The sequence below is a fragment of the Anomaloglossus baeobatrachus genome, chromosome 1 (assembly GCF_048569485.1).
Source record: "Anomaloglossus baeobatrachus isolate aAnoBae1 chromosome 1, aAnoBae1.hap1, whole genome shotgun sequence".
NCBI classification, from domain to species: Eukaryota; Metazoa; Chordata; class Amphibia; order Anura; family Aromobatidae; genus Anomaloglossus; species Anomaloglossus baeobatrachus.
The window spans coordinates 866,449,532-866,673,365 of NC_134353.1; the positions used below are offsets into that span (position 1 = coordinate 866,449,532).

General features: G+C 48.1%; 2 protein-coding genes across 4 annotated transcripts in view; both read right to left on the reverse strand.

Moving 5' to 3' along the window:
- Positions 1-12,585: 12,585 nt before the first annotated feature.
- Positions 12,586-165,677, reverse strand: SREK1 (splicing regulatory glutamic acid and lysine rich protein 1). 2 transcript variants are annotated; one of them, XM_075326036.1, is made up of 13 exons: positions 165,498-165,677; positions 148,925-149,058; positions 122,865-122,992; positions 104,610-104,642; positions 96,731-96,937; positions 80,905-81,083; positions 49,161-49,291; positions 38,790-38,892; positions 38,280-38,396; positions 26,980-27,123; positions 25,723-25,815; positions 19,017-19,146; positions 12,586-13,801 (listed from the first exon to the last, which is right to left on the reverse strand). In XM_075326036.1, the coding sequence occupies exons 1-13, from the start codon at positions 165,620-165,622 to the stop codon at positions 13,664-13,666; spliced, it is 1,662 nt and encodes a 553-aa protein (XP_075182151.1). In that variant the 5' UTR covers positions 165,623-165,677; the 3' UTR covers positions 12,586-13,663. The 2 variants fall into 2 exon arrangements, with proteins under 2 accessions (XP_075182151.1, XP_075182143.1); XM_075326028.1 differs by having other exon boundaries at positions 38,280-38,399.
- A 47,117-nt stretch (positions 165,678-212,794) lies between these two features.
- ERBIN (erbb2 interacting protein) overlaps positions 212,795-223,834 on the reverse strand; it is a 352,105-nt gene continuing 341,065 nt past the window's right edge. For both annotated transcript variants that reach the window (XM_075326048.1, XM_075326057.1), the window contains one exon: positions 212,795-214,811. In XM_075326048.1, the coding sequence (XP_075182163.1) occupies positions 214,704-214,811 (108 nt within the window). In that variant the 3' untranslated portion in view covers positions 212,795-214,703. The remainder of the gene's footprint in view (positions 214,812-223,834) is intronic.

Sequence of the window (223,834 nt, forward strand, 5' to 3'; positions counted from 1 at the left end):
TTTCCACATCCATGTGTCTTATTGTGATTTTTGTCTAAGTTCGATTAAAAATATCTATGGTTTGAAGAAAGCCTGCAACTCCCTAAAATGCATTTTAAATGTGCTACACAGTGTTGTAGAAGACTTAACTCCTATAACAAACATATTAGCATTGTACCTGTTACTGCTACAGTGCCTGAGTGTCACGGGGTGTGATGAGGTAACTTGGAATAAGGGTGCCTACACTGACCCTAGGGCTACGGGGGCTCTAGCTGACTCTTTTCCCAGAGGTACTTCTGATGGTGAAGTGGTCTGTACTGTTATGGATGGATATGAAGATATGATGATACTCAAAATGGTGCTTGCACTGTGCACCACACCCATGTCTGCGCTCAGAAATCATAAGACTTTAACTATAAGACATTTGGTGATTTATGCGGATTAAGCACAATATGAAATACCCATATATATCTCAGTATGTTATTTCTTGCAGCTTGACCAATACTAAAAGAATATGCACCCTTGGATTGCATCCAAGAGACTCTCTAGAATATGCTTTAAGTTCCTTAAATAAAGTTAGTTTTCTTTCTGCTTTGATTAAAGCCTTTGTTCTCTGTGGATAATTTACATGCATGCAGATATTTGACTCTTAATTTGGCCTGCAGACATTTAAGACGGTTTATGAACATTTGAATTTGATTGCCCAAATCAGTTGGCACCTCAACGTGGGGCTAGAACGAGGCATCCAGACGACTGCAACTGTGACATTGCCTCCATTTCCCAAACAGACCACATGAGGGCAGAGATTGCAACCCCTTGATAATAAATTAATCATCTTATCTTAAAGGGAACCTGTCATCAGAAATTTCGCCTAAAACCTAACAGATTCCCCCTCTGCAGCTCCTGGGCTGCATTCTATAAAGGTCCCTGTTATGATTGTGCCCACTTTCTGACCGAAAAAAAGTGTTTATAAAGTTGTACCTTTTTGGCTTCTGATTCTGTAAATCCGTCACGGGGGCGGGCTGCCTGATGGCCGTTATTCTGCCCCCTGGTTCTGTATGCCGCCCCCATCGCTGATTTCAATACTTCTGGACGCCGCCCACTGCTCCAGCCATCCCCGCGCATGCCCAGTGCTCATCTCTCGGGGATGAGCACTGTGCCCAGCGTCACCGCTGGTGACGTGCACGCAGGGTTAAGATTATGGGCGGTGCTGTGATGTTTATTCCTAAGCAACCGCCCATAATCGCGGGGCCGCGCTTTTCCCCTCGGCCTGCTTCGGCCAGCAGCGCGCTTGCGCAGAACGAAGCAGGCCGAGGGGAAAAGCGCGGCCCCGCGATTATGGGCGGTTGCTTAGGAATAAACATCACAGCACCGCCCATAATCTTAACCCTGCGTGCACGTCACCAGCGGTGACGCTGGGCACAGTGCTCATCCCCGAGAGATGAGCACTGGGCATGCGCGGGGATGGCTGGAGCAGTGGGCGGCGTCCAGAAGTATTGAAATCAGCGATGGGGGCGGCATACAGAACCAGGGGGCAGAATAACGGCCATCAGGCAGCCCGCCCCCGTGACGGATTTACAGAATCAGAAGCCAAAAAGGTACAACTTTATAAACACTTTTTTTCGGTCAGAAAGTGGGCACAATCATAACAGGGACCTTTATAGAATGCAGCCCAGGAGCTGCAGAGGGGGAATCTGTTAGGTTTTAGGCGAAATTTCTGATGACAGGTTCCCTTTAAAGTGAACCTGTCATCAGAAATTTAGCTATAAACCTAAAAGTTCCCCCCTCTGCAGCTCCTGGGCTGCATTCTAGGAAGCTTCCTATAGTTTTTGTGGCCCCTTTTATTCCAAAATATATACTTTACAAACTTGTACCTTTTTGTATGCAAATTTCTTAAATCTTCCATGGGGGCGGGCTGCCTGATGTACGTTGCTGTCCTCCTGCCGATTTACGCCGCCCCCGAATGCTGAATTTCAAACCTCAGGACGCCGCCCCTGGGCGCCCGTGGTCCCGCGCATGCGCTGTGCTACTGTAGCGGTGCCGTGCACTGCGTGCAAGTGTGACCGCTGGTGACGCTTTTGCGCGGGCACCGACTGCTCTGTCCGCTCCTCCCATCTATTTCCTGCTGCTGAGCAGCATGGGAAGGAGGTGACGTCCGGTCATCTGGCCAGCGAGCGTTTGCGCAGAACGCTGGAGGAATAGGCGAAAGTGCGGTCACGAGGTTATGGGCGGCACTTGCTGATGACACTCACAGCGCCGCTCATAACCTCGTGCCCGCGTAAAGCGTCACCAGCGGTCACACGTGCACACAGTGCACGGCACCGCTACAGTAGCAAAGCGCATGCGCGGGACCACGGGCGCCCAGGGGCGGCGTCCTGAGGTTTGAAATTCAGCGTTCGGGGGCGGCGTAAATCGGCAGGAGGACAGCAACGTACATCAGGCAGCCCGCCCCCATGGAAGATTTAAGAAATTTGCATACGAAAAGGTACAAGTTTGTAAAGTATTTATTTTGGAATAAAAGGGGCCACAAAAACTATAGGAAGCTTCCTAGAATGCAGCCCAGGAGCTGCAGAGGGGGAAACTTTTAGGCTTACAGGTAAATTTCTGATGACAGGTTCCCTTTACCAACCCCCTGTGTTTCCGTGTGGGAATGGGACAGGTGTTGGCTTCCAGACTCGGACACTTGATGACCGATCTCTGTTAAGTCCTAGCCTGAACCCTGTCATAACAACTACCTTGTGTTTGTCTGAAGATAATTGCCTGTGAAAAGAGATTTTGGATTATTGTGCATAGCAGAAAAGGAGAAGTGCTGATTGAAGTTGCAGTCACTCAGGTTCCAACCTCTAATACGGTTGATGATTTTTGGTTTTCCCACCACTGCTTGATTAACTGTAGAGCCCCAGTTGTAGTGGTGGAAGAATTTTCTCTATACTCTGTGGTAATAAGGAGAAAATAGGATTATTAATTGTAGTGACTGTCTTATCTCCCTATGAGGTGTCTGCAGTGCAAACAGACTGTAGAACTTATCTCTGTGCACGGTTGGCGTATCGTGAGGGTAAATGAAGTACCCTGCCACTCACGTAATACTGGATATGTGATACATTCTGGTACTTTTCTGGACGCAAAAGTGTTTAGACTAAACATTCACACTGGCATAAATGCAACTGATCCTGTGGGTTTGTTGTCGAATCCAGACATTTCTATAACCCTGTGAACGTTGAGAGTTTCCGGTGCAGAAGGAATAGGGGGAAGCCTGAAAGATATATTTAGATTGAAAACAGTGACGTGTTGTCCTTAGGTTACACACACCTCTGTAAGATGGGTTTAAATCAGTCAACACCCGACAAGGTTACTGCAAAAGAGTTGGTAAATGAAAGAGAGGGGAAATAAAGCATGTTGAAAATTTGAAAACTCTTCCTAAGGCCCCCTTCACACGTCCGTGAAAATCACGCACGTGTTTCACGGACGTGTCAAAGGTGCGTTTTCCCCTCCGTGAGCTGTGTTTATGGCACTACGTGTGTTCTCCGTGTGTTGTCCGTGATAACACAGGGAGAACGAGAACTTTCAACTCACATGTCCCTGGCGTCGCCGTCCGTGGTGCTGATCTTCGGTCTCCAGCCCTGCCGACTCCCCGCTGTTGCTGCTTTCGGCCGCAGTGAAGTGAATATTAAATGAGCATAATGAGCGGCGCTCGGCAGCAAGTGACAGCAGCAGCAGACACTGCAGGGCTGGAGAAGGCGAGTAAAGATTTGTTATTTTTTTCTCTGACACGTGTGTTTTCTCCAGTGTGTGTCACACGGGACCGCATCCACACTACATCCGTGTGGTATGTGTGCGGGCCGCGTGACACCCGTGCTGCCGGAGAAAAACAGACATGCATCCGTGTGGAGCATAGGGGCTCACGTCTGCTCCACATGGAGGCACGGGCCAATGGTTGCACACATGCGTGCACATAAACCCATTGATTATAATGGGTTTACGTGTGCCCATGTCTCCGGTACATGCGGGCACGGACCTAACACGTACCGGAGATACGTGTGTGTGTGTGAAGGGGGCCTAAAATGGCAGGAATCTCCACTCCAGCAGAGAGAGTAGATGAGAAGGAATGGAAGGATGTGTTATTGAACAAGAAGGGGCTTTTGCGGGACAAAATAAGTCCTTGATGTTGCCGAGGTATGGTATAGAATAGCAAGGGAAGTTAGGAGATTGAGATAGATTGAGGAATGTGATTCTGAATCTGGTAAATATACGTATTGTTAACCATCTGAGAAAATGGCGCAGCAGGAAGTAGCCACTCCTAGACTCATTCATGAGCAACGCCCTCCACCGTACAATCTGTCCCAAGAGGGTTGGATTTGTGTAGTCTGACACAAAATGTTGACTGGCGTGAAACATGCGCTGTGTGTGGGGCTCCAGGTCCATGTAAGCCCACCCCATTATTTATTTCCGGTCCTGAATTTAGACGGCGTGCCCTATGTCCCTTCCTCCCAGCCTTTCCAAACGCCATTTTAGCTCAGCCAACACCTACTCCCTTCCAGCACCCATCTATGGACCCGTAGCTACTGATCTGTTAACTGCTGGAGCAGGAGATACTGCTGATGAGGAACATGAAGATAAGGACCTTACGTCCACACCTAATTTCCAAATTAGCCTGGATCCCAACCCCACGACTTCCAAAGAAGGGAATTTTGTTTACTTACCGTAAATTCCTTTTCTTCTAGCTCCAATTGGGAGACCCAGACAATTGGGTGTATAGCTTCTGCCTCCGGAGGCCACACAAAGTATTACACTTAAAAGTGTAAACCCCTCCCCTCTGCCTATACACCCCCCCGTGCATCACGGGCTCCTCAGTTTTGGTGCAAAAGCAGGAAGGAGGAAACTTATAAATTGGTCTAAGGTAAATTCAATCCGAAGGATGTTCGGAGAACTGAAAAACCATGAACCAAGAACAATTCAACATGAACAACATGTCTACACAAAAGAACAACAGCCCGAAGGGAACAGGGGCGGGTGCTGGGTCTCCCAATTGGAGCTAGAAGAAAAGGAATTTACGGTAAGTAAACAAAATTCCCTTCTTCTTTGTCGCTACATTGGGAGACCCAGACAATTGGGACGTCCAAAAGCAGTCCCTGGGTGGGTAAAAGAATACCTCGGTAAAAGAGCCGTAGAACGGCCCCTTCCTACAGGTGGGCAACCGCCGCATGAAGGACTCGCCTACCTAGGCTGGCATCTGCCGAAGCGTAGGTATGCACCTGATAGTGTTTCGTGAAAGTGTGCAGACTCGACCAGGTAGCCGCCTGACACACCTGCTGAGCCGTAGCCTGGTGCCGCAATGCCCAGGACGCACCCACGGCTCTGGTATAATGGGCTTTCAGCCCTGAAGGAACCGGAAGCCCAGAAGAACGGTAGGCTTCAAGAATTGGTTCCTTGATCCACCACGCCAAGGTTGACTTGGAAGCCTGCGACCCTTTACGCTGGCCAGCGACAAGGACAAAGAGCGCATCCGAGCGGCGCAGGGGCGCCGTACGAGAAATGTAGAGTCTGAGTGCTCTCACAAGATCTAACAAGTGCAAATCCTTTTCACATTGGTGAACTGGATGAGGGCAAAAAGAAGGTAAGGCGATATCCTGATTGAGATGAAAAGGGGATACCACCTTAGGGAGAAATTCCGGAACCGGATGCAGGACCACCTTATCCTGGTGAAACACCAGGAAGGGGGCTTTGCATGACAGTACAGCTAGCTCAGACACTCTCCGAAGTGATGTGACTGCCACTAGGAAGACCACCTTTTGCGAAAGGCGTGAAAGAGAAATATCCCTCATTGGCTCGAAAGGTGGTTTCTGAAGAGCCGTTAGCACCCTGTTCAGATCCCAGGGTTCTAGCGGACGCTTGTAAGGAGGAACTATGTGGCTAACCCCCTGCAGGAACGTGCGTACCTGCGGAAGCCTGGCTAGACGCTTCTGAAAAAAACACAGAGAGCGCCGAGACTTGTCCCTTAAGAGAGCCGAGAGACAAACCCTTTTCCATTCCGGATTGAAGGAAGGACAGAAAAGTGGGTAAGGCAAATGGCCAGGGAGTAAAACCCTGATCAGAGCACCAGGATAAGAAGATCCTCCACGTCCTGTGGTAGATCTTGGCGGACGTTGGTTTCCTGGCCTGTCTCATAGTGGCAATGACCTCTTGAGATAACCCTGAAGACGCTAGGATCCAGGACTCAATGGCCACACAGTCAGGTTGAGGGCCACAGAATTCAGATGGAAAAATGGCCCTTGAGACAGCAAGTCTGGTCGGTCTGGTAGTGCCCACGGTTGACCCACCGTGAGATGCCACAGATCCGGGTACCACGACCTCCTCGGCCAGTCTGGGGCGATGAGGATGGCGCGGCGGCAGTCGGACCTGATCTTGCGTAACACTCTGGGCAGCAGTGCCAGAGGAGGAAATACATAAGGCAGTCGAAACTGCGACCAATCCTGTACTAATGCGTCTGCCGCCAGAGCTCTGTGATCTTGAGACCGTGCCATGAATGCCGGGACCTTGTTGTTGTGCCGAGACGCCATGAGGTCGACGTCCGGCGTTCCCCAGCGGCAACAGATCTCTTGAAACACGTCCGGGTGAAGAGACCATTCCCCTGCGTCCATGCCCTGGCGACTGAGAAAGTCTGCTTCCCAGTTTTCTACGCCCGGGATGTGAACTGCGGAGATGGTGGAGGCTGTGGCTTCCACCCACAGCAGAATCCGCCGAACTTCCTGGAAGGCTTGACGACTGCGTGTGCCGCCCTGGTGGTTGATGTATGCCACCGCCGTGGCATTGTCCGACTGAATTCGTATCTGCCTGCCTTCCAGCCACGGCTGGAACGCCTTTAGGGCTAGATACACTGCCCTTATCTCCAGAACATTGATCTGAAGGGAGGACTCTGGCTGAGTCCAGGTACCCTGAGCCCTGTGGTGGAGGAAGACCGCTCCCCACCCTGACAGACTCGCGTCCGTCGTGACCACAGCCCAGGATGGGGGCAGGAAGGATTTCCCCTTCGACAAAGAAGTGGGAAGAAGCCACCACTGAAGGGAGGCCTTGGCTGCCCGAGAAAGGGAGACGTTCCTGTCGAGGGACGTCGACCTCCTGTCCCATTTGCGGAGAATGTCCCATTGAAGTGGACGCAGATGAAACTGCGCAAATGGAACTGCCTCCATTGCTGCCACCATCTTCCCTAGGAAGTGCATGAGGCGCCTCAAGGGGTGCGACTGTGCTCGAAGGAGAGATTGCACCCCTGTCTGTAGTGAACGCTGTTTGACCAGCGGAAGTTTCACTATCGCTGAGAGAGTATGAAACTCCATCCCGAGATATGTCAGCGACTGGGTCGGTGTTAATTTTGACTTTGGGAAATTGATGATCCACCCGAATCTCTGGAGAGTCTCCAGAGCGATGTTCAGGCTGTGTTGGCATGCCACCCGAGAGGGGGCCTTGACAAGAAGATCGTCTAAGTAAGGGATCACCGAGTGTCCCTGAGAGTGTAGGACTGCTACCACTGTTGCCATGACCTTGGTGAAGACCCGTGGGGCTGTCGCCAGGCCGAAAGGCAGTGCCACGAACTGAAGGTGTTCGTCCCCGATGGCGAAACGCAGGAAGCGCTGATGCTCTGGTGCAATCGGCACGTGGAGATAAGCATCCCTGATGTCGATTGATGCTAGGAAGTCTCCTTGGGACATCGAGGCGATGACGGAGCGGAGAGATTCCATCCGGAACCGCCTGGTTTTCACGTGTCTGTTGAGCAGTTTGAGGTCCAGAACGGGACGGAAAGATCCGTCCTTTTTTGGCACCACAAACAAGTTGGAGTAAAAACCGTGACCCCATTCCTGAAGGGGAACAGGGATCACCACTCCTTCTGCCTTCAGAGTGCTCACCGCCTGAAGAAGAGCTTCGGCTCGCTCGGGGGGCGGAGATGTTCTGAAGAAACGAGTCGGAGGACGAGAGCTGCACTCTATCCTGTAACCGTGAGACAGAATGTCTCTCACCCATCGGTCTTGGACATGTGGCAACCAGGCGTCGCAAAAGCGGGAGAGCCTGCCACCGACCGAGGATGCGGTTTGGGGAGGCCGAAAGTCATGAGGAGGCCGCTTTGGGAGCGTTTCCTCCGGCGGTCTTTTTAGGACGTGCCTTAGACCGCCATGAATCAGAGTTCCTTTGGCCCTTCTGTGGCCTGTTGGACGAGGAGAATTGAGACCTGGCTGAGGGCCGAAAGGACCGAAACCTCGATTGTACCTTCCGTTGTTGAGGTCTGTTTGGTTTGGACTGGGGTAGGGACGAGTCCTTTCCCTTGGATTGTTTAATGATTTCATCCAATTGCTCGCCAAACAGGCGGTCGCCAGAAAATGGCAAACCGGTTAAGAACTTCTTGGAAGCAGAGTCTGCCTTCCATTCACGTAGCCACATGGCCCTGCGGACTGCCACTGAATTGGCGGATGCTACCGCCGTACGGCTCGCAGAGTCCAGGACAGCATTCATGGCGTAGGACGCAAAAGCCGACGCCTGAGAGGTTAAAGACACCACCTGCGGAGTAGAGGCACGTGTGACTGCATTAATCTCAGACTGACAAGCTGAGATAGCTTGGAGTGCCCATACGGCTGCGAATGCCGGAGCAAAAGACGCGCCTATAGCTTCATAGATGGATTTCATCAGGAGCTCTATCTGCCTGTCAGTGGCATCCTTGAGCGATGAGCCATCTGCCACTGCAACTATGGATCTAGCCGCCAGTCTAGAGACTGGAGGATCCACCTTGGGACACTGGGCCCAACCCTTAACTACGTCAGGGGGGAAGGGGTAACGTGTGTCATTAAGGCGCTTAGTAAAGCGCTTATCCGGAAAAGCTCGGTGTTTCTGGACGGTATCTCTGAAGTTGGAGTGATCAAGAAACGCACTCCGTGTACGTTTGGGAAACCTGAATTGGATTTTCTCCTGCTGAGAAGCTGACTCCTCAATCTGAGGAGTAGGAGGAGAAAGTTCTAACACCTGATTGATGGATGCTATAAGGTCGTTGACTATGGCGTCCCCTTCAGGTGTATCAAGGTTGAGAGCGGCGTCAGGATCAGAGCCCTGATCTGCCACCTCCGCTTCATCCTCCAGGGAGTCCTCATGCTGAGACCCTGAGCAGTGTGATGAAGTCGAGGGAAGCTCCCAGCGAGCCCGCTTAGCCGGTCTGGGACTGCGGTCCGTGTCGGAGTCCTCACCGTGGGACCTATGAGCCGCCCCAGGAGCAGTTTGCTGCACCGACCGAGGGGGGTCTGAGGGCAATGAATCAACAGTGTCCGGGGCCTGTGTTACCGGTCTGGACTGCAAAGCTTCTAGTATCTTAGCAGACCATCTATCCATAGACTGAGCCATGGATTGAGAAATAGACTCAGAAAGTTTGTCAGCAAACACTGCAAACTCTGTCCCTGTCACCTGGACAGTTGCAGCAGGTGGTTCCACCTGGGCTGAGGGTCCCACCAGTGGCTGAGGCTCCGGCTGAGTGAGTGTCACAGGGGCCGAGCATTGCACACAATGAGGGTAGGTGGAACCTGCAGATAGCATAGCCGCACATGAGGTACAGGTAGCAAAATAAGCCTGTGCCTTGGCACCCTTGCTTTTTGCGGACGACATGCTGTTGTCTCCTCTTAGAGCAATCAGTGAGGGTATATAGCCAAAAGCAATAGTGCGGCCGTACAGAGTAAATGTATACAGTATAAGCATATAAATATACACTTCGGCACCCAGGGGGGCCAGCACCTAGTAACAGGTGCGGCTTACCGACCGCTCTCAGCGGTTGTGTGACCACCAGATTCCCTGCCTGGGCCTCCCAGAGCTGTGGAGCTCGGTGTTGTCTCCCCTCTGAAGTTCTCCAGCGTCAGAAATGCTGATAGGAATGGCTGCCAGCGTCCTGAGAGGAGGGGGGAGCCGTGGGCATGCCTCAGAAAGTGCGGGAATCTGGTGCCCCGCAGTGCTTAGTGAGGGGGGAGGAGGATACCTCTGTATGCTCCAGCCCTCACCGCTGACATGCAGTCTAGCGTCCCGCCCTCACCCTTGACTGGCAGGCCCGGGGGCGGGAGTTTGCGGTACTAGGCCGCAAAAGCCGGGGACTAAATTTATTAGCGCGGCCGCCAAACAAGCGCGGTCGGCGCGGTAGTCCCGGCGACGCACAACACCCGGCAAGGGATGGGGTAGGAAAACAGCTTTTGTACCCGCAATGGGTACCTCAACCTTAACAGCACCGCCGACCAGAGTGGGGTGAGAAGGGAGCATGCCGGGGGCCCTGTTAGGGGCCCTCTTTTCTTCCATCCGATATAGTCAGCAGCTGCTGCTGACTAAATTGTGGAGCTTGCGTGCATGTGTGCCTCCTTCAACACAAAGCATAAAAACTGAGGATCCCGTGATGCACGGGGGGGTGTATAGGCAGAGGGGAGGGGTTTACACTTTTAAGTGTAATACTTTGTGTGGCCTCCGGAGGCAGAAGCTATACACCCAATTGTCTGGGTCTCCCAATGGAGCGACAAAGAAAAACTCCCATCAGTACTACCCTTATTCGATGACAGCCCACACACTACCCCTGGCAGTCCCCAACAAGGCCCTTCTAGATATGTTGCATGGAAGCCTCAGGAGTCCTGGTGAACAGCCACCCTGACCCCGATTTACACCCATTATTCTTCTATAGGAAGATGTGGCAGATCCATTTCCATGTTTGTACCATTCTCTTTACCAGAGTCCTTTGGGCCAAGGTGCAAAATGTGCACCAGCAGGTTGGTCAGATATATACAAGCCCTTATCCTGTAATAATGTACAGTGTCTTGGCCGTTAGATCATGCTTGCACCTATCTTGTAATAATATCCTCTGTCCTGACCCTTATTCTGTAATAATGTCCCATTCTGGCCCCCATCCTGTAATAAAGTCTTCCGCCCTCTAATATAGTCTCCCCTTCTGGCCCTATTCTATAATATTGTCCCCCATTCTGGCTTAATTCTGTAATAATGTCCTCCATCCTAGCACCATACTTTAACAATGTCCCCTCATCTTCTAATAATGTCCCCTCATCCTAGCACCTATCCTGTAATAAAGTCCCCCATCCTGTAATAATTTCCTCACTTGTGGCCCCTGCCCTGTAATAATGTCCCCCCTAATGTAATGTCCTCTTGCCTTGGACCCTTCCTGTAATGAAGTCCCATCCTGTAATGTTCCCTGTACTTCCTGTAATAATGTTCCCCTTCATGGGCCCTTTAGTTTATAATTTTCTCCGCTCTGGTACTGTTCTTTGCGGTCCGTGCTTCTGTGGCAAGCAGAATCCTCTTCATCCTCCATAGGAGTTACAAGGTGGTGGGCGGTGCATGGCAGTGAAGCCTGCAGTCAGCACGCTAACTTCAGCAACCATTTTCTCTGATTGGCCAGCAGCTTGTATAGTGATTGCAGTGTGGGAAGCTAGCGGCTCTGTGCCCCGCAATACATTTCAACTGAATGCGAGTCCAAAAATGCACATTCAACTAAAAACGGCACTTGCTTTTACAATTTCCCTAACTCCATGGCTAAGGCCTTTGTGAATACACAGAGTAAATAGCAACCAAAAAAATGTGGCATAAAGAAGGAATCTTTTTTTTTGGAAGAAGATGGGGATAAGGAGGTAGGTGTCTTAGATGACCACGTAGGACAGGAACTCACAAGGCACCATGGAAGCTACGAATGAGTGGAAAGTGCATATTTAAAACAAAAGAACTGGACCCATCGGTTGATATGCTTCAGGTTCCAAATATGATGGACTGCTCAATGTTTCTTGAAAAGGACAGGCTAGGCTTATAGAGGATCTGTCACCTTTCAAATTGATAATTATCTGTAGCTGGTGGTAATCAGCGGGTAAATAACGTATAGATCATGTCTGCCAGTTTTAAATGGCAGCTATATTCTCCGTACAGCTGCTCGCTTACCATCATCGCGGTAGTGGTACAGAGGCCATTGCTCACTATACAGCGCGTGCGCTGAAATCATTCCCCAGGACGCATTGACAACCAGCTTTGGTTCTATATGTAGGTGTGTACAGACAAAGTATGCAGTCAACCAATGTGCAGGTTGAGTGATTACTGCACTCTGATTTTCTGTGAGCAGTAACTAACAGCTTCATGCACCACACCGATGACTAAAAGTAACTCCATTTTCCCTATAGCCATACTTCTAGTAAACCTGGTAGACATGATTTAATGCCGTGTACCTGCAGATTACCACTATATTAGCTAAAGTAACCAGTTTTCTTTAATTAACATCTGGGAATTAACCCCCCCCATGGCCGCAAATGTTGTGAAAGCCACACTGAGCCCACCGCGGCGCTTCCGGGATGCCTTGGTCCAGCCACAGCAGGGACCCTTCCGTTGCCCATCCCGGCGAGCAAGGCCTGGTAACGTCGTCTTGAATTCGGTGAGTATCGCTTCAGAGGTTTCCCCTCCAAGGACAGAAAACCAACTTATGTGTGGGAGCGGTACCGCCCTTTTATCCAGTAGGTTTCCTGTCCCTGAAGGGCGGATCCCCTTTCTCTGTAGTGCTGTCATGGGTGATAGGAAAAATGACAAATTTAGCGGGAGCAAATACTACCATAAATATATATAGAAACCAGTTTAATGAAGAACATTTACTAACATTAGGTCATGATTTCTAAGTGTGCAATATCCTTTATAAGAAGCCGTCATGTAAAACAATATGCCACGCCGTTAGAAGGCACTGAAGTTTTACTTTGTGCTCTAATGTCATGTAATGAAGGAAAAAAAAAACAGCACCACAACAATCTCTGTCCAGCATCCCTAAAGTTTGAGAAATAGTTGTACTGGAATCTATAATCTAAGGGTGTGTTTACATTAAGTAGTTTTTTTTCAGGGTTTTTTGGAGCACAAACTCCTCAATTCTCCAATCAAAACTTATAACTTTTGAATTCCTCATTGATTTTGGAAAGTATCTGCTCCAAAAGCACCTTAAAAAACTCAGTTTGACTATGCTCTACGAATTCTTTCAAGGAAGCAAGGTCAGTTTTTGTTACTGTCGATTGAACAACCTGGGCTCCAATACTATAAAACCGCATCCTCTTCTAATAACAGAGTGAATAACAAATAGAAAATACAAATGTAACAAAAAAATAAGTAGTGTCCTATACAAAATGTTGCCGCATTGCAAAGGAAAAAAAAAATAGTTCATATACTTTGCATTTTTAGTGCTAAAACTGAAGAGAACAGTTAATCGTTGTCGACAGTTTCAGATTTTTTGTTGGAATATTTGACAAGTTAATAAAAGATCGGGTCACACAGTTATATACAAGGCTTACGCCGTACATCCATTGTAATGTTAAAAATAAAATATAGATTTGTGATACTGGCAGTGGTTACTGTCAGCTTTTGCAACTTTCTGACAGAGGTGAACATATACAGAAAAAAAAAAATCAAGCCATACTGACAAATTTACAAAATGTCAACACTTGATGGAAATGATTCAGGTTTAAAATTATTTTCTTAAACAAACATATAATAACCAACACTGGTGAACCAAATTTACAAAAGAAAAGAAAATATAGATACCAAGAGTTCTACATGGACACACATAATGCCCATGTCATGTTCATTGAGGAACCAAATGAACACATCTAGCATTTTGGCTGTGAATTCATTAAAGATCCAGGAGTCGTGGACAGGCTTAAGCCACTTCTGTTCTTCTTGACCTACTGTAGTCATTCATTGTACAGTTCCCATTGTGCCGAGCGTCTCCATCATCAACGTTTTCATCAATGAATTCATTCACAGTATTCAAGTCATCCTTTAGGCTATCTTTTTCCTGTAAGTGAAGCAAGGGAACATGAAATTAATTTGTTGTACTTGCGTGCGCACACACACACACGCATGCACGCACGCGCACACAAACACGCGCACACACACGCACGCACGCGCACACATTATTATATATACAGTAGCGAACAAACATTTTGCTTTTTTTTTTTGTCCAACCTGGTCCATTTGTATTTAACAAAAAATAAATACCCAGTTTGGGACTGGAATTAATCCCAAATACCTGCCCGCGCTGATACACATAAAACTCTATGGGGACCCATATATTGTTCTTTATAAAGAAAGGGCTAGGTGATTTGAGCAGGAGTGTTACGCTTACTGAGTCTCCCTAGTGGCTGTAACACTACTTCCGGGGCCGCTTATTACCCTCATACATATTCCCCCCGCCCACCGGCAGTACCAGCGTCTCCTTTTGGTTGCAGTCAGATTGCGACCCCACCCTGCGTGACAGCGAATCTGCTTGCTTGGAATTACACACGCTGTATGGGTTTCTATAGTGGTGTAAAAATAAAAATAAAATTAGCGTACGGTGCCCCCATATTATGATACCCAGAAGAGATAAAGCATACGGCTACAGCCCCTAGCCGTGTGCTTATCTTGGCCATGTATCAAAATAAGAGAGAATTCAATCATCTCTTTTTTTACTATTTAAATAAATAATTCAAATTATTATTATATGATATAGTAGCTAGATTTTGACTCTGGTATTAAATACCTGGAAGAAGCGCTACAAGTGCGAAACGTGCGTTGGAGAGGGTGTGGGACGCCATTATTTTTGTCTATTGTTTCCCTGGAGGTATATTGTTACTATTTGTTTTCCTTTTGGTTTATTATAGCCATTATATCTTTATAACCACACACTAGTGTTATTATTTGTCCTCTTAAATTAATTCATATATATACCTTTATAATTTTCTATATACGGGGTGATTTCTAAATGATTCTTTGATCTGGTGTTCAAAACATAATAATTTTTTGATACATATTTACCCTTTGAGGGGGCTGTTTTCTTGAGACATCCTGTCTATGTTTTATAATTAATAAAAGTTATTTTTATGCAAATCGTATAATTTGTTAATGATTTACATCTGGTATTAAATAGTGGACTGGCCTGGAGCAGGACTTCCTCATCCCAATAAAACATCTTCCTTGGCATTCTACAGGAAATGTTCAAGGATTGGAACAATTATCATTCCTAACCAAAGAAACACTCAGAATCTGGCATTAACTCAGGAGTAGAACACACATCTGACATCGACTCTAGTCAATTCCTGGATTTTGAAGTGTAGACCAGGGACTAAGACTCAGTGAACCAAAAAGTTTTTTAGGAAAGGCTCCCATGAACATTTTTAACCTATACAAGACTGGAGCCATGGATTCACAATTTATGAAAATATCAAAAACATTTTATTAAATATTTATGCAAGACTAACAATTAAAATACAATTAGAGTGCAAGGTGAAGGAATTCGGATGAATATGAAAATTTCAATTACAGAAATTTCAATGGGAGGAGAAAAATATCTCCACTGGGCAAAGTGTTAATTATATCTCAAAGCCAGCAAAAATGTCAGTGCATATGTATGAGATAAAAGTTAATCAAAAATTAATGACACAAATTTCATACATAATTGTACCAAGTGATGCTATTAACTATCCATCTGAAGACATAACATATATAGCATACACACAGGCAAAAAAAAATAAACAAAGTGCACTAATGAATTACACATATATGTTCTGCCCACACAATGGACAGACTGTTAGGTAATAATGCCTGAATATAGAATTAAAGTTGGTGGATGCCATTATATATGTCATTTGCATGCACTGAAAAAGACCTGGTCTGAGAAGTTATATTTATACTAGAAGGTGGCCCGATTCTACGCATCGGGTATTCTAGAATTTACGTATTGTGTAGTTAATGTATGATTTTTGTTTATATATATATATATATATATATATATATATATAGATGTTGTTGTGTGTAGTTACCAAGTGTTTGTGTAGGGCGCTGTACATGTTCTGGGTGTTGTCTGGGTGTGGCAGGGGGTGAGAGCGGTGTTGTTTGTGTGTTGCGTTGTTTGTGGAGCGCTGTGTGTGTGTGTTGCGCGGTTTGTGTGGGGTGTGTGTGTGTGTTTTGGTGGGAGGTATGTTTTGTGGAATGTGTGTGTTGTGCGGTATGTGCGTATATTTGTGTGTGCCGCGCTGTTTGTGTGTTGTGTGTGTGGGTGTCTGTGTAGGGCGGTGTTTGTGGTTCCCAGTGTGTGTGTGGTGTGTTGTGCAGTGCGTGTGTTGCGGTGTGTGTGTTTTGGGGGGAGGTGGCCACCCCCCATCGTGCTCCATCCCCCATGCTGCGCACCCCCCATCGTACTCCATTCCGCATGCTGCGCACCCCCCATCATGCTCCATCCCCCATGCTGCGCACCCCCCATCGTGCTCCATCCCCCATACTGCGCAATCCCCATCGTGCTCCATCCCCCATACTGCGCAATCCCCATCGTGCTCCATCCCCCATGCTGCGCACCCCCCCATCAAGCTTCATCCCCCATGCTGCGCAATCCCCATCGTGCTCCATCCCCCATGCTGCGCATTCCCCATCGTGCTCCATCCACCATGCTGCGCACTCCCAAACGTGCTCCATCCTCCATGCTGCGCACTCCCCATCGTGCTCCATCCCCCATGCTGCGCACTCCCAAACGTGCTCCATCCCCCATGCTGCGCACTCCCTATCGTGCTCCATCCCCCATCGTGCTCCATCCCCCATGCAGCGCACCCCCCATCGTGCTCCATCCCCCATGCTGCGCACCCCCCATCGTGCTCCATCCCCCATGCTGCGCACTCCCCATCGTGCTCCATCCCCCATGCTGCGCACCCCCCATCGTGCTCCATCCCCCATGCTGCACACCCCCCATCGTGCTCCATCCCCCATGCTGCGCACTCCCCATTGTGCTCCATCCCCCATGCTGCGCACTCCCCATTGTGCTCCATCCCCCATGCTGCGCACTCCCCATCGTGCTCCATCCCTCATGCTGCGCACTCCCAAACGTGCTCCATCCCCCATGCTGCGCACTCACCATCGTGCTCTATCCCCCATTCTGCGCACTCCCAAACGTGCTCCATCACCCATGCTGCGCACTCCCCATCGTGCTCCATCCCCCATGCTGCGCACCCCCCATCGTGCTCCATCCCCCATGCTTCACACTCCCCATCGTGCTCCATCCCCCATGCTGCGCACCCCCCATCGTGCTCCACAGTCGCACATCAGACAGTATACACGCACACATCTGATCGCATACACTCACACACACCCCACTTCTCCCTGTGCCCACCGGTGTGCGGTCCCAGCAGCTGTGCTGCACGCCGTGCTCCTCTGCCGACACTCACAGATCCGATCACATACACTCACACACACACACATCAGAACACACTCACACACATCCGATCGCATACACTCACACACACACACTGACGATATCGCACATACGCGCTCACACAATCACAACATCCGGAGATACCACATGCTTCCGGCGATGTGATCCTCCGGCAGGTCCTGGAAGGTCACTGCACGCACAGGATCGCCGCCGAGAAGCAAGCGATATCACGGGATGTTGTGAGTGTGTGGATGCGATCTGATGTGTGTGTGTGAGGTGTGTGTGAGAGTGAGTGTGATCTGATGCGTGTGTGTGTGTGTGTGTGTCTGTTCTTATGTATGTGTGTGTGTGTTCCGCCGCTGCAGGACCTTGATGCGCTCACCTCGGGGCAAGAGGCCATTCCGTGCGGGGGGAGGAGCCGAGGCGAGCGGCCAATCCGTGAGTCCGAGCGGCCAATCCGTGCGGGGCCATGGTGAGCCCAGCGGCCAATCCGCTGTTTGTCACCGTAAGGACATGGCCAATCCGTGCGGGGGGGCGGAGCCGAGAGGCCAATCCGTGCGGGGGGAGGAGCCGAGGCGAGCGGCCAATCCGTGTGGGGGGTGGGGTCATGGCGAGCCCAGCGGCCAGTCCGCTGTTTGTCACCGTAAGGACACAATTTCGGAGCAAGACAGACAGAAGACAGACAGACAGACAGAATAAGGCAATTATATGTATAGATGATTAATATCCTAGATCAGCGTAGATGGATGTATGCAAGAGCAACACCGCATGGTGACACCATCAAAATATCCATGTATACAATTGCAGTGAATAAACCACCTCACTAGGAATTACACGTACCCATATTACACCCAGTCTGGAATTGAAAGATCCTAAACACCTATGCGCATTTCGATGACACCCCCCCCTCCCTGATGAAGCCTACACCAAATGCGCAATTGTATACATGGATATTTGTATACCTGCCATTTTCCCAACAATCTCTTATAGGTTTGGCAGTACAAGATTGAAGCGGACTGTGTGCAACATATTTGGCGGGATTGTTGTAAAATAAAACCCCTTTGGGAGAAGGTCTTCTCAAATTAGCATCTGATCACAGGAAATAAGATTGTGGGTAGTCCTCAGGTCGCTCTCCTCTCTTTTCAAACTTCATCAACAGGCTATCAAAAGAAAGGCATCCTTCGCTCCTATCTGACCGCTGGTTGCACGGTGATTCCTCAATACTGAAAGTCATCTCAAACCTCCACTATAGTGAATTGGTTAATAATTGCAGGTCGGAGTGGCTCTCTGCGGAAAATGCTGTGTCTCAGACAAATTCAGGAGAACGTGGGGTATTTGGATTCTGTTTTGGGATTCTTCAAATTTCCACAGATTGTTTTGAGGCATGTGGGTTTGGCTGAGGTGGACCTGAGGTGGTGCTGTGGGAACTTTTATTGTGCCAATGGATCTTCCCCCTACCTCTGCCATCCTTCCCTCCCCCTCTCTTTTTTCTCTCTCTCTATGTAGTTGTTGAATTGAAAAATGTTGGCTTAATATCTGATATTTTTCCTATTTCGGAGGAATTGGTGTGATGTATCACAAGTGTATGGACGTAAGGTTGATAGAGTATATTTTACTGGGGTGGGGGGGGGTTGAGAAAGGATTGTCCAAGTAGTGGACTACCCCCTTTAAGAACACTGAAATTTGAGGTGTGATCTCACAGCATTTTAACACTACCAAAGCTAGCAGACTACTGTGGAAAACTCCTATAAAGCCTTTCACATCCTGCAAAAATAAATGTTAACATTTTTCACTTTGTACACACCATATTACACACAGTTGCGTTGCTTACCCATTTTTTGTACTTATCAAATGATTCTCTCAAATCTTTGTCTTTATTGCTATTTTTCTTTGATGAGGAACGATCGCTCTCCCTTCTATCTCCGCTCTGATCCTTTTCTTTCCCTCTCTTCTTTTCCTTCCTTTTTTTTTAGAAAAATAAAATAAAAAAAAACAAAAACAAATTACCACCTTCAGAAAGACTGAGTTAATGTAGTACTGTGGTAAGATAGAAGTATCAACAAGATAGGTGATAACTTCCAGATCAGTGAGGGTACAACAGCTCAGACCACCATCGATCGATCGCAGGAGGAGGGTACTTTGCACAGCTGTTCTACTCATTCAATATGCACTGGTGGAGACAGATGAATACAGCGCTCTGCTCTCTGGCAGTGCCATGGAAAATGAATAGAGAGAAAGTATGCAACTGCAGTTACCGTATTTTTTGCTTTGTAAGACACACCGTGTTATAAAACGCACACCAAATTTTGAGGGAAAAATGGGGTCCATCTTATAATCTGTTGGTGTCTTTCGGGGGTGGGAGGGATTGCCAGTGGTGGTGGAGCGGGGTCACAGGTGTCAGGGGTGGTGCTGGAGTAGGGCGATGCTGCGGGCGGTGTGGCGGGTGTCCCAGATCCTTGCTGCTGGCGCTGTGAGGCAGGAGGAACATGCAGAAACTGTTGGCGGTGCGGGCTTCAAAGAAATGGCGCCCAGAGTCGGCGTGTACACAGATTGAGCTATCGCCTCAATGACAAGCCGAGATCTCACCTGCGCACGCGCCACTTCAGGCACCATTTTCCTAAAGGCTGCTGGGAGATCAATGGGCCAAAAGGCGGCGAGTGCGCAGATGAGATCTTGAGCCGAGAGCGCCATTTGTGCATGCGCCGACTCCGGGCGCCATTATTTGAAGCCCGCACCACCGACATTTTCAGGATGGCGCCCCATGCCTCACAGCACAGGGCGCAGCATTCTTCATGCCTCTTGTGACCATTCTTCACCTTCCCCTAGTAAGCTACCTTCAGCTTATAAGACAAATTTTGGGGAGGGAAAGTGTGTCTTATAATCCGAAAAAAAGAGAATTTTGTTTACTTACCGTAAATTCTTTTTCTTATAGTTCCGTATTGGGAGACCCAGACATTGGGTGTATAGCTTCTGCCTCCGGAGGACACACAAAGTACTACACTAAAAAGTGTAGCTCCTCCCTCTGAGCCTATACACCCCCTGGAGAACCAGATCTAGCCAGTTTAGTGCAAAAGCTGAAGGAGAATAGCCACCCACAAGTAAAAACAGAGCAAGAACCGGAACAACCGGAGACTCTGTCCACGACAACAGCCGGTGATAACACGCGGAACAAGAAACTGCCAACGGGCAACAGGGAGGGAGCTGGGTCTCCCAATATGGAACTATAAGAAAAAGAATTTACGGTAAGTAAACAAAATTCTCTTTTTCTTTATCGTTCCTATGGGAGACCCAGACATTGGGACGTCTCAAAGCAGTCCATGGGTGGGAATAAACAGAAAAACTGAGAAGTAGGCAGAGCCTAACTTCACAAATGGGCGACAGCGGCCTGAAGGATGCATCTGCCCAAGCTCGCATCTGCCGAAGCATGAGCATGCACTTGGTAGTGCTTTGAAAAGGTATGCAGGCTAGTCCAAGTGGCAGCCTGACAGACTTGCTGAGCCGTAGCCTGGTGCCTGAAAGCCCAAGAGGCACCGACAGCTCTGGTCGAGTGTGCCTTGATCCCCGGCGGGGGAGGCACCTGAGAACACTGGTAGGCATCGGAAATGGTCGACCTAATCCAACGGGCTAAGGTCGGCTTAGAGGCAGAGAGGCCCTTACGCCGACCTGTGGTTAGCACAAAAAGAGAGGTGCACCGCCTAAGAGCAGCGGTGCGAGACACATAGATCCGGAGCGCCCGCACCAGATCCAGAGTATGCAACGCTTTTTCAAAGCGATGAACAGGAGCCGGACAAAAGGAAGGCAGGGTAATGTCCTGGTTAAGGTGGAAAGGAGAAACCACCTTAGGGAGAAAGTCCGGAGTCGGACGGAGAAACACCTTGTCTTGAAAAACCAAAAAAGGTGACTCCGAAGAGAGCGCAGCCAAATCAGAGACTCTCCTGAGGGAAGTTATGGCCACTAGAAAGACCACTTTCTGTGAAAGACGAAACAAAGAAACCTCCCTAAGAGGCTCAAAGGGGGGTTTCTGCAAGGCCGTGAGGACCAAATTGAGGTCCCAGGGATCCAAGGGCCGCTGGTAAGGCGGAATGATGTGAGACGCGCCCTGCATGAAGGTGCGGACCTGAGCCAGCCGGGCGATACGCTGCTGGAACAGCACTGACAGAGCCGAGACTTATCCCTTGAGAGAATTGAGGGACAGTCCTAGCTGCAGACCGGACTGTAGAAAGGACAGAAGGGTCGGCAAGGAAAAAGGCCAAGGAGCATGGCCGGAAGAGCGACACCAGGACAGGAAAATTTTCCAAGTCCTGTGATAGATTTTGGCCGAGGAAGACTTCCGGGCCCGAGTCATAGTGGAAATGACTTCAGGAGGAATACCAGAAGCCGTCAAGATCCAGGACTCAAGAGCCATGCCGTCAATCTGAGAGCCGCAGAATTCTGGCGGAAAAACGGACCTTGTGAGAGAAGGTCTGGACGGTCCGGAAGATGTCACGGCACCTCTACGGACAGATGGAGCAGGTCTGGGTACCAAGCTCGCCTGGGCCAGTCCGGAGCAATGAGGATGACCCGACGGCCCTCCATTCTGAGATAATCTGCCTCCCAGTTTTCCACGCCTGGGATGTGGACTGCGGATATGGTGGACTTGGAGTCCTCCGTCCATTGAAGGATACGTTTTACCTCCAACATTGTCAGGCGGCTGTGTGTCCCGCCTTGGTGATTGATGTAGGCAACTGCTGTCGCGTTGTCTGACTGGACTCGGATGTGCTTGCCCGCCAATAGGTGGTGAAAAGCTAGGAGAGCCAGGAGCACGGCTCTGGTTTCCAGCACATTGATCGAGAAGGCTGACTCGGACGGAGTCCAAGTGCCCTGTGCTCGGTAGTGGAGACATACCGCTCCCCAGCCGGATAGACTGGCATTCGTGGTGAGGACCACCCAGGACGGAGCCAGGAAGGAGCGTCCCTGAGAGAGAGAGGGGCCGAAGCCACCACTGAAGAGAGCTCCTGGTCTGTGGCGACAGAGTCACTAACCTGTGCAAGGAGGAAGGCCCCTTGTCCCAACAGCGGAGAATGTCCAGCTGCAGAGGACGCAGATGGAACTGGGCAAAGGGAACAGCCTCCATTGACGCCACCATCTGACCCAGCACCTGCATCAGGTGCCTGATGGAATAACGGCGGGGCCTCAGCAGAGAGCGCACCGCCAGTTGGAGGGACTGCTGTTTGACTAAGGGCAGCTTCACAAGTGCCGGCAGAGTCTCGAACTGCATCCCTAGGTACGTGAGCCTCTGGGTCGGAGTCAGAGTGGATTTGGGAAGACTGACAATCCACCCGAATTGGGCTAGGGTGGCGAAAGTGAGCGAAACACTCCGCTGACAGTCTGCGCTGGATGTACCCTTGACCAGAAGGTCGTCCAGATAAGGAAGCACTGCTAACCCCTGGAGGTGCAGGACCGCAATCACTGCCGCCATGACCTTGGTGAATACCCGAGGTGCCGTGGCTAACCCGAAGGGGAGAGCAACGAATTGGAAATGATCCTCTCCTATCGCAAAACGTAACCAACGCTGATGTGACACTGCGATTGGTACATGTAGATAGGCAACTCTGATGTCGATGGACGCCAGGAACTCCCCTTGGGTCATAGAGGCAATGACTGATCGCAGAGACTCCATGCGAAAATGCCGCACCCGGACATGCTTGTTGAGAAGCTTGAGATCCAGGATGGGCAGGAAGGTACCGACCTTTTTTGGAACTAGGAAGAGATTTGAGTAAAAACCTCTGAACCGTTCCTGAGCGGGAACTGGCACAATCACTCCGTTTGCCTGCAAGGACGCCACGGCCTGTGAGAAGGCGGCGGCCTTGGAGCAGGGGGGAGTTGAGAGAAAAAAATCTGTTTGGAGGGGGGCTGGAAGAGAATTCTATCCTGTAGCCGTGAGATATGATGTCTCTCACCCACTGATCGGATACTTGCTTTAACCATGCGTCGCCAAAGTGGGAGAGCCTGCCACCGACTAAGGACGTGGCTGGAGCGGGCCGAGAGTCATGAGGAAGCTGCCTTAGTGGCAAAACCTCCTGCGGTCTTCTGCGGACGCGCTTTTGGGCGCCAGTTGGATTTCTGATCCTTGGCTGAGTTAGCGGACGAGGCGGAAGGCTTAGAGGATGACCAGTTGGAGGAACGAAACCTCGATTGATTCCTACCCTGGGCGGGTTTCCTGGTCTTGGTTTGTGGCATGGAAGTACTCTTCCCGCCAGTAGCTTCTTTAATGATTTCGTCCAGCTGTTCACCAAACAGCCGTGAACCAGCAAAAGGGAGCCCAGCAAGAAACTTCTTGGAAGAAGCATCTGCCTTCCACTCTCGAAGCCACAAAATCCTGCGGATAACAAGAGAATTAGCTGAAGCCACCGCAGTGCGGTGGGCAGCCTCTAGCATGGCAGACATGGCATAGGATGAAAAAGCTGAAGCCTGAGCAGTTAAGGCAACCATCTCAGGCATAGATTCCTTGGTGAGGGAATGCATCTCCTCTAGAGAAGCAGAGATGGCTTTTAGAGCCCACACTGCTGCAAAAGTCGGGAAAACGCGGCCCCCGCAGCTTCATACACAGATTTGGCCAGAAGGTCAATCTGACGGTCAGTGGAATCCTTAAGTGAGGTGCCGTCAGCCACCGACACAACGGTCCGGGCTGATAGCCTAGACACCGGAGGGTCTACCTTTGGGTAGTGAGACCACTCCTTGACCACCTCAGGTGGAAATGGAAACCGGTTATCAGAACCACGCTTTGGAAAGCGTTTGTCAGGGCAGGCCCTGGGTTTGGTCACAGCGGTCTGAAAACTGGAGTGGTTAAAGAACACACTCTTCACTCTCTTAGGCGAGGTAAACTGATGTTTTTCTGCCAAAGAGAGTTGCTCCTCTGACACTGGCGGATTGAGATCCAGCACAGAATTAATAGAAGCAATCAAATCACTAAGATCTGAGTCACCCTCAGAGAAATCGATGGGATACATTGCCTCCGAGCCCCCAGTGAGGGCATCCTCCTCATCTTGAGAGTCAGGTCTTGAGACAGAGCCGTGGGATGGGGAGGGGGAGGAAACCCTGCACCTTCTCTTAGAAGGACGGGGTCTGGGATCAGATGATGAATCCTCCGTGAGCTCCGATGGACGGAGGTCAGAGGATAGGAGTCCTCTGTCAAGAGTATTAGAGGCACCCTGTGAGGGGGGCTGATGCATATTAATCAAAGTCCTGGACAAAAGCCCCATGGACTCAGCAAATGACTGGGATATGGACCTAGAAAAGGACTCTACCCAGGCCGGGGGTTCAATCACAGGTGCAGAAGCAGCCTGAGAGACCACTGGGGGTGAGACTCCAGGCTGTGGCACCGCCAAGTTAGAGCAGACATCACAATGTGGATAGGTGCTCGGCTCAGGCAGCAGGAGCTTACATGCAGCGCATACAGCATAAAGCTTTGGAGCCTTGCTCCTTGTGTGAGACATGCTGCTGGAGTGGGGGCTTTGCAGAGAATGAACCCCAGGGAGAATATACAGAGGTCCACAACCGGAGACCGGCTGTGGCTTACCAGACCGCTGAGCGCGGTGTTGTGTGCCCTCCAGATCCCGAAGTCCGGTCCCCTAGTCGCAGCACCTCAGCAGAGATGCAGAATGCAGGATGTCCCAGAGCAGAGTGAACTCTGCCTGAGAAGAGGGCGTTCCTATAAAAGAGCGGGAACTGGAGGGCTATAGAGACCTGCAGGGAAGGAGGGACGCCCCAGCAGTGGGGAGTGTCCCTCCCCTGTGTAGAACGGCCGCCGGGAGGAGCCGAACCTGTCCCTCTGCATGAGTGACATGCGAGGGCAGGAAAATGAAACTAGGCCTCCGGCGAAGCCGGGGCCTAAATTTAAGCGGCGAGGCCGACAAGCAGGCACCATCGGCGCGGTTCTCAGGCAAAAGCTAGAGAACCCGCCGGAAAAGTTAAAACAATCACATACAGCATACTCTCCCCTTACAATAAAGAATCGGGACCCCCAACATAAACGTCTCAGGTACTTAGCTGCTGAGACGCAGTGCCATGTCCCTGGGGATGAGTTCTCCGGTCCAACAGAATCCTCAAGGGGCTGTGGATGGAGACCGGACTCCTGCCAGGCATGGAGACCGTGCTGGCTCCCACTTCAAGCCAGAGCCCAGAAGGGATGGTGAAGGAGCGCGGCATGTAAGGCTGCAGCCTTGTAAATCAACCTTAACAACACCGCCGACACAGTGGGGTGAGAAGGGACATGCCGGGAGTCCAGACATGGACCCGCTTTTCTTCAAACTCTTTCCAAAAGTCAAACAAATCAGATGAGAATGCATGTGTGGATGTATGCCTCCTGACACAAAGCAATAAACTGGCTAGGACTGGCTACCAGGGGGTGTATAAGCTCAGAGGGAGGAGCTACACTTTTAAGTGTAGTACTTTGTGTGTCCTCCGGAGGCAGAAGCTAAACACCCATGGTCTGGGTCTCCCAAAGGAACGATAAAGAAATATTGTTTCTCAAAAAGCGTTTGCCAATTGAATATTACCTTCTGGGTGAAGGAGACCTAGAAACCCTCTTGACAGTTTTATAACTTTTGGGGGATTTGGAAAGACTTGGACTTCTCCTTTTACGCTTTTCCCTGAAAAGAAAATTAGGTGTACAGTAATTGCTTTGATATCCTCATTAAAATGTAAACGCTTCGCTAAGCAAAAATTGTAAATCAGAAAATATAGACGTTCTGGTTCTAAGAAGACAAAGTTTAGTTGCCACTAAAAATCTCTGTAGCACCAATGGGTTTTAATTAGTGAAGGGCGGACCTGGACTGTAATAGCACGGACCCGCGTGGGTTCAAAAATACCAGAGTGCCTGGCCTGGGTCCAGAATTGTCAGGGTATTTCGAGTATTGAACTGGATCCAGCACTACGGTAATACAAAAAAAATAAAGAAATAAAATAATAAAGCAAGCGTACTATACTTACAAAAGTCACCGGCGCGGCTTTATCTGCTCCCGCGGCGGCTCATTCAATTCCAGGACGGCTCATTACCTTCATTGCATATGCACTACTTTCCCCGCCCACCGGTGTCTGATTGGTTGCAGTGCTGCGTGGGGGAAAGCAGTGCAAATGCAATGAAGGTAAATGAATGGCCCTGGAAGTGAGTGAGCGGCCTGGAAGCAGTTACAGCCGCACCGGAGCCTCGGTAAGTACAGTCAGCTTGCTCCTAGCCCTTCCACCACCATTTTTAATCGCCGGATTCTGGTCCCATAGACTTATATGGGGACCAGTGTCCAGCCAGATAACCAGGACCAATCCTGGGCCAGAACTGGGGTTTTATTATTTTTTTTTTTTAACCCAGTTAGACTCGCCGGTCCCGGTTGTCTGCAAGTTTGCCCATCACTAGTTCTAGCCAATCCCATTCTGATTTCATCCATAATATTGTTCATGGGGCTTGTAGTGGAATTGGTGCATCTGGAGAAACATGTTTTTACACATACAAAAAAACAATTAAAATTATTCTCTCTATATTGAAATCTCATGTGCCAGTAACAAGAAATGTAGTGCAGAAGCCTAGCTGGAAGTGCAAGAGGGTATATGTCAATGTGCAAGGAAAATGTAGTCCACATGCATTGACAAAGCCCCAGTGCACTTCCAGCCCGATTTGCATGTAATTTCCATACTAAAATTCTCTAACATCAAATTTTTCACTAAAAAAAAAAAAAAAGGTTTGGTATTTAAGAGTCTGTTCAGCCATACTACTACTGCAACAGGTAAAAATATCAGAGGAATATGACAGAAGGTCCAACCTGCTAACGCTGCGAGACTTTCTGGCAGAAGTGTGACTTTTTGATGGACTCCTAGATTGTTTATCCCTTTTTCTTCTATCAATTTTCTCTTTTGTTCTTTCTTTTTCCCTAACTTTGCCCCGCTCTTTGTCTCTCTTTTTCTCCCTGTACAAAAATATTAAAATAATGTAAATGTGAAATCCATTAGCCTTCTGAGACTTTTACTTACCATTCTCTTATCACATACTTCCTGGCAGAATTAGTTAGGCTAAGTTCACACTTCCGTTGTTTTCAATCCGTCAGGTCCGTCAGCAACGGATCACTTGTTTTTTAGAGGTCAACTGATGCAACTGATGTGTTTTTCACAGGATTCCTTTCACAGGAATCCTGTGAAAAAACGGATCCGTTGCATCCGTTACATCCGCTGTGCGTCCGTTTTTTGACGGATCAGTCATGATCCGTTTGTGTTTGGGACAGCCCAGTGGGTGTGCCAAACATGCTGGGCATGCTCAGTAGAGCATGATGGAATCCAGCGCTGGATTCCGTCGTAAGACAGATTACGACGGAATCCAGCACCATAGACATACATTGCAAGTGTGACGGATGGCGACGGATTCCTGCGTGGTGCGTTGTTTTCGACGGCCCGAAAAACGTTACATTCTGCGTTGCTCCCCGCCCGGCGGTCAGTCAAAAAACGACGGACCGTGACGCAGGGGACGCAACGCAGGGTCATCAGTCGCAATCCGCCACTAATGCAAGTCTATGGGACACAACGGAATCCGCTAAACGGATTCCGTTGTTTACCATAGCAGCGGATTTCGACTGATACACTTTAGCGGAAATGTGAACTTAGCCTTAAGGACAATATGTTACATAATGAAAATACATGTATACGTCATATGTTCTGTTGATCAATGTACTACAAAACAGCATTTTTATTTTCTGCTCATTAGTGCCACCTAGTGTATATTACAAGTAATATTACAAAAGAAGGGAATTTTGTTACTTACCGTAAATTCCTTTTCTTCTAGCTCTTATTGGGAGACCCAGACGATTGGGGTATAGCTACTGCCCTCTGGAGGCCACACAAAGCACTACATTAAAAGTGCAAGGCCCCTCCCCCTCTGGCTATACCCCCCCCGTGATATCACGGGTTCTCCAGTTTTAGTGCCAAAGCAAGAAGGAGGAAGCCAATAACTGGTTTAAACAAATTAACTCCGAATAACATCGGAGAACTGAAAAACCGTTCAACATGAACAACATGTGTACCCGCAAACAACAAAAAAAAACATCCCGAAGGACAACAGGGCGGGTGCTGGGTCTCCCAATAAGAGCTAGAAGAAAAGGAATTTACGGTAAGTAACAAAATTCCCTTCTTCTTCAGCGCTCTATTGGGAGACCCAGACGATTGGGACGTCCAAAAGCTGTCCCTGGGTGGGTAAATAAATACCTCATGTTAGAGCTGCAAAACAGCCCTCCCCTACGGGGGTGTCACTGCCGCCTGCAGGACTCTTCTACCTAAGCTGGCATCCGCCGAAGCATAGGTATGCACCTGATAATGCTTGGTGAAAGTGTGCAGACTGGACCAGGTAGCCGCCTGGCACACCTGTTGAGCCGAAGCCTGGTGACGTAATGCCCAGGACGCACCCACGGCTCTGGTGGAGTGGGCTTTTAGCCCTGAAGGAACCGGAAGCCCCGCAGAACGGTAGGCCTCTAGAATTGGTTCTTTGATCCATCGAGCCAGGGTGGCTTTAGAAGCCTGCAACCCCTTGCGCGGACCAGCGACAAGGACGAAAAGTGCATCGGCACGGCGTATGGGCGCCGTGCGGGAAATGTAGATTCTGAGTGCTCTCACCAGATCTAGCAAACGTAAGGCCTTTTCATACCGGTGAACCGGATGAGGGCAAAAGGAAGGCAAGGAAATATCCTGATTAAGATGAAAAGAGGATACGACCTTCGGAAGAAACTCCGGAATGGGGCGCAGCACAACCTTGTCCTGGTGGAACACCAGGAAGGGAGCCTTAGATGACAGAGCTGCCAGCTCAGACACTCGCCGAAGCGATGTGATCGCAACAAGAAACGCCACTTTCTGCGACAGCCGAGAAAAGGAAACTTCCTTCAGAGGCTCGAAGGGCGGCTTCTGGAGAGCAACTAGTACCCTGTTCAGATCCCATGGATCTAACGGTCGCTTGTACGGGGGCACAATATGACAGACCCCCTGCAGGAACGTGCGCACCTTAGGAAGACGTGCTAGACGCTTCTGAAAAAACACGGATAGTGCCGAAACTTGCCCTTTAAGGGAGCTGAGCGACAAGCCCTTTTCTAACCCCGATTGCAGGAAGGAAAGAAACTTGGGCAATGCAAATGGCCAGGGAGACACTCCCTGAGCAGAGCACCAGGACAAGAAAATCTTCCACGTTCTGTGGTAGATCTTAGCCGAATTCGACTTTCTAGCTTGTCTCATTGTGGCAACGACTCCCTGAGATAATCCAGCAGATGCTAGGATCCAGGACTCAATGGCCACACAGTCAGGTTCAGGGCCGCAGAATTCTGATGGAAAAACGGCCCTTGGGACAGTAAGTCTGGTCGGTCTGGCAGTGACCACGGTCGACCGATCGTGAGATGCCACAGATCCGGATACCACGACCTCCTCGGCCAGTCTGGAGCGACGAGTATGACGCGGCTGCACTCGGATCTGATCTTGCGTAGCACTCTGGGCAAGAGCGCCAGAGGCGGAAACACGTATGGGAGCTGAAACTGCGACCAATCTTGAACCAAGGCGTCTGCCGCCAGAGCTCTTTGATCGCGCGACCTCGCCATGAATGCCGGGACCTTGTTGTTGTGCCGGGATGCCATTAGGTCGACGTCCGGCACTCCCCAGCGGCGACAGATTTCCTGAAACACGTCCGGGTGAAGGGACCATTCCCCTGCGTCCATGCCCTGGCGACTGAGGAAGTCTGCTTCCCAGTTTTCTACGCCTGGGATGTGAACCGCGGATATGGTGGATGCTCTGTCCTCCACCCACATTAGAATGCGCCGGACTTCTTGGAAGGCTTGCCGACTGCGCGTCCCTCCTTGGTGGTTGATGTATGCCACCGCTGTGGAGTTGTCCGATTGGATTCGGATCTGCTTTCCTTCCAGCCACTGTTGGAAGGCCAGTAGAGCAAGATACACTGCTCTGATCTCCAGAACATTGATCTGAAGGGTGGACTCCTGCGGAGTCCACGTCCCCTGAGCCCTGTGGTGGAGAAATACTGCTCCCCACCCTGACAGACTCGCGTCTGTCGTGACTACTGCCCAGGATGGGGGCAGGAAGGATCTTCCTTGAGACAATGAGGTGGGAAGGAGCCACCATTGTAGAGAGTCTTTGGCCGTCTGGGAAAGCGAGACTTTCCTGTCCAGGGACGTTGACTTCCCGTCCCATTGGCGGAGAATGTCCCATTGAAGTGGACGCAGATGAAACTGCGCAAAGGGAACTGCTTCCATGGCTGCCACCATCTTCCCTAGGAAATGCATGAGGCGCCGCAAGGGATGCAACTGGCCCTGCAGAAGAGATTGCACCCCTGTCTGTAGTGACCGCTGCTTGTCCAGCGGAAGCTTCACTATCGCTGCTAGAGTATGAAACTCCATGCCAAGATACGTTAGTGACTGAGTCGGTGATAGGATCGACTTTGGAAAGTTGATGATCCATCCGAAAGACTGTAGAGTCTCCAGCGTAGCATTCAGGCTGTGCTGACATGCCTCCTGAGAGGGAGCTTTGACCAATAAGTCGTCTAGGTAAGGGATCACCGAGTGTCCCTGAGAGTGCAAGACTGCTACCACCGCCGCCATGACCTTGGTGAAGACCCGTGGGGCTGTCGCCAGACCAAATGGAAGAGCTACGAACTGAAAATGGTCGTCTCCTATCACAAAACGTAGAAAACGTTGATGTTCTGTAGCAATTGGCACGTGGAGATAAGCATCTTTGATGTCTATTGAGGCAAGGAAGTCTCCTCTGGACATTGAGGCAATGACAGAGCGGAGGGTTTCCATCCGGAACCTCCTGGCGTGCACATGTTTGTTGAGCCGTTTTAGGTCCAGAACAGGACGGAACGAGCCGTCCTTTTTTGGAACCACAAAGAGATTGGAGTAAAACCCTTGCCCTTGTTCCTGAGGAGGGACTGGGATAACCACTCCTTCCGCTTTTAGGGAATCCACCGCCTGCAGCAGAGCATCTGCTCGGTCTGGACGTGGGGAGGTTCTGAAGAACCGAGCTGGAGGACGAGAATTGAACTCGATTCTGTACCCGCGAGACAAAATGTCCGTCACCCACCGGTCTTTGACCTGTGACATCCAAATGCCCGAAAAGCGGGAGAGCCTGCCCCCGACCGGCGATGCGGCGGGGGGGGGGCTGGAAGTCATGAGGTAGCCGCTTTGGAAGCGGTACCTCCATTTGCTTTCTTGGGGCGTGTGTGAGTCCGCCACGAATCTGAGTTTCTTTGCGTCCTCTGAGTCCCTTTGGACGAGGTAAATGGTGTCTTGCCCGAACCTCGAAAGGACTGAAACCTCTGCTGCCACTTTTTCTGCTGAGGTTTGGATGTTCTGGGTTGTGGTAAAGAGGAGTCTTTACCCTTGGACTGCTTAATGATGTCAGCCAATGGCTCGCCAAACAGTCTATCTCTAGACAAAGGCAAACTGGTTAAACATTTTTTGGAACCAGCATCTGCTTTCCAGTCCTTTAACCACAAGGCTCTGCGCAAAACTACCGAATTGGCGGACGCCATTGAGATGCGACTGGTAGATTCTAGGACCGCATTGATAGCGTAAGACGCAAACGCCGACATCTGCGTGGTAAGGTGCGCCACTTGCGGCACTGCTGGATGCATGATAGCATCCACTTTTGCTAAGCCAGCTGAAATAGCCTGGAGTGCCCATACGGCTGCGAATGCCGGAGCAAACGACGCGCCGATAGCTTCATAGACAGATTTTAACCAAAGGTCCATCTGTCTGTCATTGGCATCTTTAAGTGAAGCGCCATCCTCCACTGCAACTATGGATCTAGCTGCAAGTTTGGAAATCGGGGGGTCTACCTTTGGACACTGTGTCCAGCGCTTGACCACCTCAGGGGGGAAAGGGAAACGCGTATCTTTAGATCGTTTAGAGAAACGCCTTTCTGGGTGAGCGTCGTGCTTCTGGATTGATTCTCTGAAGTCAGAGTGATCTAACAAAGCACTCAATTTACGCTTGGGATAAAGGAAACGAAACTTTTCCTGCTCCGCAGCCGCCTCTTCTGCTGAAGGGGCTGGGGGAGAAATATCCAACAGCCTATTGATGGCTGAGATAAGGTCGTTTACCATGGCATCCCCATCAGGGGTATCCAGGTTGAGAGGGGTTCCAGGAATGGATTCCTGATCACTCTCATCAGACACATCACAGGGAGACTGATTGCGCTGAGACCCTGAGCAGTGTGAAGACGTCGAGGGTCTTTCCCAGCGAGCTCGCTTAGGGTGGCTGGGGCCATCATCTGAGTCATAATCCTCGGCCTGTGAAGCCGGGGACCCCCCTGTGGGCTGGATACATTCCAAGTAAGGGGGACCTGAGGACAGAGGCCTCGCCGTGCCCAGGGACTGAGCCCCATGCATAGATTGCAAGGTTTCAAGGATTTTTGCCATAGATACAGACATGTTATCTGCAAAAACTGCAAAGTCCGTCCCTGTCACCGGGGCAGAACTTACAAGCGTCTCAGCCTGGGTCGCTACCTCTCCCGACTCCGGCTGGCGAAGCAGCACCGGGTCGGAGCATTGCACACAATGGGGGTCATCGGAGCCTGCTGGTAGATTAGCCCCACATGCAGCACACGCAGTATACACAGCCCTTTTTGCCTTGGCCGCCTTGCGTTTTGAGGATGACATGTTGCTGCTTCCACAGAGCGATCTGGGATATGCAGCCAGAAGCGCACCTCACAGTGCAAGAAATACAATATCTATATATCTGTACCCAGTACACTGATACACAGTGAGGCACTAGAGGGACCAGCACAGAAAGATCGCTTACCGCCCGCTTAAAAAGCGGGTGTGTGGTCGCCAGATAGCCCCTAGTCCAGGTCTCCCAGAGCCTTGCGTCCTTCCTCCAGCCAGGCATGCATGTAATGGCTGCCGGCGTCTCGAGAGAGGAAGGGGGGCGGGCCCTGGGCGTTCCTGGCCAAGAGCGGGAAGCCTGCTTCCCTCTGTGCCTAGTGTGAGGGCTGGAGCATGTAAAACAGGCTCCAGCCCTCGTCGCTGCTAGCGAACAGCGTCTCTCCCCTACCCTGAATGACAGGGTGGGGGCGGGAACGAAACGGAGCTGCCGGCGTCCTAGGCCCAAAAAGCCGGGGACTAAATTTATAACCGCCGCCGCCGTAAAAGCGCGGACGGCGGATCCCCGGCGCACCACAAGTCACAGCAGCGCCGCCCGGTCCAGAGGGGGTCGGCGCTGCGTTCCCAAACACAAACAATCCCCCAGTAATCTGTAGGGACACCAACTCCACGTTGCGGTCCCCGGCGCACTACAACACCCAGCCAGCCCGGAGTGTGTCTGTGCCTGCCGGGGACACAGAGTACCTGTATGATGCAGGGCCTGTCCCTGATCGTACTCCTGCTCCGTCTCCATCAGGTTCTAATGGGTCTGTGGATGGAGCCCGGCATCAGAGCTGAGAGGCCGGCAGGATCCCACTTCCACAGAGCCCTACCAGGGGATGTGGAAGGAAAACAGCATGTCAGGCTCCAGCCCTGTACCAGCAATAGGTACCTCAACCTTACAACACCATCCAGGGGTGAGAAGGGAGCATGCTGGGGACACTATATGTGTCCTCTTTTCTTCCATCCGAAACAGTCAGCAGCTACTGCTGACTAAAATCTGTGGAGCTATGCATGGAATGTCTGACCTCCTTCGCACACAAAGCTAAAACTGGAGAACCCGTGATATCACGGGGGGGGTATAGCCAGAGGGGGAGGGGCCTTGCACTTTTAATGTAGTGCTTTGTGTGGCCTCCAGAGGGCAGTAGCTATACCCCAATCGTCTGGGTCTCCCAATAGAGCGCTGAAGAAATAAACAATGCAATTGCTAAATCATTTTGAAAAGCTTTTTGCTTCCAGAGATAAATCACCGAACATAACACAAGTGAGAAAAAAAAGAAAAAGCAGTGACAAGCGCATTTAAGTCTATATTCTTTCAGATAACTCGGCATAGGACACAAAACTGTACTCTCAAGTAACTTTTCACAATAAGCAGTTCCCTGTGTGTACATAAGGCAGAAGACTATTTCTGCCCATTATATGACTTGCGTCCTACATTTTCAGCAGTTTTCCGTGCGCTGTGTCTTTAATTTGGGGGGGGGGTGAGATCTCTGCAATGCACAGCACAGACTACAAGTGGAGCTTTCTGCTCTTCATTCATTTTTTAAGCACACACAGACAAGGTGCAGCAACATGGAGGATTATATTAGGCTATGTGCCCATGGGAGTGTTTACCTGAGGATATATCCACAGGTACGGCCGCAGGTTTCCCGCAGCTGCTCGCTGGAATCCGCAGCTATTTTTAGCTGCGGGATTCCAGCGAAATAGCTGCGGAAAACCTGCGGACATTCATGCGACTTACCTGCGGAAGTCCCAGCCTCTATCTCCATAGTGGAGGGCCGGGATTTCTCCAGGTAATTCGCAGAAAGAATTGACATGCAATTACGTGTGGCTGCGGGACATCCACAGCATATTCCGCAGCGTCACGTATCCGCAGCATGGACACAGCACTCCCCATGTCCCATAGGATAACATGTGGAGTATCGGTACATGCTGAAACCTGCGGATTTATATTATAAATCCGCAGGTTTAATCTCTTATGGGCACATAGCCTTAGACAGCAGAGCTGATCTGTCTGGGTATGAATCAGCTGTGGGGTTGGGTATGACCGCTCACCTCCATCTTTCTCCCTCTATTTCCTCTCCTTTTTTTCTCACTCATCCTCCCCTCTGCATAAGGACTAATTCACAAGTACGATTTTCCTGTACGAGTGCAATCCGTGATTTTCCTTAAGACTTGTAGCCATGATATTCTTTAGGCTGTGTACATGTTCATTTTTTTTTTCCTCGGACCAAGTGGTCAGCAGAAAAAAAATCAGAGATCTGTTCTATTTTGATACGCAGATCTGATCAAAAACAGCAATGTAAGTAAAAATAAATGTAATTTCTCCAAGTAGGAGAAAATCAGATGACAAAAGTACAGCAGTCTGATGAAACTGATCAGCATAATGGGTCCGCTTTCCCCATATGTGGTGACAGATCAAAGCGAGGACTGAAATATAACTCTGAGGCGAGGAGGGGGGGGTGCTGTCAGGCACCGCTGGCCAACATTGAGGAGCGGGGGGGAGGAGATGTGAAAGCCACTACACTATTGTGCTGCCCTTGTCGGGGCAAAAGCATTTACATGGGGCACAACAGGGGCTAGTTTTGTATACTTACCCTCGGATCTGCCAGCAACTCTTCCAGCCTGTGTTATTCCATCTAATCGGTGGTGTATGGTCTGTTCATGGAGAAGGATTGGGTGAGAGCTATGACAATCTTTTTACTTTCACTTTCTGTTTATGCACTGCAGTTTATGTATTGTCATTGGATGGTTTTATAGGTACGTAATAAACGTTATAATAATATTGTTTCATTTTATAGTGCCAACATATTCCGCAGCACTTTACAATCAGGTGGTGACTTGTACAGACAAAAACAAAACAATATAGCACCTAGCTCAGTAGCTACAGTAGGTATGAGGGCCATGCTTGCAAGCTTACAATCTATGGGGAAATAGGGGGACACAAAAGGAAAAGCGTGCTTGTAGTCCTTGCTTTGATCTATTGATATTTAGGACCTTTGGCATAACTTGTCACTGCTCTGCAGGGTTTTGGCTTTGATAGTCCTCATATATGGAAAAATCAGAGGTGTGAATGAGGCCTAAGTATAATGGCCGGGTCACACAACACCACAGTGAGCCTGCAGTCTGTCTAACCTGACCAGGAATCAGTAGATAGCAAGATCAGGAGTCTGGGAGGAGAAGTAGCTAATAAATGGGGATGGGGGCAGATTTCTCTGATAAGATACATGACAAAGTTTCTTATATTCGAATGTACTATTGATTCAAGCAAAGTGCGTTACAACACAGGTGCCATTTTAAACCTTGTTTGTAAGCCTAAAGGCTGAATGGACTAGAAGTGCACAGGAGACAGAATATCCATAAAGTAAACCAATCACGGGGATGGATCCTAAGACACGATGGGAGTGATTTCATACTGAGGACAAGTTCACATAGCTGCAATATTGCTGCAACACATTGACTTTTTTGTTGCGTTCGTCTTTATTTGGATACTTCACATTACATATCTTTTCTGTTCTTCACTTAATACAATTCCTAATTCATAAGGCTCAGTCACACACAACGACTTACCAGCGATCCCGAACACGATGCGACCTGATAGGGATCGCAGGTAAGTCGCTGGGAGGTCGCTGGTGAGATGTCACACAGTCAGATCTTACCAGCGATGCAGGAACGATACAGGTCGCAGTAGCGACCTGTATAACGATCTCAGCAGTCACTGTGGCCCTGTCACACAGTGTCAAACACAGCGATGTGTCCTGCCCAGCAGGACATCGCCTTTGAAGAAAATGGCCTGGACCATTCTGCAACGACTAGAGATCTCACAGCAGGGGCCTGATCGCTGGTAGGTGTCACATATAACAAGATCGCTAAAAGGATCGCTACTGCGTCACAGAAACCATGCCTCAGCAGCGATCTCGCTAGCGATCTCGTTATGTGTGACGGTACCTTTAGAAGGGTCCCTGAATATAAAACTGATCACAATCTGTCCCCCCAGCGACCCCCTGTAATCTGTGGAAAAACATTTACATGTTCAATTTCCCTTTAGCGCCATCACAATGGAAATTAGGTTACACATTGCCCATGAAATGGGATGTCCTCCCTGTACTGTTGGTGGATTAACCCCTTAACGACCCATGACGTACTAGATACGTCATGGATCGTTTTCCGGTAAGCCCCGCCCCCTGCCGCCGGCGGCGATCGGCGCACATATCAGCTGTTATCAACAGCTGATATGTGTGCCTGCTAGCCGCGGGTGGAATCGCTTCCACCCGCGGCCATTAACCCCTTACATTTCGCTGCCAAAGTCTTGGCAGCGATATGTATATGGGCGCCGCCATTACAGTGCCTTACCCCGCCCCCGCCGGAAGTCACGTGACATGATCACGTGACTTTCGGCGGTTGCCATGGTAGCACAGGGTCATGTGATGACGCCTGTGGCTAACATGAGTCACTTCCTCTCAATGCCGGAATACAGCCGGCATTGAAAGTGAAGCAGCAAATCTGCAGTTCTCAGCTCTGTAGCTGAGATCTGCAGATTGTGCAAAGCAATCAGATTGCTGATCGCTATAGCCCCCTAGGGGGACTAGTAAAATAAAAAAAAAAAGTAAAAAAAAAAGTTTTAAAAAATTAAAAAAAAATAAAAAAACCTAAAAGTTCAAATCACCCCCCTTTCACCCCATTGAAAATTAAAGGGTTAAAAAAATAAAAAATACACACATATTTGGTATCGCCACGTTCAGAAATGCCCGATCTATCAAAATATAAAATCAATGAATCTGATCAGTAAACGGCGTAGCGGCAAAAAAATTCCAAACGCCAAAATTACGTTTTTTGGTCGCCGCAAATTTTGCGCAAAATGCAATAACAGGCGATCAAAACGTAGCATCTGCGCAAAAATGGTACCGTTAAGAACGTCAGGTCAAGACGCAAAAAATAAGCCATCACTGAGCCTCAGATCCTGAAAAATGAGAACGCTACGGGTTTTGGAAAATGGCGCAAAACGTGCGCCACGTTTTTCGGACAAGCTTGTGAATTTTTTTTAACCCCTTAGATACAAGTAAACCTATACATGTTTGGTGTGTACAAACTCGCACCGACCTGAGGCATCATACCCACACATCAGTTTTACCATATAGTGAACACGGTGAATAAAATATCCCAAAAACTATTGTACAATCCCAGTTTTTTTGCAATTTTTCCGCACTTGGAATTTTTTTGCCATTTTCCAGTACACTATATGGTAAAACTTATGGTTTCATTTAAAAGTACAACTCGTCCCGCAAAAAACAAGCCCTCATATGGCAAGATTGATGGAAAAATAAAAAAGTTACGCCTCTCGGAAGAAGGGGAGCAAAAAACAAAAACGCAAAGTGCCCGGGGGCTGAAGGGGTTAATAGTATCACATACGGAGATCTAAATTCTAGTTTTTATCAATTCTGTTCATACCTTGAATGTGATCTGCTTTTCGAATTGCGTCTGTCTCTTGATTTCGAACGTTTCTTATGGGGACTTTTCGATCTCCTGTGTTCTTTATGCCTTGGCCGTGAATGGTTCGGTGACCTGCTTCTAAAACAAGATGGACCTGTTAAACCACTAACAATTCATGTAATGGGAAAATAAGGGGTGTTATTGAAAAAAAGCCATAAAAAAACAAACTTATTTATTTCAGTTCATAGGCATGAAGAGTGGAGCCAAGCATGTATTTATTTTGGGATCGGGTGACTGGGAGATAGCGGTCAGAAGAGCAACATTTGGAGAACAGCTAACTCATGTTTTCCAGAACTTGCCGTACTACTCTGGTTTTGGAACAACTATTCACTTCTCCGACAGTCACGAAAACAGCATAACAAAGGCATAATGGTTGTTTCCGCATTCCTCATCTTAGTCAATGGGAAAACCCTACTTATACATCCCATAATGAATCCCAAAAATTACCAAAGCGACACATCCTCTTACCTATGCTTGGAGTGTGACCGTTTCCATCTGGATCTGGACTTGGAATGAGAACGGGATCGAATTCTGTTGACTTTCTTTGCAATTTCAATTGGTAACCCGGTTTCTGTTGAAAGTAAATAAAATAAAGGACCGTAATTAGCAAAGGACGCACCATAATATAAGGATAAAGTGCCAGCAAGAAAAACAGGGAAATTAGAATTACTGAACAGCTTGTAAGAGTTTAGCACAAACTACCAGCTACAATATACTGTCTAGTACAGTGCATAGACGAGCAGACTAACTACATTACGCCTCTGAAAGATGTCTACACTCATTCATCCATCTACTATGCTGATTCTGGGAGATCTGACTCTGGAAGTGCAATATCACGCCTTAACTCCTGCAGGCTTAGGTGACATATCCCCGAATCCTGATACAGAAGGGGTTCTCTAGCTCATGTCTACAACAGGAGGTAACAGGTGTTCATAATTGTGGATTGACAGATGTCTTCCAAGAGCCACAGGTATCAAGCACATGGTCTATTCAATTACTCGGACTGATACACGATAACCGGCCATCACGCATATGTCCTAACATTCATCTGCGGTTACACCATTGATGATGGACGATCTCCTTCCAATGCAAAAGCGATCCCCTTTATCATGGTTGTATGTTCCCATTTCTTAGTGGTTGCATTGCATTTCCAAGTCTTAGCACGTCACAGGCTGCAATATATTCTTAAATTCATATCCAGATTCCCTGCCATGCACAGTTAGACCATTTCCACTTTGTGTCTCATGTGGCTGTATTCCCTCCAGTAATACATGCTGGATGTGAGGCTTGTGTCAGTGCAGCTTCATCCCTATCACCTCCTATAGCCTATGATCAGCCTCTGTGATAATATATACTAATGCTGATAAATGTGTGATTTCCCTTTCCCTCTGCACATTCTGTGCGTCCTGCTCTACACTCATACACAGACTACTCACTCCCTATTACCCCACCACTGCACCGTGTACACATCAGCTGGGGATCTGTCTTTTCTGAAGACTTGGATGGTTCCACATCTACTACATACTTTCCTCTCTCCTGGCTACAATATCTGAATCCGGTTTCACATTGTCCATGTTCACAAACCCGGCCCAATTGAGTAACTAACACATAGTCATATGAGGCAAATAGCTCTGGTCAGGAGACTTGGCAGTCAGTCCGGGACGTCAAATCCAAGGGCAGTCCATGAACAAGGACAATGATCGAAGGCAGGGCGAAAGCAGAAAGAGCAGAGAACGGTGGACCTGCAGCTCTACGACCAGTGCAGCAGGACAACTAGCTACAGGAAGAAATTACAAACACTTCGCAGCCCAAAAAGATATTGAGGACACTTCTAATAGAGACTATTTAGAAAATTGGATAGGTGCAAATGTGTACATGGCCTTAAAAGTGAATCTGCAGCAGGTTTTTGCTCCCCCATCTGAGATCAGCTTTTGTAGAGACAGAGACCCTGATTCCAGCGATGTGTCACTTACGGAGCTGTTTGCTGTCATTTTGATACAATCAATGTTTTCTCTGCTGCAGATCTAGCAGTTATACAGAGCTCATGAATATGCTGGACTACCTGCAGCACACCAAGTAGTCCTCTGATGATAATCTCCTGCTGAATAATCAGGGATTTTATCAAAACTACAGAAAGCAGCCCAGTAAGTGACACATTGCTGGAATCAGAATCTCTGCCCCTACATTATGCTGCTCTCAGATTAGGTGGGAAAAAAAACCTGGTGACAGATTGCCTTTAAGGCTGACCTAATACTGAGAGTACTGGAAAATCAGTTTCCAGTTAGTTTGGCCTCACTGTTGAAGCTTATCCATAAGCGACAGCCAGAATTGTCAAAGAAACTGCAAAGACAAAGCTGGGTACCGAAACAAGCAAGGATAGTCCATGAGCAATACCATACCGTCAAGGAGATTCAGTCCAGGCAGAAGACTACAGCTAGGCAGATATGTGCAGAAACTAAGTACATCACCATAAAATATTTAGCCAACCTCCCACCCCTCCCTCCAAAAACACATATATATATATATATATATATATTATATACGTGTGAATATACATACACACATATACACATACAAACTCACACACAGGCTGTCAAAAAAGAAAAAAAATGTAGAAGTAAGGCTGTCACAAATTCCTATTTTTCAGAGACCTACCTTTATAACCCAGGATACTGAGGACATCTGATAGGTGACTGACATATGACAAGCTCGTGCATACTAGATCATCCTCATGCTGCCATATTGTCATGCTTTTATACTGCCTACTAGCAAGCAACACATAATATACCCTTTCTAGGGTATCCATTATGGTAAAACAACAAAATATTGAAATTTAAAACAAAACACCCAACTCACATTGCAGCCATGCTAGGAGTGCTGAGAATGGCAGTCTGTTCCCAGTCCTGTATACTGAGAATGCAATGAACAGTAAGCTACAAATACCAGCCCTAGTCGCTCCAGTGTCCCATCCACCCCTGCAAGTGTCAGTGCCACTAGGAACAAGTCCTTCTCATCAGTGTAATGTCTGCTTGACTGACCGCTATTAAAGCCAATCATGTTTCTGCAGAGGAAACAAGGGGGAAAAAAGGCAAGAGAAAAAAAAAGTAATTTTTGTACTTAACATCACTGTTGTAGATTTTTCCAGAGGGCATGGAAATCACCGACGTGTGCAACCGAAACAAAGCATAGCTAATGGACTAGAGTGCAAGTAGGACATCTGCAGATTATTTAATAAATAATTATATATATATATATATATATATATATACACTGTGTGTGTGTGTGTATATATATATATATGTATATATATATATATATATATATGTATATGTGTATATATATATATATATATATATATGTACGTAAAAATATATATATATATATATATATATATATATATATATATATATATATATATATATATATATATATTTCCCTTAAAAGTCCTGTAGATTGGCGAGAGCTCTGCTGACCATACAAACCTCCAGGTAGAGGCGACCAGCTCCAGAAGGAGGGCACATACAATACTGTACAGACCCATAGACTTTGTACTGAGCCTGTATATCTCTGAATGTTTGCGTGCGCTCCTACATGAGCTGAGTTTCTAACTTCTAACGCTTTAGGGTGCGTGCCCATGATCAGTGTTTGCAGCGTTTTGGAAGCAGCGTGTTTCAGCTGCGTCCAAAATGCTGCGTTGTACAGTACAAGCATAGTGGATGGCATTTCTAGAAATCCCATGCCCACCGTGCGTGTGCAGCCTGCAGTGAAAATTGACCTGCAGTACGGCTTTCCGAGGCCGCAGCATGTCAATTCTTTCCTGCGGAGCCATATTCATCCTCCGTGGGGAGAACACAAGCGAGAGACCGCAGCGCCCTGAACCAAGATTGTGGGCACAGGCAGCAGCGGTCTCTTGCAGAGGAGACTCGTGACCCCGCAGGTTAGGGCCCGCCTCATCCTTAAGGGGCAGAAGTATATTAGTAAAAATAAAAGAAACACTAAAGTTTAGTTACTATGTACGCACAGTCTCCTGACCTGTGCCTTAAGTCTTATTGAATGTCATAGTATGTGTGAATGAATAAAAAAAAGAAGCGGAAGCGGTGATCAACTAGCAAGGGACCAAGACAGGGAACAGAAGCAGAACTCACACAACCGGAGCGGCAGTGATTCGTTATTCCTTTATTATTTGTTTTTTGTTGTTTGTGTTGCCCAAAAGCCAATCTCTACCAGTATGAAAGTATTTGGAAATTCAGATCTGACTGCTATTTCCATAATCTCCTTACAGTCACATTGAAAGGGATCCATGAAAATGGTGTATGGACCTTTTGAAGGATCCTCAGAGGGAAGTAATTGTCAGAAAATATCCTAATCTTCCCATTTTCACACTGGCTAGTAGGGTTTTTTAAAACTAACTTCCTGGTGTTCAGAAGAATCAAATGTACATTAGGATCAGAGTCTATTTATTGGTGCCATCTTTTGTAATGAAGCATCTAATGAGCGTGTGCAAAGTCACTGTGTAAGGAGGAGGGGCAGGGTGAGCGGTGACATTATTGTGATTAGTAGATCCCGTTATCAGCTGTGTTTAGAGGAATTACCTGTCATTGTAATTCTGCCTCTGATAATGAGCCTGCAGAAAACTCTTAACCCCTTAAGGACAAAGCCAGTTTTGTCCTTAATGCCCAGGCCATTTTTTGCAATTCTGACCAGTGTCACTTTATGAGGTCATAACTCTGGAACGCTTCAACGGATCCCGGTGATTCTGACATTGTTTTTTCGTGACATATTGTACTTCATGATAGTTATAAATTTAGAACGATATTTTTTGCTTTTATTTGTGAAAAAATCGGAAATTTGATGAAAATTTTGAAAATTTTGCAATTTTCAAACTTTTAATTTTTATGCCCTTAACCCAGAGAGTTATGTCACACAAAACAGTTAATAAATAACATTTCCCACATGTCTACTTTACATTAGCGCAATTTCTGAAACAAAATGTTTTGGGGTTAGGAAGTTAGAAGGGGTCAAAGTTCATCAGCAATTTCCCATTTTTTCAACAAAATTCACAAAACCATTTTTTTAGGGACCACATCACATTTGAAGTGACTTTGAGAGGCCTAAGTGACAGAAAATACCTAAAAGTGACACCATTCTCAAAACAGCACCCCTCAAAGTACTCAAAACCACATCCAAGAAGTTTATTAACCCTTCAGGTGCTTCACAGGAACTAAAGCAAAGTGGAATGAAAAAAAGCAAAAAATAAAATTTTACCTAAAATGTTGCTCTACCCCAAATTTATTCACTTTTAGAAGAAATAACACAACAAAATGAACCCCAAAACTTGTTACCCACTTTCTTATGAACGCGCCAATACCCCACATGTGGTCAGAAACCTTTGTTTGGACAAATGGGAGGGCTCGGAACAGAAGGAGCAATATTTGAATTTTGGAAAGCAAATTTGGCTGAAATAGATTGCGGGCACCATGTTGCATTTACAGGTCCGCTAAGGTACCTAAACAGCAGAAACCCATCACAAGTGACACCATTTTGGAAACTAGACCCCTTAAGGCTTCTATCTAGGGGTATAGTGAGCATTTTGGATCCACAGGTACTTCACAGATTTTGATAACGTTACGTTGTCACATTGAAAATTTTCATTTTTTTCTCAAAAATGTTGCTTTAGCATCAATTTTTTCACTTTTTCAAGAGGTAATTCCAAAAATTTGACCCCAACGTTTGTTACCCACTTTTTTATGAGCGCGGTGATACCTCACTTGTGGTCTGAAACCTTTGTTTGGAGAAATGGGAGGGCTTGGAACGGAAGGAGCAATATTTGAATTTTGGAAAGGAAATTTGGCTGAAAAAGATTGCAGGCACCATGTCGCATTTGGAGGACCCCTAAGGTACGTAAACAGCAAAAAAACACCACAAGTGACCCCATATTGGAAACAAGGCCCCTCAAGGAATTTATCTTGATGTTTAGTGAGTACCCTGAACCCCCAGGTGCTTTACAGAAGTTTATAACGTTGAGCCATGAAAATAAAAAAATAAAATTTTACCACAAAATTGTTACTTCAACCAGGTAGCTTTTTTTTTCACAAGGGTAACAGGAAATAAATCACCATGAAATTTATTGCGCAATTTCTCCTGAGTTTGTTGATATCTTGTATGTGGTGGAAATCAACTGTTTGGGCACACTACAGGGCTCAGAAGAGAAGGAGTGCAGTTTGACTGCAAAATTGGCTGGAATCAATAGCGGACGCCATGTTGCATTAGGAGAGCCCCTGAGGTGCCTAAGCAGTGGAGGTCCCCCACAAGTGACCCCATTCTGGAAATAAGACCCCTCAAGGCTTTAATCTAGGTGTATATTGAGCATTTTGAATCCACGAATACTTCACAGAATTTGATAAGCTTAGGTTGCCATATTGAAATTTTCATTTTTTTCACAAAAATGTTGATTTAGCGACACATTTTTCACTTTTTCAAGAGGCAGCAACAAAACGTGTACCCCACAGGTTGTTATCTAATTTCTTGTGAGCGCAGGGATACCCCACATGTGGCCAAAAACCTTTGTTTGGATAAATGGGAGGGCTTGGAATGGAAGGAGCACCATTTGAATTTTGGAAAAGTTGAAGTAAATTGCGCGCACCATGTCACATTAGCAGGGCCCCTTGGGTACCTATACATCAGAAACCCCCCACAAGTGACCTCATTTTGGAAACTGGACCCCTCAAGGATTTTATTCAGGAGTATAGTAAGCATTTTGAATCCACAGGTACTTCACAAAAATGTTGCTGTAGCAACAAATTTCTCACTGTTAAGGGGGCTTTACACGCTGCGACATCGCTAATGCGGAGTCGTTAGGGTCACGGAATTGGTGACGCACATCCGGCCGCATTAGCGATGTTGCTGCGTGTGACACCGATGAGCGATTTTGCATCGTTGCAAAAACGTGCAAAATCGCTCATCGGTGACATGGGGGTCCATTCTCGATTATCGTTACTGCAGCAGTAACGATGTAGTTCGTCGCTCCTGCGGCAGCACACATCGCTATGTGTGACGCCGCAGGAACGAGGAACCTCTCCTTACCTGCCTCCCGGCCGCTATGAGGAAGGAAGAAGGTGGGCGGGATGTTCCGGCCACTCATCTCCGCCCCTCCGCTTCTATTGGGCGGCCGCTCAGTGACGTCACTGTGACGCCACACGGACCGCCCCCTTAGAAAGGAGGCGGTTCGCCGGTCACAGCGACGTCGCCGGGCAGGTAAGTATGTGTGATGCGTCTGCGCGATGTTGTGCGGCACGGGCAGCGATTTGCCCGTGTCGCACAACAGATGGGGGCGGGTACCCACACTAGCGATATCGGGACCGATATCGCAGCGTGTAAAGTAGCCTTTAGGCTATGTGGCCATGATCCAGCGACACGGCGTCTAGTACACAGTGTCAGCCTCCTGCAGAAATGTGAGTGTTGTCCACGGGAGAACGCAGCTGCCCATGCCCACGATTTGGGTTCAGGCTGCTGTGGACTTTAGTTTTATTCTACCTGCAAAGAACACTCATCTCCGCAGCATAAATTGACATGCTGAGGCTCGGGAAGCTGCGCCACAGGTCGGTTTATGCTGCGGAGAAAAGAAACACAGTGGGCACGGGATTTCTAAAAATCCTGCCACTGTGCTTCTACTGCACAACGCAGCGTTATGGACGCAGGGAAAACACTCTGCGCCCAAAACGCTGCAAACCCTGATTGTGGGCACACAGCGTAAAATGCTACAATGGATGAATGGATAGATGTCAAACATATATAACGTCCCACCCCCCTGCATATTCTAAGCTGGCGCCCTTTAGTGCCTTTCATGTGACACTAAAGGATGCCTAGCCTTGTATTTAGCCCAAAAAAAAAAAAAAAAAATTAAAATAAATGACGTGGGGTCCCCCCTATTTTTGATAGCCAGCTAGGGTAAAGCAGACAGCTGTAGCCTGCAAACCACAGCTGACAGCTTCATCTTGTCTGGTGATCAATTTGGAGGGCTCCCCAAGCTGTTTTTTTTTTTTTAATTATTTATAAATAAATAATTAAAAAAAAAAACAAACGTGGGGTCCCCCCAAATTAGATCACCAGCCAAGGTGAAGCTGACAGCTGGGGTCTGGTATTTTCAGGATGGGAAGAGCCATGGTTATTGGACTCTTCCCAGCCTAAAAATAGCAGGCCGCAGCCGCCCCAGAAGTGGCGCATCCATTAGATGCGCCAATTCTGGCGCTTCGCCCCAGCTCATCCCGCGCCCTGGTGCGTTGGCTAACGGGGTAATGAATGGGGTTGATACCAGGTGTGTAATGTCACCTGGCATCAAGCCCAGCAATTAGTTATGTCACGGCGTCTATCAGATACCCGACATAACTAATTGACAGTAATAAGAAAAAAAATTGACAACAAAAAAAAATTTATTTGAAAAAACACTCCCCAAAACATTCCCTGATTGACCAATTTATTGAAAAGAAAAAAAAAAAATCCACTATAATCCATTTGGACGTCCCACGTCGCCTCTGGACCTTCTAGAATATGGGGGACACGTTCAGGGAACGTATCCCCCATTTTCTAGGAGGGCAGACCCTCCATTTGAGGAGAGTGGGTGCAAAAAGCTGCACCCACCCTCCCCGGGTCACAGTTGCACAGTGCTGAGCAGCCAGCGTCCTGAACACAGGAAGCTGTCATCTGCTCGGCACATGTGACCGGAGTCTGCAGAGAAGGAGCCGGAGGAGGGGGCCGCGGGGATCAGCGCTCCGGTATGTATGACACCGGGGGGACACCGGGGAACACCAGGGGGGGGTAGGGGGGGACCCGGCAGGGCCTGGGGAGCAGGTTTCTGTCGTATGTGTTATGGCACATACGACAGAAACCATAGGAACACTGTAAATGCGGCCGGCGCGCTGCTGTGCTCTCCGATGCGCGCGGCCATCTTGGATTTTCGGGAGGGGGTTGGGGGTCGGGGGGGGCACTTTGGGGATACCGAGGGGACCGGAGGGAACCGGGAAAAAGATTTATCTCCCGTCTGGCATGTTTGATCATGCCAGATGGGAGATAAATGATTTTTTACCGGCGCGGTCATTTACTATAACTTGATGATCGGTATACGGTGTATACCGGTCATCAGGTGAGCGGGGACCGGAAAAACCGGCCCGAATCATGATCTCCAGGGTCTCAGCTACCCCCGGCAGCTGAGACCCCGGAAATTTTCTGACTCTGGGGGGCGCTAGACCCTTTTTTCCGACCGCCGTTTTAAAACGGCAGAAAGGAATAAGTACCCTTTTTTAGTGCCGTTTTAAAACGTAACGCGGTCGTAATGGGGTTAAAAGGACAGGAAGTACGAGTCCAAAAAAAAAGATTACCAATTCTGATGAGGAAAAAATGTCAAAATTTAAAAAAAAACGACATGCAACAGAAAATCCAGTTGAAACAATAGCTCAAATTCTAACCATAGCTGGTCTCAAGAGGGGGTTAACTGCCACGACCATGGATAGAAAAATAAAAAAAAAATCAGTAATTCTGCGCTGCCAGCATCATGCATTCAGCAGTCAAGGCCTCCACACCAGGGGCCCCAATAGGCATCACTTGGAACAGAGATGGACAGTGAGTTTAATGCTGGGGACACACCAGCGTACGTCATCCGATGCGAGAGCATGCAATGTGAGAGCATCCAATGTGATATGCTAATGACCCTCAGCTCCCGCTCTGCTGTGAGTGTGAGCCGAGTGTCATTATACCGTGATCCGCTCCTGCGATCAGATCACAGCTGCGAAGGAGAGAGAGGGGTTAATCTCCCCATCTCCTCCATTATCAGCTGATGCGATTATCGGAGTGCAGTGCGATGTTTCACTCGCACCCATAGACTTGTATGGGTGCGAGTGAATACATACCGGACTACAAATGCAGCATGCTGCGACTGCTTTCTCGGTCCGATTAGGGCTGAAAATACAATTGCAGAAGGGAGCGACCCCATAGGGTAACATGAGTCCGAGTGGCATGCGATTTTTTTATTGCATTCCACTCGACCGTTTTACTCGCAGTGTGTCCTAGGCCTAAGAGGAGCTGTCTGCTTTGGATAGTGAGTTTTATTGAAGCTCACTCTAATAAAAGGTAACAGAGAGTACCCTTAGCTGTCTAAAATCAGGCCTAAAATTTGATTCACTGACAGCACCAAAGACAAAATCTAAGAAAAGAAAAAAGTCCCAATTTAGCAAAGTGTTTATGCTAAACATCTTGCGTAAAACAGTTAGAAAGGCTGCAAACATTTTGGCTTAAAAAAGCCAGTTTCGGCCAGCGGTGCCAAATTGGGCAAGGTAGGGCGATGCAAATTCATTACCAGTTAAGTTGTACCTTACACCACTCCGGTCTCTGACTGGTGTAAGATTAGTGGCGAGGCACACTGCACTTTTAAAGATGACCCTGATTCATTAAAAGGCACCTCTGACTCCACTATTTCCCCCTTGAGACTGGCCTGAACAACGCCGATCTTGATGAATCACAGCCAATGTGTGTAACGTATGGAAGTGCAGGCTTCAGAACAAGAGACTGAATTTGTGGCTATGCGGTTTGCAGTCTTAAAAACAAAAACAAAAAAAAGGGGACACCCTGTTAATATAAAAAATTACTTTAAATATTTGAAAGTGTGTTTTCTGAACAAGACATCCCATTTTAAAAGCAGACAAATCTGAATTTTTCAGGTTCATCTGTCAGTGCGTTAACATGAGTTACAATACAGAAGATGACAGGGGGCATTATTTATTTAGAAGGGATAACAGCTGATGCCTACCCATGTACACCAGAGACCGGAGTCAGCAGCAGGTGACGTACCTGGTTCGATGGCCTCGGAGATCAGGGACTGGGCTTCCCGTACGCGCTTCATTACTTCTTCTAGCTCCTTTGCAGCAGCTTGTGGCGTCATCTCCGGAGGCTTAACGATTGCATTATTCGAGTGATTTATTCTAGGAGGGAATTAAGATGATTCTTAGCCTTAACAGCAAACTTTTACATGGGGAAATAAACTCTAAACTTAAAAAAATAAAAAGAAATTCCGCTATTGTCATTTATACAGAATAGAAGAATTTTCTGTAGCAAACGTTCTATTTTTACCATGTTTTGGAGACAATGAAAAAACGGATTTTTTTGTACTCAACGTAAAATAGTTTTCTCTTAGCCATCATTGGGAGACACAGGACCATGGGTGTTATGCTGCCTATCCATAGGAGGACACTAAGTAGATGCAAAAGCATAGCTCCTCCTCTGCAGTATACATCCCCTGGCCGGGCCAGGCAACCTCAGTTTTAGTACACAAGCAGTAGGAGAAAAAACAGTAAAAACTTCTCAACAGAGGAACATGAGAAAAGAAGAGTCATAACAAAATAAGGTACTGAGAGAACCAAGGCCCAACAGGGTGGGTGCTGTGTCCCCCAATGATGGCTAAGAGAAAACGATTTTACTGTGAGTACACAAAAATCCGTTTTTCTCTGACGCCTCATTGGGGGACACAGGACCATGGGACGTCCTAAAGCAGTCCATGGGTGGGAAACATAAAAGAAGACAACACAACCCAAGGACTAGGAACCAGTCCCAGACAGCCTGGAGCGCCTACTGAGAGAGGTGCTCTACTGCCGTTTGCAGAATTTTCCTACCCAGATTTGCCTCAGTTGAAACCTGGGTATGGACTCTGTAATGCTTTGAAAACGTATGTAGGCTAGACCAGGTCGCAGCCTTACACACCTGTTCCACTGAAGCCTGATGCCGAGTGGCCCACGAAGCGCCAACTGCTCGCGTGGAATGAGCCCGCAGCCCACTAGGAATGGACTTGAGATGCAAGCGGTAGACTTCCTGGATCGCAGAGCGAATTCAGCGAGCCAGCGTCGCCTTTGAAGCTGCCTGTCCCTTCTTAGGCCCCTCAGGAATCACGAACAAAAAGAGAATTTTGTTACTTACCGTAAATTCTTTTTCTTATAGTTCCGACATGGGAGACCCAGACCATGGGTGTATAGCTTCTGCCTCCGGAGGACACACAAAGTACTACACTAAAAAGTGTAGCTCCTCCCTCCGAGCATATACACCCCCTGGATGACCACATCTAGCCAGTTTAGTGCAAAAGCTGAAGGAGGACATCCACCCACAAGTAGAGATAGAGTAAAACCCGGAATAACCGGAACCTCTGTCTACAACAACAGCCGGTGAAAACACACGGAACAAGAACTGCCAACAGGCAACAGGAAGGGGGCTGGGTCTCCCATGTCGGAACTATAAGAAAAAGAATTTACGGTAAGTAACAAAATTCTCTTTTTCTTCATCGTTCCTTATGGGAGACCCAGACCATGGGACGTCTCAAAGCAGTCCATGGGTGGGAAATAAACAGAAACTGAGAAGTAGGCAAAACCTAACTTCACAAATGGGCGACAGCCGCCTGAAGGATGCGTCTGCCCAAGCTCGCATCTGCCGAAGCATGAGCATGCACTTGGTAGTGCTTCGAAAAGGTGTGCAGACTAGACCAAGTGGCAGCCTGACAGACCTGCTGAGCCGTAGCCTGGTGCCTGAAAGCCCAAGAGGCACCGACAGCTCTGGTCGAGTGCGCCCTAATCCCCGGCGGGGGGGGCACCTGAGAACATTGGTAGGCATCGGATATGGCCAACCTAATCCAACGAGCTAGGGTCGGTTTAGAAGCCGAGAGACCCTTGCGCTGACCTGTGGTCAGCACAAAAAGAGAGGTGCACCGCCTAAGGGCAGCGGTGCGTGACACATAGATCCGGAGCGCCCGCACCAAATCTAAAGTATGCAACGCTTTCTCAAAGCGATGCACAGGGGCCGGACAAAGGGAAGGCAATGAAATATCCTGGTTAAGGTGGAAAGGAGACACCACCTTAGGGAGAAAGTCCGGAGTCGGACGGAGAACCACCTTGTCTTGGTGAAAAACCAAAAAGGGTGACTCCGAAGAGAGCGCAGCCAAATCAGAGACTCTCCTGAGAGAAGTTATGGCCACCAGAAAGACCACTTTCTGTGAAAGACGAAACAAAGAAACCTCCTTAAGAGGCTCAAAGGGGGGTTTCTGTAAGGCCGTGAGGACGATTGAGGTCCCAGGGATCCAGAGGCCGCCGGTAAGGCGGAATGATGTGAGATGCGCCCTGCATGAAGGTGCGCACTTGGGCCAGTCGGGCGATACGCCGCTGGAATAACACTGACAGAGCCGAGACCTGTCCCTTGAGGGAATTGAGGGATAGTCCTAGCTGCAGACCGGACTGTAGAAAGGACAGGATGGTCGGCAAGGAAAACGGCCAAGGAGCATGGCCGGAAGAGCGACACCAGGACAGGAAAATTCTCCAAGTCCTGTGGTAAATCCTGGCCGAGGAAGACTTCCGAGCCTGAGTCATAGTGGAGATGACCTCGGAAGAAATGCCTGAAGCCGTCAGGATCCACGACTCAAGAGCCACGCCGTCAATCTGAGAGCCACAGAATTCTGGCGGAAAAACGGACCTTGTGAGAGAAGGTGTGGGCGGTCCGGGAGATGCCACGGCACCTCTACGGACAGACGGAGCAGGTCTGGGTACCAAGCTCGCCTGGGCCAGTCTGGAGCAATGAGTATGACCCGACGGCCCTCCATTCTGATCTTGCGCAGGACTCTGGGCAAGAGAGCTAGAGGGGGAAACACGTAGGCCAGACGGAACTGGGACCAATCCTGAACCAGCGCGTCAGCCGCCAAGGCCTGATGATCGTGGGAGCGAGCCACGTAAACCGGGACCTTGTTGTTGTGCCGGGATGCCATTAGATCCACTTCCGGAGTGCCCCACTTGCGGCAGATTGACCGGAACACTGCCGGATGCAGGGCCCACTCGCCGCTGTCCACGGTTTGACGGCTGAGATAATCTGCCTCCCAGTTTTCTACGCCTGGGATGTGGACTGCGGATATGGTGGAATTGGAGTCCTCCGTCCACTGAAGGATACGTTGAACTTCCAACATTGCTAGGCGCTGCGAGTCCCGCCTTGGTGATTGATGTAGGCAACTGCTGTCGCGTTGTCTGACTGGACTCGAATGTGCTTGCCCGCCAACAGGTGGTGAAAGGCTACGAGAGCTAGGAGCACAGCTCTGATTTCCAGCACATTGATCGAGAGGGCTGATTCGGACGGAGTCCAAGTGCCCTGTGCTCGGTGGTGGAGAAACACTGCTCCCCAGCCGGATAGACTGGCATCCGTGGTGAGAATCACCCATGACGGGGCCAGAAAGGAGCGTCCCTGGGACAGAGAGAGGGGCCGAAGCCACCACTGAAGAGAGCTCCTGGTCTGTGTCGACAGAGCCACCAGCCTGTGCAAAGAAGAGGTCCGCTTGTCCCAACAGCGGAGAATGTCCAGCTGCAGGGGACTCAGATGGAACTGGGCAAAGGGAACCGCTTCCATTGACGCCACCATCTGACCCAGCACCTGCATGAGGTGCCTGATGGAATGACGGCGGGGCCTCAGCAGAGAGCGTACCGCCAGATGAAGGGACTGCTGTTTGACTAAGGGCAGCTTCACAAGTGCCGGCAGAGTCTCGAACTGCATCCCTAGATACGTAAGTTCCTGGGTCGGGGTCAGAGTGGACTTGGGCAGATTGACAAGCGTGGCGAGAGTGAGCGAGACACTCCGCTGACAGTCTGCACTGGATGAAGCCTTGACCAGAAGGTCGTCCAGGTAAGGAATCACTGCCAACCCCTGGAGGTGCAGAACCGCAACCACTGCTGCCATGACCTTGGTGAATACCCGAGGGGCCGTGGCTAACCCGAAGGGGAGAGCCACGAATTGGAAATGTTCCTCTCCGATTGCAAAACGTAGCCAACGCTGGTGTGAAACTGCAATTGGCACATGCAGATAGGCATCTCTGATGTCGATGGATGCTAGAAAATCTCCTTGGGTCATTGAGGCAATGACCGATCGCAGAGATTCCATGCGAAAGTGCCGCACCTGAACATGCTTGTTGAGAAGCTTGAGATCCAGGATGGGCCGGAAGGAACAGTCCTTCTTGGGGACTAGGAAGAGGTTTGAGTAGAACCCTCTGAACCGTTCCCGGGCGGGAACAGGTACAATAACTCCGTTGGCCTGCAAGGAAGCCACGGCCTGAGAGAAGACGGCGGCTTTGGAGCAGGGTGGAGTGGACAGAAAAAATCTGTTTGGCGGGCTGGAAGAAAATTCTATCCTGTAGCCGTGGGAGATGATATCCCGCACCCACTGATCGGAGACGTGTTGGAACCACACGTCGCCAAAGTGGGAGAGCCTGCCACCGACCAAGGACGTTGCAGGCGCAGCCAGATAGTCAAGAGGATGCTGCCTTAGTGGCAGCGGCTCCTCCGCTCTTCTGAGAGCGCGGCTTCGTGCGCCAGCTGGGTTTTCGATCCTTGGCTGAGTTAGTGGACGAGGCTGAGGGCTTAGAGGATGTCCAGTTAGAGGAACGAAGAAGGGAATTTTGTTACTTACCGTAAATTCCTTTTCTTCTAGCTCCTATTGGGAGACCCAGACGATTGGGTGTATAGTACTGCCTCCGGAGGCCACACAAAGCATTACACTAAAAAGTGTAAGGCCCCTCCCCTTCTGGCTATACACCCCCAGTGGGATCACTGGCTCACCAGTTTTAGTGCAAAAGCAAGAAGGAGGAAAGCCAATAACTGGTTTAAACAAATTCACTCCGAAGTAACATCGGAGAACTGAAAACCATTCAACATGAACAACATGTGTACCCGAAAAACAACCAAAAATCCCGAAGGACAACAGGGCGGGTGCTGGGTCTCCCAATAGGAGCTAGAAGAAAAGGAATTTACGGTAAGTAACAAAATTCCCTTCTTCTTCGGCGCTCCATTGGGAGACCCAGACGATTGGGACGTCCAAAAGCTGTCCCTGGGTGGGTAAAGAAATACCTCATGTTAGAGCTGCAAAGACAGCCCTCCCCTACGGGGAGGCAACTGCCGCCTGCAGGACTCTTCTACCTAGGCTGGCGTCCGCCGAAGCATAGGTATGCACCTGATAATGTTTGGTGAAAGTGTGCAGACTCGACCAGGTAGCTGCCTGGCACACCTGTTGAGCCGTAGCCTGGTGTCGTAATGCCCAGGACGCACCCACGGCTCTGGTAGAATGGGCCTTCAGCCCTGATGGAACCGGAAGCCCAGCAGAACGGTAGGCTTCAAGAATTGGTTCTTTGATCCATCGAGCCAGGGTGGCTTTGGAAGCCTGCGACCCTTTGCGCTTACCAGCGACAAGGACAAAGAGTGCATCCGAGCGGCGCAGGGGCGCCGTGCGGGAAGTGTAGATTCTGAGTGCTCTCACCAGATCCAACAAATGTAAATCCTTTTCATACCGATGAACTGCATGCGGATAAAAGGAAGGCAAGGAGATATCCTGATTAAGATGAAAAGAGGATACCACCTTAGGGAGAAACTCCTGAATGGGGCGCAGCACTACCTTGTCCTGGTGGAACACCAGGAAAGGAGCTTTGGATGACAGCGCTGCTAGTTCAGACACTCTCCGAAGAGACGTGACCGCTACCAGAAAGGCCACTTTCTGTGAGAGTCGAGAAAGTGACACATCCCTCAGAGGCTCGAAGGGCGGCTTCTGGAGAGCAACAAGGACCTTGTTTAGATCCCACGGATCTAACGGCCGCCTGTACGGAGGTACGATATGACAAACCCCCTGCAGGAACGTGCGCACCTGAGAAAGTCGTGCTAGACGCTTCTGAAAAAACACGGATAGTGCCGAGACTTGCCCTTTAAGGGAGCCGAGCGACAAGCCCTTTTCCAACCCAGATTGCAGGAAGGAAAGAACGACAGGTAACGCGAATGGCCAGGGGGATACTCCTTGTGCAGAGCACCAGGATAAGAAAATCTTCCACGTTCTGTGGTAGATCTTAGCAGAAGTGGACTTCCTAGCCTGTCTCATGGTGGCCACGACCCCTTGGGGTAATCCTGAAGACGCTAGGATCCAGGACTCAATGGCCACACAGTCAGGTTCAGGGCCGCAGAATTCCGATGGAAAAACGGCCCTTGGGACAGTAAGTCTGGACGGTCTGGTAGTGCCCACGGTTGGCCGACCGTGAGATGCCACAGATCCGGGTACCACGACCTCCTCGGCCAGTCTGGGGCGACGAGTATGACGCGGCCGCAATCGGATCTGATCTTGCGTAACACTCTGGGCAAGAGTGCCAGAGGTGGAAACACATAAGGGAGCCGGAACTGCGACCAATCTTGCACTAAGGCGTCTGCCGCCAGAGCTCTTTGATCGCGAGACCGCGCTATGAAGGTCGGGACCTTGTTGTTGTGCCGAGACGCCATTAGGTCGACGTCCGGCACCCCCCAGCGGCGGCAGATTTCCTGAAACACGTCCGGGTGAAGGGACCATTCCCCTGCGTCCATGCCCTGGCGACTGAGGAAGTCTGCTTCCCAGTTTTCTACGCCCGGGATGTGAACTGCTGATATGGTGGATGCTCTTTCCTCCACCCACATCAGAATCCGCCTGACTTCCTGGAAGGCTTGCCGACTGCGTGTCCCTCCTTGGTGGTTGATGTATGCCACCGCTGTGGAGTTGTCCGACTGAATTCGGATCTGCTTTCCTTCCAGCCACTGCTGGAAGGCTAATAGGGCAAGATACACTGCCCTGATTTCCAGAACATTGATCTGAAGGGTGGACTCCTGCTGAGTCCACGTCCCTTGAGCCCTGTGGTGGAGAAAAACTGCTCCCCACCCTGACAGACTCGCGTCTGTCGTGACCACTGCCCAGGATGGGGGCAGGAATGATCTTCCCTGTGATAATGAGGGGGGAAGAAGCCACCATTGCAGAGAGTCCTTGGCCGTCTGAGAAAGGGAGACTTTCCTGTCTAGGGAAGTTGTCTTCCCGTCCCATTGGCGGAGAATGTCCCATTGAAGTGGGCGCAGATGAAACTGCGCGAACGGGACTGCCTCCATTGCTGCCACCATCTTCCCTAGGAAGTGCATGAGGCGCCTTAAGGGGTGCGACTGACCCTGAAGGAGAGACTGCACCCCTGTCTGTAGTGACCGCTGCTTGTCCAGCGGAAGCTTCACTATCGCTGAGAGAGTATGAAACTCCATGCCAAGATACGTTAGTGATCGAGTCGGTGCCAGGTTTGACTTTGAAAAGTTGATGATCCACCCGAAAGTCTGGAGAGTCTCCAGCGCAACATTCAGGCTGTGTTGGCATGCCTCTTGAGAGGGTGCTTTGACAAGTAGATCGTCTAAATAAGGGATCACGGAATGTCCCTGAGAATGCAAGACTGCTACCACTGCCGCCATGACCTTGGTGAAAACCCGTGGGGCTGTCGCCAGACCAAATGGCAGAGCTACGAACTGGAGATGGTCGTCTCCTATCACGAAACGTAGAAAACGTTGGTGCTCTGTAGCAATCGGCACGTGGAGATAAGCATCTTTGATGTCTATTGATGCAAGGAAATCTCCTTGAGACATTGAGGCAATGACGGAGCGGAGGGATTCCATCCGGAACCGCCTGGCGTTCACATGCTTGTTGAGCAGCTTTAGGTCCAGAACAGGACGGAACGAGCCGTCCTTTTTTGGAACCACGAAGAGATTGGAGTAAAAACCTTGCCCTTGTTCCTGAAGAGGAACAGGGATCACTACTCCTTCTGCTCTTAGTGAGCCCACCGCCTGCAGAAGAGCAGCTGCTCGGTCGGGATGTGGGGAAGTTCTGAAGAACCGAGGCGGAGGACGAGAACTGAACTCTATCCTGTACCCGTGAGACAAAATGTCTGTTACCCACCGGTCCTTGACCTGTGGCAGCCAAATGTCGCAAAAGCGGGAGAGCCTGCCACCGACCGAGGATGCGGAGGGATGAGGCCGAAAGTCATGAGGCAGCCGCCTTGGAAGCGGTTCCTCCGGTTGCTTTCTTGGGGCGTGAGTGAGCCCGCCAGGAATCTGAGCTCCTTTGCTCCTTCTGAGTCCCTTTGGACGAGGAGAATTGGGTCTTGCCGGAGCCTCGAAAGGACCGAAACCTCGACTGCCACTTCCTCTGTTGAGGTTTGCTTGATCTGGGCTGGGGTAAGGAGGAGTCTTTACCCTTGGATTGTTTAATGATTTCAGCCAATTGTTCACCAAACAGTCTATCTACAGATAGTGGCAAGCTGGTTAAACATTTTTTGGAAGCAGAATCCGCTTTCCATTCCTTTAACCACAAGGCTCTGGGCAAAACCACAGAGTTGGCAGACGCCATTGAGGTACGGCTTGTAGAGTCCAGGACAGCGTTGATAGCGTAAGTCGCAAACGCAGACATTTGCGAGGTTAGGGACGCTACTCGCGGCACTGCTGGACGTATGATAGAGTCCACCTGTGCCAGACCAGCTGAAATAGCTTGGAGTGCCCACACGGCCGCGAATGCTGGAGCAAACGACGCGCCGATAGCTTCATAGACAGACTTTAACCAAAGGTCCATCTGTCTGTCATTGGCATCTTTAAGTGAAGCCCCATCCTCCACTGCAACTATGGATCTAGCCGCAAGCCTGGAGATTGGGGGGTCCACCTTTGGACACTGGGTCCAGCGTTTGACCACGTCAGGGGGAAAGGGATAACGTGTATCCTTAAGACGTTTGGAGAAACGCTTGTCTGGGTAAGCATGGTGTTTCTGGACTGATTCTCTGAAGTCAGCGTGGTCCAGAAAAGTACTCAGTTTACGCTTGGGATACCTGAAATGGAACTTCTCCTGCTGTGCAGCTGCCTCCTCTGCAGAAGGGGCAGGGGGAGAAATTTCCAATAGACTATTGATGGCCGCTATAAGGTCATTTACCATGGCGTCACCATCAGGAGTATCCAGATTGAGAGCGGTTTCAGGATTAGACTCCTGATCACCCTCCTCTGTCTCATCATGTAGAGACTCTTCTCGCTGAGACCCTGATCCGCGTGATGACGTGGAGGGTCTCTCCCAGCGAGCACGCTTAGGCTGCCTGGGACTGTCATCTGAGTCAGAGCCGTCAGGCTGAGATGCCTGGGACCCCGTTGAATCACGGATTAACTCCAACTGAGGGGGACCGGGGAACGTTGCCGCAGCAGTGTCCATGGTCTGAGTAACTGGCCTGGCCTGCAAGGTCTCTAGTATCTTTGTCATAGTGACAGACATCTTGTCAGCAAAAACTGCAAACTCTGTCCCCGTCACCGGGACCGGGTTCACCGGCGACTCTGCCTGGGCCACTACCACCATAGACTCCGGCTGACGAAGTGGCACAGGGACCGAACATTGCACACAATGGGGGTCATTGTAACCTGCCGGTAGATCAGCCCCACAAGCGGCACAAGCAGCGCTTACAGCCTGTGTCTTGGCACCCTTGCGTTTTGCGGATGACATGTTGTCGTCTCCTCAGAGCAAGATAGGGTATACAGCCAAGAAGCGACCTTACAGTGCAATATATATATGCATATATATATGGTATAGAGAAAAAAAAAGGTACACCAAAATAACACTGTGGCACTAGTGGGGCCAGCACTAAAGTGCTGCTTACCGCCCGCTTAACGCGGGTGTGTGGTCGCCAGAAATCCCTTGTCTGGGTCTCCCAGAGCCTGTGTCCGTTCTCCAGCCAGACTGCATGTAGGAATGGCTGCCGGCGTCCTATGGAGAGGGGCGGGCCCAGGGCGTGTGCAGACAAAGAGCGGGAAACCTGCGTCCCCCTGTGCTCAGTGAGAGGGCTGGAGCATGTAAATAAGACTCCAGCCCTCGGCGCTGATTAATCGTACAGCGTCTCTCCCTTGCCCTGATTGACAGGGTGGGGGCGGGAACGAAGCGGAGCTAGGCCGCAGAAGCCAGGGACTAAATTTATAAGCGACGCCGTCGTAAAAGCACGGTCGGCGCTAAGTCCCCGGCGCACTACAAGTCGCAGCCGCGCCGCCGCTCCAGGGGCGGCCGGCGCGGCAGTCCCCAACACATAAAGTCCCTCAGAGAAACTGCAGTGACTGTAACCCCAGCGCACAGCGCTACTGTCCCCGGCGCACTAGCACACCCAGCAAGTCTGGAATGTGCGCGGCCTGTTTGGGACACAGAGTACCTGAATGTCGCAGGGCCTTGTCCCTGAACGGTACCCAGCTCCGTATCCAGCAGGTTCCATGGGTCTGTGGATGGAGCCCGGCCTCAGGGCTTGGGGGCCGGTAAGATCCCACTTCCTCAGAGCCCCTCAGGGGGATGGGGAAGGAAAACAGCATGTGGGCTCCAGCCTCCGTACCCACAATGGGTACCTCAACCTTAACAAACACCGCCGACATAAAGTGGGGTGAGAAGGGAGCATGCTGGGGGCCCTAGTATGGGCCCTCTTTTCTTCCATCCGACATAGTCAGCAGCTGCTGCTGACTAAACAGTGGAGCTATGCGTGGATGTCTGACCTCCTTCGCACAAAGCAGAAAACTGGTGAGCCAGTGATCCCACTGGGGGTGTATAGCCAGAAGGGGAGGGGCCTTACACTTTTTAGTGTAATGCTTTGTGTGGCCTCCGGAGGCAGTACTATACACCCAATCGTCTGGGTCTCCCAATGGAGCGCCGAAGAAAGGAGCGAAACCTCGACTGGTTCCTGCCCTGGACAGGTTTCCTGGTTTTAGTTTGTGGCAAGGAAGTACTCTTCCCGCCAGTAGTTTCCTTAATAATTTCATCCAGTTGTTCACCGAACAGCCGGGACCCAGCAAAGGGGAGCCCAGCAAGCTACTTCTTAGAAGAAGCGTCTGCTTTCCACTCTCGAAGCCACAAGATCCTGCGGATCGCGAGGGAATTAGCGGAAGCCACCGCCGTGCGGTGAGAAGCCTCCAGAATGGCAGACATGGCATAGGATGAAAAAGCCGAAGCCTGGGAAGTTAAGGCAACCATTTCGGGCATAGAGTCCCTGGTGAGGGAATGCATCTCCTCCAGAGAAGCAGAGACGGCCTTAAGAGCCCACAACGCTGCAAAAGACGGGGAGAACGAGGCCCCTGCCGCCTCATATACAGATTTGGCCAGAAGGTCAACCTGGCGGTCAGTGGGATCCTTAAGTGAGGTGCCATCGGCCACAGATACAACTGTCCGGGCTGAGATTCTAGACACCGGAAGATCTACCTTTGGAGACTGAGCCCACTCCTTGACCACCTCTGGTGGAAAGGGAAAACGTTCATCAGAACTACGCTTTGGGAAGCGTTTGTCAGGACAGGCCCTGGGCTTGGTCACAGTGGCCTGAAAACTGGAGTGGTTAAAAAACATACTCCTTGTTCTCTTAGGTGAGGTAAACTGGTGTTTTTCTACCAGAGAGGCTTGCTCCTCTGATACTGGCGGATTGAGGTCCAGTACGGAATAAATGGACGCAATCAAGTCACTAACATCCGCATCCCCTTCAGATAAATCAATGGGGTACATAGAGGTAGCGTCCGAGCCCACAGTAAAGGCATCCTCCTCGCCCTGCAATTCAGTCCGTGAATCAGAGCCGTGGGACGAGGAAGGAGAAGAGTCCCTGCGTCTCCGTTTAGGAGGACGGGGTCCGGGAACAGATGAAAAATCCTCTGTGAGCTCTGCAAAGCGAGTCGGAGCAGCAGAGGCGCCCTGAGAAGGGGGCTGATGCATGGTCAGCAGAGTCCGGGACAGCTGTCCCATGGAGTCGGCAAAGGACTGGGAGATAGCTTTAGAAAACGATGCTACCCAAGTCGGGGGTTCAGCCACCGGGGCCGGAGCAGCCGGAGGGACCCCTGGGGAGACTCCAGGCTGAGGCACCACCATGTTAGACCAGGCATCACAATGTGGATATGTGCTCGGTTCAGGCATTATGAGCTGACATGCAGTGCATATAGAGTAAAGCCTTGCAGCCTTGCTCCTAGAGTGAGACATGCTGCTGAGGTGGAGGCTCTGCAGTAAAGAACACACTCCTTGAATGACCCCCAGAGAGTGTATAATAAGGTCCACAACCAGAGGTTGTGGCTTACCAGACCGTTTTGTGTGCCCTCTGGATTCCACAGCTTGGACCCCCAGACAGATGCAGTAGCTGCAGCAGCCAGCGCCGATCAGTGTGTGAACGCTGATAAAATGGCGCCGGAGTGAGGAGGGGGGGCGAGGTTGAGTCCAAGAGCGGGAACCGGAGGGCCAAGGAGAAATACAGGGGAGGGAAACATCTCCTCAGGGAGGAGTGTCCTCCCCTGAGCTGAACGGCCGGTGGGCGGCGCCGCACTGTCCCTCTGCAAGACTGACATGCAGGGGCAGTGAAACCGAAAGTAGGCCGCAGCCGAAGCCGGGGCCTAAATTTTCTCATGCGGCCGCCGAGCAGGCACCCTCGGCGCGCTTCTCAGGAGAAAACCAGAGAACCGGCCGGAAATCACAGCACAGTGACATAACACACTCTCCCCACAATAAATGCATAAGGGACCCTTCAATAACGTCTCAATACTTAGCTTATGAGACGCAGGGCCAGGTCCCTGAGGGGGTGAGCGCTCCGTCCGGCAGGGACCTGAAAGGACTGCGGATGGAGACCGGTCTCCTGCAAAGCAGTGAGAACCGTGATGGCTCCCACTTCAAGCCAGAGCCCGGGGGATGGTGAAGGAGCGCGGCATGTAAGGCTCCAGCCTTGTAAATCAACCTTAACAGCACCGCCGACACAGTGGGGTGAGAAGGGACATGCCGGGAGTCCAGCTTGGACCCGCTTTTCTTCCAACTCTTTGAAATCAAAAAAACAAAAATCAAAAATCAGATGAGAATGCATGTGTGTGTGTGATCCTCCTGAACACAAAGCATTGAACTGGCTAGATGTGGTCATCCAGGGGGTGTATATGCTCGGAGGGAGGAGCTACACTTTTTAGTGTAGTACTTTGTGTGTCTTCCGGAGGCAGAAGATTTACACCCATGGTCTGGGTCTCCCATAAGGAACGATGAAGAAAGGGTCCGTTTTCCTAAAGGGGGCTGTCCTGGATATGTAATATCTGAGAGCTCTGACGAGGTCTAACGAATGCAGAGACCTTTCCACCCTATGAACTGGGTGTGGACAAAAGGAAGGCAGAACAATGTCCTCGTTCAAATGAAACGGGGTAAGAACCTTTGGAAGGAAATCCGGAAGGGGGCACAGAACCACCTTGTCCTGGTGAAAGATCAGAAAAGGCTCGTGGCAAAAGAGTGCTGCTAGCTCCGAAACCCATCTGATGGACGTAATTGCCACCAGGAATGTTACCTTCCAGGACAGAAGAGCAAGGGAGAATTCCTTGAGGGGTTCAAAGGGAGACCGTCCAGAACGAGGTTGAGGTCCCATGGGTCCAGCGGCCGTTTGTACGGGGCAACTAGATGGGAAACGCCCAGGAGGAAGGTCTTGACTTGCGTTTTTTGAGCCAGGCGGCATTGGTAGAAGATTGAGAGCGCTGAGACCTGCCCTTTAAGGGAACTGAGAGCCAACCCCGTTTGCAAGCCAGACTGTAGAAAGTCGAGAATTCTGGGGATGGCCAGAGGCATAGGCTGGACGTTAGTTTCCCTGCACCATGAAGAAGGGAATTTTGTTTACTTACCGTAAATTCCTTTTCTTCTAGCTCCTATTGGGAGACCCAGACAATTGGGTGTATAGCTTCTGCCTCCGGAGGCCACACAAAGTATTACACTTTAAAAAGTGTAACCCCTCCCCTCTGCCTATACACCCTCCCGTGCATCACGGGCCCATCAGTTTTGGTGCCAAAGCAGGAAGGAGGAAACTTATAAATTGGTCTAAGGTAAATTCAATCCGAAGGATGTTCGGAGAACTGAAACCATGAACCAAAAGAACAATTCAACATGAACAACATGTGTACACAAAAGAACAACAGCCCGAAAGGAACAGGGGCGGGTGCTGGGTCTCCCAATAGGAGCTAGAAGAAAAGGAATTTACGGTAAGTAAACAAAATTCCCTTCTTCTTTGTCGCTCCATTGGGAGACCCAGACAATTGGGACGTCCAAAAGCAGTCCCTGGGTGGGTAAAAGAATACCTCGATAAAAAGAGCCGAAAAAACGGCCCCCTCTTACAGGTGGGCAACCGCCGCCTGAAGGACTCGCCTACCTAGGCTGGCATCTGCCGAAGCATAGGCATGCACCTGATAGTGTTTCGTGAAAGTGTGCAGACTCGACCAGGTAGCCGCCTGACACACCTGCTGAGCCGTAGCCTGGTGCCGCAATGCCCAGGACGCACCTACGGCTCTGGTAGAATGGGCTTTCAGCCCTGAAGGAATCGGAAGCCCAGACGAACGGTAGGCTTCAAGAATCGGTTCCTTGATCCACCGAGCCAAGGTTGACTTGGAAGCCTGCGACCCCTTACGCTGTCCAGCGACAAGGACAAAGAGCGCATCAGAACGGCGCAGGGGCTCCGTGCGAGAAATGTAGAGCCTGAGTGCTCTCACGAGATCTAACAAGTGCAAATCCTTTTCACATTGGTGAACTGGATGAGGGCAAAAAGAAGGTAAGGAGATATCCTGATTGAGATGAAAAGGGGATACCACCTTAGGGAGAAATTCCGGGACCGGACGCAGAACCACCTTATCCTGGTGAAACACCAGGAAGGGGGCTTTGCATGACAGTGCTGCTAGCTCAGACACTCTCCGAAGTGATGTGACTGCCACTAGGAAGGCCACCTTCTGTGAAAGGCGTGATAGAGAGACATCCCGCATCGGCTCGAAAGGTGGTTACTGAAGAGCCGTTAGCACCCTGTTAAGATCCCAGGGTTCTAGCGGACGCTTGTAAGGTGGGACTATGTGGCTAACCCCCTGCAGGAACGTGCGGACCTGCGGAAGCCTGGCTAGACGCTTTTCAAAAAACACGGAAAGCGCCGATACTTGTCCCTTGAGAGAGCCGAGAGACAAACCCTTGTCCATTCCGGATTGAAGGAAAGAAAGAAAAGTGGGCAAGGCAAACGGCCAGGGAGTAAAACCCTGATCAGAGCACCAGGATAAGAAGATCCTCCAAGTCCTGTGGTAGATCTTGGCGGACGTTGGTTTCCTGGCCTGTCTCATAGTGGCAATGACATCTTGAGACAACCCTGAGGACGCTAGGAGCCAGGACTCAATGGCCACACAGTCAGGTTGAGGGCCGCAGAATTCAGATGGAAAAATGGCCCTTGAGACAGCAAGTCTGGTCGGTCTGGGAGTGCCCACAGTTGACCCACCGTGAGGTGCCACAGATCCGGGTACCACGACCTCCTCGGCCAGTCTGGAGCGATGAGGATGGCACGGCAGCAGTCGGACCTGATCTTGCGTAACACTCTGGGCAGCAGTGCCAGAGGAGGAAATACATAAGGCAGTCGAAACTGCGACCAATCCTGAACTAATGCGTCTGCCGCCAGAGCTCTGTGATCTTGAGACCGTGCCATGAATGCCGAGACTTTGTTGTTGTGCCGAGACGCCATTAGGTCGACGTCCGGCGTTCCCCAGCGGCAACAGATCTCTTGAAACACGTCCGGGTGAAGAGACCATTCCCCTGCGTCCATGCCCTGGCGACTGAGAAAGTCTGCTTCCCAGTTTTCTACGCCCGGGATGTGAACTGCGGAGATGGTGGAGGCTGTGGCTTCCGCCCACAGCAGAATCCGCCGAACTTCTTGGAAGGCTTGACGACTGCGTGTGCCGCCCTGGTGGTTGATGTATGCAACCGCCGTGGCGTTGTCCGACTGTATTCGTATCTGCCTGCCCTCCAGCCACCGCTGGAACGCCTTTAAGGCTAGATACACTGCCCTTATCTCCAGAACATTGATCTGAAGGGAGGACTCTGTCGGAGTCCAGGTTCCCTGAGCCCTGTGGTGGAGGAAGACCGCTCCCCACCCTGACAGACTCGCGTCCGTCGTGACCACAGCCCAGGATGGGGGCAGGAAGGATTTTCCCTTCGACAAAGAAGTGGGAAGAAGCCACCATTGAAGAGAGGTTTTGGCTGCCCGTGAAAGGGAGACGTTCTTGTCTAGGGACGTCGACCTCCTGTCCCATTTGCGGAGAATGTCCCATTGAAGTGGACGCAGATGAAACTGCGCAAAGGGAATTGCCTCCATTGCTGCCACCATCTTCCCTAGGAAGTGCATGAGGCGCCTCAAGGGGTGTGACTGGGCTCGAAGGAGAGAGTGCACCCCTGTCTGTAGTGAACGCTGTTTGTCCAGCGGTAGCTTCACTATCGCTGAGAGAGTATGAAACTCCATCCCGAGGTAAGTCAGCGATTGGGTCGGTGTCAATTTTGACTTTGGGAAATTGATGATCCACCCGAACCTCTGGAGAGTCTCCAGAGCAATGGTCAGGCTGTGTTGGCATGCCACCCGGGAGGGTGCCTTGACTAGAAGATCGTCTAAGTAAGGGATCACCGAGTAGCCCTGAGAGTGTAGGACCGCCACCACTGCTGCCATGACCTTGGTGAAGACCCGTGGGGCTGTCGCCAGGCCGAAAGGCAGTGCCACGAACTGAAGGTGTTCGTCTCCGATGGCGAAACGCAGGAAGCGTTGATGCTCTGGTGCAATCGACACATGGAGATAAGCATCCCTGATGTCGATTGATGCTAGGAAGTCTCCTTGGGACATCGAGGCGATGACAGAGCGGAGAGATTCCATCCGGAACCGTCTGGTTCTCACGTGTCTGTTGAGCAGTTTGAGGTCCAAAACGGGACGGAATGATCCGTCCTTTTTTGGCACCACGAACAAGTTGGAGTAAAAACCGCGACCCCATTCTTGAAGGGGAACGGGGATCACCACTCCTTCTGCCTTCAGAGTGTTCACCGCCTGAAAAAGTGCATCGGCTCGCTCGGGGGGCGGAGATGTTCTGAAGAAACGAGTCGGAGGACGAGAACTGAGCTCTATCCTGTAACCGTGAGACAGAATGTCTCTCACCCATCGGTCTTGGACATGTGGCCACCAGGCGTCGCAAAAGCGGGAGAGCCTGCCACCGACCGAGGATGCGGTTTGAGGAGGCCGAAAGTCATGAGGAGGCCGCCTTGGGGGCGGTTCCTCCGGCGGTCTTTTTAGGACGTGACTTAGACCGCCATGCAGAAGAGTTCCTCTGGCCCTTCTCTGACCTGTTGGACGTGGAGGAATGGGACCTGGCTGAGGGCCGAAAGGACCGAAACCTCGGTTGTATCTTTCGTTGCTGAGGTCTGTTTGGTTTGGACTGGGGTAAGGACGAGTCCTTTCCCTTGGATTGTTTAATAATTTCGTCCAATTGCTCGCCAAACAAACGGTCGCCAGAAAATGGCAAACCGGTTAAGAACTTCTTGGAAGCAGAGTCTGCCTTCCATTCGCGTAGCCACATGGCCCTGCGGACTGCCACCGAATTGGCGGATGCTACCGCTGTACGGCTCGCAGAGTCCAGGACGGCGTTCATGGCGTAGGACGAAAAAGCCGACGCCTGAGAAGTCAAAGACACAACCTGCGGAGTAGAGGTACGTGTGACCGCATTAATCTCAGACAGACAAGCTGAGATAGCTTGGAGTGCCCACACGGCTGCGAATGCCGGAGCAAAAGACGCGCCTATGGCTTCATAGATGGATTTCATCAGGAGCTCTATTTGCCTGTCAGTGGCATCCTTGAGCGATGAACCATCTGCCACTGATACTACGGATCTAGCCGCCAGTCTAGAGACTGGAGGATCCACCTTGGGACACTGAGCCCAACCCTTAACTACGTCAGGGGGGAAGGGGTAACGTGTGTCATTAAGGCGCTTAGTAAAGCGCTTGTCCGGAAATGCTCGGTGCTTCTGGACAGCATCTCTGAAGTTAGAGTGATCGAAAAACGCACTCCATGTACGTTTGGGAAACCTTAACTGGTGTTTCTCCTGCTGTGAAGCCGACTCCTCTATAGGTGGAGTTGGAGGAGAAAGTTCTAGCACCTGGTTGATGGACGCTATAAGGTCATTTACTATGGCGTCCCCTTCAGGTGTATCAAGATTGAGAGCAACGTCAGGGTCAGAGTCCTGAGCTGCGACCTCCGCTTCATCCTCCAGAGAGTCCTCAGGCTGAGACCCTGAGCAGCGTGATGAAGTTGAGGAAGGTTCCCAGCGAGCCCGCTTAGCCGGTCTGGGACTGCGGTCCGTGTCGGAGTCCTCACCGTGGGACCTAGGTGTCACCCCAGGAGCACTTTGCTGCGCCGACCGAGGGGGGCCTGGGGGCGATGAACTCACAGTGCCCTGGGCCTGTGTTACCGGTCTGGACTGCAAGGCTTCTAGTATCTTAGCAGACCATCTGTCCATAGACTGAGCCATGGATTGTGAGAGTGACTCAGAGAGTTTCTCAGCCAAAACTGCAAACTCTGTCCCTGCCACCTGGACAGTGGAAGCCGGTGGTTCTACCTGAGCCGAGGGTCCCACCAGTGCCTGAGGCTCCGGCTGAGTGAGTGCCACAGGGGCCGAGCATTGCACACAATGAGGGTAGGTGGAACCTGCAGGTAACATAGCCGCACAAGAGGTACAGGTTGCAAAATAAGCCTGTGCCTTGGCACCCTTGCTCTTTGCGGACGACATGCTGTTGTCTCCTCTTAGAGTAATCAGTGAGGGTATATAGCCAAAAGCAAATAATGCGGCCGAACAGAGAAAATGTATACAATATATATATATATATATATATATATATATATATACACTTCGGCACCCAAGGGGGCCAGCACCTGGTAACCGGTGCGGCTTACCGACCGCCCAAAGCGGTTGTGTGTCCACCAGATTCCCTGCCTGGGCCTCCCAGAGCTGTGGAGTTCGTTCTGAAGTCCTCCACCGGCAGAAGTGATTATAACAATGGCTGCCAGCGTTCTTGGGGGAGGAGGGAGCCGTGGGCGTGACTAATAAAGTGCGGGAATCTGGTGCCCCACAGTGCTCAGTGAGGGGGGAGGAGGATACCTAAGTATGCTCCAGCCCTCACTGCCGACGTCCAGTCGAGCGTCCCGCCCTTACCCCTGACTGGCAGGCCCGGGGGCGGGAGTTATGGTACTAGGCCGCAGAAGCCGGGGACTAAATTTAATAACGCGGCCGGCAAACAGGCGCGGTCGGCGCGGTAGTCCCGGCGTCACAAAAAACACAGCAGCCGCTGCAGCGTCTGTTACACAGGCGCTCCATGCGCCGTCCCCAAGGGGGCACAGAGTACCTCTTAGAAGCAGGGCCTGTCCCTGATGATACCCAGTCTCCTGTCCGTCAGATTCCCCCAGGGGCTGCGGAGGGAGCCCGGTCCCAGTGCATGGTGACCGGTTAGGATCCCACTTCTCCCAGAGCCTCTAAGGGATGGGGAAGGAAAACGGCATGTGGCTCCAGCCTTTGTACCCGCAATGGGTACCTCAACCTTAACAGCACCGCCGACATTAGTGGGGTGAGAAGGGAGCATGCCGGGGGCCCTGTGGGGGGCCCTCTTTTCTTCCATCCGATAAATCAGCAGCTGCTGCTGACTAAAATGTGGAGCTTGCGTGAATGTGTGCCTCCTTCAACACAAAGCAAAAAACTGATGGGCCCGTGATGCACGGGAGGGTGTATAGGCAGAGGGGAGGGGTTACACTTTTTAAAGTGTAATACTTTGTGTGGCCTCCGGAGGCAGAAGCTATTCACCCAATTGTCTGGGTCTCCCAATGGAGCGACAAAAAAAGGAAGATTTTCCACGTACAGTGGTAAATGCGGGATGAAGCAGGCTTTCGGGCGCTGATCATGGTGGAAATAACCGCGGGGGAGAATCCTGCTCTTGTTAATACCCAGGTCTCAATGGCCATGCCGTCAGCTTCAGGGCTCTGGAGTTCTGATGGGAAATGGGCCCTTGGGTCAGCAAGTCTGGGATGTCTGGAAGGCACCACGGTGCGTCTGTGAGCATTTGCTCTAATTCGGCGTAGCAGGCGCGCCTGGGCCAGTCCGGTGCTATCAGTATCACCGGGACTCCCTCTGCCTTGATCTTCCTGATTACCCGCGGCAGCAGGGGTAGAGGTGGAAATATGTAAGGCAGGCGGAAGTGGTGCCAGGAGCAAACTAGAGCATCCGCGCCGATGGACTGCAGATCGCGTGACCTGGCTATGAACGGGGGTACCTTTGCATTCAACCTTGAGGCCATTAGGTCCACATCTGGTGTGCCCCAGCGAGTGCAGATGTGTAGAAACACATCTGGGTGGAGAGACCATTCTCTGGCGGCCAGGCCTTGGAAAGTCTGCTGCCCAGTTCTCTACCCCCGGTATGTGTACCGCTGATATCACTGATCCCGTCGATTCTGCCCAGCTAAGGATCTTATGGGCCTCGAGATAAGCCGCTTTGCTGCGGGTGCCCCCGTGCCGATTGATATAGGCTACAGCTGTCGCATTGTCCGATTGGACTCGAATCTGACGACCCGCTAGCAGAGGGCAGAACGCTCTGAGCGCGAGGAAGATCGCGCGGAGTTCCAGGATGTTTATGGATAGGGAAGACTCCTGGGGCGTCCAACGTCCTTGAGCAGTGTGGTGCCGGTAAACTGCTCCCCAGCCTAGGAGGCTGGCGTCCGTGGTCAGGACCAGCCAGTTCACTGGGAGAAAAGATCTCCCCTTCGATAGGGATGAGGATCGAAGCCACCAGCAGAGTGCGTACCTGACTGAAGGCGTCAGGTGAAGATGTCTGTCCAGGGAGAAGGGCCTCTTGTCTCAGGCCGCTAGAAGGGCTAGCTGCAGTGGGTGGAGGTGCAGTTGAGCAAAGGGTACTGCTTCCATAGCTGCCACCATCCTGCCGAGCACTTTCATGCTGAATCGAATGGAGCGAGACGGAGGACGTAGAAGGCAGCGTACCGCTCGTTGAAGAGCGATCGCCTTGTCCTGAGGGAGAAAGATCAAGCCCCGACGGGTGTCCAGGGACATGCCCAGGAAGGTGATGGATCGTGATGGGATCGGGGATGATTTGTCCAGATTCACTAGCCACCCTAAGCGGGATAGGGTGTCCACAGTGATCTGTACGCTGGTTGAGCAGTCGCGGAAGGAGGGGGCCTTGATGAGGAGGTCGTCCAAGTAAGGGAGAACGACTACTCCCCTGGCGTGAAGGATGCTGATGGCGGCCGCCATGACTTTGGTGAAAACCCTTGAGGCGGTGGCAAGGCCGAAGGGTAGAGCTACGAATTGAAAGTGGGAGTCCTGAATTGCGAAGCGGAGGAACTTTTGGTGATCTGGGGCGATGGGTATGTGCAGGTACGCGTCCTTGATGTCTATGGAGGTGAGGAATTCCCCTTCGACCATGGATGCTATAATGGTCCTTAGGGACTCCATTCTGAATCTCCGTACGTGCACATGTTTGTTTAGGTGTTTGAGGTCCAGGATGGGTCGAACTGACCCATCCTTTTTGGGGACCACAAAGAGGTTGGAATAAAACCCCCCGAACTTCTCGTCGTCTGGGACAGGTATTATCACTCCTGCTGTTTGGAGCGAGTGGATTGCTGAGAAAAAAGCTTCGCGTCGTTTTCGAGTCTTTGGGGGGTTTGAGAGAAGGAACAGACTCGGGGGTCGGGTCCGAAATTCTATGTGGTAACCGGAAGACACAAGGTCTCGCACCCATTTGTCGTCTGAGACGGCAGCCCAGATGTGTTGAAAGAGCCGCAGTCGACCTCCTACAATGAGTGTGTCTTCCGGGGCGCCGAAGGACTCATGAGGGTGGAAAACGTCGTGGCCGAGTCTCCCTAGTCCTGGACTGTTTCGGTCTAGGCTGCCATGACGAAGTGGGTTTCGGGGAGAGCTGAGAAGGTCGGTCCTTGCGTAGTCCGCGGCTGGTGGCGGGGACAGCACGGGATGTCGACCAACCAAATGAGTTCCGAAAGGAGCGGAACGAGGACTGTGGACATCTGGTGAAGGACGTCCTGGACTTCAGCTGGGGGAGGGAGGTACTCTTTCCTCCCGTGGCGTCAGAAATGAGCTTGTCCAGACGTTCGCCAAACAATCGGTCTGGAAAAAAGGGAAGGCCCGTGAGAGACTTCTTGGAGGCAGAGTCCGCTCGCCATTGTCGGAGCCAGAGAGCTCTACGGATGGCTATGATATTTGAGGCGGCAAACGCTGCGCAGGTAGCAGCGTCCATGGAGGCCTGCATGAGGTACTCCGCCGCAGCGGCAATTTGAGCTGTTACCTCTGTGAAGGTATGAGTGAACTGGGATTCCTCAAGCGAAGTGTTAAGGGATTCTGCCCAGACCGAGATCGCCTTTGCGACCCACACAGAGGCAAAGGAGGGCGAGCGGGAGGAACCCACAGCCTCAAAAGCAGAGCGGGCGAGGTGCTCCACCTGTCTGTCTGTCGGGTCCTTGATGGAGGAATCATCGGGTAAAGACAGGAGCGTCTTTGTGGTAAGGCGGGAGACCGGGGGGTCTTAGGGGCAGGTGAGGCAAAAGGGTACCGGGACTCCATGAGTTTTCGGTTACCGAAGCGCCTGTCAGGCTTCTCCCTTTGCTTTGTGAGGATATCCTGAAACTCTGGGTGATCAGCGAAAACCTTTTGGGGTTTCCTTGCCCTCTTAAAGGAGACCGCATGATCAGTGGTAGTGGATGGGGGATCCTCCACATGCAGAGTTTAGTTGATTGCTGCTATAAGGGAGTCTATTGCAGTTTGATCATCTGGGGAGGATGAAACCAAGGAATCCTCCTGGTACAAACAGCATTCTCCCTCCTGCAGCTCTTCAGAAGCCGTGGAGCGTGTGGGAGAGCCTGCCCTGTGTGCTCCCGAGGGAGAGCCCGCTGGAGACACCCGGCCGTGTGCTCTTTTCCTGATTCCTGCAACCGGTGAAGCATGTGCCCGGATTACCTCAGAAGGATCCTCCATAGGGGTATCCTCAGGTTGCGTTCCGTCCAGGGACCCAGAAGGGTGTGGAGGACGATATTGCATAGCCAGCACCAGGTTCTGTGACAGTTTTTCCATGGATTGGGACAGAAACTGTGCCCATTCCGGTGGGCTGTGAGCCCTAGGCTCTGGGCTGACGGTTGCAGCGGTGGTGGCAGGGGGGTCTTGGGGAGCTATAGGGGCACAGGACTCGCAGAGAGAAGAGGTGTGTTTACGTGGTAGCTCAGCGTGGCAGGCAGTGCAGGCTGAATAATAGACTATGAGGGCCTTAGCACTCTTAGTGCCCTTAGAATTCTGCATGTTCCTAATAGGAGTATGCCAGGAGAGGGAGCAATGCTCAGCAGGGCTACAAGTGAAGCAAGTACCTCACCAGAATCAGCCGATGGCCCTGTCCTCAGGAAGGAGTAAGCTCTGTGGAGATCTTCCCACGCTTTCCTGGGGGGGGCAGGGCTTATCGCGGCTGCGGGGGGGGCTTAGCACTAAAAGAGCGAGAAGACGTCAGTGTTCCCCCCCCTGCTGTGGGTAGTAAAAAACGTCGGGAATGGAGCTTCTGACAGTTTTCCTCCCTCTCCCTCCAGTCATCACACAGCTTGTCACTGGTGGTGATCTCTGCCGGCTTTTCTGCTAGAGCAAATAAACAGAGCAAATAAACAGCGTGAGTCCCTGAGCTCTGGACCCTCCCCCTGCCACTGGTAAATTATCTGTGCAGGACTTTCTGCAAACAGCGAGGGACTTCCCCCTCCTCCAGCCAGCAAGCTAGAGAAAAGTTAACACTGTGGGTTCAGGAGCCCTGGGGCTCTCCTCCTTGCAATCAGCAAGGGACTTTCTCATAATAAATACTGTAAATTCAGCAGTCCTGGGAGCCTTCCCTGCACCGTCTTTTCTCCCTTTTTCTGGGAAACCAGTCAGGGGGGGATCTCACCTTAAACACGGCTTCAGTCCAGGCAGTGAAAATAGCAGAGTCAGCTAGCTGTGTCCGGTCACACAGGTGCCATATTCATCTCAGAGACTGCAAAGAGGGGCTGAGGAATTGTGCCTCTACCCTGGGCTTTGGAAAATCGGTGTCTGTGGAACCCGTCGTCCAGCCCAGGATCCAGCGTCGCAGGAGGGGGTACGTGGAGGCAACACTCAACGTTCCCGCCCGTTGATGGTAGTGGGAGATCAGTCCCAAAAGGAAACCGTCGCCCTCAAAAAATAACAAACCTTGAAAGGAAGTGCCTCCTACAGACACAAAACTGAGGCTGCCTGGCCCGGCCAGGGGGTGTATACTGCAGAGGAGGAGCTATGCTTTTGCATCTACTTAGTGTCCTTCTATGGATAGGCAGCATAACACCCATGGTCCGGTGTCCCCCAATGAGGCGTCAGAGAAATGTTCTATATTAAAAATCATGTCCAAAGACTAAAACCTCAACATGTTCTGCAATAGGAAGAACTAGAAGTAATTGTTTTTGCGGAGGCCATAAGGACTAAAAAGGGATAAAGGGATTGATACAGGGGTCAGCGGTGGAGAAAGTGGCCCTATACTCGGATGACGTATTGATCTTTTTGGGAGATACAAAGTCAATTCTGACTAGTGCTATGTCCGTTATTGATAAATTGAGGGATTAATTGGGATTACGTATCATTTGGGATAAGTCCAAGGCCAATGCCGGTGGATGCTTTTTCTCCAGACAATGAGGCTTCTCCCATCCCTTTAATGGTGTTGAGAAGTACAAATTTTAGTACACTAGTTAGAGGCTCTGGATATCGAGTCCGCAAAGTGTGAAAAGAGCAGGATCATCCCTCAAGTAACCTTATTTTGTAAATTACAGATGACAGACGTGAGTGGAGACTTTTTTTGTGGCTTGAGCTAAAACTTTTATTGGGCACATTTTACATAAAATTTTGAATCACATTTATCCCGTGCTCAACGCTGAGCACTTACATCGGTCTTACCATCTAAATCTCCAAATGAAGTGATTCAGAGGACACCCCCAAGGGATCCATTGACTACAATGAGGCATAAGAGTTGCTCTGGGCTATGTTCCGCAGTGCAGTGTCTTCTCAGAAGTGCAAAAAACGGTGGGCGACTGTGCTTTTATGCACTCTTAAAAAGACACAGCTGGATCATAAGACAAACTGAGTCCAAGGTGACTTTCTCTGCCTCATGATAGGGAATCTTCCATCAGGGGCTTTGTCTGAATCATGTATTTCAAAGAATAACTCTGAAACCGCCATATAAGTGCTCAGTGTAGAGTGCAGGATAAATGTGAGCATAGCCGGATTGACGGATATTTGGGAGGCAGAATGAATTAATTAACAGTAGATCGAGAATTGCTTTTATTTATTTTTCACACCGCTCACCGTGTGATATAAGTGATTAGCTGGCTTTATTCTTCGGGTCAGTGCGATTACAAGAATACCAGATTTAAATAGTCTTTTTAGGTTTTGCTATTTTCACACACTAAAAACACTTTAACAAAAAAAGTTTTTGCATCACCATATTTTGAAAGCTGTAACTTTTCTGTATTTCTGCCAACAGTCATGTGAGGATTTGTTTGTTTTTTTGTGGGATGAGTTGACGCTTTTAGTGATACTATTTTCAGGCACAATGGTTTTTGATCGCTTTCTATTCCAATTTTTGGGAGGCAGTATGAAAATAAAACAGCAATTCAAGAATTGTTTTTTGGTGGGTTTTTTTATGCTGTGCACCATGTGTTAAAATTAATAAAACAAACAAATGCCGAGTGAGAACATGGTCTAAATTCCAGGGAGGTTTGGTCAGGAATGAAATTACTTACTGGGTTTAAGGTGAGGTCTGAGCATGGGGGAGGAGAACTGGACAAGGCTAATAAGATGAATGAGTATTTCAATAGATTTAGCAATCCCGTAGTAATGCCAACTGACAGAGGATATGGATCTGGTGCAAATACTGCAACATTGATATTGGAGGATGTGCAGACTAATTTCAGAGTCTCCGAAAATGATGTGAGGAGGCAGTTTAAGACACTTAACATTGGCAAAGCTGCAGGGCCAGATGGACTCAGTCCACGTGTCCTTAAAGTGTGTGCAGACCAGCTGTGTACGGTCTTTACACACCTATTTAACGGGGGTCTACAAACACAGAGGGTACCAGTGTTATGGAAAACTTCCTGTCTGGTTCCGGTACCCAAGACTACTTCTCCTGCATCCCTAAATGACTATCGTCCGGTAGCCTTAACATCTCATGCTATGAAGGCCTTGGAAAGATTAGTGCTTGCTCACTTGAATCCGAGGGTGAAGGCTTTCATTGATCCCCTACAGTTTGCTTGCCGGCATAGATTGTGAGTGGACGATGACATTCTTTCTCTGTTACATACTGTATATTCATTTTTGGAGAAGGATGGAACCTCTGTGCGAGCAATGTTCTTTGATTTCTCGAGCGCGTTTAACACCCTGCAGCCACCTTTACTACACAAAAAGATGACTGATATGAAGGTGGAGGAGGGGATGAGAAATTGGATAACTGACTACCTATCAGATCGGCCACAGTTTGTACATATGGGAGCAGTTGTGTCTAGCAGATTATTGAGCAGTGTAGGTGCTCCTCAGGGAACGGTGCTAGCGCCCTCTCTATTCACACTGTATACATCAGACTTTCGGTATCAATCTGATTTTTGCCACCTTCAAAAATTCTCGGATGACTCCATGGTAGTCGGATGTATTAGAGGGGACCAGGGTGATGAGGAATATAGAAGGGTGGTGTCGAATTTTGTGGATTGGTGCCATGGTAACTATCTACAACTAAATGTTAAGAAAACTAAGGAATTGGTGGCCAACTATAGCAGGAGAAAGATGGAATGTTTACCCATCACTATTGCTGGTCAGGAGGTGGAGCAGGTGGAGAGTTACAAATATCTGGGGGTCCATCTTGATAGCAAACTGGACTGGAGATGCCACTCAGAGAGGGTCTATAAGAAGGGGATGAGCAAACTGTATTTCCTTAGGAAACTGAGGTCTTTTAAAGTGTGCAGCAAAATGTTAGAAATGTTCTAACATCTAACATTCTAAGAATCAACAAGTGGGACACAATTGTGAAGTAGAACAAAATTTATTGCTTATTTTAAACCTTTTTTTTAAAAAAATAACTAACTGAAAATTGGGGCGTGCAATATTATTCGTCTCCTTTACTTTCAGTGCAGCAAACTCACTCCAGAAGTTCATTGAGGATTTCTGAATGATCCAATGTTGTCCTAAATGACTGATGATGATAAATATAATCCACCTGTGTGTAATCAAGTCTCCGTATAAATGCACCTGCTCTGTGATAGTCTCAGTGTTCTGTTTAAAGCACAGATAGCATCATGAAGACCAAGCAACACAACAGGCAGGTCCGTGATACTGTTGTGGAGAAGTTTAAAGCCGGATTTGCTTACAAAAAGATTTCCACAACTTTAAACATCCCAAGGAACACTGTGCAAGCGATCATATTGAAATGGAAGGAGTATTATACCACTGCAAATCTACCAAGACCCGGCCGTCCATCCAAACTTTCATCTCAAACAAGGAGAAGACTCATCAGACATGCAGCCAAGAGGCCCATGATCACCCTGGATGGGGATGAACTGCAGAGATCTACAGCTGAGGTGGGAGACTCTGTCCATAGGACAACAATCAGTCGTATACTGCAGAAATCTGGCCTTTATGGAAGAGTGGCAAGGAGGAAGCCATTTCTCAAAGATATCCATAAAAAGTGTCGTTTACAGTTTGCCACAAGCCACCAGGAAGACACACCAAACATGTGGAAGAAGGTTCCCTGGTCAGATGAAACTAAAATTGAACTATTTGGGCACAATGGCAAACAATATGTTTGGCGTAATACAACAGAGTTCATCACCTTGAACACACCATCCCCACTGTCAAACATGGTGGTGGCAAGAAAACCTGTTGGAATCTGCAAAAGACCTGAGACTGGGAAGGAGATTTGTCTTCCAACAAGACAATGATCCCAAACATAAAGCAAAATCTACAATGGAATGGTTCACAAATAAACGTATCCAGGTGTTAGAATGGCCAACTCACAGTCCAGACCTGAATCCAATCGAGAATCTGTGGAAAGAGCTAAAAACTGCTGTTCACAAACGCTCTTCATTCAGCCTCACTCAGCTCCAGCTGTTTGCAAAGGAAGAAAGGGCAAGAATTTCAGTGTCTCGATGTGCAAAACTGATAGACACAAACCCCTAGCGACTTGCAGCTGTAATCGCAGCAAAGGGTGGCGCTTCAAAGTATTAACTTAAAGGGGACAAATAATATTGCACGCCCCAATTTTCAGTTATTTATTTTTTAAAAATGTTTAAAATAAACAATAAATTTTGTTCAACTTCACAATTGTGTCCCACTTGTTGCTGATTCTTCACCATAAAATTTAAATTTTTTATCTTTATGTTTGAAGCCTGAAATGTGGGAAAAGGTTGACAAATTCAAGGGGGCCGAATACTTTTGCAAGGCACTGTATATATGCTAATGAAGGAACTTGGTGCACCCTGGGCGTGTACAAGAAGCTCAGTTCACCAATCCACGCCTCCCTCAATGGTGACTTACAGCGCTGGTTTGACTAAGCTTTCTCTACAGACAGTGATTACTACAAGCCAGTGCTGTCAATCACCAGTGAGGGAGGCAGGAGCATGCAAAACTAGTGGGCGGAATGGTGAACGTAGCCTCCTGGCCATGAACAGGGGCCACCAAGCACACTAATTAGCATATTTGATTAAAGGGGTTGTTCTCAAGTTCACAAAAGTGTAAGTGTAATCCTAAGATTGCAAAATGATTTATAAAAAGAAGTAACTTTACAATTTAGCTCTTATAAAAACATCATGTATGCTCTGAATAATAGAGGAATTATTAATTTTACAGTTAACAGCTCATTGCCCAGGGTTCTGACCATCCTGCATTCCCAGCGTGGCCAGTTACCTAGGTAAGAAAAGATTAGGCGAGTAGGCGCAAAGATTTAGTCTGAAACTAGCCGGATCGCTGGACATGACCAGCCTCAAAGATTTCTCTGCAGCCTGGGAGAGAGCATAGTTCAGACTAGCAGTGCGTCCATGTCACTGGTCCAAACAGTCTACAGGAGCAGACAGACAAAGCCGGATGATGGGAGACAGAGGAGCAGTATGTTTCTGAATATACATCTTCAGGAAGTTTCTGCAGAAAGGAGGCAGTGATCAGAATGCTAAAGGTGAGCCTTTTATAGGTGCTTAGATAAAAAACAAAAGTGACTGGTTGGGCTGACAGGCTCCCTTTAAGGCTATAATGTCCACGGTAGAATGTACCTGCGGATTTTTCTGCATCAAAATCCGCAGCTTTCCCCCGGAATCCGCAGCTTAGCATAGGTGCGGATTTGACGCGGATTTGACGCGGATTTCGTTGCGGATTTCGATGCGGATTTTGTCCATTGTACTCTATTGTGTTTCTGAATAAAGCTTAGTCTGTTTTGAAGGGAAAAAAAAGGCTCTTTATGTCATTTCCTGTCCCAACCCTCCTTTCTTCTCCATTAGCACATTTCTTTAGATGGAAACTGATTTCCCCACACAGATTAATATTTATTTAGTATTATTGATTTTTTTTGTTTTTTCAAATGTTTTAAACAAGGGTGGCACGTTATGTGGCCTATGATAGTGGGCTAATAAAAGGGCAGAAATGTTTAAAGGGAACCTGTCGCCACTTTTTTTGTAAAAAGCTGCGGCCAACACCACTGTGCTCTTATATACAGCATTTTAACAGGCTGTATATAATAACCCAGTGGTGGTGGCCGCAGCTTACAGCCAAAAAATGTGGTGCCATGTTCCCTTTCACTGGTATTTTAAAAAAAAAAAAAATGTGTTCCGCTGTATTTTCACTGTCCAGCCCGATGCAAGCAAGCAACTGAGGGCTGTGCTTCTCAGCGGGATAAGGCTGAAGCATTCTCTGCCCTCCCGCTGAGAAAAACAGTCCTCAGCTGCCCCTGAAAATGGCGGCTCCGTTGTGAAGCGCCATTCACAGGTGCTGTACCGAGGCTCTCAGGTACAGAGAGATGGCAATCAGGGATGTTTGTGTGTTTTTCTTTCAAATAAAATTTAAAAAAAAAAGTGTTTTCTTTTCTTTAGTACCAAACGGAGGTTCATAATGGCCGTGTCTACACAGGCATGACATTATGAACCTCGGGCTTAGTGCCAGTTTGCAGAAAACTGGCATTAACCCCGTTATATTACCCAGCCAGCCAATGCATCAGGGCAGCTGGATGAGCCTCGGTACAGCACCTGTGAATGGCGCTTCACAACGGAGCCGCCATTTTCAGGGGCAGCTGAGGACTGTGTTTCTCAGCGGGAGGGGCAGAGAATTCTTCAGCCTTATCCCGCTGAGAAGCACAGCCCTCAGTTGCTCGCTTGCATCGGGCTGGACAGTGAAAATACAGCGGAGCACATTTTTTTTTTTTTAAAAAAAAAAGAATTGTGAAAAAAGACCTGGGATCCTGTTTTGCCAGCTAAAAGCAAGCAGCCTGTAACTAGCTGCTTTTAGCTGGCAATCCAGAGTCCAGACACCACATGAAATAAAACACACAAACACACTAGTATGGAAATAAAAACAAGTTTTATTTAACCCTATACAGACATACTTACCAACTGGATGAGCTTCCCAACATCTAGCCGCATACGCTCGTACCAAGTCATTATAAGCACAGCCACGACTACACTGCCACTACACTACACTACAAAATGGTGAAACTTCCTCTTTCTGAACTATCCTACATCACTTCCTGCGGATTTGTTTGCGAAATCCGCACCAAATCCGCAGGAAAAGAGCCTGTGGGAACAGACCTGCGGATTTCTTGCGGATTTTACACCTTGCATTGACTTGCATGGGAAAAATCCGCAACAATAATTGACATGCTGCAGATTTTTCCGGATCAAAATCCGCGGCAAATCCGCCGCAGAAAAATCCGCAGCATGGGCACAACATTTCCAAAATGCCGTAGAAATGGCTTGGAAGTGCCGCTGCTGCAGATTTTCGGAAAATCCGCGGCAAAATCCGCAGCGTGGGCACATAGCCTAAGGCTATGTGCGCACGGTACAGATTTAGTCCTGCACCTTGTGGCAGAAAAACACATGCGGTTTTGGTATTTTTTTTTTATGTGTTTTTGCAGTGATTTTTGGGGTGCATTTTTTTGCATGCAACAAGGAAAAGACTGGCAAATAAAGCTAGGTTATTAAAAAAAAAAAAAGGGGGAAAAGAAAAACTCTTGATGTAATTTCCTGTTTCAACCGTTCTTCTGTTTAATTTTACATTGTCCTAATCCTGATGACATCACATCCTTTATTAGCCATGCGTTGTGTTAAAAAACGCTGCAAAGACCCGGCAAAACCACACCAAAAACTGTGAGCACACCTGCGGATTTGATGCGGTTTTTTTTCATCACAACATTGAAGTCAAAGGGTGAAGAAATGCAGCAAATCCCGATCAATAATTGACATGCTGCAATTTTTTTTTTCTGCATCAAAACCTGCCCCAAATCTGCTACATTAAAAACCCTGCAGCATTGGCACAGCATTTCAGAAATCTCAAACTTTGCTGGCTTCAAGAGAGACATGCAGATTTTCATGCAGTTTTTGAAAAAAATGCATCAAAAATCGCGTGTGCACAGGGCCAACTTTGTTCCAAACATGCCATAACAGCTACGGCTATGTGTTTTCAAACACATTTCATTGACTTTAACTGGGGTCGAATGTTTGAGTTAGGATTTTGCAATTTCTGAGGAAATTAATACTACAATCTGCATTCATTTTTGCAAAAAAAAAAGCTGCAATCCTCTTGATGGAAAGTATAAAGCATGTGTGAACAGAGACCTAAAGTCACATGTTATACACCAAGACAGGAAGAACTACTTGCTGCAGCTGTACTTACTTCAGAGGTCTATCACCAAACATAACGCCATTGAATGTCAAGGCCCTTATCACCGAATTCTGGTCAGAGAATTCTACGAAGGCAAAGCGAGTCGGCTGCGTTTCATCTCCGGCCATCCGGACAAATCTGACGTCTCCTACTTGTTTAAAAAACTCTAGTAGTTGTTCTGCTGTAGCCGTCTGAAAAACAAATGGAACCAGGAAATTCAGAAACTTACATGTCCATTGCTTAGCAAACATTTACAGAATAATAGGAATAAAAATGATAATAATTATGAGATGATGGCTGAAAAACGTAATCAGAGCATCTAGAAAACTACAGGTCTTGTGGGTTGCTCCTCGAATGCACTGGTCAGCCCCTAGAAAATGTGGTCCAAGAGTGTACAGCCAGTGAAACAACAGGGTCATGGGCACTGAAGGCTTACTGATGGAGGTCGGAAGAAAAACCTAGCCCCTACTGTAGCACAAATTGCTAAAAACAATGATGCTGGTTATAATAGAAAGATAGGAAAATGACTGATGGCACATCCTACCTTTCTAATGTAAACAGGTAAATACTGAGCATGAAACATAGTAACAAAAAAAGAGACCATTGCACTCTGTAGTGCTGAGATATGTGTAACAATGAATGTGGGAATATAGACATGCATTACTGCTAGGGACCCAATAAAAATGAGGTCACCTTGACACTGGCTGTTGGACTTACATAAAATGGCCAATTGTGTGTGCTAAGTATCTCAATTTTTCTATGTTTTTTTATAGCAGTAATGCATGTCTATATTCCCATATTAATTGTTTCACATATATAATTGTTTCACATATATTAGCACTGAAGAGTGCAACTGTCTCCTTTTTGTTACTATGTTTCATGTTCAGTTTGCACCTGTTCACATTAGAAATGAAGGGAATTTTGTTTACTTACCGTAAATTCCTTTTCTTCTAGCTCCTATTGGGAGACCCAGACAATTGGGTGTATAGCTACTGCCTCCGGAGGCCACACAAAGTATTACACTTTAAAAAGTGTAACCCCTCCCCTCTGCCTATACACCCTCCCGTTCATCACGGGCCCATCAGTTTTGGTGCCAAAGCAGGAAGGAGGAAACTTATAAATTGGTCTAAGGTAAATTCAATCCGAAGGATGTTCGGAGAACTGAAACCATGAACCAAAAGAACAATTCAACATGAACAACATGTGTACACAAAAGAACAACAGCCCGAAGGGAACAGGGGCGGGTGCTGGGTCTCCCAATAGGAGCTAGAAGAAAAGGAATTTACGGTAAGTAAACAAAATTCCCTTTTTCTTTGTCGCTCCATTGGGAGACCCAGACAATTGGGATGTCCAAAAGCAGTCCCTGGGTGGGTAAAAGAATACCTCAATAAAAAGAGCCGAAAAACGGCCCCCTCTTACAGGTGGGCAACCGCCGCCTGAAGGACTCGCCTACCTAGGCTGGCATCTGCCGCAGCATAGGCATGCACCTGATAGTGTTTTGTGAAAATGTGCAGACTCGACCAGGTAGCCGCCTGACACACCTGCTGAGCCGTAGCCTGGTGCCGCAATGCCCTAGGGCTCTGATTCAGCCCTAAAGGAATCGGAAGCCCAGAAGAACGGTAGGCTTCAAGAATCAGTTCCTTGATCCACCGAGCCAAGGTTGACTTGGAAGCCTGCGACCCCTTACGCTGGCCAGCGACAAGGACAAATAGCGCATCAGAACGGCGCAGGGGCGCCGTGCGCGAAATGTAGAGCCGGAGTGCTCTCACGAGATCTAACAAGTGCAAATCCTTTTCACATTGGTGAACTGGATGAGGGCCAAAAGAAGGTAAGGAGATATCCTGATTGAGATGAAAAGGGGATACCACCTTAGGTAGAAATTCCGGGACCGGATGCAGAACCACCTTATCCTGGTGAAACACCAGGAAGGGGGCTTTGCATGACAGTGCTGCTAGCTCAGACACTCTCCGAAGTGATGTGACTGTCACTAGGAAAGCCACCTTCTGCGAAAGGTGTGATATAGATAACCCTGAGGACGCTAAGAGCCAGGACTCAATGGCCGCACAGTCAGGTTGAGGGCCGCAGAATTCAGATGGAAAAATGGCCCTTGAGACAGCAAGTCTGGTCGGTCTGGGAGTGCCCACGGTTGACCCACCGTGAGGTGCCACAGATCCGGGTACCACGACCTGCTCGGCCAGTCCGGAGCGACGAGGATGGCGCGGCGGCAGACGGACCTGATCTTGCGTAACACTCTGGCCGCAGTGCCAGAAGAGGGATACATAAGGCAGTCGAAACTGCGACCAGTCCTGAACTAATGCGTCCGCCGCCAGCGCTCTGTGCTGGTGGTTGATGTACGCGACCGCCGTGGCGTTGTCCGACAGTATTCGGATCTGCCTGCCTTCCAGCCACTTGTGGAACGCCTTTAGGGCTAGATACACTGCCCTCATCTCCAGAACATTGATCTGAAGGGAGGACTCTGTCGGACTCCAGGTTCTCTGAGCCCTGTGGTGGAGGAAGACCGCTCCCCACCCCGACAGACTCGCGTCCGTCGTGACCACCGCCCAGGATGGTAACAGGACGGATTTTCCCTTCGACAAAGAAGTGGGAAGAAGCCACCACTGAAGAGAGGTTTTGGCTGCCAGTGAAAGAGAGACGTTCCTGTCTAGGGACGTCGACCTCCTGTCCCATTTGCGGAGAATGTCCCATTGAAGTGGACGCAGATGAAACTGCGCAAAGGGAACTGCCACCATCTTCCCTAGGAAGTGCATGAGACGCCTCAAGGGGTGTGACTGGGCCCGAATGAGAGAGTGCACCCCTGTCTGCAGCGAACGCTGTTTGTCCAGCGGAAGCTTAACTATCGCTGAGAGAGTATGAAACTGCATCCCGAGGTAAGTCAGTGATTGGGTCTGTGTCAATTTTGACTTTGGGAAATTGATGATCCAACCGAACCTCTGGAGAGTCTCCAGAGCAATGGTCAGGCTGTGTTGACATGCCACCCGGGAGGGTGCTTTGACTAGGAGATCGTCTAAGTAAGAGATCACCGAGTGGCCCTGAGAGTGTAGGACCGCCACCACTGATGCCGTGACCTTGGTGAAGACCCGTGGGGCTGTCGCCAGGCCGAAAGGCAGTGCCACGAACTGAAGGTGTTCGTCCCAGATGGTGAAACGCATGAAGCATTGATGCTCTGGTGCAATCGGCACATGGAGATAAGCATCCCTGATGTCGATTGATGCTATGAAGTCTCCTTGGGAAATCGAGACGATGACAGAGCGGAGAGATTCCATCCGGAACCGTCTGGTTCTGACGTGTCTGTTGAGCAGTTTGAGGTCCAGAACGGGACGGAATGATCCGTCCTTTTTTGGCACCCCGAACAAGTTGGAGTAAAAACCGCGACCACGTTCTTGAAGGGGAACGGGGATCACAACTCCTTCTGCCTTCAGAGTGTTCACCGCCTGAAAAAGTGCATCGGCTCGCTCGGGGGGCGGAGAAGTTCTGAAGAAACGAGTCGGAGGACGAGGACTGAGCTCTATCCTGTAACCGTGAGACAACATGTCTCTCACCCATCGGTTTTGTACATGTGGCCCTCAGGCGTCGCAAAAGCGGGAGAGCCTGCCACCGACCGAGGATGCGGTTTGGTGATGCCGAAAGTCATGAGGAGACCGCCTTGGAGGCGGTTCCTCCGGCGGTCTTTGTAGGACGTGACTTAGACCGCCATGCAGAAGAGTTCTTCTGGCCCTTCTCTGACCTGTTGGACGTGGAGGAACGGGACTTGGCTGAGGGCCGAAAGGACCGAAACCTCGATTGTATTTTTCGTTGCTGAGGTCTGTTTGGTTTGGACTGGGGTAGTTAGAGTGATCGAAAAACGCACTCCATGTACGTTTGGGAAACCTTAACTGGTGTTTCTCCTGCTGTGAAGCCGACTCCTCTATAGGTGGAGTTGGAGGAGAAAGATCTAGCACCTGGTTGATGGACGCTATAAGGTCATTTACTATGGCGTCCCCTTCAGGTGTATCGAGATTGAGAGCAACGTCAGGGTCAGAGCCCTGAGCTGCGACCTCCGCTTCATCCTCCAGAGAGTCCTCATGCTGAGACCCTGAGCAGCGTGATGAAGTCGGGGAAGGTTCCCAGTGAGCCCGCTTAGCCGGTCTCGGACTGCGGTCCGTGTCGGAGTCCTCCCCGTGGGACCTAGGTGTCACCCCAGGAGCACTTTGCTGCGCCGACCGAGGGGGGCCTGGGGGCGATGAACTCACAGTGCACTGGGCCAGTGTTACCGGTCTGGACTGCAAGGCTTCTAGTATCTTAGCAGACCATCTGTCCATAGACTGAGCCATGGATTGTGAGAGTGACTCAGAGAGTTTCTCAGCCAAAACTGCAAACTCTGTCCCTGCCACCTGGACAGTGGAAGCCGGTGGTTCTACCTGAGCCGAGGGTCCCACCAGTGCCTGAGGCTCCGGCTGAGTGAGTGCCACAGGGGCCGAGCATTGCACACAATGAGGGTAGGTGGAACCTGCAGGTAACATAGCCGCACAAGAGGTACAGGTTGCAAAAAAAGCCTGTGCCTTGGCACCCTTGCTCTTTGCGGACGACATGCTGTTGTCTCCTCTTAGAGTAATCAGTGAGGGTATATAGCCAAAAGCAAATAATGCGGCCGAACAGAGAAAATGTATACAATGTATATATATATATATATATATATATATACACTTCGGCACCCAAGGGGGCCAGCACCTGGTAACCGGTGCGGCTTACCGACCGCCCAAAGCGGTTGTGTGTCCACCAGATTCCCTGCCTGGGCCTCCCAGAGCTTGTTCTGAAATCCTCCACCGGCAGAAGTGATTATAACAATGGCTGCCAGCGTTCTCAGGGGAGGAGGGAGCCGTGGGCGTGACTAATAAAGTGCGGGAATCTGGTGCCCCACAGTGCTCAGTGAGGGGGGAGGAGGATACCTAAGTATGCTCCAGCCCTCACTGCCGACGTCCAGTCGAGCGTCCCGCCCTTACCCCTGACTGGCAGGCCCGGGGGCGGGAGTATATGGTACTAGGCCGCAGAAGCCGGGGACTAAATTTAATAACGCGGCCGGCAAAGAGGCGCGGTCGGCGCGGTAGTCCCGGCGTCACAAAAACACAGCAGCCGCTGCAGCGTCTGTTACACAGGCGCTCCATGCGCCGTCCCCAAGGTGACACAGAGTACCTCTTAGAAGCAGGGCCTGTCCCTGATGATACCCGGTCTCCTGTCCGTCAGATTCCCCCAGGGGCTGCGGAGGGAGCCCGGTCCCAGTGCATGGTGACCGGTTAGGATCCCACTTCTCCCAGAGCCTCTAAGGGATGGGGAAGGAAAACGGCATGTGGCTCCAGCCTTTGTACCCGCAATGGGTACCTCAACCTTAACAGCACCGCCGACAATAGTGGGGTGAGAAGGGAGCATGCAGGGGGCCCTGTGGGGGCCCTCTTTTCTTCCATCCGATAAAATCAGCAGCTGCTGCTGACTAAAATGTGGAGCTTGCGTGAATGTGTGCCTCCTTCAACACAAAGCATAAAAACTGATGGGCCCGTGATGCACGGGAGGGTGTATAGGCAGAGGGGAGGGGTTACACTTTTTAAAGTGTAATACTTTGTGTGGCCTCCGGAGGCAGTAGCTATACATCCAATTGTCTGGGTCTCCCAATGGAGCGACAAAGAAATAGAAAGTGCCATCAGTCTTTTTCTTAGAGTACAGGGTTATGCCTTCTGATTGAGCACTCCCACTCTTCAGTCTGAGGTGATTTTATTTTTCCATTTGCAGGTTCCTGTCCGCCCATAAATGATAGGGGATTTTTTTTAAGCCAACGAGAGGCATTAGTTTGATAAGGACCCAACAAAAATGAGGTCGCCTTGCTGCTGGCTGTTGGGCTCACATAAACCTGGCTAATTTTGTGTGCTAAGTATCTCAATTTTTACATGTTTTTCATAGCAGTAATGCATATCTATGTTCCCATATTCATTGTTTCACACATCTTAGCACTGCAGTGCGCAACTGTCTCCTTTTTGTTACTATGATATAAAGATGTCAGGACATCACAATGTGTATGAAGTTGCATGGTGAGAGACTAGCACCTGAGCTAAAACTTGTCCACTGCCAAAAGTGTGCAATGGGCACATGGACTGTGGAGCAATTTAAGGCAGTGACCCGATCTGAGGGATGGATGTGCATATAATTTATTATTTGCATTTTCTGGCTTAACCCCTTCAGCCCCCGGGCACTTTCCGTTTTTGCGTTTTTGTTTTTTGCTCCTTTTCTTCCAAGAGCCGTAACTTTATTATTCCGTCAATCTTGCCATATGAGGGCTTGTTTTTTGCGGGACGAGTTGTACTTTTAAATGAAATCATAAGTTTTACCATATAGTGTACTGGAAAACGGCAAAAAAATTCCAAGTGCGGAAAAATTGCAAAAAAAGTGGGATCGTACAATAGTTTTTGGGATATTTTATTCACGGTGTTCACTATATGGTAAAACTGATGTGTGGGTGTGATGCCTCAGGTCGGTGCGAGTTTGTAGACACCAAACATATATAGGTTTACTTGTATCTAAGGGGTTAAAAAAAATTCACAAGTTTGTCCAATAAAAGTGGCGCACGTTTTGCGCCATTTTCCGAAACACGTAGAGTTCTTATTTTTTGGGATCTATGGCTCAGTGATGGCTTATTTTTTGCGTCTCGAGCTGACGTTTATAATGGTACCATTTTTGCGCAGATGCTACGTTTTGATCGCCTGTTATTGCATTTTGCGCAAAACTTGGGCCAACCAAAAAACGTAATTTTGGCGTTTGGAATTTTTTTGCCACTACGCCGTTTACCAATCAGAATAATTGATTTTATATTTTGATAGATCGGGCATTTCTGAACGCGGCGATACCAAATATGTGTATATTTATTTATTTTTTAACCCTTTAATTTTCAATGGGGGGAAAGGGGGGTGATTTGAACTTTTAGGTTTTTTGTTTTTTTTTTAATTTTTTAAAACTTTTTTTTTACTTTTCTTATTTTATTTTACTAGTCCCCCTAGGGGGCTATAGCAATCAGCAATCCGATTGCTGATCGCTATCTGCTGATCACAGCTATACCGCTGTAATCAGCAGATTCAGTCACTTTCTTTCTTCCTCTGCTCCGTGCCGAGGAAGAATGAAAGTGAAACTTCGTAGCACCAGGCGTCATCACATGACCCTGTGCTACGATGGCAACCACCGAACGTCACGTGATCACTCACGTGACGTCCGGAGGGGGCGGCGGTAAGTAAAAAAGATGGCCGCGCGCATGTAGATCTCGCTGCCAGACTTTGGCAGCGAGATCTAAGGGGTTAATGTTCCGGGTGGAATGCGATTCCACTCGGAACATGTAGGCACACATGTCAGCTGTTGAAAACAGCTGATATGTGTGCCGATCCACGCCGCCTGCCCGCGGCAGGGGGCGGGGCTTAACGGGACACGATCCTGGACGGATAGATCCGTCCAAGGTCGTGAAGGGGATAATGAAAAACAATGACATAATAATAATAATAATAATAATAATAATAATAATAATAATAATAATAATAAAGTTTATTTATATAGCGCCAACATATTCCCCAGCACTTTACAATCCAGTGGGGGGTTGTATAGACAAACAAAACAAAGAAGGGAATTTTGTTACTTACCGTAAATTCCTTTTCTTCTAGCTCTTATTGGGAGACCCAGACGATTGGGGTATAGCTACTGCCCTCTGGAGGCCACACAAAGCACTACATTAAAAGTGCAAGGCCCCTCCCCCTCTGGCTATACCCCCCCCGTGGTATCACGGGTTCTCCAGTTTTAGTGCCAAAGCAAGAAGGAGGAAGCCAATAACTGGTTTAAACAAATTAACTCCGAATAACATCGGAGAACTGAAAAACCGTTCAACATGAACAACATGTGTACCCGCAAACAACAAAAAAACATCCCGAAGGACAACAGGGCGGGTGCTGGGTCTCCCAATAAGAGCTAGAAGAAAAGGAATTTACGGTGAGTAACAAAATTCCCTTCTTCTTCAGCGCTCTATTGGGAGACCCAGACGATTGGGACGTCCAAAAGCTGTCCCTGGGTGGGTAAAGAAATACCTCATGTTAGAGCTGCAAAACAGCCCTCCCCTACGGGGGTGTCACTGCCGCCTGCAGGACTCTTCTACCTAAGCTGGCATCCGCCGAAGCATAGGTATGCACCTGATAATGCTTGGTGAAAGTGTGCAGACTGGACCAGGTAGCTGCCTGGCACACCTGTTGAGCCGAAGCCTGGTGACGTAATGCCCAGGACGCACCCACGGCTCTGGTTGAGTGGGCTTTTAGCCCTGAAGGAACCGGAAGCCCCGCAGAACGGTAGGCCTCTAGAATTGGTTCTTTGATCCATCGAGCCAGGGTGGCTTTAGAAGCCTGCAACCCCTTGCGCGGACCAGCGACAAGGACAAAAAGCGCATCGGCACGGCGCATGGGCGCCGTGCGGGAAATGTAGATTCTGAGTGCTCTCACCAGATCTAGCAAACGTAAGTCCTTTTCATACCGGTGAACCGGATGAGGACAAAACGAAGGCAAGGATATATCCTGATTAAGATGAAAAGAGGATACGACCTTAGGGAGAAACTCCGGAATAGGGCGCAGCACTACCTTGTCCTGGTGGAACACCAGGAAGGGAGCCTTGGATGACAGAGCTGCCAGCTCAGACACTCGCCGAAGCGATGTGATCGCAACAAGAAACGCCACTTTCTGTGACAGCCGAGAAAAGGAAACTTCCTTCAGAGGCTCGAAGGGCGGCTTCTGGAGAGCAACTAGTACCCTGTTCAGATCCCATGGATCTAACGGCCGCTTGTACGGGGGCACAATATGACAGACCCCCTGCAGGAACGTGCGCACCTTAGAAAGACGTGCTAGACGCTTCTGAAAAAACACGGATAGTGCCGAAACTTGCCCTTTAAGGGAGCTGAGCGACAAGCCCTTTTCTAACCCCGATTGCAGGAAGGAAAGAAACTTGGGCAATGCAAATGGCCAGGGAGACACTCCCTGAGCAGAGCACCAGGCTAAGAAAATCTTCCACGTTCTGTGGTAGATCTTAGCCGAATTCGACTTTCTAGCTTGTCTCATTGTGGCAACGACTCCTTGAGATAATCCTGCAGATGCTAGGATCCAGGACTCAATGGCCACACAGTCAGGTTCAGGGCCGCAGAATTCTGATGGAAAAACGGCCCTTGGGACAGTAAGTCTGGACGGTCTGGCAGTGACCACGGTCGACCGATCGTGAGATGCCACAGATCCGGATACCACGACCTCCTCGGCCAATCTGGAGCGACGAGTATGATGCGGCTGCACTCGGATCTGATCTTGCGTAGCACTCTGGGCAAGAGCGCCAGAGGCGGAAACACGTATGGGAGCTGAAACTGCGACCAATCTTGAACCAAGGCGTCTGCCGCCAGAGCTCTTTGATCGCGCGACCTCGCCATGAATGCCGGGACCTTGTTGTTGTGCCGGGATGCCATTAGGTCGACGTCCGGCACTCCCCAGCGGCGACAGATTTCCTGAAACACGTCCGGGTGAAGGGACCATTCCCCTGCGTCCATGCCCTGGCGACTGAGGAAGTCTGCTTCCCAGTTTTCTACGCCTGGGATGTGAACCGCGGATATGGTGGATGCTCTGTCCTCCACCCACATTAGAATGCGCCGGACTTCTTGGAAGGCTTGCCGACTGCGCGTCCCTCCTTGGTGGTTGATGTATGCCACCGCTGTGGAGTTGTCCGATTGGATTCGGATCTGCTTTCCTTCCAACCACTGTTGGAAGGCCAGTAGAGCAAGATACACTGCTCTGATCTCCAGAACATTGATCTGAAGGGTGGACTCCTGCGGAGTCCACGTCCCCTGAGCCCTGTGGTGGAGAAATACTGCTCCCCACCCTGACAGACTCGCATCTGTCGTGACTACTGCCCAGGATGGGGGCAGGAAGGATCTTCCCTGAGACAATGAGGTGGGAAGGAGCCACCATTGTAGGGAGTCCTTGGCCGTCTGGGAAAGCGAGACTTTCCTGTCCAGGGACGTTGACTTCCCGTCCCATTGGCGGAGAATGTCCCATTGAAGTGGGCGCAGATGAAACTGCGCAAAGGGAACTGCTTCCATGGCCGCCACCATCTTCCCTAGGAAATGCATGAGGCGCCGCAAGGGATGCAACTGGCCCTGCAGAAGAGATTGCACCCCTTTCTGTAGTGACCGCTGCTTGTTCAGCGGAAGCTTCACTATCGCTGCTAGAGTATGAAACTCCATGCCAAGATACGTTAGTGATTGAGTCGGTGATAGGATCGACTTTGGAAAGTTGATGATCCATCCGAAAGACTGTAGGGTCTCCAGCGTAGCATTCAGGCTGTGCTGACATGCCTCTTGAGAGGGAGCTTTGACCAATAAATCGTCTAGGTAAGGGATCACCGAGTGTCCCTGAGAGTGCAAGACTGCTACCACCGCCGCCATGACCTTGGTGAAGACCCGTGGGGCTGTTGCCAGACCAAATGGCAGAGCTACGAACTGAAAATGGTCGTCTCCTATCACAAAACGTAGAAAACGTTGATGTTCTGTAGCAATTGGCACGTGGAGATAAGCATCTTTGATGTCTATTGAGGCAAGGAAGTCTCCTCTGGACATTGAGGCAATGACAGAACGCAGGGTTTCCATCCGGAACTTCCTGGCGTGCACATGTTTGTTGAGCCGTTTTAGGTCCAGAACAGGACGGAACGAGCCGTCCTTTTTTGGAACCACAAAGAGATTGGAGTAAAACCCTTGCCCTTGTTCCTGAGGAGGGACTGGGATCACCACTCCTTCCGCTCTTAAGGAGCCCACCGCCTGCAGCAGAGCATCTGCTCGGTCTGGATGTGGGGAGGTTCTGAAGAACCGAGCTGGAGGACGAGAATTGAACTCGATTCTGTACCCGCGAGACAAAATGTCCGTCACCCACCGGTCTTTGACCTGTGACATCCAAATGCCGGAAAAGCGGGAGAGCCTGCCCCCGACCGGCGATGCGGAGGGAGGGGGCTGGAAGTCATGAGGTAGCCGCTTTGGAAGCGGTACCTCCATTTGCTTTCTTGGGGCGCGTGTGAGCCCGCCACGAATCTGAGTTTCTTTGCGTCCTCTGAGTCCCTTTGGACGAGGTAAATGGTGTCTTGCCCGAACCTCGAAAGGACTGAAACCTCTGCTGCCACTTTTTCTGCTGAGGTTTGGTTGTTCTGGGTTGTGGTAAAGAGGAGTCTTTACCCTTAGACTGCTTAATGATATCAGCCAATGGCTCGCCAAACAGTCTCTCTCTAGATAAAGGCAAACTGGTTAAACATTTTTTGGAACCAGCATCTGCTTTCCAGTCCTTTAACCACAAGGCTCTGCGCAAAACTACCGAATTGGCGGACGCCATTGAGGTGCGACTGGTAGATTCTAGGACCGCATTGATAGCGTAAGACGCAAACGCCGACATCTGCGTGGTAAGGTGCGCCACTTGCGGCACTGCTGGATGTATGATAGCATCCACTTTTGCTAAGCCAGCTGAAATAGCCTGGAGTGCCCATACGGCTGCGAATGCCGGAGCAAACGACGCGCCGATAGCTTCATAGACAGATTTTAACCAAAGGTCCATCTGTCTGTCATTGGCATCTTTAAGTGAAGCGCCATCCTCCACTGCAACTATGGACCTAGCTGCGAGTTTGGAAATCGGGGGGTCTACCTTTGGACACTGTGTCCAGCGCTTGACCACCTCAGGAGGGAAAGGGAAACGCGTATCTTTAGATCGTTTAGAGAAACGCCTTTCTGGGTGAGCGTCGTGCTTCTGGATTGATTCTCTGAAGTCAGCGTGATCCAACAAAGCACTCAATTTACGCTTGGGATAAAGGAAACGAAACTTCTCCTGCTCCGCAGCCGCCTCTTCTGCTGAAGGGGCTGGGGGAGAAATATCCAACAGCCTATTGATGGCTGAGATAAGGTCGTTTACCATGGCATCCCCATCAGGGGTATCCAGGTTGAGAGGGGTTCCAGGAATGGATTCCTGATCACTCTCATCAGACACATCACAGGGAGACTGATTGCGCTGAGACCCTGAGCAGTGTGATGACGTCGAGGGTCTTTCCCAGCGAGCTCGCTTAGGGTGGCTGGGGCTATCATCTGAGTCATAATCCTCGGCCTGTGAAGCCGGGGACCCCCCTGTGGGCTGGATTAATTCCAAGTGAGGGGGACCTGAGGACAGAGGCCTCGCCGTGCCCAAAGACTGAGCCCCATGCATAGATTGCAAGGTTTCAAGGATTTTTGCCATAGAGACAGACATATTATCAGCAAAAACTGCAAAGTCTGTCCCTGTCACCGGGGCAGGACTTACAGGCGTCTCAGCCTGGGTCACTCTCCCTCCTGACTCCGGCTGGCGAAGCAGCACCGGGTCGGAGCATTGCACACAATGGGGGTCATCGGAGCCTGCTGGTAGATTAGCCCCACATGCAGCACACGCAGTATACACAGCCCTAGCCTTGGCAGCCTTGCGTTTTGAGGATGGCATGTTGTTGCTTCCACAGAGTGGTCTGGGAGATGCAGCCAGAAGCGACCTCACAGTGCAAGAAATACAATATCTCTATATCCTACACAGTACACCGATACACCGTGAGGCACTAGAGGGACCAGCACAGAAAAATCGCTTACCGCCCGCTTAAAAAGCGGGTGTGTGGTCGCCAGATAGCCCCTAGTCCAGGTCTCCCAGAGCCTTGCGTCCTTCCTCCAGCCAGACTGCATGTAATGGCTGCCGGCGTCCTGAGAGAGAAGGGGGGCGGGCCCTGGGCGTTCCTGGCTAAGAGCGGGAAGCCTGCTTCCCTCTGTGCCTAGTGTGAGGGCTGGAGCATGTAAATCAGGCTCCAGCCCTCGTCGCTGCTAGCGAACAGCGTCTCTCCCCTACCCTGAATGACAGGGTGGGGGCGGGAACGAATCGGAGCTGCCGGCGTCCTAGGCCCAAAAAGCCGGGGACTCAATTTATAACCGCCGCCGCCGTAAAAGCGCGGACGGCGGATCCCCGGCGCACCACAAGTCACAGCAGCGCCGCCCGGTCCAGAGGGGGTCGGCGCTGCGTTCCCATACACAAACAATCCCCCAGTAATCTGTAGGGACACTAACTCCAACGTTGCGGTCCCCGGCGCAATACAACACCCAGCCAGCCCGGAGTGTGTCTGTGCCTGCCGGGGACACAGAGTACCTGTATGATGCAGGGCCTGTCCCTGATCGTACTCCTGCTCCGAATCCATCAGGTTCTAATGGGCCTGTGGATGGAGCCCGGCGTCAGAGCTGAGAGGCCGGCAGGATCCCACTTCCACAGAGCCCTACCAGGGGATGTGGAAGGAAAACAGCATGTCAGGCTCCAGCCCTGTACCAGCAATAGGTACCTCAACCTTACAACACCATCCAGGGGTGAGAAGGGAGCATGCTGGGGACACTATATGTGTCCTCTTTTCTTCCATCCGAAATAGTCAGCAGCTGCTGCTGACTAAAATCTGTGGAGCTATGCATGGAATGTCTGACCTCCTTCGCACACAAAGCTAAAACTGGAGAACCCGTGATACCACGGGGGGGGGTATAGCCAGAGGGGGAGGGGCCTTGCACTTTTAATGTAGTGCTTTGTGTGGCCTCCAGAGGGCAGTAGCTATACCCCAATCGTCTGGGTCTCCCAATAGAGCGCTGAAGAAATAGTACATAATTCAACAGCTACAGTAGGAATGAGTGCCCTGCTCGAAAGCTTACAATCTGTGGGGAAGAAGGGGGACACAAAAGGTGAAGCACACTTGTAGATCTGGCCGGCCATCGTTATGCTAGTTTATTGGTTACATGTAAAGATGAATGATCTGGTCTTTAGACAGTAACCTTTTGGGTGCCCTTACGGGCTATTAGTTGTATGTAGGATGTCAGGACAGCAATAAGAGAGAGAAGGTTACGAGTAGCATTTAGAAGGTGAGACAGGGGAGAGTTAGGTTAGTAAGTTATTATGATAAGCTTGTCTGAAGAGATGTGTTTTTAATGTACGCTTAGAAACTTTGGGGCTGGATATTAGTCGCATTCTTTGGGGTAGTGCATTCCAGAAAACTGGCGCGGCACAAAAAAAGTCTTGGAGACGGAGGTGTGAAGTTCGTATTATGGAGGATGTTAGTCTAAGATCATTTGCGGAGCGAAAGGGGTGGGTAGGATGATAGACAGAGATGAGGGATGAGCTATATGGTGGTGCAGAGCTGTGGAGAGCTTTGTGGGTGAGGGATAGGAGTTTGTATTGTATTCTTTAGCTGATAGGTAGCCAGTGTAGTGACTGGTACAAGGTGGAGGCATCGGTGAAGCGGCTGGACAGGAATATGACCCTGGCTGCTGCATTCTAGATGGATTGGAGAGGGGAGAGTTTGGTTCGAGGGAGACCAATCAAAAAAGAGTTGCAGTAATCCAGGCAGGAATGAATAAGAGCGACAGCAAGGGTTTTTGCAGTTTCGAAAGTAAGAAATGGTCGGATTCTGGAGATGTTTTTGAGATGTAGGTGACATGTGCGAGTGAGTGATTGTATATGGGGAATGAAGGAGAGTTCTGCGTCAAATATGACCCCAAGACAGCGAGCATGCTGCTTGGGAATAATGATTAAATCATCGAAGGTAATTGAGATGTCGGGTGTAGGTTGGTTGGTAGAAAGAGGAAACACAAGAAACTCAGTTTTGGAGAGATTCAGTTTCAGATAGAGGGAGGACATGCTTTGAGAGACAGCAGACAGACAATCCCTGGTATTTTGTAACAAAGCAGGTGTGATGATTGCAGATGATGTATATAATTGGGTGTCATCAGCATAGAAATGGTATTGGAAACCGAATCTGCTGATAGTTTGAACAATAGGAGCGGTGTATAGAGAGAAAAGGAGAGGGCCCAAGACTGAGCCTTGAGGAAACCCGAAGGTGAAAGGGAGAGGAGTGGAGTAAGAGCCGGCAAAGGAAACAGTGAAGAAGCGGTCAGAGAGATAGCAGGAGAACCAGGCGAGAGCGGTGTCCTTAAGGCCAATAGAGCGGAGCATGGTGAGGAGAAGTTGGTGATAAACAGTGTCAAAAGCAGCTGAGAGATCCAAGAGAAACAATAGGGAATAGTGGCCTTTAGATTTTGCTGTTAATAGATCATTTGAAACTTTGGTGAGGGCCGTTTCGGTGGAGTGTAAAGAGCAGAAACCAGATTGAGAGGGATCAAGAAGTGAGTTTTCAGATAAATAGCGGATTAGCCGAGAGTGGACCAAGCGTTCCATGAGCTTAGAGATAAAGGGAAGTTTAGAGACTGGTCTGTAGTTAGCGGCACAGTTCTGATTGAGGGAAGGTTTTTTAAGTAGAGGGGTTATGATGGCATGTTTAAATGATGAAGGAAAGATACCTGATGAAAGAGAGAGGTTAAACATTTTGGTTAGATAGGCAGTGACAGCTAGCGAGAGAACCTGAAGGAGATGTGAGGGAAGAGGGTCAATGGTGCATGTTGTTGGGCGGGAAGAGGCGAGGAGACGCGTCACTTCTTCTTCTGTGACAGGCTCGAATATTGATAGTGAGCTTGAGGTGCGGGAAAGGAGGGGATCCAGGTTCTGAGGGGATTTTTCAAAGATTTCTTTGCAGATGTCGTTGATCTTTTGTAAGGAGAAAGTGGCGCTTAGGTTGGTGACCGGGGTCTGTGCTTTAGGGGCTCAGGACGGAGTGGAAGGTTTCAAAGAGTCGTTTAGGATTGTTGGCTAGTGAAGTGATGAGAGTGGTAAAGTATACATCTTTTGCAGTTGGTATAAGGTGTTGTAAAACAAATGCATAAACTCCATACCTGGGAATTTAGGTTTCCTACATAAATCGTTCTCCTGATTTCATCCACCTTTGTAGGGTCAACATTTCCCATTAAAGGTGGCTGCTGTAAATCGGAAAGAGAAGATACGGCAGGAGCTAGAGCTGGAAGAACTGGTGCAAGAGCCGGAATAACTGGTTCCAGTGGTGTTGGTAATGTCGCTGTCAGAGTGGTGAATGGCACACTGAGCTATAAGAAAAATGAAGTCAGGTTATTCATTTGGTAAAAGAATTAGTGGTTTCATTTTGTCTTTTGATTTAAGAGTAAACTGTGGCCATCAACATCTAAAGCAGTGCTCCTCAACTCCAGTCCTCAAGAGTTCTCAAGCCAGATGGGCTTCTCCGTTGTCCGATGCCGGCGCCTCCTCTTTCGGCCATCTTCGTCCTACTTCTGAAGCCAGTGTGTATGACGCATCCTACGTCATACACACTCGCCGGTCCCGCGCACTACAATACTTTGATCTGCTCAGGGCAGACCAAAGTGCGCCTGCGCAGGAACTCAATGCCAGCAAGTGTGGATGAGGTAGAAAGCGTCATGCACACCGGCTTCAGAAAAAAGACGAGAAAGATTGCCGAAAGAGGCGGCATCGGCCAACGGATACGCCCATCTGACTAGAATCCACCGCAGTGCGGCCGTTAGGTAAGTATTATAAAGGGTTATGTTCTACACAAGAGCCCGGGCTCTTATATACAGCATGTTAGACTGCTGCATATAAGAGCCCACTGGTGGTGGCCGCAGCTTATAGGCTGAAAAACTGGTGACAGGTTCCCTTTAACACTCTGGTGGGAACAATATCTTTAATAACGAGTTTGGGAATAATGTGCCTGTCAGGCGCAGGCTAGAAAAATTCCTATATCATCTAATTTTTGCAATTTCAGTGATCTAAAAGTGATCAGAGCCCTTCATAGGGATGCAATAAAAGAGACTACACATTATCAGGTGCAAAACAAACCCATTTACTCAACATAAAAGTAATAACTCTCAAAAAAACCCACATTTTAAAACTCCCAGCAAATAGCCCCCAGTTATAACACATAATGGTTATTAAAAAAAGAAAAATTTGGCAAAAAAGAAGGGAATTTTGTTTACTTACCGTAAATTCCTTTTCTTCTAGCTCCAATTGGGAGACCCAGACAATTGGGTGTATAGCTATTGCCTCTGGAGGCCACACAAAGTATTACACTTAAAAGTGTAAGGCCCCTCCCCTTCTGGCTATACACCCCCAGTGGGATCACTGGCTCACCAGTTTTAGTGCCAAAGCAAGAAGGAGGAAAGCCAATAACTGGTTTAAAGACCAATTCAATCCGAGGAAACATCGGAGAACTGAACCATACCACATGAACAACATGTGTACCCGAAAAAACAGAAAAACCCAGAGAAAACAGGGCGGGTGCTGGGTCTCCCAATTGGAGCTAGAAGAAAAGGAATTTACGGTAAGTAAACAAAATTCCCTTCTTCTTTGTCGCTCCATTGGGAGACCCAGACAATTGGGATGTCCAAAAGCAATCCCTGGGTGGGTAAAAGAATACCTCATGATAGGGCCGTCAAACGGCCCTCTCCTACAGGTGGCCAACCGCCGCCTGAATGACTTATCTACCTAGGCTGGCGTCTGCCGAAGCGTAGGTATGCATCTGATAATGCTTAGTAAAAGTAAGTAGACTCGACCAGGTGGGTGCCTGACACACCTGCTGAGCCGTAGCCTGGTGCCGTAATGCCCAGGATGCACCCACGGCTCTGGTAGAATGGGCCTTCGGCCTTGAGAGAACCAGACGCCCAGTAGAACTGTAGGTTTCAAGAATTGGTTCCTCGATCCCCCGAGCAAGGGTGGATCTGGAAGCTTGCGACTGTTTACGCCGACCAGCGACAAGGACAAAGAGTGCATCCGGGTGGCGCAGGAGCGCCATGCGGGAAGTAGAACCTGAGTGCTCTCACCAGAACCAACAGATGCAAATCTTTCTGAAATTGATGGACTGGACGAGGACACAAAGAAGGTGAGGTGATATCCTGATTGATATGAAAATGGGATACCACCTTAGGGAGAAATTCCGGAACCGGACGCAGAACTACCCTGTCCTGGTGAAGGACCAGGAAGGGAGTTTGTATGAGAGCGTTGCTAGCTCGGAAACTCTCCTAAGAGACGAGACCGTTACTAGAAGGCCACTTCCCGTGAAAAACGGGAAGGGAGACATCCTTCAAAGGCTCGAAAGGCGGCATCTGGAGAGCAATTAGAACCTTGTTCAGATCTCAGGGCTCTAACGGCCGCTTGTACGGAGTGCTGAGAAGACAAACTCCCCGTAGGAACGTGCGTACCTGAGAAAGTCGTCGTTTCTGAAAAAATACAGATAGCGCTGAGACTTGTCCCTAAAGGGAACTGAGCGACAACCCATTTTCCTACCTAGATTGCAGGAAGGAAGGAAACATAGACGATGCAACCGGCCAGGGAGAAACACCCTGCGCCGAGCACCGAGATAAGAACATCTTCCACGTCCTGTGGTCAATCTTGGCGGACGTTGGTATGCTAGCCTGTCTCATGGTGGCAACCACGTCCTGAGGTAATCCTGACGACACTAGGTTCCAGGACTCAATGCCACACCATCCGGTTGAGGGCCGTAGAATTCAAATGGAAGAATGGCCCTTGAGACAGCCAGTCTGATTGGTCTGGTAGTGCCCCCGGTTAGCCTACCGTGAGGCACCACAGAACCGAGTACCACAACATCCTCGGCCAATTTGTAGCGACGAGGATGGCGCGGCCGCAGTCGGTCTTGATCTAGCGCAGAACTCTGGGCAACAATGCCAGAGGTGGCACCTAAGGTAGCTGGAACTGCGACCAATGCTGAACTAAGGCGTTTGCCGCCAGAGCTCGATGATTGTGAAACCGTGCCATGAAGCTGGCACATTGTTGTTGTGCCGTGACGCCATTAGATCGACGTCCGGCCTCTGTCAGCGGCGCCAGATCTCCTGAAACCCGTCCGGGTGAGGAGACCATACTCTTTCGGCCACACCTCAGCGACTTAGGAAGTCAGCTTCCTAGTTTCCACACTTGGGATGTGAATTGTGGATATGGTGGATGCCGTGTCTTCCACCCACATCAGAACCTGCCGGACTTCCTGGAAGGCTTGCCGGTTGCGCGTTCTTCCTTGGTGGTTGATGTATGCCACCGCTGTGGAGCTGTCCGACTGAAGTCGGATATGCTTGCTTTCCAGCCGCTGTTGGAAGGTTTGTAGGGCAAGATACACTGCTCTGTGTTCAAGAACATTGATCTGAAGAGTGGACTCTTGCTGAGTCCACGTACCCTGAGCGCTGTAGTGGAGAAAAACTGCTCCCCACCCTGATAGACTCGCGTCTGTCGTAACTATCGCCCAGGATGGGGATAGGAAGGACCTTCTTTTTGACCAAGAGGTGAGAAGAAGCCACCACCGTAGAGATTCCTTGGCCGCCTGAGAAAGAACGACGACTCTGTTGAGGGACGTCGACTCCTCGTCCCATTGGCGGAGAATGTCCCATTGTAGTGGACGCAGTAAAACTGCGCGAAAGGAACTGCCTCCATTGCTACCATCTTACGTAGGAAGTGCATGAGGCGTCTCAATGTGTGCGACTGGTTCTTAAAGAAGAGCTTGCAGCCCGTAGTGAATGCTGTTTGTCTAGCGGAAGCTTCACTATCGCTGAGAGAGTAAGAAACTCTATGCCTAGATATGTTATCGATAGGGTCGGGGTCGGATCTGACTTTAAAAAGTTGATGATCCACCCAAAACTCTAGAGAGTCTCCAGCGCAACGTTCGGGCAGTGTTGGCATGTTTCCTAAGAGAGTGCCTTGACGAGTAGATCGTCTAAATACGGGACCACAGAGTGACCCTGAGAGTGCAGGACTGTGACTACTGCTGCCCTGACCTTGGCGAAGACCAGTTGGACTGTCGCTAGCCGGAAGGTAGAGCTACGAACAGAAGGTGTTCGTCTCCTATAACGAAGCGTAGAAACGCTAGTGCTCTGGATCAATCGGCACGTGTGGATAAGCATCCTTGATGCCTAATGATGCTAGGAAATATCCTTGGGACCTTGAGGCGATGACATGGCGGAGGGATTCCATCCGGAACCGCCTGGTGTCCACGAGCTTGCTGAGCATTTTTAGATCCAGAACGGGACGGAACGGCCCGTTGTTATAGGTACCGCAAAGAATTTGGGGTAAAAACCGTGACCTTGTTCCTGAAGAGGAACGGGGGTCATCACTCTTTCTGCCTATAGAGTGCACCCTGTTTGCAGAAGAGCAGCGGCCCGGCCGGGAGGTGGAGAAATTCTGAAGAATCGAGTTGGAGGACGAGAAGTGAGCTCTATCCTGTACCCGTGAGACAGAATGTCTCACACTCAATGGTCATTGACCTATGGCAGCTAAATATCGCCAAGGCGGGAGAGCCTGCTACCGACCGAGGCCGCAAGTCATGAGGAAGCCGCCTTGGAAGCGGGTTTTCAGACTGTCGCTTTTTTGGGCGAGACTGAGCCCGCTAAGAATCTTAGCTCCTCTGATCCTTTTGAGTCCACATTGGACGAGGAAAAATGGGACCTGCCCGAGCCTCGAAAAGGCCGAAAACCCCGACTGCCTCTTGCTCTGTTGGGGTTTGTTGTGTCCGGGCTGAGGAAAGGATGAATCCTTACCCCTGGACTGTTTAATGGTTACATCCAACGCTCACCAAACAGTCGGTCAGCAGAAAAAGGCAACTGGTTAGGCAACCTTTTTTGGAAGCAGAATCTGCCTTCCATTCACTTAACGAGCAGACCAGGCTCTGCTTAAAAACACGGAGTAGCGGAGGCTACCGCCGCACGGTTCGCAGAGTCCAGGACAACCTGAATCGCGTAAGAAACAAATGCAGACATTTGAGAGGTTAAGGATGCCCCCTGCGGCACAGATGTACGTGTAACCGTGTCAATCTGTGTAAGACAAGCTGAAATAGCTTGGAGTGCCCCAAGGGAGAGAATGCCGGAGCCAACGGTGCGCCGACAGCCTCATAGATGGCTTTCGACCAGAGATCCATCTGTCTGTCAGTGGCATCTTTGAGTTTGCAGTTCCATCTCCCACTGCAACTATGGATCTAGCTACAAGCCTGGAGATTGGAGGATGCCGCTCGGGACATTGGGTCCAGTCCTTGACCAAGTCAGGGGACAGGGATAACGTGTATCCTAAGCCGTTTGGAGAAGCGCATATCTGGATAAGCGTGGTGTTCCTGGACTGCCTCTCTGAAGGCAGAGTGGTCCAGAAAAATACGTGAAGCTGACTCCTCCACTGGAGGAGCTGTGAGAAATAACCCACATTCTATAGATGGACGCTATAAGATTATTTACTATGGCGTCACAATCAGGTGTATCCAGATTGAGAGCGGTCTCAGGATCAGAATCCTGAGCCGCTACTTCCGCCTCATTACACAGCGAGTCCTTCTGTTAGGACCCTGATGAAACCGAGGCCGCTCATAGCGAGCCCGCTTAGGCTGTCTGGGACTGACGTCCGTGCAGAGCCGTGACTCTGGGATGCGTGTGACATTCCCGGAGCTGTTAGTTATTCACACTGAGGGGGGCCATGGATCATGATTCAACAGTGCCCATATTGTGAGAGACATGTCCGGACTGCTAGGCTTCTAGTATCATAGCCATAGTCTCAGAAAAACTGTCAGTAAATACTGCAGACACCGTCCTCATCCCCTGGCCATTAGTGCATACAATGGGAGTCTATGTAACCTGCCGGCCGTATAGCCGTACATGCTGTACCAGCTGTATAGAAAAACATGTGGTTCTGCACCTTTGTTTTACACAGAGAATATGCTGATAACTCCTCCGCATAATCCAGGAGGGTATATACAACGTGCGACCAAACAGTGCAATGTATATAGTACAAGCATATCTATAAGTGCACTTCTGCACTAGTGGGGTTAGCACCACAGGTGCTGCTTAACGCCTGTTGCAGCGATTGTGTGACTATCAGAATGCCAGGGTCTTCCACACTTGTCTCTGTATCGTACAGAAACTGACACTAATGGCTGCCGGCGTCCTTGTAGAGAAGGAAGCCGTGGGCGTGCCTGAGAAAGTGCGGGAATCCGGATTCACAGTGCACACAGTGAGAGGGGTGGAGTATGCAAAACATACTCCAGCTCTCAGCGCTGCTCTATGCAGCGTCACGCCCCTACCCTGACTGTCAGGGCTGTGGGCGGTAACGAAGGGAGACTAGGCCCAGAAGCCGGGGACTCGAGTTAACAGCGCGGCCGCCGTAAAAGCGCGGGCCGCGCTGAAGTCCCCGGCGCACCACAAGTGCCAGCCGCGCCGCAGTCCCAGCGGCCGGCGCGACCGATTCATAGAAGTGGCCAGCGTCCCGCCCCTCTCCTGACTGGCAGGTCTGGGGGCGGGAACGAACGGAAGCAGGCCGCAAAAGCCGGGGACTCTAGTTATCAGCGCGGCCGCCGTAAAAGCGCGGGCCGCGCTGAAGTCCCCGGCGCACCACAAGTGCCAGCCGCGCCGCTGCCAGCGGCCGGCGCGACCGATTCCTGGAAGTGGCCAGCGTCCCGCCCCTCTCCTGACTGGCAGGTCTGGGGGCGGGAACGAACGGAAGCAGGCCGCAAAAGCCGGGGACTCTAGTTATCAGCGCGGCCGCCGTAAAAGCGCAGGCCGCGCTGAAGTCCCCGGCGCACTACAAGTGCCAGCCGCGCCGCAGTCCCAGCGGCCGGCGCGACCAATTCCCATAAGTGAGCCTGCTTCAGCGAAGCTGAATGAGGCCATGGCACAGGCGCCGCAGCGCTGATGTCCCCCGGCGCACTACAACACCCAGCATGCTGCGGTGTGAGCGCCAAATGCACGGGGACACAGAGTACCTTGAGGAAGCAGGGCCATGTCCCTGATGTACTCCGCTCCATCCAGCATCTTCTCCAGGGGCTGTAGATGGAGCACGGTCTCAGTGCCTGGAGACCGGTAAATCCCACTTCACCCAGAGCCCTGTAAAAAGGGATGGGGAAGGAATCAGCATGTGGGCTCCTGCCGCCGTACCCGCAATGGGTACCTCAACCTTACAAACACCTCCGACATACAGTGGGGTGAGAAGGGAGCATGCTGGGGACACTATATGTGTCCTCTTTTCTTCCATCCGACATAGTCAGCAGCTGCTGCTGACTAAAAAGTGGAGCTATGCGTGGATGTGTTGCCTCCTTCGCACAAAGCACAAAACTGGTGAGCCAGTGATCCCACTGGGGGTGTATAGCCAGAAGGGGAGGGGCCTTACACTTTTAAGTGTAATACTTTGTGTGGCCTCCAGAGGCAATAGCTATACACCCAATTGTCTGGGTCTCCCAATGGAGCGACAAAGAAAACAAAATTTCAAGGCACCTAAAATAATATAATATTACACACATAATTATTCAGAATTAGATCCTGAAGTTTCCCAAGAAAAAACACATTGGCAGAGCAATGAGCAAGAATTGCTTATAAAGTGTGATGTGTTTAGGAACAATGAGCCTGAGAAGCCAGCACAGGTATATCTGCCCTCTTGAAGCTCTGCAGACCAACTGTGGTATCGGGTTTCACACAGCAGCTAGAGCCAGGAGACTACCTGGAGAGAGGGGATTTTCTGAAAATCTGGTGAGGAGGGAGAAATGAAAGTAAAAGAGAAGCGCCTGTCAGGCACATTAATCCCATCCGAGAGTTAAGCTGAAAAATAGATTTAGAGAAAAAAAAACAAAATAAAAACAGCACCACGTGCACTACTAGAGTTTTCTCTTAGACAATAAAAAGATTTTCAAACCGTTTCTGTTTGTGGTTTTGGAGCAGAATTGACTCATGCACATTACAAAATTCTAGGTGAAGACGCTAAATTCTATCTTGCAGTTTTACTTACCAGCGGTACCTCCACTTTCTCTCTTCGCAGCACCTAAGATCAAACACATTATGAGCTGATGATACGGAAAACATAAATTAGACATGACATTAATAATTTCCTAAGGTGTTGCATTGTAACCTCGACTTACCAGGCCTGAAAATCACAAATATCTCCAAATGTGTTTGATTTTCTATCACATGCAACTCATTTGCTGTTTCTTTGTTGTTCCCTTGTGTTCTTTGTCATCTCCTGCATGTGCATACAGCTTCATGCAGCTGCGCTGACTGTCCTTTTCTTATGTGCTAAAACTATATTTCCCAGCAGCACCTTTATTCTCAGAGCTGCAGACCCCTCTCCCCTGTCATGTATGCTCTTGACTAGACCACCTATACTCCTTCATAACAGAGCTTGTAATTACTAGGCAGTGCAATAATGTGTTTGTTGCCCACTGCTGACAAATCAGTGAATCTGCATATGTTCCACTGCTGATGCAAATGATAAAGGATTAGGCTAATTTCACCCATCAGTTTTTTTCCATCAGGCACAATCTGGAAAAAAAACAGGTAAAACGGATCCGGCGCCGGATCCGTTTTATCCCCATTGATTTGTATTAGCGCCGGATTGTGCCTGATGGTCTTGCGTTACATCCGGCTTTTGCCGGATCCGTCATAATTGCCTAAAGCCGAGGCCGGAGGGAACGTATATTGTAATTTTTTTTTTGTCCGGCAAAAAAAACGCATCACGCCGGATCCGCCGTGTTTTACAATGGAAGCCTATGGACGCTGGATCCGGCGTAATGCGGTAAAAAACGTATGCGGCCGCCGGATCCGTTTTTGCAAACTGAGCATGCTCCAATGTATTGAAAAAAAGAATCCAGCAAAAAAAAAAAAAACGGACGAAAAGGATGCAAAAACGGATGTGCGATCCGTTTTTTGACGGATCAGGTATATTGGAACCGTCAAAAAAAAGGATCAGGCACATCAGTTTTTGCATATTCTGCGCCGGATCCATTGCATCAGGCACACGCCGGATTGTGCCTGATGCCAAAAACTGATGTGTGAAATTAGCCTTAACGTCTGTCATATTCATGGACAGAGCAGAATTTCAAGTTTCACATCACAAATCTCTCAGCAGTATCAGGTAACAAACAGCTCAACTCCTTTTAGCTTTACCCTACAGTATATCACTCCTTTCCAGCCCTCTATATACAGCCACATCCTGTGGTACACCAGTCCACTCAGGCCCTTTATATATAGCCACACCTTGTAGGTTTCTCCTTTCGGACCCTCTATTTGGCCCCATACTCTAGAATTTCCTCTTTTCAGCCACACTAGGTAAAGCCCCCTCCTACAGTATTCCCTCCATTCAGCCCCTCTATCCACAGCTCCATCCTGCTTTATCTCTCTCCTCATATCCCTTCTATATACAGCGCCATTCTGCAGTATATCTGTCCTTACAGTCCTTCTATACAAAGCCACATTCTGCAAAACCTCTCTCATCTCATCAATTCTATATACAGCCGCATTCTGCAGAATAGCTCTCCTTTCAGTTCTTCTATACAAAGCCCCATGCTGCCATACCGCTCTCTCATTATCCCTTCTACATACAGCCCCATCCTGCATTAAATCTCTCCTGTCATCCTTTCTACAGCCCTATCCTCCTTTCAGCCCCTTTACACAGCGCTCCATCCTACAATACATCTCTCCTTTCAGCCCCTCAATACACAACCACCTCCTACAGCATTTCTCTCTTTTCAGCCGCCTGTATATTTCACATCCAGCAGTACATCACTTCTGTTAGTTACAAGCACACAGGTATAGCTGCTTCCTGTAATAAAGGGGGCTCGGCCCATTTCCGAAACATCATCCCTATGGTCGAGGCCACACGGGGACTACTGCGATCCTCGCATGACACTTAGCTCACACTGGCAGCACATCATGTGATCGGACCTCAGCTGCGGGGGGCGGGCCGGCACTGAGGGGGGGCGGGCCGGCACTGAGGGGGGGAGGAAGGGATTTATCTCCTTCTCTCCTCCGTTGCCGGCTATTGCCATTCTCGCCCTGCACTCGCGGTATACTGGTGTACTGCGAGTGCAGAACGATCTCACATTGCACCCGCAGCATGCTGCGATTGTTTTCTCGGTCCGATTGGGGCCGAGAAAATAATCGCTCATGTGCGCTGACACACAGGCTAATATTGGTCCGAGTGGAATGCGATGTTTTATTGCACTCCACTCGGTCCGATTTTCATGCCTTGTATCTTAGGCCTTACAGTAGAAGCTCAGTTCTAGACATTTCCCACAGCAGAGCTACGCTAACAGATGCCAGAGACTCTGCACGATTAACCAAGAGGAGTAGAATTACAGCAAAATGGTTCAAATAAAAGCTAGAAGATAAATGGAGCCTGGAGGGACATTTTTTGGGGGCGATATGTGCAATATTGGGAAATTATTAAACTTGGTTATATTGGTACAAATTAATAAAATGTAAATATATGTGTGCATTACTATAAAACAACATTGTGATTTTGGGAATAATGTTTTAAAGAATACCAGTCATGTGAAATAAAATGTTATCAATCTGCAGATTAATCTTCAGGTTAATAGTGTTTTGAACCTGCCTGGCAGAAATTAGCTTTATTCCTTCCAGCAGCGTTCAGCTTCCATTCATCAAGGTGATTCCTGCGCGCTTTCAGTCAACACTTAGAGTTTAGTGAGTGGCGGCAGTAACCGTGTCCCTTGCACTGACTGTCAGCTGGCTCTGCATTAGATCCGGCTGTCAGTCAGTGCAAGGGGCATGGTAACAGCCACTGCTCACTATACAATGAGTGGTGACTGAACCCTGATGACTGGTAGAGAAGAGCTGCCAGGAGGAAAAGAAGGGAATTTTGTTTACTTACCGTAAATTCCTTTTCTTCTAGCTCCTATTGGGAGACCCAGACAATTGGGTGTATAGCTTCTGCCTCCGGAGGCCACACAAAGTATTACACTTAAAAGTGTAAACCCCTCCCCTCTGCCTTTACAACCCCCCGTGCATCACGGGCTCCTCAGTTTTGGTGCAAAAGCAGGAAGGAGGAAACTTATAAATTGGTCTAAGGTAAATTCAATCCGAAGGATGTTCGGAGAACTGAAAACCATGAACCAAGAACAATTCAACATGAACAACATGTGTACACAAAAGAACAACAGCCCGAAGGGAACAGGGGCGGGTGCTGGGTCTCCCAATAGGAGCTAGAAGAAAAGGAATTTACGGTAAGTAAACAAAATCCCCTTCTTCTTTGTCGCTCCATTGGGAGACCCAGACAATTGGGACGTCCAAAAGCAGTCCCTGGGTGGGTAAAAGAATACCTCGGTAAAAGAGCCGTAAAACGGCCCCTTCCTACAGGTGGGCAACCGCCGCATGAAGGACTCGCCTACCTAGGCTGGCATCTGCCGAAACTTAGGTATGCACCTGATAGTGTTTCGTGAAAGTGTGCAGACTCGACCAGGTAGCCGCCTGACACACCTGCTGAGCCGTAGCCTGGTGCCGCAATGCCCAGGACGCACCCACGGCTCTGGTAGAATGGGCTTTCAGCCCTGAAGGAACCGGAAGCCCAGAAGAACGGTAGGCTTCAAGAATTGGTTCCTTGATCCACCGAGCCAAGGTTGACTTGGAAGCCTGCGACCCTTTACGCTGGCCAGCGACAAGGACAAAGAGCGCATCCGAGCGGCGCAGTGGCGCCGTACGAGAAATGTAGAGCCTGAGTGCTCTCACAAGATCTAACAAGTGCAAATCCTTTTCACATTGGTATACTGGATGAGGGCAAAAAGAAGGTAAGGAGATATCCTGATTGAGATGAAAAGGGGATACCACCTTAGGGAGAAATTCTGGAACCGGACGCAGAACCACCTTATCCTGGTGAAACACCAGGAAGGGGGCTTTGCATGACAGTGCAGCTAGCTCAGACACTCTCCGAAGTAATGTGACTGCCACTAGGAAGACCACCTTCTGCGAAAGGCGTGAAAGAGAAATATCCCTCATTGGCTCGAAAGGTGGTTTCTGAAGAGCCGTTAGCACCCTGTTCAGATCCCAGGGTTCTAGCGGACGCTTGTAAGGAGGGACTATGTGGCTAACCCCCTGCAGGAACGTGCGTACCTGTGGAAGCCTGGCTAGACGCTTCTGAAAAAACACAGAGAGCGCCGAGACTTGTCCCTTAAGAGAGCCGAGAGACAAACCCTTTTCCATTCCGGATTGAAGGAAGGACAGAAAAGTGGGCAAGGCAAATGGCCAGGGAGTAAAACCCTGATCAGAGCACCAGGATAAGAAGATCCTCCACGTCCTGTGGTAGATCTTGGCGGACGTTGGTTTCCTGGCCTGTCTCATAGTGGCAATGACCTCTTGAGATAACCCTGAAGACGCTAGGATCCAGGACTCAATGGCCACACAGTCAGGTTGAGGGCCGCAGAATTCAGATGGAAAGAAGGGAATTTTGTTTACTTACCGTAAATTCCTTTTCTTCTAGCTCCAATTGGGAGACCCAGACAGTGGGTGTATAGCTACTGCCCTCTGGAGGCCGCACAAAGAACTACACTTAAAAGTGTAAGGCCCCTCCCCTTCTGGCTATACACCCTCCCGTAGGAGTACAGATTCCTCAGTTTTAGTACCAAAGCAAGAAGGAGGAAAGCCAATAACAGTTTCAAAAACAAATTCAATCCGATAACACGATCGGAGAACTTAAGAAACAACATGAACAACATGTGCACCCGAAAAAACGAAACCCTAAGAACAAATAGGGCGGGTGCTGGGTCTCCCAATTGGAGCTAGAAGAAAAGGAATTTACGGTAAGTAAACAAAATTCCCTTCTTCTTTTTCGCTCCTAATTGGGAGACCCAGACAGTGGGACGTCCAAAAGCAGTCCCTGGGTGGGTAAAAAGATACCACATGAACGGGCTGTCAGACAGCCTCTTCCTACAGGTGGGCCACCGCCGCCTGAAGGACCTGTCTACCTAGGCTGGCATCTGCCGAAGCGTAGGTATGCACTTGATAGTGTTTGGTAAACGTGTGCAGACTCGACCAGGTAGCCGCCTGGCACACTTGCTGAGCCGTAGCCTGATGCCGTAATGCCCAGGACGCACCCACGGCTCTGGTAGAATGGGCCTTCAGTCCAGATGGAATCGGAAGCCCAGCAGAACGGTATGTGTGAAGAATTGGTTCCTTGATCCACCGCGCCAGGGTGGATTTGGAAGCTTGCGATCCCTTATGCTGACCAGCGACTAGGACAAAGAGCGCATCCGAATGGCGTAGAGCCGCCGTGCGAGAAATGTAAATCCTGAGTGCTCTCACCAGGTCCAACAGATGTAAACCCTTTTCAAATTGGTGAACTGGATGCGGACACAAAGATGGTAAGGTGATATCCTGATTGAGATGAAAGGAAGAAACCACCTTGGGAGAAAACTCTGGAATTGGACGCAGTACTACCTTGTCTTGGTGAAACACCAGGAAGGGAGATTTGCAAGATAACGCCGCTAGCTCGGACACTCTTCGAAGAGACGTGACCGCCACAAGAAAAACTACCTTTTGTGAAAGCCGAGAAAGGGGAACCTCTTTCAAAGGCTCGAAAGGCGGCTTCTGGAGAGCAATGAGAACCTTGTTCAGATCCCAGGGTTCCAATGGCCGTCTGTAAGGAGGAACGATATGACAAACTCCTTGGAGAAACGTGCGTACTTTAGAAAGCTGTGCCAAGCGCTTCTGAAAGAATACGGATAGCGCGGAGACTTGACCCTTAAGAGAGCTAAGCGACAAACCTTTTTCCAACCCAGACTGCAGGAAGGAAAGAAAAATTGGCAATGCAAATGGCCAGGGAGAAAACCCTTGAGCCAAGCACCACGCTAAGAATATCTTCCACGTTCTGTGATAGATCTTAGCTGAGGATGGTTTTCTAGCCTGTCTCATTGTGGCAACAACCTCCTGAGATAAACCTGAGGCCGCTAGGATCCAGGACTCAATGGCCACACAGTCAGGTTCAGGGCCGCAGAATTCAGATGGAAAAACGGCCCTTGAGACAGCAAATCTGGACGGTCTGGTAGTGTCCACGGTTGGCCTACCGTGAGATGCCACAGATCCGGGTACCACGACCTTCTTGGCCAATCTGGAGCGACGAGTATGGCTCGATGGCAGTCGGACCTGATTTTCCGGAGAACTCTGGGTAACAATGCTAGAGGTGGGAACACATAGGGGAGTCGGAATTGCGACCAATCCTGAACCAAGGCGTCTGCCGCCAGTGCTCGGTGATCGTGAGACCGTGCCATGAAAACTGGGACCTTGTTGTTGTGCCGTGACGCCATCAGATCGACGTCCGGCGTCCCCCAGCGGCAACAGATCTGCTGAAACACGTCCGGGTGAAGGGACCATTCTCCTGCGTCCATGCCCTGGCGACTGAGAAAGTCTGCTTCCCAGTTTTCCACGCCTGGGATGTGAACTGCGGATATGGTGGACGCTCTGCTTTCCACCCACGTCAAAATCCGTTGGACTTCTTGAAAAGCTTGGCGACTGCGTGTTCCCCCTTGGTGGTTGATGTAAGCCACCGCCGTAGAATTGTCCGACTGAATCCGAATCTGCTTGCCTTCCAGCCATTGTTGGAAGGCTCGCAGGGCAAGATAGATTGCTCTGATTTCCAGAACATTGATCTGCAGGGTGGACTCTTCCAGAGTCCACATCCCCTGAGCCCTGTGGTGGAGATACACCGCTCCCCACCCTGATAGGCTCGCATCCGTCGTGACCACTGCCCAGGACGGGGGAAGGAACGACTTTCCCTGTGACAATGAGGTGGGGAGAAGCCACCAACGGAGAGAGTCCTTGGCAGTCTGAGAGAGGGAGACAGTCCTGTCGAGGGACGTCGATTTCCCGTCCCATTGGCGTAGAATGTCCCATTGTAGAGGGCGCAGATGAAACTGCGCGAACGGGACTGCCTCCATTGCTGCTACCATCTTTCCTAGGAAATGCATGAGGCGCCTCAGTGAGTGCGACTGGCTCTGAAGGAGAGATTGCACTCCAGTCCGTAGCGAGCACTGCTTGTCCAGTGGAAGCTTCACTATCGCTGATAGAGTATGAAACTCCATGCCAAGATAAGTCAGAGATTGGGTCGGGGTTAGATGAGACTTTGGAAAGTTGATAATCCACCCGAAACTCTGGAGAGTGTCTAGTGCCACCTTCAGACTGTGTTGGCATGCCTCTTGAGAGGGTGCCTTTATAAGCAGGTCGTCTAGATACGGGATGACCGAGTGACCCTGCGAGTGCAGAACAGCTACTACTGCTGCCATGACCTTGGTGAAGACCCGTGGGGCTGTTGCCAGACCGAAAGGTAACGCTACGAACTGTAGGTGTTCGTCGTGTATGACGAAGCGTAGGAAACGCTGATGCTCTGGTGCGATCGGCACGTGGAGATACGCATCCTTGATATCTATTGATGCTAGAAAATCTCCTTGAGACATTGAGGCTATGACGGAGCGTAGGGATTCCATCCGGAACCTCCTGACTTTTACGTGTCTGTTGAGCAACTTTAGATCCAGGACGGGCCGATACGATCCGTCCTTTTTTGGGACCACAAACAGATTGGAGTAAAAACCGTGACCTTGTTCCTGAAGCGGGACGGAGGTCACCACTCCTTCCGCCTTTAGAGCGGCCACCGCCTGCAACAGAGCATCGGCTCGGTCTGGTGGTGGAGAAGTTCTGAAGAAACGAGTTGGCGGACGAGAACTGAACTCTATCCTGTACCCGTGAGACAGAATATCCCTCACCCAACGGTCTTTGACGTGTGACAGCCAGATGTCGCCAAAGTGGGAAAGCCTCCCACCGACCGCGGGTGTGGGAATCGGAGACCGCAAGTCAGGAGGACGCCGTCTTGGCAACGGTTCCTCCGGCTGTCCTTTTTGGGCGTGACTGAGACCTCCAAGAATCTGAGCGTCTCTGGTCCTTTTGAGTCTTTTTTGACGAGGCGAATTGGGACCTGCCCGGTCCTCGAAAGGACCGATAACCAGACTGACCCTTCCTCTGTTGGGGTTTGTTTTGTCTGTGTTGCGGTAAGGATGAGTCCTTACCCTTGGAGTGTTTGATGATTTCATCCAAACGCTCTCCAAACAATCGGTCACGAGAAAAAGGCAAATTGGTTAAGCACTTCTTGGAATGAGAATCTGCTTTCCAATGTCTCAACCACAGGGCCCTACGCAAAACAACGGAGTTGGCTGACGCCACTGCCGTGCGGCTTGTAGCGTCAAGAACAGCATTAATCGCGTACGACGCGAATGCCGCCATTTGCGAGGTCAATGGTGCTACCTGCGGGGCACATGCACGTGTGACGGAGTCAACTCGCGCAAGCCCGGCTGAGATAGCTTGGAGTGCCCATACGGCCGCAAAAGAAGGCGCTAATGACGCTCCAATCGCTTCATAGATGGATTTCAGCCAGAGCTCCATCTGCCTGTCAGTGGCATCTTTAAGTGCCGCTCCATCTTCAACTGCAACCAAGGATCTAGCTGCAAGCCTGGAAATTGGAGGATCCACTTTTGGACACTGGGTCCAACCCTTGACCACCTCAGGGGGAAAAGGATAGCGTGTATCTTTAAGCCGTTTAGGAAAACGCCTTTCAGGATAAGCGTGGGGTTTCTGGATTGCGTCTCTAAAGTCAGCGTGGTCCAGAAAAGTGCTTAAAGTACGCTTAGGGTATCTGAAATGGATTCTCTCGTGCTGCGAAGCTGACTCCTCCACAAGAGGAGCTGGTGGGGAAATATTTAACATCTTATTGATGTTAAATATAAGATCATTAACTATGGCGTCACCATCTGGTGTATCTAGATTGAGAGCGGTCCCAGGATCAGAATCCTGATCAGTTACGTCCGCCTCATCACCCATAGATTCATCTCGCTGGGATCCTGACCATTGAGATGAATGTGAAGGCCCGTCATAGCGAGCCCGCTTAGGCTGCCCGGGGCCATCGTCCGAGTCAGAGTCTTCACCCTGAGGTGTATATGCCCGTCCCGGAGCTTGGAGCTGAGGGGGACCAGGGGGCAATGATTGCACAGTGTCCGTGGCCTGAAGTACAGGCCTAGCTCGCAATGTGTCAAGAATTTGTGACATAGTGAGAGACATTCTGTCAGCAAAAGCTGCAAACTCAGTTCCTGTCACCTGGACAGCATTCACAGGTGGTACACCCTGGGTCACGTCCAGCAGAGGTCCCGACTGTGCAAGCGCCGCAGGGGCCGAGCACTGCACACAATGGGGGTCCGTGGAGCCTGCCGGTAGAAAAGTCCCACAAGCGGTGCAGGAAGCATATAATGTCTGTGCCTTGGCACCCTTGCGTTTTACGGACGACATGTTGCTGGCTCTCTGCAATGTGAGAGAGTCTATAGCCAAAGGGCGACCAGCGCTATGCAATACAAAGTATTTGTAGAAACAAAATACTAAGAATAATGCTGGCACAAGAGGGGGCTTACCGCCCGCTGAATAGCGGGTAAGAGGCTGCAGATTCCCTGTCTGGGTCTCCCCGGCTCCCCTCTGCAGCTCAGCGTGTCAGCAGGAATGGCTGCCGGCGTCTGTGGAGAGGGGCGGTCCGTGGGAGTTCCCAAACAAAAGTGCGGGAACAGTGTCCCCTCTGTGCCGATTGTGAGGGCTGGAGTATGTAAAAACGACTCCAGCCCTCAGCGCTGATGCACTGGCCAGCGTCCCGCCCCTCTCCTGACTGGCAGGTCTGGGGGCGGGAACGAACGGAAGCAGGCCGCAAAAGCCGGGGACTCGAGTTATCAGCGCGGCCGCCGTAAAAGCGCGGGCCGCGCTGAAGTCCCCGGCGCACCACAAGTGTCAGCCGCGCCGCAGTCCCAGCGGCCGGCATGACCGTTCCTAGACGTGGCCAGCGTCCCGCCCCTCTCCTGACTGGCAGGTCCGGGGGCGGGAACGAACGGAAGCAGGCCGCAAAAGCCGGGGACTCGAGTTATCAGCGCGGCCGCCGTAAAAGCGCGGGCCGCGCTGAAGTCCCCGGCGCACCACAAGTGCCAGCCGCGCCGCAGTCCCAGCGGCCGGCGCGACCGTTTCCCACTAGTGTGCCTGCTTCAGCGAAGCTGAATGAGGCCTGGCACAAGCGCCGTAGCGCTGATGTCCCCCGGCGCACTACAACACCCAGCAAGCTGCGGTGTGAGCGCCAAATGCACGGGGACACAGAGTACCTTGAGGAAGCAGGGCCATGTCCCTGATGTACTCCGCTCCATCCAGCATCTTCTCCAGGGGCTGTAGATGGAGCCCGGTCTCAGTGCCTGGAGACCGGTAAATCCCACTTCACCCAGAGCCCTGTAAAAAGGGATGGGGAAGGAATCAGCATGTGGGCTCCTGCCGCCGTACCCGCAATGGGTACCTCAACCTTACAAACACCTCCGACATACAGTGGGGTGAGAAGGGAGCATGCTGGGGACACTATATGTGTCCTCTTTTCTTCCATCCGATATAGTCAGCAGCTGCTGCTGACTAAAAACAATGGAGCTATGCGTGCGTGTCTGACCTCCTTGCGCACAAAGCTAAAACTGAGGAATCTGTACTCCTACGGGAGGGTGTATAGCCAGAAGGGGAGGGGCCTTACACTTTTAAGTGTAGTTCTTTGTGCGGCCTCCAGAGGGCAGTAGCTATACACCCACTGTCTGGGTCTCCCAATTAGGAGCGAAAAAGAAAATGGCCCTTGAGACAGCAAGTCTGGTCGGTCTGGTAGTGCCCACGGTTGACCCACCGTGAGATGCCACAGATCCGGGTACCACGACCTCCTCGGCCAGTCTGGGGCGATGAGGATGGCGAGGCGACAGTCGGACCTGATCTTGCGTAACACTCTGGGCAGCAGTGCCAGAGGAGGAAATACATAAGGCAGTCGAAACTGCGACCAATCCTGAACTAATGCGTCTGCCGCCAGAGCTCTGTGATCTTGAGACCGTGCCATGAATGCCGGGACCTTGTTGTTGTGCCGGGACGCCATTAGGTCGACGTCCGGCGTTCCCCAGCGGCAACAGATCTCTTGAAACACGTCCGGGTGAAGAGACCATTCCCCTGCGTCCATGCCCTGGCGACTGAGAAAGTCTGCTTCCCAGTTTTCTACGCCCGGGATGTGAACTGCGGAAATGGTGGAGGCTGTGGCTTCCACCCACAGCAGAATCCGCCGAACTTCCTGGAAGGCTTGACGACTGCGTGTGCCGCCTTGGTGATTGATGTATGCCACCGCCGTGGCGTTGTCCGACTGAATTCGGATCTGCCTGCCTTCCAGCCATGGCTGGAACGCCTTTAGGGCTAGATACACTGCCCTTATCTCCAGAACATTGATCTGAAGGGAGGACTCTGGCTGAGTCCAGGTACCCTGAGCCCTGTGGTGGAGGAAGACCGCTCCCCACCCTGACAGACTCGCGTCCGTCGTGACCACAGCCCAGGATGGGGGCAGGAAGGATTTCCCCTTTGACAAAGAAGTGGGAAGAAGCCACCACTGAAGGGAGGCCTTGGCTGCCCGAGAAAGGGAGACGTTCCTGTCGAGGGACGTCGACCTCCTGTCCCATTTGCGGAGAATGTCCCATTGAAGTGGACGCAGATGAAACTGCGCAAATGGAACTGCCTCCATTGCTGCCACCATCTTCCCTAGGAAGTGCATGAGGCGCCTCAAGGGGTGCGACTGGGCTCGAAGGAGAGATTGCACCCCTGTCTGTAGTGAACGCTGTTTGTCCAGCGGAAGTTTCACTATCGCTGAGAGAGTATGAAACTCCATCCCGAGATATGTCAGTGATTGGGTCGGTGTCAATTTTGACTTTGGGAAATTGATGATCCACCCGAATCTCTGAAGAGTCTCCAGAGCAATGTTCAGGCTGTGTTGGCATGCCACCCGAGAGGGGGCCTTGACAAGAAGATCGTCTAAGTAAGGGATCACCGAGTGTCCCTGAGAGTGTAGGACTGCTACCACTGTTGCCATGACCTTGGTGAAGACCCGTGGGGCTGTCGCCAGGCCGAAAGGCAGTGCCACGAACTGAAGGTGTTCGTCCCCGATGGCGAAACGCAGGAAGCGCTGATGCTCTGGTGCAATCGGCACGTGGAGATAAGCATCCCTGATGTCGATTGATGCTAGGAAGTCTCCTTGGGACATCGAGGCGATGACGGAGCGGAGAGATTCCATCCGGAACCGCCTGGTTTTCACGTGTCTGTTGAGCAGTTTGAGGTCCAGAACGGGACGGAAAGATCCGTCCTTTTTTGGCACCACAAACAAGTTGGAGTAAAAACCGTGACCCCATTCCTGAAGGGGAACAGGGATCACCACTCCTTCTGCCTTCAGAGTGCTCACCGCCTGAAGCAGAGCTTCGGCTCGCTCGGGGGGCGGAGATGTTCTGAAGAAACGAGTCGGAGGACGAGAGCTGAACTCTATCCTGTAACCGTGAGACAGAATGTCTCTCACCCATCGGTCTTGGACATGTGGCAACCAGGCGTCGCAAAAGCGGGAGAGCCTGCCACCGACCGAGGATGCGGTTTGGGGAGGCCGAAAGTCATGAGGAGGCCGCTTTGGGAGCGGTTCCTCCGGCGGTCTTTTTAGGACGTGACTTAGACCGCCATGAATCAGAGTTCCTCTGGCCCTTCTGTGGCCTGTTGGACGAGGAGAATTGAGACCTGGCTGAGGGCCGAAAGGACCGAAACCTCGATTGTACCTTCCGTTGTTGAAGTCTGTTTGGTTTGGACTGGGGTAAGGACGAGTCCTTTCCCTTGGATTGTTTAATGATTTCATCCAATTGCTCGCCAAACAGGCGGTCGCCAGAAAATGGCAAACCGGTTAAGAACTTCTTGGAAGCAGAGTCTGCCTTCCATTCACGTAGCCACATGGCCCTGCGGACTGCCACTGAATTGGCGGATGCTACCGCCGTACGGCTCGCAGAGTCCAGGACAGCATTCATGGCGTAGGACGCAAAAGCCGACGCCTGAGAGGTTAAAGACACAACCTGCGGAGTAGAGGCACGTGTGACTGCATTAATCTCAGACTGACAAGCTGAGATAGCTTGGAGTGCCCATACGGCTGCGAATGCCGGAGCAAAAGACGCGCCTATAGCTTCATAGATGGATTTCATCAGGAGCTCTATCTGCCTGTCAGTGGCATCCTTGAGCGATGAACCATCTGCCACTGCAACTATGGATCTAGCCGCCAGTCTAGAGACTGGAGGATCCACCTTGGGACACTGAGCCCAACCCTTAACTACGTCAGGGGGGAAGGGGTAACGTGTGTCATTAAGGCGCTTAGTAAAGCGCTTATCCGGAAAAGCTCGGTGTTTCTGGACTGTATCTCTGAAGTTGGAGTGATCAAGAAACGCACTCCGTGTACGTTTGGGAAACCTAAATTGGAATTTCTCCTGCTGAGAAGCTGACTCCTCAATCTGAGGAGTTGGAGGAGAAAGTTCTAACACCTGATTGATGGACGCTATAAGGTCGTTTACTATGCCGTCCCCTTCAGGTGTATCAAGGTTGAGAGCGGCGTCAGGATCAGAGCCCTGATCTGCCACCTCCGCTTCATCCTCCAGAGAGTCCTCATGCTGAGACCCTGAGCAGTGTGATGAAGTCGATGGAAGCTCCCAGCGAGCCCGCTTAGCCGGTCTGGGACTGCGGTCCGTGTCGGAGTCCTCACCGTGGGACCTATGAGTCGCCCCAGGAGCACTTTGCTGCGCCGACCGCGGGGGGTCTGAGGGCAATGATTCAACAGTGCCCGGAGCCTGTGTTACCGGTCTGGACTGCAAAGCTTCTAGTATCTTAGCAGACCATCTATCCATAGACTGAGCCATGGATTGAGAAATAGACTCAGAAAGTTTGTCAGCCAACACTGCAAACTCTGTCCCTGTCACCTGGACAGTGGCAGCAGGTGGTTCCACCTGGGCCGAGGGTCCCACCAGTGGCTGAGGCTCTGGCTGAGTGAGTGTCACAGGGGCCGAGCATTGCACACAATGAGGGTAGGTGGAACCTGCCGGTAGCATAGCTGCACATGAGGTACAGGTTGCAAAATAAGCCTGTGCCTTGGCACCCTTGCTTTTTGCGGACGACATGCTGTTGTCTCCCCTTAGAGCAACCAGTGAGGGTATATAGCCAAAAGCAAATAGTGCGGCCGTACAGAGTAAATGTATACAATATAAGCATATAAATATACACTTCGGCACCCAGGGGGGCCAGCACCTAGTAACAGGTGCGGCTTACCGACCGCCCTCAGCGGTTGTGTGACCACCAGATTCCCTGCCTGGGCCTCCCAGAGCTGTGGAGCTCGGTGTTGTCTCCCCTCTGAAGTTCTCCAGCGTCAGAAGTGCTGATAGGAATGGCTGCCAGCGTTCTGAGAGGAGGAGGGAGCCGTGGGCGTGCCTCAGAAAGTGCGGGAATCTGGTGCCCCGCAGTGCTCAGTGAGGGGGGAGGAGGATACCTCAGTATGCTCCAGCCCTCACCGCTGACATGTAGTCTAGCGTCCCGCCCTCACCCCTGACTGGCAGGCCCGGGGGCGGGAGTTTGCAGTACTAGGCCGCAAAAGCCGGGGACTAAATTTATTAGCGCGGCCGGCAAACAAGCGCGGTCGGCGCGGTAGTCCCGGCGACGCAAAACACCCGGCAGGTGCTGCAGCGTCCGTTACACAGGCGCTCTATGCGCCGTCCCAAAGGGGACACAGAGTACCTCAGAGGAGCAGGGCCTGTCCCTGACGATACCCGGTCTCCTGTCCAGCAGATTCCCCCAGGGGCTGCGGAGGGAGCACGGTCCCAGTGTCTGGTGACCGGTTAGGATCCCACTTCACCCAGAGCCCCTAAGGGATGGGGAAGGAAAACGGCATGTGGCTCCAGCCTTTGTACCCGCAATGGGTACCTCAACCTTAACAGCACCGCCGACCAGAGTGGGGTGAGAAGGGAGCATGCCGGGGGCCCTGTTATGGGCCCTCTTTTCTTCCATCCGATATAGTCAGCAGCTGCTGCTGACTAAATTGTGGAGCTTGCGTGCATGTGTGCCTCCTTCAACACAAAGCATAAAAACTGAGGAGCCCGTGATGCACGGGGGGGTGTATAGGCAGAGGGGAGGGGTTTACACTTTTAAGTGTAATACTTTGTGTGGCCTCCGGAGGCAGAAGCTATACACCCAATTGTCTGGGTCTCCCAATGGAGCGACAAAGAAACGTTAATTTTCTCCCAGCAGCTCATGACAGGTTCCCTTTAAAATAAATACTGAATAACCAGATACAGGTGCATCTCAATAAATTAGAATATCCTAAAAAAAAGTGAATTTATTTCAGTAATTCAATACAAATAGTGAAATGCATATATATTAGAGTCATTACACACAGAGGGATCTATTTCAAGTGTTTATTTCTGCTAATGTTGATGATTATGGCTTTCAGCCAATAAAAACCCAAAAGTCATTATCTCAGAAAATCAGAATATATAAGAACAAATGAAAAAATGATTTTACACTGAGAAATGTTGGCGCCTACTGAAAAGTCTGTACAGTAAATGCCCTCAATACTTGGTCGGGGCTCCTTTTGCATAAAGTACTGCATCAATGCGGTGTGGTATGGAGGCGATCAGCCTGTGGCACTGCTGAGGTGTTATGGACGCCCAGGTTGATAGACAGCAGCCTTCAGCTCGTCTGCATTGTTGGGTCTGGTGTCTCTCATCTTCCTCTTGACAACCTGTGTCTGTCTCTTAACCTTGGTTTAGGTTAGGCGAGTTTGCTGGGCAATCAAGCACAATAATGTTGTGGTTATTTAACCAGGTATTGGTACTTTTGGCAGTGTGGACAGGTGCCATGTCCTGCTTGAAAATGACATTTCCATCTCCAAAAAGCTTGTCGGCAGAGGGAAGCAAGAAGTGCTCTAAAATTTCCTGGTAGACGGCTGCGCTGACTTTGGTCTTGATAAAACACAGTGGACCTACACCAGCAGATGACATGGCTCCCCAAACCATCACTGATTGTGGAAACTTCACATTAGATCTCAAGTAGCTTGGATTGTGGCCTCTCCACTCTTCCTCCAGACTCTGGGACCTTGATTTCCAAATTAAATGCAAAATGTACTTTTATCTGAAAACAACACTTTGGACCACGGAGCAACCGTCCAGTTCTTTTGGGTTTTCATTGCCTGTAAGCCATAATCATCCACAGTAACAGAAATAAACACTTGGAATAGATCCCTCTGTGTGTAATGACTATATAATATATATCTCTGTCACTTTCCCTGTCTGTCTCTTTCCCTCTATTTGTCTCTTTCCCTGTCTGTCTCTGACTGTCTGTCTCTTTCTCCGTCTGTCTCAATCTCTTTCCCTGTCTGTCTATCTATCTCTTTCCCTGTCTGTCTGTCACTTTCCGTCTGTCTCTTTCCCTCTCTTTCCCTGTCTGTCTCTTTCCCTCTCTTTCCATCTGTCTCTTTCCCTCTTTCTCTTTCCCTGTTTCTGTCTCTTTGTCTGTCTCTTTACCTGTCTTTGTCTGTCTCTTACCCTGTTTGTCTCTTTCCCTCTCTTTCCCTGTCTGTCTCTTTCCCTCTCTTTCCGTCTGTCTCTTTCCCTCTTTCTCTTTCCCTGTTTCTGTCTCTTTGTCTGTCTCTTTACCTGTCTTTGTCTGTCTCTTACCCTGTTTGTCTCTTTCCCTCTCTTTCCCTGTCTGTCTCTTTCCCTCTCTTTCCCTCTTTCTCTTTCCCTGTTTCTGTCTCTTTGTCTGTCTCTTTACCTGTCTTTGTCTGTCTCTTACCCTGTTTGTCTCTTTCCCTCTCTTTCCCTGTCTGTCTCTGTCTCTTTGTCTGTCTCTTTACCTGTCTGTGTCTGTCTCTTAACCTGTCTCTCTCTTTCCCTGTCAGTCTGTCTCTTTGTGTCTGTCTCTTACCTGGTCTATGTCTGTCTCTTTCCCTGGCTGCATTGTGACACGCCAACATTCCATATAAGGGCGTGGCTGCGCATTCTTCTGAAGCACTGGCTGCACTGTGGCTCCCAGCTCCATTCGCTTTAATGGAGGCAGGTTTTTTGGTGAATAACTGTAAAGCGCGGGGTTAAAATTTCCCCTCAAAAAATAGCCTATGACGCTCTCGGGGTCCAGAAGTGTGAGTGTGGAAATTTTTTTGGCTATAGCTGCGACGGTGCAGATGCCAATCCCGGACATACATACATACGCACACACATACACACATTCAGCTTTATATATTAGATAGGAATAGATCCCTCTGTGTGTAATGACTATATAATATATAGGAATAGATAACTTTGTGTGTAATGACTCTATATAATATACAGGAATAGATCACTCTGTGTAATTACTCTATATAATATATAGGAATAGATCTCTGTGTGTGTAATGACTCTATATAATATATAGGAATAGATCCCTCTGTGTGTAATGACTCTACATAATATATAGGAATAGATCCCTCTGTGTGTAATGACTCTACATAATATATAGGAATAGATCCCTCTGTGTGTAATGACTATATAATATATAGGAATAGATCCCTGTGTGTAATGACTCTATATAATATATAGGAATAGATCCCTCTGTGTGTAATGACTATATAATATCTACGAATAGATCCCTCTGTGTGTAATGACTGTATATAATATATAGGAATAGATCCCTCTGTGTGGAATGACTATATAATATATAGGAATAGATCCCTCTGTGTGGAATGACTATATATATAGGAATAGATCCCTCTGTGTGGAATGACTATATATATATAGGAATAGATCCCTCTGTGTGGAATGACTATATATATATAGGAATAGATCCCTCTGTGTGGAATGACTATATATATAGGAATAGATCCCTCTGTGTGGAATTACTATATAATATCTAGGAATGGATCCCTCTGTGTGTAATGACTCTATATAATATATAGGAAGAGATCCCTCTGTGTGTAATGACTATATAATATATAGGAATAGATACCTTTGTGTGTAATGACTGTATATAATATATAGGAATAGATCCCTCTGTCTGGAATGACTATATAATATATAGCAATAGATCCCTCTGTGTGGAATGACTATATATATAGGAATAGATCCCTCTGTGTGGAATGACTCTATATAATATATAGGAATAGATCCCTCTGTGTGGAATGACTCTATATAATACATGCGTTTCCCTGTTTGTATAGAATTACTGAAATAAATTAACTGTTTGATGATTTTCTAATTTATTAAGATGCACTTGTATCTCTAAATTTACAAGTGTCAACAAACTGAGAAAACTTTGCATATATAACAATTCTGCACATTCACACCTTCTCAGAGTATCCCATAATACTCACAGATGCCAGCGAAGACGGACTAGGTGTAGGAGTAGGTATCGGCAGCAGACCAGCACCAGGCAGCAGACTAGATAATGTTGGAGCTGGGGCCAAGAGAGAAAGGGCCTTGGCTTCTTCAGGTATTTTACCTGTAGAGGCAACAATCTTAATGTTATTACATGGAATTCTGTGGCTCTGTTAAATTTTCTGATTTTAAACCACTACATAAACCAAACAAAAGAAAAGGACTAGTATATCCTTATCAAGAAAGAATAAAAACTCAAGGTATTTTCACCTCTTCTGTAATTACCCTGATCTACAAGGAAATAAAATAAAAGTGAGGGAAAACTTCAAACACTAAATCTCATCAACTGGAATTTTTACTTACAAAACTGAATAGACAAGTATTTAACACTTTGAGCTATGGGTCACCTGTACTGGAAACTTAAGGTTCATGAACCAAACGATATCAAGCATGGAGCCATTTTCCTGGGCGCTGTTTTCACGCTGATCGAAAGTTGTGTTACACATGACAACCGTTCGTGTTGGCTGCATCACTAATAGCACACAGAACATCAGATACAGAAAAGAAGAACATTTTTTAAAGTTTAATCCCCAAAAAAATGCAAGTTACCAAAACGTAATAAATAAAAGTGAAGCAAAAGAAATAAAATAATAAAAAAAAAAAGGAAAAAAAAACAGGGAGAATAATATACAACTTCTCATCAATGGTCTCTCCTCAGTAAGATTATTATTGGGGTTACTGGATTGCGAGCTAGCGTGGGAATTAAACTTCTATACAAATTAAGATAAATTTAGTGCTTATCGGTGTGATTATGGTCAATTAAGAAACACCATGCAAGCCAGCTAAAAACGGGCACAGTCCTACCACAAAGGAAAGTCTTGCCATGAAGAGCAGATATCAGCAGGGTTGGATTTTAGCTAATTTGCACAAGTAGTAGTGATCACTGTATTCGCAATATCCCGGGACGTGCAGATTGCTTTAGAAGTCTATAACTGAAGAATTATATCAAAGGGGTCTAACCAGAAAAAGCATGGGAGATGCAACATTAGGCACAGGCACGACATGGAAAATACACATTAGTAAGGAGCCTAACCTCTGCAATAACTGGCCAATAGAATACTTGGTAACTGTAGTGGCTTACATTACAGGGGTATGCCCATCTTATAAAGCGACAGCGCTGGACCTCCAAGATCCACTGATCCTAAAGAGGACAGTTTTCCCAGCACCAATCTACATGCTGCGCAGGGAACCGCAGCCGGCCCCACTCACTGCAATGTGGCTGCAGCGCAATTCCCTGCACAGCAGAGCACGAGCCAGCGAGGCTACCATTCATTCTCACGGTCAATAGGCCCTCTCCCCGATCCTAAAGAATGGTACATCCTAACAATATGCCATCATTTTATAACATGGGAATACCATAATGCCCCATTTATTATTTGCTATGGAATATGTACAAGTTATTGGGGTTTTACAAGTGAAGAGTGGGTTTCATTGAGATTATTTTCATGAGGGGGATGTCCTTGTATACCACCTTTAAAAGGGTATTGATATTGTTATGATACACCTCGTAGTGATAAGTGAACACTACCATGCTGGGGTGCTCGGTACTCTTAACAAGCAGTTGGACGCTTGGATGGGCGCGACTCGTGTACATTATATTGGGACTTGAGCATTTTTCCAAAAGATTTATAGTAAAAATGCTTGAGTTCCCCATTGAGTTCCATTATTAGTTGGGTGCTCTAGTCGCGCCTATCCGAACATCCAACTTCTCATTAGAAGTACCGAGCTCCTGAGCATGGTAGTGCTCACTCATCACTAACACCTTCACAAAATGATTGTGGCTTTCAGAACCCTGATCCCTTTTAGCCCTCCTTCACACTTAAGTGATTTTGGTACGTATGTTGTTTCCAGGCAGCACACACGCGTTTTTATGTGTCCCACATGGAGACAAGTCCGTTTTTCTCTGGATGTCACACATACCACAACAGAGAAAACACGTATCTTTGAAATAAAATTATTGCTATAGTCACCTGTCTCCAGCGATGCTGTCTCTGGCCGCTGCTGTCTCCTGCTTCCAGGCCTCTAATTATGCTTGTGAATAGTCACTGCATCGCAACCTGGAAGTAACAGCAAAGGGGAGACAGCAGCACCACAGAGAGCAGTGGCGGGGAGAGGTGAGTATAAGAGTGCTTTAATTCCGTGCGCTATCACGGATAGCACACAGAGAACACACGTGTACCAAAATCACGGCACAAGGAGGGAAAAGAAGGGAATTTTGTTTACTTACCGTAAATTCCTTTTCTTCTAGCTCCAATTGGGAGACCCAGACAGTGGGTGTATAGCTACTGCCTCTGGAGGCCGCACAAAGAACTACACTTAAAAGTGTAAGGCCCCTCCCCTTCTGGCTATACACCCTCCCGTAGGAGTACGGATTCCTCAGTTTTAGTACCAAAGCAAGAAGGAGGAAAGCCAATAACAGTTTCAAAAACAAATTCAATCCGATAACAAGATCGGAGAACTTAAGAAACAACATGAACAACATGTGCACCCGAAAAACGAAACCCTAAGAACAAATAGGGCGGGTGCTGGGTCTCCCAATTGGAGCTAGAAGAAAAGGAATTTACGGTAAGTAAACAAAATTCCCTTCTTCTTTTTCGCTCCTAATTGGGAGACCCAGACAGTGGGACGTCCAAAAGCAGTCCCTGGGTGGGTAAAAAGATACCACATGAACGGGCTGTCAGACAGCCCTTTCCTACAGGTGGGCCACCGCCGCCTGAAGGACCTGTCTACCTAGGCTGGCATCTGCCGAAGCGTAGGTATGCACTTGATAGTGTTTGGTAAACGTGTGCAGACTCGACCAGGTAGCCGCCTTGCACACCTGCTGAGCCGTAGCCTGATGCCGCAATGCCCAGGACGCACCCACGGCTCTGGTAGAATGGGCCTTCAGTCCAGATGGAATCGGAAGCCCAGCAGAACGGTATGTGTGAAGAATTGGTTCCTTGATCCACCGCGCCAGGGTGGATTTGGAAGCTTGCGATCCCTTATGCTGACCAGCGACTAGGACAAAGAGCGCATCAGAACGGCGTAGAGACGCCGTGCGAGAAATGTAAATCCTGAGTGCTCTCACCAGGTCCAACAGATGTAAACCTTTTTCAAATTGGTGAACTGGATGCGGACACAAAGATGGCAAAGTGATATCCTGATTGAGATGAAAGGAAGAAACCACCTTGGGAGAAAACTCTGGAATTGGACGCAGTACTACCTTGTCTTGGTGAAACACCAGGAAGGGAGATTTGCAAGATAACGCCGCTAGCTCGGACACTCTTCGAAGAGACGTGACCGCCACAAGAAAAACTACTTTTTGTGAAAGCCGAGAAAGGGAAACCTCTTTCAAAGGCTCGAAAGGCGGCTTCTGGAGAGCAATGAGAACCTTGTTTAGATCCCAGGGTTCCAATGGCCGTCTGTAAGGAGGAACGATATGACAAACTCCTTGGAGAAACGTGCGTACTTTAGAAAGCCGTGCCAAGCGCTTCTGAAAGAATACGGATAGCGCGGAGACTTGACCCTTAAGAGAGCTAAGCGACAAACCTTTTTCCAACCCAGACTGCAGGAAGGAAAGAAAAATTGGCAATGCAAATGGCCAGGGAGAAAACCCTTGAGCCAAGCACCAAGCTAAGAATATCTTCCACGTCCTGTGATAGATCTTAGCTGAGGATGGTTTTCTAGCCTGTCTCATTGTGGCAACAACTTCATGAGATAAACCTGAGGCCGCTAGGATCCAGGACTCAATGGCCACACAGTCAGGTTCAGGGCCGCAGAATTCAGATGGAAAAACGGCCCTTGAGACAGCAAATCTGGACGGTCTGGTAGTGCCCACGGTTGGCCTACCGTGAGATGCCACAGATCCGGGTACCACGACCTTCTTGGCCAGTCTGGAGCGACGAGAATGGCTCGATGGCAGTCGGACCTGATTTTCCGGAGAACTCTGGGTAACAATGCTAGAGGTGGGAACACATAGGGGAGTCGGAATTGCGACCAATCCTGAACCAAGGCGTCTGCCGCCAGCGCTCGGTGATCGTGAGACCGTGCCATGAAAACTGGGACCTTGTTGTTGTGCCGTGACGCCATCAGATCGACGTCCGGCGTCCCCCAGCGGCAACAGATCTGCTGAAACACGTCCGGGTGAAGGGACCATTCTCCTGCGTCCATGCCCTGGCGACTGAGAAAGTCTGCTTCCCAGTTTTCCACGCCTGGGATGTGAACTGCGGATATGGTGGACGCTTTGCTTTCCACCCACGTCAAAATCCGCCGGACTTCCTGAAAGGCTTGGCGACTGCGTGTTCCCCCTTGGTGGTTGATGTACGCCACCGCCGTGGAATTGTCCGACTGAATCCGAATCTGCTTGCCTTCCAGCCATTGTTGGAAGGCTCGCAGAGCAAGATAGATTGCTCTGATTTCCAGAACATTGATCTGCAGGGTGGACTCTTCCTGAGTCCACGTCCCCTGAGCCCTGTGGTGGAGAAACACCGCTCCCCACCCTGATAGGCTCGCATCCGTCGTGACCACTGCCCAGGACGGGGGAAGGAACGACTTTCCCTGTGACAATGAGGTGGGGAGAAGCCACCAACGCAGAGAGTCCTTGGCAGTCTGAGAGAGGGAGACAGTCCTGTCGAGGGACGTCGATTTCCCATCCCATTGGCGTAGAATGTCCCATTGTAGAGGGCGCAGATGAAACTGCGCGAACGGGACCGCCTCCATTGCTGCTACCATCTTTCCTAGGAAATGCATGAGGCGCCTCAGTGAGTGCGACTGGCTCTGAAGGAGAGATTGCACTCCTGTCCGTAGCGAACACTGCTTGTCCAGTGGAAGCTTCACTATCGCTGAGAGAGTATGAAACTCCATGCCAAGATAAGTCAGAGATTGGGTCGGGGTTAGATGAGACTTTGGAAAGTTGATAATCCACCCGAAACTCTGGAGAGTGTCTAGTGCCACCTTCAGACTGTGTTGGCATGCCTCTTGAGAGGGTGCCTTTATAAGCAGGTCGTCTAGATACGGGATGACCGAGTGACCTTGCGAGTGCAGAACAGCTACTACTGCTGCCATGACCTTGGTGAAGACCCGGGGGGCTGTTGCCAGACCGAAAGGTAACGCTACGAACTGCAGGTGTTCGTCGTGTATGACGAAGCGTAGGAAACGCTGATGCTCTGGCGCAATCGGCACGTGGAGATACGCATCTTTGATATCTATTGATGCTAGAAAATCTCCTTGAGACATTGAGGCTATGACGGAGCGTAGGGATTCCATCCGGAACCTCCTGACTTTTACGTGTCTGTTGAGCAACTTTAGATCCAGGACGGGTCGATACGATCCGTCCTTTTTTGGGACCACAAACAGATTGGAGTAAAAACCGTGACTTTGTTCCTGAAGAGGGACGGAGGTCACCACTCCTTCCGCCTTTAGAGCGGCCACCGCCTGCAACAGAGCATCGGCTCGGTCTGGTGGTGGAGAAGTTCTGAAGAAACGAGTTGGCGGACGAGAACTGAACTCTATCCTGTACCCGTGAGACAGAATATCCCTCACCCAACGGTCTTTGACGCGTGACAGCCAAATGTCGCCAAAGTGGGAAAGCCTCCCACCGACCGAGGGTGTGGGAATCGGAGACTGCAAGTCAGGAGGACGCCGTCTTGGCAACGGTTCCTCCGGCTGTCCTTTTTGGGCGTGACTGAGACCTCCAAGAATCTGAGCGTCTCTGGTCTTTTTGAGTCTTTTTTGACGAGGCGAATTGGGACCTGCCCGGTCCTCGAAAGGACCGATAACCAGACTGACCCTTCCTCTGTTGGGGTTTGTTTTGTCTGTGTTGCGGTAAGGATGAGTCCTTACCCTTGGAGTGTTTGATGATTTCATCCAAACGCTCTCCAAACAATCGGTCACGAGAAAAAGGCAAATTGGTTAAGCACTTCTTGGAATGAGAATCTGCCTTCCAATGTCTCAACCACAGGGCCCTACGCAAAACAACGGAGTTGGCTGACGCCACTGCCGTGCGGCTTGTAGCGTCAAGAACAGCATTAATTGCGTACGACGCGAATGCCGCCATTTGCGAGGTCAATGGTGCTACCTGCGGGGCAAATGCACGTGTGACTGAGTCGACTTGCACAAGCCCGGCTGAGATAGCTTGGAGTGCCCATACGGCAGCAAAAGATGGCGCTAACGACGCTCCAATCGCTTCATAGATGGATTTCAGCCAGAGCTCCATCTGCCTGTCAGTGGCATCTTTAAGTGCCGCTCCATCTTCAACTGCAACCAAGGATCTAGCTGCAAGCCTGGAAATTGGAGGATCCACTTTTGGACACTGGGTCCAACCCTTGACCACCTCAGGGGGAAAAGGATAGCGTGTATCTTTAAGCCGTTTAGAAAAACGCCTTTCCGGATAAGCGTGGGGTTTCTGGATTGCGTCTCTAAGTCAGCGTGGTCCAGAAAAGTGCTTAATGTACGCTTAGGATATCTGAAATGGATTCTCTCGTGCTGCGAAGCTGACTCCTCTACAAGAGGAGCTGGTGGGGAAATATTTAACATCTTATTGATGGACGCTATAAGATCATTAACTATGGCGTCACCATCTGGTGTATCTAGATTGAGAGCGGTCCCAGGATCAGAATCCTGATCAGTTACGTCCGCCTCATCACCCATAGATTCATCTCGCTGGGATCCTGACCATTGAGATGAATGTGAAGGCCCCTCATAGCGAGCCCGCTTAGGTTGCCTGGGGCCATCGTCCGAGTCAGAGTCTTCACCCTGAGGTGTATGTGCCCGTCCCGGAGCTTGGAGGTAATTCAGCTGAGGGGGACCAGGGGGCAATGATTGCACAGTGTCCGTGGCCTGAAGTACAGGCCTAGCTCGCAATGTGTCAAGAATTTGTGACATAGTGAGAGACATTCTGTCAGCAAAAGCTGTAAACTCAGTTCCTGTCACCTGGACAGCATTCACAGGTGGTACACCCTGGGTCACGTCCAGCAGAGGTCCCGACTGTGCAAGTGCCGCAGGGGCCGAGCACTGCACACAATGGGGGTCAGTGGAGCCTGCCGGTAGAAAAGTCCCACATGCGGTACAGGAAGCATATAATGTCTGTGCCTTGGCACCCTTGCGTTTTGTGGACGACATGCTGTTGGCTCTCTGCAATGTGAGAGAGTCTATAGCCAAAGGGCGACCAGCGCTATGCAGTACAAAGTATTTGCAGGAACAAAATACTAAGATTACTACTGGCACAAGAGGGGGTGAGCCCTGAGGGCTGCTTACCGCCCGCTGAATAGCGGGTAAGAGGCGCAGAATTCCTTGTCTGGGTCTCCCCGGCTCCCCTCTGCAGCTCAGCGTGTCAGCAGGAATGGCTGCCGGCGTCTGTGGAGAGGGGCGGTCCGTGGGAGTTCCCAAACAAAAGTGCGGGAAACAGTGTCCCCTCTGTGCCTATTGTGAGGGCTGGAGTATGTAAAAACGACTCCAGCCCTCAGCGCTGATGCACTGACCAGCGTCCCGCCCCTCTCCTGACTGGCAGGTCTGGGGGCGGGAACGAACGGAACTAGGCCGCAAAAGCCGGGGACTCGAGTTATCAGCGCGGCCGCCGTAAAAGCGCGGCCCGCGCTGAAGTCCCCGGCGCACCACAAGTGCCAGCCGCGCCGCAGTCCCAGCGGCCGGCGCGACCGTTTCCCAAAAGTGTGCCTGCTTCAGCGAAGCTGAATGAGGCCATGGCACAAGCGCCGCAGCGCTGATGTCCCCGGCGCACTACAACACCCAGCATGCTGCGGTGTGAGCGCCAAATGCACGGGGACACAGAGTACCTTGAGGAAGCAGGGCCATGTCCCTGATGTACTCCGCTCCATCCAGCATCTTCTCCAGGGGCTGTAGATGGAGCACGGTCTCAGTGCCTGGAGACCAGTAAATCCCACTTCACCCAGAGCCCTGTAAAAAGGGATGGGGAAGGAATCAGCATGTGGGCTCCAGCCGCCGTACCCGCAATGGGTACCTCAACCTTACAAACACCTCCGACATACAGTGGGGTGAGAAGGGAGCATGCTGGGAGCCCTGTATGGGCCCTCTTTTCTTCCATCCGACATAGTCAGCAGCTGCTGCTGACTAAAAACAATGGAGCTATGCGTGCGTGTCTGACCTCCTTCGCACAAAGCTAAAACTGAGGAATCCGTACTCCTACGGGAGGGTGTATAGCCAGAAGGGGAGGGGCCTTACACTTTTAAGTGTAGTTCTTTGTGCGGCCTCCAGAGGCAGTAGCTATACACCCACTGTCTGGGTCTCCCAATTAGGAGCGAAAAAGAAATGAATCTTTAACACGTCAGTGAAAAACGTGTGTTTTTGACTGACATGTGAAAGAGGCCTTACTAACAGCATTCTGGTGAGTGTGATGTGCAGCAACATTTGCAGAAGACTCCTTGGCAAAAGAAAGAGTTGTTTTTGTGATTATGGTGTTGGTGCGACATCATTCTGACGATTTCCCATAGCGTCATATTGACCTGTGAACGATCACAATTGCAATTCAGAGCTCTAAATGTTTTAGCATTTTTGCACCTAACTCCTCAGTTGCCAAAGATTTTAATGCAAGTCGCATGTTCTGCAACTTGCCAGTGAGTTGACTTTTTTTTTTACAGCAAAATTGCAGCTCTAAAATTTGTTGCACAAGTGGCAGAAATGTTTGTAGTCACGCCACAAATTGCAATGTAGCCACAGCTCTAAGGCGGTGTTCACATAAAGAAGCCTTATGATGACAAAAACCACAGTGGCTCTTTGACACTTGGTATGCAGTTAATGCGTGTACGCCCAGCCACAATAAGGACCCAACTGCACGTGCCCTACTACAGCATAACAGCATCATAAAGCTAGGTGACTCACTTGAGATCCCCAACATGGTAAGCTGCTAAATAGTGGCTGCCGCTCTGATAGGCCTGTCTATGCATTTTAGGGGGAAAAAAATTATTGGCTGGAATGTAATGCTACATTTCCAACATCTCTTGACACTATACAAGGATCTGCATTTTCAGATGCGTTTTCCTCTTTCTGTATCTGGGTATGGCCCCTTTAAAGGGAATTTGTCAGCAGGTTTATGCTACCTTATTGGAGAGCAGCATGATGTAGGTAAAGAGACTCTGAATCTAATGATGTATCATTTACATTACTGGCTGCAGCCCTTCTGATGTAATCTGAGGTTTTAGATTTAGGAAAGCAGTAGAGCTGAGAGATGTCCCTGCTCACTCCCGACTCTCTATAAAGATTGTACATTGAGGTGTCAATACAGGATAGGGCATGCTGGACAACATGGCAGGAGCCACCTAGCCACAGCAATGATAATCACCAAGTGATTAGGCCTTTAAGTAAACAACAGCAGAAGCACAGATGACTCTTGTTTAACCCCTATTACATGCTGGCTACAACTTACATAGTAAAAACTTGCTGACAGATTCCCTTAAATTAGCGCACCGGCACCAATTTTGTGAAACTGGAAAAAGAGTGTTCTGTCCAAAACAAAAATGGCGCAGCCAAATCAAATTATTATGTACACTAAACGTAAAAGATAAAGTGGGGTAAACTCCATTCAAAACTAATGGGGGATTTTCAATAAGAAATTCAATATTTTTTCTTGGGGGAAAAAAAAAATCTGTATGAGACAATAGTAAAATCTAACATCCATCCCACTAGTCGTTTCCATTATTACGTTAAAATGCTCAAACACTTTTAGTTTAGAAACTTACCATAGAGGAAATGTGATTACATCAAATAACAGGCCCATAATAAATAAGGGAATATAGTCTTAAAGGACTTGTATACTTTTCACTACTCTTCTATATGTTTGAAGAGTTTCTGGAAAATATGTTTATTAGAAGGCATAATGCTGCTGGGATCAAGTGATCGGCTGTAATCTGATCAGCAAGTGTCCCAATCCTCTGCAGCGCCACCACAGGCGAAAGGAAGCATTGCAGCCAAAGCATGTCCACTTGGCAAGTGCAGTGTAAAAGGGGTCAATCATTGAGTTGCTATTAATTGGTGATCACACAGAGCAGCTCTAAGGAGGGTAATGAATTGAAGAGCGCAGCGCGGAGCAGTCACATTGGTGTACGATGTGACCGCTCCATGTTGCTCTAGAAATCATTACCCTCCTCAGAGCTGCTCTGTGTGATCACCAATTAATAGCAACTCAATGAATGACCCCTTTCCATGAACATCGGACTTGCCAAGAAGGGTGTTTTCTAAACCTGGGGACAGTTTTCTAGTCAGATTGACAGTTACTCAGCGCCCCCCTCTTTGCTGAGCTCTCACACTGCTCAGTCCAAGCTGCAGCGGTCATTCAGCCATAATGGGTGGAGGCTGAATACACTTGGACTCCTGATCAACAGACACGTGTAGCTAACAGGCGAGGGTGGATCGGAGATCCACCCGCACATGCTAACTAGTTAGATGGCGCTGTCAAACTCTGACAGTATGATCTATCATGCTCCAGCGGGGACTGCACCATTTCCTGCCACCATCGGCTCTCCCGTGCATGCCAATGGCTTGCCATGCCAGCATGGTGTCAGCTGACGACCGCTGACGCTTTCATGACTCACTTCCTGTGAGTGCCGGCAGAGCGCTGGCATTCACAGGAGAACCATATTTCTGCTGATCAGAGTGATGCTTAAGCCCCTCTGTGATCATCAGAAGCAATCAAATAGTACCAGTATAAAAAGTCCCCTAAGTGGACTAATACCCGATCTATCAAAATATAAAAGCAATTAATTTGATCCATAAAGGACATAGCAAGAAAAAAAATAAAAATGTCAGAATTGTTTTTTTTGTTTGAATTAAAATGCAATAACAGGCGATCAAAACAACACATCTATTCAAGAATTGTATAATTAAAAATGTCAGCTCAAGACACAAAAAATAAGCCATTACTGAGCCCCAGATCCCCAAAAATGAGATGCTACGGGTCTCGGAAAATGGTAACAAAAGTACAATTCTGTTTCTGTTTTCTACAAACTTATACAAAAAATTGGTATCTACAAATTTGCACTGACCTGGAGAATTATATTCCAGGTCAGTTTTACCATATAGTGAAGTAAATAAAAAAAAAAAACAAAAAAAAAAAACAATCTGTGCAATTGCATATTTTTTGCAATTTCACAGCACTTGGAATTTTGTTTTCTAGGGCAATATGGGGCAGACCGATTGGTGTCATTCAAAAGGAAAACTCGTCCCGCAAAAAATACAAGAAAAATAAAAAAAAAAATTACAATTGCTAAAAAGAGCCACAAAAAGTCTCTCAAAACAAAACAAAAAAATCCAGCAGACACAATATACAGTACACCTGGTGTAAACGCACCAAAAACAACCCACTGAAACCCGTCAAAAACATGTGTTCTTTGGACGCGTTTTTTCGGGCACAAGGTGCAGTTTTGAAGTGTAGCAATTTTCTGCAGCGTGCGCACACAGCCTGTCTCAATCATAATAGGTATATAATTACAGTAGAACCTTGGATTAAGAGTAACTTGGTTTGAGAGCGTTTTGAAAGACAAGCAAAGCTTTTTAAAAATGTGTAACTTGGTTTAAGAGCAATGTTTTGCAATAAGAGCAAATACTCATCGTTCACACTTCCGGTTTTGTCCTTTCACCGCGCTCTGACCTGCTCTGGAGGTAACTTTCTATACATATGTACTGTATACCATTGTACAGTACAGTATATACCAGTGATGGCGAACCTGTGGCACTCCAGCTGTTGCAAAACTACAATTCCCATCATGCCTGGCCATTCAAAGCAAAAGCTTTGGCTGTGAAGACATGATGGGAATTGTAGTTTTGCAACAGCTGGAGTGCCACAGGTTCGCCATCACTGGTATATACTATGTAGCATGTCTTTCAATTTGAATTTGTGGATACAGAATTGTTCTTTCTTATTGATAACCAGAACAGCACATTGCTTATATTGTACCTCCCGCACACCAACAATTCTATTATAAGCTAATGTGCAGTTTAATTTGTTTTTGTTTTTACTGTACTGTAAAGTACTTTGTATAAGTGTACTGTAATAATTTATATGAATACAGTACATTATTTGGTATTACTGTAATAAGTTTGTATAAATACAGTAAATATTTTTGGTTATGGAACGAATTTTCTGCATTTCAATTATTTCCTATGGGAAAATTCGCTTTGATATGAGAGTAACTTGGATTAAGAGCTCACTCCCGGAACCAATTATGCTAATAATCCAAGGTTCCACTGTGTGTTGAAAGATACAATGTACAACATTTGTGTACTCCTAGTTATAGCAGAGACTGGAAAAGTGACTAGTCTAGCTCCCTCCTTCACAAACCATGAAGCTGTTCTAATCATACTAACCTGAGTATATGAAATAAACAATAAAAATTATAACGACTAATACAAAAACAATAGACAAAAAAAATACCATCTATAGTAAATAACCACGTGCATCAAAACAAATATGATAGCTGCCTTTAAGAGTATCCGTAAAAAATAAAATAAAAAAATAAAAAGTAGAACTATATGAACCATTTTTACTCTAAGGCTATGTGCGCACGTGTGCGCTCTGCACCGCACCTAAAAGGTGCGCTTCAGAGCGCAGCTGAAAAGCTCCGTTCTAAAGCGCATGGTGCCGGCAGAGAACGTGCGCTCTGCATGCAGCTCCTGCCATAGACAGAGCAGGGGCTGCCGGCAAAGCGCACGGAAGAAGTGACATGTCACTTCTTAGAACACGCGCTTCGGGCAGCAGCCGAAGCGCTGCGCTCTAAGACGCCACGTGCGCACGGCCCCTGCACAATCTCCATAGATTATGCAGGGGACGCAGGACGCATGCAGTTACGCTGCACTATAAAGCGCAGCGTAACTGCATGTAATTACGCAACGTGCGCACATAGCCTAAATCTAAAAGCGATCCTGTGAATAAAGTAGAATCAGTCACTGCTGTCAGGTAGAAGCAGCATTTCATAACAGCAACCCAGGTAATACTCGGATTGTATGATTTATGGCAACAAAGAAATTAATCACACAAGACATTGGCTAGTTTACATAAAGAAAACACCTAATATGTTTAGGAAGAGGGGTAAAAATAGCAAATAAAATAAAAGGGGATGGAAGGGATAAAAAGAAAAAAAGAAAAAGAAAGAACAAAAAAAAACAAAAAAAAACAACACAGAGACAGGGCGTCCATCTTCGGTAGTCAGACTCGGAGAGCTCATCCTCACATGTAGGTTTTCCCTTGACGTCTGGCTTAGTGGCACGGCAAACAGTGCCTTACTCAGGCATGTGTAACAGATCTGCCTTTTCCAGGCTAGTCATCTAATAATGCACATATAATCACACAAAAGAGAAAAGAACAAAAAAAAAAAAAAAGAAAAAAACATACAAAACCAAAGTGTTAAAATCCGTCTGCTTTGAAACATGGACATAAAAGAAAATGAATGTTCTGATTGTAGGTCAGGTTATTTAGATCCTATATAATAGGGCATAATAGATGGCTATTCACACTGGTGAAATACGGACACATTGAAGCATTGTTTTACTTACACAATAGGTTATTACCACTGATAAGAAGAAACAGGTAAATGCTGCACAGTGTGATAACGAGTCATTCATTGTGAGGAATACGTCATATCTGACAGCTCATATACTTATATAAGGCACACACGGAATATTGTGTCGATATCCTGCAGAACGGCCCTCTGCATTGTGCTCCAGTCATCGGATTTGTGGAGCCATCCTTGTTCTTGTGGTCTTCTCGGGTATTAACTTCTCCTGTACATGTGTAGTAAAAATGCTAACCGTCCCTTCTCCATTACCCACAGAAGATACATGCAGCCTGCTGCTTTACAGGGATAGGCCACAGTCACACCTTGATTTGGTGGGTTTTTTACATCAGTAATTGTAAACCAAAACCAGGAGCTAAGACTCCGTTCACACTACTATTGGGTTGTGTCCAGACAGACGTCTACACAGTGGGGAAAATAAGTATTTGATACACTGACGATTTTGCAAGTTTTCCCACCTACAAAGAATGGAGAGGTGTGGAATTTTTTTCTTAGGTACACTCCAACTGTGACAGACAGAACCCCCCAACCCCCACCCCAACAAAATACAACAGAAATGTGATTTTTAAAGAAAATTTAATTTTATTGCATAAAAATAAATATTTGATCACCTACCAACCAACAAGAATTCTGCCTCTCCTGTTATCTTTTCTTTAAGAATCCCCCTACTCTGCACTCACTACCTGTATTTATTGCACTTGTTTGAACTCATTACCTATATAAAAGACACCTATCCACAGAATCACTCTCCAACCTCGCCACCATGGCCAAGACCAAAGAGCTGTCTAAGGACACCAGGGACAAAACTGTAGACCTGCACAAGGTCAAGGTCTGCACAAGGCTGGGATGGGCTAAAGGACAATAGGCAAGCAGCTTGGTGAGAAGACAACAACTGTTGGAGCAAATATTAGAAAATGAAAGATACACAAGATGACTGTCAATCTTACTTGGTCAGGGGCTCAACAGAAGAGCTCACCTCATGGGGTAAGGATGATTTTGAGAAAAGTCAGGAATCAGCCCAGAACTACACCTGGTCTAACCCGAAGAGAGCTGGGACCACATCCATACTACGTCGTCATGGATTAAAATCCTGCAGGGCACGCAAGGTCCACCTGCTCAAACCAGCACATGTACAGTACAGGCCCATTTGAAGTTCACAAATGACCATCTGGATGAACCAGAGGAGGCATAGTAGGTCATGTGGTACGATGAGATCAAAACAGAACTCTTTAGTATCAACTTTACTCACCATGTTTCTAGGAAGAATAAGTATGAGTACAACCCCAAGAACACCATTCCAACCGTGAAGCATGGGAGTGTAAATATCATACTGTGGGGGTGCTTTTCTGCAAAGGGGACAGGACGACTGCACCGTATTGAAGGGAGAATGGATGGGGTCATGTATCGCAAAATATTGGTCAACAACCTCCATCCCTCAGGTAAGATAGGACGTGGCTGGGTCTTCCAGCATGACAATGACCCGAAACACACAGCCAAGGAAACAAAGGAGTGGCTCCATAAGAAGCATTTCAAGGTTCCTGGAGTGGCCTAGCCAGTCTCCAGACCTGAGCTCAATTGAAAATCTTTGGAGGAGCTGAAACTCAATGTTACCCAGCGACAGCCTGAAAGATCTGGAGACGATCTGTATGGAGAAGTGGGCCAAAACCCCTGCCACAGTGTGTGCAAATCTGGTCAAGAACTACAGGAAACATGTGACCTCTGTAAATGCAAACAAAGGTTTCTGTACTAAATATTAAGTTCTGTTTTTCTATTGTATCAAATACTTATTTTATGCAATAAAATGCAAAATCATACAATGGGATTTTCAGGATTTTTTGTTTATTCTGTCTGTCACAGTTGATCTGTACCTACAATAATAATTACAGACCTCTCCATTCTTTTTAGGTGGGAAAATTAGCAAAATCGTCAGTGTATCAAATACGGTACTTATTTCCCCACTTTATATGTTCGACTTCATGATTGCAATGGTCTCCTGACCAGAGCTGGCAGCCTTGTAGTGATATGTGGCTGTTACTTCAGGTCAGGAGACTGTAGGGCAGTAACTCACAGGGACCATGCAATACGTTGATGTGGCCGCAGCCTTACGTTTCATTCTAAGAGATTTCAATTATTTATTGACAAACCAATTAGAGGTCAATACCATCCGTCATGATCGTCATGCCTCAGATTAGGCCCTACTTACATCACGTTCACAGCCTACATTGGTAGCACTGGTGTGAATAATGTCCTGATGTACAATTTCCACAGTGATGAAGCATACCCCAGTGTATACATATACCACGAGAAACACTGAAAATAGCTTCCCCTTGTACATGAAAAATAAAGAAATCACAATATACCTTGGAATGTAACTGGCTGAACTATTCTGTAACACAAAAAAGTTTGCTAATGTATACTGACCCATAAGGACCTTCTGTTAGCTCTGTATGATGTTCTAGGAGTACACTGCGCTCCAAATTATTATGCAGAATGGATTTAGGTTTCATAAAGATTAATTTTTTGTTTTCCCATAAACTCATGGATGGTCTTGTGTCTGAGGGATCTTTGGATCATTGGTTTGCCAGATGAGCCCAATTAATGGAAAGCTACTTGTTCCACATTATTATGCAGGCCACAGGTTTTAAGCAATATGGGAAAGAAAAAGGATCTCTGTTAGGCTAAGTTCACACTTCCGTTGTTTTGCATCAGTCACAATCCGTCGCCTTGAGGAATTACGGTATCCTGCAAAATATTTTGCAGGAATCCAGTTTTTCCCCATAGACTTCTATTAGTGACGGATTGCGACTGATGATGCTGCGTTGCATCGGCTGCGTCGCGGTCAGTTGTTTTTTAACTGACCGCCGGGTTGGAGCAACACAGCCTGTAACGTTTTTTGAGCAGCGCAATCCGTAGGATTTTGCTGCGCATGCTCTCTCTGGCTCCCTGCACCCGTAACCAGGATACACATCGGGTAACCAAGCAATGCGCTTTGGTTAGTTACCGGATATTTACACTGGTTACGGGTGCAGGGAGCCAGCGCTAAGTGGTGTACGCTGGTAACCAAGATAAATATCGGGTAACCAAGCAAAAAGTGCTTTGCTTATACCCGATATTTACCCTGGATACACTGTGCAAGGAGCCTGACACTTCCCCGCTCGGCTCCGCCCCCTCCCGCACTTAGCATGTACGCATACACGCATACACATACACACACACACACACACACACACACCTGTCCCCAGCCCTGCAGTCCCCGCGTCACTGACGTCCTCAGTGCCACGGCCCCGCTCGGCTCCACCCACCCTGATCTCCGCCCCCCTCGCGCTCCGTCCCCCGCACACAACGGAGTCCGACAAAGAATTCTGTTCTTTGTCATCCGTTGTACAGCGCATCAGTCACATGCGTCAATCAACCCATGTGACTGATGCAAAACAACGGAAATGTGAACTTAGCCTTCCCGAAAAGCATCAATGCTTTGGACAATGTATGAAAACATTTTACATTACACAGAAACGTCTGCCCGACCATCGTACTGTGAAGACATTTGTATCGATTTACAGCACAGATGGATTCATGCAGTTAAAGGCATAATAAGGAAGGTTTCTGCCAAACAAATTCATCGGAATACGAGAGCAGCTGCTTAAATATCATTACAAAGCCACAAACAGCTATTTGAGGTGGCAGTTGTACATAAACCTACTGCACAGCCACCCCTAAACATTGCTCACAAACAGAAACTGTTGCAATGGCCCAGATATACATGAAGACTAATTTTAAAACAGTTTTCTTTACTGGTGAGCGGACCCTGGATGGTGCAGATGGATGGAGCAGTGGATGGTCACCATCTCCCAACAAGGCTGCAATATCAGCATGGAGGTGGCAGAGTCGTGTTTTGGGCAAGAATCATTTGCATCGACCATTTAGGAAAATCAGAGAAAGATAGCATTTGCATAATAATTTGGAACGCGGTGTACATGTAACATGCCGGGAGTCCCATCCGGTGTAAGAGCCAAATATAGGCCAACATTTTGCATACAGGGCCTAAAAACCAAAAACTATGAAGATAATGTGGCCAAACACGCAGACTGTCAGACTTCCTCCAATTCAGACTATGACCTCCCATCTCAAGAACTGTACTAAAGAGTAACAGTCATTTTACATTTTACTTAACTCAATAATACACATGAAAATAAGAAACTGTGTAATATACCGTATTTTTCATTGTATAAGACGCAGCGGATTATAAGATGCACCCCACATTTGGAGAAAAAAAAAAGGTAGAAAAAAAAAATATGGGGTTCGTGTTATAATCCGGTGGTGTTTTATCAGGGAGAGAGGGCAGCAGTGGAGCAGGGGTCACAGGAGGCAGGGGCGGTATTGGAGTACTGCAATGCTGCCAGTGGTACGGGGGGGGGGGGATTCGGGGCAGATACTCACTGCAGGTGCTGCTTTGTGTGGGGCTGGTGACGCTGCTCTGCTCAGTTCCAGGGCTGGTGAAACGGCTCTGATCTGCACGGGAGGAGGTGAGTACCCGGACATTCTGAAGATGTTGCCTGTGAGGGCTTAAAATAATGGCGGCTGGAGTCAACGCATGCACAGATGAGAGCTTGAGCTGAGAGCTCCATCTGCGCACGCGCTGGATCTAGGCACAAATATTTGAAGCTCTGACCGCCGACATCTTCAGAATGACCGCCCGCCGCACAGAGCAGCTCCGCGCAGAGCAAAACAGAGCAGAGCAGCCCGTATAGAGCAGAGCCATGTCACCAGCCCCGCACAGAGCAGATCCGCGCCGCCCGATGTACAGAACAGCGCCGCACAGACCAGTGTGGGCAGCACACCGCATAATATTACCCCTGCCTCCTTTGACCCCTCTTCACCACCCCTGATAAACTACATTCGGATTTTAAGACGCACCCTTCATTTTCCTCCCATATTTTGAGGAAAAGTGTGTCTTATAATCTGAAAGATACAGTATTTTAGCAGATAAATTTGCTTCTTTGTCCTTCAGAACTGATAATTCCTTCTCAAAATACCAATTCATGGGCAAAATTTGTGTTAAGTGAATACAGATTTCTCCATTACTATCCCAGTAATGTGAAAATCTGATTTTACGGGATACTAATTTTACCCTGAATTGAGAGTAAAAAATTCAGAGAAGAAAGCAGCAGATTTGTATAATGAGATATATTACAAAGTTACTTATTTTCATGTGAACTATTCAATTTTTAATAAAAATTAAAATGACTGGTATTCTAAGCCTCAGACGTGCTCCCATGCAATCTTCAGTGTATTGCATTGTGAGCTCTGTCCAGAGCTCACCTAACAAGCCTAGAAAATGAAGTGGACATTTATAGAGCAGCTTCTAGTAGTGATTACTGTCAGGAGGTAAGCCAGAGAATATAACTCTGTGCAAGTTTAAAGGGTTTGCCCATTATCTGTTCTTGATGACCGATCATTCTTATATCAGATCTGTGGTTAGTTGATGCCCGGCACCTCCACCGCTCAGCCGTTATTAGCTCCAAGTGCGGACGGTTGCAAACAGCGTACAGAGCAGGAACAGCACAGCTCCTGGCCACTGTATAGAGGCAGCTGCCAGATACTGCACTTCAGCTTCTATTGAAGTGAATGGAAGCTGTGCTGCAGATGTAATATGTACAACTACACATTGTACAGTGCTGCGCTATTCCTGCTCCATACACTATGTACATTCGGCTGTCATCGGAGCTGATAACTGATGAATTATGGGGTCCCAGGGGTCGGACCTCAATATAACATCTGCTATATATATAAAAAAAAAAAAAGTCATCAATTAAGGCGGCGTTACACGCTACGATTGATCTGACGATCTCATTAGCGATGTGACACGCCCAGATCGTAGTTACGATTTGCCGAGATCGCTCATAGGTCGTTTATTAGCGGTCACACGTAACGATCTCACAAACGACACAACATCGTTCAGCGATATATTGTTTGACCATGGCAGTTGTGTGGATGTTGTTCGTCGTTGGCAGGGTGTCAAACGTACCAATATGTCTGCTGCGTTTCATACGACGAACAATATTTTGAAACTGAACGACGTGTCAACGATCAACGATTTTCAGCCTATTTGCGATCGTTCGGAGTCGCTCGTAGGTGTCCCACGCAACGACGTCGCTAACGATGACAGAAGTGCGTCACGAAAACCGTGACCCTGACGACAGATAGTCAGATAAATCATAGCGTGTAACGCCGCCTTAAGAATATAGTGGATGAACCCTTGAAAGAGAATCTGTCAGCAGATTTTTGCTCTCCCATCTGAGAGCAGCATAATGTAGAGACAGAGACTCTGATTCCAGCGATGTGTCACTTACTGAGCTGTTTGCTGTCATCTTGATAAAATCAGTGTTTCTCTGCTGCAAGACTTGCAGACTTGCAGTTATACAGAGCTCATGAATATGCTGGACTACCTGGCAGCACCCCAAGTAGTCCTCTAATGATAATCTACTGTGATTTTACTAAAATTACACCAAGCAGCCGAGTAAGTGACACATCGCTGGAATCAGGATCTCTGCCCCTACATCACGTTGCTCTCAGATTACATGGCAAAAACCCTTTAAGTGCCAAGTAAGCACAATTTATCTTTTTTATTGCTACTGCATGGACCTGAACAATAGTTCTTGCAAATAAAAGTAAACTAGAACTGTCTAATGCTGGAGATTTGTCAAATCTACTTTCACAGTTCCCCAAAGAAATTATCTGAAGTATTTCTATTAGCAACCTCTCCATTTTTTTCTTTGCATCAGTTTTGTGAAAGAGGACCAACCATCAGGATTTTCCCATATAAAGTAAAGCCAGTGCTATACTGGTGCTGGGATGCTGAATGTAAGCTTAGCCTTTGTTCTAAGATTGGATGTTTTATTTCAGAAATATGTGCAAGTAAAGTTCCAGCAATGCACTATTATTTGATTGATAAGTGCAACAGGAAGGGAATATGGGGGTCTGGTCTTGCTATCAATACCCGCCCCTATCTGTCAATGTGCCCCGGAATAATGTCTATGCCTGAGACAGGGGGAGGAAGGCAAGGCAGGCAGAAAGGGGCAGTAATAGATAGCAGCAGTAATAGATAGCAAGACCCAACCCACATATTCCCTTCCTGTTGCACCTGTCAATCAAATAGCAGTGCATTGCTGGAACTTTACTTGCATATACACTGGCTTTACCGTATTTTTCGGACCATAAGACGCACTTTTTTTCCCCCAAATGTTGGGGGAAAGTAGGGGGTGCGTCTTATGGTCTGAATATAGGGCTGCGGCCGGGAATGAGGGTGCTGCGGTGGAGCGGGTCATCGGCGGCACGAGCAGGCTGTGGCAGCGCCTGCCGTGACCACGTGGGCCCGCTCATTACATATGCACGCCCATCATCTTTCAGCGCTGAAGCCAGCGCTGACAGGTGGGCGGAATGATGTGCGGGGGGTGCGCACATATTAAACAGCCGGCCGTGATCACCCTTGGCAACTACAGCCTGGAGTGATCATGTGCGGCTGTATTCACTGCCCCCCGCGCATCATCATCAGCGCGGGGGGCAGTGAATCAGTATAATTAACCGACAACGATCCCTGCAGCACGCGATCACCTCCTGTCTGCTGGCCAGCTGATTGTGTAGCGAGTGGTGAGCACAGAGATGACGTCATCCTTGTGCGCGCTCTCCACGCACATCAGCCGGCAGACAGGAGGACATTGCGATGCTGCAGGGGAACGGCTCCACACAGGTCAGCGCCGGGTGCAGTGAATCAGTAGACTCACCCGTCACCGTTCCCCTGCAGCACCGCGATCTCCTGTCTGCCAGCCTGCAGATCTGTGTAGCGAGCGGTGAGCACAGTGATGACAAGATCGCTGTGCGCGCCGCTAGTCACGCAGGTCAGCTGACCGGCAGACAGCAGGACAAGTGATGCTGCAGGGAACAGTGAAGGCTCCACACAGGTCAGCAGTGCTGCTGCCCACAGACCGGGGGAGGAGCGATGTTGCATGGAGCGAGGAAAGGTGAGTATAAACGTTTATTTTTTGTGTGATACAGGATACATGCCATATAGCAGGATGGATGGGGGTATATAGCAGGATGGATAGGGGTATATAGCAGGATGGCAGTATATAGCAGGATGGGGGTATATAGCAAGATAAGGGCATATACCAGCATGGTAGTATATATCAGGATGGGGAGCATATAGCAGGATGGGGGTATATAAGCAGGATGCCAGTATATAGCTGGATAAGGGCATATACCAGGATGGGGTACATATACAAGGCAGGAGGATCATTACCAGGATGGGGTACCTTAGCAGAGAATTTGGAGACATTACCCCCATAACAGTGTAGGCAGCAGATCCTCGCCCCATAACAATGTGTCATGACCACATTTTTTGCTTAAAATTTTATTTTCCTATTTTCCTCCTCTAAAGCCAGGGTGCGTCTTATAGTCCGAAAAATACGGTACTTTATATATGAAAATCCTGCTGGTTGGTTCCCTTTAAATCTCCCTCGAGTCCTTGAGCCCTATAAATCTGACTTTTGGTGAAATAGATACTACTCTGCATATTCTTCATTGTGTGATGTTTAGAAAATGGATTATCTGTCGTGTCTTTCATCACCGGACATCGTTCCAGCTTAGACAAAACAATTACAATAACAAGACTAGAGAACATCATAACGGAGCAGACACTTCACGACGGAGCCTGTCAGGTCCGCAAACCAACTGCTTCTAATAAGCCTAATTTACCCCTGGAAATAGAATTCACTTTATCCCTTGGTCAGATGTCAGTGACTTTAAAAAAATAAATATAAAAAAAAAAATAAAGAAAATAAATAAAGAAAAAAGAAAAAAAAAAAAAAGAAAAAACAGCCATTAATTTTAGTAGCACATAATAGGGCAATATAATATTTAAAATGCAATGAAAATTAGAACTTTTTCGGTATTGTTAGTTACAGACCCAAGGAATGGCAGCATCAGGGGCTGCTCTATGATCATGATGTAGGGATATAGATAATTGTCTCTGGGCACACATCAGCAACATTATATTTGGGCTGTAAGCAGACACCCTCCACCTGCAGCCAAGGTCCTAAATCAGTATTTTAGGACTATAGTGAACACAAGGCCCCCATTTTTCTAAAATAGTTTAGTACGTCCATTAGAGCTGCAGACAAGCTCTTCCTTTAGGTCACATTTCTCATCTTACCATACCTTCTACATGGAAGCCATGACTGTATTGTATCTAAGCAGTAATGATACGGCACACACCAAATCTAATCTTACTGCCGTCTACAATACATGCCCCTAGTACATCACAAATGGGGGGTTGTAATCAGATTTCATCAACCCGGAGCAGAGAACTGTCTGCAAAGACTGGGAACTCGCTCTGATTGCTCCATGATGAGGGCCTAGAAAAACAAATATATATTTGTTCATGTTACACACACAAACCTAAATGTATTTTCTCGGTATTTTATGAAGTATTGGTGAAATGACGCATGGTTTTCTAAATATTTTAAAAATATGAATCCGAAAATTGTGATGTGCATTTGTATTCAGCCCCCCCTGTAGTCTGATAGCCATAAATAAAATCCTGAGGGACCAATTGCTTCCATAAGGCTAGTTTCACACTTGCGTTGGACGGGATCCGTAAGATTGCGTTGTGTGACGCATGCAACGGATGCATTGCATATAGTGGCACAACGGATGCTACGGATCGTAATAACGCAATCAGTTATAGATTTTTTTTTTTACTTTACACATCTGGGCATGCGCAGTTGTGTAAAGACGGATGCGTTAACGGAATCCGTCAAATGACGCATTCTAACGGAATCCGCCACCATAGGCGTCCATTATAAAAACAACGGACGCCAAACGGATTCCTGCAGGTTGGGGTTTTTTTGACACTCCTCCAAGCACAGAAAAACGCTACATGCAGCGTTCCATCCGCCCAACGCAGCGTCAAAATAACGACGCTGCGTCATCCAGCGGATGGAACGCAGACACTTGCGTTACAGTGCGTCGTCCATATAAGTCTATGGAGAATAGCGCAGTGCGTTAACAGACTGCGCTATTCTCCATAGTGAAGGAATGCGCTGAACACAAGTGTGAAAGTAGCCTAAGTCGTGTAATTTGTAAGATTAGTCTGTGTGTCATTTATTCTCAGTATAACTACAGCTGTCATGTGAAGGCCTCAGAGGTTTGTTTGAGAACTTTAGGGATCAAACAGCAGCATGAAAACCAAAGAACACACCAGACAGGTCAGGGATAAAGTTGTGGAGAAGAGTAAAGCAGGGTTAGGTAAAAAAAAATATCCCAAGCTCTGAATATCTCACGCGGTGCTGTTCAATAAATCATGAAAAAAATGGAAGTAGTATGGCACAACTGCAAACCTACCAAGACATCAATGCTGGAGAGGAGAACGGTATTAATGCTGCACTGATGCCAAAGGAATAGACTGTTGATTTTATGAACTCTTCTTTATTTTACAGGTCTAAGCGTTTCAGAGATTAAAGTCTCCATCAGGGAAAAAGGAGAAACAACAAATCAACAAGTTTAGTTGATTTTTTCCTTTGTCCTGATGAAGGAGACTTTGATCTCTGAAACGCATAGACCTATAAAATAAAGAATTCATAAAATCAACAGTCTATTCCTTCAACAGCAGCGTGGCATTAACCCTATTCTCCTCTACAGAATTGAAGTGTTAAACCACGTGGGGCTATGGCAGCCACCATTATCTCAGGCTTGCATAGGGATTGTGACTTAGGCTCACCTCACATCAGCGGTATTTTGTCGCAAAACCGGATCTGTCACATTTGCGTTTCAGTTCCATTTATTCCCAATGGAATCGCTACAAGATGCAGTCACATGCAGTTGTGTATGACGCACGCGACCGCATGGGACCACATCTTGCCGCGATTCCATTGGAAATGAATGGAACTGAAACATATTTATGACAGATCCGGTTTTGCGGCAAAATACCGCTGATGTGAGGTGAGCCTTACACAACCTCATGTACAATTCCCTATAATATCTGGTAAGACCCTATTTACACTTTTTATCCTCAGCTTTATTATTGAACCTATCAGGACATGGCCATCCTCCTAAATTGGCATCCCAAGCTAAATGAGGACTAAATAGAGCAGCAGCAATGCTCATGGTCAATCTTGAGGAGCTGTGGAGATTCACAGTTCGAGTGGGAGTATCTGTCCACAAGACATCTAATTAGTTGTATACTCCACAAATTCTGTACTTTATGCAACAGCGGCAAGAAGAAAGCCTTTTTTGGAAGCAAGCCATAAAAAGTCATGTTTGTAGTTTGCAAAACACCATGTAGGGGACATAGTTAGCATGTTGAAGCAGGTGCTCTGGTCAGATGAGAATGAAGTAGAACTTTCAGTGCTAAATGCAAAACGATATGTGTGGCTGAAAACTAACACTGCACATCACCTCAAAAACACCATCCCCACAGTCACACATGGTGGTGACAGCATCATGCTTTCAAGAGGCTTTTTTCCAGCAGGGACAGGGAGGCTGGTCAGAGTTGATGGGAAGATTGATGGAGTTAAATACAGGGCAGTCCTGGAGGAAAACCTGTTCGAGGCTGCAAAAGACTTGAGAAAGAATGTTCTACAAAGTGATGACTTGGGTGGGCTGAATACAAATGCACATCAGAATTTTCAGATTTATATTTTTAAAATATTTAGCAAACCATGTATCATTTCCTTTATACTTCACAAAATACTTGATACTTAGTGTTGGTATATCCCATAAAATTCCAATAAAATACATTTACGTTTGTGGGTGTAAAGTGAACAAAATTTTAAAAAGTTCATGGGATATGAATAATTTTCAAAGCACTGTAGATAGGCAGTTATTCATATCTCCCTGGTGGTTGCAGCTTGAGGGTAAAAGAGCATCAGATGGAAACCTCACTGTACAAAATCAGTTATTGGATTGGGGCCTAGTGAGCAGGGCTGCCATATTCAGAGGCTGTTTTAAAACAATCCCTTTAATTATGAGGATTAGTGTTGGATATACAAGAAACAAGAAATAAAGTGATGGGGACAAAGGTACATTAAAAAAACAACATCTAGGAGAGGAGGGGGAATTTCTACACACTGACTCCTTACAGATAATGCTATCAGTAGAGTATGAAGAATACAACCTAGCCGCTGTGCAATACCTAAAGGTCCAGTATTATGGTACTTCTACGTGTTATTTCCTACATAGCAGTAAACATGGAGGGTTTATTACAGTGGATACGTGACAGTAATATCGGCATGCATGTACAGGAGAACAAGCAAGACATTTCCGCTCAGTAGAAGATTCAGGCACCTTTCCAGGTACACATCTGGTAGCCTACATATGTATTTCTTTATCCATATACACATGACTGCGGCCATTGATCGGGAGATACACAATTATGGAATATTTTGCACATTGTGGTGATAAATCACATCAGCGTCAATACTCACCTTCTGCACATGGTACAACTATGAGGGCTCTGTCAATAAAAACCGTGTTGGTAAGATGCTGGGCCACTCCGACACTTGAAGGGTCACGAAACTTAATATAGCATACTTTGGAGGAAAACGCAAGGGGCGCATTGCTGGAAGACAAAAGGAGGAACAATTCATTTTATCCATGTGGCCTTTGTCAGGTGAAGTCCATACAAGCATAAAAATAGTCTGATTTTTATGTAGAAAGAAAAAAAAATGTTTTTCATCTGTATTGCCACCAACCAGCATGTCCTTTTTTTAACATCCATATGGCATCCGATTTTATATCAGCAGTGAAAAAAATGTCAAAAATAAATAGTTTCCTATTTTCCAATTACAACTGTGACAGTTTTGTCTGAAGGAAAGCGGCCGCTGACTTTTTTTCTTTACTACCTGTGTTTTGATTGAGGCGCGTCACAGGTGTATGGCCCTGCAGTATCTTCTCTGCAGCTTTTATCACCACGTCCTAAGACATGATATCATCAGGGGGCAGCTCTACAGTTACTACCACAGCTCCGGTCACCACCACCCCTGAGGACATCCTGATTCAGGAGGCACTGAGAAAAGCTGCAGAGAAGTGACGGCAGGGCCATACTCCTGTGACTTCACGTTTTAAGGCTACTTTACACACTGCGATATCGGTCCTGATATCGCTAGTGTGGGTACCCGCCCCCATCTGTTGCGCGACACGGGCAAATCGCTGCCCGTGCCGCACAACATCGCCCAGAGCCGTTACACATACTTACCTGTCCGGCGACGTCGCTGTGACCGGCGAACCGCCTCCTTTCTAAGGGGGCGGTCCGTGCGGCGTCACAGCGACGTCACTGAAACGTCACTGAACCGCCGCCCAATCGCAGCGGAGGGGCGGAGATGACCGGGACGTAACATCCCGCCCACCTCCTTCCTTCCGCATTGTGGCTGGGAGGCAGGTAAGGGGAGCTTCCTCGCTCCTGCGGCGTCACACGCAGCGATGTGTGCTGCCGCAGGAACGACGAACAACCTCGTTACTGCTGAAGTAACGATAATTGAGAATGGACCCCCATGTCGCCGATTAGGGATTTTGCACTGTTTTGCAACGATGCAAAATCGCTTATCGGTGTCACACGCCAACGGCATCGCTAATGCGGCCGGATGTGCGTCACAAAATCCGTGACCCCAACGACTCCGCATTAGCGATGTCGCAGCGTGTAAAGCCCGCTTTAGACTCTCCTGAAAAAATAAAATATAGGGATCATCTCTAAACGGAAAGTAGGAAATTAGAGATTAGGGCTTCAAAATAGATATTTATTTACAATAGGCTCTGGAGTCAGATTCTCAGGGAGATCTATGTCCGGCTCATAGATCTTAACAGCTCTTTAATATAAAGGAAAAGGTGAATATCTCTGGAATAAGACAGCAGATCACAGATATCAAGGTATAATTTTATTCAGACACCTGAGGAAGGAGTCAGTTCACCATGTAACGCGGAGTGTCCTTTATTCCCACTGTCATTTTACTTATTACTAATAAACTATTTTTCCCCAGCCTCATTGTCATTGACTATCATTTTGATCAGCAGCGCACCATACACCGCAAATTGTCATCCTTTTCCACCAATTATCTGCACCCACTACACAGTGGGTGAGCGGTGGTGCTACAGTGATCAGATTGGCATACATGTGGCCACTTTAAACGCCTGATACTCAGTGGAGTTCATACATACAGCCTCTTGCAGCACCTACTAACCTAGAGGTTAATTGAAGTGGGGTCACCCAGCTCTGACCACTGGACAATCTACAAGCAGCTCTTCGTACCCCTCGGGTGATGGCAGTAACCTTCTTCCACGGAGAAGATCCTTCATCCACTGATATAAGCTTCAAACAGTGTTGTGCCTGCTGCGCAACACATCCAGGTGAGTGAACCCCAATATTATAACTAAAGCAAGCAAGTATATACAATTTTTAATTAAAAAAAATCTTTATTAATAAATTTTTGGTTAAAAAAATGAATCGAATGGAACCATCCAGATGACGGATGGAATAAATACACATGGGGGACACGGCACCTGTGGTGAAGTAATCACACCACCATATACCAAAAGGATAGTAAAAGAAGGTTACTAAATGTATGCTTAGCAATAAAGCCCACAGCCTATATATTAAAATATATGTAAATCAAATGTAAAGTTACTATGTATAGAGACAGTGAGGTTAAAGATGCAAAGCAAACAGCATAGTACCAACAAGTAGTATATCCAAAACAAGGAATCGGTACAGCAGCCCCCACGAACACTGGACGAAGCACGGTAGCTGCGAAACGCGCGTCAGTGTTCGTGGGGGCCGCTGTACCGATACCTTGTTTTGGATATACTACTTGTTGGTAATATGCTGTATGCTTTGCATCTTTAACCTCACTGTCTCTATACATAGTAACTTTACATTTGATTTACATGTACTTTATTATATAGGCTGTGGGCTTTATTGCTAAGCATACATTTAGTAACCTTCTTTTACTATCCTTTTGGTATATGGTGGTGTGATTACTTCACCACAGGTGCCGTGTCCCCCATGTGTATTTATTCCATCCGTCATCTGGATGGTTCCATTCGATTCATTTTTTTAACCAAAAATGTATTAATAAAGATTTTTTTTAATTAAAAATTGTATATACTTGCTTGCTTTAGTTATAATATTGGTGTTCATATTATGTAGTAAGCCTTTTGATGATATTGTGGTATTGGCGTTACATCGAGGTGAGTGCATCACACCCCTATACCTTTTCTCAGATCTCTCAGGGGTTTACACAAGAGCGCCCCTCTCTTCTCTTTGGTGTGATTTCTGTGGAAGAGCTTTGGCTGTCATTTTACTGGTAATGGGAGCTCTGGGTACCACTACTGTGGGGGGCAGGAGCTGGATGTGGCTTGTGACCCCTCTCTGAGCAGAATGTGGCTCTCATAATCAGAAAGGTTGGGGACCACTATTATATACGAACACCTTTTGTCTAGTGAGAATTTAAATATAGTTCTCATATTTTGGTCAGTAATGCCTTTGCACTATATCATATTTCCTCATTTTTAAGTTCTCATCCACTTTTTATTATATATATATGTATGTTTTTATAATGTGAACAAATACAAATTATTGTTTTAGTGAATGTGTAGTCACATATGTAGGTTTTGTCTTATCCAAAATATAGTAGGCAAGAATGCATGCTACCATACATCTTCATACATTCAGACCATATGAAAAAATGATCATCTGAACAACTCTAGTGAATAATAGTGGTCCGAGGGCTGTCCGTGTGGTCTTAAAAACAAAGCAAAATAATGCATGTTCACTCACTATCTGCAGGCTGTCTCTGATGGCACAAGTCTCCATCTGCTGAAGCAGTCCGACATAGCTCCTGCAGAGAAAGCGAGTGCTGTGAAAGCCAAAAATAAACACTTATTACCGTATTTTTCGGACTATAAGACGCACCTGACCATAAGACGCACCCTGGTTTTAGAGGAGGAAAATAGGAAAATAAAATTTTAACCAAAAAATATGGTCATGACACTGTTATGGGGCGAGGATCTGCTGCTGACACTGTTATGGGGGTAATGTCCCCAAATTCTCTACTAAGGTACCCCATTCTAATAAGGATCCTCCTGCCTTGTATATGATCCTGCTCATATACCCCCCCCATCCTGCTAATAATATACCCCCCATCCATCCTGCTAATAATATACCTTCCATCCATCCTGCTCATGATATGCCCCCATCCATCCTGCTCATGATATGCCCCCATCCATCCTGCTCATGATATGCCCCCATCCATCCTGCTCATGATATGCCCCCATCCATCCTGCTCATGATATGCCCCCATCCATCCTGCTCATGATATGCCCCCATCCATCCTGCTCATGATATGCCCCCATCCATCCTGCTCATGATATGAACCCATCCATCCTGCTCATGTTATACCCCCATCCATCCTGCTCATGATATGCCCCCATCCATCCTGCTCATGATATGCCCCCATCCATCCTGCTCATGAAATGCCCCCATCCATCCTGCTCATGGTATGCCCCCATCCATCCTGCTCATGAAATGCCCCCATCCATCCTGCTCATGAAATGCCCCCATCCATCCTGCTCATGAAATGCCCCCATCCATCCTGCTCATGATATACCCCCATCCATCCTGCTCATGAAATGCCCCCATCCATCCTGCTCATGAAATGCCCCCATCCATCCTGCTCATGATATGCCCCCATCCATCCTGCTCATGAAATGCCCCCATCCATCCTGCTCATGAAATGCCCCCATCCATCCTGCTCATGATATACCCCCATCCATCCTGCTCATGAAATGCCCCCATCCATCCTGCTCATGAAATGCCCCCATCCATCCTGCTCATGAAATGCCCCCATCCATCCTGCTCATGAAATGCCCCCATCCATCCTGCTCATGAAATGCCCCCATCCATCCTGCTCATGATATACCCCCATCCATCCTGCTCATGATATACCCCCATCCTGGTAAATGGCGTGTATCCTGTGGCACAGGAAAAAAAAATAAACGTTTATACTTACCCTTCCTCACTCCCTGAAGCACCGATCTCTGTCTCAGCTGCAGCGCCGCTGTGTGGAGCCGTCACCGTTGTCTGCAGCATCGCTTCTTCCTGTCTGTGCCGGCGGTCAGCTGATCTGGACACTAGCGGCGCGCACCGCGATAACGTCATCGCTGTGCGCGCCGCTAGTATCCACCAGCTAGTGTCCAGATCAGCTGACCGCCGGCACAGACAGGAAGACGCGATGCTGCAGGGGGGCGGCTCCACACACGGTGACGGGTGAGTACACTGATTCACTGCACCCCGCGCTGATAATGATGCACGGGGGGCAGTGAATACAGCCGCACATGATCACTCCAGGCTGTAGTTGCCAGGGGTGATCACGGCCGGCTGCTAATTATGCACACACCCCCCCTTCCCGCCCATCACCCCGCCCACCTGTCAGCGCCGGTTTCGCTGAGAGATGATGGGCGGGAGGATGGGCGTGCATATGTAATGAGCGGGCCCACGTGGTCACGGCAGGCTGCTACAGCCTGCTCGTGCCGCCGATGACCCGCTCCACCGCGGCACCCTCATTCCCCGCACCCGCAACCTTATAGTCAGACCATAAGACGCACCCCCCACTTTCCCCCAACATTTGGGGGGAAAAAGTGCGTCTTATGGTCCGAAAAATACGGTACATACTGGCAAAATATCAACATTTTATGTATGAAGAACACAGCGTGCAGACAACCAAATACCTGACCGGTGGAGATATTACTGGACGGACATCACTATCACCTCATTACTGAACATTTCAGCACTGTCTGGGGCAAGACTTGAGAGGGGTCATACATACCGTAATCAAACAGCACTAGTTGGATTTAATAAAAAAAAACAAACAAATGTGGCACTTCTGTTCTGGGCCAAGGACACAAAACAGATGACTGACACAAACGTGTGAATGGCTGTGCCATTAGGACAACCTGCGGCATCTAGAAGAGCAAATGGAAGTCCTACTTGGGTATCTGCCACTCGGCACCCCATCTATTAGCTTGTCTATGTCCTAGGGGTATGTGCCCACAATCAGTGTTCAGGGCGCTGCAGTCTCTCGCTGTGGTCTCTCTGCGGAAAACGCTTGTGACTCCACAGCAAACAATTGACAGGCTGCGGCTCGGGAAGCCACGCTGCAGGTCAGTTTTCGCTGCAGGCAGTACATGCACAGTAGGCATGGGATTTCTAGAAATCCCATCCAAAGTGATTGTTCTGTACAACGCAACAGTTTTCGACGCAGCTGAAACACTGATTGTGGGCGCGCAGCCTACCAGTGCATGTGGCTGCCATAATGGTAACAGTGGCCACTTGGCATCCATCTGTACTAGTCACACCACTGTGAATGGCCCCTTTCATAAAACAATAGCTGTGTATCCCTCAGAATAACCTGAGCTTTACGCCTTGATAACATAATCATGTTCTACTTATTAAAATACTGTCCTCTTGGTTTTGTCATAGGGAACTGGTCACCTCAGAAAATGTGAGCAGTGTTGTGAGCGAGGACCGTAGCCGCTCCGTGCATGCCCCAATGACTAAACGCTGGCGGAAATACGTTCATTTTCTTCCCGTAGCTGCACTTTGAGTACGGCAGCCAGAAAGCATTGTAAAGCTATTTACTGGCAAAATAACCCTATATCTGCAAATAAATAGCGTTTTCCGAGGGGACGGGTTCTCTTTAAAGCCTTTCATACCATAGGCTAACAAATTATTTTTCTAGCTTATGAAACGAAAAGAGGAGGAATCAAGATGATTTAAAAAAAAAACAAAAAAAAAACAACAACCATGTTTTATACATATACAGAGTGGGCCACGAACACAAGACCCTTTTCTCAGTGCGGTTTGTACTGGATGCCGCTCACTTCATTCTCATTCGGAACGGTTTGAGTTACTCAGGGAGCGCAGCTTTTATTTTAACAGATCAAAGTAAGAAGGAATGAAGCCCATTGTGTCATTACCTGCCAGTTATGCGGTTATCTATTGTTGTGTGGGTGTCCACCATGCCGGATTGTGACAGAGAAAAGCTATAGTGGGGAAAATAAATATTTGATACCAATTTTGCCAGATTTCCCACCTGCAAAGAATAGAGAGATCTGTAATTTGTATTGTAGGTAGACTTCAACTGTGACAGGCAGATTAAATTAAAAAAAATCCAGAAAAATCACAATTTATGATTTTTAAATAGTTAAAGGGAACCTGTCAGGTGCAATATGCACCAAGAACCACGAGCAGTTCTGGTTGCATAGTGTTAATCCCTGCCTAACTGTCCCTGTATACACTAGCATAGATAAAGAGAGCTTTAGAAAAAGTATTTCTAAAGATCTTTTACCGCATGCTAATGAACGAGGGCAGTAGTCCCCTGTCGTTAGTTCCCTATCCAGTCGCCCCCAATAGCATGTTAGTACACCTCTGTGGACGTGCTAACATGCTAATGAATGCGCAGCGTCACAGGATGATCTCACTCAGCTCTCCGCCGCCCTTTCGTCCGACGCTGGATTTCGGCTCAGTGCACATGACCCCGGAGTTTGGGTCATGCACACTACTTCAGTTTGAAGCCAGGACGTGTACACCCGGCTTCGTAGTGCGCATGACCCAAACTCCGAGATCATGCGCACTGAGCAAAAAATCCCCCGTCAGACATTTCCTGCAGCTCATGACCAAGTCTGCACACTGCAGCAGGGATTTTGGCCCAATACTCTATACAGATCTTCTCCAGATCTTTCAGGTTTCGGGGCTGTCACTGGGCAACATTGAGATTCAGCTCCTCCAAAGAATTTCTATTTGGTTCAGGTCTGGAGATTCGCTAGACCCCTCCAGGACCTTGAAATGTTTCTTACAGAGCCACTCCTAAATTGCCCTGGCAGTGTGTTTGGGTTATTGTCATGCCATGACCCATCTTCAATGTTCTTACTGAGGGAGGAGGTTATTGGCCAAAATCTCGTGATACATGACGCCATCCATCCTCCCTTCAATATGGTGCAGTCGTCCTTTCCCCTTTGCAAAAAAGCACCCACAAAGTATGATGTTTCCACCCCCATGCTTCACGGTGTTCTTGGATTTCTACTCATCTTTCTTCCTCTTCCAAACAAGACGAGTGGTGTTTATACCAAAAAATTCTATTTTGGTCTCATCTGACCACATGACCTTTTCCCATGGCTCTTCTGGATCATCCAGATAGTCAATAGCGAACTTCAACCAGGAGAGTACATGTGCTGTAGGGAACTTGCCCTGCAGGATTTTAATCCATGACGGTGTAGTGCATTACTAATGGTAATCTTTGAGACTGTGATGTCTTGAGGTCATTGACCAGGTCCTCCCATGTAGTTCTGGGCTTACACCTAAATCATTCTTACACCACAAGGCGAGATCTTGCATGGAGCCCCGGACTGCGTAAGATTGGCAGTCATCTTGTGCCTTTCATTTTCTAATAGTTGCTCCAACAGCTGATGCCTTCTCACCAAGCTGCTTGCCTATTGTCCTTTAGCCCATCACAGCCTTGCGCAGGTCTACAATTTTGTCCCAGTGTCCTTAAACAGCTCTTTAGTATTGGCCATGGTGGAGAGGTTGGAGAGTGATTGTGTGGACAGGTGTCTTTTATAACGTAATGAGTTCAAACAGGTGCAATTAATACAGGTAATGAGTGCAAAGTAGGGGGATTCTTAAATAAATAAACAAAAAACAGGTCTGTGAGAGCCAGAATCTTGCTGCTTTGTAGGTCATAAAATACTTATTTCATGCAATAAAATGCTAATTACAGTGGAACCTCGGTTTACGAGTAACTTGGTGTGCGAGTATTTCGATATACGAGCAAAGCTTGCTGTAAATTTGTAACTCCATTTACGAGCAAGCTTTGCTGTACGAACAAATACTCACCGCACACACTTCCGATTCCGTACTTTCACCACGCTCTGACCCACTCTTGCAGTCCGCACAAAGACACACACATATTATGCTCACCTTACCTTCCATTCCATCGCCGGCCTCCCGGTTCTGTAGTTCGCCGGTACAGGATGTGTATCGGGTAACCATCGCGACGATGGAGGAACTTCCGCTGCCAGCCGCTTCTCAAAGGCAGCGCGCTGGCCAATCAGAGGCAAGCGGATCCTGCCTTTGACGTCAGCGTTCTGACAGCGGAAGCTCCGACATCGGTCGCGATGGTTACCCGATTCAGATCCTGTAGCGGCGGACTACAAGAATCGGGAGGCCGGTGAGGGAACGAAAGGTAAGGTGAGCATAATATGCATGTTTGTACATGTTTGTGTGTGTGTGGAATGGCACAATAGGGGACCAGGATGGGACATTGAACAAGTTGTGGAACGAATTGTCTGAGCGTGCATTATTTCCTATGGGACATTTTGCTTTGCTAGACGAGTTTTTACAAGCACACTCCCAGAACGGATTGTTCTCGTAAACCAAGGTTGCACTGTATGTAAAAATCATACAATGTGATTTTCTGGAATTTTTGGAGGGATTCTGTCTGTCACAGTTGAAGTCTACCTATGATAAAAATTACAGACCTCTCCATTCATTGTAGGTTGGAAAACTTGTAAAATCAGCAGTGTATCAAATAATTATTTTCCCCACTGTGTGTACACGCTTGGCTTTTTCACAAAAACAAACAATTGTTCCCTGGCCAGCAAAAAACAGTCTACATGGTGTGATGACATAACACATAATCCACGGGGAATGCAAAAAAACAACCTTGTGTTCCAACACTCACCATTGATGCAGACATCTGGGTCAGTATTGTGAGAAGCTAGAGAAAAACGATGCAAAAATTCTCAGCAGAACAAGAATGAGTATTGAAAAGTGAGCGGTGCATTGTAACACAATACATCACGTCTGGTGAAATGCAGTCCTATCTAACGGGCTGTGATAAGTAGCAGAACAGATACTGATACACAGAAAATAAGTGAGGTCCTGTTTTTCACAGGACGTACATCTTATAGGGGTTGTCCAGGTTTGGCACGAAAGTCTGCAGTCACTATGTGACTGCAGACTTGTGAATCCGAACGTTGTGCATAGCGCACACCGTCAGGATTCTCGGATACGATATGCAGACTTCCACCCACATTACAGTGACTGGCTTAGCCTTGCTCAATTCACTGTTATTGATCTAGTCAGAATGAGGTCAGGAGTACGCATATCACACACCTGCAGTCACAAGACAGCCAGATCCCGGCGCCGGAGAATCAAGACGCCATGCTGTGTGGATTCACAAGTCTGCAGTCACAGACTGGGTGCACTTTTGTGCCAAACCTGGACAATCCAATTAATCAATGTTATTTCACGTAAGTGCTGCAATCAGCAGTTGCTGACTGTCTGCAGCTCCTCAATATTCTGGCAGAGTGCACGTCTTCTCTATGCCGAATAACAGAATGCTACCTGCCTGACTACATGGCTGGGTTTCCTCCTTTGTGATGCATTGTCAGCCTTTACTGCAGCTTACTTCAGTTGTTGCTTGTTTGTGGGTCTGTTTTAATTTTAGTCTTAAGCATATGAACTGCTGCCCGATGGGGTTGACATCTGGTAATTGACTCGCCCATTGCAGAATATTCCCCTTCTTTGCCTTAAAAACTCCTGGGTTACTTTCGCAGTATGTTTTGGGTCATTGTCCATCTGTACTGTGATGCACAATACAATATTAGGTTGACTGAGCGGAAAGTATCTCCCTGTACACTTCAGAATTCATCCGGGTGCGTCTGTCTTCAGTCACATCATCAATAAACACTATTGACACAGAGCCATTATAAGCCATGCATGCCCGGCCATCACACTGCCTCCCCAATGTGTGGCATGTGTTGTGCTTTGGATCAGGAGCCGCTCCAAACATTCTAAAACTTTATTACCATAATTTTGGTACAGGTTGATCTTAGTTTCATCTGTCCTCTGCTGCTTTTCCAGAACTGGGTGACTTCTTTAGATTTTTATTCTTTTTTTTGCAAAGTCTAGTCTGGCCTATTTTTAAGGCTGATTAGTGGTTTTCACCTTCTGGTGAACGCACTTGTATTTGCTCTCATGCAGTCTTCTCTTACTGTAGACTTAGATACTGAAACACCTACATCCTGGAGAGTGTTCTTCACTTGCGTGGATGTTGTGAAGGGTTTTTTCTTCACCATGGAAAGGATTCTGCAATCATCCACCCCTGTTGTCTTTCATGGACGTCCAGGCCTTTTTGAGTTCCCAAGCTCTCCAGTGCGCTCTATTTCATGCAGAACATACCAAAATACTGATTTCACCACTCCTTACATTTCTGCTATCTCTCTGATGGATTTCTTTTTTTTCAGTCTAATTTTCTGTTTCTCTTCCATTTAGAGATCATTTGACCGCATGTTTGAAGTTCACAGCAACAGCTTCCAAATGCAAATGCCACACCTGGAATCAGCTCCAGACCTTTTACCTACTTAATTGATGAAGGATTAATGAGGGAATAGCCCATGCAGCTCATTAAAGAGCTTTTGAGATAATTGTCCAATTTTTTTGGTTCCTTGTAAAAGAGGCATCTACATATTAACGAACTGTAATTCCTAAACCCTCACTCCTATTAGAATGTTAATACCCTCAAATTATAACTGAGAGTCTGCACTTTAAGCCTATATTGATTATATAGCCATCTTGAATATACTTTGGTAAACAACTAAAATGCCAGAACGTCTGTCACTGTCCAAATATTTTAGTAGACATGTTGGACATTGGTAGCTTACAACTTTGTGGTTATCAGTTTGGGGAAGGCCCTTCTCTGTTCCGCAAGACTATTCCCAGTGCTCAAGGTCCATAAAAACATGGATTCAAAATTTTAGTGTGCATGAACATTACCGACCGCACAGAGCCCGGACCTCAACCCCATTGAACCAGAACAGCGATTATGAGCCTAGTCCTCTCGTCCAACATCCATGTCTGACCTCACAAACGATCTGGATGAATGAACAAAAAGTGCAAGCTGTTAGATCTGCAAGGTGAGGATCAGCCCAAAATATTAACCCCTTCTGGACATATGATGTACCCAGTACATCATGGTCGGATAGGGGTTCCCACTCGATAACATACTGGGTATGTCATGGTGATCGTGGGGCTCTCACAACCAGGAGTGGTCCCCACACATGCTCTGGGTGTTTAACCCCTAAATGTTGCAATCAATAGCGATGGAAGAGGGAGTTCGTTTGCACTCCCATGCGACCGGGACCCACGAGATGTGATCACGGGGGCCCACTCGGTGTTGTCATGACAACCTCCGGATCACCCGCCTTCGGTATCATTCCAGAGGCATGATCTCAGAAGCTTCTGTCAATGTAAAACTGATAGCTATAACCCATTGCAATGCTGGTGCACTGCAATGGATTAGAACAGTGTTCAATGTACTAAAAGTTAATGTCCCAGAGAGGGACTAAGTATAAAAAAAAAATTGTAGAAATTAAAAAAATATATCAAAATAAAGAGTAAAAAAAAAATATTATACCAATACGTATATTTATGGAACAAAATAAACAAAATGTATACATTTGGTATTGCTGTATTCGGAACGACTAGAGCTATAAAACTGTAACCCTAGGTAACCCTGTCAGTGAAGACAATTTAAAAAAAAATATATATAGCAAAAATACTATGCTTTCTCATTAAAATCGACAAAAAAATGTAATAAAACACGATTAAAAAGTTGCATGTAAATAAAAATGGTATCACTGAAAACATCATCTTGTCCTGCAAAAAATAACCCACCATACAGCTCCATCAGCAAAAAAATAAAAATGCTATAGCTCTCAGAATACAGCAATGCAAAAACAATTATTTTTTCTGTAAAATAGGTTTTATGGTGTAAAAGTGGCAAAACATAAAAAGACAATATAAAGGTGGTATCGCTGTTATCATGCGGACCTGAAGACTAAAGCTGTCTTATCACTATTATGATACGGTAAACGGCGTAAAAAAAAAAAAAATCAATTCTGAACTGTTGTTTCTTCATGCTTCCGGATCACAAAAAAAATGGAATAGAAAGCAATATGAAAATATAATGTGGCTCAAAATAGTACCAATAAAAACTCCAATCCTGTTGATTTGTTGTTTTTTTCTGCTTCCCAAAGATCACAATACGGCGCAGCTCACATTTATTTTGCGCTCTATGCTGGGTGCTTACATCGGGGATTACATTTAAAATCTCTATTCAGGCAAAATTCCCAAAGGAAAATTCACTGTAAAGAGGCAGAAGGAGTCACTTTCGGCTTCCGTCTGGCCTGTGTTCTGGCGGGGTCAATGTTTTTACCCACCTTTTAGAACGTGCATAAAAGTTGTGTCATCAACAGTTTTGTGCACCTTTGAAAAGAAGGGGATTGCTGAACAAAGGCCAAACAGAGTCCGGAGTAACTATGCTGCCTCATTAGTGAATGAATCCATTGGGGGGTTTCACCTGTATCAAGTATTTTGAAGATATAAACGGAAACCCTAATGTAAGTGCTCACCATAAAGCACAAGATAAATGTGAACTGGTGCAAAATGTTCTGTACTCTAAATTGCCACAAAGTAACATTCTACTCAACCCACAAAAAATAAGTCCTTACTCAAGTCTGTCATCTGTTAACGAAAAAAATTGAGGGCCTCCACAGTACTAGTAGCACAAAGGACCAAACAAAGGACAAGCGTTCGCATTGTTGTAGTGATGAGTGCCCGCCTAATGTACAGGGAGTGTGTCTACAGAAGCACATGCTGGGCACAATGTACGGCCACTCACTACAACTGCACTGAGCAGTACAAGGGCTCATTTGAAATTTTGATTCTTCAACATTCACTGCGTTTGACTCCATGGGTGTTTTCCAGAGACAAAATCATCACTACATTCATAGATGAGGGGTGTAATTTCAAAGCATTGGTCACTTTAGGGGGTTTCTGTTGTTCTGTTAAGGGCTCTGCAAATGAGAGTTCTAAACTATTCTAGGAAAATCTGTGCTCCAAAAATCAAATGGTGCTCCTTCCCTTCTGAGCCCTGTGGTGTAGCCAAACAGTATTGGACTGTCACATGTGGGGTATTGCCACGTTCAGAAAAAAACTGTATAACACATTATGGTGACTTTTTTTACTCAATCACATTGTGAAAATTGGAAATCTATGGTAACTACAACATTTAAGTGTTAAAAATGTAATTATTTTTTCTTCACCGCCCAATAGTATAAAGTTTTGTGACATATCTGTGGTGTCAATATGCTCACTGCACCCCTAGATCAACTCATTGAGGGGTGTAGTTAGTAAAATGGCATCACTTGTGGGGGTTGTTTTTCTGACAGATCAGAAGCTCTGTCAAAACACAACATGGCACCCACAAACCATTCCAACTAAATCTGCACTCCAATATGGCGCTCCTTCCCTTCCGAGCTCTGCCGTGCGCCCAAACAGCAGTTTTCCACCATATTTGGGGTATCGGCTTACTCAGGAGAAATTGCACAACAAATTGTAAGGTGCATTTTTTCCTGTTAGCCTTGTGAAATTAAGAATTTGTGGAAAAGCAAGTTTTGTGGGAAAAATGTATTTTTTTCATTTTTACGGCTCAATGTTTTAAAATTGTTATGCACCTGGGGGTTCACGGCGCTCACCACACATCCTAATAAATTCTTTGATATGTGTAGTTTCCAAAATGAGGTCAAATGTGGGGGGGTTTCCACTGTTTGGGCACATCAGGGGCTCTCCAAACGAGACACAGTGTCCGCTAATGATTCCAGACAATTTTGTGTTCAAAAAGTTGAATGACGCTTCTTCCCTTCAGAGCCCTGCCGTCAGCACAAACAGTTTTTCAGTGAGTCCAAACAGCTTTCCAACACATTTGGGGTATCGCTGCGGTATTACGGTATAAGCTACACATTACGCCTGCGGTATTACGGTATGAGCTACACATTACGCCTGCGGTATTACGGAATGAGCTGCACATTACTCCTTGCGGTATCTGGTATAAGCTGCCCATTACACATGAGGTAATGTGTGGTACTATGTGCTGCACAGTACACCTGCAATATTACGGTATGAGCTGCACATTACAGCTGTGGTATTATGGACTGCACATTCTGCTTGCGGTATTATGGTATGAGCTGCACATTACGCTTGCGGTATTACGGTATGGGCTGCACATTACAGCTACGGTATTATGGGTGCACATTACGCCTGCGGTATTATGGTATGGGCTGCACATTACATCCTGCAGTATTATGGGCTGCACATTACACCTGCCGTATTACGGTATGAGCTGCACATTACAGCTGCGGTATTATGGTCTGCACATTACACCTGCGGTATTACGGTATGAGCTGCACATTACGCCTTGCAGTATTATGATATGAGCTGCACATTACGCCTGCGGTATTACGGTATGGGCTGCACATTACACCTGCGGTATTACGGTATGGGCTGCACATTACGCCTGCGGTATTACGTTATGGGCTGCACATTACGTCTGCGGTATTACGTTATGGGCTGCACATTACGCCTGGGGTAATAACGGTATGGGCTGCACATTACGCCTGCGGTATTACGGTATGGGCTGCACATTACGCCTGCGGTATTACGGTATGGGCTGCACATTACGCCTGCGGTATTACGTTATGGGCTGCACATTACGTCTGCGGTATTACGTTATGGGCTGCACATTACGCCTGGGGTTATAACGGTATGGGCTGCACATTACGCTTGCGGTATTACGATATGAGCGGCACATTACGCCTGCGGTATTACGGTATGGGCTGCACATTATGCTTGCGGTATTACGGTATGGGCTGCACATTACGCCTGCGGTATTACGGTATGGGCTGCACATTACACTTGCGGTATTACAGTATGGGCTGCACATTACGCTTGCGGTATTACGGTATGGGCTGCACATTACTCCTGCGATATTACGTTATGGGCTGCACATTACGCCTGCGGTGTTACGGTATGGGCTGCACATTACACCTGCGGTATTACGGTATGGGCTGCAGATTACGCCTGCGGTGTTACGTTATGGGCTGCACATTACACCTGCGGTGTTACAGTATGGACTGCACATTACACCTGCGGTATTACGGTATGGGCTGCACATTACACCTGTGGTATTACGGTATGGGCTGCACATTACGATTGCGGTATCACGGTATGGGCTGCACATTACGATTGCGGTATTACGTTATGAGCTGCACATTACACCTGCGGTATTATGGGCTGCACATTACGCCTGCGGTATTATGGGCTGCACATTACGCCTGCGGTATTATGGGCTGCACATTACGCCTGCGGTATTATGGGCTGCACATTACGCCTGCGGTATTATGGGCTGCACATTACGCCTGCGGTATTATGGGCTGCACATTACGCCTGCGGTATTATGGGCTGCACATTACGCCTGCGGTATTATGGGCTGCACATTACGCCTGCGGTATTATGGGCTGCACATTACGCCTGCGGTATTATGGGCTGCACATTACGCCTGCGGTATTATGGGCTGCACATTACGCCTGCGGTATTATGGGCTGCACATTACGCCTGCGGTATTATGGGCTGCACATTACGCCTGCGGTATTATGGGCTGCACATTACGCCTGCGGTATTATGGGCTGCACATTACGCCTGCGGTATTATGGGCTGCACATTACGCCTGCGGTATTATGGGCTGCACATTACGCTTGCGGTATTATGGGCTGCACATTACGCCTGCGGTATTATGGGCTGCACATTACGCCTGCGGTATTATGGGCTGCACATTACGCCTGCGGTATTATGGGCTGCACATTACGCCTGTGGTATTACGTGCTGCACATTGTGTCTGCAGCAGGAGCTGTGGTAAGAGCTGTACATTACAAAAAGGGGCAGTTACCATGGTTACTGCATGTTTTGGTGCAGTTGTCTATAGCAACCAGTCAGCACCATTGATGGTGGACACACAGAACAGAGGGCGCCCCGGGCCTGTATAGTACATCACATTCTGCTCCTATATCAGGGACCATCACTGCACAGGGCACAGCCGCCGGCACCGCACTCACTCGGGAGGGTAAAGCCGCAGCTCTTCCACGTCTCCCAGGAAGGTAAACAGCGTCCGCATCTGCTCGCTGGTGACGGCGGCAGACAGGTTGGTCACCTGAATGACCGCGGTCCGACCGTTGCTCATGGCGGCGGCAGAGTCTGCACCGAAGGAGTCGACACCGGAAACCAGCCGCCTGACAACACCGACCAACAAAAGCAGAGCGCCAGGCGGCTAGACCGGCACCGGAAGTCGCGTATGTGCTACATTCCCGCAGCGCCCTCTGGTGGCCACACTGTGAAATGCCGGGAAGGATCTGCGCCTACTATGGAGCATATTACAAGCAGCAGAATAATGGACTCTGCCTGTAAAAACGGCCAGAAATTACACACTATGCGGCTGGCTTCACACACTCATACCTCCCAACTTTTAAAGAAGGAAAAGAGGGACAAAGAGGGGCAAATTTTAGGCCACGCCCCCTAACCACACCCATTTCGCAGTCACGCCCATATCCACTCCCCATCCACACCCATTCAGCATGGACACGCAGGCAGCCGGCGGGCCTCCATCATGGACACGCAGGCAGCCGGCGGGCCTCCAGCATGGACACGCAGGCAGCCGGCGGGCCTCCAGCATGGACACGCAGGCAGCCGGCGGGCCTCCAGCAGGGACACGCAGGCAGCCGGCGGGCCTCCAGCATGGACACGCAGGCAGCCGGCGGGCCTCCAGCTTGGACACGCAGGCAGCCGGCGGGCCTCCAGCAGGGACACGCAGGCAGCCGGCGGGCCTCCAGCATGGACACGCAGGCAGCCGGCGGGCCTCCAGCATGGACACGCAGGCAGCCGGCGGGCCTCCAGCATGGACACGCAGGCAGCCGGCGGGCCTCCAGCATGGACACGCAGGCAGCCGGCGGGCCTCCAGCACGGAGAGGCAAGCAGCCGGCAGGCAGCCGGCAGGTCCCAAGCACGGAGACGCAGGCAGCCGGCGGGCTTCCAGCACGGAGACGCAGGCAGCTGGCGGGCCTCCAGCACGGAGACGCAGGCAGCCGGCGGGCCTCCAGCACGGAGACGCAGGCAGCCGGCGGGCCTCCAGCACGGAGACGCAGGCAGCCGGGGGCGCTCGCACAGACAGGCGGAGGAGGGCGCTCGCACAGACAGGCGGAGGAGGGCGCCCGCACAGACAGGCGGCGGGGGGCGCCCGCACAGACAGGCGGCGGGGGGCGCCCGCACAGACAGGCGGCGGGGGGCGCCCGCACAGACAGGCGGCGGGGGGCGCTCGCACAGACAGGCGGCGGGGGGCGCTCGCACAGACAGGCGGAGGGGGGCGCCCGCACAGACAGGCGGCGGGGGCCGCCCGCACAGTGAGGCGGCGGGCCGCCCGCACAGAGAGGCGGCCGACCGCACAGAGAGGCTCCGGCCGGGGGGGGGGAGGGAGGGGAATCAGCGCTGGGGAGATTATGTTTACATACTTTAGCAGCAGCACAGAGCAGTTTCGGGCAGTGCGCTCCTCTCTGTTATGCTACGTCACGTGTTAGGATGGTAGGAGGGAAAAGCAGGGAGGCGGGGAGAGAGTGGGTGGGCGGAGCCGGGAGCCGGCCGTCCCGCCCGTGGCAACGGGACAAACAATGCAAAGCGTGATAGTCCCGCTGTATCCGGGACGGTTGGGAGGTATGCACACTGCTTTACCATCCCCATTAGTGTGGACATGTTACTCTTGGCACATGGTAGAATAATGGCTGGAGAACTCAGTAACACATAGTTTTCATTTTATTATTTATTCTCTCCTCTGCAGAAATATTAGTTTGTAAAGTTTAGGTTATAATTTGTGATAAGGCCAAGTGGGCGTTACCAGAGATTTTTCTCTGTGGGGTGTGTACTACTTCTCCTGCATGACATTGACCAATCATAAAAAAGCAGCAAGATACAGGGGGGAAAAAACACGCCCCCACAGAAGCCTAGACCAGCGACAGTAATGGCAGTCTGATATCACTGCAGAGCTGAGTGTGAGTGCAGGGAGTAGAGCAGAGCTGAGTGTGAGTGCAGGGAGTAGAGCAGAGCTGAGTGTGAGTGCAGGGAGTAGAGCAGAGCTGAGTGTGAGTGCAGGGAGTAGAGCGGAGCTGAGTGTGAGTACAGGGAGTAGAGCGGAGCTGAGTGTGAGTGCAGGGAGTAGAGCAGAGCTGAGTGTGAGTGCAGGGAGTAGAGCAGAGCTGAGTGTGAGTGCAGGGAGTAGAGCAGAGCTGAGTGTGAGTGCAGGGAGTAGAGCAGAGCTGAGTGTGAGTGCAGGGAGTAGAGCAGAGCTGAGTGTGAGTGCAGGGAGTAGAGCAGAGCGGAGTGTGATTACAAGGTGCAGGGAGTAGAACATATGTAACGCCCACCGCTGTCCTGCCTCCCCAGCCCCAGCGGGAACGCCAGCTTTCTCACCTTCCCGGCTGCCCCATCCCCAGTATATGCTGCTGTCTCTCAGGCAATGCGCATGCCAAACAGACCTCCTGGGAATGCCTCTTTTCTTAAAGGGCCAGTATGCCCTAACCTGGAAGTGCCTTTCAACTCAACTGAGTGGCATCAGGTAATTAAGGCACCTTCCTCTTAAGGGAAGCGCCTGGGCAGTGAGCTCTACACCTTGCTAGTTCTCAGGTCCTTTGTGCTGCTGTAAAGGCTCACTCACACTTGCGCTATTTTGACGCAAACGGAATCCGTCACTAATGTAGTACAGTTCATTTATTTACAGTGGAAGCGCGACATCATGTGGACACAAGCGGGTACTGCATGACACACACGCGCCATAGTAACGCGCTTCCAATGTAAATAAATGAACTGTACTACATTAGTGACGGATTCCGTTTGCGTCAAAATAGCGCAAGTGTGAAACTAGCCTTATTGTGCTATATAATGTTACTGATTCTTATCTGTGTTTCAGTGCATTACAAGTCCGCTGCTGCTGCTGCAACTATCCACACCAGCCGCCTACCACGATATCCTCTGCTGCAAGTATCCAAGTTGGCCGTCTGCCATGATATCTGCAGCCGCTGCTGTAAGTATCCACATCGGCCGCTGCCGCGGCATCCGTCCATCCATCCATCCATCTATCGATCCATCCACCTATCCATCTTGCCCTGAGACAGGAAATAGATGGGAGGAGCGCGGAGCAGGACAATCCTGCGTCTAATCCTTATCGGTGGTGTCCTGCTCCGCGCTCCTCCCATCTATTTCCTGCCTCAGGGCAAGATGGGAAAGAGGTGACGTGGGGTCAGCAGGGCCGCGCTTGTGCAGAACGAAGGAGGCAGATCGGGAAAGCGCGGTCACGCGATTATGGGCGTTTACTTGGTAATGAAAATCAAAGCACCGCCCATAATCTAAAGCCTGCACACACGTCACCAGCGGTGACACTGGGCACAGTGCTCATCCACGAGAGATAGGCACTGGGCATGCACGGGGACCTCTGGAGCACTGGGCGGTGTCCACAGCTATGGAAATGAGCGATGGGGGACGGCCTAAAGCGGCAGGAGGCAGAATAACGGACACCAGAGAGCCCGCCCCCGTGTACCATTTACAGTATCTGCATACAAAAAGGTACCACTTTATAAAGTCTTTATTTTGGTCAGAAAGGGGGCACAAGAACAACAGGAACATTGCTAGAATGCAGCCCAGGAGCTGCAGAGGGGGAATCTTTTATGTTTAGTGCAAAATTTCTGCTGACAGGTTCCCTTTAAGGAAATACAGTTAGGTCCAGAAATATTTGGACAGTGACACAATTTTCGCGAGTTGGGCTCTGCATGCCACCACATTGGATTTGAAATGAAACCTCTACAACAGAATTCAAGTGCAGATTGTAACGTTTAATTTGAAGGTTTGAACAACAATATCTGATAGAAATTGTAGAAATTGTACACATTTCTTTACAAACACTCCACATTTTAGGAGGTCAAAAGTAATTGGACAAATAAACCAAACCCAAACAAAATATTTTTATTTTCAATATTTTGTTGCAAATCCTTTGGAGGCAATCACTGCCTTAAGTCTGGAACCCATGGACATCACCAAACGCTGGGTTTCCTCCTTCTTAATGCTTTGCCAGGCCTTTACAGCCACAGCCTTCAGGTCTTGCTTGTTTGTGGGTCTTTCCGTCTTAAGTCTGGATTTGAGCAAGTGAAATGCATGCTCAATTGGGTTAAGATCTGGTGATTGACTTGGCCATTGCAGAATGTTCCACTTTTTTGCACTCATGAACTCCTGGGTAGCTTTGGCTGTATGCTTGGGGTCATTGTCCATCTGTACTATGAAGCGCCGTCCGATCAACTTTGCGGCATTTGGCTGAATCTGGGCTGAAAGTATATCCCGGTACACTTCAGAATTCATCCGGCTACTCTTGTCTGCTGTTATGTCATCAATAAACACAAGTGACCCAGTGCCATTGAAAGCCATGCATGCCCATGCCATCACGTTGCCTCCACCATGTTTTACAGAGGATGTGGTGTGCCTTGGATCATTTGCCGTTCCCTTTCTTCTCCAAACTTTTTTCTTCCCATCATTCTGGTACAGGTTGACCTTTGTCTCATCTGTCCATAGAATACTTTTCCAGAACTGAGCTGGCTTCATGAGGTGTTTTTCAGCAAATTTAATTCTGGCCTGTCTATTTTTGGAATTGATGAATGGTTTGCATCTAGATGTGAACCCTTTGTATTTACTTTCATGGAGTCTTCTCTTTACTGTTGACTTAGAGACAGATACACCTACTTCACTGAGAGTGTTCTGGACTTCAGTTGATGTTGTGAACGGGTTCTTCTTCACCAAAGAAAGTATGCGGCGATCATCCACCACTGTTGTCATCCGTGGACGCCAAGGCCTTTTTGAGTTCCCAAGCTCACCAGTCAATTCCTTTTTTCTCAGAATGTACCCGACTGTTGATTTTGCTACTCCAAGCATGTCTGCTATCTCTCTGATGGATTTTTTCTTTTTTTTCAGCCTCAGGATGTTCTGCTTCACCTCAATTGAGAGTTCCTTAGACCGCATGTTGTCTGGTCACAGCAACAGCTTCCAAATGCAAAACCACACACCTGTAATCAACCCCAGACCTTTTAACTACTTCATTAATTACAGGTTAACGAGGGAGACGCCTTCAGAGTTAATTGCAGCCCTTAGAGTCCCTTGTCCAATTACTTTTGGTCCCTTGAAAAAGAGGAGGCTATGCATTACAGAGCTATGATTCCTAAACCCTTTCTCCGATTTGGATGTGAAAACTCTCATATTGCAGCTGGGAGTGTGCACTTTCAGCCCATATTATATATAATTGTATTTCTGAACATGTTTTTGTAAACAGCTAAAATAACAAAACTTGTGTCACTGTCCAAATATTTCTGGACCTAACTGTATGTCTCGGTCCTCCCTTTGCTGCTGTTGCCTCGGACGTTAGTGGTGGCAGATGAGTCCTGAAAACCCACCCACCTGGCAGAGTTAACAGATGGCTTGAAGTCCTGGTCTGTTCTGGGATCTGCACCCCGTGTGTGCAAAGTACTGGGAGCCCTAGATGTCCACCCCACAGGATCCCTCTGTTCTTGGAGCTTGCTCTCCAGCTCTCCAGCTACTTTCTCCTCTGAGTGGCTGATCTTTCTACTCAGGTCTTTGCGGAGTCTTTGCTACTTTCACTGTGTCTCAAGTTCTGTTGTCTGTCTTGACACCTTTCCTTTTTACTGCCGCTCACTTCTCACTCCTCTCCGCAACTCTCAACTCCTTCTTCTCTCACTGTCTTCCGCTGACTACCCACACTTCCCAGGTCACTCTCTCCTCCCCCAGGTCTGGTCCCTCCCTCCCCAGTTGGCTGCCTGTTAGCTCACAGTGCCCAGCCTTGTCACCTGGTTCTAAGGGGGCTCTCCCGCCCTGGTTGTGAGTATTAATGTCCTGGTGTGCTAGTGTGTGTACTGACTGACACAGTCATATAGGACCCGAGCTGTTGCTGTGATATTACCTTATTTTGTGACACCTGGTTACTGCAGGGGTGTCACATTTACTTTTATATAAAGGGTTAAAAAAATCAGACGTTTCTCCAAAAAAAGTGGCACACTTTTTGCGCCATTTTCCGGAATCCATAGCGTTATCATTTTTTGGGATCTTTGGCTCAGTGATGACTTATTTTTTGCATCTCGAGCTAACATTTGTAATGGTACCATTTTTGAACAGATGCTACGTTTTGATCGCCTGTTATTAAATTTTGCGCAAAATTTGTGGCAACTAAAAACATAATTTTGGCGTTTGGATTTTTTTTTTTTTTGCCGCTACGCCATTTACCGATCAGATTAAATGATTTTATATTTTGATACATCTGGCATTTCTGAATGCGACGATACCAAATATGCGTATATTTTTTAATTTTTTAACCCTTTAATTTTCAATGGGGTGAAAGGGCAGTGATTTGAACTTCTAAGTTGTTGTTTTTTTTAATTTTTTAAAACTTTTTTGTTTTGTTTACTACTTTCCCTACGTCTCTATAAGGATCAGGAATCTGATGACTCATTTATTTCTGTTGATCACAGCTACACAGATCTGATCACTAGAAACTCACCTCTTATCACTGGGAGCTCTCGGCCGAATGAAACAGGAAGTAACTCATGCTAGCTACAGGAATCATCACATGACCCTGTGCTACCATGATAACCATTGGCTCACAGTGATCACGTCACAGCGCCACCGATGGAGCCAGGCAAGTGAAGATTTACCGCGGCGGGGATTTAAATGGCTCTGACACATTTTGACAGCGCCATTTAATGGCTTAACAAGCACGGGTGGAATGCGGATCCATTCGTGCCTGCGAGGCACACATGTCAGCTGTTGAAATCAGCTGACATGTGCATGGATCCCTGCAGGCGGAGATTACATTATGACCGCGTAGGACGTAATTTTACTGCCCGTGGTCGTTAAGGAGTTATGTACAGAATGCCAGCGTTTTTTCACTGAAAAAAATCTGCACCAAAAACTTAAACAAAAAAAGGAAGATATACCAACATAAACTTGGAAGCATGGCCTGAGAGAAAACAAGGGGTTTGGTTGAAGCATTTGCAGTATTAAACAATTGTACGAAGATAATATTTTTTTGGCTTTTATGGTCACAATTCCCAACATCTTTTACGCTTATAGGATCACCTCCATTCAAATCTGATTCATCATTCTTTTTGATCCTTTTATTTATTTTTTTTTTAGTATAAGTTTGGATTTTAGGCATTTTCTTTTTGTATGTGCCAAATTCATTATGACTTTTGCGCCATTTTCACTCTAGTTTCTTCAGTCTACATCTTTTGTTTTTTGTTTTTTTTTTGTTCCTTGTTTTCTTGACAATGTAAATGTGGTTTTCTTTATCCAGATGTTTCAGGCTAATGCATTACTTGAGACCTTTCAAAATGATGCAAATTGTTGGCACAAATGTGCTCCAGTACTCTACTGGAGTACAAGATATGTCTCATTTACTTTGGCCTAATTTATATTAGAATAACCTCTAGGGAATTACGGAGCCACACTTTTCTCTGGAATATTTGGTCAGTTGGAAGTGTAGATCATCAAGATTCAAAGAAACTCCGTAAGTTAAAACCTTTTGCTTATGACTTTAAGTTAAAACCTTTTGCTCATGACTTTTATTTATGTCATAAAAGTAACCCATCTACTCTTAAAGGGAACCAGTCATGTAAAAAAAAATGCTATTAACCTGCAGATAAAGGGCAAATCTGAAAGTTAATAGCATTTTAAAACTGAGCAGGAGCACTAAAAGTCAGGCTACCAGGAGGAAATGATTTTTGCTCCTCTTGGCAGCCTCCAGATTTCAGTCATAGAGGGGTAGCTTCAGTTATCGCTCAGTACGAAGTGAGTGGCATCTGAAACCACAGCCTGGCCCTGACTGAAAGCCGACTGTACTGATGCAATACTGGGCCGGCTGTCAGTCAGTGCTGGGGCGTGGTTATAGCTGCCAGTCACCATGTACTGAGCGGTGACTGAAAATGCTCCAGCCGCACCTCTATGAATGAAAGCCTGAGGGTGCTGGGAGAAATAAACTCACTTTTCCTTCTGACAGCGGGCTCTCAGTGTGATGTCTGGGCAGTTTTAAAGCTTGTTAACCTGCACAACATATCTTCTGATGTATACCATTTTTTGACACATCAGGTTTAATTTAAAGTGAGAAGTATTGATTGTGTGCATTTGGGTATTCGCAGTGGTGACATCATGAAGAAATTGTCTCAGATTAAAACAAAGTGATTAATAACAATTAAAACATTGTGCCCTAAAGGCATCATTCAAAGATTAAGGGAACATGTCACCAGATTTTTCGACTATTAGCTGCGGCCACCACCAGTGGGCTCTTATATACAGCATTCTAGCATGCTGTATATAAGATCCCAGGCCGCACTCTTTAACATAAAAAACACTTTTATAATACTCACCTAGGGGGATGTCCGGTCCAATGGGTGTCGCTGCTTTACAGTCCGGCACCTCCTCTCTAATGCGATGGCGTCCTCCTTCTACCCAGAACAGTGTGGATGACGCATCTTAAGTCATCCACACAGGCCGGCATTGGGGTCTTGTACAGGCGCATTTTGATCTGCACTGCTCAGGGCAGATCAAAATACTACAATGCGCAGGCGCGAGGAAAGATTAAAGATCGCCTGAGCTTCTTTTCCCACTTCCTGGGGTGACCCTGAGGGTCTGGCTGAATTACTCTGGTCGTCTCTCACTATACCTACCTTAGGTACAACTTCGTCACTGTACTCACTGGTGTCTCTATCTGACTAGAACCAGGATGCCTTTCCTACCTTAACAGTTGTGGCTAGAAGGACCTGTGGGCGTGACCGTTTGGTTAGTGGGCGTGACGTCTTGGTTGGTGGACGTGGTGATGTTTCGTCTCCTCCACTATAACCATGCAAGGGGGGCTTAGCCCCCCTGCACCTCCTCTATCTGGCAGTCTTACCCTCAGACACCGCTTCTATTATAATCAACTCCATACCAACATGGACTTAAAAGAATAATGTATCTTCCTGCTGTCAGCTATGCTGCCCCTTCTGGCCACATGGGTATTACGTCACCAGAGGTCCCTCTGGCCACTGGGATTTAGACGTTACCCTGCCTTAATCCTTACTGTGGGCCGGCCTACTTCCCTTTTAACTCCTTCAGCCCTGCCACTCAATCCCAGCCCCAAGCTCTATCCTAAGCTAAGGGACCAGGGAGCTGTGAAATCTAGTGGTGGCTCAACACAATGCATCCGAGGGCACACGTACATAAACAACATTTCACACACATAAATACACAAATTAACCATGACGATTTCAGGGGGGTTGCAGGGCACAGGTCACCCTCCTACATGAGCACTTATATACAGTATTCTACAATGCTGTATATAAGAGCTCACTGGTAGAGGCCGCAGCTTATATGGCCAAACAGATTCCCTTTAAGGTAGTTGTCCAGAATGTGATGAAAGTCAGCAATCACACTATGTGACTTGTTGTGGATGTCATCCATGTGGGTGCTGCTGTGGAGCTCCCTCTGGTGGCCAGGAATAGTAATGAAGCTGAGTCTGAATCTGTGACTCAAACAGGTGATGGAATTAATTAGGAATCCAGGAAGTCCTATTGCAGATCAGCCTACTGTATTAAGGAGAGCAGTTTCTGCCTGGTGGCCGCCTGTGTATGTTATTTCCTGCTGCGTCTGAAGATGGCTTCAGTGTCTCCCATTTATTCTGTGCCTGAATCTACTCCAGATAACTTTACTAGTTTCTGTGCTTAATTGCTGGAATAGCACTTTTGGTTCTGTGTTTGGTTTCTTGTTAGTGAGGATCTGTCTCTCTGCTTTTGTGAGTAGGGCAGTTTCTCCAGCAAGAAAGGGAGCTTGCTCCCTGTTCATGTTTGGATTATTTGCACTTTAGAAAATTATTTGTTCTGTGATTTTGTTTCTTCCCATTATATCTGCAATTCTGTTTAAAGTGTCTGGCACAAGAGTACCTGATAAAGTGGGGGAGAGACCGTGTGGTCTTGGGAATTTTTTTTTCTATCAGGAGTTTGGTATTTTTTTGCAGGTTTTTTTCTGGCCACAATCAGTTTTCTTTCCTGTCCTGTTGTATCTAGTATGTTGGGCCTCACCTTTGCTCATCTATATTTTCTATCTGTATATTGTGTTTTCTAAGGGTACTTTCACACTTGCGTTATTTTCCTTCCGTTACAATCCGCCCTTTTGGGAAACAGCGGAATCCGTTAACGGATTCCGCTGTTTCCCATAGACTTGTATGGTTGACGGATTGTACCAAAAGGAGCTGCGTTGCTTCCGCTGGGCGACGCTCCGTTGCTTCCGCCCAGCGGGAGGAACGCAGCATGTAACGTTATTTTGAGCAGCGGAATCCTCTGGATTTCACTGCGCATGCTCTTTTTTTTTTTAAATCAAACTTTATTTTGGCTCGCGGTGGCCGAACGTTCAGCTGAGCGCCCGGCCGTCGGCAAGCGACAGCGCTCAGCTGAACGACCGGCCACCAGCATGCCCGGCCGCCGGCAAGTCACAGCGCTCAGCTGAGCGCCCGCCCGCCGGCATGCCCGGGCGCCGGCAAGTGACAGCGATCAGCTGATCACCCGGCGGCCGGCTGCAGGGAGCGATCAGCTGATCACCCGGCAGCCGGCTGCAGGGAGCGATCAGCTGATCACCCAGCGGCCGGCTGCAGGGAGCGATCAGCTGATCACCCGGCAGCCGGGAGCGATCAGCTGATCACCCGGCGGGCGGGAGCGATCAGCTGATCACCCGGCGGCCGGCTACTGGGAGCAATCAGCTGATCACCCAGCAGCCGGCTGCAGGGAACGATCAGCTGATCGTTCACTATAGTCTGCCGCTGGTAAAACCGGGAAAAAAAAAGAAAAAAATCAAAACGAATTGCGTTGTTTTGCAGCATCCGTTGCATCCGTTGTGTCACTATATGCAACACATCCGTTGCATCCGTTACACAACGCAATGCAACGGATACCGTTCAACGCAAGTGTGAAACTACCCTTACATTACCGTTGTTATATATTGGGGTCTTTCTATTTCTTTGGGGACTGCTCTGAGGCAAGTTAGGATTCCTCATTTCTATCTTTTGAGGTGTAGCAAGTTTCTCCAGCAGTGACGAGGTGTCTAGATGTGTTAGGAACATCCCACTGCTACTTCTGGTGTTGTCCAATAGATGGGGGATTGCGGTCAGCTTAGTTTCCAACTACTATTGTGGTTTTGTTTTTCCTTATTAATGGGATTTTTTGTGATCGTCCACGGTTACCAGTTTATAACAGTGATTGCTGACCTTTTGAGTCCTTAAGCATGCGCACCGCACACTATCAGGATTCTTCATTGCTTGCTTTGAGAGCGGGTATGCAATTTACATACTTCTGGCCACATTCTGACTAGACATGCTTGACCTCACTCAATACATGTGAATTGAGTGAGGCGGCACACATTTAGTCGTCACTCGACTGCATGTATATATATTGCATAGTTGTCATCAAGTGGCTTCTCACTCTTGACGCCAGGAACAAGGAATCCTGACAGTCTGCAGTATGCACACTGAAAGGACTCAGAGATCTGCAGTCTAAAGGCCGCTTTACACGATGAGACATCACTCAAGCGATCTCGTTGGGGTCATGGAATTTGTGACGCACTTTCGGCCGCTTTAGCGATGTCATTGCGTGTGACACCTATGAGCGATTTTGAATCGTCGCAAAAACATTCAAAATCATTAATCGGTGACATGGGGGTCCCTTCTCAAATATCGCTGCTGCTGCAGCTAGCGATGTAGTTCCTCGTTGCTGCGGCAGCACACATCGCTATGTGTGACACCGCAGGAACGAGGAACCTCACCTTACCTGCGTCTGCCCGCAATGAGGAAGGATGGAGGTGGGCGGGATGTTCGCCCCGCTCATCTCCGCCCCTCCGCTTCTATTGGGCGGCGGTTCAGTGACGCTGCTGTGATGTCGCTGTGACGCTGAACGAACCGCCCCCTTAGAAAGGAGGTGGTTCGCCGGTCACAGCGACGTCGCTAGGCAGGTAAGTAGTGTAACGGGTCCACGCGATGTTGTGCGCCACGGGCAGCGATTTGCCCGTGTCGCTCAACCGATGGGGGCGAGTATGCAAGCTAGCGATATCGGTCACGATATCGTAGCGTGTAAAGCGGCCTTAAGAGTGTGACTGCTCACTTTTATCACAAACCTGAATAACAACTTTAGCTTTCTCCTCATTTTAATAGACCTTTGCCTGATCCTGCAGCTCTTCCACGCTTTTTAAAATATGTAGTTTTCTTTTTTACTCTTTTACAGCATAATTTTTGTATATATTTACTTGGGTTGATAAATGGGAGCTTTTTTTCCATTTGGAGTGGTTTTTATTTTAATATTGTTTTATACCATATTTAGAATTTTTCTTTTATTTGAGAATATTTCTTTAATGTCGCCAATATTATTTTAGTTTACAATGGAGACTGATTGCTCACTGATCATCTACAGTTCTCATCATCGCACATTCTTTGGATTACAAGTTTATACAGCTGTATGTGGATTTGTTATGTATATGGTCACTAATGTATGTGTATGTCTATATGTGGATATACATGTGCATCCATCTATTCAATATTACAAGGTTGTAGACACCTGTGATGCTAATTAGTGGACACACCTTGATTTAACATGTCCCTTTTGTTACATTATTTTCAGGAGCACCATCATTTCTGTCCAGGCCTATTTCATGAGTTTTATTTATAAATAAAAAAAAATTTGTGGAAGCAGAAAAGCAATGTCTGACTTTCATTTGTTCATTTTCATAAATTTTATATTTATTATTACTTTTGTCAGATTCAAGTTATTTCTGTGACCATTGTGGGTTTTTCTTTCATTAAACAAGGGGTACCAACTATTTTGACCGCGTATGTAGATATTTTCCTAAGAAAGATAAAAACCTCACTTTTACTTTGTTAAATATTCAGATTATAGATTTCTTAACGCTTCAACGGATCCCAGTGATTCAGAGATTGATTTTTGTGACATATTGTACTTCATATTAGCAGTACATTTTGGCCTATATTACTTGTGTTTATTTATGAAAATATCAAAAATTTGACAAAAATTTATACCAAATTTATACAGTGCCTACAAGTAGTATTCAACCCCCTGCAGATTTAGCAGGTTTACACATTCGGAATTAACTTGGCATTGTGACATTTGGACTGTAGATCAGCCTGGAAGTGTGAAATGCACTGCAGCAAAAAAGAATGTTATTTCTTTTTTTATTTTTTTTTTTAAATTGTGAAAAGTTTATTCAGAGGGTCATTTATTATTCAACCCCTCAAACCACCAGAATTCTGTTTGGTTCCCCTAAAGTATTAAGAAGTATTTCAGGCACAAAGAACAATGAGCTTCACATGTTTGGATTAATTATCTCTTTTTCCAGCCTTTTCTGACTAATTAAGACCCTCCCCAAACTTGTGAACAGCACTCATACTTGGTCAACATGGGAAAGACAAAGGAGCATTCCAAGGCCATCAGAGACAAGATCGTGGAGGATCACAAGGCTGGCAAGGGGTACAAAACCCTTTCCAAGTAGTTGGGCCTACCTGTCTCCACTGTTGGGAGCATCATCTGGAAGTGGAAGGCTTATGGAATTACTGTTAGCCTTCCACGGCCTGGACAGCCTTTGAAGGTTTCCACCCGTGCCGAGTCCAGGCTTGTCCGAAGAGTCAAGGCTAACCCAAGGACAACAAGGAAGGAGCTCCGGGAAGATCTCATGGCAGTGGGGACATTGGTTTCAGTCAATACCCTAAATAACGTACTCCACCGCAATGGTCTCCGTTCCAGACGAGCCCGTAAGGCAGGGCTGTGGAGTCGGTAAGCCAAACCTTCGACTCCGACTCCGACTCCTCAAATTCTCTTGCACCGACTCCGACTCCGGCTCCGACTCCTACATATATTGCTTATAGTTAGGTGAAAAATTTATTGTAGTACATGAATATGTGTATGTGAACATCAGACATTTAATAATTTTTATGATACAATAATCAAGATATTTGGATAGAACATAAAATATATTTATTGGAATACAACTTTAGAACACAAAAAACTGTAATAAATTGTAAATATGTAATACACTATGTAATATACAGTAGATTACATATATATCTTGTGTGTGTATATACATATATATATATATATATATATATATATATTTTACATATTTACAATTTATTAGTTTTTTGTGTTCTAAAGTTGTATTCCAATAAATATTTTATGTTCTATCCAAATATCTTGATTATTGTATCATAAAAACAATTAAATGTCTGATGTTCACATTGTACTACAATAAATTTTTCACTTAAATATAAGCATTATACTAAATGTTATTATTTAGTAAAATATTCAGCACATTCTGCATTGCACTACTGTCCCCAATTTATTATATATTTTAGGAGTCGGAGTCGGTGCATTTTATACCGACTCCGACTCCGACTCCACCAAAATGAGCTCCGACTCCGACTCCGACTCCACGACTCCGACTCCGACTCCACAGCCCTGCCGTAAGGTACCTTTACTTTCAAAGCGTCATGTCAAGGCTCGTCTACAGTTTGCTCATGATCACTTGGAGGACTCTGAGACAGACTGGTTCAAGGTTCTCTGGTCTGATGAGACCAAGATCGAGATCTTTGGTGCCAACCACACACGTGACGTTTGGAGACTGGATGGCACTGCATACGACCCCAAGAATACCATCCCTACAGTCAAGCATGGTGGTGGCAGCATCATGCTGTGGGGCTGTTTCTCAGCCAAGGGGCCTGGCCATCTGGTCCGCATCCATGGGACGATGGATAGCACGGCCTACCTGTAGATTTTGGCCAAGAACCTCCGCTCCTCCATCAAGGATCTTAAGATGGGTCGTCATTTCATCTTCCAACAAGACAACGACCCAAAGCACACAGCCAAGAAAACCAAGGCCTGGTTCAAGAGGGAAAAAATCAAGGTGTTGCAGTGGCCTAGTCAGTCTCCTGACCTTAACCCAATTGAAAACTCGTGGAAGGAGCTCAAGATTAAAGTCCACATGAGACACCCAAAGAACCTAGATAACTTGGAGAAGATCTGCATGGAGGAGTGGGCCAAGATAACTCCAGAGACCTGTGCTGACCTGATCAGGTCTTATAAAAGACGATTATTAGCTGTAATTGCAAACAAGGGTTATTCCACAAAATATTAAACCTAGGGGTTGAATAATAATTGACCCACACTTTTATGTAGAAAATGTATTAAAATTTAACTGAGCAACATAACTTGTTGGTTTGTAAGATTTATGCATCTGTTAATAAATCCTGCTCTTGTTTGAAGTTTGCAGGATCTAACTTATTTGCATCTTATCAAACCTGCTAAATCTGCAGGGGGTTGAATACTACTTGTAGGCACTGTATATATATATATATATATATATATATATATATATATATATATAAATATATATATTTATATTAAATTTAAACTTTGAATTTCTATGCCCTGTTACCAAAGAGCTATACAACACAAAATAATCTACAAAAATGTCTACTTTTCATCACAATTTTTGAAACATAATTTTTTTTGTTAGATGGGTTTAAATTTTAACAGCAATTTCTCATTTTTCCAACAACATATACAAAACCATTTTTTTAGGGACCACATCACATTTGAAGTGACTTTAAGGGTCGTATGTAATAATAATAATAATAATAAAGTTTATTATTCTGCGGCACTTTACAATCAGGTGTTGTATAGACAAAAACAAAATAAAATAGCACATAATTCAACAGCTACAGTAGGAATGAGGGCCCTGCTCGAAAGCTTACAATCTATGGGGAAGAAGGGGGACACAAAAGGTGAAGTACACTTGTAGATCTGTCCGGCCATCGTTATGCTAGGTCCCCCGACTAAGCAACACGTGAAACACGTGTTGGGACTTGTCCCCCCACCTGTCTACACATCTTATTCTGGTAAGCAGTCTGCATAGTATATGCTTGGTATACCTGTATGCCACTATGTGTTTTTTGTGCCCCACCATGTGGTGACTCTCTGGTTGTGCTGTGCAGTATTTTACTAAACGCGATAACAGAGACGTCCCTAGTTATTTTAACTGGGAACTTATGTTTTTCATGTATGTGGCAATTACATGGTCCTAGGAAACTATGCTTAACCCCTTAACGACCGCGGGCCGTAAAATTACGTCCTAAATGACATAATGTTACTGCCCGCGGTCCTCCGGCGGCAGCATGCCGCGATCGGCGCACATCTCAGCTGATTTTCACAGCTGAGATGTGTGCCTGCTAGGCACGAGCAGAATCGTTATCTGCTCGTGCCGATTAACCCCTTATATGGCGCTGTCAATACATGACAGCGCCATTATAAGCGCGATTGCGGTAATATTTTCCTTACCGCCCGATACCGGAAGTCACGTGACGCAATCACGTGACTCCCGATAGTTGTCATGGTAGCACAGGGTCATGTGATGACTCCTGTACTACACCTGACTTGGTTTCACTTTCGCTGTGCCCGGGGCACAGCAAAAGAGAAAGACAGCGTATCTGCTGTTTACAGCCTTGCAGCTGTGATCAGCAGATACTGCAGAGCGATCGGAATGCTGATCGCAATAGCCCCCTAGGGGGACTAGTAAAATAAAAAAAAAAAGTTAAAAAATAAGTTTTAAAAAATTAAAAAAAACCAAAAAAACCTAAAAGTTCAAATCACCCCCCATTCGCCCCATTGAAAATTAAAGGGTTAAAAAAATAAAAAATATACACACATTTGGTATCGCCGCGTTCAGAAACGCCCGATCTATCAAAATATAAAATCAATTAATCTGATCAGTAAACGGCGTAGCGGCAAAAAAATTCCAAACGCCAAAACGACGTTTTTTTGTCGCCACAACTTTTGCGCAAAATGCAATAAGAGGCGATCAAAACGTAGCATCTGCGCAAAAATGGTACCGTTAAAAACGTCAGCTCGAGACGCAAAAAATAAGCCGTCATTGAGCCTAAGATCCCGAAAAATGAGAACGCTACGGGTCACAGAATATGACGTAAAACGTGCGCCACTTTTTTCGGACAAACTTCCGATTTTTTTTTAACCCCTTATATAAAAGTAAACCTATACATGTTTGGTGTCTACGAACTCGCACTGACCTGAGGCATCACACCCACACATCAGTTTTACCACATAGTGAACACAGTGAATAAAATATCTCAAAAACCATAGTGCTATCGCACTTTTTTTGCAATTTTTCAGCATTTGGAATTTTTTTGCCATTTTCTAGTGCACAATATGGTAAAACTGATGGTTTCATTTAAAAGTACAGCTCGTTCCGCAAAAAATGAGCCCTCACATGACCATATTGACTGAAAAATAAAAAAGTTACGTCTCTCAGAAAAAGAATGGCGAAAAAAAAAAACGGAAAGCGAAAAATCGGCCGGTCGTGAAGGGGTTAAGAGATGTGATGTGTAGACATGTGGGGGGTTTTCTTTCACCCTCTTGTGTCTGTGTGAACTTGGTTTTATCACATTAATTTGTAATGATTATGTCCCCCTTAATGGCTTTAAATGACCTTTTTGTACTAATAAAAATGTTTTATATGCATTTTTTTGGTCATATTTCATTGAGCTAATTCTAGACAAATAAGGGGTATTTATTTGGCAAACTGAAAAGACTTCCTATGTCTGTTGGTTTATAGTTATGCTAGTTTATTGGTTACATATAAAGATGACTGATCTGGTCGTTAGACAGTAACCTTTTGGGTGCCCTTACGTGCTATTAGTTGTATGTAGGCTGTGAGGACAGAAATAGGAGAGAGAAGGTTATGAATAGCATTTAGGCTGTGTGCACACGATGCGTTTTTTACCGCGGAAACGCTGCGTTTTGAACCGCAGCGTTTCAGTGGCAAATTGCATGCGTTCAGCTTTCCCAGCAAAGTGTATGGGAAAGCTGAAAAATCAGTGCACATGCTGCGTTTCTTTCCGCAGCGTTTTGGATGCCAAAAATCAGTGCGGAAAGAAAAGCAGCATGTCACTTCTTTTGTGCGTTGTGGCTGCGTTCTCTCCCCCATTGAAATCAATGATGTGGGGTCAGAACGCAGCCACAACGCATGGACCTGCTTTTTTGTTGCGGTCCGCGGCCTTTGTCGGCACGCCAGAACGCAGGCATTTACCTGGAAGTGAGGTCAAGAGGCTTCCTGTTGACCTCACTTCCTGGCAAAGCCCCCGGTGTCGCCAAAGTGCCCGCCCCGACCCCCCTCCCGAAAATCCAACATGGCCGCGCGCACAGTAGCGCACCGGCCGCCCTGCTCCTATGATTTCTGTCGCATGTGCAATAACACATGCGACAGAAAAATGCCCCCCAGGCCCTGCCCGTTCACCCCCTATTCCCCCCGGTGTCATACATACCTGTCCGGTCGCAGCGCTGATCCCCCGCGGCCCCCTCCTCCTTCACAGCAGACGCCGGCCGGTCACATGAGCAGAGCAGCTGACAGCCAGCACTGTGTTCAGTGTGAGCTGTGCTGGCTGCTCGCACTGTGCAGCTGTGACCCGGGGAGAGTGGGTGCAGATTTTTGCACCCACTCTCCTCAAATGGAGGGTCTGCCCTCCTAGAAAATGGGGGATACGTTTCCTGAACGTGCCCCCATATTCTAGAAGGTCCAGAGGCGACGTGGGACATCCATATGGATTTCTGCGGACCCATTTTTTTTTATTAAATTGGAGAACAAGGGAATGATTTGGGGAGTGTTTTTTCTAATAAAACATTTTTTGTTGTCTTTTTTTGCTTTTGTTTACTGTCAATTAGTTATGTCGGGTGTCTGATAGACGCCGTGACATCACTAATTGCTGGGCTTGATGCCAGGTGACATTACACATCTGGTATCAACCCCATTTATTACCCCGTTAGCCAACGCACCAGGGCGCGGGATGAGTTGGGGCGAAGCGCCAGGATTGGCGCATCTAATGGATGCGCCACTTCTGGGGCGGCTGCGGCCTGCTATTTTTAGGCTGGGAAGAGTCCAATAACCATGGCTCTTCCCACCCTGAGAATACCAGACCCCAGCTGTCAGCTTCACCTTGGCTGGTGATCTAATTTGGGGGGACCCCACGTTATTTTTTTTTTTATTCTTTATTTATAAATAAAAAAAAAAAACATGGGGAGCCCTCCAAATTGATCACCAGCCAAGATGAAGCTGCCAGCTGTGGTTTGCAGGCTACAGCTGTCTGCTTTACCCTGACTGGCTATCAAAAATAGGGGGGACCCCACGCCATTTTTTTCATTTTTTTTTTTTTTATTATTGGATAAATACTAAGCTAGGCACCCTTTAGTGCCACATGAAAGGTACTAAAGGTGCCAGCTTAGAATATGCAGGCGGGGGTAGGACGTTCTATATATTTGACATCCCTTCATCCATTGACGCTTTTTAGGCTGTGTGTCCACAATCAGGGTTTGCAGCGTTATGGGCGCTGAGTGTTTTCCCTGCGTCCATAACGCTGCGTTGTGCAGTAGAAGCACAGTGGAAGGATTTTTGGAGATCCCATGCCCACTGTGCTTCTTTTCTCCGCAGCATAAACTGACCGGTAGCGTGGCTTCCCGAGCCTCAGCATGTCAATTTATGCTGCGGAGACGAGTGTTCTCTGCAGGTAGCATAGAGCTCCACAGCAGCCTGAACCCAAATCGTGGGCATGGGCAGCTGCAGGAAGGCTGGCACTGTGTACTAGACGCCGTGTCGCTGGATCATGGCCACATAGCCTTAGGCCCCTTTCACACGTCAGTGATTCTGGGACGTTTGTGCTTTTTTTTAAACGTACCAGGATCACTGACATACGCAGACCCATTATAATGAATGGGTCTGCTCACACGTCAGTGATTTTTCACTGCACGTGTCTCCATGCGGCGTACCCGCGTGTGCGTGATTGCCGCACGGAGACATGTCCATTTTTAAAAAACGTGCTTTTAAAATAAAAAACATTTTAACTCACCCGGCTCCAGCGATGTCCTCTGCAGCCCGTCCTCCCTGTTCCTTCTGTGCCGGCTCATTATTGTCGCGCATATTCATGATGCACGACACAGCCGACCCGGAAGCAGCTGCTGCGGGGGTCAGCGCCGGCCGGATGCTGCACCGCGGGAGCGATCAGCACCATGGAGAGCGGGAGCGGGTGCAGGTGAGTTAATCTCTAAGTGCAATCACGGGCCACGGAGAACGGAGCCCGGATTGCACTTAGACAACCCACGTGTGCCGTGATTCACGGCACACGGAGGGACATGTGCGTGTTTTACACGCCAGTGAAAAACGTCAGTGTTTTTCACTGACATGTGAAGCGGGCCTAAAAGTGAGAATATTGTTGCTACAGCAACATTTTGGGTGAAGTAGCTGTGGATTCAAAATGCTTAATATACTCCTGAATAAAATCCTTGATGGGTGCAGATTCCAAAATGGGGTCACTTGTGGGGGTTTTCTGACGTATAGGTACCTAAGGGGCTTGGTGCGCGAAGTTTATTTCAACTTTTCCAAAATTCAAATGGTGCTCCTTCCATTCCAAGCCCTCCCATTTATCCAAACAGAATGTGGAGAAGGAAATGACATCACAGGTTTTTTTTTCCAAAGGTCTGTGTTCAACCAACTTTATTATCACTGACAAGTCTTAAAAAACGCACCTAAAAAAACGCATGAAAAACGCATGAAAAACGCATGAAAAACGCATGCGTTTTCGATGCGTTGTTTCTCAAAAAGCATTGTTTACAATTCTCCCCTCTGCCAGAGGGTGCGTTTTTTTCCGCGCGGAAAAAAAAGCAACGTGTGCACATACCCTTAGAAGGTGAGACAGGGGAGAGTTAGGTTAGTAAGTTATTATGATAGGTATGTATGAAGAGATGTGTTTTTAATGTACACTTAAAAACTTGGGGGCTGAATGTTAGTCGCATTCTTTGGGGGTAGTGCATTCCAGAAAACTGGCGCGGCACGAGAAAAGTTTTGGAGACGGAGGTGTGAGGTTCGTATTATGGAGGATGTTAGTCTAAGATCATTTGCGGAACGGAGGGGGCGGGTAGGATGATAGACAGCGATGAGGGATGAGATATATGGTGGTGCAGAGCTGTGGAGAGCTTTGTGGGTGAGATATATGAGTTTGTATTGTATTCTGTAGCTGATAGGTAGCCAGTGTAGTGACTGGCACAAGGTGGAGGCATCGGTGAAGCGGCTGGACAGGAATATGACCCTGGCTGCTGCATTCAACATGGATTGGAGAGGGGAGAGTTTGGTCCGAGGGAGACCAATCAATAAAGAGTTGCAGTAATCCAGGCAGGAATGAATAAGAGTGACAGAAAATACCCAAAAGTGACACCATTCTAAAAGATGCACCCCTCAAAGTACTCAAAACCACAGCACCATATTTTTAAAGCTATAATTTTGCTATTTTTCTGACGACAGAGAGGACAGAGCCATGTGGGACTAATGACTTTTTTATTGGTACCATTTTCAGGCACATAATGTTTTTTGATCGCTCTTTATTCCAATTCTTGGAATGCAGAATGAACAAACACCAGCAATGCAAAAATAGTTTTTCGGGAGTTTCTTTTATGTCGTGCACCGTGTTGTAAAACTGATAAGACATCCTTATTCTTTGAGACAGTACGATCACAATGATACCACATTCATATCATTTTTTTATGATTTGCAGCTTTCACACAATAAAAACAATTTTATAGATAAACTAAACGCGATAACATACCTGGCACAGCAGGAGGTCATTGTTCGACCTCCTGGTGCCTTGATAGCCATTGGCTCCCCATGATGAAATCACGGGGGGTTGATGGAGGTGAGAGAGGGAGCACACTCCCTTCCAAAACCTTCTAAATGCCGCAATCATTATTGATCGCGGCACCTAGAGGTTTAATCAGACAGGGCCGTCGTGTGCGCCAGCCCTGGCTGTTCCTGCAGGAGCTCAGCTGTCAGCTGTGATGAGCTCTGCAGTGATCGTGCCAGAAGTGTTGATATCCAGCTCTTCTCTGTATGATCATGCTGTGATCGGTCAGCGATCTGAGTGCGGGGACCGCCGGCATGGGTCCCCATACCTCTTACTGTGCCCATCAGCTGTCAGTGCAAGGATCTGTCACTGTGTGTTTACATGCAGTGACAGTTCAAAGCCATCATGTACATAGCACATCGTGGTGCTGAAACGGACACCTGCTCATGATGTGCTATGTACGTCATTGGTTGTTAAGGGGCTAATCATCAAAAATACAAATTGCTAAACAATGATGTGTGCCGCCCTGAGAGGGGCTCGGACGCTCCCTTGCCGGGCCTAGCCGCTCGAGGTCCGGGCTCGGGTTGTCGGTGGCTCGAGCGCCTCCGGACCGGGGGCCATGTCGCTCTGTTAAGGGGAGGCAGTGGGGTGGCGGTGTGGGACGAGGTTCACAGCCGGGGGCCACGTTGTCGTTGTACGGGTCGTGACGCCACCCACGGGTCGTGGTGACGGGATGCACCACCGCTGCGGCTGGAGTGAAGGGGGCTCCTGGGATCGGTGTTGAAGTCGCAGCCTGGATGTTAGCCCCTCCGTTGGTAGGGGCGGTGTGTCACGGGGCCCGGCGGGACGGGCGATGATGTTGTCGGGGTGCAGGGTGCCGTGCTGCGGTGCGGTGTCGTGCCCGGATGGCACTGGTGTACTAACGATTAATACACACTCAGAGTCACTGGTAAACCAAAGTTCGGGTATGGTCGTGTCCCTCAGCCGGCTGCTTGTGTCCCTTGTGAGGCTGATGGTGGCCCCTTTCCCTTGCACCCTCTGTTGTGATCTTTGGCTCCCCTGCCTGGGCAGTGGTAGCCCGCTCCCTGGCGTTTAGCTGCCGGAAGAGCCCTCGGTTGCCCGCAGGCGCTGGCCCGTCGGATGTTTGGCCCTTGGCGGTGGCTCTCACCCGGTATCGGTGGGCTATTGCCTTCTTTCGGGACTTTGGGTGAGGATGAACCCGTGAGGTCCAGACTGCAATCAGTGAATTTGCCTAAACTCAGTGGCTTCTAAGCTAGGACGGGGTCTGAGTACTCCCCGGTTCAGGGCCGGCGGGCTCCAACCCTGGCCCAGTCCCTACGGTTCCGCCGGTCGCTATACCGGTACTCCTGCAGGCGGCCACCACCGTCTGCCTGCCTGATGTTACGGGGATCCCAGGCTCCAACCTGGGACCCTGACAGCTTTTCTCCTCACACCTCCTGTCAACTCCAACTCTCCTCACCCTCCACTCAAACTAAACTAAACTGTTTGTATTTCCTGCCTCAGGACAGTAGTCTCCTCGGTGGGTGTGCCTTTCCGCCTGACTCCGCCCACCTGGTGTGCCCTACTGGCCCTGAGGGAGGCATCAGGTCTCCCTTTCGGGTGACGGTTGTGTCCTCACAAGGGATGGGGGTGTGTGTGTTGTTTGGTGGGTGTTGTTACCTGTGACCCCTGGGGTCCAGAGCATCACATATGCACACAGTGTATTACTGGTGTCTGATACCTGCTGCCTGTGGAAGGAGACAACTTGTTTTTTTTTGTTAAGGTGTATTATTAGTGTCAGCCTCCAGGTGGCAGCAGAATAGCCCATGGATCCCGTGTCCCCCAATGAACCAACCGAGAAATATAACTTGTCTTGTTCTTTAAACTACTTTTGTGCGCAGTACACATGAGCGAGATGAGATCATAATACGTGTGTGATTATGTCACCCAAGGACCCACCCATGCTTCTGGAGCCGCCACAGAATCATCAGTTACATAATTATTTCTAAACCCCATTAGTGACAGTGCTCCAACTTGCCCACCCCAGTCTGATTGTCCATCTTATTATTTTTTTGCAGGTAGATAAAATCAGATGACTATTAGATATATCATGCACCATCTGAGAAAACCACATGGACATACAGTATATGCTGTATTTTGTATTTGAAAAAGATTGCAGGGAAATATGACTTCCAACTGCACCAATACCGCTCCGTGTGAATGTTCGTAATTGGTATATGTGTCTGGTGTACAATTTTGTAATGACCCAATGGGTAAGTTTAAATGTTGCAAGTAAAGATAAATATTCTGTGTTTCCCCTAAAATAAGACAGGATCTTATATTATTTTGTGGTCTGAAAAAAACCCCACTAACCATGACATACAAAGCCATCCACAAGCTGTCTCCTCCATACATCTGTGGCCTAGTCTCCCAGAATTTATCTGCACACAACCTCAGATCCTCACAAGATCTTCTTCTGTACTCCCCTCTTATCTCCTCTTCCCACAATCGCGTACAAGATTTCACCCGTAACTCCCGCATACTCTGGAACGCTCTACCCCAGCATATCAGACTTTCACCTATCGTGGAAAGCTTCAACAGGAACTTGAAGACCCACCTCTTCCGACAAGCCTACAACCTACAATAACCCTCAGACCACAATACCACTGCGCAACCAGCTCTGTCCTCAGCTACTGCATCCTCACCCATCCCTTGTAGACTGTGAGCTCTCGTGGGCAGAGTCCTCTCTCCTCCTGTACCTGTCTGTTTTTGTAATGTTCATGATGGTTATACTTGTTTTTATGTATACCATTTTCACTTGTAAAGTGCCATGGAATAAATGGCGCTATAATAATAAATAATAATTTTTGGGTAGGTCTTACTTTTGGGGAAACAGGGTTATACCTTATGTACTGCTAAGTTTACCTCCAAAAGAAGGCTTCCCCCTAGGAGACTTGTACTTACCAGACCCTGTTCATGGTAAATAAGCAAGTGAATGGGCTCCTCTCACATACAGTTCCGCATCGCTGTCAGGTCCCCCTGTGTCCCACAGTGTCTCTCCCTCTGCGTTCCACAGCGGTCGGAAGCAGTATAACCTGCGCAGAGATACTGAGAGCAGAGTGATAATGTGTGTGTGTGTGTGTGTGTGTGTGTAAGCAGAATGGCAAGGAATCTAGCATCATGATGGATCTCTGTGTGAGAGCCCATCCTCTTTCGGCTAGGCATGAAAGTTGATGACATATATGGCAACATCTATCTTTTTCCATTCCTCAGGAATTACCTCTATTAGAGCCTGAATGCTGGATGGAGAGTGATGCACAACTCGTCTCTTCAGAATTCCCCTGAGGTGTTCAGTTGGGTTCAAATCAGGGCACTGCCGGACACAGACGGAAAAAGGCCCCTGTGCAAGAATAGTAAATGGGCCCTTTTTAAATCCAATAGCTCATCATATTGCACAATCTCACCTGCTTTGAAGGTGGAAATGGGCCCCCTTACCTCCTGGGCCCCTGATTGACTGCACCGGCTGCACCAATGATATGTCCACTCCTGAATCAGGAGACACAGCCTCTGAATCACTTTCACCCTGTTCTTCCTCAGAAATCCAACATGTGTGTTTTGGATCATTGCATGTTAGAAAAGTGCACATCTACCAAGGGCCCAGAGTGATGTTGTGCCCTTGGTAGATCAGTACATCTTTGAATTCATGATGCAACCAAATAAACGTAGCTCCCGACACTAGCAGCGCTCATGCAGCCCCACATAAGGGCACTGCCACCACTATGTGTCACTGTACTGTGTCACCAAACATCCCTTTTGCAACCCCATATTGTTGAGAAGCCATCAGTTACAAAAAACTTTTATCTTGGTGTCATTACTTGCAGAGCAGTGGTGGGCAATTAATTTTCCCAACTGGCCACATGAGAGATGGTGACTGGTGTGGTGGACTGAACCAATAAGCTGAAATTAATTCTGCTCAATATTAATAGTTAAATATTATTTTATATTAATTGTATAATTTAAATATTGAGCAAAATTAAGTATGCTGACACCTGCTGTAAACAGGATGAGCCCCAACACAGCCCCTTACATACAGTGTGAGCCCAGACACAGCCACCTATATAGTGTGGGCCCCGACACAGCTCCCTACATACAGTGTGAGCCCCGACACAGCCCCCTACATACAGTGTGAGCCCCGACACAGCCCCCTACATATAGTGTGAGCCCCGACACAGCCCCCTAGATACAGTGTGAGCCCCGACACAGCCCCCTACATACAGTGTGAGCCCTGACACAGCCCCCTACATACAGTGTGAGCCCTGACACAGCCCCCTACATACAGTGTGAGCCCCGACACAGCCCCCTACATACAGTGTGAGCCCTGACACAGCCCCCTACATACAGTGTGAGCCCTGACACAGCCCCCTACATACAGTGTGAGCCCTGACACAGCCCCCTACATACAGTGTGAGCCCTGACACAGCCCCTAGATACAGTGTGAGCCCCGACACAGCCCCCTACATACAGTGTGAGCCCCGATACAGCCTAGATAGTTTGAGCCCTGACACAGCCCAGATAGTGTGAGCCCCGACACAGTCCCTACATAGTGTGAGCCCCAACACAGCCCCTACATAGTGTGAGCCCCAACACAGCCCCTACATAGTGTGAGCCCCGACACATCCCCCTATATACAGTGTGAGCCCGCACATAGCCCATATTAAAAGTATGCGCTCCCCACCTAGCCTCCTATATACAGTATGAGCCTCATAGCTTCCCTATATTCATTATGAGACCCAGTGGCGTAACTAGAGTTGGATGGGCCCCGGTGCAAAGTTTAGACCTGGGCCCCCCCTCCACATACACAGACACTTGGGGTAAGGCATACCTCCCAACTTTTAAAGAAGGAAAAGAAGGACAAAGTTTGGCAGCAAATTTTTAGGCCACGCCCCCTAACCACACCCATTTCACAGTCACGCCCATATCCACTCCCCATCCACACCCATTCAGCATGGACACGCAGGCAGCCGGCGGGCCTCCAGCATGGACACGCAGGCAGCCGGCGGGCCTCCAGCATGGACACGCAGGGAGCCACAGTGAGGCGGCCGGTCGCCCACACAGTGAGGTGGCCGGTCGCCTTCACAGACAGGCGGCAGGGGGGCGCCCGCACAGACAGGCGGCAGGGGGGCGCCCGCACAGACAGGCGGCCGGGGGGCGCCCGCACAGACAGGCGGCCGGGGGGCGCCCGCACAGAAAGGCGGCCGGCCGACCGCACAGACAGGCGGCCGGCCGACCGCACAGAGAGGCTCCGGCCGGGGGTGAGGGGGGGGAGGGATGGAAATCAGCGCTGGGGAGATTTTACTGTACCAGCAGCAGCACAGGCAGCGCTCCTCTCTGTTATGCCACGTCTACTGGGATGGTAGGAGGGAAAAGCAGGGAGGGGGAGAGAGAGTGGGTGGGCGGAGCCCGGGAGCCGGCCGTCCCGATCGTGGCAACGGGACAAACAATGTAAAGCGTGAAAGTCCCGCTGTATCCGGGACGGTTGGGAGGTATGGGGTAAGGGATAATGACACTGACACTCGGGGTACAGGATAATGACGCTGACACTTGGCTCTCACCCACAGCACCCTGAAATCCCTCTATCAGCACCCAGCTTTCCTATGTTCTAATATTTATCTTGTCCTCAGCACCCAGCTTTCCCATATCAGAGCATGAGAAAGCTGGGTGCTGAGAGATGTATATCAGAACATGGGAAAGCTGGGTGCTGAGAGATGTATATCAGAACATGGGAAAGCTGGGTGCTGAGAGATGTATAGCAGAGCATGGGAAAGTTGGCTGCTGAGGGAAAGAGCCTTTTTCCCTCAGCACAAAACATTTCCATCCCATACTTGTATCTTTGTCCCCCCTGTATAAAGTTCTCAAAATACTATAACAGCCCCCACATAGCCTTCCAAATAATTGTATAAAGGGTCTCACATAACCCTTCATATATTAGAATGCAGATACATAGCCCTCCATATATTATAATGCACCCCCATAATCCTCCATGTATAAAGTAGCCCTTCAATTATAATGCATTTCCCATAGTTCTCCATGTATTAAAATTCACCCCATAGTTCTCCATATATTATACTGCACCACATAGTCCTCCATGTTTTATAATGCACTTCCATAGTCCATGTATAAGGTAGCCTCCATAGTCCTCCATATATTATAATGCAGCCCCCATAGTCCTATATGTATTATAACACAACCCCATAAAACTTCAGATGGTATTATGCAGCCCCATACTCCTCCATGTATAATTCACCCCTATATTCCATGTATAAGGTGTCCCTTCATTTTGTATTATACAGCCCCCCCCGACCTCCATTTTAATGCAGCCCTATAGACCTCCAGTATAATGCAGCCTCATAGACCTCTATGTATATTACACCTCTATATTCAATGTATAAGGTGTCCTTCATGTTTATTATGCAGCCTCACCAGGCCTCCATATATAATAATGCAGCCAACCTCTCCAGGCCTCCATGTATAATATAGCAGCCAGCCTCCCAGGCCTCCATGTATAATATAGCAGCCAGCCTCCCCAGGCCTCCATGTATAATAATGCAGCCAGCCTCCCCAGACCTCCATGTATAATAATGCAGCCAGCCTCCCCAGGCCTCCATGTATAATAATGCAGCCAGCCTCCCCAGGCCTCCATGTATAATAATGCTGCCAGCCTCCCCAGGCCTCCATGTACAGTATAATGGAGTCTCCCCAGGCCTCCATGTACAGTATAATGCAGCCTCCCCAGGCCTCCATGCACAGTATCATGCAGCCTCCCCACCCCAGGCCTCCATGTACAGTATCATGCAGCCTCCCCACCCCAGGCCTCCATGTACAGTATCATGCAGCCTCCCCACCCCAGGCCTCCATGTACAGATGCAGCCTCCCCACCCCAGGCCTCCATGTACAGTATCAGACAGCCTCCCCACCCCAGGCCTCCATGTACAGATGCAGCCTCCCCACCCCAGGCCTCCATGTACAGTATCATGCAGCCTCCCCACCCCAGGCCTCCATGTACAGTATCAGGCAGCCTCCCCACCCCAGGCCTCCATGTACAGTATCATGCAGCCTTCCCACCCCAGGCCTCCTTGTACAGTATCAGGCAGCCTCCCCACCCCAGGCCTCCATGTACAGTATCATGCAGCCTCCCCACCCCAGGCCTCCATGTACAGATGCAGCCTCCCCACCCCAGGCCTCCATGTACAGTATCATGCAGCCTCCCCACCCCAGGCCTCCATGTACAGTATCAGGCAGCCTCCCCACCCCAGGCCTCCATGTACAGTATCATGCAGCCTCCCCACCCCAGGCCTCCTTGTACAGTATCAGGCAGCCTCCCCACCCCAGGCCTCCTTGTACAGTATCAGGCAGCCTCCCCACCCCAGGCCTCCATGTACAGTATCATGCAGCCTCCCCACCCCAGGCCTCCATGTACAGTATCAGGCAGCCTCCCCACCCCAGGCCTCCATGTACAGTATCATGCAGCCTCCCCACCCCAGGCCTCCTTGTACAGTATCAGGCAGCCTCCCCACCCCAGGCCTCCATGTACAGATGCAGCCTCCCCACCCCAGGCCTCCATGTACAGTATCATGCAGCCTCCCCACCCCAGGCCTCCTTGTACAGTATCAGGCAGCCTCCCCACCCCAGGCCTCCTTGTACAGTATCAGGCAGCCTCCCCACCCCAGGCCTCCATGTACAGTATCATGCAGCCTCCCCACCCCAGGCCTCCATGTACAGTATCAGGCAGCCTCCCCACCCCAGGCCTCCATGTACAGTATCATGCAGCCTCCCCACCCCAGGCCTCCTTGTACAGTATCAGGCAGCCTCCCCACCCCAGGCCTCCATGTACAGTATCAGGCAGCCTCCCCACCCCAGGCCTCCATGTACAGATGCAGCCTCTCCACCCCAGGCCTCCATGTACAGATGCAGCCTCCCCACCCCAGGCCTCCATGTACAGTATCATCCAGCCTTCCCACCCCAGGCCTCCATGTACAGTATAATGCAGCCTCCCCACTCCAGGCCTCTGACCACCGTGTACTCATATATATATAAAAAAAAAAACCAAGTACTCACCGCTCTCCTCCTTCCACTGCTGCTCTGTCCTGACGTCTCCTTGTTCCACTGATGCTGTACTCCCTGCTCTCCTCCTTCCACTGCTGCTCGTCCTCTCGGTGCTGCGGTCGGCGTCCTCCCTCCCTGCGCTCTGTGCACTCAGCACAGCAGTCGCACAGGAGTGACGTCACCGCACAGGCACAGGGGGAGAATGATGATGCAGAGCGGCGCCGGCCACTCTTTGCTTCATTATTACTGTGCGCGGTGACGGGGGAGGGGGGCCCCGGTGCCGCCGCTGACATCGGGCAGGAGGGCCCGGTGTCGGGGGCGGCAGCGGGTCATATAGTGGGTGCGTGCACTGTGATAGATCAGCGCAGCTTCTCTCTCACTGAGAGGAGCTGGCTGCTGATCTGCCGGGTCCCCGCGGGCCCCAAACCGCCCGGGCCCGGTCGCGATCGCGACCGCTGCGACCGCGGTAGTTACGCCACTGATGAGACCCACATAGCCTTCCTATATAAATTAAGAGGCCCACATAGCTTCCTATCTATATTATGAGCACCACAGACCCCTATATACAGTATGAGTGGTCAGTACTATGGATTTTATCTTGCAAACTTACAAGCCTTGGCCTTTTTATCAAGCTGCTCCTGTCGGTTTCCGGTGATTTGTTTTCTGCCGGCAGCACCAGTGTTTCATGGAACGCCAGCAGTTCACATAGCCTCATAAATACAGCATGAGCTCCCACATAGCCTTCCTATATACATTATGAGCACCATGTAGCCCCATCTATACAGTATGAACTCCCATAAAGCTTCCTATATACATGAAAACATCCCATACACATATGAAAACCCCCACTACATATTCACCTCGCCTCTGTTCCTCAGGTGTTCTGCTCTGATCTCCATTGCACTGACACACAGCACAGCACACGCGATAATGGGACATCATCGCGTCTACTGCCCCACATGCTAATTAGTGGATTTTCAGCATAGGCCCCTAGCAAACTGCAGATAGCATTAATGTGCATGGGCTTTAGCAGAGGCTTCTTTTGTGGATGATACGGAGTTTGGCTTTCTAACATACTTCTTTAGCTAACTGAAGTGAAGTGAACTTGCATGTTAATTTTCTTCAACCATTCTCATCAAAAGACGCTCCTGTTTAGAGTTTAACATACATGGTCGGCATGGACAACTCTGAAAGGCGGTTGCAGTTCCATCCTTCTTACACTTCTGTATCACTTTTACTATAGTATTCTGACTGATAAGTAAAGCTTTGCTGATGTTCTTGTAGCCTTCGCCTTTCTTGTACAAATAAATTATTTTTCTTCTTAGGTGTTGTGACATTTCTTTTCCATGTGGTGCCATTGCTGACAGCAGGAAATATAAAGGGGTTTTCTTTGTAAAGTAACAGTCTTTTATAGTCAACTGTCTACTGAATATCTCATATACAGTAGATTGTTAATACTCATGGTTCACTTATAAAAACACTTGTACCTTGTATAGGACGTCAGAGGCAGAGAGAAGTTTAATATGGGTCCATAGAAAAGCTATCTGCATTTTTATCGATCAGTTTTCTGGACATATGAGCTCTTACAGAAGTACAATACTGTTAGTTCTGTATTACTAAAAATATATTCCATTACATTTGCACTCTTTAAACAAGGCCTGTGTGATTGAGCGATATGAGCTCATTTCTTCCTAACCTATATTTATCGCGGCTTTTGTTTGTTGCGGGTGATAAGCGTCCCACGTTATTGACTGTAGAATAGAGCGCTGTCTGTCTGCATTCGCAGCTACACACATTCCAGGACATAGAACAGATTGCTGCGTACAGACTCAAACAAACAGATGCGTTGTCCTCGATGAATGAATCCATGCCAAAGCATATTTAATTGACAGCACTACCCACTTCTCTCGCTGAATGCTTTTAGCAGCCCCAATGAATAATTGACTTCAATGTGAAGAACAACACAATGCAATTTATTTGATGGTCTTCAACGTGACATTTATCTCTTGGAAGGAACCCACCGCCCCCTCATCTGCCATTATTTTTATAGCCACAGTCTACAAAAAAAATTATGTATCTATGAAGTGAGTCACAGACAAACTGCACATATATTTAGGAATCACAAAACACACACACTATTCTGCGTCCCAAGTTATGCACGGTTTGTTATTTCAAAGTGTCAAAAGTACATCTGTGTTCACATTAGTATTATAGATTCCATTATTCTTTTCAGGATTTGGAATTCATACAAGGGAGAAATCCATCACATGACAGACACCATTAGTGCCAGAGGGACCTTATTGACTTATAATAGTGTCTATCATTTTACCAGTAAAAATAGTGAAACAAATAAGATTGTGTACCGCCCCGGTGTTGGTTGGCCTGCTCGGATCCGGGATCGTGGTGGCACGAGGGGCCCGGACCCGGCTTGGCAGACACTTTGATCCGTGAAAGGGGTGTAGGCCCCCGCATAACACCCATCCCACGAAGGGTTAAATCAGCCAACCTGAAACCCTAGTCACCCCCCTCAGGGAAGGACGGACACACCAGTGGGCGGGATCAGGCGGATAGGAAACGCCCACCTAGGGGTCTAGAGAGCCCGGGGCGGGAAAACAGGCAGATCAGTTAAGGTAAAGTTCAAGTGAGGAGTGAAATCTGGCAGGTGCCAGGGTCGGAGCCCTGACACCTTGGCTAGGTGGCAGACGGTAGCCAGAGTCTGCAGGAGACGGGAAGACGGCAGCTGGAGATCCGAGGTGGACCGAGACAGGGTTGGAGCCTGCTGGTACTGACACCGGAGAACCGACCCGGAAACCGTGTGCACAGAGGGGGTACTTGGACCCTGAAGCCAGGACCAGCACCGAAGGCCTAGCTAATTAACCAATTGAGGGAAGGATTTTAGGTCCTGTCCCAACCTAAGTCCCGAAAAGGTAGACAACCACCCACAGAGAGGGATAGGGCAACTGCCAGGGCCCGTAGATCCCAAGGGTCAGCGTCAAACGGGCACGACTCTCAACCAAAGGACCAGGAGCGGACTCCCGTGTTTCACACCGGGAAGTCCTAGCTACAAAACACTGAGTGCAGAGGAGAAAGACTTTGACTACCAACCTGGGTGTGGGATCAGATACACCCATCTGCGGCAGCCGGCCACCATCCCCTTGGTTTACCACAGGACTTGTGTGATTCATTCGACTGTGAGTAACATCCCCGGCCTAGCCGGGTGCGCCGGCCCCTGCAATCACCATCCTCAGCACAAAGACATTGGGCCCTGGGACATCCATCCCTACCCACGCAGGGGTTAACATCCAGCTGCCAGCCCAACATCCCCGGGTGCCCCTGCAATGGCAGCGGTGGTGCTACATCTCACCACACACCGTGGGTGGCATCACAGACATCCTACAAACAATCCCGTACAAATACGTCCGCCTTTTATTTGGAGTGTCCGCGCGACCCCCGGGTCCGAAGGACCCCTCCAGCCGCACCGTAGATCCGGATCCGAGCAGCAGCGGCTGCTGGCACGGGGGCGGCATACTCAGTCCCCCAGTGGCCGGCCCATTTCCAGTTTGTCCACCCCCATGGTGTGTCTGGCAGTGACTGATGTGAGGCGATTGGCTTTTGTGGTGCAGATGGGAGTGACATCGGCTGCTTGGATACCTGGAACCATGGGGGGTGGGCCCTGCACCCTGGGTAAGGATGCAGTACCCTGTGGCACCCTGATATATTCAGGGGTGCCACAATTGAATTTTGCACTATGTTACAAAATCTATGACAGAGCATATGTGAGCCTACCCTAACCTGGACATCTGTCCAAGCCAGGGGCGGACATATCATTGGTGCAGCCGAAGAGGTTGGGGTAGGGGGGCATTTTTTGCCATATATTGTTCTTGCAAATGGGCCCTTTTCTGTCTTGTGTCCGTCAGTGGGACTCCAAGCCAGTGGTGTAACTAGAGTCTGATGGGCCCCAGTGCAAAGTTTGAGCCTTGCCACCCCCCTTCCCACACATCTTGGTCAGATGGGTGGGCCATTGCAGCATTCTAAATCCTATAAAGACATATGAGTTGTCCCACCTCTCTCTCTTCATTGTGTAGTAATGACCCTTCTCCTGTACTAAAGTCCCCCATTCTGGGCCACTTCCTTGTAAATGTCCCCCAACCTGGTATATGTCCCCATCATCGCCTCATTTTCGTGTATGACCCCATCATGGTTATATCCTGGTATATCTGGTCCCATCCTGGCATATACAGTGGGTACGGAAAGTATTCAGACCCCTTTACATTTTTCACTCTTTGTTTCATTGTAGCCATTTGGTAAATTCAAAAAAGTTCATTTTTTCTCATTAATGTACACTCTGCACCCCATCCCCCGTCTTGACAGAAAAAAACCCCCAGAAATGTAGAAACCCATGGAAACCCACAATCCCAACAGTGAAACATGGTGGTGGCAGCATCATGCTATGGGGGTGTTTTTCAGCCGCAGGGACAGGACGACTGGTTTCAATTGAAGGAAAAATGAATGCAGCCAAGTACAAAGATATCCTGGAAGAAAACCTCTGCCAGAGTGCTCTGGACCTCAGGCTTGGCCAAAGGTTCACCTTCCAACAATACAATGACCCTAAGCATACAGATAAAATAACAAAGGAGTGGCTTCAGAACAACTCTGTGAGCACTCTTGACTGGCCCAGCCAGAGCCCTGACCTAAACCCAATTGAGCATCTCTGGAGAGACCTGACAATGGCTGACCACCAACGTTCCCCATCCAACCTGACAGAACAGCAGAGGATCTGCAAGGAAGAATGGCAGAGAATCCCCAAATCCAGGTGTGAAAAACTTGTTGCATCATTCCCGAGAACTCATGGCTGTACTAGCTCAAAAGGATGCTTCTACTCAATGCTGAGTAAAGGGTCTGAATACTTATGACCATGTGATATGTCAGTTTTTCTTGTGTAATAAATTTGCAAAAAATTCTACATTTATGGGCTTTTTTCTGTCAAGATGGGGTGCAGAGTGCATTAATGAGAAAAAAATGACCTTTTTTAATTTACCAAATGGCTGCAATGAAACAAAGGGGTCTGAATACTTTCTGTACCCACTGTATGTCCCCATCATGGCCCCATCCTGGTATTTATGTTCTCATCATGGCCCCATCCAAGTATACATGTCTCTATCATAGCCCCATCCTGGTATATATAACCATTGTGGTCACATCTTGGTCTGTGTCTCCATCTTGGTGTATGACCCCCATCATGGCTATATCTTGGTATATATGTCCCAATACCGGTATATAAATGTCCACATCCTGGCCCCATCCTGGTATATATGTCCCCATCATGGCCCCTTGCTGTTATATGTCCTCATCATTGCCCGTTCCTAGTGTATGACTCCCATCATGGCTATATCCTGGTATATATGTCCCCATCATGGCCCCATCCTGATATATATATGTTCCCATCATGGTATATACAGCATGTTCCCATCATGGCCGCATCCTGGTATTTATGTCCCCATCATAGCCCCATCCTGGTATATATCCCATCATAGCATCATCCTGGTATTTATGTCCCCATCATAGCCCCTTCCTGGTAAATGTTCCCATCCTAGTACAGTGCCTTGCGAAAGTATTCAGCCCCTTTGAATCTTTTCCCACATTTCAGGCTTCAAACAAAGATAAACATTTTAATGTTATGGTGAAGAATCAACAAGTGGAACACAATTGTGAAGTTGAACGAAATTTGTTGCTTATTTTAAACTTTTTTAAAAAAGAAATAACTGAAAATTGGGGCGTATAATATTATTCATCCCCTTTAAGTTAATACTTTATAGCGCCACCTTTTGCTGCGATTACAGCTGCAAGTCACTTGGGGTATGTGTCTATCAGTTTTGCTTTTTTTCAAATAGCAATGTACCCAGGGGATCCACAGTATCAACCGTAGTAAGATAGCTGAATCCAGGCGGAACAAATGGTGCAGAGATATAGGAAACCTAAAACATAACTTAATAGTGCGGCTAAAAAGTGAACATAAGCTCACTAAAGGTGAGTAAAAACATGCAGTCAATAGCAATGATAACAATCATGCTACACATGGGGCCATACCATAGCCCAAGTCACCTCACCACTGGTAATCCAATGCGGCAATAGTATCCTCAAACCTTATTGAAATTGCCACCAAAAAGGGCTCCCAGGGTGTAGAATGACTATGGAATGACACACTTCTCCTTACCACTCCTATAGCAGGGGAAATCAAAAACTGGAGAATAAGTATGTCCATAATACAAGACAACGTATTAAGTGTCCGGGTATCGTAATGTAATTAAATCCTAAACAGGGAACGATCTTACCCGTCTTGAAGAGATGATAAGGGCGACTTTAGAAAAACATCAAGGCTTCTGGGGGAGCTGTCAACCAACTCATCAAATCCCACAGATGTGCCACGGAGGGGTCACCTCCATATAATCAAGAAACACTCACTCCCAACGTGTTTCATGGGGAACAATCATCAGGGGAGTCCAGGTGAAGGTTATTGGGTACGGCCAATGTACATCCTTTGTGGCCGTATTATCATGCCCAGAAATACGCACATTAGCGTGTGTCAAGACAAAACTTTTCGAAAGTGCCGTGGCACATCTGTGGGATTTGATGAGTTGGTTGACAGCTCCCCCAGAAGCCTTGATGTTTTTCTAAAGTCGCCCTTATCATCTCTTCAAGACCGGGTAAGATCGTTCCCTGTTTGGGATTTAATTACATTACGATACCCGGACACTTAATACGTTGTCTTGTATTTTGGACATACTTATTCTCCAGTTTTTGATTTCCCCTGCTATAGGAGTGGTAAGGAAAAGTGTGTCATTCCATAGTCATTCTACACCCTGGGAGCCCTTTTTGGTGGCAATTTCAATAAGGTTTGAGGATACTATTGCCGTATTGGATTACCAGTGGTGAGGTGACTTGGGCTATGGTATGGCACCATGTGTAGCATGATTGTTATCATTGCTATTGACTGCATGTTTTTACTCACCTTTAGTGAGCTTATGTTCACTTTTTAGCCGCACTATTAAAAGTTATGTTTTAGGTTTCCTATATCTCTGCTCTATCAGTTTTGCACATCGAGAGACTGAAATTCTTGCCCATTCTTCCTTTGCAAATAGCTGGAGTTGAGTGAGGTTGGGTGGAGAGCGTTTGTGAACAGCAGTTTTCAGCTCCTTCCACAGATTCTCGATTGGATTCAGGTCTGGACATTGACTTGGCCATTCTAGCACCTGGATACGTTTATTTGTGAACCATTCCATTATAGATTTTGCTTTATGTTTGGGATCATTGTCTTGTTGAAAGACAAATCTCCGTCCCAGTCTCAGGTCTTTTGCAGACACCAACAGGTTTTCTTCAAGAATGGTCCTGTATTTTGCTCCATCCATCTTCCCATCAATTTTAACCATCTCCCCTGTCCCTGCTGAAGAACAGCAGGCCCAAACCATGATGCTGCTGCCACCACGTTTGACAGTGGGGATGTGTGTTCAGGGTGATGAGCTGTGTTGCTTTTACGGCAAACATATCGTTTGGCATCGTGCTCAAAAAGTTCGATTTTGGTTTCATCTGACCAGAGCACCTTCTTCCACATATTCAGTGTGTCTCCCAGGTGGCTTGTGGCAAACTTTAAACAACACTTTTTATGGATATCTTTGAGAAATGGCTTTCTTCTTACCACTCTTCCATAAAGGCCAGATTTGTGCAGTGTACGACTGATTGTTGTCCTATGGACAGACTCTCCCACCTCAGCTTTAGATCTCTGCAGTTCATCCAGAGTGATCATTGGCCTCTTGGCTGCATCTCTGATCTGTCTTCTCCTTGCTTGAGATGACATTTTTGAGGGACGGCCGAGTCTTGGTAGATTTGCAGTGGTATGATACTCCTTCCATTTCAATATGATCGCTTGCACAGTGCTGCTTGGGATGTTTAAAGTTCTGGAAATCTTTTTGTAACCAAATCCGGCTTTAAACTTCTCCACAACAATATCATGGACCTGCCTGTTGTGTTCCTTAGTCTCAGTGTTCTGTTTAAAGGGCAGATAGCGTCATGAAGACTATCACAGAGCAGGTGCATTTATACGGAGACTTGATTATATACAGGTAGCTTATATTTATCATCATCAGTCATTTAGAACAACATTGGATCATTCTGGAGTAAGTTTGCTGCAGTGAAAGTAAAGGGGACTAATAATATTGCACGCCCCAATTTTCAGTTATTTATTTTTAAAAAAGTTTAAAATAAGCAATACATTTTGTTCAATTTCACAATTGTGTCCCACTTGTTATTGATTCTTCACCATAACATTAACATTTTTATCTTTATGTTAGAAGTCTGAAATGTGGGAAAAGGTTGAAAAATTGAAGGGGACCGAATACTTTTGCAAGGCACTGTACATATGATCCACCATCGCAACGCACACAGTAAAAAATAAAACAAAAAGCAATTATACTCGCCTTCCCTCCGCTCCTTCGGCATCCTCCTCCGATGCGGTTATGCCGGTAACTAGCTTCAGCTTGTAAGCTGCCAGCATATTCGCTGCTCCACGTGCCCGGAATTATGGGCGTGAGGAGCAGTGAATATCCATATTCTTTAATGGCGGCACACATGACCACCGAAGCTGCTGCAGGAAGTCGGCTGCTAGGCGGTAACTAGTGCTGCTAATAAAGAACATGAATATTCACTGCTCCAAACGCCCATAATCCTGCCCTCAGCTCCAGCTTCAGTGCAAAGAGGTGGGTGGGATTATCAGCACGGGGAGCAGTGAATATTCATATCCTTAATCAGTGGCCAACACGTTGCAGTTCAGGGACCCAATAAGTTTCTGTGCTGCAATGCATTTCAGCCATTTAAAAAAAAAGAAAGAAAAATACATATATTAAATTGTATGTTTTAAATGCATACCTGTCTGACAGAAGTCAAAAGAATATACTTTTGTCTTCCCAAACTGGTACCTGACATACAGTCAGAAAACGCTCCCAACATATACTTTAGGCTACATACACACATCAGTGTCACAGTCTGAATACAGACTGTCCGTGAATCTGAGATATTGTTTCAGGTCAGAAGACCCACAGCCAGTCCGAGCACTGTGGTCTGTATTTGTATTCAGTCATCGACACATGGATGAGTGAATATAGCCTCAGGATAAGTGCACAAACTCTGTTGCTCCACTAATATTCCTCCTGTAAATGTATGAACGTGGCAAGGGCTACACGGCGACTTTTGCTTGGTGTCTCCGCTACATCACAGTGCAATACAAGTGAATGGGACCACTTTGGAGCTCTGAGGGAATTGCAGCAAGCAAGTTGCAAAAAGTCTAGCCTTGTCTGATGTTTTGTGACCTACATGTCCCAGCTGTGGTACCCAGAATGCCACAATACGACCCCATTCACTTCTATTGTGCTGATGTAGCAGCAACACGGAGCACACCATGGTGTGGCAGCCAAGGACGAAGTATAATTTCAGCCTACAGTGACAACTGTGTCCACACATGGATATTTTTCTAGGAAAAGATGCTCAAGAATGTTCATAGAGATTACAACTATTTACTGAAAATGAAATGTCTAGAGAGCTAAAGCTGAAGGGTTCTCTTTAAAAATTAATGGCTATAGGGTACAATATACATCTCATCACAGTATGTTAGATGGCGGTCAATTCAAGCAGTGGACACCCTGTGATCAGCTGGTGATTGAGGCAGGCTGTGCGCCCCTTTCAGTTATAACTAGTGATGAGCGAGAGTGCTCTCCACTCTTCGGTACACGATCAAGCATTGGAGTGCTCGTGTACTCACGGAGCTCGGCCGAGCAATGCGGGCGGGTGCTCAGATTTTTCACTCGTGAAACAACAACCACAATGAACAGGCTTGCTTTACTGCATGATGTGAGCAGGCACCCCAGGAAGAGCTATTCACAGTCTCTGAATGGCTCTCACTGGGATTAAAGCAACATTTTCGGATGTAGTGTAGGAAAAGAAAAAGAAATCCGCCCTCCATCCCTTCCCCGGAAATGCTTCGTTTATGGCTGGCTGTATGTGAGAGGAGAGCCAAACTCCCAATCTTTGACTTCTATAATGCTCGTTACTCGAGCTGAGCACTTTCAGAGCGCCTGACCTACTCAACTCGAGAACCAAGCACACGAACATTTTAGTGCTCGCTGCCCATCTCTAGTTATAACCTATCTATACTGACAAAAGCTTACACTTTAGATAGATTGTTTAGCTCACAACTGTTTCTCTCCTCAGCCAAGTAGGCGTGTGTCCAGTAGAGAGAGGGGAGTAAAGCCCCCCCTCAAACACATTAGATGAACCTCAACTGAATCCAATGATTTCAGCAGACCCGGCCAAAACCATCTAATGTCTATGTGAGCCTTTTAACTCTCCCCCACCAAATAATGTTAGTGGTAAAAAAGATCGGGCAGTTGGACTTTCAATAGCCAAATTTTTTTGTTTTGAGGGAATATAAGCACTTGCGCTAGAGGAATTTGGCAGCGGCTTTCTGTTATCGCCAAGTTGAAAACACATTCATGGAAGAGCTAGGAGAGTATGACCTCATTTACGCATCCAATTTTTCCATGTACTAGAAAAAACGCACAGACTATTCTGATGACTTTGATCAGAGTGTGGTCCATGTGTTATCTGTTCTCTTACGTGGAGAAATAAAAATAAAAAAAATACATTCTACACCTTCTCCATTTTGACAGTCAGTAAAAATCAGACCCAACTAGGATGTCATCTGACTGTGGTCCGATTTTTTTCTTGCAATGCAGATTTTGATCCAACTCTCGGAACAAAATAGGACATGCCTGTGCAGTTTTCCACAGACCTCTTGGTCTGTGAAAAATTATGGACATTGAATGGTCCCCATAAACTATAAAAGGTTGAAGTACTATCCAAGAAAAATTTGGAAGTGTGAATGAGCCTTTAGCTGTCGGCTGAACAGACGGCTGATGGTTTACTGATGTGCTTGGCCAGCTTTAGCCACTGCTCGATACTCGATTGAGCTAGGGTACCTGGCAGAGTATAGCCCGTGCTTGGATGTGTCGTCCATGAAACAACAATATGAGAAGGCACCCCAGTGAGTCGCTCGCAGTCTCTGAATGAGTCTCGCTGGGGTTAAAGCAATTTTTTCAGATGTAATCTAACCCAAAAAACCAAACCCCTCCCGGAAGTGCTTTCTTTATGGCTGGCTGTTTGTTGGAGGAGAGCCGAATTGCCGAATCATTGACTTCCATTATACCCGTTACTCGAGTTGATCCCTTTCAGAGTGTTTGACCTGCTTGACTCGAGGACCGAGCACCCTAGTGCTCGCCTCCCATCCCTAGGTGAAATCCAACCATCCAATGCTTCTCTTCCCCAACGTCATCCATTGGGTTTAGTCTGAACACCACCATGCACATTATAATCGCTAGGTTTGGCTGACATTTCTCTGATGTCAACGGCCACCTCTAGGCAAGCACTGCGGAACATGTTGGCGCTATATAAATAAAAATTATTATTATTAGGAAAGATATTTTGAATTCACATAAACTTTACAAAAGAAGTACAAGAGAAAACCCACAGTTTGTAAGAGCATTAGTTTATTTTCTAATTTTCATGTGTTACTTGAGAAACAATTTACTTATATACAAAAATTGGAATGTAAGATAAATGCTGATCATTAAAACATTACACGGCTGTTGACAAGAAGAGTCCATGAAAAATAAAAGAGCACAGCATACCTCACCATGAAAGCTGGGCTGAATTTATTTGCTTTATTGCTAAAATTTTGCAAGTCCATAAAAGGCCTTAAATGTATATACATATTTCTTTAAAACACAGGTCAAAAAACAAAAAAAAAACCTTAAAAAACAAAAAAATAAATCGGCTATTTACACAATAAATAGTGGGCGATCTGCAGATGGGTTGAATTGACCTCAAATCACGAGACAATGAGGCGGCGGGATGTGCATCTCACGTAAATAGAATATATTTCAGTGTGTGCATCGCTGCATAGTTGGGATTCATATAAACCAGGCAAATGCCCGAACAGCACAATACATTTTATACAAGGTTGCAGTATAAGGAATACACAGACAGCCCGAGCTGTGTATTAGAAGACACCTCTGACCCCATGACAATGGAGTCCAAAAAAAAAATAAATGTGGGAATCTGAAACCGTTGCATTACTTTGTGTAAGGTGCGTGAATCCTTCTAGTACCTGGAAAATAATGTATGCTCATTCATATGAAAAAGCAATATACAGCAGTTTTGAAATGTTACCCTCCAGACGACCAAAATTGAGAAGTTAATAAATATCAAAGAGGGGCTTTAGGGCACCTGCCTGACCTTAAATGTGTTGCCCACCTCTCCAGTATATCTCAATGGAATATAAAATATCACTAATATAGCAAACACTGCAGTCCAGACATAGTAAATCAAATGCTGCTGCAACAGTGAACCGTATTGTTAGTTCAGGAACATATGGAAAATTTATTGCCACGAGGCGTTATACCCATTTGTATGCATAGGTCATTCGGATTCACAACTATACCCCTTAAAATTGCTATGAATTGTGCTCTCACACAAAGAAAATGATATAAGAAAATGTCCTAAAAAATCATTTTGATGTCAATTCACGTACTAAAAAATAAAATAAAATTTTTTATATATATATATATATATATATATATATATATATAAAAAACGCTTGAAGTTTCTGTTCTCTGACATGAAATGTTGCTTGCCACGTAAGAAGAATTAAAAAAACAATGACATGTTCCCGTCTTTAGAGAATTCCTTATAAAGATGAAATCCTGAAGATCCGTGTTACCGTTTGCTCATATTTATACACTCTATCATATACATTGTAACAAAATACAGCAAATTTCTGCGGTTATATTCCAAAATAATCACTTCCTATGTAATGGTAGCACAATGTTATGGCAAGGAATATAAAGAGCTGTTAAAGGGTTTCTTACAGAACGTTACATTCTATATTACCGCTGCAGAAGAAATGCAAATGACTGGAACCAAACGCAGCATGTTCATACCATTAGGTGTGAAGACTAAAGGGCCTGACATAGAAATACTAGCGAAGACAAAAAGGGACAACGTTGGATGGCCAGCATATAGGACCTTTTAGGGACTATTTTATAGGTTTACTATGGGCCTAACAGGCAAGTAGTTGCTAACTACCTCCCTGTTCAACCTGGTGCCGGCTCAGAGTGGTCACTCCTGCCGCCTATTCTGCTGCTTCATGTCAAAAGAGTAGCCCATCTTTTTCCGGGTTGCTCTGTTAACAAGGTGTAACTGCCAACCTCATGCTAATTCACATCCAGCTCCCCGCAGTTAGGTAGCAGGGAGCCGGCTGTCAATCAGCGTGATGTCGGCATTCATGCCCCGTCAACAGAGTAGAGCGGAAGAGAAGCTGCTGCTCTGTCAACGTGAGGTCAGCGGAAGCCACAGAATTGCCGGCAGGAGTGGTCCGTGACCACTCAGTGCGGGCAGAAATCTGCACCAGACAGAAGTGGCAGATAGTTAGTAACTACCTGTTTGTCAGTTCCAAGGCTTGTAGTAAAAAAAGCGAATAGTCCAGGACAACCACTTTAAGCTATGATCAAACGGAGATTCTTGCAGCAGATCCACTCCGAAAATCACTTAAAAAAAATGTTTGAAAGACTATTCAACTCTACAGAAAATCCATAGAGGGTTTTTTCCCCCCAAAAGAAGTTTTGAAAAAACCTGGTGGGAAAAAAAAAAAAAAAAAAAAAGAAGTTCAGGTCACTTCTGAGGTGGATTCCAAAGGGAATCTGCTCCAGACTTCACACATCAAGTCAAAGTCTGTAAATTAAAGCTTCACAGAAAAAAAATAAAAAGGAAAAAAAAAAAAACAAAAACACTCTTCAAATACCACTTTAGGGAAAGAGAAAGTCCTCAATAAAGGAGGGGTTACTGAAGAGGTTTCTGGATTAAAAAAACTTGTTCTTTATGATAGTGATTTTCAGATAGCCTAAAAAAAACCCCTAAGAGTTAAGAAGGACATAATATGGCATCCATATATAGAGGGGTAATCCAGAGCCATTAAAGGTTCTTACACCTATGATGGTTCATTAAGTAGAATCTGTCAGCAGGTTTTTGCTATGTAAGCTAAAGACAGCATGTGGCAAGGGTTAACAGAAAGAAATCAGGGATGCCTGTCTTGTCAAGGTCCAATCTGTTATTTGCTATCTTTAAGCAGCAGGAATTTCCCTTGCTGGACTACAATGTCACACACGGCAGTCCGGCACGCCTTCTCCTCTGACAGCTCACTGTCAACGTACAATCTCTATTGAGAGTCTGGTGGAGGCGGGACAGCTCTCTCAGCTCTGCTACATGTCTAAATCTAAAAATTTTGATTGTGTTAAAATGTCTGGAGCCAGTAATCTAAGTGATACAACGATGGATTCAGGATCTTTTTCCCTACATTATGCTGCTCTCAGATGAGGTAGCAAAAACCTGCTGACAGATTCCCTTTAAGGGGAGTATCAAACTCAGCATTTTTGTGGAAAAAAGCACCACGGCAGTTGTTGATGCAGTTTTTTTGACCAGTCAGAAGTGGATCCAAGAGGAAGGACACGTACAGGCCCTTCCTTTATTTTTCCCTTTTCCTTTTTGAATCAACTCCTTTGGCTAAAAAACAAAAACCCTATAATTTTTCTATACCCCATAGACAAATATGAGGCCATATTATGTCTTTCTATAGCTCAGATTTTTTTTTCCATTATTCTACTAGAAATACTGCCATAGACAGGGAGCAAGCCATGGAGCCGTACAGTTCTACCGTAAACAAAAGTGGAAAATCAAATCACTAAAATTTTGCGATCTGATTGCATCCAACGTCTCCAATTTTTGACTTTGCTAATTTTTCCTATGAGGCCCACATTTCGTTCTTTGCTGGTATCCACCGGAGGGACATCAGTCAATGCTGTGGATAGATCTGCGACAGAGTAAAAATAAATTATAGCTTTGTGTTTAAATGTGCGGATATTGGAACAGGGACCTCTTGGGTAATGTTACTGTCCCATAATATATATATATATATATATTATATTTATTTAAAACAAGTGTCATCGTATTGATCACAACAAAAGACTATTAGCCCTAACATAAACAGTTATTGGTCATCTATGGCACTTATCCCTGGTCTTTAATAGCTACATGTTATGAAGCGCTGCAGTCCCGTTTTACACCAGAGCCATAAAAGAACAAATATATCGAAGAAAACAACAATGTTCCTTTGTGAAGAAAATCATACGTAATTGATAATATTTACATTACGGAGGAACAAAGGCAGCTTGTGGTAAATCACTAAACAGTAGAGCGTTAGAAACCCTTTAATGACTCTAGCACATGTAATTCACATTTCAGTGTTCCCTGTAGAAAGAGCCCTTTAGTCTCCGAACTTTACAAACCAACGACGGGGTCCATAGGACCCTTCACGACTAGCTACTGCCGAGAATGCTTCATGATTCTGCTGCATTTCTATGCACTTGCTTTGGTTACCTAGCACCAAACACTACGACATTTAGCAAGGCAAGACGCCATTCTGTCCCATGTAGAAAGTGAAGAGAGGCAGGTGTAATGTCATCGTTTCTACCAATGTAGTTGGAGCTGTGTCCTGGAGCTCATCCGTGGAACCAGGTTTCCATCCCTAAAAACCTTCCAGTTAAGCTCTAAGGGTATGTGCACACGACCACTCCGACAAAGCGCCCGGAAAACACTCCAAGAATAAATATATGCAACTCTATGTAAAAAAAATATTGCTGTTGATATGTTCAGTCCTTTCGGCATTTTTTAATCGCGTAAGGTTTCCAAAGAGGTCAATGAAGATGCCCTATACAAGTCAACGGGAAGGCTAAGAACGCACTTTGCGTTCACCTACTTGCAGTTTAGAACGCACGTTTTGGGCTTAATTGTTGTGACCAAAGTTGCCTTTTTCTGAAATTTAGCGCTGAAAACACATGCGTTTTTGCTGCGTATTTGATGCGTTTTCAGAGCTTTTTATCTGCGTTCTGATAGTTGCGTTTTGAACATAAAGACACTGCTTAATAAAGTTTAAATAGACAAAATCTTAGAAAAAAAATGGTAAAAAAAGAAGCAAATCTATAATCATAGAAAAAAAATCAAGAAATTAAATTATGTTCATTAAATTATTGCGATAATATATTTTATGGAAAAATTGCAATAAAGTATTTTCCTTAATTTAAATTGTCGGACTATGTGTGTGTGTAAAGGGACATATGAAATCATTATTTTAATGATCAAAACGCATGCTTTCTGCAATGAAAAAGCAGGTAAAACGCAGGAATTTGAAGGAATCTTGTTTTTTGCCATTTCTCATTGACTCCAATGTTAGCAAAACGCACCGAAAATGGCAAAAACAACTGACATGTTACTTCTTTGAACGCATGGTTTTTGCCACAAAATATGCAAATTAAACGCAGCGTTTAGAAACGCAAAGTGGGGTCGGAAAATCCAATTTTTCCATAGACTTTGCTGGTAAATCAAAACGCATGCCTTATGGCAAGAAAAAGGCGCTTCCCTAAAACGGACCTAAAATGCACCTAAAACGCAGGTAAAAACGCAAAATGCGTTCCTAGCCTTAAAGAGGACCAACCACCAGGATTTTCCTATAGAAACTAAAGCCAGTGCTATACTGGCGCTATCGTGCTGATTCTATACATAGATGGTGCCACCGTCCGTTTGCACACACATTTTTCTCGAGCATCTTGTACCAATCCCTGCCACTGCAGGTCACCTTTGTGTTTGTTCTCCCCTGATGAACGCTTGCTACAGAGAGGGAAATGCGTCGGGAGGACTTTTTTTTAAGAGGTTGCGGGGCAGACCGCATACTTGGTTGCTGCCCTTGTCAGGGAGGACGTTTATACATGGGGCACGACAGGGAATAAGCTACATCATAACCCTGGTTCTGCCTGATATCTTCTAACCTGTGCCTTTTTGCCTATGTGATTGGTGCCTAATTCATCCGTGGAGAAGAATCGGGTGAGATTGACCCTTTTATGATTACTGCACCTTCTGGTTTTTGTATTTACACTTTATAACTTATTTAGATTTTTAATGATTCTATACATACCCTTAGTTGTGAGATCGGATGTATAGTTTCTGAAATACAGGCAAGTAAAGTTTGTGAAATGCACTGTTACTTGATAGATATTCTCAGGCTGATATCAAATAGGTGCATTTGGTTTTGCTAGATATTCCCGCCCCTGTCTGCCTGTTCTTCCTCCCTCCTTCCTCCCCCTGTAATAAAAGAGACAGGGGGAGGAAGGACAGGCATTCAGACAGGGGCGGAAATAACTACCAAAACCTGCCCAACCTATTAGATATTCTGCAGCACCTATCAATCAAGTAACAGCGAATTTCACAAACTTTACTTGCCTGTATTTCAGAAACTATACATCCGATCTCACAACTAAAGGTATGTATAGAATCAGCATGATAGCGCCAGTAAACTATACATCCGATCTCACAAAAAATAAAATAAATCTTTATTTTTATATAAAGCTAAGATAAACAGGAACACTGTCTCCATTGGGGCTCACAATCTAAATTCCCTATAAGTAGGTCTTTGGAGTGTCGGAGGAAACCCACGCAAACATGGGAAGAACATACAAACTCCTTACAGATGGTGTCCTTGGTGGGATTCGAACTCTGGACCCCAGCCCTGCAAGACTGCAGTGCTAACCACTGAGACACCATGCTGCCCAACCACTGAGCCACCATGCCGCCCAAAAGGTATGTAAAGAATCAGCACGATAGCCCCAGTATAGCACTTGCTTTAGTTTATATAATAAAATCCAGGTGGTTGGTCCTCGTTAACCCTAGAACGCGCAACCATAGAAAACAAGTAACCTAGCAGGCCTGCAAGGCCCCAGGTATGCGTTCTAGGGTTAAATGATGCCAGGGGGTCTTTTTGAAAGTTTCTGCTGGAATAACCACTGTTCTTCATTGTTAAATTTACTTAAATAAATAAAATCTGGAAAATGCCAATAAGAGAGGCCCCAAGATGCTAAAAAACAAACAAACAAAAAACACCAGCTGTCAGAAACATTGAATAACTCTCAGATAATGTGCAAAAAAAACCCAAAAACGATGGCGTTTCTTGGAACTGTCCTGCTCTTTAAAAACTTGGGTTTGCTTGGATAGAAAATTGTGTGCACATACCCTAATAAGGCTTACTAATGAAGATGACCCCCACCTGGCACAGAGTCCTATTTGGGACAGTCTGGGACACTCGTAAAAAAATTAAAATTGAAGGCGATTACAAAAAAAAAGAAAAAAAAAAGAAAATCAACTTTGGAAATCTATGTCTCAAAAGATGACAAATCAGGCACCATGAATAATGCTTCTAGTCCAGGCTGATCCCCCGCTCTTGTCTGGTATGACCCGGGCTGAGCTATGCCAGGACAGCACGTTTTATATTACATGTGAACAGATGTGGAAAATAAATTCCAAAAAATATGTAAACACACCTCACCGTAAATGTATCATTACAATAAAAAATAAAAAATAAAAAAAAAAATGTACATAAAAAAACCTCACTTCTAAAATATCAAAATGCTATCGAAATTGCAGTTATTTAAAAAAAAATGTTGTCTGTGCCTTGAAAAAGAAGAAAATAAAAGTTGCTTTCGGCATTGAGACCCCCTCCCCCCCATGATCTAAGAAAAGAGCACTTATTTCCTGCATGAAATCAGATAGGACAGGTGGCTCCATTGCCGGGCTAACCGCATGCGCCACTTTGCTTCACCATTTACTAAACCATTTACACATAGCAAAGCCAACGTAAAAATCACCCTGCCTGACTCCACACGAGTGGTTTTTCAATTCAGAAAAATATATTAAAAAAAATAAAATAAAATAATAAAAATGTTATACCAGATGTGAAGAGAGAAAGGCTTACACATACAGAAGAGACGGCTCTGCCATTCACCTGCGCATCGCTACAGTTGAGGCTTTTTTTTTCTTCTCCTCCTATTGTACAGATTTTAGTAATACACATTATCCAAAAATAGACCTACATTCTGTACAAAAACGACACAGGTTTGTTCTTGCAAGCGAGGCTTAGCAAACATTCAAACACCCAGACGGCGAGGCATCTGCACCCGACTTTCACCCGCAGTGGTTCACGACCCACAGTTCATCTCTGTATAAATTGTATATCTTTTTATCAAAATCCAAGTGCATGTTCAGATTTGTTTTTTTTCTCTCTCTCTATGTTGCTTTTTTTTACGTATATACATAGAAAAATAGTTTTGAGTTTTGATACTAATTAGTCTCTTGACACATTTGCTGGCTTTCCGTTCCTCGTTGGGTTTCTTTACACGGCTCCGTCCCGTAGAACGATCAGCTCGACTGCACTCTGAAACTTCTTCAGAAGCAACACCGCCTGTCCGTGGTCGACGTTCAGGAAATTGTATCCATTCGCCTAAGGAAAGAAAGGAACTATATGAGGGAAATCAGAGGACCAAAAAAAGAGAGTCGTACACGTAATGAGGAGTGTGTCTTCTCCTTTGACTTACACATGCAAGTGTTAGAACCTGTGCGCACTTACCGGTTTTTCCCACGGATTTCCTGCGGTTTTGCTGCATGTGTCACTGCAGAAAATGTTCATAACATCTCTGCAGTGATTCACCAGCAAAACCTATGGGGAAAAAAAATGCTGTGCACACTATGCGGAATTTGACAGCTGCATGTTTTGCTGCGGGATTCCCGCAGCAAAAACAATTGCATGTCACTTCTTTTCCGCAGGTCCTTGCGGGATTTCACGCCATTGACTGCAATGTAATCGTGAAATCCCACAGGGAAGTGATGTCATTACAGGAAGAGGAAGCGGAGCAGAGAGTAAACACACACACACACACATCACAGACACAGACATAGAACACAGACATCACTCACACACAGACATATAGAATACACATAGAAATCAAACGGAAATATAGAAAAAAAAAAAACACGTGGGCTCCGCCGTATTTTTACCTTCCAGCCGAGGTAAGCACACAGCGGCGGCCCGGTATTCTCAGGCTGGGGAGGGCGGGGGGCAGGGTTAATGTCCCCCCTCCTCCTGCAGCCGAGAATATCAGCCGCAGCTGCCCCGGGACTGTCACATAATGCATGAGTGTCCCTGGCTCTTCCAGATGCCGTGATGCGGTGGCTATCCAGGTAATAACGAGTTAATGGCAGCAGATCGCCGCCATTAACTCCAGGCTTGATCATGGCAGCGTCTATGAGACAGCTGACATGATTAACCCGTAAGTAAAGTGAATAAACACACACACCGAAAAATCCTTTATTTTAAATTAAACACAAAAAAGCCTCCTCTTTCACCCGTTTATCAACCCCCCCGAAACACAGCTCCGGCGTAATTCACGTCTTGCGCTGCTTACATCCAGAAGCGAGTGACACAGACACAGGCTGAATGCAGCCTCGCAACGAGACAGCAGAGGTAACCACAGGGCATTTCCCATGGCCGGTAATATGAACTCACATTACCGCTCGGGAGAAATGCAGCGTGTGCTCACAGGGACTCTATCTATCCCTCTATCTATCCTTCTGTCTATCTATCTATCTATTCCTCTATCTATTTATCTATCTACTCTCTATCTCAGTAGGAAATTACCTTTTTTTTTCCCAATGTGATTTATTGCATGGAATGCATTAAAGCACATATACCAACCCGCACGCGGCAAAACTGCGGCAATACCAAGAACAATACCGCGGTAAAACCACGGCAAACCACATGCAGTTTTCGGGTGCGGTTTGCCGCGGTTTTTTACCACGGGTGCGGTAATCTTTCAGACCCTGCAGAATTTTCTTAAGAAAATTCTGTTTTCCAGTGCGCACAGGGCCTTATACAGTTTTTTATGCTGAAGTCAAAAGTGAATCCGGCAACAAGGAAAAGTACAGGTCCTTATATTATATTTACCATACGTTTTGAATAAATTCTGGCTAAAACGGAAAAAAAAACCTAGACTAGAAACTGTAGCGACTATGTCCCAGCTATACAAAGTTTGCTGCGCATCACAAAGTAATAGGGCGGCAAAGAACCAAGTAAACACGACCACGAAAAGCAAGTTGCAAAAGGATCCATCTGTGTCCGAGTCTCTGCTACTTGGAAAGGGAAAATTTAAAACGCTCTTTATTGTAGGATAATTAAAATCCAAAAAGTCATAAAATTCATTTAAAAAAATGGAAAGGCAACATGTCACCTTACGCATTTCGGACCATACAAATAAGGTCATTATTCATAGGCGGAGAAGCACAAGATCTCTAACATCCACCAGCCCCGTGATGTCATCATGGAGAAAGAAGTGTAAGTCGTCAAGTGCGACGCTCCAGGGAACTCCATACCCAAGAGAGTTAAAGGGTTATTCCCATCACGAAGATCCTATCCCAATGTGTAGTAGATGTAATAATATTAGCAAATACCTCCAATTAGAAATGTAGTATAGTTCTTCTAATTCACTTACTTCATGTGCAGGGCATTAGGTATCCATGGTACTGTGCAACTGTCACTAATGCGTGGTCTTAACCATGAATACCTAAGGTCCTGTGATGTCCTGTACATGACGTAAGCGACATAGTGAATCAGGAGAACTATACTACATTTCTAATTGGAGGTATTTGCTAATATTACTATTATTGCACCTACTATATATTGGGATAGGATCTTGGAGATGGGAATAACCCTTTACGGAAGTGCTTAAAAATAATGGTGGCCACACAAAATATTCACACTTTGGACACAATTTGGCCAGTTTCACTTAGGGATGTACTCACTTTTGTTGACATCGGTTTAGACATTAATGGATGTGTGCTGAGTTATTTAGAAGTCACACCAAATTTACACTGTTAGGGCTCAGTTTCACTTGCAGTTAACATAGCCGAGTGCAATCTGATAAAACATTGGACTGCACTCGCACCAGGGCAAAACTATGGGGCAGTGTCCATCTGCAATTGATTTCTCATACCAGAGAAATGAATCGTTTTGCAGGAAGTCTCGGCTCACACGCACTCATTCAAGTCTATGGCTGCGTGTGAAACATCGCACTGCACTCATATGTCATCCGAGTGCAGTACGATGTACGCAGAGACAGGCAGTGGAGGAGAGGGAGAGAGTTCTCCCTCCCTGTTCTCCGCAGCTGTAATCGGATCGAAAGGTTGGATCACAGTCGCATCACACTCGGCTGACCCTCACAGTTGAGGGTCATTAGCATATCGCTTCCGATGCTCTTATACAAGCTGTAGACTGACTACTTTACATTGTATCAAAGTGTCATATCTTCAGTGTTGTCAAGTGAAAAGATAAAATAAAATATTTACAAAAATGTGAGGGGTGTACTTATTTTGTTATATAGTGTATATACACTGTGTTCAGAATTATTAGGCAAATGAGTATTTTGATCACATGATACTTTTTATACATGTTGTCCTACTCCAAGCTGTATAGGCTTGAGAGCCAACTACCAGTTAAGTAAATCAGGTGATGTGCATCTCTGTAATGAGGAGGGGTGTGGTGTAATGACATCAACACCCTATATAAGGTGTGCTTAATTATTAAGCAACTTCCTTTCCTTTGGCAAAATGGGTCAGAAGAGAGATTTGACGGGCTCTGAAGTCCAAAATTGTGAGATGTCTTGCAGAAGGATGCAGCAGTCTTGAAATTGCCAAACTTTTGAAGCGTGATCACCGAACAATCAAGCGTTTCATGGCAAATAGCCAACAGGGTCACAAGAAGCGTGTTGGGCAAAAAAGGCTCAAACTAACTGCCCATGAATTGAGGAAAATCAAGCGTGAAGCTGTCAAGATGCCATTTGCCACCAGTTTGGCCATATTTCAGAGCTGCAACGTTACTGGAGTATCAAAAAGCACAAGGTGTGCCATACTCAGGGACATGGCCAAGGTAAGGAAGGCTGAAAAATGACTACCTTTGAACAAGAAAAATAAGATAAAACGTCATGACTGGGCCAAGAAATATCTTAAGACTTATTTTTCAAAGGTTTTATGGACTGATGAAATGAGAGTGACTCTTGATGGGCCAGATGGATGTGCCAGAGGCTGGATCAGTAGAGGGCAGAGAGCTCCACTCCGACTCAGACGCCAGCAAGGTGGAGGTGGGGTACTGGTATGGGCTGGTATCATCAAAGATGAACTTGTGGGACCTTTTCGGGTGAAGCTCAACTCCCAGACCTACTGTCAGTTTCTGAAGACAACTTCTTCAAGCAGTGGTACAGGAAGAAGTCAGTATCGTTCAAGAAAAACATGATTTTCAAGCAGGACAATGCTCCATCACATGCATCCAACTACTCCACAGTGTGGCTGTCAGTAAAGGTCTAAAACATGAAAAAATAATGACATGGCCTCCTTGTTCACCTGATCTGAACCCCATAGAGAAGCTGTGGTCCCTCATAAAATGTGAGATTTACAGGGAGGGAAAACAGTACACCTCTCGGAACAGTGTCTGGGAGGCTGTGGTGGCTGCTGCACACAATGTTGATCGTAAACAGATCAAGCAACTGACAAAATCTATGGATGGTAGGCTGTTGAGCATCATCATAAAGAAAGGTGGCTATATTGGTCACCAATTGTTTGGGGTATTGTTTTTGCATGTCAGTAATGTTTATTTCTAAATTTTGTGCAGTTATATTGGTTTACCTGGTGAAAATAAACAAGTGAGATGGGAATATATTTGGTTTTTATTAAGTTGCCTAATAATTTTGCACAGTAATAGTTACCTGCACTAACAGATATCATCCTAAGACAGCCAAATCTAAAAAAAAGGGAATTTTGTTTACTTACCGTAAATTCCTTTTCTTTTAGCTCCTATTGGGAGACCCAGACAATTGGGTGTATAGCTTCTGCCTCTTGAGGCCACACAAAGTATTACACTTTTAAAAAAGTGTAACCCCTCCCCTCTGCCTATACACCCTCCCGTGGATCACGGGCTCCTCAGTTTGGTGCAAAAGAAGGAAGGAGAAAACTTATAAATTGGTCTAGGGTAAATTCAATCCGAAGGATGTTCGGAGAACTGAAGACCATGAACCCAAAGAACAAATCAACATCAACAACATGTGTATACAAAAGAACAACCAGCCCGAAGGGCACAGGGGCGGGTGCTGGGTCTCCCAATAGGAGCTAGAAGAAAAGGAATTTACGGTAAGTAAACAAAATTCCCTTTTTCTTTGTCGCTCCATTGGGAGACCCAGACAATTGGGACGTCCAAGAGCAGTCCCTGGGTGGGTAAAGCAATACCTCAATAAAAAGAGCCGAAAAACGGCCCCCTCTTACAGGTGGGCAACCGCCGCCTGGAGGACTCGCCTACCTAGACTGGCGTCTGCCGAAGCATAGGTATGCACTTGATAGTGCTTCGTGAAAGTGTGCAGACTAGACCACGTAGCTGCCTGACACACCTGCTGAGCCGTCGCCCGGTGCCGCAATGCCCAGGACGCACCAACGGCTCTGGTAAAATGGGCTTTCAACCCTGAAGGGAGCGGAAGCCCAGAAGTACGGTAGGCCTCGAGAATCGGTTCCTTGATCCACCGAGCCAAGGTTGACTTGGAGGCCTGAGATCCCTTACGCTGGCCAGCGACAAGGACAAAGAGCGCGTCTGAACGGCGCAGGGGCGCCGTGCGAGACACGTAGAGCCGGAGTGCTCTCACTAGATCCGAAGAGTGCAAATCCTTTTCACACTGGTGAATTGGATTAGGGCAAAAGGAAGGCAAGGAGATATCCTGATTTAGATGAAAAGGGGATACCACCTTAGGGAGAAATTCCGGGACAGGACGCAGAACCACCTTATCCTGGTGGAAAACCAGGAAGGGAGCTTTGCATGACAGTGCTGCAAGCTCAGACACTCTGCAAAGTGATGTGACTGCCACCAGGAAGGCCACCTTCTGAGAAAGACGGGAGAGAGAGACATCCCGCAGCGGCTCAAAAGGCGGCTTTTGAAGAGCCGTCAGGACCCTGTTAAGATCCCAAGGTTCCAACGGACGTTTGTAAGGTGGAACCATGTGGCAAACCCCCTGCAGGAACGTGCGGACCTGCGGAAGCCTGGCTAGATGCGTTTGAAAAAACACGGAGAGTGCCGACACTTGGCCCTTGAGAGAGCCGAGGGACAAACCCTTGTCCATTCCAGATTGAAGGAATGAAAGAAATGTGGGTAATGCAAACGGCCATGGAGGAAAACCGTTATCAGAGCACCAGGATAAGAAGATTTGCCAAGTCCTGTGATAGATCTTAGCAGACGTTGGTTTCCTGGCTTGTCTCATGGTGGCAATGACATCCTGAGATAACCCTGAAGACGCTAGGAGCCAGGACTCAATGGCCACACAGTCAGGTTGAGGGCCACAGAATTCAGATGGAAAAACGGGCCTTGTGACAGCAAGTCTGGGCGGTCTGGAAGTGCCCACGGTTGACCCACCGTGAGATGCCACAGATCCGGATACCACGACCGCCTCGGCCAGTCTGGAGCGACGAGAATGGCGCGACGGCATTCGGACCGGATCTTGCAGTACCCTGGGCAGCATCGCCAGAGGGGGAAACACGTATGGCAGTCGAAACTGCGACCAATCCTGGACCAAAGCGTCCGCTGCCAGAGCTCTGTGATCCTGAGACCGTGCCATGAAGGCCGGGACCTTGTTGTTGTGTCGTGACGCCATGAGATCGACGTCCGGCGTTCCCCAGCGGCGACAGATCTCTCGAAACACGTCTGGGTGAAGAGACCATTCCCCCGCATCCATGCCCTGACGACTGAGAAAATCTGCTTCCCAGTTTTCTACGCCCGGGATGTGAACTGCGGAGATGGTGGAGTCTGTGTCTTCCACTCACTGCAGAATCCGCCGGACTTGCTGGAAGGCTTGACGACTGCGAGTGCCGCCTTGGTGGTTGATGTAGGCGACGGCAGTGGCGTTGTCCGACTGGATTCGGATCTGCCTGCCCTCCAGCCACCGATGGAAAGCCAATAGGGCTAGATATACTGCCCTTATCTCCAGGATATTGATCTGAAGGGACGATTCTACTGGAGTCCAGGTTCCTTGAGCCCTGTGGTGGAGAAAAACCGCTCCCCAACCTGACAGACTCGCGTCTCTGGTGACCACGGCCCAGGTTGGGGATAGGAAGGATTTTCCCCGGGCCAGAGATGTGGGTAGGAGCCACCACTGAAGTGATGTTTTGGTTGCGAGGGAAAGAGAGATGTTCTTGTCGAGGGAAGCAGCACTCTTGTCCCATTTGCGAAGAATGTCCCATTGGAGTGCCCGTAGATGGAATTGCGCGAACGGCACTGCCTCCATAGCTGCAACCATCTTCCCCAGGAAGTGCATGAGGCGCCTTAAGGTGTGTGACTGACTCCGAAGAAGTGACTGCACCCCCGCCTGCAGAGAAAGCTGTTTGTCCCGCGGTAGCATGACTAACGCTGGCTGGGTATGAAATTCCATCCCGAGGTAAGTCAGTGATTGGGTCGGCGTCAACTTGGATTTCGGGAAATTGATGATCCACCCGAACTGCTGGAGACTCGCCAGAGTGATGGTAAGACTTCGTTGACACGCCACCAGAGAAAAGGCCCTGGCTAGGAGATCGTCCAAGTAAGGGATCACCGAGTGGCCCTGAGAGTGCAGGACCGCCACGACGGATGCCATGACTTTGGTGAAAACCCGTGGGGCTGTCGCCAGGCCGAAAGGCAATGCCACGAACTGGAGGTGTTCGTCCCCGATGGCGAAACGCAGGAAACGTTGATGTTCGGGTGCGATCGGCACATGGAGATAAGCATCTTTGATGTCGATCGATGCTAGGAAGTCTCCTTGTGACATCGAGGCGATGACCGAGCGGAGAGATTCCATCCGAAACCGTCTGGTTCTCACATGTCTGTTGAGCAGCTTGAGGTCCAGAACGGGACGGAATGACCCGTCCTTTTTTGGCACCACGAACAAGTTGGAGTAAAATCCGCGACCACGTTCCTGAAAGGGAACGGGAATCACAACTCACTCTATCTTTAGAGCGTCCACTGCCTGAAAAAGTGCGGCGGCCTGTGCGGGGGGTGGGGGAGGTTCGGAAGAAACGAGCCGCAGGACGAGAGTTGAACTCTATCCTGTAACCATGAGACAGAATGTCTCTCACCCATCGGTCTTGAACGTGTGGCCACCAGGCGTCACCAAAGTGGGAGAGCCTGCCACCGACCGAGGATGTGGTTAGATGAGGCCGAGAGTCATGTGAAGGCCGTCTTGGAGGCAGTGCCTCCCGCGGCCTTTTGGGGGCGTGACTTGGACCGCCACGCATAGGAGTTCCTCTGGCCTTTCTCCGGCCGGTGGGACGACGAGGATTGGGTCTTGGCGGAGGGACGAAAGGACCGAAACCTCGATTGGATTTTTCTCTGCTGAGGTCTCTGAGGTTTGGACTGGGGTAAGGAGGAGTCCTTTCCCGAGGATTCCTTAATAATCTCATCCAACCGTTCGCCAAACAAACGGTCGCCAGAAAAAGGCAAACCAGTTAAGAACCTTTTGGAAGCAGAGTCTGCTTTCCATTCGCGCAGCCACATGGCCCTGCGGACTGCCACGGAGTTAGCGGATGCCACAGCCGTACGGCTAGCGGAGTCCAGGACGGCGTTCATGGCGTAGGACGAAAATGCTGATGCCTGAGAGGTCAAGGAAGAAACCTGCGGAGCAGAATTCCGCGTGACGGCATTAATCTCAGTCAGACATGCCGAGATTGCTTGGAGAGCCCACACGGCCGCAAAGGCCAGGGCGAAAGACGCGCCCGTGGCCTCATAAATAGACTTCACCAAGAGCTCTATCTGTCTGTCAGTGGCATCCTTCAGGGATGCGCCATCGGCAACAGACACAACGGACCTAGCAGCCAATCTAGAGACTGGAGGATCCACCTTGGGGGGAGTGTGCCCAGCCCTTAACGACTTCAGGTGAAAAGGGGTAACGCGTGTCAGTGTGCCGTTTAGCAAAGCGCTTGTCCGGGACCGCTCTGGGCTTCTGGACAGCGTCCCTGAAGTTAGAGTGATCAAAAAACGTATTGCGCGTACGTTTGGGGAATCGAAATTGGTGTTTCTCCTGCTGAGAAGCCGGCTCCTCTGCAGGAGGAGGTGGAGGTGAGAGATCCAGCACCTGGTTGATGGACGAGATAAGATCATTTACCAAGGCGTCCCCCTCAGGGGCATCAAGGTTAAGGGTGAAGTCAGGGTCAGAGCCCTGAGTTCCCACGTCCGCCTCGTCTTCCTGAGAGTCATCAAGCTGGGATCCAGAGCAGCGTGAGGAGGCCGGGGAAGAGTCCCAGCGAGGCCGCTTAGCCAGCCTGGGGCTGCGATCCGGGCAGGAGTCCTCCGCCTGGGACCGAGAGGGGCCTGGAGGAGACAAACTAACAGGGGCCGGGGCCTGTGAAGAGCCCGGTCTGGACTGCAAAGCCTCAAGGAGCTTAGATGACCATTTGTCCATAGACTGTGCAATGGAT

Coding starts and splice junctions, on each gene's coding strand:
- SREK1 (XM_075326028.1), bottom strand. CDS start 165,622: ATGAGCAACGGTCGGACCGCGGTCATTCAGGTGACCAACCTGTCTGCC. Junction 25,816..26,979: donor AAGTCTCGCAGCGTTAGCAG/GTTGGACCTTCT, acceptor TTTTCTTTTCAG/GGAAAAGCGTAAAAGGAGAA. Junction 19,147..25,722: donor AGGTCTCCTTCACCCAGAAG/GTAATATTCAAT, acceptor CTAAAAAAAAAG/GAAGGAAAAGAAGAGAGGGA.